The following is a 288,358-nucleotide window of genomic DNA, read 5'->3' as shown; positions in this document are numbered from 1 at the left end:
CATCATCCTTTAAATAGTAACCAGAGGGTTCAGCCTCGAGTTCGCTCAGGGATCCAGCTTCATCCCTTATCTTTGCAAGTTCTGAGTCTTGTTTCTGAGCCTCAATGAGTGACTCCCTCGAGTATTCTGAACATAATAAACCAGGCTGCACCACTCCCCTGAGCATTTGGGGAAAAGTACCCACAAGCGCTCCGGTAGGAACATTATCTCTGTCCTTTTTCTGTTGAGTGGTACTAGCACGGGTAATAGCACATGCTGGATATTCATTTTGTTCAATCTTCACCTCCCCTTCATTCTTGTCAGCATGAATTTGACATGATGCTGTGCAACATCGTTGACCAGCTATGTCATTTCCTAACAATAACTGTACCCCTTGCATGGGTTCCTCATCCACCAAAGCAACTGGAAATGTACCGGAAATAAAAGAAGAGCTTAAAGTCACTGCATATAAGGGCAATTCCTCTCTTCCCTTAATGTAGCGAACCATGACAGTTTCTCCCAAGGCGGACGATTCATCGAAGGGTAAGACTGCTCTGTGCAAGACAGTCTGCTCAGCTCCAGTATCACGCATAATCCTTATCTGTACAGGCTTGGTACCTTGGTCCTGCAGAGACACAGATCCGGCATGAATGAAGGCTTCCTGTCCTTGCCTTATGGCCATGTCTCTCTTCTTCATCATCCCTTGACATGATGTCTGTCTTCTCATAACCTCATTAACATTAAGTGCTTGGTCGTCCCTCTTGTGATTTTGATAAGAGGACTTCTTTCCCCCTGGTCCATGATTTCCTTTGAGCCAGCAGCAGCTAACTTCATGTCCGAGTTTGTGACAATAGGAACACTGTCTTACTTGGGGAGCCGAAGGGTAGGCTCCATTGTTCTTACTTCCAGTGTTTTTAGCACTGCCATGTGTAGGGTTTCCGCCTGCTCCTTTCCCTGATGGAGGATACGATGGTGCCGGCCCCCTGGGGCTCCAATTACCCTAAAATGGCCTGGAAGGCTGGTTTGGCTGAAATGAAGGAGGGCACCATCTTGAGCCAGAAGAGCCCCTGATCTTTTCCTTCAGTGTATACTCATCTGCCATTATAGAAGCCTCATCAGGGTCAGTGATATTTCGATCTTCGATATATTGCCGAGTGGCTGGTGGCAACATTAGCAGAAACTGTTCTAATCCCATGAGCTCCATTATCCTGTCGAAAGTCTTGTCATTTCCAAGAGAGGCCTCCACCCACCTGTCACGGCTAATCTTCATTTGTCTCCAATATTCTGCATAGTTTTCTGATCCTTTCCTCAAGTTCCTGAACTTCTGGCGATAAGCCTCAGGCACAAGTTCGAAAGCTTTCAAGATCCATGCCTTTACCCGGCGATAATCGTGCGCAACAGGGTCGGATACCGCATTGTACGCATCCACTGCTTTCCCGGTTAACTTTATGGGCAACAGGCGAGACCAGGCGTCCTCTGGGATCTGGTAACTTTTCAGTATTCTCTCAAACGACAGGAAGAAGCCTTCAGGATTCTTTTCATCATAGGGTGGAAGGAGTCCCGCCATATCTTTTTCTGAAAATCCTCCCATGGGTTGTGCCCTTGGGGGTCTTGAATCCTGACCGTGTCTCCTCAACTGAGCTCGCAGTGAGTCAATTTCGAGCTCAGCTGCTTTAAATTTAATTCTCGTACTCAACGACTCTTCTGACCTCTGAACTACTTCATGAGATTTAACTTCAGCTGGACTTGAAGTTTGGTAGGCAGTCTGGCTTGATGACATGGCTGATGGTAACATTGGCACTGCTGCTGCTCCTCCCATAACAGAGTGTTCTCGGGTTATGGAGTGATCTTCGTCCCTATCTTCAATTGCTATCTCCAACTCACGCTCTTCCTGACGCCTATTAAATTCTCTCTCTAAGGCCTCTAGAATCTGTTGTCTTTTACCTGCATTTTGGATATTATCTGCACGTGAGCTCACTTCAAGTAGCTCTGCTGAGAAGAGTTGCCTTAACAAAAAGTCATTCGGTTCCTCTAGGAACCTAGAAACTCTATCTGAATTTTCGTCTCCCATGACTGAAACGATAGAACCTTGAACCTTGAATGTACTTACAGCTGCTTGATAAGAGAAAGAGAAAAAAAAAAAAAATCAAGACTTCTGGTCAGCCAATTTCACACTATAAAATCAACAGAATACAACAGATCAGGTTGCATAACAACCGAGATCAAAGATCACCACAATGATTTCGAAACCAAATTTCCGACCAACCGAAGAAACTCCGAAACAAAAACTGTTTCCTGAGCAATTAGCAAAAGTTAAAACAAACTATATTCCAATACAAAAGAAAATGAACAAAAGTTAAGTAAAAAAAAATATCTCCCGGACACAGGCCCCCACTTTAAAGATGTGACGTAATTGTGCAGATTACGATCTTTAAAGAAAGTATCAATCGGACTCTCCACTTGACACAGTGACTTCGTGTCAATCCAGAGCGACTAATTGACACTCAGAATTCTTTTATATGACTGAACCTGTTAATATTATTAACGGTTCAAAAATACCCGAGTTCATTTATTTATTTTGGAGCTGCACCTCGTTGGAATAGTTTTAATTCGTGTAGGAACAATTTGGTTTCTCCTTAGTCTAAATCACGGACAAAAGAAACTCTGTTGCAATAATCGAAATACAATAGTTTAATTAGGCAAAACAAAAAAAAAGAAAATGATTGTAAAACTCTTAAGGAGAAAACATACAATTGACAAGTCAAAGCAAAATGTGTTTTCGAGTTTATGGTTAATAAATCAAGAAATGATTACAGTAAAAAAAACGAAAAGACAAAAACTAAGCTTAATTCTCTCTAGCAATCCAAATACATTCAGATGCAAAAATAATAATAAAAGAAAGAAGGTATCACTTAATTTCTATTTTCCGAAATCACTCAGTATAATAAACTACAGAACATAAATGTCAAATGAATAATTATGGTAAAAGAAAAGTACACGGGTGATCACATAAAACAAAAGAAAATAATGTTGGCAATCTGTCTATGTGCCCCAGACAACAAAAGAAAAACCCTCACTTCGCACTTCAATGTTTATACAAAAAACTGTTGTTACTTGAACATAAGAAAACTTGTAAAAAAAAAAACAAGAAAAACAAAAATGATGTTGGGTGCGAATAGGTTGTCACATTATTACGAGAAAACTATTCCCCACAATTATCCCCCAGCTTCACTCCCTTGGAATTCCCATCAATGCAACTTTAAAATTTGGCACTTTTATAATTCTCTCCCTCGCACAGGTGTCAGTACTTATCTTCATAAAAACTCCGGCACAGCAGGTGTTCTTTGGGACGTCAACGCAGATTGTTCCTTTCTTCGCACTGAGTAGTGTTTTCCCTCGACTCAGGCGGAGTTCGAGCCTCCTGGAGGTTTCAGGGGGGAGAGCCTTTCCTGGGGGACGCAGGCACTGGCTGGCTCCTGGGACTTGGTGTTTCTGGTATGGCCTCCGGACTGGAACTGCCTTCTTCTCTCATTACCGGCCTTAGGCTCAGCAGTGAAATTTTTTTGGGCCATCCCCTTTTTTCTCTTGATTGAGTAATCTTGACTTCCAGGGGCAGTCTTCATGTCTTGAGGTCCAATGACATCTTTTGACCCCTCCTTCTTTTTCCGCGTGTTGGCCAATCCTGACCAGGGGTCTTCTTCTTTGTGGCACTATGCCCCGGTCTATGAGAACCTTTGTTCTCACATCTGGCTTATATCTTGTGGCTGACCTGGGAAAGAGGTGAGAATTAAGCGCCTTGACAAGTTAATAGCCTGTAGGCCCATGTAACGTAGACCAGGCCTGTTCTTAAGTTACATAGAGGGGGGAAACCCTGAGAGCAGAGCCGTTTCCAAAGAAAAACAAACTAAAAGAATTATGACTGTTAAGTTGTCCTTTGGAGGGTAGAACTCCCTCGCACAGGACTTCACAATATATATATATATATATATATATATATATATATATATATATATGTGTAAATAAATAAATAAATATATATATTTACACACACACACAGTCATACCTCTCTTCATGAAAGACTGCTTACAAAATTTTCAAGCTGCAAAACGAGATGCTAATATTTTTATGACTCACTTTACAAAAAAAGTTTCACTTTAAGAAAAGACATTTGCCAAAAAAGCCGAGAATGAAATAGTCACCCATCACAGAGTTGAAGGAAATGGATTCAGACAACAGAAAATGTAGATGTAGTCTTTAATAGAGGTAATAATAATATAACAGTACACATGGAACTTTATATTTAGTTTATGTACAGTATTATTTAACATTTATTATTACATTATGTTGTAATAACTATTTAATTTACAAGTATTAACATTTAGTTTAGGTATATTGAATGGTTCAAATGTATTTGGCTGTACAGTATTTCAAAGTGGTTATACTGTAGCTTTATTATGAGATTTAATGTGGTGTTTTGTAGGGTTTGGAATGAATTAGGCAATTTGCATGTGAAATGTGACTTACAACATGAAAAAATCACTTTACGAAAGCCACTCCAGAACTAATTAATTTCGTGTTGTGAGGCATTACTGTATATTATATTTTGTGTATACCTGTATATTTATTTATATATATATATATATATATATATATATATATATATATATATATATATAAATATATATATATATATATATATATATATATATATATATATATAAAATGTATAAAATATATATATATATATATTATATATATATATATATATGTATATATATATATATATATAACATTTTCCTAGCTCGTCAATTCATTGTTTTCTCTTCCTTCCCCTGCTTCGTTTTGAAATCTCTAAGAATCCATTCTGTTATTCGTTTTGTCCATCTATTTTCTGTCCTCACTCTATGTCCTGTCCACTTTTGTTATTAGAATTCCGTTGGTATGATTAGTCATTAGATATAATTCAACACTGTTAGTATTGGTATTAATTTTTTTTCCCCCCAAGATATTACAGTTTTGAAGTGATTAAAAGTTTTTTTGTCTTTTTCAGTACCAATCATTGTTGCCATTAACAAGATAGATAAGCCAGAAGCAGATGTTGTAAGTACTTTTATTATAGAGTTTCTTATCCTATATTGTTTTAGTTAAATTAAGTGTTATTTTAATGATTCTTACCTGTAATTAATTATTTGAAAGGAAATAATTCTACCATACAGAAAAATATTATTTCGCCTACAAAATTATTTCAATAATTACCTGAGTCTCACATTGTTTACTTCTCAAAGTGAGCAATTCTCAACCTTATGACTAATAAAAGATATTGAAATCAAGATATGCCACGATAAGATCATTTTAATACTAGAATTCATTACTTCTATATACACCTGTATCTTCTTGACCATAAACTGAAAATGGAAATACTGTATCTCTCAACATCCTACATTGTCTTCCTCAAGAAAGCGCCCAGCATGGGAACCTTGTACGATATTGTGAATTTGAAATTATTCCTGTTGTCCAAAATCAGAGTTTATTTCCCTATCTCATAATATTGAAATTGATATAGACCTCTAGATAAATACAAAACCACTTGAGATTAAGGATGGGCATAAGGTAAAATGCTAATAAATATCAAAAGGATAAATTTTATTATAAAAGATTCTGATTAGTTTAATAAATATTAGCTACAAGTGGTCATTGCAGACTAACACACATTCTAGGTGATGGGAAACTTGATCACAAAACCAAAAGAGAATCCTTAACACCTTCGCTATAATGACGTTCTACGTCGAAAACATGCCTACAGACGGTGACGTTCGGATACATGGTTGGTTTGAAAACGTTGGCCCGTGAGAACTGAGAATACTTATCATAAAACCACAAATAAGGGACTTTTCATTTAATAGGTTCTACGGTGTCTTTGGTTTAGTAGGGAAATTTGATGAAATACTAGCGGTCGGTTTTAAAACATTGGCCCGTGAGACTGAGAATAGGTGATTTTTTATTTGATAGGTAGGTTGTCTGTAGTTTGGTAGGGAAATTTGATAAAATTCTAAATGAAGGTTTTTATTTTTATGGAAAATTATTAAGCATTCCATAATTAAGGTTAAAAGGAAACATTGATAATGTTTATAAAATAAGGTGTATCAAGTTATTTTGAGTGTGAATTAATTTTAGAATTAGTTATACTGTATTTTATATTTCTGCATCATATAAAAACCTTCAAAAGAGTGTGGGAATTAACAAGATGTGTACCAGGTGAATGTATTGAAATAAAATTTTGATAAAATTTATATGACACTCCCTCTACCCCACTTTTAGTAATGTCACGATGACTCTGATAATATAATATTGCTGGGTATAACTCTGTATGGTTAATGTTCCTCTCGTGGTACTTTCTATCCACTAGGCATCAGAGTGGGGGAGGAGGGAATGGAGAATACTTGTGCTTCTTTATTAGAGGAAGGGCAGCCTGTGGTTTAAATGATTTATGGCTCCTCATATATGTGCCAATTTTCAGTGGATGGTGACTGCCACTGTTTCATGACGAGAAATGGAATGCATGTCTTTCTATGGATTTCTGCACAATAGCCATATTTTGGCGTTGACAGCTTCCCTCTCCACTTTTTCGTGGAACCATGAAATGGTGGCAGCAACTGTCCACTGAAAATTGGCCTGTGTATGGCGGCTATAAATCATGCTGGATATTGATATAACAAATTCTATTATTAAGATTCCATTACTATCAGAAAAAAAATATAATATACTGTAGACATTTTGAAAAGTGTGATTGGTTTTGTAGATTACTTTTTTATGAAACATTGCTTTCAGGAAAATTGTTTATAAAGAGTAATCAAAATAAAACAGTCTATGAAATTCTGTAAAGGTTGTGTATGCAAGGTAAAAGCTTCAGTTTATTTTTGTATGTTTAGGAACGTTGTCGACAAATGCTGCTTAATTGTGGTCTGCAACTTGAAGATCAAGGAGGAGATGTGCAAGCAGTTCCAGTATCAGCTATAAAAGGACAAAATCTTGGTGTTCTCATCGAAGCTTTAGCTACCGAAGCAGAACTTCTCAATCTACGTGCAGACCCAAAAGGCCTTGTTGAAGCATCAGTCGTTGAAGCCAGAACGGATCCTGGTCGAGGGAAGGTTAGTAGAAGCGAAATGTTAATTTGAACTTAATACTAAAATGTCAACTCACGATAGAGTTCAGGTGATCAAGGTAATTGAAGAACTTTAAAAGTGACTTTGGCACCAGGCTGTACAACAAATATTTATTGATATCTTTCAAATACAGTAGTAATATGGTAGTAGGTTGGCCAGGGCACCAGCCACCCGTTGAGATACTACCGCTAGAGAGTTATGGGGTGCTTTGACTGGCCAGACAGTACTATATTGGATCCTTCTCTTTGGTTACGGTTCATTTTCCCTTTGCCTACACGTACACCGAATAGTGTGGCCTATTCTTTACATATTCGTCTCTGTCCTCATACACCGTACAACATTGAGATTACCAAAAAATTCTTTTTCACCCAAGGGGTTAACTACTGCACTGTAATTGTTCAGTGGCCACTTTCCTCTTGGTAAGAGTAGAAGGGACTCTTAAGCTATGGTAAGCAGCCCTTCTATGAGAAGGGCACTCCAAAATCAAACCATTGTTCTCTAGTCCTTGGGAAGTGCCATAGTCTTTGTACTATGGTCTTCAACTGTCTTGGGGTTGAGTTCTCTTGCTTGAGGGTACACTATGGCACACTATTCTATCTTATTTCTCTTCCTTTTATTTGGTTTAAGTTTTTATAGTTTATATAGGAGATATTTATTCACTGTGCTTATAGCATCCTGCTTTTCAAACAAGGGTTGTAGCCTAGCAAGTAATAATAATACTAATAATAATGATAGAGAATCTATAAAAAGTACCTATCGACGGGAAGAATTGATATACAGTGAATCTTAATATTAAATGAACTAATTCTGCTGTGAGGGTTATTGATTAAATTAACCTTTTGGCAAAATTAGGGAAGCAATCTTAAACTTTTTAGTTTTAGTACCTTACATCCCATGGACTGAGAGAGTAGTAAATAAGGAGGTATTTAGACAAGTGAATCAGGAGAGATCACTTCTAAAAGTGATAAGGAAGAGGCAGATGGAATTTATAGGGTGTGTAATAAGAAGAGAAAAGATTGAACTTTTTTGCCTTATGGGAAAGATAGAGGGGAGAGGAGCAAGAGGCCAGCAAAAGAAAAAGTTTTTGGGCAGCTTACTGGAGGATGTAATTGAGAATGTAACAGCTGGACAATTTATACAGAGAGCTAGAGACAGGATCAGGCGGAGGCAATTGACATCCCGCATCGAAGACATGGCACCTCAATAGATAGATAAGTAGACATCACGTCTTAAGACTAAATAAAATACAAAAATGCATTCTTTTTCCTTAACATAGCAAATCCATTACTGAGTTGCTCAAACATGCTTATCCATTAACTTATTTCACAAAATTTTTTAAGTAAAATAAAAAAACCCATTTTATGGGTTTTTTTCTGTTTTACCATTTTTCACCAAATTTTACCTTTTGAATGAGGCTCAAATGCATTTACTGAAACAGGTTGTATATCAATCAATCTATCCCACTGTCCTTTAGTTAATTCTTTCAAGATTCAAAGCATTGACTACCTGTAATTTTTAAGCGATTTTATTTTCGTCATTTATAGGCAGTGTCAATCAATCGATCAGTCACATATTTCATAATCGCGATTTTATTTTCGTCATTTATAGGCAGTGTCGAAGAATCAATCAGTCATATATTTCATAATCCACTGGAGTTTGACTGAAGGACATTTATACTTGAATAATTTTCTTTTCATAGGAATGCATTTTTAAACTAGCCACCCATTGAGATACTACCACTAGAGAGTTATGGGGGGTCTTTTGACAGGCAAGATTGTACTACATTGGATCTTTCTCTCTGTTTATGGTTAATTTTTCCATTGCCTACACACACACTCAGAATAGTCTGGCCTATTCTTTACACATTCTCCTCTGTCCTCATACACCTGATAATGCTGAGATTATCAAACTATTCTTCTTCACCCATGTGGTTACTGCACTGTAATTGTTCAGTGGCCACTCTCCTCTTGTTAAGGGTAGAAGAAACTCTTTAGCTATGGACAGCAGCTCTTCTAGGAGAAGGACACTCCAAAATCAAACCATTGTTCTCTATTCTTGGGTAGTGCCACAGCCTCTGTACCATGGTCTTCCACTGTCTTGGGTTAGAGTTCTCTTGCTTGAGGGTACACTCAGGCATGCTGTTCTGTCTTGTTTCTCTTCCTCTTGTTTTGTTCAAGTTTACATATTTTATACAGTAGATATTTATTTTAATGTTAGTGTTCTTAAAATATTTTATTTTTCCTTGTTTCCTTTCCTCACGGGGCTATTTTCCCTGTTGGAGCTCCTGCGCTTATAGCATCCTGCTTTTCCAACTAGGGTTGTAGCTTAGCAAGTAATCATAATAATGATAATAATTAAGTTTTTACTTAATTAGGAATATCATGTTTATCTATATTAGAACTAAGGATTTTTCTTATTCTTTATACAAGACTTTCATTTCTAAAGCTGTGCATAAAGGGTTCTAGTTGTTAATTCTACCCCTAAAGAACATTTAGTATGTTCTTACAAACTACAGTACTATATTGTAGGTCTTAAATAATAATGGATGACATCATTATTTATGGCCCCTGTGGCCGCAGGGGCATATGAAAATTGGAATAGCGCCAACGTTATCCCTGCGTGTCGTAAGAGGCGACTAAAAGGGACGGGACGAGGGGGCTGGGAACCCCCTCTCCTGTATCTAGATCCTGTGAGACAGCAACAAAGAGATGGAGCTGGGGGGGAGAGTGACTGCTCCCCGCACTCTAGTTTTGGGGTGTTTGAATGTGCGTGGATGTAGTACGATAGAAAGTAAAAGATGTGAAATTGGAAGTAAGTTTAGGAATAGAAGGATGGATGTATTGGCCTTGTGTGAGACGAAGATAAAAGGAAAGGGTGAAGTGATGTTTGGTGAAATGTCGGGTAGAGTGTCTGGGATTGAAAGGGGAAGAGCGAGAGAGGGTGTGGCTTTATTGCTGAGTGAATGGATGACAGGTAAAGTAGTGGAATGGAAGGAGATATCATCTAGGTTAATGTGGGTAAGGGTTAGGTTGGGTAGAGAATGTTGGGCGTTTGTCAGTGCGTATGGGCCAGGTAGTGAGAAAAGTGAAGAAGAGCAGAATGAGTTCTGGAATGAATTAACTAGGTGTGTAGAAGGACTGGGTAGAAAGAATTATGTAGTTGTCATGGAGAGGTAGAAGGTGTCATTGGGAAGTATGGCGTACCAGGTGAAAATGAGAGTGGTGAGAGCCTGGTGGATATGTGTGTTGAGCAAGAGATGGTGATAAGTAATAGCTTTTTCAAAAAGAAAGATAAAAATAAGTATACATGGGTAAGAATGGCAAATGGAAGAGTAGTAGAAAGGGCATTAATGGATTATGTGTTGATAACTAAAAGAATGTTTGGAAGATTGAAAGACGTGCACGTGTTTAGGGGTATGGCTAACGGTATGTCTGACCATTTTTTGGTGGAAGGAAAATTAGTTGTAGCAAAAGAGTGGGGGAATAGAGTAGGTGAATGTAAAAGGGAGCTAGTGAGGGTTGAAGAGCTAATAAAACCGGGGGTTAAAAAGTAAATATCAGGAAAGGTTGAAAATGACATATGACGAAGTGAAAGTAAGAGAAACTGGCAATTTAGAGGAGGAGTGGAAGTTAGTAAAAGGAAATTTTGTTGGGATTGCAAGTGATGTGTGTGGCAAGAAGGTTGTTGGAGGCAGCATGAGGAAGGGCAGTGAATGGTGCAATGAAGGAGTGAAGGTAAAAGTGGAAGAGAAAAAGAGGGCTTTTGAAGAATGGCTGCAGAGTAATAGTGTAGAGAAGTATGAAAAATATGAAAAATGTGGAAGTAAAGCGCAAGGTACGTGAGGCAAAGAGGGCAGCTGACCTGAGGTGGGGTCAGGGATTGGGTCATTCATATGAAGAGAATAAGAAGTAGTTTTGGAAAGAAGTGAAGAGAGTAAGGAAGGCTCGCTCAAGAATTGAAGAGACAGTGAAAGATGGAAATGGGAGGTTGTTAAAAGGAGAGGAGGCAAGGAAAAGATGGGCGGAATATTTTGAAAGTTTACTGAATGTTGAGGATAATAGGGAGGCAGATATAATTGCTGTTGCAGGTGTTGAGGTGCCAGTGATGGGAGATGAGAATGAGAGAGAGATTACAATAGATGAAGTGAGGAGTGCACTAGATGAAACGAGAGTAGGAAAAGCGTCTGATATGGATGGTGTGAGAGCTGAGATGTTGAAGGAAGGGGGTGTGACTGTACTTGAATGGTTGGTGAGATTGTTTAATGTGTGTTTTATGTTGTCAATGGTACCAGTAGATTGGGTTTGTGCATGTATTGTGCCACTATATAAGGGTAAGGGAGATGTGCATGAGTGTTGTAATTCAAGAGGTATTAGTTTGTTAAGCGTAGTTGGAAAAGTGTATGGTAGAGTAATGATTAGTAGGATCAAGGATAAAACAGAGAATGCAATCTTAGAAATACAGGGTGGTTTTAGAAGAGGTAGGGGTTGTATGAATCAGATTTTTACAGTAAGGCAGATATGCGAGAAATATTTAGCAAAAGGTAAGGAGGTGTATGTTGCGTTTATGGATCTGGAGAAAGCGTATGATAGAGTTGATAGGGAAGCAATGTGGAATGTGATGAGGTTATATGGAGTTGGTGGAAAGTTGTTGCAAGCAGTAAAAAGTTTCTACAAAGGTAGTAAAGCATGTGTTAGGATAGGAAATGAAGTGAGTGATTGGTTTCCGGTGAGAGTGGGGCTGAGACAGGGATGTGTGATGTCACCGTGGTTGTTTAACTTGTATGTTGATGGAGTGGTGAGAGAGGTGAATGCTCGAGTGCTTGGACGAGGATTAAAACTGGTAGACGAGAATGACCATGAATGGGAGGTAAATCAGTTGTTGTTTGCGGATGATACTGTACTGGTTGCAGACACAGAAGAGAAGCTTTGCCGATTAGTGACAGAATTTGGAAGAGTGTGTGAGAGAAGGAAGTTGAGAGTTAATGTGGGGAAGAGTAAGGTTATGAGATGTACGAGAAGGGAAGGTGGTGCAAGGTTGAATGTCATGTTGAATGGAGAGTTACTTGAGGAAGTGGATCAGTTCAAGTACTTGGGGTCTGTTGTTGCAGCAAATGGTGGAGTGGAAGCAGATGTACGTCAGAGAGTGAATGAAGGTTGCAAAGCGTTGGGGGCAGTTAAGGGAGTAGTAAAAAATAGAGGGTTGGGCATGAATGTAAAAAGAGTTCTATATGAGAAAGTGATTGTACCAACTGTGATGTATGGATCGGAGTTGTGGGGAATGAAAGTGACGGAGAGACAGAAATTGAATGTGTTTGAGATGAAGTGTCTAAGGAGTATGGCTGGTGTATCTCGAGTAGATAGGGTTAGGAACGAAGTGGTGAGAGTGAGAACGGGTGTAAGAAATGAGTTAGCAGCTAGAGTGTATATGAATGTGTTGAGGTGGTTTGGCCATGTTGAGAGAATGGAAAATGGCTGTCTGCTAAAGAAGGTGATGAATGCAAGAGTTGATGGGAGAAGTACAAGAGGAAGGCCAAGGTTTGGGTGGATGGATGGAGTGAAGAAAGCTCTGGGTGATAGGAGGATAGATGTGAGAGAGGCAAGAGAGCGTGCTAGAAATAGGAATGAATGGCGAGCGATTGTGATGCAGTTCCGGTAGGCCCTGCTGCTGCCTCCGATGCCTTAGATGACCGCGGAGGTAGCAGCAGTAGGGGATTCAGCATTATGAAGCTTCATCTGTGGTGGATAATGTGGGAGGGTGGGCTGTGGCACCCTAGCAGTACCAGGTGAACTCGGTTGAGTCCCTTGTTAGGCTGGAGGAACGTAGAGAGTAGAGGTCCCCTTTTTTGTTTTGTTTCATTTGTTGATGTCGGCTACCCCCCAAAATTGGGGAAGTGCCTTGGTATATGTATGTATCATTATCTATATGAAAGCCCTTGTGCATCATGTACTATAGTCCATTTCTCTTAGCGATGCATATTTGCACCGACTCGCAGCGGTGCCCTTTTAGTTCAGAAAAGTTTCCTGATCGCTGATTGGTTAGAATTATCTTGTCCAACCAATCAGCGATCCGGAAACTTTTCCGAGCTAAAAGGGCACCGCCGCGAGTCGGTGCAAATATGCATCGCTAAAAGAAATGGACTATAGTACATATTGCAGATTAATTATGAGTGGCAGTAAATATGGTCACATAGCATTTGCAGTAAGACCTTAACACTAGTGGGTTTGACATTTGCAAATTTTATTATTTGCAGGGAGGCCATGGAAATCCATAAAACAATATTTATGGGTATTTATTTGCCATTTTTGTACCTCCAAATACAAAAGAGACCTTGATAGAAGAAATAGAAAGGAATTCTGCTATACAAGAGATTGAAAATTCACTTTATAACATTATCAATTTCATGGAGGAGAAAGATCCCACAGTGGATGACATCGGAGATAAAAGAAATTGGAAATGGCTTTCCAGAAATAGCGACCCTGCATGGCGGGGAAAGCTTTAGTCGAAGAAGAAGACTACAGTATTATCAATTTCATAAAAGTACCAGTCTCAACTGGTATATATAACTAAAAATGGTTTTCTGTATTTAGTATTATATAATTCAATGTTTTTATATCTTTGTAAGTTAAGGTGCATTCATTCTTATATAATTGTAAATGCACCTTAAGTGAAAGGACAAAGATTTATCGAGGTATATAAGACCAAATACTGCACAACATACTCAGTTATATAAATGGGAAAGTGAGTGGACTCTGATACTGTTATGTAAGTGAATTTTCAAGCCATTATATAATAATGGCTCTTTGTTGTTTCCAACAAAGGCTATTCTATATTTGGTATTGTGTAACTGAATGCTTTCCTGTATTTGAAGTTTTATATCTATGAATCATCGTCATCGTCTCCTACACCTATTGATGAAAAGGGCCTCAGTTAGATTTCGCCAGTTGTCTCTATCTTGAGCTTTTAAATCAATGCTTCTCCATTCATCATCTCTTACTTCATGCCTCTATCTTGAGCTTTTAATCAATACTTCTCCATTCATTATCTCCTACTTCATGCTTCATAGTACTCAGTCATGTAGGCCTGGGTCTTCCAACACTTCTAGTGCCTTGTGGAGCCCAGTTAAAAATTTGGTGAACTAATCTCTCTTGGGGAGAAGTATTATTTTTGTCTTCTCAAAGTTTTTCTAGTGGCATAAAGGATGCCAGTAATTATTAGTGGCTTATACACATTTATTGGTGTTTCTGTTACCTAAACCCAACTAATATAAAGGTTTGACTATTTCAAGGTAATAAATATCTATTAAATCAAGAGTGAATGTTCCTGTTATTAGTTTATAGCCAAATTTCTGTTAGTAATCTGTTGATTTCTTACATTTAACAGGTAGCAACTTGCATTATTCAGCGAGGTACTCTAAGAAAAGGTGCTGTGTTAGTTGCAGGCACTGCTTGGGCAAAGGTTCGCAATATGTTCTCTGACTCAGGAAAACCCCTGAAGGAAGCCCCTCCAGCTACTCCAGTTCAGGTAATAAACTTTTTCAACTGTAGTTTAAGGTAATCCTTATCTTAGAAGACCAACTCATTAAACCTGTTGACTTTTCTGATAGTACAACCTAGTACTGTATGTAGCATTTCATTTTTATTGAAGTATGGAATTCATAAACAATTCTTGTGATGTTTAGAAATATACTCGTTTTCGTTTAGAGGTTGTATAAAAATTTGATTAAATACAATAGAGATATGGAAGAAGTTTTTCAAATCATACTTTGGTGTTTGTATCAATTGCAAACATTTTATATTGACCTGTTGTGATATTGCATTTTCTTAGTGATATTTTATTCCCTTTAAATATATTGTCTGTGATTGTATTCCTTTGTAATTTAAATGAAGTAGCAGTACTTTCAGTATATCAGACATTATTGGCCTCGCCATTTTATTGATTTTTCAGCTGTTAGCTATGTAAAGGTATGAAAGTATTTATATCTTGATTTATATTTGCTAATTTAATTAGAATTAATCCCTTAAATTATTTTTCTTTCATGTACCATTTGGTTTATCAAACCCTATTGAGGTACATATTCACATAAACAAGAATCTTAGATCATGTTACAAGTTCCAATATTGGTCACTGAAGCTTTTTTCACCTCCACCAACGAAGTTGAAAGGACGTTGTTTTCGCCCCTGTTTATGTGTTTGTGTGTCTGTGGGTGAACAGCTTCCTGGCCACAATTTCAATTGTAGAGCAATGAAACTTGCAGGGGTTAATTGTTATCTTAAAAGCTGAAAATTATTAAATTTGGAAGGTCAAGGTCAAAGGTCAAGGTCACAGTCAAGCAAAATGTCCAATTCACATAATCAGCCTTAAGTTTGGACATCATTGTCACAGAGACCTCAAACTTGGTCCACATTTTAGTGTATGAAAATCCACGCCAATTTATAAAAGTTAAGGTCAAAGGCCAATGTCAAGGTCGAGAAATAAACTGCTGCGGCGGAGATCTGTGCTCTACTGAGTGCTCCTCTAGTTTCTATTAGTGTTCGAAGTTGGTTAAAAACCACAGTTTAGTCCCTAACAGAGGCTATGTTTTTACCAACTTCATTAATCAAGAGATGAATAGCAAAGCAGACATATACTGTCTGGTTTATTGGTAGTTTTCGTGTGACCAGCAGACCAGGGTTGTAGCAAATGTATCACTATCATTGGCCTTTGGCTCTTTGATGAGCAATTATTCTCTGCATTGTATTAGATTTCCATAGTAATTGCTTACTTTACAAGTCATTGTTCATTTACTAAAAAATCCTCTTTTTCAATATTAAACTTACCCGATAATCATGTAGCTGTCAACTCCGTTGCCCGACAGAATTCTATGGAGGGATACGCCAGCTATCACAATACTAGAAGGGGGTGTACTTACCAGCGCCACCTGTGGCCAGGTACTATAGTACTTCTTGTTGACACCTCCTCAATTTTTCCTCTGTCGTGCTTCCGGCAAGACGTTCTGGGATACGCTTATGATCTTCGAGTATTTTCACGGCTTTTGGTGAAGTATTCTCTCAGATTTCGGCTGTCGCTTTACTGGAAAACTTCTATATTAGCTTAGATAGCTATTATTTAGTCCTGATTTAACGGTTAACGATCTTTTGCTTGATTTTGAAACCCCACTTGGCTAACTCTTTTGATTCAAGATGTCTGACATTTCACAAGCCCCCACCCATAGACGATGTAGGTCTTGTAATAGGCGTATTCCGAAGGCCTCGGTAGATCCTCACACCGCTTGTTCTGACTGTAGGGAAAGGCCCTGTCAGTTAGAAGATCGATGTGAGGAATGCGCCGGACTTTCGGAACTTGATTTTGTCCGTCTTCTTAAGTACTCAACCAAGTTAGAGAGAGAGAGAGTTAGGAGGAGTTCTTCTCACTCTTCACTTTTTTCCTCACCTCATGATCCCCTACCTTTTCCTACCCCTGTAGTGGCTACCCCCAAACCTACTATTTGCCCTCAGCCTGATATGTCTGTTGTTTTGCGTGCCATTCAGGCCTTAGGCGATAAAGTAGAGTCAGTGGTAAGTGATCATAAGTCTCTTATGGCCGAAGTCAAGGAGCTTAAGGTCAAGAGTGCAGTGGGTGGAATTAGTGCCAGTGCTGTGACGAGTGCCAGTGTCAGTGCAGTGCCAAGTGCTAGTGTCAGTGTCAGTGTGGTGCGTGAGGATACTTCTGTGCGTGCCAGTCGTCCTCCCAGTCCGGGACCTCTTGCAAGCTCCCAAGCCCAGGGGAGAAGCAATGTCGAAGGGCAAAAGGGTTCGGCAGGCCTTGATCGGCGCACAGAAGTATCCTCGGTGGTTGCGGGCGTGTCTTCCAGAGACCGTCACTCCCACCTGCAGACGATTGAGCCCGTCTTTTACTCGTCTGCTGAGCATTTGTCAGGGAAGAAACGCTGGACTCAGGTCTCGAGACCACTCAAACGCAGAGTCCAGACCTCAAGAACTCAACCGGGCTGCAGTCATTGGATCAGCTCTGACTCGCCGCAGTCATCAGTTGAATGCACTCCGCCTAAGAGGAGTAAGGTTCTGCCACAACAGATCTCTGCTGTTAAGGCTTTACCTCAGCAGACCTTAGTGTCTGCCGACCCCAAGTTGACTCTACTGCAGTCCATGCAGTCACAACTTGCGGTCTTGATGCGTGAGTGTCAGGCTGAGCAGGTTACACCTCCTCCTGCGATCGCTCCGCCTGACCGCAGTACTGCCTGCCAGGCGTACGATGTTGAGGCTCCTCAGAATACCTTAGCACGTTCTGAGTTTACTGTTTCCAGTGGTGTGCAGCTCCCTCCGCCTTCCTTAAGGCAACCTCAGCAATGGGAACAGGAAGATCATTCCTTACTTCCTCCGCTTCCACTTGCAGTTCCACCAGTGAGGCAACACTCTCTTGAGGTACAACAACCTCTCCCATCCATGAGTCAGTCTCCTCAGCTCTCGCTGCAGCGAGCTCAACCCTCCTCAAGGCAACCACAACACCTTAGCCTTGCGCCTCAGGAGCCTCAACTCGCGAGACAATTACTGTGTTCTGCGCAGCCACTACCTCATCGCTCTCAGCCCACACCTCAGGAACCTCAACTCGTTCCTCAGGAACTTGCTACTGCGCATCCGCCTTCCGCTCAGCAACCGCAACCCTTGAGTTCAGTCACTCATGCTAGGAGTCAGCCTCCTCCACCCATGCGCCTACCTTCTGCTACTTCTTTTGATCAGCCCTTGCAGTCTGAGCCTCAGGTGTTCCCTCAACAGAGTCTTGAAGAGGAAACCACTAATATTGTTGTTCCAGCTCGTGCTGACTCTGCCGTTCAGCATACCTTTCCGATCTCTTCGCTACACTCTGGTGATGAGGCGTCTGATGATGAGGCGGCACACCTGGATCCCTCATCAGACGTGGATGAATCCAAGTCTTCTCCACCTTTTATTGACTTTCGTAAGGTCTTGGCTCTGTTTAGGGAGGTTTACCCAGACCACTTTGTCTCTGCTATTCCCCGCTCTCCGCCATCTGAGTTTTCGCTGGGCATGCAGCCAGCTAAGTCTACCTATACTAAGCTAGTCCTAGCAAGGTCCTCTAAGAGAGCGTTAAGGATCTTAGGGGAGTGGTTGCAGACTAAGCAACACCTTGGAAAGACTTCATTCATGTTTCCTCCGACTAAGCTCACTTCTAAAGCGGGCGTTTGGTATGCCACAGGAGAGGAACCAGGCTTGGGAGTACCTGCCTCTGCCCAGGCTGACTTCTCAAGTCTGGTAGACTCGCCTCGTAGAACAGCAATGAGGCGCTCTAAGGTTTGCTGGACCTTCTCAGACCTTGATCACTTCCTGAAGGGTGTTTTTAGAGCATTTGAGATGTTCAACTTCCTAGACTGGTGCCTGGGGGCCCTCAGCAAGAAGACCTCCCCTGCGGACAAGGATTCTGCCATGCTATTAATGTCCTGCATGGATAAGGCCATTAGAGATGGATCTGGCGAGCTTGCGTCGATGTTTGTGTCAGGGGTTCTTAAGAAAAGGGAACAGCTATGTACCTTCCTTTCCTCCAGCATTACACCTTGTCAAAGGTCTCAACTCCTTTTCGCTCCGCTCTCGAAGTTCCTCTTCCCCGAAGAGCTGGTTAAGGACTTGTCTGCTGCCCTGATACAAAAGGACACACATGATCTTGTAGCCTCATCGGCTCGTAAGACTAAGGTTGCTACCTCAGTCCCCAGGACTTATCGCACCCCAGTGGCTGATACTCCTGCTACGAGGTTCATACCGCCCTTTCGTGGTAGAGCCCCCAGCCGAGGAAGCTCCCGTCCAGACTCTTCCAGGAGCAAGTCTAGGAAAGGTTCCAAGGCTTCTAAAGGAAAAAACTGACTCTCCGCATCTCCAGACAGCAGTAGGAGCCAGACTCAAGAGCTTCTGGCAAGCCTGGGAAAAGAGAGGTGCAGACGCCCAGTCTGTCAGTTGGCTGAGGGAGGGTTACAGGATTCCATTCTGCCACAAACCCCCTCTGACCACATCTCCCATCAACCTCTCTCCCAACTACAAAGAAGAGGACAAGAGGCTAGCGTTGCGCCAGGAGGTGTCGCTACTTGTGCAGAAGAAGGCAGTGGTTATAGTCCGGGACCATCAATCCCCGGGCTTCTACAACCGTCTCTTTCTGGTGGCCAAGAAGACAGGAGGTTGGAGACCGGTGCTGGACGTCAGCGCGCTCAATGCGTATGTCACCAAGCAGACGTTCACGATGGAGACGACGAAGTCGGTCCTAGCAGCGGTCAGGCAGGAGGACTGGATGGTCTCGTTGGACTTGAAAGATGCCTACTTTCACGTTCCTATTCATCCAGACTCCCAACCTTTCCTGAGATTCGTTTTTGGAAAGGTTGTCTACCAATTCCAAGCCCTGTGTTTTGGCCTAAGCACAGCTCCTATGGTGTTCACGCATCTGATGAGGAATATAGCAAAATTCCTCCACTTATCGGACATCAGAGCCTCCCTCTACTTAGACGACTGGCTGTTGAGAGCCTCCACGAGTCGTCGCTGTCTGGAGAGTCTCAACTGGACTTTGGACTTAATCAGAGAACTGGGTCTGTTAGTCAACATAGAAAAGTCTCAGCTCATTCCCTCCCAATCCATTGTGTACCTGGGAATGGAGATTCGGAGTCAGGATTTTCGGGCTTTTCCATCGGCCCCAAGGATAAGCCAAGCCCTAGATTGCATCATGAGCATGCTGAAGAGGAGCAGTTGCTCGGTGAGACAGTGGATGAGTCTCACAGGGACCCTTTCATCACTGGCCTGTTCGTCGAGCTAGGAAGACTCCACCTCCGCCCTCTTCAATTCCATCTTGCAGCTCATTGGGACAAGGGTTTGACTCTCGAAACAGTCTCTATCCCAGTCACCAAAGAGATGAAGACCACTCTCTTGTGGTGGAAGACCAATCTCCTTCTCAGGGAGGGCCTATCGTTGGCTATTCAGACCCCCAATCTTCATCTCTTCTCAGATGCATCGGACTCGGGCTGGGGTGCGACCTTGAACGGACGGGAATGCTCGGGAACGTGGAACGAGGAACAGGGAACGCTCCACATCAACTGCAAGGAGCTACTAGCAGTTCATTTAGCCCTGCTGAACTTCAAGTCCCTCCTGCTGGGCAAGGTGGTGGAGGTGAACTCAGACAACACCACAGCCTTGGCTTACATCTCCAAGCAAGGAGGGACCCATTCGAGGAGCCTATACGAGATCGCAAGGGACCTCCTCATTTGGTCAAGAAGTCAAAACCTCACTTTGGTCACGAGGTTCATTCAGGGCAACATGAACGTCTCAGCAGATCGCCTAAGCAGAAGGAATCAGGTCATTCCCACGGAATGGACCCTCCACAAGAGTGTGTGCAACAGACTTTGGACCTTGTGGGGTCAACCTACCATAGATCTGTTTGCCACCTCCATGACCAAGAGACTTCCGCTGTACTGTTCCCCAGTTCCAGACCCTGCAGCAGTTCATGTGGATGCTTTTCTGCTGAACTGGTCCCATCTCGACCTTTACGCATTCCCACCGTTCAAGATAATAAACAAAGTCCTGCAGAAATTCATCTCGCACGAAGGGACACGGCTGACGCTGGTTGCTCCCCTTTGGCCTGCAAGAGAATGGTTCACAGAGGTACTTCAATGGCTAGTCGACATCCCCAGGACTCTACCTCTAAGAGTGGACCTTCTACGTCAACCTCACGTAGACAGGTTGCACCCAAACCTCCACGCTCTTCGGCTGACTGCCTTCAGACTGTCGAAAGATTCGCTAGAGCTAGAGGCTTTTCGAAGGAGGCAGCCAGTGCGATTGCCAGAGCAAGAAGGGTTTCCACTCGTAGAGTCTACCAATCTAAGTGGGAAGTCTTCCGGAGCTGGTGTAGAGCCAATTCAGTATCCTCTACCAATACCTCTGTGACCCAAATAGCTGACTTCCTATTACATCTTAGGAATGAGAGATCCCTTTCAGCCCCTACGATTAAAGGGTACAGGAGTATGTTGGCTTCAGTTCTCCGCCACAGAGGTTTGGACCTTTCTTCCAACAAGGACCTTCAAGACATCCTTAAGTCTTTTGAGACTTCTAAAGAGCGTCGTCTATCCACTCCAGGCTGGAACCTAGACGTAGTCTTAAGGTTCCTTATGTCACCTAGGTTCGAACCTCTCCAGTCAGCTTCCTTCAAGGACCTTACCCTCAAGACTCTTTTTCTCGTCTGCCTTGCAACAGCTAAGAGAGTCAGTGAGGTTCATGCCTTCAGCAAGAACATTGGTTTCACGACCGAATCTGCAACATGTTCTTTTCAGCTCGGATTCCTAGCAAAGAACGAACTTCCTTCACGTCCTTGGCCTAGATCGTTTGAAATACCTAGCCTCTCCAACATGGTAGGTAACGAACTAGAGAGAGTTCTTTGCCCTGTCAGAGCTCTCAAGTATTATCTTAATAGGTCTAAACCTATTCGAGGACAGTCAGAAGCCTTATGGTGTGCCATCAAGAAACCTTCGAGGCCCATGTCCAAGAACGGGGTTTCGTATTATATAAGGCTTCTGATTAGAGAAGCCCATTCTCACTTAAAGGAGGAAGACCTTGCATTGCTGAAGGTAAGGACCCACGAAGTAAGAGCCGTAGCTACTTCGATGGCCTTTAATAAAAACCGTTCTCTGCAGAGCATAATGGATGCAACCTATTGGAGGAGCAAGTCAGTGTTTGCATCATTTTATCTTAAAGATGTCCAGTCTCTTTACGAGAACTGCTACACCCTGGGACCATTCGTAGCAGCGAGTGCAGTAGTAGGTGAGGGCTCAGCCACTACATTCCCTTAATCCCATAACCTTTTTTAACCTTTCTCTTGAATGCTTTTATTGTTGTTTTTATGGTTGTTACGGTAGGCTAAGAAGCCTTCCGCATCCTTTTGATTTGGCGGGTGGTCAATTCATTCTTGAGAAGCGCCTGGGTTAGAGGTTGTGTAGAGGTCCTTTAGTAGGGGTTGCAGCCCTATATACTTTAGCACCTTTGAGTTGATTCAGCCTCCAAGAGGAACGCTGCGCTCAGTAAGGAAGACGAACTTAAAAAAGAGGCAGAGTAACGGTTCAATTCGACTTCCTTACCAGGTACTTATTATTTCATTGTTATTTGAGATAACTGTTATATGAAATATGGGATACTTAGCTATCCTTTAATCTTGTACACTGGTTTTCACCCACCCCCCTGGGTGTGAATCAGCTACATGATTATCGGGTAAGTTTAATATTGAAAAATGTTATTTTTATTAGTAAAATAAATTTTTGAATATACTTACCCGATAATCATGATTTAATTGACCCTCCCTTCCTCCCCATAGAGAACCAGTGGACCGAGGAAAAATTGAGGAGGTGTCAACAAGAAGTACTATAGTACCTGGCCACAGGTGGCGCTGGTAAGTACACCCCCTTCTAGTATTGTGATAGCTGGCGTATCCCTCCATAGAATTCTGTCGGGCAACGGAGTTGACAGCTACATGATTATCGGGTAAGTATATTCAAAAATTTATTTTACTAATAAAAATAACATTAATCAGGACTTGGAACTGAAAGTGTGTGAATTTCTCTCTCTCTCTCTCTCTCTCTCTCTCTCTCTCTCTCTCTCTCTCTCTCTCTCTCTCTCTCTCTCTCATGTGGTTACTTGTTATAAAACCAAGGTAATTACCTTCACCCTTGGGTCGCGAGTAGAGTACTCGACCTCTGGGGAGAACCATGCATCGACCTTTCGCAACACGGCACAACGCAAAGCTTGCTGTGTTTTGCTCTCCAGTACCAGACCCCGCGGCTGCGTTTGAGGATGCACTGCAACATCCTTGGAATCTACTGGATTGCTACACGTTTCCCCCCTTTTTGCTTGCTTCGCGCAGTCCTGTACCAGGTGCTAGTAGTTCCAGGACTCAGGATGATTCTCATTGCTCCACTATGGCCACACATGGAGTGGTTTCCCGATTTGTTGTCGCTCCTGGTTGAGGTACCGTGAGAGCTACCACACCGGCCCAATCTCCTTCGGCAACCCTTGTCGAACAGGTACCACTAGGCAGTGCAGTAGCTCAGACTTCACGCGTGTAGACTATCCAGCATCTCCTCAGAATGTGAGGCTTTTCGTGACTCACTGTGAGAGAGATGTCAGGGTATCTTAGAAGATCCTCCTCCTCAGTCTACCAGAGGAAGTGGTTGGTCTTCTGTGATTGGTGTAGTGGAAGGGGTATCTCTCCAGTCAGAGCCTCTCTGACTCAGATCGCAAACTTCCTAGTCTTTCTCCGCAGAGATAAGCTCCTTTCAGTTTCTGTCATTAAAGTGTACAAGTCTGCCTTTGCAATGGTGTTCCATCTGAAGGGCATAGATATCTCCAACGGCCTGGGGATTTCTATGCTCATTAAGAGCTTCGAACAGTCGCGTCCGCCGAGAGAACTTAGAGTTCCCCAGTGGGATGTCACCTTAATTCTCGGGTCTCTTGCTCATGTTCTGTGTGAACCCTTGAGCCGTGCCTCAAACAGGCACTTGACCTTTAAGACTGTTTTTTCTGCTAGCCTTAGCATCGGCGAAGAGAGTCGGGAAGTTACACGGCCTCTCCTGTAATGTCACTCACGCAGAGGGTTGGAAGGAGATCTCCTTGAGTTTTGTGCCAGAGTTTGTGGCCAAGACTCAGAACCCAGCGATCCACGATCCCAGGTTCGAGGCCTTCACTATTCCTTCCTTACTGGATGTGGCGGTTCAGGTGAGAGACTTCTCTGTCCCGTCAGGTGTCTCCAGCGCTATCTTAAGCAAACTCAGCATCTCAGACCTGAATGTCGACGACTTCGTTAGCACCGGCAGAACCAAGAGGGAAGTGTCGAGGAACACGATATCCCTCTGGATCTGTAAAACCATCCGCAAGGCGTATGAGACTTCCACAAGAGTCCAAGCACCAGCGAGGGTTAAAGCTCACGAGATCAGGGGCATTGCCCCCACACTCGCTTTCAAGAGAAATCTTGCAGTGGGCCAAGTGCTGAAGGCGGGCGTTGGAAAACGCCAGACCACCTTTACGGCCTTTTACTTGAGGGAGTTTACGCACAAGTCCTTGGACACCTTTATTCTTGGCCCTGTGGTAGCAGCTCAAGCTATTGCCTAACCTTTCCAGTTCCTCTGGGACAGGGAAGTCTTGTCTTGATTTCATGGTATGTTTGGCAGTGTAAAAGCAGTCTGCAGGTGATCCGCCTTTCTCTATGTCTCCTCCCTTGGAGTTCCATACATCCAGACAAGTCTTCCCAGGTAAGATTGCTAGAGTTTGTTTACAAGTATTCTCCTCCCGTCTTCTGCTAGGCAGGAAAGACGGTGGATGTATAAACCCTTTGCCTTTTGGTTTTGGAGTTTCATCCAGTCACTGTGACCCTAGGGTCGAGTGTCTCTTACGTTCATGCTCTCCGGTCACGCGATGCTCTTACACATCGCGCGGCGGCTCGCAGTCTCTCAGACCCCACCATCATCATGTCGGGTCAAGAGACAGGGGAGGGTGGATTTAGTCCTCTGCTCTCATTCGAGACCAGGTCTATATCTGGGCAGTTAGCTGTCCACAAGCAGCAAAGGCAGACCTCCCACCAACCAGTGAGTCTTCCTATATTAAATGATTACAAGGTTTGTATATTGCGTCGGAACAAATGACAATTTGTCCTAAATTGTATTTTTCCTAGCTATACAAACCTGTAATCGTTTTATATAAATGCTCGCCTCTACCTCCCCTCTCATGTTCCACATGGACCCTAAAGCAGTTGGGGGGGGGGGGGGGGCTAAGCTCCGCCTCATACCGCCAGCCAACCAATCAGCACAACTGCCTGGTTTTCTTCTTCTTTGGCTGTTTCAGCTGAGCTGAAGCGAATTCCTATATTAAATGATTACGGGTTTGTATAGCTAGGAAAAATACAATTTAGGACAAATTGTCACACACACACACACACACACACGCACACACACACATATATATATATATATATATATATATATATATATATATATACAGTATATATTATGTATGTGTATATATATATATATATATATATATATGAACTGCATATGTATTCATGTACATAATTAAACTTTACCATAGATAATTGGTTGGAGAGATCTACCAGCAGCAGGTGACCTGATTTTGGAAGTTGAATCTGAGCGCAGAGCAAATGAAGTTATAGAATGGCGAAAACAAGAGCTTGCTGTACAAAAACAAAAAGAGGCAGAGGTAATCATACAAGAACGTCTAAATGAACATTTGGCGGTTTACAGGAAGCAACGAGAAGAACGGCGTATGCTTGGACAAAGGTAAGGGCTTGTTATCACCCTTTTCATTTGTCCCATTATTAACCAAATTTACTGAATACAATTTTCAATTTGGCTCTGAAATATATAGCACTAAATCATATTGATATCAATGTGGTCACTCAGCATCTTTTGTAACCTGTAATTTTCTATGTCCTTTTTTTTTTTTTCCTGCATAAACCCATCACTTCATTGTCAATTTATGTTTGTGAGAGAATTCTGGATGATGTAATATTAAGGCAAAAGAATAAGAACCACTGACTTTGGTACCTGGCACAAGTGTATCTTGTTTTCTGAGGATTCCTTGGTCAACTGTATCATTTATTTTTATGCAGACCTATCCAGGGCTCACAGATTCTTCAAACACGATTTTTATTGATTCATATGCTTTTCCTTTTTATCAATATCCTCTTGGTAGGGTTATGAAGAATTCCATCGCAGAAAATACGTCATTCAGTTAACGAGTGATTTACTCTTCTGTCGTTGAAAACGTACCAAACAATATTAAAAGTTGACTTAACATACAGAACTCATTAATAATGTTTCTCCACATAGTCAAAGCAAGTCAGTTTGAGGTCAAGGGAAGAGAACCATTGCCAAACATATGGGGATTGTATCCCTAAAAGGGAACCATCTAATAATTCCAAATGTTATGATAAACAATGCCAATCATATGTAACCTAGGTAAATATATATAAAATTGTTAGTTAAAGTATTTACGAAACCCACAGTCATCCTTGAATATTGTAAAAATTAAAGGGGCAGAAAGAAACAAAAACTGAACACCTACCAAGGGACTAGTTTCTTCCCTCTGATATTAGGGTCTATAATTTCTTCTTTAAATAACATTACAAACCTTTAGATATGAGTCCATATATGTATTTATGAGCGTGTAGAATGCATTGAGTGAATTTCCTTTATTTCCCATGTGTAAGATTGTTTTGGTCTATAAGCATTTTAGGTTTAGGAGCTTGTTCCTGGAACAGTTTAAACACATTATTTCTGGGCTTGAACCTGTGCCGGCCAGTGAATAAGCTCCTATTAGCACTTATTCTTAGGTAATTTACTGCTAAATATACCAGAGAAAAAATGTAAAGGAGTGCTAGGTTGACTAGCTCGCTCACCTATTGGTGTCGGTATGGAATTGGGCGTATAATCCAGAGGTCCCGCACCATTTAGATTCATCCACGACAAAGACCCCCAATAGAGGAGAGCCGTTCAACCTCACTCGGCACCACCCACTCTGCATCCGCTCAGAACTCAACTCCTTTTTAGCACGCCTGTGTGGTAACCCGCTAGTTTGTGCTCTCGTGTTTTTGCCTTATTTTCCTTATGATTATGGCTTCTACATCGGTTTCCCAGGAGACACCGTCTAAGTTAAGTACCAAGCTATGTTTTGCTGTGTTTTGAGCAATCTAGATCGTTTAATATTTAAGTTATAAGAGTTTATTCTCTTCGATCATCTTGGTCTTGCTCGATTCCGCTTACGGTTGGTACTCCTGTTTCAAGAGCTTTTAGTTTCACTCGCGGTGTTACTAAGTGTATTATTTTTATTATTAGTTTAATTTTTATATGTTTTATAGTGGATATTCATTATTTAGCGTTTAGAGCCCTTGTGGCTCATATTTAGGGCCGATATCAGATTACGTATCGTAGGTGGCTTGCCGGCCTTCGGCCATCAGGTTGTTGTCCTTCGGGATTCATTCATTTTTTCGCATGCCTTGCCCTAATTTTTTATGTGTATATTTATATATTTTTCAACGCTATTACTTTTATAATGAATATTTGTGCTTATTACCCCGTATGATCTGTTTTGGTAGTGTTTGGGGATCGTCAGTTGGTAGCCCTGCTGCTCCGTGTCACGTGATCCTCCCCCAAGCTCCCCCTCTCGCTAGGTTGGTGGCTAGGCTTCTCTCCCCCCTCCCCTAGGGGACCGTTGCCTTCCCTTCCTACAGAGGGGGTAGTTCAGTGTTTATGGACTTTGTCCTCTCTCCGGGTGTCCCGGTGGTTTTGTCTCTGTCTAGACTGGTTGGCCACCGGTCAATAGAGTAGGAATCCCGGTGCACCCTATTTTATAATGTTCACCTATCACACTTTTATTTATGTTATACGAAAACCTCCGGGTTCTGTTGGTGGTTCTTATCTACGGTTCCGCCCCCCTTATTTTATAACAGTTACTATGATTATATATGACAGATCACTACCCCGGAGTTCCTATATGTATTAGTTTATGGATGTAATTTTATATATCCCGGTCCGGGGCTTAACCTCGCTCCGGGAAGTCAGACACCATGTGTGTTAATTCTTTGTTGCATCCTTCTTTATGATCCCGGCTCGTCCGGAATGAATAGTTATACTCTAGTCTTAAGTTAGACTTATGTTTAGGCCCGGGTCCTCTGGACCCGCCCAAGAGTATTATAGTTAAGCTCTAGTCTTAAGTTAGACTTATGTTTAGGCCCGGGTCCTCCGGACCCGCCCCTACTTAAGAGAATTACAGTTTCTCATATACTATTCTTATTATAGATGGTTCATTGCCAGACGACGGCCTGTGCGGCGGTTCTTCACCAGCCTTGTGGCCATACGGTGTGTAGGTCTCACGCCCTCTGCGGAGTGCAGCTGGAAGATATCGTAGTCTGGCATCCTGATAATTGTATGGTCTGTTTTGACCTCATTACCACCCTTGGATCTGATTCGGTGAGTCCCGTTGGCTATGTTGACTTTTCTAATTATTCTTACTTTTATTTGGTATACATACACTATTTAGTAAGATTTCTATGGTCTTTAAAGGACCTCCGGGACTCTTCCTTTCTTTAATTCCCACTATTATTTCAGGCATCCCCGGAGCAGAAGACTGCGGCTCGGGCCACCCTGAAAGTGTGGGTTGGGGGATTTGCCCGAAATGTGAAATCAAAGCAGCCTTACGTCCTCTCTGAAGACTACTGTGCAATGATTTACCCTAATGCTAAGTCTTCAGCCGCTGTGGCTAGAGCTGTTGCGGCACCCATCATTGCCGACATTGATGCCACTATTGCTGGATTCATCGATCAGGATCAAGATCAAGATACGTCTGATGCCCCCGGAGATCTGGAAGACAATGTTGCCTCCTTGAACTTGGATGTGGAACCCATGTTGTTAGATGATCCGGATGCAGGTAGGGTTGTAAGTGAGGCAGGTGTTACCGGCGCTGAGATTCCTATCCTCAGCCCCGCTCTTTCTTCTTCATCTGATCTCTCTTCTTTTCATGGTTTTTCTGGGGACCGCGATTCGTCTCACCGATCACACCCGGTTCCCCCCAAAGATAAATCTAAATCTAGAACTTTGCCAAAAGCTCGTAAGCCCCACAAGGCTTCCCATGGTTCTAAAACGAATGCAAACCCATCATCTAAGGCTTCCGGCTCCTCCTCTAAGTCTCACTACCCGGGAGTACAATCCGCCACTTCTGCTCCTAACCCGGGCCTTTCCGAATCAGCCATGCTTCGCATTGTGTCAGAGATGCAATCTAAGATTGTGTCAGAAATGCAGGCCAAGATGGACACGATGTTTTCTAACATTGGTCAGAGACTTGGGGCATTAGAGCATGGTGCTCCGGAGCAAGTTCAAAGCTCTCTCATCCCGGATGCCTCTAAGCTTCCTCCGTTTACCAAGAATAACCCTTGGCGCATGGCTCTTCATTCCCCGTTCTCAGACGGGATGTTAACGTTGGAAGGTCTTGGTACTCGTCCACTAGAGGACTTTGAATTCTTTCCTCCTGGTCTCGCATTTCCGTTTCATGGTTATGCCAGGCTTACCGAGGAAGCTCTGGTTCGGCTGGATAAGGTCCCTAAAGAGACCGTCATTTTCCCAAAGGAACAAGCCCAATCTGTTTGGGCTAGGTTTCTAAATGACATAGGTTGCACCAATACCATGTTGACGCCTCATAAAAGTTCATTTACAATGTTCCTAATGGACAAGAATACCGTGACTCCATGCGTCACTAAGATTGCAGAGCTTGCCTTTCAATACGCTCTGGAGGAGAAGCCCTTGCCTCCCATCCGAGAGGTAGATCCGATCTCCCTCCTTCTTCCTTCAGATAATGAGTGTTGGGACAATGTCCATACCACCTTTACTTCCGGCAAGCTGACAGCGGACTGTGCGTCAGTAATTTTTAGTGAACGGCTTCCCCGTCTCCCGGAATCCCTTATTAAACAGGAGTATGATTCCCGCCTACGTGTTGGTCGAACCTTGAACTTGGCCACTTCTACGGAGTCGATAGCCTTAACTTATGATACTGAGAGTATCTTCAAGTCTCTCAATAAGGCTACTTTGCAGTCTTTGTACTTTGACTTATATGACTTTGCTCTTGCTAAACGTAGGTGCCGCAAACACGTCCTGGCTGAGGCGACTATTAGGCACGAACCGAATAAACTTATCCGGTCCTCTTGTTGGGGTCCAAATCTTTTCCCTGAGGATCTTGTGGAGGAAGTCTTGACAGAAGCTACAAGAGTTAATCAGAGCCTTAAAGCCCGTTGGGGTTTGACTCCTAAGCGGAAATATGATCCTGCAAGTTACCAAGCCCGTGGTAGGAAGAAGCTCCGCCCGTATACCTCCACTCAGTTCCGGCAACAGCAAAGTAGCTCGTCCGTTTTCCGGCAGCCTCTCCCACCATCTCCTGCTGTTCCTGCACAGCCTTCCACCTCTCAGGCTCCTTCCTCGGACGACTACGTCACCGTTCTGTTACCTAAGAGCCAGCTTCCCGGTGCCTCCACCACCTCCAGCCTTTAACCAATCTTATGAAGCTCAAGGCTCTTCCCAGGGTTATAACAGAGGTAGAGGCTACCACCGTGGTTCATACCAGAACAGAGGTAGGGGTAGATTCTTTCGCAAAGGAAAGAACTTCCGAGGCGGACGTGGAGGCAACTCCTCAAGCCAATACTGAGGTGCAGCGGGTAGGGGGGAGGCTTTATGCCTTCCGCAACAAATGGAGGTTCAGTCCCTGGTCTTTCAGTATCATCTCCAAGGGACTGGGGTGGAGTTGGATTCAAGGACCTCCTCCACCGAACAGATTTCATCAGCATTCCACTCCGGACCTAGTCGAGTTTGTCCAGGACCTGTTACAAAAGAACGCCATACAAGAAACGAAACACCTGAAGTTTCAGGGTCGGCTGTTCAGTGTCCCGAAGAAGGATTCGGACAAGAGAAGAGTGATTCTAGACCTATCCCTTCTCAACTTGTCCATTCAATGCGACAAGTTTCGAATGCTTACCGTCTCGCAGGTGCGGACCTTACTTCCCCGTGGGGCCGTCACCACCTCTATCGATCTTACAGACGCCTATTATCACGTTCCGATAGCGAGACACTTCCGTCCGTATCTAGGCTTCCGCCTAGGAAACAAAAATTACTCCTTCAAGGTGATGCCTTTCGGGCTCAACATCGCCCCAAGGATCTTCACAAAGTTAGCAGAAGTTGCTGTTCAGGAACTCAGAAATCAAGGGATTCAAGTAGTAGCCTATCTGGACGACTGGCTCATTTGGTCAGACACCTCCCAAAATTGCCTAAAAGCCACTCACAAAGTCATCCAATACCTTCAATCTCTAGGCTTTCAGATCAACTTCAAGAAGTCCCGTCTTCTTCCGAAATCAAAGTTCCAATGGCTCGGCCTGCAATGGGATCTTATATCTCACACTCTGTGTCTTCCCAAACCCAAGAGGTTAGAGATTGCAATGAACACCAAACGCTTTCTCAAAGACTAAGTGAGTTCCAGACGGCTCCAAGAGAGGATCCTAGGGTCCCTTCAATTTGCTTCAGTGACGGATCTACTTCTGAAAGCGAAGTTGAAAGATATCAATCGTGTCTGGCGTTCGAGGGCGAATCGGAAGCTCCGGGACAGGAAAGTCCGCCTTCCTCCCATTCTCCGGGAAAGACTTCTACCTTGGACAAAGGCCAGCAATCTGTCAAAGTCAGTTCCCCTTCGATTTCCGCCTCCGAAGTTAATCATTCACACGGACGCATCCCTATCAGGTTGGGGAGGCTATTCTCAGCACAGGAAAGTTCAAGGTCTTTGGTCTCCCTTATTCCGCCAATTTCACATCAATGTGCTGGAGGCCATGGCAGTTCTATTAACCCTGAAACGTCTCTCTCCATCCAAGAGACAACACCTTCGTCTGGTTCTCGACAGCGAAGTGGTGGTCCGCTGCCTCAACAGAGGCGGATCAAAATCAGGGCCTCTGAACCATGTTCTAGTAGCCATATTCTCCCTAGCAGCCTCGAACCGTTGGCATCTTTCAGCTGTCCACCTGGCGGGAGTCCGGAACGTAGTTGCAGACGCCCTGTCCCGGACCTCCCCTCTAGAGTCGGAATGGTCACTCGATCAAAAGTCATTCCGGTGGATTCTCTCTCGGGTTCCGGGTCTCCAAGTAGACCTCTTCGCCACGGAGTCCAACCACAAATTGAGAGTATATGTGGCTCCCAATCTAGACCCTCAGGCCTACGCCACAGACGCCATGTCACAGAATTGGGACAACTGGGAAAGGATTTATCTCTTTCCCCCGGTGAATCTTTTACTGAAAGTCCTAGACAAACTGAGATCCTTCAAGGGACGAGTAGCCTTGGTCGCACCCAACTGGCCCAAGAGCAATTGGTACCCTCTCCTGCGAGAGTTGAGACTACATCCTCACCCGATACCCAATCCGGTTCTGTCTCAGATAGTACAAACACGCGTTGTGTACGCTTTCTCAAACATTCAGAGCGCCCTAACTTTATGGACTTCATGAAGTTTGCGGCCATGCATGGTGCCAATATCGATCCTCAAAACACCCTGTTCCTAGAATCAGATAAACGGGATTCCACCATCCGCCAATATGATTCTGCAGTTAAAAAGTTGGCTAAATTTCTGATAGACTCAGACGTACACTGTATGAACTTGAACCTTACAGTCACTTTCTTTAGAACTTTATTAGAATCAGGTCTGGCAGCCAATACTATCACCACTATTAAATCTGCTTTGAAAAAGATCTTCCTAGTGGGTTTTAACATAGACTTAACCGACTCTTTGTTAGCTTCAATTCCGAAAGCCTGTGCCAGACTGAAACCGGTTACTCGTCCTACCCCGGTTACCTGGTTCCTTAATGATGTGCTCAAATTGGCTTCTGATACCATTAACAGTTCTTGTGATTATATTCCCCTTCTCAGGAAAACACTTTTCCTTGTGTGTTTGGCTTCCGGGGCAAGAATTTCTGAACTGGCAGCTTTGTCAAGAGACCCGGGTCATATTGAGTTCCTTCCTTCGGGAGAGGTCCTTCTTTCACCTAACAAATTCTTTTTAGCTAAGAACGAAGACCCTCAGAACAGATGGTCCTCCTGGAAAATTGTTCCCCTCACGCAAGATCCGTCTCTGTGCCCTGTTACTGCTCTTAAGTCTTATTTATCCCGGACCTCCTCTAACTCCTCGGGGCCTCTATTCGTTAGAGAACAAGGCGGTACCATTACCATTAAAGGGATCAGGCAACAAATTTTGTATTTTATTAAACAAGCTAGCCCTGACTCTTTTCCTCTTGCACATGATATTAGAGCAGTTGCTACTTCGGTGAACTTTTTTCACCACATGAATTTTACGGATCTTTCTAGGTACACAGGGTGGAAGTCACCGTCAGTGTTCAAGAAACACTATCTTAAACATTTGGAAGCCCTTAAATTTCCTACGGTAGCTGCAGGGAGCGTAGTTACCCCCAGGTAACTCACATGTTAATTCCTTGTCATTTTATCTCTCCCCCTTACCTGCCTCATTTATACCCTATTTGTATTCGTTGGTTTCGCACCTGGTTACTATTCCTATATTTGTTAATTTTATGACTCCTGAGTATCTGTATATATCATCACTCACGGCATTATTATACCTTACCTTTTTTGTCAATTGTTCTACCAAGTGGATTTATGTTCTTTTTAAGGTACCTTTATAGTTGTTTTTGGCACTCAACTCTGATTAAAGTAACTTGTGTTTCCCTTGTGTTTACGTTTTTTCCTTTATTTTTCAAGTTTGGTGACATTTCTCTTGTATATATTCACTGGCCGGCACAGGTTCAAGCCCAGAAAAGGGATTTTGACGTAGGAAAAATCTATTTCTGGGCGAGGGACCTGTGCCGCCCAGTGAACCCTCCCAGCTCCTCTCCCTTGGAGTCCCCAAACTTTGGGTGCTAAGGAGTTGGGTTCTGAGCGGATGCAGAGTGGGTGGTGCCGAGTGAGGTTGAACGGCTCTCCTCTATTGGGGGTCTTTGTCGTGGATGAATCTAAATGGTGCGGGACCTCTGGATTATACGCCCAATTCCATACCGACACCAATAGGTGAGCGAGCTAGTCAACCTAGCACTCCTTTACATTTTTTCTCTGGTATATTTAGCAGTAAATTACCTAAGAATAAGTGCTAATAGGAGCTTATTCACTGGGCGGCACAGGTCCCTCGCCCAGAAATAGATTTTTCCTACGTCAAAATCCCTTTATTATTATTATTATTATTATTATTATTATTATTATTATTCATGGCTATAATCCTAGTTGGATTATAGGGCTCCAATAGGGAAAAATTGTCCAGTGAGGAAAGGAAATAAGGAAATAATTAAACCACAGAGAAGAATAAACAATCAAAATAAAATATTTCAAAAACAGTAACAACATTAAATTAGATCCTTCACATATAAGCTATAAAAAGTTAAAAAAACAAGAGGAAGAGAAATAAGATAGCACAGCATGCGCGAGTGTACCCCAAAGCAAGATAATTCTAATCCAAGACACTGGAAGGCCATGGTACAGAGGCTTTGGCACTACTTGAGTACTTTGGTGTTTCTATACTCGCCCGAAGTTCACAATTCCCTTACCTCCCTACTAAGTAGAGAGGTCAAGAGGTTATTGAATCCGATTCAACTTCGTATTCTGGAAAGGCTTACCAAAGTCACTCTCATATCCATATAGCACGATTTAATCAGCAATAGTATTCAAGGGGAATGAGGCTGTTGAAGTGATTGAAAACAGGAAATGATGGATCACAACACTAGTAAACTTCAAGGAGGAAGTAATGTAAACCTTGGGTGAGTAAAGAAACAACAATCTTATTAATGATATACAATTTTTTTTCTACAGTAAAAACAAATGGTAGAAAAAGTGTTTTGGGGTAAGAAAAATAGGTTTGTATTTAATAGGGGTACTTATGAGATATGTTTTGCTCCATAGTTATCAATTACTTTTGTATGTGATTCCCTGCTTCCATCCCCTGTGATTGATAAGCATTTCTGGTCTAACAGACAGTAATAGGAACATAGAATTGGATAGGAGGTTGTATACTTCCATTCTTTATACTGTTGCTTTCATTGTTTAATTAGTTATTCCATGTGTGTTTCGCATATCGACTCAAGTGCTAAGCCTCCAAAACACATATGGTAATATATGTTAAATTTATTATGCTTTGTTTAGTGTATTTTTGAAGGATCACACTAAATTCCCGAAAAGTACTGCCCTTTTTGTTGTAAAATTGTCCTAAAACATATAAATTGTTTCAAAATGTTTCTTGAGTGCTGCTAATGGTTTAACCAGATAACAGATGTAAGTCTGTGAACATGTTTGTTTCCTTTTGCTTTTAAGGTACGGGAAAAGAAGACGACCGAGACAAAAGGAATCCACTGACGAAGATACTGGTCCCAGAGTATCTATTGTACTAAAAGGAGATGTTGATGGTTCAGTTGAAGCTATTCTAGATGTCATCGAAACTTATCACAGTCAAGACTGCCAGTTGTTTGTCCTTAGCTATGGAGTTGGAATGGTTACACCATCAGATGTATCTATGGCTGCAACATTTCAGGGTATGTGGTTAATTCTAAAGTTACAGTATGATTGTATGTGTTCATTTACTTTAACATTAGTGAAGTAGTAAAGCACATTTGCAGGTGATATGTCAAGTACAAGGGTATTAGTGTTTTTTGTGCCTTGTTGCGCAGATAGATGAAGAGAGGTGTTCAACTAGATATTTCTAACAAGTTGCGCCGTAGGTGGGGTTTGTTCTATCTTGAATAATTTCTTTCAAGTGATATGCTAAGTACTAGTGTATTAGTTTCTTTGTGAACGGTTGCGCAGGTTGATGAAGAGAGCTGTTCAACTAGAGGTTTGTAACGAGTTGCGTTGTAGGTGGGATTTTTTCTATCTTGAAGAATTTCTTTTAGGTGGAGATATTTTACAGTGTAAGTATCGTCAAACTTGTCATCATTCTCATTATAGTTTATGACATCATCATTATCATTTTTATAGTAAAGTTATTTTTACTAACTGGATTTCAATCCTAAAGTATATTATTTCCATATTTACCTTCAAATCATAAGCTGCATCATCTCATAGCAATGAAAATAAGAATAAAAGCAGTTTTCTATATGCTCTCCCATTTCTCTTTCAATGAAGCCAGAACAGATCCGATGATACTCCTCACTTAATGACAGAGTTAAGTTCCTACAACCCCATCAGTAAGAGGAATTGTCATTAAATAATCTCCCTTTCTGGTCTACATATTGAGCATATATTTTCCTAGTCAACAGAATCACCAGTACCATAACATACAGTGTTATATCCTAAATTATTTTAAACATCTCATAAGAGACATAATATATGTGCTTTTTCAATATTAAACTTACCCGGTGATCATATAGCTGTCAGCTCTGCTGCCCGACAGAAAAACCTAAGGACGAAATACGCCAGCGATCGCTATACAGGTGGGGGTGTACATCAACAGCGCCATCTGTCGAGCAGGTACTCAAGTACTCCATGTCAACACAGAACCAATTTTCTCTCTGTCGTGCCACCGGCAAGACCTACTAAATACGCTGTTGTTTTCTGGATTGATTTTCACGTTATTTGGTGAAGTATTCATTTCTGGTTATTAGCTATCGCTGTGCAGAAGTTATCTTCAATACTTCCTTGCATTCTTTTATTGGATTTTGGATTATTTGTTGACGACTTGGATAGATTTTGAATTCCCCCCTTTGACTAATTCAAGATGTCTGACCCTTCTCAAGTCCCCAAGTACAGGATGTGTAGCGCTAGGGACTGTTCAGGCGTCTTCCGAAGGCCTCTATCGATCCGCACACCATTTGTTCCAATTGTAGGGGTAAAGCCTGTCAATTGGAAGATCGATGTGAGGAATGCGTTGGGCTTTCGGAATTCGATTTTCAAGAATTCCTGAAATATGCACGTAGGCTAGAGAAGGATAGAATCAGGAGGAGTTCGTCTCGCTCAGTTGATTTTTCCTCTCCCCATGCCCCACAACCTATTCCTTCCCCTGTAGTGGTTGCACCCGACCCCCCTGCTAGCTCTCATCAACCTTCGATGGCAGATATGATGCGTGCCATCCAGGCTCTGGGTGAGAGAGTCGAGTCATTGGCGAATGACCGCAATCAACTCATGGCTGACGTCAGGGAGTTGAAAGGTAAGAGTGCAGTGGGAAGTGAAGTGAGTGTTTGTGCAGTGAAAAGTGTCAGTGTTACGCATGAGGGTGCGTCTGTTCGTGCTTGTCGTCCTCCCAGTCCGGGACCTCTTGCAAGCTCCCAAGCCCAGGGGAGAAGCAATGTCGTACGACCAAAGGGTTCGACAGGCTTTAATCAGCGGACAGACGTTCCCTCCGTGGTTTCGGACGTATCTTGCCTAGATCGTCCCACCCACAAGAAGACGAGTGAGCCCGTTCATTCCTCGTCTGCGGAAGAGGTTTCACGCCAGAAACGATGGACCAAGGTCTCACGGCCTCTTAAACGCAAGGTCCCTTCCGAGCAAGTCCAACGGCCCAGGTGTAGCCACTGGGTCAGTTCGGACTCGCTGCAGTCCTCCGACGACTGCACACCTCCTAAGAGAGGCAAAGTGGTACCGCAACAGGCAGTAACTCCGTCTGTTGCCGCACCAGCTGCTGTAGACCCTAAGTGGTCTTTGCTGCAGTCTATGCAGACTCAGTTAGCTTCCTTTATGCAGGAGTATCGTGCGGAGAAGGTTGACGCTGCACCCGTTAGCCTACAACCAACCACGGTTGTGCGCCCAGCAGACGCTGAGGCTGCCTACTCCCACACTCCAGCTGTGAGAGCTCCTCCACCCATGCGCAGTCGACCCTGCCAAACGCATGTTGACGTTCACCGACGCACGGAACCCTCCGTTGACGTTCGTGTGCTACCACAACAAGAGGAGGGTGGAGTTAAGTTGCCGTGTTTTGACGCGGTGCGTCAGCCTCCGCAACCCACGGTGGTCTCCGCTATCCGACCACGGTCAGGAGTAGACGCTTTGCGCCCCCACTCAGCTATGGTTGTTGCCAGTTCTCAGACGGACCAACAGTTACATGACGTTGGGTCCAGTGCAGCCACGCATGCACCCGTGCTGCCGGACTCAGCCGTCCAGCTTTTACCTACTCCTTTGCCGCTTCCTCCTCAACATTCAGACGATGGACTCTCTGATGATGACGAAGCTGCACATCTTGACGACCAACACTCGGACATCGACGAACCCAAGACCACGCCTCCCTCCTTAGACTTTAGGAAAGTGCTTGCGCTGTTCAAGGATTTATATCCGGATCAGTTTGTGTCTGCAGCACCACGCTCGCCTCCCTCTGAGTTCGCTTTAGGCATGCAGTCAGCAGCACCTGCCTTTACGAAGCTCGTACTCGCTCGCTCGTCCAAGAGAGCTTTAAGGGTACTGGGAGAGTGGTTGCAGTCCAAAAAGCAACTTGGGAAGACAACCTTCATGTTTCCCCCGGCCAAGCTTGCTTCCAGATCTAGCGTCTGGTATGCCACGGGAGAAGTTCTCGGCTTGGGAGTTCCTGCCTCTGCCCAGGGCGACTTCTCAAGTCTGGTAGACTCTCCCCGCAGGCTGGCTATGAGACGCTCCAAGATTTGCTGGACTCCTTCGGATATGGACCATCTTATGAAATGAGTTTTCCGTGCATTCGAAGTCTTTAACTTCTTGGACTGGTGTTTGGGAGCGTTGAGCAGGAAGACCTCCCCTTCTGATAAGGAAACTTCCATGCTCATTATGTCCTGCATGGACAAAGCCATACGGGATGGTTCTAGTGAGCTTGCGGCTTCTTTCGTGTCCGGGGTCCTCAAGAAGCGGGATCACCTTTGCTCCTTCTTGTCAGCTGGAGTCACCCCATGTCAAAAGTCGGAACTTATGTTTGCTCCGCTCTCGAAGTGTCTCTTCCCTGAAGAGTTGATCAAGGAGATTGCCGCCTCCTTGATCCAGAAAGACACTCATGACCTGGTGGCGTCATCCGCACGCAAAGCCACCCCTTTGCCCTCCGTGCCTAGACCCAGGATAGACACTCCAGCGTCAAGGTTCATTCCGCCCTTTCGTGGCAGAGCCTCCAGCAGAGGAGGTGCTCGTGCCGAAAGTCAACGTGGGAGCAAGAAGAAGGGTTCCAAGTCCTCTAGAGGCAGAGTCTGACTGCCACCTTCTTCAGACAGCAGTGGGAGCCAGGCTCAAGAACTACTGGCAGGCCTGGGAGAACAGGGGCGCAGACGCACAGTCTGTGAAGTTACTCAGAGAGGGGTACAGGATTCCATTCTTGCGCAAGCCCCCTCTAGCAACAACTCCCATCGACCTCTCTCCCAGGTACAGAGAGGAGGACAAGAGACTAGCTTTACAGCAAAAGGTGTCTCTCTTACTACAAAAGGGAGCGGTAGTCATAGTCCGGGACCATCAATCCCCGGGCTTCTACAACCGTCTCTTCTTAGTGGCGAAGAAGACAGGAGGGTGGAGACCGGTGCTAGACGTCAGTGCTCTGAATGTCTTTGTCACAAAGCAGACGTTCACCATGGAGACGACAAAGTCGGTTCTAGCATCGGTCAGGAAGGAAGACTGGATGGTCTCGTTAGACCTAAAGGACGCTTACTTTCACGTCCCCATCCACCCAGACTCCCAACCTTTTCTAAGGTTCGTTTTCGGGAAGGTTGTATACCAGTTCCAAGCCCTGTGCTTTGGCCTAAGCACGGCACCTCTAGTTTTTACCAAACTGATGAGGAATATTGCCAAATTCCTGCATTTAGCAGACATCAGAGCCTCCCTCTATTTGGACGACTGGCTTTTAAGAGCTGCGTCAAGTCGTCGCTGTCTGAAGAATCTAAAATGGACTCTGGATCTGACCAAGGAATTGGGTCTCCTGGTCAATATGGAAAAGTCCCAACTCGTCCCATCCCAAACTATAGTATACCTAGGAATGGAGATTCAGAGTCAAGCTTTTCGGGCTTTTCCGTCGGCCCCCAGAATCAGTCAAGCCCAAGAATGCATCCAGAACATGCTGAAGAAGGACCGATGTTCAGTCAGACAGTGGATGAGTCTGATAGGGACGCTTTCATCACTGGACCAGTTCATCGCGTTAGGGAGACTCCACCTCCGACCCCTTCAATTTCACCTAGCTGTTCACTGGAGAAAGGACAAGACGCTAGAAGCGGTCTCGGTTCCTATTTCCGAGAAGATGAAGTCTTCACTGACTTGGTGGAAGAACAACATTCTCCTCAGGGAGGGTCTGCCACTGGCTGTTCAGACCCCCGACCACCTTCTCTTCTCGGACGCATCGGACATGGGCTGGGGTGCGACATTGGACAGTCGGGAATGCTCGGGCACGTGGAATGCGGATCAAAGAACGTTGCACATCAACTGCAAGGAGCTACTGGCAGTTCATCTGGCCTTGAGAAGCTTCAAGTCCCTCCTTCTAGGCAAGGTGGTGGAGGTGAACTCCGACAACACCACAGCCTTGGCGTACATCTCCAAGCAAGGAGGGACTCATTCGATGACGTTGTACGAGATCGCAAGGGACCTCCTCACCTGGTCAAGAGATCGAAACATATCCCTAGTAACGAGGTTCATTCAAGGCAACATGAATGTCATGGCAGACCGCCTCAGCCGGAGGGTCAAATCATCCCAACAGAGTGGACCCTTCACAAGAATGTTTGCAACAGACTATGGGCCTTGTGGGGTCAGCCTACCATAGATCTGTTCGCAACCTCGATGACCAAGAGGCTCCCAATTTATTGCTCACCGATTCCGGACCCAGCAGCAGTTCACATAGATGCCTTTCTTCTGGATTGGTCCCATCTAGACCTTTATGCGTTCCCCCCGTTCAAGATTGTCAACAGAGTACTGCAGAAGTTCGCCTCTCACGAAGGGACAAGGTTGACGTTGGTTGCTCCCCTCTGGCCCGCGAGAGAATGGTTCACCGAGGTACTGCAATGGCTAGTAGACGTTCCCAGAACACTTCCTCTAAGAGTGGACCTTCTGCGTCAGCCGCATGTAAAGAAGGTACACCCAAGCCTCCACGCTCTTCGTCTGACTGCCTTCAGACTATCGAAAGACTCTCGAGAGCTAGAGGCTTTTCGAAGGAGGCAGCCAGAGCGATTGCTAGAGCAAGGAGGACATCCACTCTCAAAGTCTACCAGTCGAAGTGGGAAGTCTTCCGAAGCTGGTGCAAGTCGAAATCAGTATCCTCAACCAGTACCTCTGTAACTCAGATAGCTGACTTCCTTTTATACCTAAGGAAGGAAAGATCCCTTTCAGCTCCCACGATCAAAGGTTACAGAAGCATGTTGGCAGCAGTCTTCCGTCACAGAGGCTTAGATCTTTCCAACAACAAAGATCTACAGGACCTCCTTAAGTCTTTTGAGACCTCGAAGGAGCGTCGGTTGGCCACACCAGGTTGGAACTTAGACGTGGTACTAAGGTTCCTTATGTCAGCAAGGTTCGAACCACTTCAATCAGCCTCTTTTAAAGATCTCACTTTGAAGACTCTTTTCCTCGTCTGCTTAGCAACAGCTAAAAGAGTCAGTGAGATACACGCCTTCAGCAGGAACATTGGATTTACATCTGAAACGGCTACATGTTCCTTACAGCTTGGTTTTTTAGCTAAAAACGAACTTCCTTCTCGTCCTTGGCCCAAATCGTTCGATATTCCAAGCCTTGCTAATTTGGTTGGAAATGAACAAGAGAGAGTACTATGCCCTGTAAGAGCTCTTAAGTACTATTTGAGACGTACTAAACCGTTACGTGGACAGTCAGAAGCTTTATGGTGCGCCATTAAGAAACCTTCTTTACCTATGTCGAAGAATGCAGTTTCTTATTATATCAGACTTTTGATTCGAGAAGCTCATTCCCATCTGAATGAGGAGGACCATGCTTTGCTGAAGGTAAGGACACATGAAGTTAGAGCTGTCGCAACTTCAGTGGCCTTCAAACAAAACAGATCTCTGCAGAGTGTAATGGATGCAACCTATTGGAGAAGCAAGTCAGTGTTCGCATCATTTTACCTTAAAGATGTCCAGTCTCTTTACGAGAACTGCTACACCCTGGGACCATTCGTAGCAGCGAGTGCAGTAGTGGGTGAGGGCTCAACCACTACATTCCCCTAATCCCATAACCTTTTTAATCTTTCTCTTGAAATGTTTTTTATTGTTGTTTTTTGGGTTGTCCGGAAGGCTAAGAAGCCTTTCGCATCCTGGTTGATTTGGCGGGTGGTCAAATTCTTTCTTGAGAAGCGCCTAGATTAGAGGTTTTGATGAGGTCCTTTAGTATGGGTTGCAACCCTTCATACTTCAGCTCCTAGGAGTCGCTCAGCATCCTATGAGGATCGCGAGGCTCAGTAAGGAAGACGTACTTAAAAGGCAGAGTAATTGTTCAAGTCGACTTCCTTACCAGGTACTTATTAATTTTATGTTTGTTATTTTGAATAACTGCTAAAATGAAATACGAAATACTTAGCTCTTAATGTTAACATATATGCTGGTCTCTACCCACCCCCCTGGGTGTGAATCAGCTATATGATCACCGGGTAAGTTTAATATTGAAAAATGTTATTTTCATTAGTAAAATAAATTTTTGAATATACTTACCCGGTGATCATAAATTAAAGGACCCACCCTTCCTCCCCAATAGAGACCCAGTGGGCCGAGGAGAAAATTGGTTCTGTGTTGACATGGAGTACTTGAGTACCTGCTCGACAGATGGCGCTGTTGATGTACACCCCCACCTGTATAGCGATCGCTGGCGTATTTTGTCCTTAGGTTTTTCTGTCGGGCAGCAGAGCTGACAGCTATATGATCACCGGGTAAGTATATTCAAAAATTTATTTTACTAATGAAAATAACATTTTATGTTCCATTGAAAAAGTGGTAACTAAATATGGTATACAAAATACTGTAGTATAATATATAGTAATACTGATATTGTTTACTAAACAGCTCCTATAGTAAACCCATATTTGCTATTAGGCTAGGCCTGAAATAATTTTAACTTATTCAAAATATAATATATATGGGAGTGAGTATATGTTTTTAGGAAAAGTGGAGATTAGAATTATGAAATAGTTAATAGTATATGTATTACATCCACAGTATTTTGTTATAAATCTATTTTCACTAGGAGGCAAGGTCTACAAAAACATGGCCTTTTCTTTCATCAGCTAGCCTATCTTATTAGCAGACAATATATATACACTGAAGATGAAAAAATAAAAATACAGCACTGTACTGTACAAAACAAAATTTATAACATCATATCCTAACTAATTTTTTATTACTTTCAATTTAAGTATTTTCATAAAATCATCTTGCGTCATTTTCTTACGTACTGTTAGGTGATTACACACTACAGTACTTCCAACATAAATATACGAACCAAAGAACAAGATTAAAATATTTTGACAGTACAAAACAGCATAAAATCATATACTAACTTATTTTTATTATTATTTTGGATTTATTTCAACACTTTGTTTTGAAAATGCTTTACTGTCTGCTGATCATACACTAGCACTAATGACAATGTATTAGTGACTCATACCTCGTTTGAATTCGCGCTTCCCTTGTCTCTCTGTCTTACTGTACAGGATGCCACTAAAATTTCTACTATAGTTTTAATAATATAGATACTGATGGTATTACTGATGAACATGATGCATATATAGTATAGTTTTAATTAGCTGTGAATTATATTTTATTTGTGGGTGCTACAATAATTGAGATATGATCAGATACAGTATGTGAAAAACTCAGTCATTTGGCAGGTCTCCTGTCACAGTGGTGACAGTTAGGGGGAAGTTTATGGTTTTATTTAGTAACCAGAATTTCTCTTTTAAAAAGGGTCATAAGAAATCTCAAACTATATATACAGTACAAAAATCTATTTACTGTATCGTGAATAACCGAATCCGCAAAGATATAACCCATGAATATCAAGAGCTGACTGTAGTTTTAATAAACAATATGGATTCTCATATTTCAAATTATATTTTGAGATGGTTTTATCAAAGTAATTTAGACCAGGCTAGTGAATCTTAACCATGGTATACAATACTGTATTACTTAAAATTTATCACTGGTGTCCTAGCTCCAGTAGTGTCAGAGTCAGCAGTATGAACATCATCATCATTATTATTATTATTATTATTATTATTATTATTATCATTATTATTATTATCATTATTATTATTATTATCATTATTATTATTACTTGCCAAGCTACAAACGTAGTTGGAAAAGCAAGATGGTACAAGCCCAAGGGCTCCAACAGGGAAAACTAGCCCAGTGATGAAAGGAAATAAACAAGATGAGAAATAATGAACAATTAGAATAAGATATTTTAAAAACAGTAACAACATCAAAACAGATATTTCTTATATAAACTATAAAAAAAACTTATGTCAGCCTGTTTAGCATAAAAACCTTTGCTGCAAGTTTGAACTTTTGAAGTTTTACCTATTCAACTACCCGATTAGGAAGATCATTCCACATCTTGGTCATAGCTAGAATAAAATTTCTAGAATACTGTGTAGTATTGAACCTCATGATGGAGAAGGCCTGGCTATCAGAAATAACTGCATGCCTAGTATCACGAACAGGATGAAACTGTCTTGGAAGACTCATAGAAATAAACAGAATATTGATGATAACATTTTTTATTTTTATACTTGCCTTATGTTTATATATAGTACATGCCCACCCATCTCCCCACTGCCTCATGTAATGTCAAGAAAATGGGGATAGTTTTAACTATGAAACTGAATCACAAAGGAAAAGAGACTGGTGCATCAATTTCCACATACAGTTAGAATGCTCCTTCAATGTGGTTATTGAAGGGAAGAAAATGAATAAGGTTTAAAGTTTTAACATTTTATGGGTTAAGATTGATTAAACAAGCTTCTGGAGAAGAAAATACATGAACCTCAGGTGAAATTTCATTTTTTGAAGTCTGCTTTTCATAAACGGAAGTATATCAGTATTTACCTGGAATTCAATCGATCTCCCACCCAAAATCCAAATTTTAGGGGATCTGGTAAATAGTTTCATTAATTTCTAGAGCCAGTGCTGTCGATACAGTAACCTCCGCTCTATACCTCTCATCTGGGTTGGCGATTGTCTCGTACCAAGGGGAGATCTAGTAGTATGGTGAATGTGCCTGCTTGTTTTTTTTTTTATTTAAAGGTTAACAAGCTCCTTCTTCAAGTTAGTAGTATGGAATGTGAAATCTGGGTTAGTACTGAAATAATTTTTTTTTATAAAACTCACAATTTGTAAAAAGTTCTAGTTTTAAATATTTAACTTAGCCGGTGAATATATAATAGCTGCAACTCTGCGGCTCGACAGAAAACATACTAAAAAAAACTCGCGAGCGATCACTATGAAGGTTGCGGGTGTGCCCACCAGCGCCAACTGTCGGCCAGATACCACTCTTGTATGTAAACAAAACCTTCAATTCTTCTCTGTCGACGTTGACGACAAGACGTATCAATATTCGCTGTAGAACCTGGAGTTTTCTCAACATATTTGGTGAAGTACTTCATTTTGGTTTGAGCTTTCGCAGTGCAGGTGTTTTATCTTCATCTTAAATCTTGAACTCGTTTTTGGATAGATTTAATTTTTGATGACAAAGAGAGTATGGACTTTCTTTGACTTTTAAATGGCCGACCCTTCCCTTAGACGGAAGTGTGTTTAGGCTTTTAGCAATTATCTTATCACGTTATAAATTAATTATAGATTTTCCTCTATATATTTTATATCTCACCGCCTTTATTAGGCCTCTTCGATTAACTTTCCATTTATAATAAACATAAAAATAAATTTTAATGATTTGTTTATATGCGACCTTTCCTGAGAGTAGGCGGTCCTAACTTGGAAACCGAAGTTAAACAACGTTGAGCCCTTTCAATCGTAAATAGCTTTTAAAGAGCTAATGATTTAAAACTTTTTAAATGAATATTTTTTAATAGATATTTTATGAAAGATTTTCTTTGAATAGTCTTCGTACTGTTTCAAAGATGAACTAACGTTTAGTTTATTTATGCTACGCAGTTTGCGCTCTATCGTTACGATAGAGAGAGAGAGTATCACGGTTTCACTTTGCAAAAAGAGTAAATCGATTCTGACGTTTGGTTCATTCTTCTTTCAAAGCTTAAATGTTTTAAATTCTATTTTAAAGGAACTTTTTAATTGAAAAACCTTTCAGTTTTTTCCTTTGGTCAAATAACATGTTTTTTTGACGAAACGTAAGTGGGCTCTTCTCTTAGGTGCGAAATCAAGAGAGAGAGAGAGAGAGATAGAGACGGAGGGAGAGAGAGGAGAGAAAACGTTCCGTTCAAGCGGGTAACGTTGTTCTCGAGTTACTCTCGTCCCTAGTCTCTGTACGGGGAGAAAGGATAAAACGTTTTTAGTTTTTTTTATTCTCGTCCCCAGGCAATGTACGGTGAGAGATTGAAAACGTAGTTTTGAATGAACTAGTGTTTAGTCTCTTCCCCAGCCACTGAATTTTTTATCTTAAAATTGTTTACTGTTTTTTGCTGGTATTAATGTGCTTGCATTATACGACTGATTTCGCAATTACTACCTTTTGATGAGGGTAGAATTGCGTGCTTCTGGTAGAAATCAGTAAAAGTTTCGATTTCAGTGAAATAAGTGCAAAACAGAAAATCGTAGTGATAAAGTGATATTGCGCTAAGTATTATCAGTGTTGCGACCGAGGGTTCGTCTGTTCGTGCCTGTCGTTCGCCTAGTCCGGGACCTCTTGCAAGCTCCCAAGCCCAGGGGAGAAGTAATGTCGTACGACTTATGGGTTCGAGAGGCCTTGATCAGCGAACAGACGTTCCCTCTATGGTATCGGGTGTATCTTACCAAGATCACCCCTACCATAAGGCGAGAGAGACGATTTTCTCCTCGTCATCCGAAGGCTTTTCGCATAAGAAACCTGAAACAAGGTTTCGAGGCCCTTAAGCGAAAGTCAGTCCTTTCAGGACAGGTCCAGCGTCCTGGTTGTAGCCATTAGGACAGCTCTGACCCTATGCAGTCATCGGAAGACTGCTCGCCGCCTAACAAAATTGTAACACAGACTCCGAGAGTCTTTTTGTTGGCAAGGTTTTGCGGTCACAGACGTTACCCTCGTCTCTTACCGCAACCATTTCCGTTGATCCTAAATGGGTTGTACGGCAAGACATGCAGAATAAGCTTGCCTCCCTTATGGAAGACTATTCTGCCGATAAGTCCGTTGAGCCTAGCCGTTAATCTCATCGAGATCCTGGCTTTCAGCCACCCTAACGTTCCTTTGTGCGTCCTGTTGACGTTGGCGTAGCTAAGTCACGTCAGTCAGGTTGTTTAGAACCACACTCGATGCGGTCTCGTGTGGATTTTCAGCCACATTTGGACGTTAGGCCACTTGCTGATGCTCCTGTTGACGTTCAGGACGTTCGCTAACAATCGGAGTTGACTTGTTTTGACGCTGAGCGTCAACCTCCGCATTCTAGAGTTGTTTTTGACTGCTCAGTCTAGGCGGTCAAAGCAGTTTCGAGTGGACGCTGTGCGTCCTCACGCACCTGTTGTTGTTGACAGTTCACAGACTGTCAAGCAGTTACATGACGTTGCGTCCTGGTCTCTCGCACCTGTTGTTGTTGACAGTTCACAGACTGTCAAGCAGTTACATGACGTTGCGTCCTGGTCCGCTACTAATGCACCAGTGCGTGTGGACTCTGCTTGTAAAGCATTGCCACCACGGTAGGTCTCTCCCTTGCTTGAGACTCACCTATTATCGGACAAGGTTCCTTCAGATGAGGAAGTTGCTGTTCCCCCTCCTACTGATATTCCCTTGAGGACTCTGTCAGACGGAGAGGAGCCTAAAGCTGCTTAGCCCTCTATGGACTTTAAATAAATCATGCTGATTTTTAAGGATCTTTGTCCGGATCTTTTTGTAACTGCTGCTCCTCGTTCGCCTAAACGTCAGAGCTTACACTAGGCCTAGCTACTTCGAAGCCATTGTTTTATAAGCTAGTGCTCTCTCGCTCTCCTAGAGAGCTTTACGTTTGCTAGGCGACTGGTTTATCACCAGGAGGAGTTTGGGGGATACAGCCTTTGCTTTCCCTTCTTTTAAACTGGCTTATAGAGCGAGAGTTTGATATGACACGAGAGAAGTTCTCGGCTTGGGAGTTCCTGCCTCTGCCCAGATAGACTTCTCAAACCTCATAGACTCTCCCTGGCGCCTGGCCATGAGACGCTCCAAGATTTTACAGGTCAACTTCACAGCTGTTTTCGAGCCTTTGAAGTTTTGCTGTACAATTATGTCATGCATAAACAAGGCTTTCAGGGATGGCTCCAATGATCTGACAGCCACGTTCTCTGCAGGAACAAGTCCCTCAGGGATGGCTCCATGATTTGGCAGCCATGTTCACTGCCGGAGTACGTAAGAGGCAAGTGCGCTCAATGTGTTCATTGTCAAGACAAACTTCACGATGAAGTCTACCAGGCTGTCTTGACAGCATTTATGGAAGGCGACTGGATGGTCTCTCTCGACCTTCAGGAGGCATACTTCCACATTCCTATACACCCGGATTCCCAACCGTTTTTGAGGTTTGTTTACAGGAATGTGGGGTACCAGTTTCGAGCTATCGGGGATCCGAGCCTCCCTGTACTTGGACGACTGGCTTCTCAGAGCATCGTCCAGCCTTCGCTGTCTGCAGGATCTGCATTGGACGTTGAGTCTGGCCAGGGAGTTGGGACTTGTGGTCAACCTAAAAGTCCCAACTGATCCCATCCCAGATTATTCTATATTTGGGGATGGAGATTCGCAGTCAAGCCCTGCTCGAAGTCCAACTAATGCTGAAAAGAAAACGTTTATTCAGTCAGGAGTTGGAACAGTCTCGTAGGGACTCTCATCCCTGGAGCAGTTTGTCTCACTAGGGAGACTACCCCTTCTGCCTCTCCAGTTCCATCTAGCCTCTCACTGGAACTAGGACAAGACATTAGAGACGGTATCATTCCCAGTCTCCGAACCAATAAAGGCATGCCTGAAATGGTGGGACAGCAATATCAGTCTGAGAGAGGGACTATCCCTAGCAGTCAAGAACCCAAACCACGTGTTGTCCTCAGACGCGTCGGGTTTGGGTTGGGTCCGACCCTGGACGGTCGGGAATGCGCGGGTCTGTGGACCTCAAGTCAGAAGAGCATGCACATCAACGGCAAGGAGCTATTAGCAGTCCACTTGGCCTTGATGATATTAGGAAGCGTCTTCGAAACTAAGTGGTAGAGGTCAACTCAGACAACACCACAACTTTGGCGTACATCTCCAAGCAAGGAGGCACACACTCCTTCTCGCTGCTAGAGATCGCAAGGGACCTTCTCTTATGGTCTAGAATTCGAGGCATCTCCCTGTTGACGAGTTTCATCCAGGGGGACTTGAACGTCTTGGCAGACTGTCTCAGTCGGAGGGGTCAGGTGATACCCACGGAATGGACCCTCCACAAGGACGTGGGCAAGAGTCTTTGGGCTTCTTGGGGTCAACCAACCATAGACCTCTTTGCCTCCTCGTTGACCAAAAGGTTACCAATCTTTTGCTCTCCAGTCCTAGATACAGAAGCAATCTACATAGACGCGTTTTCTACTGGATTGGTCTTTTATGGACTTATATGCATTCCCACCATTCAAGATAGTCAACAAGGTACTGCAGAAGTTCGCCTCTCACGGAGGGACAAGGTTGACGTTGGTTGCTACCCTCTGGCCCGCGAGAGAGTGGTTCACCGAGGTACTTCAATGGCTGGTAGACTTTCCAAGAAGTCTTCCTGTAAGGGTAGATCTGTTACGTCAGCCCCACGTAAAGAATGTCCATCAAAGCCTCCCCGCTCTTCGTCTGACTTCCTTCACACTATCGAAAGACTCTCAAGAGCTAGAGGTTTTTCGAAGGAGGCAGTCAGTGCGATTGCAAGAGCTAGGAGAGCTTCTACCATTAGAGTATACCAGTCGAAGTGGGAAGTCTTTCGAGACTGGTGCAAGTCAGCATCTGTGTCCTCGTCCAGTACCTCTGTAGCCCAAATCGCAGATTTTCTTTTACATCTGAGAAAGGTTCGCTCCCTTTCAGCTCCCACGATTAAGGGCTACAGGAGCATGTTGGCTTCGGTCTTTTGACATAGAGGCTTAGATCTTTCCAACAATAAAGATCTCCAAGATCTCCTTAAGTCTTTCGAGACCTCTAAGGAACGTCGTTTGGCAACTCCTGGATGGAACTTAGACGTGGTCCTAAGGTTCCTCATGTCAGACAGGTTTGAGCCATTACATTCAGCCTCCCTGAAGGATCTCACCCTCAAGACACTTTTCCTAGTGTGCTTGGCTTCGGCTTAAAGGGTCAGTGAACTTCATGCCTTCAGTAAGAACATCGGCTTTTCTACAGAAAAAAGCCACTTGTTCACTTCAACTTGGTTTCCTGGCCAAAAATGAACTGCCTTCTCGTCCTTGGCCTAAATCTTTTGATATTCCTTGCTTATCAGAGATCGTAGGCAATGAACTGGAAAGAGTATTATGTCCTGTTAGAGCTCTTAAGTTCGATTTAGCTCGTACTAAGTCATTACGAGGGAAATCTGAGGCATTATGGTGCTCAGTTAAGAAACCTTCATTGCCTATGTCAAAGAATTCTTTGTCATATTTTATCAGATTTTTTTAATACGAGAAGCTCATTCTCACTTGAATGAGAAAGACCGATGTTTGCTTAAGGTTAAGACGCACGAAGTTAGAGATATAGCAACCTCCGTGGCCTTCAAGCAAAATAAATCTCTGCAAAGTATTATGGACGCGACTTTTTGGAGAAACAAGTCAGTGTTCGCGTCATTTTACTTAAAAGATGTCCAGACTCTTTACGAGGACTGCTACACACTGGGTCCATTCGTTGCAGCGAGTGCAGTAGTGGGTGAGGGTTCTACCACTACACTTCCCTAATTCCAATACCCTTTTAATCTGTCTCTTGAAATGTTTTTAATATTGTTTTATGGGTTGTTCGGAAGGCTAAGAAGCCTTTCGCATCCTGATTGATTTGGCGGGTGGTCAAAGTCATTTCTTGAGAGCGCCCAGATTAAGGGTTTGATGAGGTCCTGTTGTATGGGTTGCAGCCCTTGATACTTCAGCTCCTGGGAGTCTGTCAGCATCCTAAGAGGATCGCTGGGCTCCGTGAGGAAGACAGACTTACAAGGCAGAGTAATCGTCTAAGTCAACTTCCTCACCAGGTACCTATTTATTTTGGTTTTGTTATATTGATAACTGCCAAAATGAAAAAACTCTTTGCTTATACGCTGTAAACATAATTAACTCTGGTCTCTACCCACCTCCTTGGGTGTGAATCAGCTATTATATATTCACCGGCTAAGTTAAATATTTAAAAATGATATTTTAATTATAAAATAAATTTTTGAATATACTTACCCGGTGAATATATAAATTAAACGACCCTCCCTTCCTCCCCAATAGAGACACAGCGGGACGAGAAGAATTGAAGGTTTTGTTTACATACAAGAGTGGTATCTGGCCGACAGTTGGCGCTGGTGGGCACACCCGCAACCTTCATAGCGATCGCTCGCGAGTTTTTTTTAGTATGTTTTCTGTCGAGCCGCAGAGTTGCAGCTATTATATATTCACCGGGTAAGTATATTCAAAAATTTATTTTATAATTAAAATATCATATTTATATGAAATATGAGATAGTTTTTAAATACTGTATTCTTCTTTCATAAATATGGTACAGAAAACTACTGCTTTGTAAATAGTTTGTAAAGAAGATATCTCTATTCAATGTCATTTCCTATTTTAATTAGTTTTACAGTCAAACCTGTAATACTAGTGATCCACCTGCCATAGTGATCCACTTTTTCTAACTCCGGATCTATTTATAATGTAAACTGCCATGTGTAAGTGCTGCCCCTGCCCAACGCAGCCAAGCGCCAGCAATTTCCAGTCCAAATTTTACAAAGGTACTGTCCTTGAGTGCCTGTTCAAGACAATATCACTGACTCTTTTTTTAAGTCAAATAAATGTTTGTTCCCAGATAATTTGATATATGCTGTGATATACATATATTTTTGTTAGTTTGGTGTGTCTTTGCAATAAAACTTCAAATATTTGTTTGATCTTTGTTTTTCAAATTAAAACAAAGAATTGAAAGTAATAAATTAATATTGACATACCAGGAGTGTCACCTGTTTAAGTGATCCACCTGTCTAAGCAGGCCACTTTATATTAAATTCCCCAGGGTGGTTCATTAGCGCAGGTTTGACTGTATCTCATAATTAGGTACAATACTTTGTCAACATAGTATAAGGAAATATTTGTCACTAGCTCCTTGAATGGGTACTAACAAGGAATGAGGGGAGAAGGATAGGTAGTGGGGGGGGGGGGGGGGGCAGTAGCTGTAGTGAACGACACCTCGTAGTAACGGGGGGATTTTGAGGAGGGAGAAGTCTAATTGGAAAGGGACCTCTGGTAGTGGTATCACTTGCCCCGTTTTTAATACCGACACCCTTTATGGGTAAGCGAGCTGGGTATATTCCTGGCATTCCATGCAACTTTTTTCTCTGGTATATTTAGCAGTATTTATACCTTTGAAATGGTGCTTTAAGGAGCATTTCACCGGGTGACACAGGCTCCTCACCCAGGAATAGATTTTTCCTTTGTCAAAATCACTTTTCTAAGAAAATCACTATAAATAGAAAAAAACTATGTACGATTCTTGGTTTGATTATACCGAATTCTGGATGGATTTTTAATGATTATTGCTGTAGGAATCTGATCATAATGAATGTGCATTGTATTTCAGGAACAATTTATGCTTTTAACGTTGATGTGCCCAAAGAAGTCAGCAAGTTAGCGGCCTCAGAGAAAGTTGCTATTAAAAGTAATAATATAATATATAGATTAATTGAAGATCTTCAAGAAGAAATATCAGATAACCTTCCTCCCAAGGATGTTGAAGAAGTTCTTGGTAAGTCTCACATATTTTTCTAAGTTTCTTTTTGATTAAAGAAATTGCAAACATGTTATTGGATACAGGTATTTTTATTGCATTTGATTTATATGTTCCAAACTATGCAGATATATTTAGTTCTTAAATCTGTCAGAAGAAAAGAAAGGTAAGATTTGTTCTGGGAGACCAGAAAGAGGAAAGGGTGGGTTTTAAAACATGAGATATGAACATACAAACAGAATTTTTATAACAAAATTATTTATTTCTGGGTCGACCTGTGGCGCCCGGTGAAAAGAGTCCTTCTTATATATCTTTTCTGATAAAACCTTCCAATTATACCAGAGAAAGATAAAAGCATGGAATGCTGAGGTTACTACCCTCGCGCGAGCACCTTTTGGGTGTCGTGTATAAAGCAAAGGCGCGTGAAAACCACTATTCACAGGTTGTCTTCCATTTAGTTAATTCCTTCGTCAAAGGGATGGGCCGATACAAAGGCCCTAGCCAACCACCAGCGCCACACCACCACGCCACGACGCGAGCGCCATCTGAACTACATCCTTCTTTTGGAATCTTAAGTGTTGAATTTGTTTGTGGTGCTCTCGGTCTTTTTTATCAATCGTGGATTTATTTTGTCATGTCCGAAGCTCCATCTTCACACATTCCAATGTTAAGTACCATAGTTTGTTTTGACAGTTTTTTATTGTACCGGGCTTTTGTTTTATATCCAGTATAGTCTGTTTTATTATTCCCGTCTGGCCTTTCATGGCGGCCATTGTTTGTTCACTTGTTTGGGAATTCATCTTTGTCTGCCCGTTTAGTACTCTGTCACTTAGGTTCTTGGTTAGGTCCCTGGCCTTATGCCTTTAGAACCGTTATTATTTTTTTTTTTTTTTTGTGTATTTATGCTCATGGTACTTTTTGCTAGCAAGTCCAGCCTACGAACGAGATAGCGATCTAGCTTTGTATTTGTTTAGTACCCGCCCCACCGAGGCGTTCGTCACTCGACTGTGCTATTTATTTTAAGTTTTAGCAGATGCTATTCTTCGATCGTAGTGTTAAATGGATGTACATTTTTATTTTATACGTTTATAATAGTGTTGTGTGATTTTTAGTCCTGTTTTTGTGTCCAAGAGAGCGAGAGCTTGGGGTCCCCGTTTTCTGTTCGCAGTCTCGAGTTACCCCTTTCTCTCGTTTTCTTTCTTAGCTCCGGTGGTTGAGCGGATTTCCCGTTTTCCGTTTTGTGCGTTCAACGGGTTCTCCCTCCCTCACCTCTCCCCCTCTGGGTGGATGATAACTTACGAGTTATTTATTTTTCGTGACTTTTCAATTGTTAGCGTTTTTTTTTTTTTTTTTTTTTTTTTTTTTTTTTTTTTTTTTTTTTTTTTTTTTTTTTTTTTTTTTGTCCTCTCCCCGTTACGGCTCGGGAGTAGTTATGAACGTTTTTCCACTCCGCCTTGAGTTCTACTCCGCCATGAGGGATTCTCAATGACTTTCGTTCTATTGTTATATTTTTAAATTGTTTATGAACGTTTTCCACTCCGCCTTGAGTTCTACTCCGGCTTGAGGGATTCTCAATGACTTTCGTTCTATTGTTATATTTATATATTGTTTACTGCATGGGACGGGCTTCATATTGTTTAGATACGACCCTCCGGTGGCCCTTACTGCGGTCTCAGGCCACGGCCATATCCACAATAGCCATTGTTATTACAATTGTGTTTTTATTCACAATAATTATTCAGGACCTTTCTTCTCCCTCCGGCCTCACCGGGGATCGTAAATATGCTTTGCTATGATCTAAGCCTTAGCCTTTAGCTGCGGCTTGGCTTTTATATCTTTCACAATTGAATTATTAGCCACAATTGAATTATTCAGGGCATCTCATTATCCTCCGGCGTCCCCGGAGGTCGCCCATACACGTCACACTTATTTGCCTTGCCTTTGGCTAAGGCGGCATTATTCAGGACATCTCATTACACTCCGGCTTCACCGGAGTCCGGCTTCACCGGAGTCCGGCTTCACCGGAGGTCGCCCATACACTTAACACTTATATTTGCCTTGCCTTTAGCTAAGGCTGGTGTTTATATTTATTTTAAGGGCATGTCACTGCTTCCCCGACCCTCGGAGGTCGGCAGATTGCTTTAAGTTATTTATCCTTATGTCATTAACAGACATTAGGTAAATTACAAATATACAAACAGTTGGATATTATAGTGCCAACAATGGTATGGGGCGAATAGCGATTTAAACGTTTAGCGATTTAGTCTGTTAGTTTGTACTCGCCTCAGGAAGGCTCGATTTAGACTATATCCTTGTTTCTTGGTTACGTTGTCGTTATTCTTCGTTATTGGTTATTACAATGACTAAAAAATAAAAAGAAAAAGGAAAAAAATAAAAAATAAAATAAAAGCAATCAATTTTTTACTTTTCTTATATTATTGTGTGATGTTAGCTTTTATTATGTAACCTTGAGAGTGAGAGCATAGGGTGCTCGTTTATTAGCTCGAGTAAGAGAGGTGAATTTCCCGTTCTCCGTTTTTATACGATAACGAGTTATTCAGGCCTCCTCTTATTATCAGAGTTGATGATAGTACGTTTAATGTTACAGTGAACCCTCGTTTATCGCGGTAGATAGGTTCCACACGCGGCCGCGATAGGTGAAATTCCGCGAAGTAGTGACATCATATTTACCTATTTATTTAACATGTATATTCGGACTTTTAAAACCTTCCCTTGTACGTAGTACTGTTAACAAACCACCCTTTAATGTACAGAACACTTAATGCATGTACTACAGCACCCTATACTAAAACAGGCACAAATATTAAAGGCGATTTTATATCATGCGTTTCCTAAACACCTAAAAAGCACGATAAAAAATGGCAACCAATGTTTTGTTTACGTTCATCTCTGATCATAATGAAGAAACAAACTCATTTAGTGTACACATATATGTATAGGTTAGTTTTTGCATCGATTATATTGATTATACAGTACTGTAAGTTGATTTTTTTATTACCAATGTTTTAGTTTACGTATTTTTCTTAGGACTTCCAAATGAAATGTTTTTCTTTATGACGCCGCCTGAAACGACGGCGTCATAAAGTACTGTACGCTCAGTAAACAACCACGCTCAGAACAAACAAGGCATTTAACGCGCATGATGATAGTGATAAATAATGATACAGTACAGTATTTACAGTAAAAGCATTTACAAAATATGTTACTGTACCTTACAAATATAATTTACTGTATCTACTGTATATAAAATCATACAGTACTGTACAGCACATACAGTATTGTACGTAGCAAAGCAGGAAAACAATTTACGAGAGAGAGAGAGAGAGAGAGAGAGAGAGAGAGAGAGAGAGAGAGAGAGAGAGAGATTGTTTTACGTACGTACAGTAAATGTAAATTTTAAACATAAAAAATCAATTTACGAGAGAGAGAGAGAGAGAGAGAGAGAGAGAGAGAGAGAGAGAGAGAGAGATTGTTTTACGTACGTAAATGTAAATTTTAAACAAAAAAAATATGATAGGTTACAACATGTAGACTTTTAAAACCTTCCCTTTAACTTAATGCATACAGTACGTACAGTACTAAACTATAAAACAGGCACAAATACAGTTTTAGAATGTAAGAATATTAAAGTAAAAAATAAAGATTGTTACTGTACTCACCACGAAAGAAGTTGAAGAAAAACTTGAATGATGATGGCGATGAATTTGCTGCACAGTAGAAATGATGATGATGAAGCTGATGATATGTTCTACTGTGCAGCCAGGTAGTATTTTACGTCTCTTCAGACGGAGGTGTCTTTTCCTGGGACACCTCTTCAACTTCTTCCTGGGAAACTTCTTCAATTTCTTCCGAAGGCGTACTAGCAGGAGGAACTGGCTCTTTTTTGCGAGGCTGGAAGAACATTGTGATCGGAAGTTGTTGCCGCTGCTTCTTTTTTCGATCCAAGAGCATTTTGTAGGGAGTCATGTCTTCATCGATCTTGTTGCAGAATTGCATCGAGCGAACCATATCCTCGTCCCACTCTTGCAACATTTCTTTCAACTCCTTCGCATGGTTGCAGGCCTTGGCAAGCCGTTCTAATGTTAAGCCCGTTTCTTCGACATTTTCTTGGGTCTCTTCCTGGGTTTCACTCTCTTCTTTGCTTGCCGATTTCGTCAGGTCTTCGAGGTCTGCGTCAGTTAGGGGCTGGGAATGGCAGTCCAACAACTCGTCGACGTCTTCAGTCGTCATGTCGCCAAACCCGTCACCTCCAATTATGGCAGCCAACTGCACAGATTTGCGTATTGCAGAGTGTTGGATTTCCGACGGAGTAAATCCCTTGTCGTTGTAAACAATCTCGGGCCACAACTTCTTCCAGCTCGCATTCACGGTTGCAGGTTTCATCTCTTGAAGTGCCTTCTGAATATTCTGCAGGCACGTGGCTATGGTGTACTGCCGCCAATACGCCTTCAAGTTAAAATCTTCATCCTCATCATCTTGGGCAGCATCCACACACGCAACGAGGTCCGCCAAGGTGTTCTTCGTGTAGAGGGCCTTGAACGCCCTGATAACCCCCTGGTCCATCGGTTGAATTAATGACGTGGTGTTGGGTGGCAGGAACTCAACCTCAATGCCCTCATGCGACAGGTCAGTTGCGTGTCCACCAGCGTTATCCATAAGGAGAAGGATCTTGAATGGCAAGCCCTTCTCTACGAGATATTTGCTGACTTGCGGGATAAAACACTGATGGAACCAGTTGGAGGTCAGCATCTTCGTAATCCATGCTTTTTGATTATGCATCCAGTACACGGGAAGGAGATTCTTATTTTTATTTTTCAAAGCGCGAGGATTTTTCGACTTATAAATAAGCCCCGGCTTTAGCAAAAATCCAGCAGCATTGCCACACATCACGAGGGTAACGCGATCCTTGAATGCTTTAAAGCCAGAGGCTTTGGCTTCCTCTTTAAACAGGAAAGTTCGCGACGGCATTCTCTTCCAAAACAAGCCGGTCTCATCCATATTAAAGACTTGTTCCGGCTTGTATCCACCTTCGGCGATAATATTCTTGAACGTCTGGTTCACGTAAGTTTCAGCAGCGGCAGTGTCAGCGGAAGCAGCCTCCCCATGCAGGGAAACGCTTTTCAGGGCGAAGCGTTTCTGAAACTTTGCGAACCATCCTTTGCTGGCGGAAAAACGTTTCTGAGGCTGGGAATCAGTGGATGTCCCTGGTTGAGGATCATCTGCATCATCATCATCTTCAGCATGGTTGCCGTCGTCGTCTTTAGGTTCCTTTGCAGCAAAATTCTCATATAAGCTCAAAGCCTTTGTTTGGATGGTGTTCGTATCCAAGGCTATGTTCTTCTTCCGGCAGTCGGCAATCCACACAGCTAAAGCACCTTCCATGCGTACGATCGTTTTACATGTATTACGCGTTGTAACGACTCGCTTCGCTGATCTGCTAAAGGTGATTGCAGCCGTCTTTCTAATGTTCGCCTCGTCCTTCTTGATATAGCGAACAGTAGATTCGTTGATGCCAAAATGGCGCCCAGCGGCCGCGTAACTTCTACCATCTTTTAACATATCGAGAAGCGTAACCTTCTCAGCTATCGTCATCATCCTTCGGTGGCGTTTAGGCTCACTACCAGCCTTAAGAGAAGCAGAACGCTTGGGAGCCATTACAGTAGGATTTGACAAAAAGTTCAACTTAAAAAAGTCGCACACAGCACAGATTCACAAACTTAAGAACGTCTACTCAGCGATACGCGGGAACAGAGAGTGGACGATCCGTGCCCGCAAGAACCTAGATGCTGCGGGTTGGAGATGATGGCAAAACACCAATCACAGGCTAGATAACAAAACTTGAGTTCTGACTCATCATCTATCAGCGCTTGAACCAATCACAACCCGTCTTACAGTATATGATGCGTAGGTTACCAACTCATAGAAGATGCCCCGCGCATACCGAACGTACGTAGATTAATAATAATAATAATAAATAATGATAATAATACAGTACAGTACTGTAATAATAATAATAATAATGATAATAATAACAATCATAATTTTATTAACAACAACAACAATAATAATAACAATATTTAATAGCTTTACGTATGCTACAGTGTTTTATTCTTTTGTAGGATGTGTGTGTGTGTGTGTCTCTCTCTCTCTCTCTCGTACGCTTATTCGAAATGTGATTTTTGCAACAAAGAATATTATTGGATGCAGTACTGTACTACGTACGTATACATACAAAAGATTCATGGAAAAGAAGCACATCCATTACATTTGTAGTACTGTACGTACAGTAGTAGTCAACAGCAGCCTTACACCATTCTAATATGGTATGACTGCATCTGATTTGCGTTTCATGTTCGATTTAATTTTACTACGTACTGTATACAGTACTGTATTATCGTATGATCACATTCTCTTTTCGTGTTTTATTTCTTTCTGTGCTGAATTATATATCATATGTAATGCAATGAACAATCAGTAAGAGCAGATATTACTAATTACAGTATTAATGGAATTACAGGTAACAAAATATCGTATTTGGTTGTCTTCAGATTTCGCGGTATTTTCGAATTTTCCGGAAAATCCGCGATATGTACTGTATATATATGTGGGTTATGGAAAAAACCCGCGAAGTGGTGAATCCGCGATTGTCGAACCGCGAAGTAGTGAGGGTTCACTGTATACACGTTTTATTGATGTGGTTACTGTTAATATAGCTAACACTATTAGTAGGAACGTTGGTGTATGAGTCATTAATTGGGGTCGTTTTATACCGACACCCTTAGCTCCGCCTTGAGTTATGCTTAGCTCCGCCTTGAGTTATACTCCGCTATAATGGATACTCATTGGGTGAGAACTAGTCAGATATTTGGAGTGCAACGGTGAAATCCGGCACTCAGACTCCGGCTGAGGCCTTTTGCACACGAACCTTTGTCATGTTTGATCTCAATTACACCTTTACGGCCCCTTTTTTCATCGAATCTCCGGCTTCGCTGGAGATAACACAAACATTCATTGAGGTTAATGTTATCGTACCGGTGACGGTCACGATCTCACGGTGACTGGCCTTTGCTACCGGATCTCCCGTACAAACAGAGATCAAGCAGACGTCCAGAACCGGAGTTAACAATGTGATACCGATGAGGATTTCACAGTTTCATTATTACGGTCCCTTTTTCATCGAATCTCCGGCTTCACTGGAGATAACACAGACATTCAGTATTGGGGAATGTTATCGTACCGCTGAGGATCACGTTTTCACGATGTCGGACCTTTGTCACTGGTTCTCCGGTACAAACAGAGATCAATCAGACGATCAGAATCAGGGTATGAACCCTTTTTCATGAATAATCACAATATCGTCATTACGATCCTTTTCATCGAATCTCCGGCTTAACCGGATATCGTACAGGCGATCAGCATTGAGGTTAATATTAGATTTCCTCTGGTGTTCACGTTGTCACTATGACGGACCTTTGGTTGTACCGGGGATGGTTACCGGAGCTCCGGTACAGACAGAGATCACTCAGACCACGGGTGGCCAATCTTTTGTTTTACCTGTAAAGGAAAGGATTTAACATGAATACAAAAGATATATGAACGTAACTATGCCTATATTTATGCATATATTTAATTCTAACTATGTATAAATATGGATAAATATCCATACAACATCGTGTTCAAATAGAATTAAATTAATTATGCCTATATTTATGCATATTCAATCCTAACTATGTCTAAATAAGGGATTTTGACGTAGGAAAAATCTATTTCTGGGCGAGGGACCTGTGCCGCCCAGTGAATAAGCTCCTATTAGCACTTATTCTTAGGTAATTTACTGCTAAATATACCAGAGAAAAAATGTAAAGGAGTGCTAGGTTAACTAGCTCGCTCACCTATTGGTGTCGGTATAAAATTGGGCGTATAATCCAGAGGTCCCGCACTATTTAGATTCATCCACGACAAAGACCCCAATAGAGGAGAGCCGTTCAACCTCACTCGGCACCAGCAACTCTGCATCCGCTCAGAACCCAACTCCTTAGCACCCAAAGTTTGGGGACTCCAAGGGAGAGGAGCTGGGAGGGTTCACTGGGCGGCACAGGTCCCTCGCCCAGAAATAGATTTTTCCTACGTCAAAATCCCTTTTCTGGGCTTGAACCTGTGCCGGCCAGTGAATATATACAAGAGAAATGTCACCAAACTTGCAAAATAAAGGAAAAACATAAACATAAGGGAAATACAAGTTGCTTTAATCAGAGATGAGTGCCAAAAACAGCTATAAGGGTATCTTAAAAAGAACATAAATCCACTTGGTAGAACAATTGACCAAAAAAGGTAAGGTATAATAATGCCGTGAGTGATGATATATACAGATACAAAGGAGTCAAAAATTTACAAATATAATAATAGTAATCAGGTGCGAAACCAACAAATACAAATAGGGTATAAATGAGGCAGGTAAGGGGGAGAGATAAAATAACAAGGAATTAACAAATGAGTTACCTGGGGGTAACTACGCTCCCTGCAGCTACTGTAGGAAATTTAAGGGCTTCCAAATGTTTAAGGTAGTGTTTCTTGAACACTGAGGGTGACTTCCACCCTGTATACCTGGAAAGATCCGTAAAATTCATGTGGTGAAAAAAGTTCACCGAAGTAGCAACCGCTCTGATATCATGTGCAAGAGGAAAAGAGTCAGGGCTAGCTTGTTTAATAAAATACAAAATTTGTTGCCTGATCCCTTTAATGGTAATGGTACCGCCTTGTTCTCTAACGAATAGAGGCCCCGAGGAGTTAGAGGAGGTCCGGGATAAATAAGACCTAAGAGTAGTAACAGGGCACAGAGACGGATCTTGCGTGAGGGGAACAATTTTCCAGGAGGACCATCTGTTCTGAGGGTCTTCGTTCTTAGCTAAAAAGAATTTGTTAGGTGAAAGAAGGACCTCTCCCGAAGGAAGGAACTCAATATGACCCGGGTCTCTTGACAAAGCTGCCAGTTCAGAAATTCTTGCCCCGGAAGCCAAACTCACCAGGAAAAGTGTTTTCCTGAGAAGGGGAATGTAATCACAAGAACTGTTAATGGTATCAGAAGCCAATTTGAGTACATCATTAAGGAACCAGGTAACCGGGGTAGGACGAGTAACCGGTTTCAGTCTGGCACAGGCTTTCGGAATTGAAGCTAACAAAGAGTCGGTTAAGTCTATGTTAAAACCCACTAGGAATATCTTTTTCAAGGCAGATTTAATAGTGGTGATAGTATTGGCTGCCAGACCTGATTCTAATAAAGTTCTAAAGAAAGTGACTGTAAGGTTCAAGTTCATACAGTGTACGTCTGAGTCTATCAAAAATTTAGCCAACTTTTTAACCGCAGAATCATATTGGCGGATGGTGGAATCCCGTTTATCTGATTCTAGGAACAGGGTGTTTTGAGGATCGATATTGGCACCATGCATGGCCGCAAACTTCATGAAGTCCATAAAGTTAGGGCGCTCTGAATGTTTGAGAAAGCGTACACAACGCGTGTTTGTACTATCTGAGACAGAACCGGATTGGGTATCGGGTGAGGATGTAGTCTCAACTCTCGCAGGAGAGGATACCAATTGCTCTTGGGCCAGTTGGGTGCGACCAAGGCTACTCGTCCCTTGAAGGATCTCAGCTTGTCTAGGACTTTCAGTAAAAGATTCACCGGGGGAAAGAGATAAATCCTTTCCCAGATGTCCCAATTCTGTGACATAGCGTCTGTGGCGTAGGCCTGAGGGTCTAGATTGGGAGCCACATATACTCTCAACTTGTGGTTGGACTCCGTGGCGAAGAGGTCCACTTGGAGACCCGGAACCCGAGAGAGAATCCACCGGAATGACTTTAGATCGAGTGACCATTCCGATTCTAGAGGGGAGGTCCGGGACAAGGCGTCTGCCACTACGTTCCGGACTCCCGCCAGGTGGACAGCTGAAAGATGCCAACGGTTCGAGGCTGCTAGGAAGAATATGGCTACTAGAACATGGTTCAGAGGCCCTGATTTTGATCCGCCTCTGTTGAGGCAGCGGACCACCACTTCGCTGTCGAGAACCAGACGAAGGTGTTGTCTCTTGGGTGGAGCGAGACGTTTCAGGGTTAGAAGAACTGCCATGGCCTCCAGCACATTGATGTGAAATTGGCGGAATAAGGGAGACCAAAGACCTTGAACTTTCCTGAGCTGAGAATAGCCTCCCCAACCTGATAGGGATGCGTCCGTGTGAATGATTAACTTCGGAGGCGGAAATCGAAGGGGAACTGACTTTGACAGATTGTTGGCCCTTGTCCAAGGTAGAAGTCTTTCCCGGAGAATGGGAGGAAGGCGGACTTTCCTGTCCCGGAGCTTCCGGTTCGCCCTCGAACGCCAGACACGATTGATATCTTTCAATTTTGCCTTCAGAAGTAGATCCGTCACTGAAGCAAATTGAAGGGACCCTAGGATCCTCTCTTGGAGTCGTCTGGAACTTACTTTGTCTTTGAGAAAGCGTTTGGTGTTCATTGCAATCTCTAACCTCTTGGGTTTGGGAAGACACAGAGTATGAGATATAAGATCCCATTGCAGGCCGAGCCATTGGAACTTTGATTTCGGAAGAAGACGGGACTTCTTGAAGTTGATCTGGAAGCCTAGAGATTGAAGGTATTGGATGACTCTGTGAGTGGCTTTTAGGCAATTTTGGGAGGTGTCTGACCAAATGAGCCAGTCGTCCAGATAGGCTACTACTTGAATCCCTTGATTTCTGAGTTCCTGAACAGCAACTTCTGCTAACTTTGTGAAGATCCTTGGGGCGATGTTGAGCCCAAAGGGCATCACCTTGAAGGAGTAATTTTTGTCCCCTAGGCGGAAGCCTAGATACGGACGGAAGTGTCTCGCTATCGGGACGTGATAAAAGGCGTCTGTAAGATCGATAGAGGTGGTGACGGCCCCACGGGGAAGTAAGGTCCGCACCTGCGAGACGGTAAGCATTCGAAACTTGTCGCATTGAATGGACAAGTTGAGAAGGGATAGGTCTAGAATCACTCTTCTCTTGTCCGAATCCTTCTTCGGGACACTGAACAGCCGACCCTGAAACTTCAGGTGTTTCGTTTCTTGTATGGCGTTCTTTTGTAACAGGTCCTGGATAAATTCGACTAGGTCCGGAGTGGAATGTTGATGAAATCTGTTCGGAGGTGGAGGTCCTTGAATCCAACTCCACCCCAGTCCCTTGGAGATGATACTGAATGCCCAGGGACTGAACCTCCATTTGTTGCGGAAGGCATAAAGCCTCCCCCCTACCCGCTGCACCTCAGTATTGGTTTGAGAAGTTGCCTCCACGTCCGCCTCGGAAGTTCTTTCCCTTGCGAAAGAATCTACCTCTACCTCTGTTCTGGTTTGAACCACGATGGTAGCCTCTACCTCTGTTATAACTCTGGGAAGAGCCTTGAGCCTCATAAGACTGGTTAAAGGCTGGAGAGGTGGTGGAGGCACCGGGAAGCTGGCTCTTAGGGAGCAGAACGGTGACATAGTCGTCCGATGAAGGAGCCCGAGAGGTGGAAGGCTGTGCAGGAGCAGCAGGAGATGGAGGAAGAGGCTGACGGAAAACAGACGAACTACTCTGCTGTTGCCGGAACTGGGTGGAGGTATACGGGCGGAGCTTCTTCCTACCCCGGGCTTGGTAATTTGCGGGATCATATTTCCGCTTAGGAGTCAAACCCCAACGGGTTTTAAGGCTCTGATTAACCCTAGTAGCCTCTGCCAAGACTTCCTCCACAAGATCCTCAGGGAAAAGATTTGAACCCCAGCAAGAGGACCGGATAAGTTTATTAGGCTCGTGCCTAATAGTCGCCTCAGCCAAGACGTGTTTGCGGCACCTACGTTTGGCAATAGCAAAGTCATATAGATCGAAATATAACGACTGCAAAGTAGCCTTATTGAGAGACTTAAAGATACTCTCAGTATCATAAGTTAAGGCTATCGACTCCGTAGACGTGGCCAAGTTCAAAGTTCGACCAACACGTAGGTGGGAATCATACTCCTGTTTAATAAGGGATTCCGGGAGACGGGGAAGCCGTTCGCTAAACATTACCGACGCACAGTCGGCTGTTAGCTTGCCAGAAGTAAAGGTGGTATGGACATTGTCCCAACACTCATTACCTGAAGGAAGGAGGAGGGAGATCGGGTCTACCTCTCGGATGGGAGGCAAGGGCTTCTCCTCCAGAGCATATTGAAAAGCCAGTTCTGCAACCTTATTGACGCATGGAGTCACGGTATTCTTGTCCATTAAGAACATTGTGAACGAACTTTTATGAGGCGTCAACATGGTATTGGTGCAACAAATATCATTCAGAAACCTAGCCCAAACAGATTGGGCTTGTTCCTTTGGGAAAATGACAGTCTCTTTGGGGACCTTATCCAGCCGAACCAAAGCTTCCTCGGTAAGCCTGGCATAACCATGAAATGGAAATGCAAGACCAGGAGGAAAGAATTCAAAGTCCTCTAGGGGACGAGTGCCAAGACCTTCCAATGTTAACATCCCGTCTGAAAATGGGGAATGAAGAGCCATGCGCCAAGGGTTATTCTTGGTAAACGGCGGAAGCTTAGAGGCATCTGGGATGAGAGAGCTTTGAACTCGCTCCGGAGCACCCTGCTCTAATGCCCCAAGTCTCTGACCAATGTTAGAGAACATCGTGTCCATCTTGGCCTGCATTTCCGACACCAACTTAGCTTGCATCTCCGACACAATGCGAAGCATGGCTGATTCGGGAAGGCCCGGATTAGGAGCAGAAGTGGCGGATTGTACTCCCGGGTCGTGAGACTTAGAGGAGGAGCCGGAAGCCTTAGATGACGGGTTCGTATTAGACTTGGAACTATGGGAACCCTTGTGGGGCTTACGAGCTTTTGGCAAAGTCCTAGATATAGACTTATCTTTGGGGGGAACCGGGTGTGATCGGTGAGACGAATCACGGTCCCCAGAAAGACCATGGAAAGAAGAGAGATCAGATGAAGAAGAAAGAGCGGGTCTGAGGATAGGAATCTCAGCGCCGGTAACACCTGCCTCACTTACCACCCTACCTGCATCCGGATCATCCAACAACATAGGTTCGACGTCCAAGTTCATGGAGGCAACATTGTCTTCCAGATCTCCGGAGGCATCCAACGGATCTTGTTCCTGGTCTATGAATCCCGCAATAGTGGCATCAATGTGGGCAATGATGGGTGCCGCAACATGCCTAGCCACAGCGGCTGAAGACTTGGCATTAGGGTAGATCATTGCACAGTAGTCTTCAGACAGGACGTAAGGCTGTTTGGATTTCACATTCCGGGCAAATCCCCTAACCCACACTTTCAGTGTGGCCCGAGCCGCAGTCTTCTGCTCCGGGGATGCCTGAAATAATAGTGGGAATTACCGAAAGGAAGATTCCAGAAGGTCCTTCAAGACCATAGAGATCTTACTAAATAGTGTATGTATACCAAAAAGAGGTAAAATAATTAGAAAGATAACATAGCCAACGGGACTCACCGAATCAGATCCGAGGGTGGTGATGAGGTCAAAACAGACCATACAATTATCAGGGTGCCAGACCACGATGTCTTCCAGCTGAACTCCGCAGAGGGCGTGAGACCTACAAACAGTATGGCCACAAGGCTGGTGAAGGACAGCCGCACAGGCCGTCGTCTGACAATGCACCATCTATAAAAAGAATAGTATATGAGAAACTGTAATTCTCTTAAGTAGGGGCGGGTCCGGAGGACCCGGGCCTAAACATAAGTCTAACTTAAGACTAGAGCTTAACTGTAATACTCTTAAGTAGGGGCGGGTCCGAAGGACCCGAGCCTAAACATAAGTCTAGCTTAACTGTGATACTCTTAAGTAGGGGTGGGTCCGGAGGACCCAGGCCTAAACATAAGTCTAACTTAAGACTAGAGTATAACTATCCATTCCGGTCGAGCCGGGATCATAAAGAAGGATGCAACAAAGAATTAAGACACATGGTGTCTGATTTCCCGGAGCGAGGTTAAGCCCCGGGCCGGGAAATAAAAGTACATCCATAAACCAATATATATAGGAACTCCGGGATAGTGATCTGTCATATATAATCATATATAATCATAGAAACTGTTATAAATAAAGAGGGGGGCGGAACTGTAGATAAGAACCGCCAACAGAACCCGGAGGGTTTCGTATAACATAATAAAATTGTGATAGGTGAATATAAAATAGGGTGCACCGGGATCCTACTCTGTTGAAAGGTGGCCAACCCGTCTAGACAGAGACGAAACCGCCGGGACACCCGGAGGACAAAGTCCATAAACACTGAACTACCCCCTCTAAAAGGAGGGAAGGCAACGGTCCCCTAGGAGAGGGGGGAGAGAAGCCTAGCCACCAACCTAGCGAGAGGGGGAGCTTGGGGGAGGATCACGTGATACGGAGCAGCAGGGCTACCAACTGACGATCCCCAAACACTACCAAAACAGATCATACGGAGTAATAAGCACAAATATTCATTATAAAAGTAATAGCGTTGAAAAATATGTGAATATACACATAAAAAATTAGGGCAAGGCATGCAACATAATAAATAAATCCCAAAGGACAGCAACCTGATGGCTTAAATAATAAAAATTGCCGCCCAGTAACGAAGGTCGGCAAGCCATCTACGATACGTAACTGATATCGGCCCTAAAAATGAACCACAAGGGTTCTAAACGCTAAATAATGAATATCCACAATAAAACATATAAAATTTAATTAATAATAAAAATAATACTCTTAGTAACACCGCGAGTGAAACTAAAAGCTCTCAAAACAGGAGTACCAACCGTAAGCGGAATCAAGCAAGATCGATATGATCGAAGAGAATAAACTCCTATAATTTAAATATTAAACGATCTAGATTGCTCAAAACACAGCAAAACATAGCTTGGTACTTAACTTAGACGGTGTCTCCTGGGAAACCGATGAAGAAGCCATAATCCAAGAAAAATAAGGCAAAACACGAGAGCACAAAAAAGCGGGTTACCATACAGGCGTGCTAAAAAGGAGTTGAGTTCTGAGCGGATGCAGAGTTGCTGGTGCCGAGTGAGGTTGAACGGCTCTCCTCTATTGGGGTCTTTGTCGTGGATGAATCTAAATAGTGCGGGACCTCTGGATTATACGCCCAATTTTATACCGACACCAATAGGTGAGCGAGCTAGTTAACCTAGCACTCCTTTACATTTTTTCTCTGGTATATTTAGCAGTAAATTACCTAAGAATAAGTGCTAATAGGAGCTTATTCACTGGCCGGCACAGGTTCAAGCCCAGAAATGGCTAATTATCCATACAACATAGTGTTCATATAGAAATAAATTTCCACCCTGTGGCGAATGCGCCAACAGTGTCACATATCATGAATACAAGTGTCGCACTATACCCCAGAAGATAGTACATTAAATGACTTTTCTTTAAAATTGCTTTTTAAGAGTTATACAGCTGATCCCAGCCTGTGAATAGGATCGCTAACCAAAGTTCAAGGAACATCCAGACTTATGTCCCCTTTCTGTTACAGAAGGTTCGCCTGCATGGTTCCCATCAGGATGATGATGAATCTCTCTGGCCTGCAAGAGAGACTCTCCGCCCTTGGGTATCGAGGTTGGACGGGCAGGTAGGTGGGGATGAGTTTTGAGCCTTCAGCTTTGCAATTACCTACGTCACCGACCTAGGACCCTTAAAGGATCCTGATGTTCATGTTACCCTGCATAAACCGTGACTGCTAAAAGCAACACATTCTAGGGAAAACCAAGGGGCTATGACGCAGCTCTAAGGTATAGTGGTGAGTCAGTGCCGTTCAGGAACTCGGATATAGGTGGTACCATAAATCTGGATGGCATAGACGTCCTCCCTCTGGGGGACCTAGATTTTACTCCCAGGTACTAGAATTCCCATTCAACGGATTCGTTCGATTGAAAGAGATTGCCTTGGTTAGGTTAGACAAGGTACCGAAGGTAACGGTATTATTTCCTAAAGGGCAGGCCCGATCTGTCTGGACCAGGATGTTGTCAGCCTGGGGGGTACGATAATTCCAAGCTCTGCCCTTCCAGTTCGACCTACACGTTTGTTGGTCTGATCGGGTCAGTTGTGGGAAGTACGTTCTGTCTGAGACCTCTATCAGACAGGAATCGATAGTCAGTTTCCCACTCGTCATCACAGCCTTCCTCTGGTTCGACGCCTTTGCATCTGACTCCCCATCATCAGGTGGTCTACCTCACTGATTCCCCAGGTACACAGCCCAACCCCGTTGGGATGTTTTGCCTGCATACAGCCCTAGATCCGAACCCTCAGGCTCCTTTCATGGACACCAGAGAGGAAGCTACAGGAGTAGAAGACAGTCCCGCCATCAAGGCGGACCTAGGAAAAAGGGGGCTCGGAGAAGGGAAGGACCTAGATTCACTCCCTCACAACGGTGGTCCCGGTAGGGGGAAGACTTTACCACTTTCGTGACCATTGGACCTTCGGTCTGTGGGATCATAGCATAATCTCTAACGGTTTGAGATGAAAATGGCCTCAAGGTCCTCCTCCTCCGCCAGTGACCTTCTCCCAGAAATCCACTCCCTTCCTGAAAGAGTACACCACAGGGTTACTCAAGAAAAAGCAATCAAACGGGATCGATCACTGAAGTTCCAAGCCGCCTGTTCACATTTCCGAAGAAAGGCTTGTCGGCATTGAGAGTGGACCTGGACTTGTCAAGCTAAACTCTTTCATTCTCTGCGGCAAGTTCCGGATGTTGACTATCTCTCAGGTACGGACCTTACTTCCCCGTGGGACCGTCACCACCTCTGTCGATCTTACCGACCGCTATTAGCTTGCGCCTATAGCTCGAAACTTCTCTTCTTATCTGGGTTTCCACCTAAGCAGGAAAGCCTTTGTGTTCAAGACATGCCCTTCGGCCTCAACATTGATCCCAGGATATTCACGAAACTGGGAGAGGCAGTGTTAGAACAACTCAGGAACCAAGAGATACAGATCATTGCTTATCTGGCCGGTTGGCTCATTTGGGCCCGGCCGGCCATAGAAGGCAACAGAGCTACGAAGGAATTACTTCGATTGCTCGACAACCTGTGATTTCGGGTCAATCTCCATAAGTCTCGCCTGCGACCATCAGGCCACTTAGAAGGGTTAGCCATTCAGTGGGACCTTTCGAAGCACACGTTGTCTCTCCCTTCCAAAAGTAAGAGGAATAGGTTCCAAGATCAAGAATTTTCTCAAGCACAAACACGTGTCCAAAGAGCCTAGAAAGTATCCTCGGCCTTTTCCAATTCACTTCAGTAACAGATCTCCTAATAAAAGCCAAACTCAAGACATCAATCGATTTTGGAGAAAGAGAGCTACAGTACCTATAAGAAGACAAGGTCTCGAAGATCCCCTCTGTCTGGAAAATGAGACTACGCCCATGGTCCGAACCGAAGAACCTCTCCAAAGCGGTTCCTCTACAATTCCCACCTCCACAAGTGACATTCCATTCAGCCGTGTCTCTAAGTGGATGGGGGGATTACTCCGAACATCAGATGTTTCAGGTTCTTGGTCACTCGCCATGAAACAGTCCCATATCAGTGTTCTCGAAGCCATGGCAGTGTTCTTGACCCTGAAGAGAGACTCTCCTCCGAGGTCGACCCACATCAGAGTAGTGTCAGACAGCACAGACGCGGTACACTACGGCAACAGGGGAGGATCCAAGTCAATCAACCTGAATCAGATCCTGGTCACTTTCTTCGCCTGGGCAACAGAAAAGAACTGGTTCCTGTCAGCACCTCACCTAGCGGGAGGCCAGGATGTGAGAGCGGGCTCACTATCCAGGACAAGTCCCCTGGAGTCAGAATTTCATTCCGGTGGATACTCAGGCTCGTTCCAGGCATCCAGGTAGATCTATTCACAACTCAGATCAATCACAAACTTCCTTGTTATGTGACCCCAACCCTGGACCCTCGGGCTTATGCCATGGACGCATTACCCCGGGATTGGAACCATTAGAAGAAGATTTCCCTATCTCCCCCAGTGAATCTTCTAAAAACTTTTACACCGACTACGCTCCTTCCGGGGCGCAGTGGCTTTAGTACCACCTCACTGCCCAAGAACAGTTGGTTTCCTCTCCTCCTCGAGTGGAAACTCCGTCCCATCCGGATCCCGTTCCTCAAACTGACCCGAGTATTCCAAACTCACTGTGTCAGATTACTCAAGGATGGCCAAAACCCTAACTTTGAAGACTACAGGAAGTTGGCAGCTCGTAGAGACGCGAACATTGAACCGGAAAACGATTTCTTCATCGAATCAGACAAAAGGGACTCGACAATTCGCCAATATGATTCGGCCGTTAACCCCCAAAATGGGTGGTCCCCTTGGAAGGTTATTCCTCTTCTCCAAGATACTTCTTTATGTCCGGTCACCACTCTCAGGGCCTTTTTAGCCACGACTGCTACCCGATCGTCTGGCCCCTTGTTTATCAGAGAACAAGGAGGTACCATTTCCATACGTGGTATTAGGCAATAGATCCTATACTTCATTAAACAAGCCAATCCGGGATCATTTCCCCATGCTCATGATATCCGGTCCGTAGCTACCTCCATCAATTATTTCCAGAAGATGGACTTTGATGACCTTATAAAGTTCACGGGTTGGGAATCTCCTATGGTCTTCAAACGCCACTATCTAATGAACTTACAGGCTCTTAAATACCCAACAGTTGCAGCTGGGAGCCTTATCTCTCCCCAGTGATCTTTTGTTCTTCCTTTCATCCATCTCTTTTCTTCTCCCTCCTACCCGCCACTCGCACCACGACGCCGCTTCCTTGGTGGTTCGTTAGCCCTAAGTTTATTACATATTAGGTTATTATGATTGTAACTATTATTGATTACCGTTGTTATAGGGTTGGGATATTCTTAGCCATGTCAGTTTTGTTGCATGTTTCCTCTGATACTCGGAGGCTTCCCTGTTATCATGTTTGTTTAACCTTACTCCCACTATGCCCTGTGGCTAGTTTATGTGTTATGCCTACTTACCTTAATTATTTATGTTTTTCTTTACATGGTGTTGTTTCTCTCCCCTCATTAAATTAGTTGTTATTGTTGGGCTTGGAAGGCATTCTCTGGTACATTTTCACAGGGCGCCACAGGTCGACTCAGAAAAGGGATTTTGACGAAGGAAAAATCTATTTCTGGGGAGAGACCTGTGGCGCCCGGTGAAACCCTTCCCCTTTATTTTACACGATCCCACCCTTTCCTTTCCAAGCCGTCATGGCCATTACAGAAGGATGTTGTTCAGATGGCGCTCGCGTCGTGGCGTGGTGGTGTGGCGCTGGTGGTTGGCTAGGGCCTTTGTATCGGCCCATCCCTTTGATGAAGGAATTAACTAAATGGAAGACAACCTGTGAATAGTGGTTTTCACGCGCCTTTGCTTTATACACGACACCCAAAAGGTGCTCGCGCGAGGGTAGTAACCTCAGCATTCCATGCTTTTATCTTTCTCTGGTATAATTGGAAGGTTTTATCAGAAAAGATATATAAGAAGGACTCTTTTCACCGGGCGCCACAGGTCTCTCCCCAGAAATAGATTTTTCCTTCGTCAAAATCCCTTTTTTATATTCACATGGTATTTATATTGCTCCCTCACTAAGGTAGTTACATGTTGACATCTAGAGTTCACTGAAAAATTCCCATTTTCTATCAATGTAATTTCCCTACCCTTCTTGTGTAGTATTTGGATGGCAGTGTATGGCAACTCTACCGCGAGGGTAAATCATGAATATTGGTCGTTATTATAATTCTCTTGTAATATCAATCTCAGAAATTTTATACTGCAGAAGTTGCCAGAAGGAACTTCCATCAGGACGACATGGCTCGAGCCCAAAAATAGATTTTTCCCACGTCAAAATCCCTTTTTTGGTTTCAGGAGAAGCCAATGTACTTGCAGAATTTATAGTAACAGAAGGAAAGAAGAAATGCCCTGTCGCTGGATGTCGATGCACTAAAGGCATTTTAAAGAAAGATGAAAAGTACCGTGTTATACGAAGAGGGGAAGTTATTCATGAAGGTAAGAAAGAGTCTCTCTCTCTCTCTCTCTCTCTCTCTCTCTCTCTCTCTCTCTCTCTCTCTCTCTCTCTCTCTCTCTCTCTCTCACTATTAAGTTGTTATCCCTTTAACACCAGTTTATGTTGTAAATCATTCAATCATCTATAAGTGGAGTATGTCTCACCCTCATTTACTTGTGACTCATAACAAAAAAGGAAGATTCAGTGGTAAGCACCAGGGATGCATGGATACACATTACTTGGCAATTACTTTTGCTGTTAAAGCTTACAAAATATAACTCTCCTTCTAAACCTTCATATCTTTTGTTATTCTCTTCTCCCATCCATAAAAACCATAAGCCTAGCTGCTTTCCACTGACCCTATCCTCTTCCAGTTGGATGATAATTATTACTTTGAAAGCGGTGATAAGTACAGTATATTTTACGTTTTGTAATCTGTAATTTGATCTTTGAATGTTGGTATTAGGTGTTCTGCGTAAATAAGTGTTTGTGAAAGTTTGCATAAAAAAAAAAATATACAACTCGCCTATCATTTCCAGACTTTGTATAAAAGTATGTAAGTTTTTCTTTCATTATTCTTCATTGAAGACATTTTACATCAAGTAAAGTACATACTGTTTATCCCTCAAAGAGGCAATTTAGAGATTTCTTTTAGTTGTGCAATGATCTGGCTTGATGAGTGAAAGTGTGTTATTGTGGTTTACTTCTCCCATTGAAATTTTAATGTTCTCAATTATTGAGATTATATTGATTCGACCCATTGAAGGAGTCCTTTTTTCAGACAATTTTAACCGCTGAATTGAGAATTGCTGGTTTTGGAGCTTTTTACTCATTCTTCGTGTTTTCAATGTAAAAAATGTAAAAGGTTACTGCTCATTTCATCTTTGATGACACACACAGAATAGTCTAGCCTATTCTTTACACATTCTCCTCTTTCCTCATACACTTGACAACACTGAAATTACCAAACAATAACCTTAAAAGGTTAACAACTGCACTGTAATTGTTCAGTGGCTACTTTCCACTTGGGAAGGGTAGAAGAGACTCTTTAGGTATGGTAAGCAGCTCTTCTAGGAGAAGGACACTCCAAAATCAAACCATTGTTTTTAGAACTTACCTGGCAGTTATATATACATAGCTAATAATCTCTATTTCGGCAGAATTTTTCTAAACGTGGCAACTGCCTTGTGGTGGTTGGGTGGTTACACCCCCCCGTTAAAGGGTGGTAGGAGGAATCATTCCCGTTTTCTGTTCTTCAGTTCATCTCTGCCGGCCGGATCGACAACACGTTGGTCCGTCATTAAGAGTTTTTCTTCGCTTTCCCTGTATCGGTGTACCAGTCTGCTATTTGGTGAAGTACTCTGATTTGGGGTTTTGGCAATCGTGTTTTTGTTATTTCTTTGCTTTCTTGCTGTTTTCATTATGAGTGAAAAAAGTCATTACCGTGTCTGTGCGAATGAGGAATGTAAGGTGAGACTACCGAAAATGGCGGTAGACCCTCACACCGTGTGTTTGAATTGTAGGGGTTTTGTTTGTGCCCTTAATAATAGGTGCGGGGAATGTAAAGTTTTGGATGAAAAGGATTGGTTGATTATGAAGCGCTATGTGCGTAAACTAGAGCTCGATAGAGTTAGGAGAGCTTCTAGGTCTAAGTCTAAGTCTGTTAGTGGTAAGGAAGACGAACTTAGTGTAGATTTATCTTTTGAACCTATAATTGATTCCTCTTTGGAAGTTGATCCTTCCTTTGAGTTAGTAACTCCTGCACCTCCTACAGGATCCGTATCTGCGGATGACCCTCGGTACGCTAGTTTGGCTGCCGAGTTGAAGGCCATTAAAGAACAACTGGAGGCCTTTAAAGGTAAGGATAGTGAAAGTGCTTGTGTTAGTGCAGTGGAGGTGGCGACTGACCGAACCTGTCATTACCCTAGGCCTAGACCTCTACCAAGCTCCCAGGACCAAGGGAGAAGGTACGTCGACAACCGAAAGGTGGTGAGAGGTACGTACCCTCGGTCAGCCGTCGCCTCAAACAACCCTGTTGCCGATTCCCAGGCTGTTCTTGACCGTCACGGAAAAGACGTGTCGGATGTGTTATTTTCTTCTCCGAATTCGCCCAGACGTAAATGGAAGTTTGAAGCGTCTAGACCTACTAAGAGGAGATGGAACCGCGACGAACTGTCTCGTTCTTTCTCTCCCGGTTCTAGTAGTTATGAACCTTGTCCGTCGGAGGATGATTTCGACTCCGTGCCTGTGAAAAGGGCGAAGCCTAAGCCTACTGCCGAAGATCCTCCCACTTCTACGAGTGTTATTCGTCAACCCTCCCCTTCAGGGCCGCAAGACCCAGCTGATGTTGCTAAATCCTTTATGTCTGTCATGCAGGAACAACTTTTTACGTTAGTGCAAGCATTTAGCTACCCTCATGCCCAGTCTGATAGACGTAAAGACGACTCGTTACCTATTAAGAAGTCTGCTTCTAAGAGAGAACGGAGTTCTTCTCTAAAGAAAACTTCTCCCTCTCTGCGCCAGGATGAGGAATGTGTGCTTTCACAAGGCGATACTTCTTCTCGATACCAGGACGATACGGTTTCTCGTTCTCGATACCGGGATGATACTATCTCGAACGATACTGGTTCTCGTTCTTGATGCCAGGATGATACCGCCTCTCGTTTTCGATGCCAGGACGATACCGCCTCCCGTTCACGATACCAGCACGATACCTCCTCTTGTTCACTTCACCACGACGATACCGCCTCTCGTTCACTACGCCAGGACGATACCGCCTCTCGTTCACGACGATACCGCCCCTAGTTCTCGACACCTGGACGATACCGCCTCTCGTTCACAACGCCATGACGATACCGCCTCTCATTCTCGACGCCAAGACGATACCACCTCTCGCTCTCGGCACCAGAACGATTCTGCTTCTCATTCTCGGCGCCAGGGCGATACCAGCCTGCCTCTTCAGGACGATACTGCCTCTCGTTCCAAGGATTCTTCTAGCGCTGGGCTCCAGGATGCAACCCATCTTTTGCAGGACGATTCCTTTGATTTGCCATTGTCGGATTCTAAGGAACCTTCTTCTCGTTCGAAGGATGTTGCAGATGTGGATCAGGACCTCGAGGAGGTTTCTGATGACGATGATAAACCTGCCGACGCTGCTGCAGATTACAAAGTTCTCTCTCGCTCCCTTCTTGAACTTTTTGGAGAGGAATTCCAACCTGCTGCCCCTCAATCTCCTCAATCCCAATTTAACAGAAAGAAGGCCAAGAAACAGTCGGCCTTCATCAAGATGAAACTGTCGATTTCCGCAAAGAAGGCTCTTGCGAAGATTGATGACTGGATGAAGGAGCAGAGACAAGCAGTTAAGACTTCCTTCTCGTTTCCACCAGCTCGTCTTGTTTCAAAAGCTGGTATGTGGTATGAAACTGGGGAACCTTTGGGTCTGGGAGTGCCTCCCTCCTCCAAGGGTGACTTCTCTGGCTTAGTGGACTAATAGAAGGCATGCTCTCAACTCAGCCAAGGTCATATGGTCGATGTCGGAGCTGGATCATCTCGTCAAAGGTATTTTTAGAGCCTTTGAGATTTTTAGTTTTCTAGACTGGTCGCTGGGGACTCTGGCAAGGAAAACTGACCGGATGGAAGGAACTCGGGACCTTACCAGTATTATGTCCTGTATGGACAAGGCCCTCAGAGATGGGGCGAATGAGTTGGCTGCGCTGTTCTCAGCTGGGATCCTAAAGAAGAGAGCCCTGCTTTGCTCTTTTACTTCAAGGTCTGTTACCATTGCGCAGAAGTCTAAGCTTCTTTACGCCCCCCTGTCTCAACATCTTTTTCCCGAGTCCCTGGTTAGAGACATTACGCTTTCACTAGCCCAAAAAGCCACCCAAGACCTTTTATCTCGTTCTGCTCGTAAGCCCTTGGCAGCCACTCCTTCTTCTTCGAAACGAGAGGAAAAGAAATTCCGGCAGGACTACTTCTTCAAGACCAGATTTTAGAGGAAGAAGGCAAGAATCAGGACCAAGATCTACCAGGGGTTCGTTCAGACCTCGCTCCAGAAAATGAAGTTCGTCTCCTCCAGACAGTAGGCGCAAGACTGTCAGGTTTTTGGCAGTCTTGGAAGAGGATAGGGGCGGACACCTGGTCCCTCTCAGTCATCAAGGAAGGATACAAGATCCCCTTTCTGAAGAAACCTCCTCTCGCAGATGCTCCGCTGGCCTTAGTAGCCCGGTACACAGATCCGGGGAAACAGAAGGCCCTAATAGACCTAGTCGACCAAATGCTAGACAAGGGAGCGATAGAACCGGTTCGGGATCTATCCTCCCCAGGCTTTTACAATCGCCTGTTTCTAGTCCCCAAGAACTCGGGCGGATGGAGACCCGTCCTGGATGTCAGCTCTCTCAACGTCTTTGTGGAGAAGACAAAGTTCTCCATGGAGACGACTCAGTCGGTGCTGGCATCTGTACGTCCAGGGGACTGGATGGTGTCCCTCGACTTGCAGGACGCGTACTTCCATGTCCCCATCCATCCGACTTCAAGGAAGTACCTGAGATTTGTAATGCAGGGCAAGTGCTTCCAATTCAGAGCTCTTTGCTTCGGTCTCAGCACGGCTCCTCAAGTCTTCACCAGGATAATGGCGAATGTGTCAGGCTGGCTGCATCAGGAGGGGATAAGGATATCCTTCTATCTGGACGATTGGCTGATTCGTTCACGATCGAGGGAGAAATGTCTGGAGGATTTACGGAAGACTTTTATGATGGCTCAAGATCTAGGCCTGGTCATCAACAGGGAGAAGTCTCAGATCAAGCCGAATCAGACTATTCTCTATTTGGGGATAGTTCTGAATTCAGTTCTTTTTCGGGCTTCTCCCTCACAGGAAAGACAGACCAAGTGTCTCGAAAAAGTCAGAACTTTCCTGGACAAGAAGAGGTGCTCAGCGAAGGAGTGGATGAGTTTGCTGGGGACTCTATCCTCCCTCGAACAGTTTGTCTCTCTGGGGAGACTCCATCTAAGGCCTCTACAGCACTTTCTTTCGAAAACGTGGAACAGAAAGACGCAGGAAGACTCCTTTTCCTTCCCCATTCCAACAGAAGTCAAGAATCTTCTGAAGTGGTGGCTGGATCCAGCCTTGTTAGGGGAAGGGATCTCCTTACACAAGAAGAACCCAGACCTAGTGTTGTTTTCAGACGCATCAGAGTCAGGTTGGGGGGCAACACTAGGAAGCAAGGAGGTCTCAGGCTATTGGTAAGGAAATCAGCTGGAATGGCACATCAACAACAAGGAGCTGATGGCCATTTTTCTGGGGCTAAAGGCCTTCAAAGACTTGGTGTCTGGGAAGATTGTGGAGGTCAACTCAGACAACACCACAGCTCTTGCTTACATCAGGAAGCAAGGGGGGACTAACTCTCTGTCTCTGTTCGAGACAGCAAGGGAGCTCCTTCTTTGGGCGAAGGAGAACAAGATAGGTCTGCTGACGAGGTTTGTTCAGGGACAGAGAAATGTGAGGGCGGACATGCTCAGCAGGAAAGGGCAGGTCCTTCCCACAGAATGGACCCTCAACCAACAGGTCTGTCAGAGTCTCTGGAGGCTGTGGGGGAGACCCCTCATCGATCTTTTCACCTCCAACTTATCCAAGAGGATCCCCAACTATTGCTCCCTGGTTCCGGACAAGGAGGCAATAGCAGTAGACGCCTTTTTGATGGATTGGACGGGGATGGACACTTATGCTTTTCCCCCATTCAAGATCATCAATCTGGTAGTCAGGAAATTAGCCCTCCTCGATTCGGGACGGATGATCCTGATAGCTCCTTTCTGGCCGATGAGGGAATGGTTCACGGAGGTGGTGGACTTGTTGATGGACTTTCCAAGAAGCCTCCCTGCAAGTCCAAATCTGCTCAGACAACCCCACTTCGAGAGGTATCGTCAAAACCCCCTCGCTCTCAATCTGACTACCTTCAGACTATCAAGAAGGTCGTCAGATCGAGAGGCTTTTCAACGCAAGCTGCGAAAGCTATCGCCAGAGCGAGGAGGGTCTCTTCGCAGAGGGTCTACCAGTCCAAGTGGGAGACTTTTAGAGCTTGGTGTAGGAAGCACAAGATTTCCTCATCCACTACCTCTGTGAGCCAGATTTCGGATTTCTTGTTGTACCTCAGGCAGGACGCTAAGCTGGCTGTGTCCACTATCAAGGGGTACAAAAGTATGCTCGCTTCAGTCTGTCGGCATAGAGGCTTGGACTTGTCTCGCGATAAGGACTTACATGACCTCTTGAAGTCTTTTGAGACGACCAAGCAGACCCAGTTAAAGCCCCCTTCTTGGAACCTTGATGTGGTTCTTAAATTTCTGTGCACCAAGAGATTTGAGCCCATCTCACAGGCTCCCCTTAGGGAGGTTACGAAGAAAACCCTCTTCCTTTTGGCCTTAGCAACAGCTAAAAGAGTCAGTGAAGTCCATGCAATTGAAAAGCAGGTAGGCTTCAATCTGAATGGGGCAGTTTGTGCCTTAAGATTAGACTTCCTCGCTAAGAACGAGAACCCTTCAAAGCCCTGGCCAAGGACCTTTGAGGTTCCTAACTTGACTAACCTAGTGGGTCAAGAGCAAGAGAGGCTCCTCTGTCCAGTACGAGCCCTCAAGGCCTACTTGTCTCGCACAAAAAATGTGAGAGGCTCTTCTAGCTCCTTGTGGTGTTCTGTGAAAGATCCTCAGAAGCCCCTTTCCAAGAACGCTTTGTCTTTTTTCCTGAGGGAAGTTATAAGAGAAGCGCATCTCTTGTGTGAGGAGGAACACTTCGGACTTTTAAAAGTGCAGGCTCACGAAGTGAGAGCCATTGCGACCTCGCTTGCTTACCGCAAGAACATGTCGGTCAGACAAATTATGGATGCGACATTCTGGAGGAGCAACTCTGTGTTCGCCTCTCATTACCTCAGAGAGGTGAGAGTGGATTATGAGAAATGCTATACCTTGGGCCCATACGTAGCTACGGCTTCTGTATTAGGCAAAGGAGTTACTACCTCCCCTCAACCTTAGTTTTGTATACTTGTGCGTAGGTTGGTGTTTTTATTGGTTGTCTGAGGACTTCGACTTGTGTACAGTCACCTCAGTCTAGTTAGATAATTTTTATCTACTTTGCAAAGGTTAGGTGGTTGGTTTTGGTAAGGTTGCAGTTTTTATATTGGGCAATAGGTAGTCCTAAAGTCTAGTCAGATTGTTGGTCTCACCCCGTTGACAGACTCGATTGAGTGTTTTCAGCACTGCAGGTCACATCCTGGCTGACACTCCTAAGGGAAAGCGACTCAAGAGGCAGGAACCTTTGAAGTCAGCTACCTTAGCAGGTAAGGAATCAAGGTGTTTTTTTTATCCTACAACTTTTTTGGTTGTTTCCCCAACGATGTTTACTGTCTATCACCCTCCTCCAAGTGTGTTAATCAGCTATGTATATATAACTGCCAGGTAAGTTCTATTCATAAAAATGGAGTTTTTATGATAAAACAAAGTTTTATGAATACTAACCTGGCAGTTATATATACATTCAAAGGCCCACCCACCTCCCCTCAGGAGACAGGTCGGGCATAGATGAACTGAAGAACAGAAAACGGGAATGATTCCTCCTACCACCCTTTAACGGGTGTAACCACCCAACCACCACAAGGCGGTTGCCACGTTTAGAAAAATTCTGCCGAAATAGAGATTATTAGCTATGTATATATAACTGCCAGGTAAGTATTCATAAAACTTTGTTTTATCATAAAAACTCCATTTCTCTAGTCTTCAGTAGTGCCTTAGCCTCTGTACCATGGTCTTCCACTGTCTTGGGGTTGAGATCTCTTGCTTGAGGGTACACTTGGGCACACTATTCTATCTTGTTTCTCTTCCTCTTGTTATTTTGAATTTTTATAGTTTATAGATGAAAGATTTATTTTAATGTTATTATATTTCTTAAACTTCTCTTGTAGATTATTTCCGTGTTTCCTTTCATCACTTGGCTATTTTTCACAGTCGGAGCCCTTTTGCTTAGAGAATTTTGCTTTTCCAACTAGGGTTGTAGCTTAGCAAGTAATAATACATACATATATACATATACCAAGGCACTTCCCCCAATTTTGTGGGGTAGCCGACATCAACAAAGAAACAAAAACAAAAAGGGGACCTCTACTCTCTACTTTCCTCCCAGCCTAACAAGGGACTCAACCGAGTTCATCTGGTACTGCTAGGGTGTCACAGCCCACCCTCCCACATTATCCACCACAGATGAAGCTTCATAATGCTGACTCCCCTACTGCTGCTACCTCCGCGGTCATCTAAGGCATCGGAGGCAGCAGCAGGGCCTACCGGAACTGCGTCACAATCGCTCGCCATTCATTCCTATTTCTAGCACGCTCTCTTGCCTCGCTCACATCTATCCTCCTATCACCCAGAGCTTCCTTCACTCCATCCATCCACCCAAACCTTGGCCTTCCTCTTGTACTTCTCCCATCAACTCTTGCATTCATCACCTTCTTTAGCAGACAGCCATTTTCCATTCTCTCAACATGGCCAAACCACCTCAACACATTCATATCCACTCTAGCTGCTAACTCATTTCTTACACCCGTTCTCACCCTCACCACTTCGTTCCTAACCCTATCTACTCGAGATACACCAGCCATACTCCTTAAACACTTCATCTCAAACACATTCAATTTCTGTCTCTCCATCACTTTCATTCCCCACAACTCCGATCCATACATCACAGTTGGTACAATCACTTTCTCATATAGAACTCTCTTTACATTCATTCCCAACCCTCTATTTTTTACTACTCCCTTAACTGCCCCCAACACTTTGCAACCTTCATTCACTCTCTGACGTACATCTGCTTCCACTCCACCATTTGCTGCAACAACAGACCCCAAGTACTTAAACTGATCCACCTCCTCAAGTAACTCTCCATTCAACATGACATTCAACCTTGCACCACCTTCCCTTCTCGTACATCTCATAACCTTACTCTTACCCACATTAACTCTCAACTTCTTTCTCTCACACACTCTTCCAAATTCTGTCACTAATCGTCCAAGCTTCTCTTCTGTGTCTGCAACCAGTACAGTATCATCTGCAAACAAAAACTGATTTACCTCCCATTCATGGTCATTCTCGTCTACCAGTTTTAATCCTCATCCAAGCACTCGAGCATTCACCTTTCTCACCACTCCATCAACATACAAGTTAAACATCCACGGCGACATCACTCATCCCTGTCTCAGCCCCACTCTCACCAGAAACCAATCGCTTACTTCATTTCCTATCCTAACACATGCTTTACTACCTTTGTAGAAACTTTTTACTGCTTGCAACAACCTTCCACCAACTCCATATAACCTCATCACATTACACATTGCTTCCTTATCAACTCTATCATACGCTTTCTCCAGATCCATAAACGCAACATACACCACCTTACCTTTTGCTAAATATTTCTCGCATATCTGCCTAACTGTAAAAATCTGATTCATACAACCCCTACCTCTTCTAAAACCACCCTGTACTTCTAAGATTGCATTCTCTGTTTTATCATTAATCCTATTTATGAGTACTCTACCATACACTTTTCCCACCGCACTCAACAAACTAATACCCCTTGAATTACAACACTCATGCACATCTCCCTTACTGTTATATAGTGGTACAATACACACACAAACCCAATCTACTGGTACCATTGACAACACAAAACACATATTAAACAATCTCACCAACCATTTAAGTACAGTCACACCCCCTTCTTTCAACATCTCAGCTCTCACACCATCCATACCAGATGCTTTTCCTACTCTCGTTTCATCTAGTGCTCTCCTCACTTCCTCTCTTGTAATCTCTCTCTCATTCTCATCTCCCATCACTGGCACCTCAACACCTGCAACAGCAATTATATCTGCCTCCTTATTATTATCCTCAACATTCAGTAAACTTTCAAAATATTCCACCCACCTTTTCCTTGCCTCCTCTCCTTTTAACAACCTTCCATTTCCATCTTTCACTGTCTCTTCAATTCTTGAGCCAGCCTTCCTTACTCTTTCACTTCTTTCCAAAACTTCTTCTTATTCTCTTCATATGAATGACCCAATCCCTGACCCCACCTCAGGTCAGCTGCCCTCTTTGCCTCTTACCTTGCGCTTTACTTCCACATTTTTCTCTCTATATCTTTCATACTTCTCTACACTCTTACTCTGCAGCCATTCTTCAAAAGCCCTCTTTTTCTCTTCCACTTTTACCTTCACTCCTTCATTCCACCATTCCCTGCCCTTCCTCATGCTGCCTCCAACAAACTTCTTGCCACACACATCACTTGCAATCCCAACAAAATTTTCTTTTACTAACTTTCACTCCTCCTCTAAATTACCCATTTCTCTTACTTTCACTTAGTCATATGCCATTTTCAACCTTTCTTGATATTCACTTTTTACCCCCACCCATTTTATTAGCTCTTCAACCCTCACTAGCTCCCTTTTACATCCACCTACTCTATTCCCCCACTCTTTTGCTACAACTAATTTTCCTTCCACCAAAAAATGATCAGACATACCGTTAGCCATAACCCTAAACACGTGCACGTCTTTCAATCTTCTAAACGCTCTTTTAGTTATCAACACATAAATCCATTAACGCCCTTTCTACCACTCTTCCATTTGCAACTCTTACCCATGTATATTTGTTTTTATCTTTGTTTTTGAAAAAGTTAGAACTTATCACCATCTCTTGCTCAACACACATATCTACCAGTCTCTCACCACTCTCATTTTCACCTGGTACGCCACACTTCCCAATGACACCTTCTACCTCTCCAGCACCCACTCTAGCATTTAAGTCACCCATGACAATTACATAATTCCTTCTACCCAGTCCTTCTACATACCTAGTTAATTCATTCCAGAACTCATTACGCTCTTCTTCACTTTTCTCACAACCTGGCCCATGCGCACTGACAAAAGCCCAATATTCCCTACCCAACCTAACCCTTACCCACATTAACCTAGATGATATCTCCTTCCATTCCACTACTTTACCTGTCATCCATTCACTCAGCAATAAAGCCACACCTTCTCTTGCTCTTCCCCTTTCAATCCCAGACACTCTACCAGACATTTCACCAAACATTACTTCACCTTTCCCTTTTATCTTTAATTCACACAAAGCCAATATATCCATCCTTCTATTCCTAAACATACTTCCAATCTCACATCTTTTACTCTCTATCGTACTACATCCACGCACATTCTAACACCCCAAAACTAGTGTGGGGAGCAGTCACTCTCCCCCCAGCTCCACTTCTTTGATGTCTCACAGGATTATTATAATAATAATAATAATAATAATAATAATAATAATAATAATAATAATAATAACGACAACTTGTAGTGACCCTTGTCCTTTAGTGATCGCTCAGTTGAAGGTGAAACATTCTTGTAACGAAGTCTTTCATCACGACTTCGACAACGACAACCTCAAAGACGACGGCGACGACGATATCCTACAGTATTGTTTTAAGTGACGCCATAATAAGTATTGTTCTATTGCTTAGAATGTTTTTACCATCATGCTCTTTTGGGCTTGTAAGGGTTTCTTACTGTGGCTGGGATGAGCCATACATCCATATAAACTCTTTATCATTCAATTTGTTTTTAGTTATTTTTTGTCTATGCTTCAAAATACTGTATTAACTTTGCTATATTTCTGTTTCATTTGTTGGATTTGGAAAAGAGGAAAATTAAAATTCTATTATAAAATTTATTGCCACACAACTTATGGTAATAGTAGAAGTGTGGATATTTAAGATATGTCTTGATCATAATTTCATACATGGATGCTCCTTTTACCCAATTTTTTGTTTGTTTCAGGTGAGCTCGAGTCTATGCGCCATCTAAAGTCTGAGGTCAAATCTGTTGCCAAAGAAAAGGAATGTGGATTGATGTTTGAAGACCAGGAGGTTCGGTTTGAAATAGGAGACACAATAGTATGCTACACGGTGAATCAAGTAAAACAAGTAACAGATTGGGATCCCGGATTTTAATTGCATTACATTTGTAAATGTGTACAGTACATTGTTTATATGGAATTATTGTAGAATTACATAAGAGAAAAAAATTGACTTTTATATTTTCCACCTAAAGATTTTACATATTCATTTCACTAAGTATTTTTCCCTAGTGATAATTACAAAATACTGTATAAGTTAATTTCTGACGAATAATTCTATTCCTAAATGCAAAGTACATGAAAACTAATGCCAGGAATTTTGTACAATGGTTGTTTTAGTCACTGACAAAATTGTTAGTGACACTACAATAATATTTTGACATACAAGCACTCCAACATACGAGCATTCCGAGATACGGGCCAGCCTCCGAGCAAATTTTGCCTCGAGATACGAGCAAAATCTTGAGATATGAGCACGCTCACAGATGCTAACACTAAGTGGCCGAGTATTTGTGAGTGCTCTAAGCCAGCATCAATCCTTCATTTCATGTGATCATCAACTTCAGTACACATCTCCCAAGTTGTCTCTGCATTATTTACATGATTTTAACGGTATATTTGTGAACATTTTTCATGATAAGTGATAGATCCTGAGAAAGCGATTGGTAATGTTGACAATGAGGAGAAAAACTCATGATGACGACAAACGTGAAGCATGAAATCATCGAGAAACATGAGCGTGGTGTCCACGTGAGTGAGTTGGCAGGCTTTTAAGAGCTGAGTACATCGACGATATGTACAATCCTTAAGTTAATTTTTAATTTAAGTGTTACGCTCTGTAAGAAACAGTATGAATATGATACCGTTCATGTCTCTCCTTCCCTTCCTCCCTCCCTGCTCCTCTGCACACACCGCCGTTAGCCGCTATCGTAAATCTTGAAGGTAAGAACTCCTTAATAAAACCATATTTTATTGCATATCACAGTAATCATTTACATAAGTTTGTGAGTGTATGTAAAGTTTATTCATACTGTACAGTATAGCAGTTGAAAACATGTTTTTTTTCATTGTTATTATCATTGATCTGGTTATTTTTAGTTATTTTGGAAAAATGGAATGGAGAGACGAGCAAATTGACATACGAGCTCGGTCTTGGAAGGAATTATACTCGTATACTGAAGTGTTACTGTGCATTCCACTATATCAGGTAATGCTTAAAAAGATTTTTGAAATATAAAAAGCCTTAAACTTTAGTCATTCCTTTACACGCAAGGTGAATAGCATTTGATAGAGTAGCAGTAGTGATTGGTTATTGGGAGAAATGCTTCAGATACTCAGTAGAAGGTCTTCAACTTACGAACTTAACAGGTTCCAAGAAGCTGTCTCTAAGTCAAATTTTGTTAACTTTGGCCTAACCTGAGTCCCATACCTATGATTTCCAGTTACAAAAGTCAACAAATAGTCAGGTTTCATATGAAATAGATATCAGGTTATTACAAATGACATTTTGCTTACTGTATTAAATGATATAATATTGTTTTATTACTGTATTTCTTTATCTTATCTTTGTTATTTTCAGTTGGATTTGTTTCCATCACCAAATGTTTGTAAGTCGAATCTTTGTAAGTTGGAGATCTTCTTTATATCTGTACAGTTGGCTTGATTATTCTGGTACTCTTCATGGGAGGCTAAGGGAGTGTACATTGTTGCAGGTAAGCTGGAGCATTTAACGTTCATTTAAAAATGAACGTTAAATGCTCCCTCTCTTTCTATTCATTATTAGTTATAATTGATAGATTAATTGATTTGAGGTTTGCTGGCATCCTGACATCTAAGGTCATTGACGCCGATTATTAGCTATAAGAGCATATCCAGGCTTTATCATCATTTTGAATACTACATTTCAAATCATGGAGTGCACAGAAAGGCCATAATCAGAATAAGAGCGAAGGATTTACTATGGCAAGTGCTCACAGCAAAGTGACACCATGCAGTTGGAGGGTAAATCATGTAAGTAAAAGATGTCATCATTTAAAAAATCTCTGGATTTCAGCATTTCAGATAAAGGATTCTCAACCTATATTATATTTAATCTTGGTGTACAAGCCACATTGAACAATGTTCACAGTCCTGACTTAAATTACGTAGAGAGATGTACTGTATTATGATGAAACTCTGTACCTTTTGCAAGTTAAGGAAATTAAATAACCAAGTTAACCAGAAAATTCTTCCTAATCAGGTAGTTGAATCGGTGGAGCTTCAGAAGTTCAAACTTAAGCAAATGATTTCATGTTGAACAGTCTGACATAAGTCTCTTTTTTATAGTTTATATATAAAAGAAAAGATGTGTTTTAATGTTAGTTTTCTTAGAATATTTTATTTGAATTGTTCATTACTTCTCTTGCAGTTTATTTCCTTTTCCTTATTTCTTTCCCTCACTGAAGTAGTTTTCCCTTTTGGAGCCCTTGGGCTTATAGCCTGCTTTTTCAACTCAGGTTATAGCTTAGCTAATAGTAATGATACCTGTAATACTAGAACTCGGTTATTTATTTACTTTGTTCTTATCACCAGTGCAGTATATGTTGCATATATATCTTGTTACTCTGAGCTTTATGAACATCAGTTTATTTAATCTATTCATCTCATTTTGTCATTTAATCTTTCACCATTAACCAAATTCTGCACATTTTGTATTGCCTTCCCTGGTTGTAAGTGCTTGAACTGTCTTGTTTACAGTGCGTCATGTTTACGTTCCCTTTGAACTTATGTTGAAATTTTACCTGATATTACTGTAGATCCATTACATGCCACATGGTCAGTCCAAGGAGGCAAATGCTAATCATAATCCTACTACCCCTCTGCAGCCACATTTTGAGATGTACATTCCGTTGGAGCTTACCCCGTGACTTGAAGGGCAGATAGAAGTTTTCTTTGCGATGATGCTGGGAAATTCCCGCAATCCCTTGCCCCTGTTGATTTTCCTCATAAAGCCCCTAGAGGTCTGTACCATTTCAGAGCCCTTATTTGAGGAATCATGGACAGGCTTAGTGAATATAAAACAGTTTGGAGACTATTATAATCATTCCACTATCATAGCAAACTATTCTACACTTATTGCATATGCTAAGCAAATTAAAATGGCCTATGGTAACATTATATCCCATGAGACAGACGTTGACCCTATTCAAAATCATGGCCTAATGCAAATGCTAATCTGCATAAATTCTCCCATAGATAATGGACCCGATCTTAGATGTTTCCTAATGAAATGAAGTAATGCTGAAGAGGAGTACGGAATATAACTAACTTTCCCCTGACAGAGGACCTGCCAGAATATTATGCCTTAATTGGTAAATCAAAAAACCATTTACTGCCGATATAATATTACCACTGTAACCTTGCATGAAATAAAGGTGAATCCAAAATTTCTACTAAGCCTTCTAGTGCTTATCACCTTGATAATTTACGCCCTGACGGCAAACACACCCAGTAATTCTTAAAATAGTGTTGATAAACCTCTCCCTAAAATGAATGGTTGTACCCCTAAAACTAAAACTAGACCTGTTAAAAAGCCCCAGTCACGATGAGTGGTGCAATGACTCATAAACAAACCCATGAGTCCCTAAGACCTCCTCCTATCAGTAATGGCACCACTTGTGGCAAATGCATTTTCTGTGGGCATACTGATCCCTCACAAAGTGAATTTCCCCATTATCCTGACCTGACCAGTTGAATGATGAGACTAAGGAAATTGCAGAGCTGTAATAAATGTTCTCCTCGCAGCGTACTACCCATGAGTGTTCAACTAATATTACATGTCAGAGTTGCTAACAACCTCATAAATTGCAAGTATGTTCAAATGTCCTATCTGTAACCCATGAGCTTAATCATTTTGTTTCAGTTCTCCTACTGTTCAATCCTCTTTTTCTAATGCTGCATTGTGTGTCCGGTCAGCTCCATGCCCCTTCATCGTTGCTGCCTTCAGCAGCGCCAATCACTGTCCCATAGCTGATTCCTTCCCCCGTGATAATGCCCCTGATATTAACCTTAATTAGATAGCCCGTTACATGATATTTTAATTATAAAATAAATTTTTGAATATACTTACCCGGTGAATATATAATAGCTGCAACTCTGTTGCTCGACAGACAAAAAACAGTAAAAACTCGCCAGCGATCGCTATACAGGTTGCGGGTGTGCCCACCAGCGCCAACTGTCGGCCAGATACCACACTCGATGTAAACAAAGACTCAATTTCTTCTCATCCCACTGCGTCTCTATTGGGGAGGAAGGGAGGGTCGTTTAATTTATATATTCACCGGGTAAGTATATTAAAAAATCTATTTTATAATTAAAATATCATTTTTAAATATTTAACTTAGCCGGTGAATATATAATAGCTGATTCACACCCAAGGAGGTGGGTAGAGACCAGTTAAATATGTTTACATCGTATAAGCTAAGAGTTTTTATTTCATTTTGGAAGTTATCAATATAACAAAAACAAAATAAATAGGTACCTGGTAAGGAAGTCGACTTAGACGATTACTCTGCCTTGTAAGTACGTCTTCCTTACGGAGCCTCGCGATCCTCTTAGGATGCTGACAGACCCCTAGGAGCTGAAGTATCAAGGGCTGCAACCCATACAACAGGACCTCATCAAACCCCTAATCTGGGCGCTCTCAAGAAATGACTTTGATCACCCGCCAAATCAACCAGGATGCGAAAGGCTTCTTAGCCTTCCGGACAACCCATAAAAACAACATTAAAAACATTTCAAGAGACAGATTAAAAGGATATGGAATTAGGGAATTGTAGTGGTTGAGCCCTCACCCACTACTGCACTCGCTGCTACGAATGGTCCCAGTGTGTAGCAGTTCTCGTAAAGAGACTGGACATCTTTCAAGTAAAATGACGCGAACACCGACTTGCTTCTCCAATAGGTTGCGTCCATTATACTTTGCAGAGATCTATTTTGCTTAAAGGCCACGGAAGTTGCTACAGCTCTAACTTCGTGCGTCTTAACCTTAAGCAAAGATCGGTCTTCCTCACTCAGATGTGAATGAGCTTCTCGTATTAACAATCTGATAAAGTATGACAAAGCATTCTTTGACATAGGCAAGGATGGTTTCTTAACTGAACACCATAAAGCTTCAGATTGGCCTCGTAAAGGTTTAGTACGATCTAAATAGAACTTAAGAGCTCTAACAGGGCATAAGACTCTTTCTAGTTCATTGCCTACGATCTTCGATAAGCTGGGAATATCGAAAGATTTAGGCCAAGGCCGAGAAGGTAGCTCATTTTTGGCTAGAAAACCAAGTTGCAGCGAACAAGTAGCTTTTTCCGACGAAAATTCGATGTTCTTGCTGAAGGCATGAATCTCACTGACTCTTTTAGCCGAGGCTAAGCATACCAGGAAAAGAGTCTTAAGAGTGAGATCTTTCAGGGAGGCTGACTGTAAAGGCTCAAACCTGTCTGACATGAGGAATCTTAGTACCACGTCTAAATTCCACCCAGGAGTAGCCAAACGACGCTCCTTAGTGGTCTCAAAAGACTTAAAGAGGTCTTGCAGATCTTTATTGTTGGAAAGATCTAAGCCTCTATGCCGGGAGACCGATGCCAACATGCTTCTGTAGCCCTTGATAGTGGGAGCTGAAAGTGATCGTCCTTTTCTCAGGTATAAGAGAAAATCAGCTATTTGGGCTACAGAGGTACTGGTCGAGGATACAGAAACTGACTTGCACCAGTCTCGGAAGACTTCCCACTTCGATTGGTAGACTCTAATGGTAGACGCTCTCCTTGCTCTAGCAATCGCACTGGCTGCCTCCTTCGAAAAGCCTCTAGCTCTCGAGAGTCTTTCGATAGTCTGAAGGCAGTCAGACGAAGAGCGTGGAGGCTTTGGTGTACCTTCTTTACGTGTGGCTGACGTAGAAGGTCTACTCTTAGAGGAAGACTTCTGGGAACGTCTACTAACCATCGAAGTACCTCGGTGAACCATTCTCTCGCGGGCCAGAGGGGAGCAACTAACGTCAACCTTGTCCCTTCGTGAGAGGCGAACTTCTGTAGTACCTTGTTGACAATCTTGAATGGTGGGAATGCGTAGAGATCCAGATGTGACCAGTCTAGGAGGAAGGCATCTATATGTATTGCTGCTGGGTCCGGGACTGGAGAGCAATAGATTGGAAGCCTCTTGGTCAGCGAGGTTGCAAAGAGATCTATGGTGGGTTGACCCCAAGTGGCCCAAAGTCTCTTGCACACATCCTTGTGGAGGGTCCATTCGGTTGGAATTACTTGCCCTTTCCGACTGAGACAATCTGCTAGGACGTTCAAGTCGCCCTGGATGAACCTCGTTACTAGGGAGATGCCTCGACCTTTTGACCAGATGAGCAGATCCCTTGCGATCTCGTACGACGTCAGTGAGTGGGTACCTCCTTGTTTGGAGATGTACGCCAAGGCCGTGGTGTTGTCCGAGTTTACTTCCACCACTTTGCCTCGAAGGAGATACTCGAAGCTTTTCAAGGCCAGATGAACTGCCAACAGCTCCTTGCAGTTGATATGCATGCTCCTCTGACTCGAGTTCCACAGACCTGAGCATTCCCGACCGTCCAGCGTCGCGCCCCAGCCCAAGTCCGATGCGTCCGAGAAGAGAACGTGGTTGGGTATCTGAACAGCCAGGGGAAGACCCTCTCTTAGGTTGATATTGTCCTTCCACCAAGTCAGACAAGACTTTATCTTTCTGGAAATCGGGATCGAGACCGCCTTTAGCGTCTTGTCCTTTTTCCAGTGAAAAGCCAGATGGAATTGAAGAGGACGGAGGTGTAGTCTTCCTAGTGATACAAATTGCTCCAGGGATGACAGCGTCCCTACCAGACTCATCCACAGCCTGACTGAGCAGCGTTCTTTCTTCAGCATCTTCTGGATGGAGAGCAGGGCTTGATCTATTCTGGGGGCCGACGGAAAAGCCCGAAAAGCTTGACTGTGAATCTCCATCCCTAAATACAGAATAGTTTGGGATGGGACCAGCTGCGACTTTTCCAAATTGACTAGGAGTCCCAATTCCTTGGTCAGATCTAGAGTCCACTTGAGATCCTTCAGACAGCGACGACTGGAAGAGGCTCTGAGAAGCCAGTCGTCCAAATAAAGGGAGGCTCGGATGTCCGATAAGTGGAGGAATTTGGCCACATTCCTCATCAGCCTCTTAAATACGAGAGGAGCTGTGCTTAGGCCAAAGCACAGGGCCCGAAACTGGTAAACCACATCTTCGAAGACGAATCTCAGAAAAGGTTGGGAGTCTGAGTGAATGGGGATGTGGAAGTAGGCGTCCCTTAGGTCTAGCGAGACCATCCAGTCTTCCTTTCTGACCGCTGCTAAGACTGACTTTGTGGTCTCCATGGAAAACTTCGTCTTTGTGACAAAGACATTCAGAGCACTGACGTCTAGCACCGGTCTCCAACCTCCTGTCTTCTTTGATACTAGGAAGAGACGGTTGTAAAACCCCGGTGATTGAAGGTCCGAGACTTTGACCACCGCTCCCTTCTCTAGCAAAAGAGACACTTCCAGTTTCAGGGCTTGTCTCTTTTCTTCCTCTCTGTACCTGGGAGAGAGATCGATGGGGGACGTCGCTAGAGGGGGTTTGCGTACAAAAGGGATTTTGTACCCCTCTCTGAGTAACCTCACAGATTGTTGATCTGCGCCTCTCTTCTCCCAGGCTTGCCAGAAGTTCTTGAGTCTGGCTCCTACTGCTGTCTGAAGTTGCGGGCAGTCAGACTCTGCCCTTAGAGGACTTGGATCCTTTCCTCTTCCCTCGCTTCCCTTCGGCACGAGCACCTCCCCTGCTGGAGGCTCTGCCACGAAAGGGCGGAATAAAGCGAGACGCTGGAGTGTCTATCCTCGGTCTAGCAGACAATGTAGGCAAAGGGGGAGCTTTGCGAGCCGAGGACGCAACTAGATCGTGGGTGTCCTTCTGAACTAAAGATAAGGCAATTTCCTTAACCAAGATTTCAGGAAACAGGCACTTGGAAAGGGGAGCAAAGAGTAGCTCAGATCTTTGGCATGGCGTCACTCCAGCAGACAGGAAAGAACATAGAGACTCTCGCTTCTTCAGGACTCCGGACGTGAATGAGGCAGCAAGCTCGTTGGACCCATCACGGACGGCCTTGTCCATGCAGGACATAATGAGCAAGGAAACATCCTTATCTGCAGAAGAGATTTTCCTGCTCAGGGCTCCTAAGCACCAGTCTAGGAAGTTAAAGACTTTGAAAGCCCTAAATATACCTTTAAGAAGGTGGTTCAGGTCCGATGGTGACCAACAAATCTTCGAGCGTCTCATGGCAAGGCGGCGGGGAGAGTCTACAAGACTTGAGAAGTCGCCCTGGGCAGAGGCAGGAACTCCCAAGCCGAGAACTTCTCCCGTGGCATACCAGACGCTCGATCTAGACGAGAGTTTAGATGGGGGAAAGGCAAATGCTGTCTTTCCTAAACTCTTCTTGGTCTCCAACCAATCTCCCAACAGCCGCAAAGCTCTCTTGGATGAGCGAGAGAGAACGAGTTTAGTAAAGGCAGGTACTGTAGGAGGCACGCCTAATACAAACTCCGACGGCGGCGAACGAGGAGCCACAGAAACAAAGTGGTCAGGGAACAACTCCTTAAATACAGCCATGACTTTTCTAAAGTCCAAGGATGGTTGAGTTGCCTTAGGCTCATCAAGTTCTGAAGGTTGATCCTCTTGTGGTTCAGCAACGTCCTCATCTGATAGTTCCTCATCCGATAACTGATGAGGAAACGGCAAAGGAGTGGGCAACGTTTGACTCGCAGAGTCCGGTCGCACTGGTGCATACGTGACGGAGCCGGACGCAGCGTCATGGAACTGTTGCACAGTCTGGGAACTGTCAACAACCATGGGTGCGCGAGGACGCACAGCGTCTACCCGAGACTGTTTACAGTAGACCGTCTGGGTTGTGCAGTCAAAACCATACCGGGTTGCGGAGGTTGACGCACCGCGTCAAAACAAGTCACCTCTGATGGTTAATGAACGTCCTGAACGTCAACAACCACCTCCGTGCGTCGCCTAACGTCAACGTGCGGCTGGCAACCCACACTGGGTCGCATCGGTGGATGTACAACCCCAACTGGTAGACGCGAGAAAGCTACCTCAGCGTCAACAGGACGCACAACAGACCGCTTGGATGGTTGTTGGCCAGAAGGTTCAGCAGCAACCTTCTCCGCATTGAAGTCCTCCATCAAGGACGCAAGCTTGGACTGCATGTCCTGCAGCAACGCCCATTTAGGGTCTACGGCAGCAGGTGCGGCAACAGACGGGGTGAGCGACTGAGGCGGCACAGCTTTGCCTCTCTTAGGCGGCGAGCAGTCATCAGATGACGGCAACGAGTCCGAACTGACCCAGTGGCTACAACCGGGACGTTGGACTTGTCCTGAAGGGACCGACTTACGCTTCAAAGGTCGGGAGACCTTGGTCCAGGGTTTCTTACGAGAAACACCTTCGGACGACGAGGTAAAAATGGGCTCTCTCGTCTTACGTTGGTAGGGGCGATCTTGGGGAGATACGCCTGATACCATAGAGGGAACGTCTGTTCGCTGATCAAGGCCTCTCGAACCCATGAGTCGTACGACATTGCTTCTCCCCTGGGCTTGGGAGCTTGCAAGAGGTCCCGGACTAGGAGGACGACAGGCACGAACAGACGAACCCTCAAGCGCAACACTGTTCACAACACTTTGAGAAACACTAGGCACTTTAACACTTTTCGCCGTGGCACTTTGGCACTTTAGTTCCCTTACGTCCGCCATGAGTTGATTGCGGTCACTTGCAAGGGCCTCAACTCTCTCCCCCAAGGCATGGATAGCACACATCATGTCTGCCATCGATGGTTCCTGAGTGCTAGGAGGGGGGTTAGGAACAACCACTACAGGGGAAGGATTAGGTTCAGGGGCATGTGGAGAGGAAAAATCTACCGACCTAGAAGAACTTCTCCTTACCCTATCTCTCTCTAGTCTGCGTGTATACTTCTCAAATTCGATAAAATCGAATTCCGAAAGGCCCACGCATTCCTCACACCGATCTTCCAATTGACAGGTTTTACCCCGACAATTGGAACAAACAGTGTGAGGGTCGAGAGAAGCCTTTGGAAGACGCCTATGACAGTCCCTAGCATTACATTTTCTGAACTTGGGAACTTGTGAAAGGTCAGCCATTTTGAATTGGTCAAGGGAAAATTCAAAAAAACGATCTAAGTCATCAACAATTAATCCAATCCAAAAAAAGAGTTCAAGGATTTATTTGAAGAAAAACACCTGTACTGCGAAAGCTCAAACCAAATTAAAGTACTTCACCAAATATGATGTGAAAAAACTCCAGGTTCAACAGCGAGTAAAGTACGTCTTGTCGACACGTCGACAGAGAAGAAATTGAGTCTTTGTTTACATCGAGTGTGGTATCTGGCCGACAGTTGGCGCTGGTGGGCACACCCGCAACCTGTATAGCGATCGCTGGCGAGTTTTTACTGTTTTTTGTCTGTCGAGCAACAGAGTTGCAGCTATTATATATTCACCGGCTAAGTTAAATATTTAAAAAGTACTGTTACAGTAATGGTTCTTGGATCCAGGCTGATCAAATTGCCCCTATTACGTTGTCCACTTTTACAGGTGACTTAGTTAATGGTAAATACCCCCCTGTATCACAAATTTCTTAATCAATATTTATTTTCCCAAACCATACAAACCCGAGATCTTTAATAGTAGTATGATTTCAGCGAAGCTGGAATGTCCGTTAAGCTTTTCAATGAGGTAAATGCAGCTGGGTGCCGGGTGCCAGGGATGCCCCACCCTCCCAGCAGATAGCACTACCTTAACTTAGACCTTTGGCCTGGGACTGGTGTGGTGGTTAAGGCTGGTAGTGCAACTTGAATGTCTTAGGTTTATACAGCTAGGGAAAATATAAGTAGATTAAAAAAAATTCATTTGTTCCTCCATGTAATACAAACCTACAACCTTTAATCGAAGACTTATCCTGAATGGGTGTGTAAGTCCTATACTGTACTGTACTGCTTAACCAATCTGGCCGTTTTTACTGACCTGGGGAATGTCAATGTATTTTGATCTTATATGGGAGCAAAAGTCAGGACTCTTGTTCAACTGCCTAACTTACTGAGCGTAGAGATATCGAAGTTGTTAGGCTAAGTTATAGTGGACGGTCTAATGAGGATTTAAATCCTATTAGATTGTGTCCAAACATAGCTGCCTTACATGATATATGGGTATATATACATTCTCTCCTTCCTTCCCCTTGTAAAGAAGGATGGGGGAAATACTTCAATACAAACCAATATAAGAAAAGGTGCTCTATTGAGTAGTTTACCTGCAATGCTCGTCCGCTGCAGCTCCATGACAGCATGAATCCTAGGACACCAAGGAAGGGAAGAAGAAAGGAAGAAAGGCCCAACATTTTTACCTTTCATTTGTGGAATTATGCCATAATTGCTATATAAGATGGGGTGCTTCTTGTCCCCTGAGTGAGGTAGGCTCATTACACAACCTGTTGAGTAGCTACCATAGGTCCCCAGGAGATTATGTCCAGTAACTTGTGGTTTTTCAATATTAATCTTACCCGATGATCATGTAGCTGTCAACTCCGTTGCCCGACAGAAATCTAAGGTCGGGATACGCCAGCGATCGCTATACAGGTGGGGGTGTACACAACAGCGCCATCTGTGAGTAGGTACTCAAGTACTTCTTGTCAACAAGAACTCAATTTTTCCTCTGTCGTGCCGCCGGCAAGACCTACTTGGATACGCTGTTGATTCTGGAGTTGTTGTTCACGATTTGGTGATGTATTCACTCTAGAGTTTAGCCTTCGCTATTCAGGAAGCTTTATCATTAGCTTAGCAAGCTTTTGGAATTAATTTGAATTAATTGTTAACGAACTTTGCTAGATTTTGGAATTCCCCCTTGACTACTTCTACAATTCAAGATGTCTGACCAGTCTCAAGTCCCTAAGTACAGGCAGTGTAGCGTTAGGGCTTGTTCTAGGCGTCTTCCGAAGGCCTCCATAGATCCTCACACCGTTTGTTCCAATTGTAGGGGTAAATCCTGTCAATTGGAAGATCGATGTGAGGAATGCGCTGGGCTTTCGGAATTCGATTTTAACGAATTCCTTAAAAATGCACGTAGGTTAGAGAAGGAGAGAATCAGGAGGAGTTCTTCTCGCTCTGTGGATTTTTCCTCTCCCCATGCCCCTCAACCTTTTCCTTCCCCTGTAGTGGTGACTCCCGACCCTGCTACTAGTGCTCAGCCATCCATGGCTGATATGATGCGTGCCATTCAGGCTCTCGGTGACAGAGTGGAGTCATTGGCTAATGACCGTAATCAGCTTTTGGCAGATGTCAAAGAGCTGAAAGCGAAAAGTGCAGTGGGAAGTGTTATCAGTGCTAGTGATGTGAAAAGTGTCAGTGTCAGTGTTGCGCATGAGGGTACATCTGTGCGTGCCAGTCGTCCTCCCAGTCCGGGACCTCTTGCAAGCTCCCAAGCCCAGGGGAGAACCAATGTCGAAGGACCAAAGGGTTCGGCAGGCCTTGATCAGCGTACGGATGTATCCTCAGTGGTTGCGGACGTATCTGTCAGAGATCGTCCCATCCACAAACAGACGAATGAGCCCTACCATTCCTCGTCTGTGGAAGAAGTTTCCAGGAGGAAACGATGGACCAAGGTTTCATGACCGCTCAAGCGTAAGGTCCCTTCCGAGCGAGTCCAACGGCCCAGGTGTAGCCACTGGGTCAGTTCGGACTCGCCGCAGTCTTCCGATGACTGCACACCTCCCAAGAGAGGTAGAGTGGTTCCACAACAGGCTACTGCTCCGTCTGTTGCTGCTCCAACCACGGTAGACCCTAAGTGGTCCATGCTGCAGACTATGCAGTCTCAGCTTGCTGCGTTCATGCAAGAGTATCATACTGAGAAGGTTGACACTGCATCTGTTAACCTACAACCCGCCGAGGTTGTGCGCTCAGCAGATACTGCGGCTGCCTGCTCCCACACTCCACCTGTGAGAGCTCCACCACCGATGCGCAGTCCACCCTGCCAGACGCATGTTCTTGCTGCACCATCCGTTGACATGCGTGAGCTACCGCATCAGCAGTGGGAAGGTGCTGTAGAGCTGCCGGGTTCTGACACTATGCGGCATGCTCCGCAACCCATGCGGCATGCTCCGCATCCAATACAGCATGCTCCGCAACCCACGGCAACCCCTCCCACGCACCAGCACTCTGCTTTTGTTGTTGCCAGCTCGCAGACTGACCAGCAGTGGCATGATGTTGGATCCGCAGCAGCTACGCATGCACCCGTACTGCCGGATTCAGCCGTTCAGCTTTCTGCTCTGCCTTTGCCACTTCCTACTCAGCTTTCGGATGATGGAGTATCAGATGACGAAGCTGCACATTTGGATGAACCGCACTCCGACTTTGAAGGGCCCAAGTCTACGCCTCCCTCCTTAGACTTTCGTAAAGTCCTTGCCTTGTTCAGGGACTTGTATCCAGAGCAGTTTGTGTCTGCAACCCCTCGCTCTCCTCCCTCCGAGTTTGCTCTGGGCATGCAGTCTGCTGCGCCTGCCTTCACCAAGCTTGTTCTCGCACGCTCATCTAAGAGAGCTTTGAGGGTTATGGGAGAGTGGTTGCATTCCAAGAAGCAACTGGGAAAGACTGCTTTCATCTTTCCGCCTACCAAGCTTGCTTCCAAGTCGAGCGTCTGGTATGCCACAGGAGAGGAACCCGGCTTGGGAGTTCCTGCCTCTGCCCAGGGCGACTTCTCAAGTCTGGTTGACTCTCCCCGCAGGTTGGCTATGAGACGATCGAAGATCTGCTGGTCCTTTTCTGACATGGATCATCTGTTGAAGGGAGTCTTTCGTGCCTTCGAGATCTTCAACTTCCTCGATTGGTGTTTGGGAGCTTTAAGCAGAAAGACTTCCCCTTCGGATAAGGACTCTGCCATGCTGATCATGTCTAGCATGGACAAAGCCATTCGGGATGGGTCTGGTGAGCTTGCGGCTTCGTACGTGTCGGGAGTGCTTAAGAAGAGAGAACATCTTTGCTCCTTCTTATCGGCTGGTATCACCCCTTGCCAGAAGTCAGAGTTGTTGTTTGCTCCTCTCTCCAAGTGTCTGTTTCCGGAGGAGCTGATCAAGGGGATGGCTGCCTCGCTTATCCAGAAGAATACCCATGATCTGATGGCTTCTTCCGCACGTAAGGCTAAAACCTTACCTTCCGTGCCTAGACCCTTCCGCCCTGCAGCAGTAGACACACCTGCAACTAGGTTCATCCCGCCCTTTCGTGGCAGAACCTCCAGCAGAGGAGGTACCCGTGCCGACAGTCACCGTGGCAAATCCAAGAAGGGTTCCAAGTCCGCAAAAGGCAAGTTCTGACTGCCTTCCTCTCCAGACAGCAGTAGGAGCCAGACTCAAGACCTTCTGGCAAGCTTGGGAGAGCAGAGGTGCAGACGCTCAGTCTGTGAAGTGGCTAAGGGAGGGATACAGAATTCCGTTCTGCCGCAGTCCCCCTCTAGCTACATCTCCCATCAACCTCTCTCCCAACTACAAGTAGAAGGACAAGAGGCTAGCGTTGCAACAAGAGGTGTCGCTCTTGCTACAAAAGGGAGCGGTAGTCATAGTCCGGGATCATCAATCCCCGGGCTTCTACAACCGTCTCTTCCTGGTAGCGAAGAAGACAGGAGGTTGGAGACCGGTGCTGGACGTCAGTGCTCTCAATGCTTTTGTCACCAAGCAGACGTTCACGATGGAGACGACGAAGTCGGTCCTAGCAGCGGTCAGGAAGGAGGACTGGATGGTCTCGTTAGACCTGAAAGACGCGTACTTTCACGTCCCCATCCATCCAGACTCCCAACCTTTCCTAAGGTTCGTCTTTGGAAAGGTTGTGTACCAGTTCCAAGCCCTGTGCTTTGGCCTAAGCACGGCACCTCTTGTGTTTACCAGACTGATGAGGAATATTGCCAAATTCCTTCACTTGGCAGACATCAGAGCCTCCCTCTATTTGGACGACTGGCTTTTAAGAGCTCCAACAAGTCGTCGCTGTCTGGAGAATCTCAGATGGACTATGGATCTGACCAAGGAATTGGGCCTCCTGGTCAATATAGAGAAGTCCCAGCTCGTCCCATCCCAGACCATTGTCTATCTAGGTATGGAGATTCAGAGTCGAGCTTTTCGGGCTTTTCCGTCGGCCCCAAGGATCAATCAAGCCCTAGAATGCATCCAGAGCATGCTGAGAAGGAACCGATGTTCGGTCAGGCAGTGGATGAGTCTAACAGGGACACTTTCATCGCTGGCCCAGTTCATCGAGTTAGGGAGACTCCACCTCCGCCCCCTTCAGTATCATCTAGCTGCTCACTGGAGAAAGGACATGACGCTAGAGGCGGTCTCAGTGCCTGTTTCCGAAGAGATGAGGTCTATGCTAACGTGGTGGAAGAACAGCATTCTTCACAAGGAAGGTCTGCCATTAGCTGTTCAGACCCCCGACCACCGTCTCTTCTCGGACGCATCGGACACGGGCTGGGGTGCGACACTGGACGGACAGGAATGCTCGGGCACGTGGAATCAGGAGCAAAGGGCACTTCACATCAATTGCAAGGAGTTGTTGGCAGTTCATCTGGCCTTGATAAACTTCAAGTCCCTCCAGCTAAACAAGGTGGTGGAGGTGAACTCCGACAACACCACAGCCTTGGCTTACATCTCCAAGCAAGGAGGGACTCATTCGAGGAAGTTGTTCGAGATCGCAAGGGACCTCCTCATTTGGTCAAAAGATCGAAAGCTTTCGCTGGTAACGAGGTTCATTCAGGGCGATATGAATGTCATGGCAGATCGCCTCAGCCGGAAGGGTCAGGTCATCCCCACAGAGTGGACCCTTCACAAGAATGTTTGCAGCAGACTATGGGCCCTGTGGGGTCAGCCCACCATAGATCTATTCGCTACCTCGATGACCAAGAGGCTCCCGATGTATTGTTCTCCGATTCCAGACCCAGCAGCAGTTCACGTGGATGCCTTTCTGCTGGATTGGTCCCATCTCGACCTGTATGCGTTCCCGCCGTTCAAGATTGTCAACAGGGTACTTCAGAAGTTCGCCTCTCACGAAGGGACACGGTTGACGTTGGTTGCTCCCCTCTGGCCCGCGAGAGAATGGTTCACCGAGGTACTGCAATGGCTAGTGGACGTTCCCAGGACTCTTCCTCTAAGAGTGGACCTTCTGCGTCAACCTCACGTAAAGAAGGTACACCCAAACCTCCACGCTCTTCGTCTGACTGCCTTCAGACTATCGAAAGACTCTCAAGAGCTAGAGGCTTTTCGAAGGAGGCAGCCAGAGCAAGGAGGACATCCACTCTCAGAGTCTATCAGTCTAAATGGGAAGTCTTCCGAAGCTGGTGCAAGGCGAATGCAGTTTCCTCAACCAGTACCACTGTAACCCAGATTGCTGACTTCCTGTTACATCTAAGGAACGTAAGATCCCTATCAGCTCCTACGATCAAGGGTTACAGGAGTATGTTGGCAGCGGTCTTCCGCCACAGAGGCTTGGATCTTTCCACCAACAAAGATCTACAGGACCTCCTTAGGTCTTTTGAGACCTCAAAGGAACGTCGGTTGTCCACACCAGGCTGGAACCTAGACGTGGTTTTAAGGTTCCTAATGTCATCAAGATTTGAACCGCTCCAATCAGCCTCTTTTAAGGACCTCACATTAAAAACTCTTTTCCTCGTTTGCTTAGCAACAGCTAAAAGAGTCAGTGAGATCCACGCCTTCAGCAGGAACATAGGTTTTACATTTGAAACGGCTACATGTTCCTTGCAGCTCGGTTTTTTGGCTAAAAACGAGCTTCCTTCCCGTCCTTGGCCTAAGTCGTTCGAGATCCCAAGCCTGTCCAACTTGGTGGGGAACGAACTAGAGAGAGTACTTTGCCCAGTAAGAGCTCTTAAGTACTATTTAAGACGGTCAAAGCCATTACGAGGACAATCAGAAGCTTTATGGTGTTCTATCAAGAAGCCTTCTCTACCGATGTCTAAGAACGCAGTTTCTTACTACATCAGGCTTCTGATTAGAGAGGCACATTCTCATCTGAAGGAAGAAGACCTTGCTTTGCTGAAGGTAAGGACACATGAAGTTAGAGCTGTCGCTACTTCAGTGGCCTTCAAACAGAACCGTTCTCTGCAGAGTGTTATGGATGCAACCTATTGGAGAAGCAAGTCAGTGTTCGCATCATTCTATCTCAAAGATGTCCAGTCTCTTTACGAGAACTGCTACACCCTGGGACCATTCGTAGCAGCGAGTGCAGTAGTAGGTGAGGGCTCAGCCACTACATTCCCATAATCCCATAACCTTTTTAATCTTTCTCTTGAATACTTTTTATTGTTGTTTTTTGGGTTGTACGGAAGGCTAAGAAGCCTTCCGCATCCTGGTTGATTTGGCGGGTGGTCAAATTCTTTCTTGAGAAGCGCCTAGGTTAGAGGTTGTGATGAGGTCCTTTAGTATGGGTTGCAGCCCTTTATACTTCAGCACCTAGGAGTCGTTCAGCATCCTAAGAGGACCGCTAGGCTCAGTAAGGAAGACGTACTTTAAAAAGGCAGAGTAATAGTTCAAGTCGACTTCCTTACCAGGTACTTATTTATTTTATGTTTGTTATTTTGAATAACTGCTAAAATGAAATACGGGATACTTAGCTTCTTTTGTTAACATGTATGCTGGTCTCCACCCACCACCCTGGGTGTGAATCAGCTACATGATCATCGGGTAAGATTAATATTGAAAAATGTTATTTTCATTAGTAAAATAAATTTTTGAATATACTTACCCGATGATCATGAATTTAAGAACCCTCCCTTCCTCCCCATAGAGAACCAGTGGACCGAGGAGAAAATTGAGTTCTTGTTGACAAGAAGTACTTGAGTACCTACTCACAGATGGCGCTGTTGTGTACACCCCCACCTGTATAGCGATCGCTGGCGTATCCCGACCTTAGATTTCTGTCGGGCAACGGAGTTGACAGCTACATGATCATCGGGTAAGTATATTCAAAAATTTATTTTACTAATGAAAATAACATATTTCAAGACTCCTGCCTTCAGCACTTACACTAAGCGAGGGCAGAGGTGATACCTCTGCCTTTGAGGATTCGTGCTATTGAAAGACCGTTCACAGTTCCCTCAAGTGAAGGGTATCCGCGCTTGATAGTTTTACGAAGACAGAAGGTGATTGCATTCTGGAAAATTGGCTTTTTAAATATTTAACTTAGCCGGTGAATATATAATAGCTGCTGCTCCAGCTATTATATATTCACCGGGTAAGTATATTCAAAAATTTATTTTATAATTAAAATATATTCACCGGGTAAGTATATTCAAAAATTTATTTTATAATTAAATATCATTTTTAAATATTTAACTTAGCCGGTGAATATATAATAGCTGCAACTCTGTTGCTCGACAGACACATACAGTAAAAACTCGCCAGCGATCGCTATACAGGTTGCGGGTGTGCCCACCAGCGCCAACTGTTGGCCAGATACCACTCTCGATGTAAACAAAGACTCAATTTCTTCTCTGTCGACAAGACGTACTTTTACTCGCTGTAGAACCTGGAGTTTTTCCCATCATATTTGGTGAAGTACTTTAATTTGGTTTGAGCTTTCGCAGTGCAGGTGTTTTATCTTCATCTTAAATCTTGAACTCGTTTTTGGATAGATTTAATTTTTTGATGACAAAGAGAGTATGGACTTTCTTTGACTTTTAAATGGCCGACCCTTCCCTTAGACGGAAGTGTGTTTAGGCTTTTAGCAATTTTCTTATCACGTTATAAATTAATTATAGATTTTCCTCTATAGATTTTATATCTCACCGCCTTTATTAGGCCTCTTCGATTAACTTTCCGTTTATAATAAACATAAAAAAAATTTTAATGATTTGTTTATATGCGACCTTCCTGAGAGTAGGCGGTCCTAACTTGGAAACCAAAGTTAAACAACGTTAAGCCCTTTCAATCGTAAATAGCTTTTAAAGAGCTAATGATTTAAAACTTTTTAAATGAATATTTTATAATAGATATTTTATGAAAGATTTTCTTTGAATAGTCTTCGTACTGTTTCAAAAATGAACTAACGTTTAGTTTATTTATGCTACGCAGTTTGCGCTCTATCGTTACGATAGAGTGAGAGAGTATCACGGTTTCACTTTGCAGAAAGAGTAAATCGATTCTGACGTTTTGTTCATTCTTCTTTCAAAGCTTAAATGTTTTAAATTATATTTTAAAGGAACTTTTTAATTGAAAAACCTTTCAGTTTTTTTTTCCTTTGGTCAAATAACATGTTTTTTTGACGAAACGTAAGTGGGCTCTTCTCTTAGGTGCGTAATCAAGAGAGAGAGAGAGAGAGATAGAGACGGAGGGAGCGAGAGGGGAGAAAACGTTCCGTTCAAGCGGGTAACGTTGTTCTCGAGTTACTCTCGTCCCTAGTCTCTGTACGGGGAGAAAGGATAAAACGTTTTTAGTTTTTTATTCTCGTCCCCAGGCAATGTACGGTGAGAGATTGAAAACGTAGTTTTGAATGAACTAGTGTTTAGTCTCTTCCCCAGCCACTGATTTTTTTATCTTAAAATATGTTTACTGTTTTTTGCTGGTATTAATGTGCTTGCATTATACGACTGATTTCGCTATTACTACCTTTTGATGAGGTTAGAATTGCGTGCTTCAGGTAGAAATCAGTAAAAGTTTCGATTTCAGTGAAATAAGTGCTAAACAGAAAATCGTAGTGATAAAGTGATATTGCGCAAAGTGTTATCAGTGTTGCGACCGAGGGTTCGTCTGTTCGTGCCTGTCGTTCGCCTAGTCCGGGACCTCTTGCAAGCTCCCAAGCCCAGGGGAGAAGAAATGTCGTACGACTTATGGGTTCGAGAGGCCTTGATCAGCGAACAGACGTTCCCTCTATGGTATCGGGTGTATATTACCAAGATCACCCCTACCATAAGGCGAGAGAGACGATTTTCTCCTCGTCATCCGAAGGCTTTTCGCATAAGAAACCTGAAACAAGGTTTCGAGGCCCTTAAGCGAAAGTCAGTCCTTTCAGGACAGGTCCAGCATCCTGGTTGTAGCCATTAGGACAGCTCTGACCCTATGCAGTCATCGGAAGACTGCTCGCCGCCTAACAAAAGCGTAACACAGACTCCGAGAGTTTTTTTGTTGGCAAGGTTTTGCGGTCACAGACGTTACCCTCGTCTCTTACCGCAACCTTTTCCGTTGATCCTAAATGGGTTGTACGGCAAGACATGCAGAATAAGCTTGCCTCCCTTATGGAAGACTATTCTGCCGATTAGTCCGTTGAGCCTAGCCGTTTATCTCATCGAGATCCTGGCTTTCAGCCAACCTAACGTTCCTTTGTGCATCCTGTTGACGTTGGCGTAGCTAAGTCACGTCAGTCAGATTGTTTAGAACCACACTCGATGCGGTCTCGTGTGGATTTTCAGCCACATTTGGACGTTAGGCCACTTGCTGATGCTCCTGTTGACGTTCAGGACGTTCGCTAACAATCGGAGTTGACTTGTTTTGACGCTGTGCGTCAACCTCCGCATTCTAGAGTTGTTTTGACTGCTCAGTCTAGGCGGTCAAAGCAGTCTCGAGTGGACGCTGTGCGTCCTCACGCACCTGTTGTTGTTGACAGTTCACAGACTGTCAAGCAGTTACATGACGTTGCGTCCTGGTCTCTCGCACCTGTTGTTGTTGACAGTTCACAGACTGTCAAGCAGTTACATGACGTTGCGTCCTGGTCCGCTACTAATGCACCAATGCGTGTGGACTCTGCTTGTAAAGCATTGCCACCACGGTAGGTCTCTCCCTTGCTTGAGACTCAGCTATTATCGGACAAGGTTCCTTTAGATGAGGAAGTTGCTGTTCCCCCTCCTACTGATATTCCCTTGAGGACTCTGTCAGACGGAGAGGAGCCTAAAGCTGCTTAGCCCTCTATGGATTTTAAATAAATCATGCTGATTTTTAAGGATCTTTGTCCGGATCTTTTTGTAACTGCTGCTCCTCGTTCGCCTAAATGTCAGAGCTTACACTAGGCCTAGCTACTTCGAAGCCGTTGTTTTATAAGCTAGTGCTCTCTCGCTCTCCTAGAGAGCTTTACGTTTGCTAGGCGACTGGTTTATCACCAGGAGGAGTTTGGGGGATACAGCCTTTGCTTTCCCTTCTTTTAAACTGGCTTATAGAGCGAGAGTCTGATATGACACGAGAGAAGTTCTCGGCTTGGGAGTTCCTGCCTCTGCCCAGATAGACTTCTCTAATCTCGTAGACTCTCCCTGGCGCCTGGCCAGGAGACGCTCCAAGATTTTACAGGTCAACTTCACAGCTGTTTTCGAGCCTTTGAAGTTTTGCTGTACAATTATGTCATGCATAAACAAGGCTTTCAGGGATGGCTCCAATGATCTGACAGCCACGTTCTCTGCAGGGACAAGTCCCTCAGGGATGGCTCCATGATTTGGCAGCCATGTTCACTGCAGGAGTACGTAAGAGGCAAGTGCGCTCAATGTGTTCATTGTCAAGACAAACTTCACGATGAAGTCTACCAGGCTGTCTTGACAGCATTTATGGAAGGCGACTGGATGGTCTCTCTCGACCTTCAGGAGGCATACTTCCACATTCCTATACACCCAGATTCCCAACCGTTTCTGAGGTTTGTTTACAGGAATGTGGGGTACCAGTTTCGAGCTATCGGAGATCAGAGCCTCCCTGTACTTGGACGACTGGCTTCTCAGAGCCTCTTCCAGTCATCGCTGTCTGAAGGATCTCAATTGGACTCTAGATCTGGCCAAGGAATTGGGACTCCTAGTCAATTTGGAAAAGTCACAGCTGGTCCCATCCCAAACTATTCTGTATTTAGGGATGGAGATTCACAGTCAAGTTTTTCGGGCTTTTCCGTCGGCCCCCAGAATAGATCAAGCCCTGCTCTCCATCCAGAAGATGCTGAAGAAAGAACGCTGCTCAGTCAGGCCGTGGATGAGTCTGGTAGGGACGCTGTCATCCCTGGAGCAATTTGTCTCGCTAGGAAGGCTACACCTCCGTCCTCTTCAATTCCATCTGGCTTTTCACTGGAAAAAGGACAAGACGCTAGAGGCAGTCTCGATCCCGATTTCCGAAAAGATAAAGTCTTGTCTGACTTGGTGGAAGGACAATATCAGCCTACGAGAGGGTCTTCCCCTGGCAGTTCAGATACCCAACCACGTTCTCTTTTTGGACGCATCGGACTTGGGCTGGGGCGCGACGCTGGACGGTCGGGAATGCTCAGGTCTGTGGAACTCGAGTCAGAGGAGCATGCATATCAACAGCAAGGAGCTTTTGGCGGTTCATCTGGCCTTGATAAGCTTCGAGAATCTCCTTCGAGGCAAGGTGGTGGAGGTAAACTCGGACAACACCACGGCCTTGGCGTACATTTCCAAACAGGGAGGTACCCACTCACTGACTTTGTACGAGATCGCAAGGGACCTGCTCATCTGGTCAAAAGATCGAGGCATCTCCCTAGTAACGAGGTTCATCCAGGGCGACTTGAACGTCCTAGCAGATTGTCTCAGTCGGAAAGGTCAAGTAATTCCAACCGAATGGACCCTCCACAAGGATGTGTGCAAGAGACTTTGGGCGACTTGGGGTCAACCCACCATAGATCTCTTTGCAACCTCGCTGACCAAGAGGCTTCCAATCTATTGCTCTCCAGTCCCGGACCCAGCAGCAATACATATAGATGCCTTCCTCCTAGATTGGTCACATCTAGATCTTTACGCATTCCCACCATTCAAGATTGTCAACAAGGTACTGCAGAAATTCGCCTCTCACGAAGGGACAAGGTTGACGTTAGTTGCTCCCCTCTGGCCCGCGAGAGAATGGTTCACCGAGGTACTTCGATGGCTAGTAGACGTTCCCAGAAGTCTTCCTCTAAGAGTAGACCTTCTACGTCAACCACACGTAAAGAAGGTACACCAAAGCCTCCACGCTCTTCGTCTGACTGCCTTCAGACTATCGAAAGACTCTCGAGAGCTAGAGGCTTTTCGAAGGAGGCAGCCAGTGCGATTGCTAGAGCAAGGAGAGCGTCTACCATTAGAGTCTACCAATCGAAGTGGGAAGTCTTCCGAGACTGGTGCAAGTCAGTTTCCGTATCCTCGACCAGTACCTCTGTAGCCCAAATAGCTGATTTTCTCTTATACCTGAGAAAAGTACGATCCCTTTCAGCTCCTACTATCAAGGGCTACAGAAGCATGTTGGCCTCGGTCTTCCGGCATAGAGGCTTAGATCTTTCCAACAATAAAGATCTGCAAGACCTCCTTAAGTCTTTCGAGACCTCTAAGGAGCGTCGTTTGGCTACTCCTGGGTGGAATTTAGACGTGGTCCTAAGATTCCTCATGTCAGACAGGTTTGAGCCTTTACAGTCAGCCTCCCTGAAAGATCTCACTCTTAAGACTCTTTTCCTGGTATGCTTAGCCTCGGCTAAAAGAGTCAGTGAGCTTCATGCCTTCAGCAAGAACATCGGGTTTTCGTCAGAAAAAGCTACTTGTTCTCTGCAACTTGGTTTCCTAGCCAAAAATGAGCTACCTTCTCGTCCTTGGCCTAAATCTTTCGATATTCCTAGCTTATCGGAGATCGTAGGCAATGAACTAGAAAGAGTCTTATGCCCTGTTAGAGCTCTTAAGTTCTACTTAGCTCGTACTAAACCTTTACGAGGCCAATCTGAAGCGTTATGGTGTTCGGTTAAGAAACCATCCTTGCCTATGTCAAAGAATGCTTTGTCATATTTTATCAGATTGTTAATACGAGAAGCTCATTCACACTTGAGTGAGGAAGACCGATCTTTGCTTAAGGTTAAGACGCACGAGGTTAGAGCTGTAGCAACTTCCGTGGCCTTTAAGCAAAATAGATCTCTGCAAAGTATCATGGACGCAACCTATTGGAGAAGCAAGTCAGTGTTCGCGTCATTTTACTTGAAAGATGTCCAGTCTCTTTACGAGAACTGCTACACACTGGGACCATTCGTAGCAGCGAGTGCAGTAGTGGGTGAGGGCTCAACCACTACAATTCCCTAATTCCATATCCTTTTAATCTGTCTCTTGAAATGTTTTAATGTTTTTATGGGTTGTCCGGAAGGCTAAGAAGCCTTTCGCATCCTGTTGATTTGGCGGGTGGTCAAAGTCATTTCTTGAGAGCGCCCAGATTAGGGGTTTGATGAGGTCCTGTTGTATGGGTTGCAGCCCTTGATACTTCAGCTCCTGGGGGTCTGTCAGCATCCTAAGAGGATCGCTGGGCTCCGTAAGGAAGACGTACTTACAAGGCAGAGTAATCGTCTAAGTCGACTTCCTTACCAGGTACCTATTTATTTTGGTTTTGTTATATTGATAACTGCCAAAATGAAATAAAAAAACTCTTAGCTTATACGATGTAAACATATTTAACTCTGGTCTCTACCCACCTCCTTGGGTGTGAATCAGCTATTATATATTCACCGGCTAAGTTAAATATTTAAAAATGATATTTTAATTATAAAATAAATTTTTGAATATACTTACCTGGTGAATATATAAATTAAACGACCCTCCCTTCCTCCCCAATAGAGACGCAGTGGGATGAGAAGAAATTGAGTCTTTGTTTACATCGAGAGTGGTATCTGGCCGACAGTTGGCGCTGGTGGGCACACCCGCAACCTGTATAGCGATCGCTGGCGAGTTTTTACTGTATGTGTCTGTCGAGCAACAGAGTTGCAGCTATTATATATTCACCGGGTAAGTATATTCAAAAATTTATTTTATGATTAAAATATCATTTTTCACCCTAACAGTGCTAAGGATCAACTTTTTGTGGTCTAGTGTGAAGTGCTGCGTTCTCTCGAGATAGCATCTTAGCACCCTCACAAGACAGAAATAGTCATCCTGATTGCTATTTGCATCTTGGAGAAGGATTGGAACATTGGATCATGAATGCTGGGTTTTGTGTCTTAGCCGAGAACTCTGAAATAAAGGTCATTGAAACCTTCTTCCATCCCTCAGAATGACTAATGGTATATGAAATGGCATCACATTCACTTATCCTTTTTACCAAGGCTAGAACGTGCTTGAACACAATGTTAAGTGTCAGACCCTTTCTGATGCTCTTTTTAACTTCTCAAATGGGGAGTGTTTAAGAGAGCTAAGAACCCTAGTGATGTCTCAGGAGGGGGTCTGAGTTCTTTTGGAGACCAAGTCTGCTCAAAGCTCCTCATCAGCATGAACAGTTTCACAAGGAGGATAGGTCCAAGCATTGTAGTCTGAAGACTTGGGTTAAGGCTGAACAATAACCTCTTGCCACACAGACTGAGAGTAGCTTTTTTAGGCGAGGTAGACAAAAAAATCAGCAATTAGTAGTTGCAGGGACGCTCTGACCAGAGAAGTACCCCGTTTATGTCATCAGTTGCAGAAGGTGGTCAACTTTTCCTAGTAAGCAGCTGCTGAGGATTGACGTAGATATCTACACAACTGTGCAGCGCCTTGTGAAAAGCCTTTTGTTCAGAGATGTTGGAGGTGTGGATCAATCTTGGAAAATATGTGTCCTTTATGTTGACAGAGAGCATGAAGTCATCCTTCTTGATGGCAATATGGACCATTTTTGCCATCTCTATTTTGCACGGAGTTTGTAAAACAAAATTGTTTTGGGGGAGAAAGATTGGTGACGGGTGTACATCTGCCTGTCAATTTCTCCCCTAGAAAAAGACTACTGTAGAAGCCAAGAGATCCATCTGTGACAATTTCCTTTGCATTTTTCTCCATCATTGCTTTCACTTCGTTTGTGAGTATAATGGCTTTTGGCTATTCTGGAGGATGAATTAGGAAATGTCATTGGAGAATGAGTGAAGTGAGGACAAGACTTTTACCACACAACTGTCTTCACCATATTGCTGCCACATTGCCTAGTGGCTTGATAGGTATCAACCCACTTGCAGCAGTTGGAGGAGTAGTTTGCCGATCTCGGTGACTTCTGCCTCCTCTCTTACCTGTGCCTCATTTCCTGGCACGGCCATTTTGGGGACAAAAAGGTGCATTATGGTCCCTCAGAGATCAAGGAGATGCTGTGTCCTGATTTACAAAGGGCAAGATGGGGAGCAAGATAATGAGAGTTAGATTGCTCAGAGTACTTCATTCAAGGAAGGGCTCCAACATGAACTTCCTCTTTGTGGAGGTGATGTGGCTGCATTAAAGTCTTTATCCCCAGAAGGCAAAGGTTTCGATGTTCTCTCGCTTCGTTGGGTTCAGAAATAAAGGCAATTTTTGAAGAAAATGTGTCGTCCCATAGGAAAAACAGTATCTTTTTATTAAAAAGTGTTGCCTGACAGGAAGTATAATAATACTGCTTGCTGTGTTGACCTCACGTAAAAGCTTAATGACTGTTTTCCAGCTTTGCTGAAGTTATAATCCTATTAAAGATCAAAGGTTCGTACTGTATTACATACAGGAGTAAATATCACATACAGTATGTACAAAGAGAAGGAGAGAATCTGCAGTTGTTGTTAATGCATAAGAAAGAATGAATGTTAGCGCAGTATGTGTGAGAGAGAGGGAAAGTGCAAGGTGCTTATGGTACTTGAAAGTATGTCAGCTGAAAAAAAAACATGGTTTCTTAAGGTAGTCCAATTATAAATAATGCTCAGCTCATCGTTACACAAAACAATCTATTGCAGCAACATAATAGAATTAGCCTATTCTGATAACAAGCAAATGAGACAAGTGGGATTTCCTTAACAAACATATAGCAGCCTAAGTTTATTGTTATAAATATTAAGATTGTCAGTTGTGATAGTTCAGTTTATGGCTATGTAATTTTATCTTGCACTTTGGCACTTCATACCAAGAAAGTATAGAATAATAGCACTTGGCTTTATTTTTTACCTGGTAGTTTTAATGTTGGACTGTAAACTGGGTATTGGAGGTTCCTTGGCATTTCTTAGAGCTTCGCTCTTGCACAGGCACCCTAAACCCATTTCTTCTTATCTTGCTCTTACATATTGACTCTAAATAGAATAGTTGATTTCTATTTACATTAAAATAGTTGCATATAGTGATGCCACTATATTATTACTTTCAAGAATAAACTTATTTATTTGTTTCAAAAATTTCTTACATAGTCCATATCCATAAATTCAAACAGCTGCTGTACCATTTAGATGATGCGTGAATTGTCTAATTTAGATTTCAATTGACAGTTCCAAAGAGCCAGTCAACTGACAGCTTGTCCAGCTTAGGCCTCAGAAAAATCATCGTACACTCAGACGTGTAGATTTATTTTAATGCTGCTGTCCTCTCGTATCACAATTTCTTGAGTTAACAGTTGCACACAATTTTTTTTTTAATGGATTGTTTTTTCTCCATTTCAAGTAGAGTATTTATTCGGATTCCTCTCTCTCTACTTACGGTTCATTTTCCCTTTGCATACACATAAACCGAAGAGTCTGGCCTATTCTTTCCATATTCTCCTCTATTCTCATACTCGAGATTACCAAACAATTCTTCACTCTAGGGGTTAACTACTGCACTGCAGTTTTTCAGTGGCTACTTTTCTCTTGGTAAGGGTAGAAGAGACTCTTTAGCTATGGTAAGCAGCTCTTCTAGGAGAAGGACACTTCAAAATCAAACCATTGTTCTCTAGTCTTGGACTGTGCCATAGCCTCTGTACCATGGTATTTCACCGCCTTGAGGTAGAGTTCTCTTGCTTGAGGGTACAGTCAGGCACACTATTCTATCTTATTTTTCTTCCTCTTTTTTTTAAAAGTTTTTATTGTTCATATACAAAAGATGTATTTTAATATGATTACTGTTCTTAAAATATTTTATTTTAATTGAATCAATTTTCTTTTGTTTATTTTATTTCCTTTCCTCACTGAGCTATTTTCCTTGTTGCAGCTCTCGAGCTTATAGCATCCCGCTTTTCCAACTAGGGTTAGAGCTTATCAAGGAATAATAATAATGATAATAATAGTACTAATAATAACCATAGGTTTGTGAATAATTGCCAAAAGATGAGTTTATTAAGCTGAATACAATCTTGCAATTACAGTTTCTTCTAGATTCCACAACTTAAAGTATCACAGGATGATTTAGTGCTGAATAGGTCATTAGCCTTGTTGAGAAAGCTCTGCTTTAATTTTTTTTTTTTTTTTTTAGTGTTCAGGAATAAAATCAATGATCAAATTGAAGAGTAGAATCAGCACACCGGAAATTTTATTTCAGGAATTTATTGTTTAAGTCTGTGGTGAACAGAAAAGTTTTCTACATAAAGCTTTAAATGCTACTCATGAATGGCAGGGGCAAGAGACAGTGACACTGCCCTATCAAGCAGGACAATGCCCTAAAGATTGACCATATATACATATAATCATCACACAAGCCCCTCTCCACCCAAGCTACGACTAAGGACGTCCAGGCAATGGCTGCTGATAACTCAGCAGATAGATCTACAGGCTCTCCCAAACTCCTCATCCTTAGCTCACAAGAAGGGTTAGGTTGCATCGACCAAAGGAACTACCAAGTTTGATTTAGACTCGAACTCCAGTCTGGCGATTACCAGGCAAGGACGTTATCAACAGGGCCCTATAACCCATGGTCATTATTTTGATACAACCCAAATATATTACTTTATGCCATTCTTATTATCAAATCATAAATTTGAGGAAGACCAAATGATGGAATTGAAACTAAATATCATAAAAAGCATATGGTGCCATTGAACAAGCAAGCTGGTTTCTGTAGGTTCCTGGTTCCTGCAGGTTACCAGCTTCAACCTAATCTGGCGGAACTTTTTTTATTTTCTTAACATTGTAGTCCCCTTGAATTCGTTGAGCTTATAATGAGCACCATCGTATATTCTGCTAGAGAGTTATGGGGTCTTTGACTGGCCAGACAGTACTTCATTGGATCCTTCTCTCTGGTTACGGTTCATTTACCCTTTGCCTACACATGCACCGAATAGTTTGGCCTATTCTTTACATGTTCTCTGTCCTCATACACCTGACAACACTGAGATTACCAAACAATTCTCCTCTTAAGGGGTTAACTACTGCACTGTAATTGTTCAGTGGCCACATTCCTCTTGGTAAGGTAGGAAAGACTCTTTAGCTATGGTAAGCAGCTCTTCTAGGAGAAGAACACTCCAAAATCAAACCATTGTTTTTTAGTCATGGGTAATGCCATAGTCTCTGTACCATGGCCTTCCACTGTCATGGGTTAGAGTTCTCTTGCTTGAGGGTACATTCAGGCACACTATTCCATCTAATTTCTCCTCCTGTTTTGTTAAAGTTTTTTTTATAGTTTATTTGGGAAATAGTTATTTTAATTTTATTGTTCTTAAAATTTTCTATTTTTTCCTTGTTTCCTTTCCTCACTGAGCTATTTCCCTGTTGAAGCCCCTGGGCTTATCGCAATCTACTCTTCCAACTAGGGTTGTAGCTTAGCAAATAATTATAACAATAATAATAATCTTAATGATAATAATAATAATAATAATAATAATAATAATAATGATGATGATGATGATGATGATGATGATGATGATGATGATGATGATGATGATGATAATAATAATAATAATATGTAAGTCCTTGATACTTGCAGTCCTTTACAATTACACAAGTGTTCTGTCTCTTCCTCCTCTGACTCACATAACACGAATTAATATCTTGATTGGGCTTTTGAAAGTGTGTGTTAAGCATAGTCTTCATGTTACAATAAGTTACTCTATATATCTCATTCTGCCTTTACATTCAGTATAACGCGTATTAGTCATCTCCAGTTTTATGGCAACCTTCTTTTCTATTTCTTTGAATATCTTATCCCTTATTTACTTTTAAAGTTTTCCTGTTGAATGCCTTTTTTCCACTTATTCCACATTTATTTCGTATTTGTTTCATATTTCTACTATCTTTCCCTTCTCTGCAGTCTTCATTATATTTTCTTATTTTTTTCCCTTAACAAGCTCTTTGAATAATCTCTTTTCTTTTGTAGTTACTATGTTGTAAAATATCATAATCTTTTTATATTATATTCGGTTTCCAACCTGCAATATACTTGTTTTAAACATATTTCCCCAATATAGGGCTGTTTAAGGATTGTTCTAACATTCCCTTCATTATAATATACTGGAGAACTTCAAAAGTTCAAACTTGCAGTGAATTATTTTTTTATGTTGAACAGTCTGACATGTTTCTTTTACTAGATTATATATGAAAGGGCTGTTTTAATGTTGTTACTGTTCTTAAAATCTTTTATTTTAACTTCATTTCTTCTTATATACGGTAGTTTATTACCTTATTTCCTTTCCTCACTGGGCTATATTTCCCTGATAGAAATTGGGCATATAGCATCCTGGTTTTCCAACTAGGTTTGCAGTTTAGCTAGTAATAATAATAATAATAATAATAATAATAATTATAATATAATAATGATAATATATTTTTTTCCGTGAGTGAGGGAGAGCTGTTTCATATCCTAACCTCTATGATAACTACTACTATTCGTACCGCGGCGTTAGTTCAACTTCAACCTGCCAAATTGCCAATTGACAGAGTTATTGAAGATGAGGTTAGAGTTAAGCCTTAGAAATTCTATTCCGGGAATCCAGTAAGGTGCTAGCACTTTATATGTGCAGATTAATTCACAGTTATCTGCCTTCCATATATATTCTTATGCTGTATTGCATTTTTGTTACAAACGAAAGTAAGAATGTACTTGAATTTTGGAAGCATAAACAGTGATGGGTAAAATTATAGTATAGTACAGTATGCAGCAAGACTGGTGATACTTTTTTATTTATGCATCGGACTAGCGTTATTCTCAAGTTGCCACTTAGTTTTAAAACTTCTAAGGTAAAATTGGTGTTATGGTACTGTATTACAGGGCAATGTAACCTAGAAGAAAACTAGAAACTTAACAGAGGGGTAAGAATGTATATTGATGGGACAGCATTAAATTGTAAAAATGAAAGATTCTTGGCATGGGACGACACAGGCTCTATCTGTCGAGAAAGTTTGGAAATTAAGCAGGCGCTACCCGTGTCATGGTGAGGATCGAAACAGGACTTAGAAATTTTTCAGAGAGGTGGGCGAAACAACATTTTTTATTTTGACCAACTGCCTCGATTTAATCGTGAAACCTAATGAACTAGTAATGATTAATGGTATTATTGTAGTGTATTACAGGGCAATGTAACCTAGTAAAAAAACAACTTTTAAAACTTTGTAAGCATTTGTATGAAGGAGACAATGTTGGTCCATTGCTATGTAAAATTTTATCATTGAAAAATACTATATCGTTTAAAAAAAATCGTGCTAGATAAATATTTCTGAACAAAAATTAAATGCGTTAGCGTAGCACAAATCCCTCTTTCGCGACGACTCCATGAGTCTTCGTGAAACTCTCCATCTAGAATTCTAGATAGAGGGAGAATGGGGAAGAGGGCATGGAGACGGAAAAAAATAAGGTAAGCCATATAGTCTAATGGTAACAATTTATGCATTTAGGATAAGAATTCAGTTATTATTTAATTTTGCACATGTCCTTTTGTTTAAAAAGCAAAAGTTAGAGTCGTGGTTTCGAAACTTGCAATAAATTATTAAATCCATAGCTTAGGTTATAGTCAACGCATTATAGTTCTAGTCTCTCGATGGGTTTTTTTAGTGAGAGGAAATAATGATAATTAGATGAGCAATTAAGCGAGGTGGTGAGCATATTCACCCACAGCTCTAATGATCAGATTCTACAATAACAACGTATCTCAAATAATAATAATAATAATGATAATATGGCTCTGGAGTCTTGACTTTATAACATACTAGGACATGGCTATATGTCAAATACTTAGTCGCACCGCAGGACAGGAACCAGCCAGTTGGTTGAGGACTTCCACTCACTTAATGGTGGATCTCCACTGTAAAGAGCAAAAGGATTTGTATATAGTGCTGGACCAAATGGCAAATGTGGAAAAGATTTGTATTTTTCCTAACTAAGCAAACCTTAAGCTCTTTACATATAATTGTTCTTCCATCACCTATACCCCGAGAAGTCCTGACTGCAATTCAAAAGTGACGTCGTGTTACTAGTGCGAGTGTGAGTTGGGTGGCCGTTTTACCTCCTGCTGTCTCCCTGCTAAACAGAGGGGGGGGGGGGGTAGTAGTAGTAGTAGTAGTAGTTACACCTTGCTAGAAAGTCTTTTGGCTAGTTTCAGCTGTTGCTGAAATAATCTCCACTGTAGAGAGGTTAAGGTTTGTGTAGTTAGGAAAAATACAAAGTATCTCCAAATTTATCCTATTACATTAAAAATTGGAAATTTTACGGCAGATTTTATGATGATCTCAGCATCTTGTTAACCTATACATTTTTGTTAGATCAATACTATTACATGTAGGCTACTGAAAAATTTAGGTGTCAGTTTTTAAAATTTTATGCTAATGAAGTTCTTAATTTTACAGAAGGTCCTTTTCAAGATGAGTTCAGTACAACTTTTAAGTAGTTTTGGCATGTGTTCACGAGTGCTTAGAAAGCTGTTGGAAACAGATTTTATATATACAATAGATGTTCAAGATTTAACCCCAGCAGAACTTAGCTCAGGTATAGTATCTGATAAATTCTATCTGTTTGGTACAAGACAACATGGAAATTAACCAAGGTTAGCTTTATAAGTACTGTACAGTAACTTCTTGATATGCAAGAGTTTAAATTGAAGGATTTTGAAATGGCATACTATATTTTTAAGAATATAACATCTGATTTGCACTCTATGTTCAGTGCAATTTGAAGCCAAGGACTGCTGATGACCAATCAGCAAGTTTGTTTACAGTACTGTATACTGATTGCTTAAATAGTTGTGATTTTGGGCAATGTTGGTTATGAGCAGCTGACAATGAGTGGTTAGACTAAGCTGCTTATTTATTTATTCCTACCTTAAATCAAGCCATCGTCCTTTAATAGGTGTATAATTTTAGCTCAGCTGGAATGGCTGTTAAACTTGAGTTGGTTGTAGTTACTGCCAGATATAGGGTAATCCACACCTACCCGACAGCCAACTATGCGCTCAATTTGTCAACGAGCTGCACAGACGTACTTCTTTCTGTCTCATCAGATTGTTAACTTTTGCTTTTCTTTTGTGGTTTGTGTGTTTGTGGGGGAGACTCTACATGTGGGTGTGCCATGGTAAGCCTGTCAGTAAATCCTTGTCATCTTTGTGTGTTTTGTTGGGGCATGACTGTTCGTGGTCATTTCCTTGCGACGAGTGTAAGTCGTGGCTTCCTCTGCGGTGGATGGAGTTAAGAAAGAAGAATACCTGTAATTGAGATTCTTAGCTTTGGATGTGGCAACTCCTAAGCTGGTGCTGAAGAAACATTTTAGCTCATTACTCCCTCCTTCTTCTACCTTACTAGTTGTGTTAACTTTGGATTCTTTTAGGGCTGGGATAGTTGAGCTGATTCCAGCATGTTGTTGAGGCTTGCTTCAAGGAAAGCAGAAATATTTTCTACCCCTAGTGAAGGTAATACTCCTCTGCCTTTTCCTCGAACTTCACCTCCAGTTGTGCCTTCTGGTGACTGTAATGTACGCATATCTTTTTATTTAACTTGATTCTTCTTTATAAGGTAACGTTCATTTAAGACACCAATACACGTCAAGTTAAATGAAGTTTATTAATATGTCAGCCTTGGTTGATTTTTCTGTGACTTCTAAGTGAAATTGATTAAAGATTCATAGTCACTACCTTCACCTCTTTATAGACATTCACCTCGATATGTTTTTTCTTGAATTCAAGAGTTCTTTTTACGTTTATAGGCAGTAGGTTGGCCAGGGCACCAGCCACCCGTTGAGACACTACCACTAGAGAGTTATTGGGTCCTTTGACTGGTCAGACAGAACTACATTGGGTCTTTCTCTCCGGTTACAGCTCATTTTCCTTTTGTCTACACATACACTGAATAGTCTGGCCTATTCTTTCCACATTCTCCTCTGTCCTCATACACCTGACCACACTGAGATAACCAAACAATTCTTCACTTAAGTAGCTATCTACTGCACTGTAATTGTTTAGTGGTTAATTTCCTCTTGGTAAGCGTAGAAGAGACTCTTTAGCTATGGTAAGCAGCTCTTCAAACCATTGTTCTCGAGTCTTGGGTTTTGCATATAGCCTTTGTACCATGGCCTTCCTCTGTCTTGGATTAGAGTTCTCTAGCTTGAGAGTACACTCAGGCACGCTGTTTTATCTTATTTATCTTCCTCTTGTTTTTTGAAGTTTTTATAGTTTATATATGAAAGATTTAATTTAATGTAGTTACTGTTCTTAAAAAATATTTCATTTTGATTGTATTATTCTCTTGTAATGTATTCATTTCCTTGTTTTCTTTCCATACTGGGCTATTTTTCCCTATTGGAGCCTTTGGGCTTATAGCATCTTGCTTTTCCAACTAGGGTTGTAGCTTAGCTTCTAATAATAATGATAATATTTATCAAACTGCAGAGCATGTGTCTTGCTCCTTCTTGGTAACAGCAATTGCCAAATAATTTTTGTTCTTTTTTCTTGTAGTTATTGATGTATGTGAGACAAGTGACAATTAGTAGTGTTAGTTCTTGTAGTCAAAACATTTGCCTGCATCTTCTATCCCCGTCGTCAAATACAAGTACTCAGGTACAACCCAGGTCTTATTGGTCGTTCATCCATAAGATGGAGACGGTCAGGGAATGGCGGTGTTTTTCGCTTCACTTCTCGACAGATCAAGCTTTGATTGTGTCCAGGGACGAAAATTGTACCTTTCAGTTTGGCTTCCAAGGGACTTCCAGTCACCAAGCAGTGAGTCTCCCTAATTAAATGACAAGGGTTTGTTTGAGGCATAGGAAGAAATTCTCAGTAACCCCTTTCAGTCCTGTACCAAAAGATCAAAAGTAAAGAATTTCCGACTGGAAAGGGGGTGGGGCTTCCGGTCTAGTACCCTCACCAGTTGGATAGCTGCTCTTTATTCAACTTTAACGACCAATTCCAGCTCATACAGAAGCAATTTCCTTAATTAAATGACTCATGTTTGTATGGGTGGGAAAAATGCAAATTAATTACTTTAAAAATTTGTCATATTTCCTAGCTATACATACCTGGTTCCTTTAGATTATACTTCCTTCCTCAACTAACCCTCTCAATCTTGAGCCGAAAGGTCATAAGTAAAGAGACTTTGATGAGTAAGAGGTGGAGCTCATCGCCTTTGCTCCCACCTATTGCTTAACTGCTTGTTAAAATGATTTAACAACCGTCCAGCTTCTGCTGAGAACATAATTCAATACTTGAAGAACTCAGGCCTGTATAGCAAGGAAAACTACAAATTAATTTCAAATTTGTGTTACTGTATTTGTATTTGTTTTTAGTGTTGAGCAAAATAGGGATGAGTGATCATGTTTTTCCAATGAATTTTCAATTTCAAGGAATTTATTTTTGCTGATGCAGAGGCTCATCTACATCTGTTTAAATTAGGAAGGAATTAAATTATCTTAATTATTTTTAGCTTTGAAAATTTGATACAATACAGTACAGTATTCAAAATAATAATTCCCTCTATTTTCTATTTTCAGCATCAGGATTAGATAGTGATGAATGCGCTGAAGTAATCAGATTAGTTTCAAATCCTCTATGGGTACAGTCACGCTCAGTATTGCAGTTATTGGATGTAAGTAACAAGTTTATTATCCTTATAATATAATTATTTTGTGAAAGGGATGAGCTAGCGTCGGAGGTTGGAAACAAATGGCATACATTGTCAACTGAAAAATGATGAAAAATTTGTTGGAATTGCAGATTCTTTATAGATTAAATATACATCATGAACTAGATGCCACAGGCACTGTATGGAGAAACATATTATTATGTACAAGAAATATGAAGCACAATTTTGCTGCTCATTTCTTGGTCATCATTTGTCTATCCAATAAACAACAGTACTTCACCATTTTGGAGAAAAATAACAAAAATAGGAGGGAAATTCACTCCCAGTTTATCACCTATGTTAAAAGTAAATGGACAGTGCATCAGGTGATACTAATACTTTAGCCAAATGTTTGCTATCATATCAATCAAGTCCCCTTCCAATCCAAGGTACCAATATCAACAGAGGGAAGAACAAAAACTATTAACTTCACAATAAATAAGACAGATTCGTATAATGAACCTTGTACTGTGAGGGAACTTGATTTTGCTCTTTTAACTTGTGCTGCTAGTGCCCACGCCCTGATGAGATTCCATATGTAGCGTAAATTCATGTATCTATAAACAAGAATTAAGTTAATTTTAAGCCTTATTAACAGAGTATGATGAGGTAGCAGTTACACAACTGTGTGAGAGCTAGCTGTTATTTGTCCCATACTAACAAACCTTGCGCTATTTATATTGGATATTACTTTGGCGGAGCTGGAAGGCAGCCATTAGATTTAAAGTGCTAAGTGGCAACCCTACCTAACCACTAATAGTGGGTAGGTAAGGGATGGTTGGGGGCTACCCAGCCACCTATATCTACTCACACTTCAATGAACCACGTCACTTTTTACTTTTGGCTGGTAGAGAGCGGACGTCTCTTCTCTCTCCTTTCAAGGCATAGCCATTTACCACTGTTGCTTTACGCTCATTCTTTTCTTTACAGATATGACTTGTGTTTTTACGTGATGCTCCATTCCAGAGTAATGTGGCGGTTTCAGATGTTGATCTTTGTTCTGCGAGTTATCGGAAGGATTCCTAGGCACTAACGATTCCTCGAAGGGGTTTTTTCTTTCTCCTTGGAGGGGAGGAATTTTTAAACCTTTTTATTTTTCCCTGAGTCCTTCATGACGACATCGGGTTGCGAAGTGGGTGGTCGTAGCTGCGGCTGGCGTCTTAGCTGTCGATAAGGTCTACCTCCTGTTCGCCCTTCCTTCGTCCTCTGCTGATGAAGTCTTCTCACCTTCTGCCGATCACGTCGTCTCCCAACAGTCCACAATTTTTTCTCTCTCCGTACGGGCAATGTTTCAGCCCACGTATGTAACTCCAGCTGTTGAGTATTGCAAAATCAAGGATGATCATCAACCCATGGCTTGCTCGATAATCGCTGGATCGACAGACTTTCCTTTTGTTTAATGATCGCAGGGGCGAGACTCATCACCTCGTCTTCCTGGTCGGCCAGGATGTCGTTCGCGACAATCCAATCATGAGTTCAGAATTTATTCTGTTCAATGATCGCAGAGGCGAGACTCATCACCTCGTCTTCCTGGTCGGTCAGATTGTTGTTCGCGACAATCGGATGTTAGACACCCATTAGGGCATCTTTTGTGACAATCAGTGATCGCCACAGAGATCTCTACGATCACAGGATTGTAGGTTAGCGCGATCTCAACGTTCTTCTTATTGAAGACGAACTCCTGTTCAGTGTCTCCTTTGGGGGATTACTCCGGCAGGATTCCTGTTAGGGTGTAAGATATTCCCATTCCAAGGGAGAGTTTTACACAAACTTTGCGCACGTTTGCGTTCACGCTCAAGATCGTAAGTTATACACTCACAGCCACGAGCTCATGACGATCGTAGTCTCCGCTCACGATCATGAGCTACACGCTCAGGATTGCGAGTGAGAAGCTCGTGACCGCGATTACGACACTAGTCTTTCCTCAAACCTTGACGACGCTCACAAACATGAGCTAAACACTCGTGATTGCGAGCGAGACGCTCCCGATCATGAGTTACAAACGTGGTCACGAGCGTCTCTAGATCACGAACGAGACGCTTGCAAGCGTGCTCGCGCTCACAAGCTTGAGTTAGACAGTCACGAGCGAGACTCTCGTGACTCCGAGGATTCCTTTGCTTCCACCTCTCTTCCCTGGAGCTTCTCTTCCTACCAACCCTAAGAGGAGTTCGGAGGATTCGCTCCTGTGGGTCCTTCTTGTAGGGAGAAACCCTTCTCCCCTCGCAAAAGACCTCGGGAAGAGAGTGTGCAAGAACTTTAAGGTAGCCCCTTGCAGTTCAAGACTCCACGGGACAGACCTAAGGGGAAGAGGAAAAGGATCCGTCCTTTGCCTCCCAAGGAAGACAGGGTAACTTGCTATAGGGATTCCTTTCGTCCCTCCCAAATTTAGATAGTGCCTAAGGAGGTATGACCTCTGACTGGGCGTGACATGATCCCTCCTGAGGCGGATTACCTTCTTGCCCGCAGACCAGCAGAGCCCTCTAGGCCCTCGCTGACGGAGGAATGCCTGCCTCGGGGCAGGGAGCCTTAGGATTTTTTTACCATCCCTAAATCCTCGCCTAGGGCTGCCTCCTAGGCAGTCCGAAGCAAGCACTTTCTCAGCAGTTTCCCTGTCTCCAGTCTATCCCGATGACAACTATGACCCACTCCGGGCTGCTATGGGTGAGAGTTCGGATGTGGACGGGCAAAGCGATCCTGAGGATGACGCTTTGCCAGCTGCCGCTAGCCCTAAGCTAACGTAGGATGAGTGGAAGGAATCAGAACATGCCTTCTGGCAGGTCTTAGCCTGCATTCGATCCATCAATGGGCTACCAGATCCATCGGTAGCCCCTCTAGACGGAAAGGAAACTGTCCTTGACCAGTTTTAGGTACTTGGAAACCCCTGAGGGCCAGTGCAGCTCTGGCCTGGTCAAAAGGGTTGATGAGTGCTAAAGAGAAGGCAGTGTCCCAGGCAACTGGGTCCACTTCCTCTATCCGCTCCAACTCATCCTTCAAGCTCCTCCCTCCTATGTCCTCTCCAACTCATCCTCCAAGCTCCTCCCTCCTCTGTCCTCTCCAACTCATCCTCCAAGCTCCTCCCTCCTCTGTATGTGTTTCAGAGGAGGTACTACGAGATCCTTGGGGAGGCTCTCCCTACCCTGCCTCACGATCACTCCGTAGAGGCATTCTCGAGGGCTTCGCCATACGAAAAACTTGCGGGACTTCCAGTCTTGTTCTCGGCCTCCGAGATCCTCAACCAGGAGAAGGTGGTAAAGTACGCCATGCAGGCGACTCTGTGGCTCGACTTTTGGTTGGGGTCTTTAGGACAGTTGATTCGATCCAAGGATCTGTCTCGGGAGTCCTCCAGGAAGTCTATGGAGACTTTCCTACTGTCTGGTACTGGGGCCATCGAGTTTCTCTCCCATCAGGTGGTGAACCATTAGGCCAACACCATATTGAAGAGGAGGGATGCTGTCATAGGAAGATTCCATAGACAACTCCCTCAAGCCGAGGTGGCGAGACAGAGGAATGCACCTTTCGAAGGTAATTCCCTGTTCAACCCCGAGGATGTCGAGTGGGTGGCAGAGAGGTGGAGGAAGTCCAGCCAGGACTCCCTTATCCAAAAGATCTTAACAGCCAGACCTTACCCCTCTCAGCCACAGCGGAAACCACCTCCAAAACCTCAAACAAAAAGGGCTAGAAACCCGAAACAACAGCGTCAAAAGGGGTCTAAGCAAGCCCTTCGTGGTAAAAAGTCCTTTCGTAGAGGAAAGGGAAAGAAGGGATTCGGCCGAGGCCAATCCCATTAGGACAGGCAGTCCTTCCATTTGTCCACGTGTAGGGGGGATACCTGCACAGCCGCTGGCAAAAGTGTCTTCACCACGGGGTTGAGCCCTGGACGGTCGAGGGGATTCTTTTAGGGTTTCACGTCCCGTTCATTCTCTCTCCCTCCACTGACTTGATTGCTAGTTCTCTCAAACTCCTATGCAAAGGGATCCGTATAGGAGTGTGCCCTCAGGGCAGCAGTCCAGACCATGTTGGAGAAGGGCGCTCTCCATGAGGTCCTCGACGGGTCCCCAAGCTTTTACAGTCAACTCTTTCTTGTGAGAAAGGCGTTTGGAGGCTGGAGACCAGTCATCGACCTCTTGTCTCTGAACAAGTTTGTCAAACAGACCCTGTTGAGAATGGAGACTGCCGACACTGTCAAACAAGCGATATGACCCCAGAACTTCATGTGCACTCTAGATCTGAAGGACGCATACTTCCAGATCCCAATTCATCCATCTTCCAGGAAGTATGTATGATTCATGCTGAACCAGAAGCATTACCAGTTCAGGGTGCTGTGTTTCGGTCTTTCCACAGCACCCCAGAGCTTCACAAGAGTGTTCGCCTTAGTGTCATCTTGGGCTCACAGAGTCGGCATCCGTCTCCTAAGATACTTGGATGACTGGCTGATTGTGGCAAACTCGGAGGCGGTCCTTCACCACCGAGACGAGCATCTAAGGTTTTGCCAAGATCTGGGGATCGTGGTAAACTTTGAGAAGTCTCATCTGCTTCCCTCTCAAGAACTGGTATACCCAGGCAAGCGCATAGACACCCTAAGGCAGAAAGCCTCTCCATCAGATGAAAGAATTCAGAGGCTGAGGAAGATAGCACAGGTCTTCCTCAGACGGGAAGAGCTCCCAGTGCCGAGTTGGCTTCGCCTTCTTGGTCACTTCTCTTTTCTGACCCCACTGGTCCCCAACAGTCGTCTCAGGATGAGATCTCTCCAGTGGCGTTTGAAATCCCAGTGGAATCAGTCCAGCAATTCCAGGGATCATCTAGTCTGCATAGAGCTAGAAGAACGGTCGGATCTCAGATGGTGGCTGGCGGTTCCGAACCTCTGCAAAGGGGTCGATTTTCTTGCCTCTCCCCCTTAGTTGATGCTCTTTTCGGATGCATCAAAAGAAGGATAGGGGCCCACGTTCTGCACCATTACATCACCGGCCAGTGGTTCGCATCAGAACGGTACCAGCACTTAAATCTCTTAAGAGATAAGGGAAGCCTTCCTGGCCCTCAAATAGTTCCACCAGATCCTGGTGGGGCACTCTGTGATGATGATGAGCGACAACACCACAGTAGTAGTTTATCTGGACAAACAGGGCGGTTCCTTTTCGCAGAAGCTGTGCCATCTTGCAGTAGAGATACTCAGATGGGCAGAAGACAACTCGGTGACCCTATCAGCTCGCTTCATCCAGGCAAGCGGAATGTGCTAGCAGACAAGCTGAGCAGAACAACTCAGATAGTTGGTACTGAGTGATCTTTGAATCCTCTGATAGCCAACAAAGTCCTGACTTTGTGGGGTTCCCCGACTGTGGATCTATTCGCAATGGCCCTGAATTTCAGGCTCCCGTTATACTGCTCCCCAGTCCTGGATCCCCAAGCTCTTTAGCAAGATGCTTTTCAACAACGGTAGATAAACCTGGACGCTTACGCATTTCCCCCGTTCTGCTGGATGAGAAAAGTCCTCAGCTAGGTACAAGCAAGCAGCAACTTGTAAATGACTCTTATAGCTACGCTATAGCATGCAGAATGGTTCCCAGACCTTCTGCAACTCCTCACAGAGATCCCGAGGTAGCTCCCTCCACGGCAAGATCTGCTCAAACAACCACATACCAACATCTTCCACAAGACCATAGCTTCGCTTCGGCTTCACGCCTGGAGACTGTCCAGCATGGCTGGACACACCTCAGGAAATCCACATAGGCTGTCTACCAGGCAAAGTGGTCAGTTTTCTGTGGTTGTTGTCGTGGAAGGGGTAGCTCTCCCCTCGATGCCACTGTTCCAACTATAGCAGAGTTCCTTGTATACCTTCGGGAAAAAATGCTTCTCTCGGTCTCGGCAGTCAAAGGCTACCGCTCAGCCTTGAGTCTCGCCTTTAGACTGAAAGGAGACTATATTTCCTCCTCGGAACTTTCTTTGCTCATACTTAGTTACGAGCTTACTTGTCCTCTGTCAGATCTTAGACCTCCTCCTTGGAATGTGGTTCGGGTCCTTCGGTCTCTAAAGGGCCCCCCTTACGAACCATTATGCCAGGCTTCCGATCGCCACCTTACATGGAAGATGGTGTTCTTGCTCGGGTTTACTTCAGCCAAGAGAGTCAGAGAACTACACGGTCTATCTCCTGATGTCTCCCACTCCAGGAGATGGGGAGGGGTAATCCTCAGCTATGTCCCTTAGTTTGTTGCTAAGACTCAAAATCCGGGTGTGCTGGACTCCAGGTTCGACCCACTCCGGATAGAAAATCTTCATTCTGTAACCGAAGATCCAGAGCAACTGTTATTATGTCCAGTAAGGAGTCTGAGGTGTTACTTGAAAAGAACAGCGGCAGCTCTCCCCTGTGTGCAAGCGCTTTTCATTAGCATGGGGAAGGTCAAGAGTAGGGTCACGAGAAATACGATTTCCTCTTGGATCTGGAAAGTGATTGAGAATGCTCTCATTCCAGACCCTCTTCCATCCAATTGACCCAGAGCTCATGACGTAAGGGGCATTGCAACGTCCCTGGTGTTCAAGAAGAACTTCTCTGTGGTGCAGGTACTGTGAGCGGGCTTGTGGAAGCGTCAGACAACCTTCACCGCCCACTACCTGCAAGATGTAACCCAAAGGAACATGGAAACCTTTTCCATTGGTCCTGTGGTGGCTGCACAGCAAGTGGTCTAAATGCCTCAATCTCCTTGATGGGAAGGTAGCAGAGGGTTTAGGGCTGAGGTTACTCGGGTTAGTCTGTGGTGAATGATAAAGAATATCTGGCTCCTTTCTTCCTTTCACCTTCTCCTACCCGGGGAAAAGCAGCATCACAAGACCACAGCATAGCTGACCTCACCTCTCTGCAGGTAAGACTCTTTCCCTTGTGCATCCTGAGTATTTTACATAATACTTTGTTACGTCCCCTATACCTCTTGAGGAAGGGTAAAGGGTAAGTCTTAGAACTCTAGGCTTGTACTTGAGTTCGTATGTAAAGACAAGCCAATATTTTCTCTCACACAAGCTTATGCAGGCTGCTATCTGTGTTTGTAACGACATTTTTTTTTTTTTTTTCACAAGGATAGGGTTCCTGCTAATTCGATCATAGATCAAAATAGAGAGAACCCCAGGTCATAGCCAAGGCCAGTTGGTAGGACTTTCTCCCTCCTAAGAGTAAGTCACCCCTATAAATGCGAAGAGTTTGTATTTGCGCCAGAACAAATAACAAATTTGGAGATAATTTGTATTTTTCCTAGCATACATACCTGGAGCTATTTATACAAATTGGCCCGCCACCCTGTCCCCCAGGAAGTCCTGCCAGAAAGCAAAAGTGGTTACTAAGCCGACTGGTGTGAGTGAGCGGGGTAGCTCGTGTACCCCACCCCCAACCCGCTAACTAGCGCATGGGGTTAGTCCCTCACTAAATTTGTCTTGGCTAGTTTTCAGCTTTGCCAAAAAGTAATAACCCTTATAAATAGCTCCGGGTTTGTATGCTATGAAAAATACAAATTATCTCCAAATTTGTTATTTTTCTTTAGATCCACAAGTTCTCTTGCATTTCTCTGCTGCATCACCTGTTAACTGGATTCTAAAAGTGTCAATTGGAACTTGACTTCCTCCCTTGTAAGTGTCAATTAGGTTTGTCAGGGAAATTTAAATTGTTACAAACAATTCTGCCTTTTTTTCCATACAAACCCAGTACAGTACAGCACTGTGTCTATGATTAAAGGACTCCTCCCAACTCATCTGATAACATGCATCTGTTTTAGATTATGCAAAAAGGGAAGCAGCTTACCACATGAAACTGGGGGAAGAAGTACCCTTAGATATATGTACTGAGCTGTTACTGATATTTTTCTTCCAAGGGCTGATTCGTGTGGCATTTGTGCTGAAACACAAGTTGATCTCTGTTATGAGTACTGTACAGTGCTAGATTTTTATGGAGGAAAAATTACATTTAAGACAATTTATGATTTGTTAAACATAATTATATATTTCCAGGATGAAGACAAGTATATTGTCACATTTTGTAAAGGGTTAGATGATGTTCTTGGAGGAGGACTTCCAGTTGGTGCTATTACAGAAGTTATTGGTCCACCTGGTATTGGGAAAACTCAATTGTGGTAGGTCTTGTATGGTTTTATATTCTTCATCCTACTCTCACATAAACCTTCATTATAATTACCTGATACAGATCTTAAGGACAAAATTTTAGTGGGGGAAAAGGCTGAGAATATTGTGAAAAATGCTGATCAACCCTTGTTTAGACTTCATAACCATAGGACTCATCATTTGGAACAGTAAACTGTTTCAAATAGATTTAAATTAGAAGCATTTACAAATGTTGAATAACTGAGATAATTATCTATATTACTGTGAATGAGAGAGTAATTTAATTGGTACTCAATAGGTAATATGTTAATGATGAATCTGATTACATAAATGCCCACCGAGTTTATTATTATTGTTCTTATCATTATTATCATTACAAGCTAAGCTACAACCCTAGTAGGAAAAGCAGGATGCTATAAGCCCAAGGGCTCCAGCAGGGAAAATAGCTTAGTGAGGAAAGGAAATAAGTAAATAAACTACAAGAGAAGTAATGAACAATATAAGATATTTTAAAAACAGTAACAACATTAAAACAGATCTTTCATATGTAGACTATAAAAACTTTAAAAAAAGCAAGAGGAAGAAAAATAATGAAGACCTGTTGATGATTCAACAATTTGATAAGAGTATTGAGTAGGGGACTTGTGCATTTCAGTGAAAATCTGGGTTATGATAATACAGTGGTTATGTACCCCAGTAGGTGCTACCATATCACAAATGCCAGTTGTTCTGTAACTGGAATACAAACCAAGTTATTTAATAGGGGTATTACTTTCGGCGTAGCTGAAATGACGAGCCATTAATTTTTAACGAGGGTTAACTACCCTCACCACTAGTTAGCGGGGGTAGGAAGGGTAGCTTGCTACCGCTCCCCCTCCCACACACCTGTGATTGAGTTCACTTTGCTTTCGGCTCGGATGGTGAACGGACGTTGCCGCTCTTCATCCTCACCGACAATTGGTAGCCATTAATGCTTTTTGCTTTTTCTTTCTGTGTGTGTGAAGTTGGCTTCTGCGACCATGCGCACCTGCCCTGGACTTCCCGACCGCCCCTGTGGAACATTCATGTCGATGGTCAAGACCGATTCTCATGCCCTTTGTCCTTGCAGAGGCCAACGGTGTGATAGTGTCAACAAGTGTAGGGAGTGGTCTTCCTCCCAGTGGGAGATGTTTTCGCGACGGCGGAAGAAGTCCAAGCGGGATGTTTCTCCTTCGAAGGTTGCTTTGAAGGAAGAAAAACCCAAGGCCCCTTCTTCTGTCGCCCAAACCTCCTCCGAAGCTCCTATTTGGTCGAGAGAGACCGTCGAGTAGTAGCGTAGACTGAATTATTTCCGTCCAACCTCGGGTCTCGAGAGATGACGTTGCTTCCCCTAGCGAAGCAGCTCCACCTCTCCCCAAGGGGAGGCCGTGTCACTAACTTCCCTTTTCCAGATTTGGTCTTCCTTGGGGCTCATGGGTTCGCCCTCCAAGGAGGTTTTGCTTGATTACAACCGCCTGGGTGCTTCTGTCAAGCAATCGTCGTTACCATCAGAGGTAGATCCCCTGACACTTGTCGACGTTGTTGTGTCAGAGGTGTCTCATGCGGCGTCACCCATCTCCTCTGCCACTCCAGACTCTACGGTAGCTGACGGCTTAGTTTCTGCCGTTCCTGACCATCCTCCGAGGGGGAAACTAAGTTCATCATCAGTCTCTCCTGCTAGTGTTTCTCTCCTTCGGGGGAGTTCACTTACAGAGACTCCTCATCGGAGGACTGCTGACGGTCAGCTTGCTGATCCAACGGCCCCCTGAGGGTGCATCTGTCAGAAGACTCGCCTTCCTCTTCGCCTGAGAGGCCTTCCTTCACCTGCGTTGAGGAGGTGCCTCTTTGGTTCAACGTCGTCTTTGCAGTCCCCCGCAGAGGAGCCTCTAGACCGATCATCCATCACTGCACCTGCAACCAATCTTGTGACTTCGGTCCTGGACCTCTCTGCAGATATTTCACGATCACCTTCGGTGGATGGTCGTCCTTTTAAAGGACACGTTGACCATCCACCCGACAGACCTGCCGACCTTCCATCACCGTTCCCGCATGGGCCTAACAAGGCTCCTCCTGAGCGCGCTATTGCGCGCCAACGTACCGCGCACCACGCGCCCACGCAACCTGACCAACACTCATTAGCAGCTCGTCAGGCCCCAACACTGCGGCGCACCACCCATCTTGCTCGCTCTTACGCAGAACAACAACCTCACGCGCTTATGCGCCAACTTGACCAGAGTTCTACCACGCGCCATGCGCGCCCACATGCGCCAACGATCTCCTGCACTGACACGCCCTGCGCTCACTCGACCTGCGCCTACGTGCCCACGATCTCCTACGCGCCAGCGCCCATCTGCGCGCCAGCACTCACCTGCTCGCCAACGTTCATCTACGTGCCAGTTACCGGTGTGCCAACATTCTCCTGCGCAACAGTGCTCTCCCGCGCACCAACATGTGCCCCCCACATCACGCTCTCCTGAGCGGCATGTGGCGCGCCAGCCAACGCGACAGACAAAACCTGCGTGCCATCACTCTGGAGAGCCAATATTCTCCCGTGCGCGAGCCTGCGCGCCACAAGGAACAACGTCCAGCAAGGTTGCCATCGCCTCATTCCCCTCCCCTGCAAGCACATACCACTGTGCATTGTGGGAGAAGGGAAACATGCTGAGGGGTTCAGGATCCCAAAGCTACCTCCTAAGGCGAACCCACCCATTCCAGTAACTCCGCCCAGAAATCCTTCAGTCCCTTTCCCTTCAGTGGGTATGTCAGCCAACAGCCCTGGTTCAGTGCCCTGATCAGAGCCGTAACCCAGGCTTTCAAGCCTGTCCTCTCTGATCTAGGACATGAAACCATGGCTTCCTCTACCCCTTTGAAGAGGAAAAGAGGTGTTCTGGACGCGGTCACTTCCCGAGGGCGACACTGACTCCACTCAGACCATCAAGGCAAGTTCCTCCTATTTCTCGGACTAACTCTCCATCCCTTTCGGACGAAGCTCGCACCAATGGAGGAGACCTCTCTTCACGCCGAGAGTTTCTCACAGTCCGGGAATAGAAGGGACATGCCACCCTCATCAATGTTGGAGTCTTACATCCTTCGCTGGAAGGAATCTAAAGACTCCAACACATTGTCAAAGTCCTCCACTAGGGCTAGGATAGAGCCAGCCAGCCACTCAGGGAATGTCCGCGACTCTCCCCAAGAAGAGCCTTTGGGGATAGAAAGAGACTTCGCTGCAAGTCCTACAACAGGAGGAGACCAGCAGGAGTCAGAACACGCATTTTGGCAGGTTCTGACTCTAATGAGGGTTCTCAACGGGTTTTCCGACCCGGAGATCCCCCCTCGAGAGGGCAAAGACATGGTCCTAGACTGCGTCTTTGGTACTCAAAAACCCTCCAAGACCAGTGCAGCCTTGCCTCTCAAGGAGTAAATAGTACGAGGGACGAGATCGGCCAGCAGCTCTCCGAGATGTCCTCCTCCAACCGTTGCAGTACCACAAAAAAGCTTCTCCCACCTCCTTGCATACAGCAGAGGAGGTACTTGAGATCCTGGAGGAGCCTTGTTCAGCTCTTCCACTTCACCAATCGCTGGAAGAGCTAACTAGGGGAGTCCCTCTTGAGAGAGACTCCAACCGGCAGTCTCGTTCTTGGCAGCCGAGATCCTCAACCAGGAGAAGGTTGCGAAGTGTGCTATGCAAGCTACTTCGTGGCTTGATATCTGGTTGGGGACCTAAGGTATCCTGATACGATCTGAGGATTTCTCCAAGGAACGTACCAGGAAAGCTATGGAAACCTTCCTTCTCTCTGGTACTCGCACGATCGAGTTTCTTGCCCACAAAGTCTCGAACTTGTGGGCAAATACCATCCTGAAACGTCGGGATGCAGTAGCTGAGAAATTCCACCAGAAGGTCCCTATCGCCGAGATCAATAGGCTCAGACATTCCTCCATAGAGGGCTCTGTTCTGTTCGAGCCTAAGGATGTGGAATATGCTGCTGAGAGGTGGAGGAAGTCCCATCAAGACTCCCTCTTCCATAGGGCTTTAACATCTAAGCCCTATAAACCTCCAGCACCACAGCAGTCCCATCCAACCAAGACCACTACGACGACAACTGCAGCGAAGATAATGGTGTCGAAGCCCTTTCCAGCCAAAAGGTAGGGGAGGTAAAAATCGTAAAGGGAGTAGCCGAGGCCGCAAACGCTAGGATACGCAGTCCCCCTGCATGTCCACCAGTGGGGGGATGCCTACAAAGTTGCGCAAGCAGGTGGAAACAACTCGGGGCCGATTCCTGAACAATCTCCGTGATCAGTTTAGGGTATCATGTCCCGTTAATAACATCTCTACCTCCCCTGACGACAAATCCAGTGTCATTGAACTCCCTTGCCATGGGATCGGCAAGGGGGCAAGCCCTTTGGGCAGAAGTCCAAACAATGTTGAAGAAGGGCGCTCTCCAAGAGGTCTTCGACGAATCCCCAGGCTTCTTCAGTCGACTCTTTCTTGTAAAGAAGGCGTCTGGAGGCTGGAGACCAGTCATTGACCTCTCAGCTCTGAACAAGTTTGTCAAACAAACTCCGTTCAGCATGGAGACGGAAGACACGGTCAAACTAGCAGTAAGACCGCAAGACTTCATGTGCACACTGGACCTAAAGGACGCGTACTTCCAGATCCCAGTCCATCCGTCTTCAAGGAAGTACTTAAGATTCAGCCTGGGCAACAGAATATACCAGTTCAAGATGCTGTGCTTCGGTCTTTCCACAGCACCACAAGTCTTCACTGGAGTGTTCACCCTAGTATCATCTTGGGCACACAGGATTGGCATCCGTCTCTACCGTTATCTGGACGATTGGCTAATCCTAGCAGACTCGGTGTCAACCCTCTTCAACACCGAGACAAACTTCTGAGACTTTGCCAGGATCTGGGGATCCTGGTAAATTTCGAGAAGTCCTCTTTGCTTCCCGCTCAAAGACTGGTATACTTGGGCATGATTATAAACACTACTCTCCACAAAGCCTTCCCATCAGACGACAGGATAGCAAGGCTGAGAAAGGTCGCAAGACTTTTTCTCAGACGAGAAGAACTTCCAGCCCAATCGTGGCTACGTCTCCTCGGTCACGTTTAATCGCTGGCCCGTCTAGTTCCCAATGGTCGCCTTAGGATGTGATCCCTCCAGTGGCGACTCAAGTCCCGGTGGAATCAAGCATACGACTCCCCGGACATCCACATCCCCATGGGACCTGCGGAACTGACAGACCTCCAGTGGTGAGTGACAGACGAAAATCTACGAAAGGGAGTGGATCTTATTGTCCTCCCCCCGAATTTGATGCTGTTTTCAGACACTTTAAAAAAAGGGTGGGGGACCCTCGTGCTGCACCAGATGACCTCAGGCCTCTGGTCAGAGTCAGGAAAGTACCTCCATATAAATCTCCTAGAGATGAAGGCCATCTTTCTGGCCCTTCAACAGTTCCAACAGTACCTGGCAAGTCACTCTGTGGTGGTGATGAGCGACAACACCACAGCAGTGGGCTACATTAACAAACAAGGAGGTACTTTTTCGCAGCAACTATCCCATCTAGCAGTAGAGATACTGAGATGGGCCGAAATCACCTCGATACCACTATCGGCACGCTTCATTCCAGGTAAAAGGAATGTGCTTGCCGACAACCTGAGCAGAGCATCTCAGATAGTGAGTATCGAATGGTCTTTGGATCATCTAGTAGCCAACAAAGTCCAGACTTTGTGGGGTTCTCCGACTGTGGACCTCTCTTCGTAACGGCCCTGAATTTCAGGCTCCCGCTGTACTGTTCCCCAGTCCCAGACCCCAAGGCAACATCGACGTTTACACCTTTCCCCCATTCTGTCTGATGAGGAGGGTACTCAACAAGACCAGAACATCGGTCAATCTTTCAATGACCCTCATAGCTCCACTATGGCATCACGCAGAATGGTTCTCGGACTTTCTGCAACTCCTAACGGAGCCACCAAGAGAACTCCCTCCACGACACAATCTACTCAAACAACCACACGCCAACATCTTCCACAAAGCCGTAGTTTCGCTATGACTTCATGCCTGGAGACTTTCCAGCATCTCCTCTTTGAGAGAGGATTTTCGCAACACGTTGCGATTAGGATATCTGGACATATGCGGAAATCATCAGCAGCAGTCTACCAGGTAAAGTGGAAAGTCTTCTGTGGTTAGTGTCGTGGAAGGGGTATCTCTCTACTCGATGCCACCATTCCAGCAATAGCGGAGTTCCTCGTGTATTTGTGTGAAGAAATACGCCTATCAATCTCGGCAGTGAAAGGCTATCGCTCAGCCGTAAGCCTCGCCTTCAGACTGAAATTAATGGACATTTCTTGATCGCTAGAACTTTCTCTACTCATACGGAGTTATGAACTTACCTGCCCCTAGTTGGAAGTGAGACCTCCTCCATGGAACGTGGTTCGAGTTCTCGGGTCTCTTAAGAGACCTCCCTATGAATCATTACGCCAGGCAACAGATCACTACCTGACTTGGAAGACCGGTGTTCCTGCTAGCTTTGGCCTCGGCCAAGCGAGTCAGTGAACTTCATGGTCTCTCATATGACATTGCCCATTCAAGGGGATGCGGAGAGGTAATGTTCAGCTTCGTCCCTGAGTTTATTGCTAAGACTCAGAACCGGGGGGTAGTGGATCCTCGATTTCTAGTCTCTGTACTGTAACAGATGACCCAGACCATCTCTTACTATGCCCAGTAAGGAGTTTGAGGCTGCACCTCAAGAGAACAGCCGCAGTCCGTCCTCGTGTGCCAGCACTATTCGTCAGCACAGGAAGGATTAATAGGAGGGTCACCAAGAACACTATCTTAGCATGGATTCGCAGGGTCATTGACCTTGCATTGAATCCAGACCCTCCTCCGTCACGTCGCCCCAGAGCACATGATGTCAGGGACATAACTACGTCCCTGGCCTTCAAAATAAATTATTCAGTGACGCAGGTCCTTCAAGCTGGGGTGTGGAAACGTCAGAACACATTCTCATCCCACTACCTGCAAGACGTGACCCACAGGAGACTCGATACGTTTTCTATCGGTCCTGTGGTGGCTGCACAACAGCTGGTTTAAAACCTCAAGCTCCTTATTGGACAAATAGCAGAAGGTTGAGGTCATTGTTACCTGGTTTTAGTCTGCATGAATGAAAAGGTTTGACTGGCCCTTATTCTTTTCTTCATCATCCTTTCTCTTGGGGAAAGCCGCATCCTGGGTTCTCTGCATAGCTGACCTCAAACCACTGCAGGTAAACCATGCTCCCTGGTGTTCCTAGTATTAAGATTAATTCTGTTACATCCCCATACCCTGACGAGGTGGTATTGGGAAAGTCCTAGTGCACAGTTTTCCATCTAAAGAACTTCGGAACAACTTTCTAGGACGAGTCACACTTCTACATACCTTCACACACAGCTTGCGTAGGCCACAGACCTTGCGTAGCAAGGTTTTAGCGAGGTGCAGGGCTCCTTATTTCTTTGCCCTCGGGCAAAGTCAAAAAGCCAGACTGGCTGGGACGTCCACCCCTCCTAATGGGTGAGTCACCCCTATTAAATAGCGTGGTTTGTATTCCAGTTACGGAACAAATGACAAATTCGTAGATAATTTGTATTTTTCTTAACTATACAAACCTTAGCTATTTAACCAAACTTGCCCGCCAGCCCTCTCCCCCTTGAAGTCCTACCTCCAAGCAAAGTGAGCTCAATTACAGGTGTGTGAGGGGGAGCGGTAGCAAGCTACCCTCCCTACCCCCGCTAACTAGCGGTGTGGGTAGTTAACCCTCGTTAAAAATTAATGGCTCCTCATTTCAGCTAAGCCAAAAGTAATACCCCTATTAAATAGATAAGGTTTTCATAGTTAGGAAAAATACAAACTATCTACGAATTTGTCATTTTAGAGCACCTTTATGACAATTGGACCTCTGTGGATCTTCTCATTTTTTCCTTTCTTGTATTTGCTAATTCTTCGTTGATGACCATCATCAACATTATCTTAAACTACAGTATTTTAACCAGCTCTTCCATTTATGGGGTTAGAAGTGAATTGAGTTTTTCATTCTGATTAATCCTTTACTAGCCGGAAAGGGTAGTACTATCAGTGCGTCATCCTTTCGACTACTCCGTGCACTTACATTTTAGAATTCTATTATATGTCTATTCCCTCTTCCTTTCTTTCATCTTGTTGTCCACCCTCTTTAACATATGCTCCTATTGCACAGAGAGCTAAATGGCCTCCCAGGCTTCAGTACTGGGCTTTCTGTCCTAAATTCTGTACTCTGCCTTCCTTTATTCCTTTTAGGACCCTTTTTTTGATTCCTTGGGCTTTCTAAAGGTCTTTGTCCTGCCATTTTCATATTTAATGTTTATCATCCTTTCTCATGACATTGAGAAAATAATAAAGGAATAAGGCAACTTCACTATTTTCTGGGGTTCACCATCTCAACTGTTTGCAGTATGATTTCCCACTGTACTCCAACGATGAATCTCTTCTATTTTCTTTGCCATTGCCCATGTTTTTATTGCATAGAGTACAACAGGTAGTAGGTTGGCCATGGTACCAGCCACCCGTCGAGATACTACCACTAGGGAGTTATTGGGTCCTTTGATAGGCCAGAAAGTACATTGGATCCCTCTCTCTCGTTACAACTCATTTTTCCTTTGCCTACACATACACCAAATAGGCTGGCCTATTCTTTCCACTTTCTCTTCTGTCCTCATACACCTGGCAACACAGATTAACAAATAATTCTTCTTTGTTCAAGGGGTTAACTACTGCAATGTAATTGTGCAGTGGCTACTTTCCTCTTGGTAAGGGTAGAAGAGACTTTAGCTAGGGTAAGCAGCTCCTCCAGAAGGGCACTCCAAAATCAAACCATTGTTCCCACGATTTGGGTAGTGCCATAGCCTTTAAATTATGCTCTTTCACTGTCTGAGTTTAGAGTTGTCTTGCTTGAGGGTACATTCAGGCACACTATTCTATCTTATTTCTCTTCCTCCTGTTTTTTAAAGTTTTTATACTTTATATATGGAAGACCTATTTTAATGCTGTTACTGTTCTTAAAATATTTTATTTTAATTGTTCATTACTTCTCTTGTAGTTTGCTTATTTCCTTGTTTCCTTTCCTCACTGGGCCATTTTTCCCATTGGAGCCCTTGGGCTATTTTTGGTAAAGTAGGTTAAAACTGTGCAGTTTATCTTGAAATTCTAACTAAGCAAATGTTAGGAGTAGTATTCTATTGAAAGGAGTATGAATAAAAAGAGAAAAAGTTTCTAAGCATAAGACTCAAGGTGAAAAAAATGGTAAAAGCAAGAGCATATGGGGGCCACTTGACAATGCAAGAAGCACCATTTTAGTAACCATCAGTGCAGCATAGAAAACAACACTAACACTTGGAAAACAATAAAAAGTTGCAGATATCATTTACAACGAAATCATACTATTCCTCGGTAAACAACAAGAGGTATCCAACAGTTTATAATCACCCTATAGCCTTTGACTGCTGATTTATACATTTACGTGTTAGCAAACAAGAAGTTTCTAATATATCATTATTGTGTGGAAATTGTATGCGAGTCAGATTGAAAAACACCTAACTTATTGAACTACTGTATGTACAACCCAGCAAAGAACAGAAAAGTTAATAATCGGGGTAAAAAATAAAGCATATGCCATCCGAGGAAAACAACTCCAAAAATTGTAGAATTAAATATTTGAAACTATCAACTACCCAACAAATTAAAGATAATTGTTAGTGCTTTGTATAATATTTTTAGTTTTAAATGCAATACCATTGTTTGCTAACTGCTAATCAACCAAACATTCTTTTGTGGCATGCTCAGATGTTTTATGAACTGTTTCTTGTAAAGGATAAAATCTTGCTTTCTCATGGAATATTATTTACAGCCTACAGGTTTGTATTGCTGCTCAGCTACCAACCAGCATTGGAGGTTTGAATGGTGAGGTTGTTTACATAGATACTGAGGGAAGCTTTTCATCTGGAAGGTTGAAAGGTAACTATTGATTATGCCAGTTCAATTCATAAAAGCATTTGAAATTAATTGTTATATCTATTCGGTAAAATCTATCTCCAAGTTAGGACTGTGCTGATTAGAGATGAACATGTTTTCAATATTAGATATTCTTCTTCCCAGCTGGTTCCCATTTTTATATGGGGTCGCCGTTGCGGATGAGCCGTTTCCATCTTTTTCTATTCTGCGCTTCTGCCTCATCAATCCCCTTCTCCTGTAAGTCTCCTCTCACACAGTCCCTCCATCTCTTTCTTGGTCTCCCTCTTCTTCTTCTTCCTTGAACTTCCATCTCCAAAGTATGTCTCCCAACGTGGTCCTCATCTCTCCTCATCAGGTGTCCATACCATCTCAGCCTCCCTTCCTGCACTTTCTTTGATATTTCCACCACCTTTGTCGATCCCCTTATGTAGTCATTTTTTATCCGATCCTCTCTTGTCACCCCAGACATCCACCTAAGCATTCTCATTTCTGCCACATCCATCTTCTTCTCCTCTGTCTTCCTCATGCTTGCCGTTTCCGTTTCATACAGCATTGCTGTTCTTACCATTGTCTTATGAAATTTTCCTTTTAACCTCAGTGGTATTCTTTTGTCACAAAGAACTCCTGAGGCTGCTCTCAAGTTGTTCCAGCCTGCCTGTACCCGATGTTTAACTTCATCTTCCATACCTCCTCCAGCGTTAACAAAGGATCCCAAATACTTAAACTTATCAACTCTCTTTATTTGAATTTAAAAAGAAGCATTGAATAAGGCAAAATTAGTTTAAAAACATTTGTTGATTCATGTATGAATTTACTGGTTTTATAATTTTATTTAGTTTCACCAGGACCCATTACTGTTAATTAGCCATTTTTGTGGTCACCACATAGCCTCGAACACTTCAATCACTTTTAAAAATGGTTAGAATTGTGACATGCTTATAATACAGAGCATGCAGAGGTAGATTCCGGAGTTATGGGTAGCTAACAGTCTCATTATTCATGTTTCTGTCTAAACCATAACTATATTTTAAAAATTTTGTTGAATATACATACAGTATATCAAGGGACTTCCTCCAATTTGGGGGGGGTGGTAGCCAACATCAAACAAATGAAAAAAATGGGGACATTTCCTCTATATGGTCCTCCCAGCCTGATGAGGGACTCAACCGAGTTCGGCTGGTACTGCTAGGGTGCCACAGCCCACCCTCCCCCGTTATCCACCACAGATGAAGCTTCATAACGCTGAATCCTCTACTGCTGCTACCTCCGCGGTCATCCAAGGTAACTGGAGGAAGCAGCAGGGTCTACCAGAACTGCGTTACAATCGCTCACCATTCATTCCTATTTCTAACATGCTCTTACATCTATCCTCCTATCACCCAGAGCTTTTTTCACTCCATCCATCCGCCCAAACCTTGGCCTTCCTCTCGTACTTCTCCCATCAACTCTTGCATTCATCACCTTCTTTAGCTGACAGCCATTTTCCATTCTCTCAACATGGCCAAACAAGCTCAACACATTCATATCCACTCTAACTGCTAACTCATTTCTTACACTCGTTCTCACCTTCACTACTTCGTTCCTAACCCTATCTACTCGAGATACACCAGCCTTTCTCCTCAGACACTTCATCTCAAACACATTTAGCTGTTGAATATAAGGGGATATAAAAGAAGTAAAAGATGTATATGATTAACAGCTGGAATCTACAGTACTCAATTAAAAAAATCTAGTTTATTTGTAAGATAAAAAGTTCCTTTTTTTTTTCATCAGAATTTGAAATGCTGCATCGAGCCTCAAGGGAAACTTTAACTTGATTACCTAGAAGATTCACCTGAGAAAATCATGTAAATGAAGAATGCAAATTTCGATTTTTAAATATTTAACTTAGCCGGTGAATATATAATAGCTGCTACTCAGCGGCTCGACAGAAAACACACTCAAAAAACTCGCGAGCGATCGCTATGAAGGTTGCGGGTGTGACCACCAGCGCCAACTATCGGCCAGATACCACTCTTGCATGTAAACAAACCCTTCAATTCTTCTCTGTCGACCTTGACGACAAGACGTATCATTACTCGCTGTAGAACCTGGAGTTTTCTCAACATATTTGGTGAAGTACTTCATTTTGGTTTGAGCTTTCGCAGTGCAGGTGTTTTATCTTCAACTTAAATCTTGAACTCGTTTTTGGATAGATTTAATTTTTGATGACTTTGGATTGTTTTTTGGACTTTCTTTGACTTTTAAATGGCCGACCCTTCCCTTAGTACGGAAGTGTGTTTTAGGCTTTTAGCAATTATCTTATCACGTTATAAATTAATTATAGATTTTCCTCTATATATTTTATATCTCAACCGCCTTTATTAGGCCTCTTCGATTAGCTTTCCATTTATAATAAACATCAAGATAAATTTTAATGATTTGTTTATATGCGACCTTTCCTGAGAGTAGGCGGTCCTAACTTGGAAACCGAAGTTAAACAACGTTGAGCCCTTTCAATCGTAAATAACTTTTACAGAGCTAATGATTTAAAACTTATTAAATGAATATTTTTTAGTAGATATTTTATGAAAGATTTTCTTTGAATAGTCTTCGTACTGTTTCAAAGATGAACTAACGTTTAGTTTATTTATGCTACGCAGTTTGCGCTCTATCGTTACGATAGAGAGAGAGAGTATCACGGTTTCACTTTGCAGAAAGAGTAAATCGATTCTGACGTTTTGTTCATTCTTCTTTCAAAGCTTAAATGTTTTAAATTCTATTTTAAAGGAACTTTTTAATTGAAAAACCTTTCAGTTTTTTCCTTTGGTCAAATAACCTGTTTATTGACGAAACGTAAGTGGGCTCTTCTCTTCGGTGCGAAATCAAGAGAGAGAGAGAGAGAGAGAGATATAGAGACGGAGAGAGAGAGAGGAGAGAGAACGTTCCGATCTTTATTCTCGTCCCAAGCGAGTAACGTTCTCGAGTTACTCTCGTCCCTAGTCTCTGTACGGGGAGAAAGGATAAAACGTTTTTAGTTTTTATTCTCGTCCCAAGGCACTGTACGGTGAGAGATTGAAAACGTAGTTTTGAATGAACTAGTGTTTAGTCTCTTTCCCAGCCACTGATCTTTTTATCTTAAAATATGTTTACTGTTTTTTGAATGTGCTTACATTATACGACTGATTTCGCAATTATAACCTTTTGATGAGGGTAGAATTGCGTGCTTCAGGTAGAAATCAGTTTTATTCATACCTAATGTGAATTGTTAAAAAATTCGATTTCAGTGAAATAAGTGCAAAACAGAAAATCGTAGTGATAAAGTGATATTGCGCAAAGTGTTATCAGTGTTGCGACCGAGGGTTCGTCTGTTCGTGCCTGTCGTTCGCCTAGTCCGGGACCTCTTGCAAGCTCCCAAGCCCAGGGGAGAAGTAATGTCGTACGACTTATGGGTTCGAGAGGCCTTGATCAGCGAACAGACGTTCCCTCTATGGTATCAGGCGTATCTCACCAAGATCACCCCTACCATAAGGCGAGAGAGACGATTTTCTCCTCGTCATCCGAAAGCTTTTTGCATAAGAAACCGTGGAACAAGGTTTCGAGGCCCTTTAAGCGAAAGTCAGTCCTTTCAGGACAGGTCCAGCGTCCTGGTTTTAACTATTAGGACAGCTCTGACCTGATGCAGTCATCGGAAGACTGCTCGCCGCCTAAATAAAAGCGTAACACAGGCTCCGAGAGTCTTTTTGTAGGCAAGGTTTTGCAGTCACAGACGTTACCCTCGTCTCTTACCGCAACCATTCCCGTTGATCCTAAATGGGTTGTACGGCAAGACATGCAGAATAAGCTTGCCTCTCTTATGGAAGACTATTCTGCCGATAAGGTTCACGTTGATCCTAGCCGTTTATCTCATCGAGATCCTGGCCTTCAGCCGCCCAAACGAACCTTTGTGCGTCCTGTTGACGTTGGCGTAGCTAAGTCACGTCAGTCACGATATGTAGAGCCTCACTCGATGCGGTCACGTGTTGATTTTCAGCCGCATTTGGATGTTAGGCCACTTCCTAATGCTCCTGTTGACGTTCAGGACGTTCGCCAACCAGCGGAGTTGACTTGTTTTGACGCTGAGCGTCAACTACCGCAGTCTAGAGTTGTTTTGACTGCTCAGACTAGGCAGTCAAAACAGTCTCGATTGGACGCCGAGCGTCCTCCCGCACCTGTTGTTGTTGACAGTTCACAGACTGTTTAGCAGTTACATGACGTTGCGTCCTGGTCCGCTACTAATGCACCAGTGCGTGTGGACTCTGCTTGTAAAGCATTGCCACCACGGTAGGTCTCTCCCTTGCTTGAGACTCGGCTATTGTCGGACAAGGTTCCTTCAGATGAGGAAGTTGCTGTTCCCCCTCCTACTGATATTCCCTTGAGGACTCTGTCAGACGGAGAGGAGCCTAAAGCTGCTTAGCCCTCTATGGACTTTAAATAAATCATGCTGATTTTTAAGGATCTTTGTCCGGATCTTTTTGTAACTGCTGCTCCTCGTTCGCCTAAACGTCAGAGTTTACACTAGGCCTAGCTACTTCGAAGCCATTGTTTTATAAGCTAGTGCTCTCTCGCTCTTCTAAGAGAGCTTTACGTTTGCTAGGCGACTGGTTTATCACCAGGAGGAGTTTGGGGGAGACAGCCTTTGCTTTCCCTACTTTTAAGCTGGCTTATAGAGCGAGAGTCTGATATGACACGAGAGAAGTTCTCGGCTTGGGAGTTCCTGCCTCTGCCCAGATAGACTTCTCAAACCTCATAGACTCTCCCTGGCGCCTGGCCATGAGACGCTCCAAGATTTTATGGTCGACTTCAGAGCTATTTTCGAGCGTTTGAAGTTTTGCTGTACAATTATGTCATGCATAAACAAGGCTTTCAGGGATGGCTCCAATGATCTGACAGCCACGTTCTCTGCAGGAACAAGTCCCTCAGGGATGGCTCCAATGATCTGGCAGCCATGTTCACTGCAGGAGTACGTAAGAGGCAAGTGCGCTCAATGTGTTCATTGTCAAGACAAACTTCACGATGAAGTCTACCAGGCTGTCTTGACAGCATTTATGGAAGGCGACTGGATGGTCTCTCTCGACCTTCAGGAGGCATACTTCCACATTCCTATACACCCGGATTCCCAACCGTTTCTGAGGTTTGTTTACAGGAATGTGGGGTACCAGTTTCGAGCCCTGTGCTTTGGCCTCAGTCCTGCTCCTCTCGTGTTTACGAGGCTCATGAGGAATGTGGCAAAATCCCTCCTTCTATCGGGGATCCGAGCCTCCCTGTCCTTGGACGACTGGCTTCTCAGAGCATCGTCCAGTCTTCGCTGTCTGCAGGATCTACATTGGACGTTGAGTCTGGCCAGGGAGTTGGGACTTTTGGTCAACCTAAAAGTCCCAACTGATCCCATCCCAGATTATTCTATATTTGGGGATGGAGATTCGCAGTCCAGTTTTTTTCGGGCTTTTCCGTCTGCCACCGAATAGAACAAGCCCTGCTCGAAGTCCAACTAATGCTGAAAAGAAAACGTTTGTTCAGTCAGGAGTTGGAACAGTCTCGTAGGGACTCTCTCATCCCTGGAGCAGTTTGTCTCACTAGGGAGACTACACCTTCTGCCTCTCCGGTTCCATCTAGCCTCTCACTGGAACTAGGACAAGACGTTAGAGACGGTATCTTTCCCAGTCTCCGAACCAGTAAAGGCATGCCTGAAATGGTGGGACAGCTATATCAGTCTGAGAGAGGGACTATCCCTAGCAGTCAAGAACCCAAACCACGTGTTGTTCTCAGACGCGTCGGATTTGGGTTGGGGTGCGACCCTCGACGGTCGGGAATGCTCGGGTCTGTGGACCTCAAGTCAGAAGAGCATGCACATCAACGGCAAGGAGCTATTAGCAGTCCACTTGGCCTTGATGATATTCGAAAGCTTCTTCGAAACTAAGTGGTAGAGGTCAACTCAGACAACACCACAACTTTGGCGTACATCTCCAAGCAAGGAGGCACACACTCCTTCACGCTGCTCGAGATCGCAAGGGACCTTCTCTTATGGTCAAGAAATCGAGGCATCTCCCTGTTGACGAGATTCATCCAGGGGGACTTGAACGTCTTGGCAGACTGTCTCAGTCGGAGGGGTCAGGTGATACCCACGGAATGGACCCTCCACAAGGACGTGGGCAAGAGTCTTTGGGCTACTTGGGGTCAACCCACCATAGACCTCTTTGCCTCCTCGTTGACCAAAAGGTTACCAATCTATTGCTCTCCAGTCCTAGATACAGAAGCAATCCACATAGACGCGTTTCTACTGGATTGGTCTCTTCTGGACTTATATGCATTCCCACCATTCAAGATAGTCAACAAGGTACTGCAGAAGTTCGCCTCTCACGAAGGGACAAGGTTGACGTTGGTTGCTACCCTCTGGCCCGCGAGAGAGTGGTTCACCGAGGTACTTCAATGGCTGGTAGACTTTCCAAGAAGTCTTCCTCTAAGGGTAGATCTGTTACGTCAGCCCCACGTAAAGAATGTCCATCAAAGCCTCCCCGCTCTTCGTCTGACTTCCTTCAGACTATCGAAAGACTCTCAAGAGCTCGAGGCTTTTCGAAGGAGGCAGCCAGTGCGATTGCAAGAGCGAGGAGAGCTTCTACCATTAGAGTATACCAGTCGAAGTGGGAAGTCTTTTGAGACTGGTGCAAGTCAGCATCTGTGTCCTCGTCCAGTACCTCTGTAGCCCAAATCGCAGATTTTCTTTTACATCTGAGAAAGGTTCGCTCCCTTTCAGCTCCCACGATTAAGGGCTACAGGAGCATGTTGGCTTCGGTCTTTCGACATAGAGGCTTAGATCTTTCCAACAATAAAGATCTCCAAGATCTCCTTAAGTCTTTCGAGACCTCTAAGGAACGTCGTTTGGCAACTCCTGGATGGAACTTAGACGTGGTCATAAGGTTCCTCATGTCAGACAGGTTTGAGCCATTACATTCAGCCTCCCTGAAGGATCTCACCCTCAAGACACTTTTCCTAGTGTGCTTGGCTTCGGCTAAAAGGGTCAGTGAACTTCATGCCTTCAGTAAGAACATCGGTTTTTTCTACAGAAAAAGCCACTTGTTCACTTCAACTTGGTTTCCTGGGCAAAAAATGAACTGCCTTCTCGTCCTTGGCCTAAATCTTTTGATATTCCTTGCTTATCAGAGATCGTAGGCAACGAACTGGAAAGAGTATTATGTCCTGTTAGAGCTCTTAAGTTCTATTTAGCTCGTACTAAGTCATTACGAGGTAAATCTGAGGTATTATGGTGCTCAGTTAAGAAACCATCATTGCCTATGTCAAAGAATGCTTTGTCATATTTTATCAGATTTTTTAATACGAGAAGCTCATTCTCACTTGAATGAGAAAGACCGATGTTTGCTTAAGGTTAAGACGCACGAGGTTAGAGCTATAGCAACCTCCGTGGCCTTCAAGCAAAATAAATCTCTGCAAAGTATTATGGACGCGACTTTTTGGAGAAGCAAGTCAGTGTTCGCGTCATTTTACTTAAAAGATGTCCAGACTCTTTACGAGGACTGCTACACACTGGGTCCATTCGTTGCAGCGAGTGCAGTAGTGGGTGAGGGTTCTACCACTACATTACCCTAATTCCAATATCCTTTTTAATCTGTCTCTTGAAATGTTTTTTGGGCTGTACGGAAGGCTAAGAAGCCTTTCGCATCCTTGTTGATTTGGCGGGTGGTCAAAGTCATTTCTTGAGAGCGCCCAGATTAGGGGTTTGATGAGGTCCTGTTAGTATGGGTTGCAACCCTTTATACTTCAGCTCCTGGGAGTCTTTCAGCATCCTAAGAGGATCGCTGGGCTTCGTGAGGAAGACAGACTTACAAGGCAGAGTAATCGTCTAAGTCAACTTCCTTACCAGGTACCTATATATTTTGGTTTTGTTATATTGATAACTGTCAAAAACTCTTAGCTTATACGCTGTAAACTTAATTAACTCTGGTCTCTACCCACCTCCTTGGGTGTGAATCAGCTATTATATATTCACCGGCTAAGTTAAATATTTAAAAATGATATTTTAATTATAAAATAAATTTTTGAATATACTTACCCGGTGAATATATAAATTAAAGGCCCTCCCTTCCTCCCCAATAGAGACACAGCGGGACGAGAAGAATTGAAGGGTTTGTTTACATGCAAGAGTGGTATCTGGCCGATAGTTGGCGCTGGTGGTCACACCCGCAACCTTCATAGCGGTCGCTCGCGAGTTTTTTGAGTGTGTTTTCTGTCGAGCCGCTGAGTAGCAGCTATTATATATTCACCGGGTAAGTATATTCAAAAATTTATTTTATAATTAAAATATCATTTTCAGCCCCATTTGGACGTTAGGCCACTTCCTAATGCTCCTGTTGACGTTCAGGACGTTCGCCAACCAGCGGAGTTGACTTGTTTTGACACTGAGCGTCAACTACCGCAGTCTAGAGTTGTTTTGACTGCTCAGACTAGGCAGTCAAAACAGTCTCGAGTGGACGCCGAGCGTCCTCCCGCACCTGTTGTTGTTGACAGTTCACAGACTGTTAAGCAGTTACATGACGTTGCGTCCTGGTCCGCTACTAATGCTTGTAAAGCATTGCCACCACGGTAGGTCTCTCCCTTGCTTGAGACTCGGCTATTGTCGGACAAGGTTCCTTCAGATGAGGAAGTTGCTGTTCCCCCTCCTACTGATATTCCCTTGAGGACTCTGTCAGACGGAGAGGAGCCTAAAGCTGCTTAGCCCTCTATGGACTTTAAATAAATCATGCTGATTTTTAAGGATCTTTGTCCGGATCTTTTTGTAACTGCTGCTCCTCGTTCGCCTAAACGTCAGAGTTTACACTAGGCCTAGCTACTTCGAAGCCGTTGTTTTATAAGCTAGTGCTCTCTCGCTCTTCTAAGAGAGCTTTACGTTTGCTAGGCGACTGGTTTATCACCAGGAGGAGTTTGGGGGAAACAGCCTTTGCTTTCCCTACTTTTAAGCTGGCTTATAGAGCGAGAGTCTGATATGACACGAGAGAAGTTCTCGGCTTGGGAGTTCCTGCCTCTGCCCAGATAGACTTCTCAAACCTCATAGACTCTCCCTGGCGCCTGGCCATGAGACGCTCCAAGATTTTATGGTCGACTTCAGAGCTATTTTCGAGCGTTTGAAGTTTTGCTGTACAATTATGTCATGCATAAACAAGGCTTTCAGGGATGGCTCCAATGATCTGACAGCCACGTTCTCTGCAGGAACAAGTCCCTCAGGGATGGCTCCAATGATCTGGCAGCCATGTTCACTGCAGGAGTACGTAAGAGGCAAGTGCGCTCAATGTGTTCATTGTCAAGACAAACTTCACGATGAAGTCTACCAGGCTGTCTTGACAGCATTTATGGAAGGCGACTGGATGGTCTCTCTCGACCTTCAGGAGGCATACTTCCACATTCCTATACACCCGGATTCCCAACCGTTTCTGAGGTTTGTTTACAGGAATGTGGGGTACCAGTTTCGAGCCCTGTGCTTTGGCCTCAGTCCTGCTCCTCTCGTGTTTACGAGGCTCATGAGGAATGTGGCAAAATCCCTCCTTCTATCGGGGATCCGAGCCTCCCTGTCCTTGGACGACTGGCTTCTCAGAGCATCGTCCAGTCTTCGCTGTCTGCAGGATCTACATTGGACGTTGAGTCTGGCCAGGGAGTTGGGAGTTTTGGTCAACCTAAAAGTCCCAACTGATCCCATCCCAGATTATTCTATATTTGGGGATGGAGATTCGCAGTCCAGTTTTTTTCGGGCTTTTCCGTCTGCCACCGAATAGAACAAGCCCTGCTCGAAGTCCAACTAATGCTGAAAAGAAAACGTTTGTTCAGTCAGGAGTTGGAACAGTCTCGTAGGGACTCTCTCATCCCTGGAGCAGTTTGTCTCACTAGGGAGACTACACCTTCTGCCTCTCCGGTTCCATCTAGCCTCTCACTGGAACTAGGACAAGACGTTAGAGACTGTATCTTTCCCAGTCTCCGAACCAGTAAAGGCATGCCTGAAATGGTGGGACAGCTATATCAGTCTGAGAGAGGGACTATCCCTAGCAGTCAAGAACCCAAACCACGTGTTGTTCTCAGACGCGTCGGATTTGGGTTGGGGTGCGACCCTCGACGGTCGGGAATGCTCGGGTCTGTGGACCTCAAGTCAGAAGAGCATGCACATCAACGGCAAGGAGCTATTAGCAGTCCACTTGGCCTTGATGATATTCGAAAGCTTCTTCGAAACTAAGTGGTAGAGGTCAACTCAGACAACACCACAACTTTGGCGTACATCTCCAAGCAAGGAGGCACACACTCCTTCACGCTGCTCGAGATCGCAAGGGACCTTCTCTTATGGTCAAGAAATCGAGGCATCTCCCTGTTGACGAGATTCATCCAGGGGGACTTGAACGTCTTGGCAGACTGTCTCAGTCGGAGGGGTCAGGTGATACCCACGGAATGGACCCTCCACAAGGACGTGGGCAAGAGTCTTTGGGCTACTTGGGGTCAACCCACCATAGACCTCTTTGCCTCCTCGTTGACCAAAAGGTTACCAATCTATTGCTCTCCAGTCCTAGATACAGAAGCAATCCACATAGACGCGTTTCTACTGAATTGGTCTCTTCTGGACTTATATGCATTCCCACCATTCAAGATAGTCAACAAGGTACTGCAGAAGTTCGCCTCTCACGAAGGGACAAGGTTGACGTTGGTTGCTACCCTCTGGCCCGCGAGAGAGTGGTTCACCGAGGTACTTCAATGGCTGGTAGACTTTCCAAGAAGTCTTCCTCTAAGGGTAGATCTGTTACGTCAGCCCCACGTAAAGAATGTCCATCAAAGCCTCCCCGCTCTTCGTCTGACTTCCTTCAGACTATCGAAAGACTCTCAAGAGCTCGAGGCTTTTCGAAGGAGGCAGCCAGTGCGATTGCAAGAGCGAGGAGAGCTTCTACCATTAGAGTATACCAGTCGAAGTGGGAAGTCTTTTGAGACTGGTGCAAGTCAGCATCTGTGTCCTCGTCCAGTACCTCTGTAGCCCAAATCGCAGATTTTCTTTTACATCTGAGAAAGGTTCGCTCCCTTTCAGCTCCCACGATTAAGGGCTACAGGAGCATGTTGGCTTCGGTCTTTCGACATAGAGGCTTAGATCTTTCCAACAATAAAGATCTCCAAGATCTCCTTAAGTCTTTCGAGACCTCTAAGGAACGTCGTTTGGCAACTCCTGGATGGAACTTAGACGTGGTCATAAGGTTCCTCATGTCAGACAGGTTTGAGCCATTACATTCAGCCTCCCTGAAGGATCTCACCCTCAAGACACTTTTCCTAGTGTGCTTGGCTTCGGCTAAAAGGGTCAGTGAACTTCATGCCTTCAGTAAGAACATCGGTTTTTTCTACAGAAAAAGCCACTTGTTCACTTCAACTTGGTTTCCTGGGCAAAAAATGAACTGCCTTCTCGTCCTTGGCCTAAATCTTTTGATATTCCTTGCTTATCAGAGATCGTAGGCAACGAACTGGAAAGAGTATTATGTCCTGTTAGAGCTCTTAAGTTCTATTTAGCTCGTACTAAGTCATTACGAGGTAAATCTGAGGTATTATGGTGCTCAGTTAAGAAACCATCATTGCCTATGTCAAAGAATGCTTTGTCATATTTTATCAGATTTTTTAATACGAGAAGCTCATTCTCACTTGAATGAGAAAGACCGATGTTTGCTTAAGGTTAAGACGCACGAGGTTAGAGCTATAGCAACCTCCGTGGCCTTCAAGCAAAATAAATCTCTGCAAAGTATTATGGACGCGACTTTTTGGAGAAGCAAGTCAGTGTTCGCGTCATTTTACTTAAAAGATGTCCAGACTCTTTACGAGGACTGCTACACACTGGGTCCATTCGTTGCAGCGAGTACAGTAGTGGGTGAGGGTTCTACCACTACATTACCCTAATTCCAATATCCTTTTTAATCTGTCTCTTGAAATGTTTTTTGGGCTGTACGGAAGGCTAAGAAGCCTTTCGCATCCTTGTTGATTTGGCGGGTGGTCAAAGTCATTTCTTGAGAGCGCCCAGATTAGGGGTTTGATGAGGTCCTGTTAGTATGGGTTGCAACCCTTTATACTTCAGCTCCTGGGAGTCTTTCAGCATCCTAAGAGGATCGCTGGGCTTCGTGAGGAAGACAGACTTACAAGGCAGAGTAATCGTCTAAGTCAACTTCCTTACCAGGTACCTATATATTTTGGTTTTGTTATATTGATAACTGTCAAAAACTCTTAGCTTATACGCTGTAAACTTAATTAACTCTGGTCTCTACCCACCTCCTTGGGTGTGAATCAGCTATTATATATTCACCGGCTAAGTTAAATATTTAAAAATGATATTTTAATTATAAAATAAATTTTTGAATATACTTACCCGGTGAATATATAAATTAAAGGCCCTCCCTTCCTCCCCAATAGAGACGCAGCGGGACGAGAAGAATTGAAGGGTTTGTTTACATGCAAGAGTGGTATCTGGCCGATAGTTGGCGCTGGTGGTCACACCCGCAACCTTCATAGCGATCGCTCGCGAGTTTTTTGAGTGTGTTTTCTGTCGAGCCGCTGAGTAGCAGCTATTATATATTCACCGGGTAAGTATATTCAAAAATTTATTTTATAATTAAAATATCATTTTGTTCAACTTTAAAATTATCTCAATATGAGATCCCCACTTTCTAGTATGGGGAAAAAATGAAGATGTATTTCATGCTTATAAATGACAGGACTTGATACATTAATAGATGTCAAATAATGGGAATACAGTACGCCATGTCCCAGTTGTCTGTGGTTAATAATGGTTTACTTGTTTTACGGGTTTGATGTATAATCACTCTAACTTATTATCTATGATTTATGAAATATATTTCATTATACGATTTTAATTTTACATTTATTTTCAGAAATTGCTCTACATGCCATTCAACACTTGAAAGCTGTGAATGCACTTACCAGTGATGAGATTGACTTCACAGCTGATTCTGTTCTGAGTCATGTCCATTATTTCAGGTGATGTATTGGGGGAGGTGTATTCTAGCCAGGTTTGTGTATATGAAATTTATCTGTTAACTTTTCAAACAAACACTCCTTTTATACTGTGACTTAATGTGGAGCTTTTAAAAAAAGATTGGGCCACTTAAAGTGAGTCTGTCTTTTAATTTCTTATGATTTGTTTACACTTCACAATGTATTTAAGCTTTAATTCATTGTTTCATTAACATTATCAGAATTAAAATGGTTAGTATATACAGTACATGATAAATTCTGTGCTTACTTTTTTAGGAGACTTATTAAAGAGACATTCTTAAATACCTTCAATTTTCTTACTTATTTTTCTATATATGTGGATTTATGTATGTTTTATTTGTCAATTTATTTAGCCTTTTCCCTCTAAATGAGAGAATACCTTGATTTAGTCATTGGTTTTCAACAAGGCATATCATTTCCCTGCTGAAGCCTTGTGGGCAAGAGGGCTCTCGAACTGGGTAATAATTTTTTTCTTTTCTTCATTTTGACTAAATTTCTCTCATCCTATTTCTATTATTTATTATTGCTTCATCCTCCTTCATATTTATCAACAGTCTCCAATCTTACTGTCAAAACTTTACTACCCTTTTCACTGTTTAGATTTTTTAGTAGGGACACCATATCTGGGATGGAATTTTTTTTCAAAACTAATTGTGGGAGCTGTGTTGGTCCTGCTAACTACCCAATAATGTTTGGACCATTGGAGTGTTAGTACTCCTTTACTAGCACGCGGAACTATTCTCGCACTGAAATTTGGGGTTCGGATTCCAGGGGTGGGCTGGTTTTGTGGAGATAGGACTCTCAGTATTCTATCCGGTTTGCCTGCCACTATGATTAAAGTGGGGAGGATTGTATTATTGAAGTGCTCTCAGTCCCATCAAGTGGGTAGGGCATACACTTGAGCCTCTATAATCATAGTACTGTAGTACCATCACTTCTTGGGTAGGGTAGGGAGTGGACATTTGAGAGTCAGCTTTTGCAGGTGTCATTAATAGAGAAATTACTTCCATGAAAGGTTAGTGGGGTCTTTAGGATTTCAGTCTTGATATTTTTTTCCCCTTAAACTTATTTTTTCCATATTTTTTTTCCCTCCCCTTAAGAAAAATAATAAGTAAACCTGTTCCCTGTACCCTTGGATTAAATGGCGAACTCCAGATACCGTTGACGACCTTTGCCTGTTTAAATATGGAAAATTCTGTTAATAACCTGGAAATTAAAAAGAAATGCTCTTAAATTGTAGGCTACAAAAAGGGATGGAAATGTGAGGAAATTGAGTCATTCATATATGTGATTTAGTAATAACTTGTCATTGTAAAAAATTATGGATGGTTTTAAGCCTAATGGTAAGATTACTGAAATAAACTTGAATTTTAGGGAAGATTGAAAATGGGAAGACTGGATCTGCTTCAATAATCATGAGGAGGGTTTTAAAGTGATCTGTGAAGTTTCAAAAATAAAAATTGGTATTGTATAGAAATCCTCTGCAACTTTTATCACGCCATCTATATGTTGATATTTCCATTTTTATTCTTTAAAGCAAATATCTGTTGGCGCCCTGTTCCAAGTCTTCTTTTCATCAATTTGAGACTTCTTCCTTCCTTTAGTGCGTCCTCAACCTTTGTCTGGCTTTATTTACGAATGGCCTGGGGTTTTAGTGTGCTTATTGTTTTGGATAGTTCTTTAAAAGGCTCATAAAAGAAACTAAGGAAATTGACTAATTATATTTCAGCCAATACACATTGGCCCTCTTCATAGGGTAAAATGAGATAAGAAATGGACAGACCGTTTATATATGAAAGCAAAATGTTGGTTTCCAGTTAATCTAATAAGGTTGTATCTGTTGCTTGGAAGGATTAACCAAATTTAATTGGTTTAATTGAGAATGTTCTTCCAACTACACCTATAGGAATAATTTTTTAATTTCAGATGGAAAAAACTTTTAAATTATTTATACAATGACATGCGTGTCAAGGGCTTCCCCAAGAAGCAGACCAATCATCCGACAAGGATAACACTTATTTGAAAAATTAAGTTTCATGTGTAAAGATAGAGGTTTGAATTTATGAAACAATACAAATATCTATTTTTCAATATTTAACTTAGCCGGTGATTATAATAGCTGCAGCTCTGCTGCTCGACAGAAAACTCTACGGAAAAAATCCGCCAGCGATCGCTATGCAGGTAGGGGGTGTACTTCAACAGCGCCATCTGTCGTCCAAGTACCCAGTACTCATTGTAAACAAAGAACTCAATTTTCTCTCTGTCGTGCTACCGGCAAGACCTACTAATTCGCTGTTGCTAACTGGATTTGTTTTCACAACTATTTGGTGAAGTACACTATTCTAGTTTTGAGCTTTCGCTGTGCAGGCTTTCTCTTCAATAAATCCTTGCATTCTTTTTTTGATATCGGATTATTTGTTGATGACTTTGGATAGTTTTTGAATTCCCCTTTGACCAATTCAAAATGGCTGACCCTTCTCAAGTCCCAAAATTCAGGAAGTGTAATGCTAGGGACTGTTCAAGGCGTCTTCCGAAGGCCTCTATCGATCCTCACACCATTTGTTCCAATTGTCGGGATAAAACCTGTCAATTGGAAGATCGATGTGAGGAATGCGTTGGGCTTTCGGAATTCGATTTTATCGAATTCCAAAAATATACACGTAGGCTAGAGAGAGATAGAGTCAGGAGAAGTTCATCTCGTTCTGTTGATTTTTCCTCTCCTCATGCCCCACAACCTATTCCTTCCCCTGTAGTGGTTGCTCCTTATCCCCCTTCTGGCACTCAGGAACCTTCGATGGCTGATATGATGCGTGCCATCCAAGCTCTGGGTGAGAGAGTTGAGTCCCTGGCTAGTGACCGTAACCAGCTCATGGCGGACGTCAAGGAGCTGAAGTGTAAAAGTGCAGTGGGAAGTGATAAAGTGAGTGATAGTGTTGTGGATAGTGTTGCGCTTGAGGGTTCGTCTGTTCGTGCCTGTCGTCCTCCTAGTCCGGGACCTCTTGCAAGCTCCCAAGTCCAGGGGAGAAGCAATGTCGTACGACCAATGGGTTCGAGAGGCTTTAATCAGCGAACAGACGTTCCCTCCGTGGTTTCGGGCGTATCTACCCAAGATCGCCCCACCCACACAAAGACGAGAGAGCCCATTTATTCCTCGTCTGCGGAAGAGGTTTCTCGCAAGAAACCATGGACCAAGGTCTCACGACCACTTAAGCGCAAGTCGGTCCCTTCCGCGCAAGTCCAACGGCCCAGTTGTAGCCACTGGGTCAGTTCGGACTCGCTGCAGTCTTCCGATGACTGCTCACCTCCTAAGAGAGGCAAAGCGGTACCGCCTCAGGCAGTTACACCGTCTGTCGCCGCACCTGCTCCTGCAGACCCTAAGTGGTCTTTGCTGCAGACCATGCAGTCCCAATTAACGTCTCTGATGCAGGACTTTCGTGCGGAGAAGGTTGCTGCTGCACCAGCCTCTTGCCTACAACCAACCACACACTCGGTTGTGCGTCCTGTGGACGCTGAGGCGACCTTCTTGCGCACTCCAGCTGAGAGAGTCCCGCCACCCATGTGTTCCAGTGTGCCCTGCCAGCCGCATGTTGACGTTCAGCGACGCACGGAGCCTTCCGTTGACGTTCGCGAGGTACAACAACCGTCAGAGTTGTTTTGTTTTGACGCGGTGCGTCAACCTCCGCAACCCAGTGTGGTTGCCACTGCTCACCCTCATCAGATTAGACAGTCTGGAGTAGACGCTGTGCGTCCCCGCGCTGCTATGGTTGTTGCCAGCTCACAGACTGGGCAACAGTTCCATGACGTTGCGTCCGGTTCAGTCACGCGTGCACCCGTGCGACCGGACTCAGCTAACCAGCCGTTACCTACTCCATTGCCGCTTCCTCCTCAATACTCGGATGATGGACTTTCTGAGGATGATGATGCGGCACACGTTGATGAACCACATTCGGACCTTGACGAGCCTAAGTCCACGCAACCCTCTTTGGACTTTAGAAAAGTTCTTGCTCTGTTCAAAGAGATGTTTCCGGACCAGTTTGTGTCTGTGGCTCCGCGCTCTCCTCCGTCAGAGTTTGTATTAGGTACGCCGTCATCCTCGCCTGCCTTTACTAGACTCGTCCTCGCACGCTCATCCAAGAGAGCTTTACGAGTGATAGGAGAATGGATGCAGTCCAAAAAGAGTCTAGGGAAGACAGCCTTTACGTTTCCCCCTGCTAGACTCTCTTCCAGATCGAGCGTCTGGTATGCCACGGGAGAAGTTCTCGGCTTGGGAGTTCCTGCCTCTGCCCAGGGCGACTTCTCAAGTCTTGTAGACTCTCCCCGCAGGCTAGCCATGAGACGCTCTAAGATATATTGGTCATCTTCGGACCTAGACCACCTGTTGAAAGGGATATTTAGAGCCTTCGAGGTCTTCAACTTTTTAGACTGGTGTCTGGGAGCTTTGAGCAGGAAGATCTCCCCGACAGAGAAGGAAACTTCCTTGCTCATCATGTCCTGCATGGACAAGGCCATACGTGACGGGTCTAATGAGCTTGCTGCATCGTTCGTATCCGGAGTCCTCAAGAAGCGTGAGAACCTTTGCTCTTTCCTGTCAGCTGGAGTGACACCTTGTCAAAGATCCGAACTTCTGTTTGCTCCTCTTTCTAAGTGCCTTTTTCCAGAGGACTTGATTAAGGAGATTGCTGCTTCTTTGATACAGAAGGACACTCATGACCTGGTTGCGTCCTCTGCCCGCAAAGCCACCCCTTTGCCTACCTTGTCAGCTAGACCAAGGATGGACACTCCAGCGTCCCGTTTTATTCCGCCCTTTCGTGGCAGAGCCTCCAGCAGAGGAGGTGCTCGTGCCGAAGGGAGACGTGGGAAGAAGAAAGTAACCAAGTCCTTTAAAGGCAGAGTCTGACTGCCAACTTCTTCAGACAGCAGTGGGAGCCAGACTCAAGAACTTCTGGCAGACCTGGGAGAAGAGAGGCGCAGATGCACAATCTGTGAAGTTGCTCAGAGAGGGGTACAAGATCCCGTTTGTACGAAAACCCCCTCTAGCAACGTCTCCCATCGATCTCTCTCCCAGGTACAGAGAGGAAGACAAGAGACGAGCATTGAAACAGGAGGTGTCTCTCTTACTAGAAAAGGGAGCGGTAGTCAAAGTCCTGGACCATCAAACCCCGGGCTTCTACAACCGTCTCTTCTTAGTGGCAAAGAAGACAGGAGGGTGGAGGCCGGTGCTAGACGTCAGTGCGCTGAATGTCTTTGTCACAAAGCAGACGTTCTCCATGGAGACCACAAAGTCCGTTCTAGCAGCGGTCAGAAGGGAAGACTGGATGGTCTCTTTAGACCTAAGGGACGCATACTTCCACGTCCCCATCCACCCAGACTCCCAACCTTTTCTGAGATTTGTTTACGAAAAGGTTGTCTACCAGTTTCAAGCCCTGTGCTTTGGCCTAAGCACAGCTCCTCTTGTGTTTACGAGGCTGATGAGGAATGTAGCCAAATTCCTTCATTTAGCGGACACCCGAGCCTCCCTCTATTTGGACGACTGGCTTCTAAGAGCTTCTTCCAGTCGTCGCTGTCTGAAGGATCTAAAGTGGACTCTAGATCTGACCAAGGAATTGGGTCTCCTTGTCAATATGGAAAAGTCTCAAGTGGTCCCATCCCAAACTATTGTGTATTTAGGGATGGAGATTCACAGTCTAGCTTTTCGGGCTTTTCCGTCGGCCCCCAGAACAAGTCAAGCCCTGTTATGCATCCAGAACATGCTGAAGAAGGAACGATGTTCAGTCAGGCAGTGGATGAGTCTGATAGGGACACTTTCATCCCTGGAACAGTTCGTATCATTAGGAAGACTACACCTCCGTCCTCTTCAATATCACCTAGCTGTTTACTGGAAAATGGACAAGACGCTAGAAGCGGTCTCGATCCCCATTTCCGAGAAGATGAAGTCTTCCCTGACTTGGTGGAAGGACAGTATCAGCCTCAGAGAGGGTCAGCCCCTGGCTGTTCAGACTCCCAACCACGTTCTTTTCTGGGACGCATCGGACACAGGCTGGGGCGCGACATTGGACGGTCGGGAATGCTCGGGAACTTGGAACTCGAGTCAAAGGACAATGCATATCAACTGCAAGGAGCTACTGGCAGTTCATCTGGCCTTGAAAAGCTTCAAGTCTCTCCTTCAAGGCAAAGTGGTGGAGGTGAACTCGGACAACACCACGGCTTTGGCGTGCATCTCCAAGCAAGGAGGGACCCACTCTATGACGTTGTACGAGATCGCAAGGGACCTCCTCACTTGGTCAAAAGGTCTAAACATTTCACTAGTAACGAGGTTCATCCAAGGCAACTTGAATGTCATGGCAGATTGCCTCAGTCGGAAGGGACAAATCATTCCAACAGAATGGACCCTACACAAGGATGTGTGCAAGAGACTTTGGGCCACATGGGGCCAGCCAACCATAGATCTCTTCGCAACCTCGATGACCAAGAGGCTCCCAATATATTGCTCACCAATCCCGGACCCAGCACCAGTTCATATAGATGCCTTTCTCCTGGATTGGTCACATCTAGACCTATATGCATTCCCCCCGTTCAAGATTGTCAACAAGGTACTGCAGAAGTTCTCCTCTCACGAAGGGACAAGGTTGACGTTAGTTGCTCCCCTCTGGCCCGCGAGAGAATGGTTCACCGAGGTACTTCGATGGCTAGTGGACGTTCCCAGAACTCTTCCTCTAAGGGTGGACCTTCTACGTCAGCCACACGTAAAGAAGGTACACCAAGGCCTCCACGCTCTTCGTCTGACTGCCTTCAGACTATCGAAAGACTCTCGAGAGCTAGAGGCTTTTCGAAGGAGGCAGCCAGGGCGATTGCTAGAGCAAGGAGGACATCCACCCTTAGAGTCTACCAATCGAAGTGGGAAGTCTTCCGAAACTGGTGCAAGTCAGTATCGGTATCCTCGACCAGTACCTCTGTAACTCAAATAGCTGACTTCCTTTTATACCTGAGGAAAGAACGATCTCTTTCAGCTCCCACTATCAAGGGTTACAGAAGCATGTTGGCATCAGTCTTCCGTCACAGAGGCTTAGATCTTTCCAACAACAAAGATCTACAGGACCTCCTTAAGTCTTTTGAGACCACGAAGGAGCGTCGTTTGGCTACACCTGGTTGGAATTTAGACGTGGTACTAAGATTCCTCATGTCAGAAAGGTTCGAGCCGCTACAATCAGCCTCTTTTAAAGATCTCACTTTAAAGACTCTTTTCCTGGTTTGCTTAGCCACAGCTAAAAGAGTCAGTGAGATTCACGCCTTCAGCAGGAACATCGGATTTTCATCTGAAACGGCTACATGTTCTCTACAACTTGGTTTTCTAGCCAAAAACGAGCTACCTTCTCGTCCTTGGCCGAAATCGTTCGATATTCCAAGCCTATCAAATATGGTTGGAAATGAACTAGAAAGAGTCTTATGCCCTGTGAGAGCTCTTAAGTTCTATTTAAGACGAACTAAACCTTTACGAGGACAGTCAGAAGCTTTATGGTGTTCAGTTAAGAAACCATCTTTGCCTATGTCAAAGAATGCTTTATCCTATTTTATCAGACTGTTAATATGAGAAGCTCATTCACATCTGAGTGAGGAAGACCAAGCTTTGCTGAAGGTAAGGACACATGAAGTTAGAGCTGTCGCAACTTCAGTGGCCTTTAAACAAAATAGATCTCTGCGAAGTATAATGGACGCAACCTATTGGAGAAGCAAGTCAGTGTTCGCGTCTTTTTATCTTAAGGATGTCCAGTCTCTTTACGAGAACTGCTACACTCTGGGACCATTCGTAGCAGCGAGTGCAGTAGTGGGTGAGGGCTCAACCACTACAATCCCCTAATTCCATAACCTTTTTAATCTTTCTCTTGAAATGTTTTTTATTGTTGTTTTTGGGTTGTCCGGAAGGCTAAGAAGCCTTTCGCATCCTGGTTGATTTGGCGGGTGGTCAAATTCTTTTCTTGAGAAGCGCCTAGATTAGAGGTTTTGATGAGGTCCTGTGGTATGGGTTGCAACCCTTCATACTTCAGATCCTAGGGGTCGCTCAGCATCCTAAGAGGATCGCGAGGCTCCGTAAGGAAGACGTACTTAAAAACGCAGAGTAATTGTTCAAGTCGACTTCCTTACCAGGTACTTATTTATTTTATTTTTGTTATTTTGATAACTTCTAAAATTAAATAAAAAATCCTTAGCTCATAATAATGTAAACATATATTGCTGGTCTCTACCCACCCCCCTGGGTGTGAATCAGCTATTATAATCACCGGCTAAGTTAAATATTGAAAAATGTTATTTTGATAATAAAATAAATTTTTGAATATACTTACCCGGTGATTATAAATTAAAGGACCCTCCCTTCCTCCCCAATAGAGACGCAGTGGACCGAGGAGAAAATTGAGTTCTTTGTTTACAGTGAGTACTGGGTACTTGGACGACAGATGGCGCTGTTGAAGTACACCCCCTACCTGCATAGCGATCGCTGGCGGATTTTTTCCGTAGAGTTTTCTGTCGAGCAGCAGAGCTGCAGCTATTATAATCACCGGGTAAGTATATTCAAAAATTTATTTTATTATCAAAATAACATATTACTGTGATTATTGTATATTTGAATATTGCCAGTCTATTTATGTTTACTCCCATGATACCTCTTACAGATGTCACTCCTTGTTTGAAGTTGTAGCAACCACTAAGTATATTTCAGTTCTTCAGGAAGAGAATAAAAAAATCAAGCTTATTATTGTTGATTCCATGGCACTACCCATTCAACAGGATTCTCTTGACTATAGAATGCATCGGCAGCTCCAATATCATATAGCTCAAGAACTCGCAGGCCATGCAATCACCTTTGATTTGGCAGTAAGTATCAACTATGCTAAATAGAAATAAGTTGTTCTCTGATACTGTAAATTTTAGGTTTCGAGGTTAGACTTTGTTTTTTTATTGCTTATGTAAATTATGATAACAATAATATTTTTATGCAAGGAGTTAAAATCTTCAATTACAAAATAAGTATTGGCAGTTTACCTGTAATTGAAGGTTTTAACTCTTTTAGAATTGTGCTTTTAAGGTTACTTTTCTTTATAATGTTTGCAATAGTTTGTGAGCAATGCAAGCTCCTGAACATCAGTATTGTTAGTGAGTTACAGTCCAAGAGTTCTACTTTAATCATCTTTTGGTGTTAGTAGTATGTATTTCTCCTCTTTCGGAAAGCTTTCTGCTCAGTTGTAGGTTTAAAGATTTGAATATCGCTTATGAATGGCAGAGGCAAGGGACAAAACAATGTCCTAGAGACTGGCCATTTACACATATGATCAAAACTTGCTAAAAAACCCGTCTGCTTTATCATTGCAAGGCCGTCCATTTGTTCCTTTGTGACCCACCCATTCCCTGGGTTTTACTGGGTCGTTGCTGTTGCGACAAGGAAAACATGGTGTTTTTACCTGTCATGGATAGGTTCCCATCTACCCCTACCCATAAGATGTACTTTTGGGGTCTTTAAAACCTCTTTGCACAATGCCAAGACTGTCTTTCCAATGAATGATAAATCTTTGACAGTTATATCTCATTGTTATCAGCAGTCAGGAACAACAGAGAACTTTTAATTTTTCGTGAATGAATTTAGTTATTCTTGTTTGCTAACTATTACAAATTATCTAATAATCACTCTCCTATGGGCACTGAAGTACCAGTCTTTCCTTCAAAAAATTTTGGGAGTCACACAATGCTTTGAATCATCTTGTACTGTAGCTAACAAAGTCTTAACTTTGTGGGGTTCCCGACTGTGGGCCTGTTTGCAACGACCCTGACCTACCGGCTCCCGCTCCCCAGCCCCAGAACACCAGGCTCTCAAGCAAGATGTATTCAAAGAACAGTGGGACAGCCTAGAGGTGTACGCTTTTCCCCCGTTCGGTCTGGTGAGAAAGTCCTCAACCAAGTCAGGATAAGCAAGAACTTGTCAATGACTCAAATAGCTTTGCTATGGCATCACACAGAATAGTTCCCGGAACTTCTGCAGCTCCCGACGGAGCTTCCAAGGGAACTTCCTCCACGACACGATCTTCTAAACAGTCGTATGCCAACACTTTCCAAAGCCGTAGCTTCGCTTAGACTTCACGCCTTGAAACTGTCCTACACCTCCCCTCTCAGAAAGGCCTTTTGCATCGAGTTGTGGAGATATCTAGACCCATCAGATGATTTTCAGCATCAGTCTTCCAAGCGAAGTGTTCGGTCCTTTGTGACTGATGTCGTGGAAAGGAGATCTTTCCCCTTGATGCCTTTACTCATACAAAGTTTGAGATAACTTGTCTAACGTCGGATCTCAACCTCCTCTTGGGAATGCGGTTCGGGTCCTTCGGTCCCTGAAGGTCCCTCCCTACGAACCTTTATGCCAGGCAACAGATTGATTCTACTTGCTTTGGCTTCAGCCAAGAGAATTAGTGAGTTGTATGATCCATCCTGTGATGTCTCCTACTCTAGGAGATAGGGAGAAGTAATTCTCAGCAGCATCCATGAGTTGATTGCCAAGACTCAAAATCCGAGTGTGCTGTACTCTAGGTGCAGCCCATTCTAGATAGAAAGTCTTCGTTCGGTAACCAAAGATCCAATTCAACTGAGGTTTTGCCCAGTGAGGAGTCTGTGGTGTTACCTTAAGAAAACAATAGCAGCTCGCCTGTGTGTGTCAGCACTGTTGACCAGCACAGGGAAGGTCAAGAAAAGGATCACAAGGATTTCCTTTCCCTTCTGGATTGGAAGGCTATTGAGTTTGCTCTCAATCCAAACCTTCCTCCATCCTTGGACCAAGAACTCATGACATCAGTGGCGTTGCTACGCCCCTGGGATTCAAAAACTAATCTGTGGCGCAGGTACTGCAAGCTGGCGTGTGGAAGCGTCAGTTGACCTTCACTGCCCACTACCTGCAAAGATGTAACCCACAGGAAAATGGAGACCTTTTCCATTGGTCCTGTGGTTGTCACACAACAAATGGTCTAAACATCTCAAGCTCCTTGATGGACAAGTAGCAGAGGGTTGAGGGCTGAGGTTATCCGGGTGTATTGGGTAAGTCTTAAGAACTCTAGGTTTTGTACTTGAGTTCCTATGTTAAAGACAAGCCACACTGTTAGTATCACTCACACACAAGCTTCTGCAGGCCACTATCAATGCATTACCTCATATCAGTACTTGATTTTAAGGAGGGTAGGGTTCCTTCTATTATTGATCACAGATCGAAATAGAGAAACCCGTGTCATGACCAAGGTCAGTTGGTGAGGACTTCCTCCCTTCTAAGAGTAAGTCACTCCTGTGAATAGCGGAGGGTTTGTATTTGCGCCGGAACAAATAACAAATTTGGAAGTAATTTGTATTTTTCCTAGCATACACCCCTAAAGCTATGTATGCAAATTGGCCTGCCACCCTGACCCCGAGTAGTCCTGCCATAAAGCAAAGTGGTTACTCAGCCGAGAGATGTGAGTGAGCGGGGTAGCCAGTCTACCCCCATCCGCTACACTAAAAATTATCATGGCTCGTCTTTCAGCTTCGCCGAAAGTAATACCCCTATAAATAGCTTCAGGTTTGTGTGCTAGGAAAAATACAAATTACTTCTAAATGTGTTACTTTTCTTTAAGGTTATTTTTTTTTTTAATCTCTTACAGATACTTTTAGTTAGCCATTTGATGGAAGACAAAGGAAATGATTCTTTGGAACACCCAGTAGTAGGAGTACACGAGTCCAAGAATTTTATGTCAAAGGAATCGACTTCACATGAATTAGAGAGCTATGTCACTGAAAAGTCGGTTGGAAAATCTTATGAAACCTGGAGTCCTTATATAGACGTCAAAATTGTATTTGACTGGGAGGCTGGAGTGCGTGTAGCCAGACTGGTTAAGTCTCCTCACGGAAGTAATATCCTAACCAAGTTTCAGGTAAATATTTTTTTTCCTTGTCACAGTTTTTATAATGAAAAGATTTTCTTATTTCAGGAAATTATCTAGTTATTTACAAACTTTATGACTTGAAACAAAGTATATTCAGCCCTTGGTCTTTGTAGATTCCACTTTTGTGAACCGTATAATCCATTATAAAAAAAAGTCGTGTATTCGTGGTTTCACAATAAGTACGCAGCCCAACAATTTCAAACTGTCTGTGCTCTTGTCCACCCCATCTGCTTTGCACTTTTTCTCCGCACAGTGCAACTCTTATCTCATGCTGACTTGGCCTCACTCTAGCATCGTCTCTCCTTGTGTATGCATCTCCCACTTTAGTCCTCTTTGTGAAGTCACCTTATAATCTTAAAAACCTGTAAATATCCAGTTTGTTTACTATACATATAATGATTTTAGTAAAGTGTGATACTTACATTATACTACCTCACACACCAGGGTTAATGGCTCAAAAGTTGCCTCACGCTTCTCATTTATTGCTCAGAACTTCGTACGTAAACGGTTAGTGTGGTAGTATTGATAATATTTCTTTCAATTTTTATTGTGTGTATATTCAGTGTGTATTAGTGTTATTATTTTATTAATTACTGTACACTACTGTATAAAAAATACTATACTTAACAGTAGTAGGCTACTTGTACAGTGAGTTGGAACAGTGCGAGTTGATCTGCAAAAAACAGCTAACACTTAATTATGTTTCCTTAGCTAATTAAGCTGCACTGTAGTTATTGTGATGTACATATATTGCAGTCATATACACTAATATATCAACAAATAGGAAGAACAGTGTTTTGTTGATACAGTACATATAAGTGTGGGGATGACTCGTGTTATGTGTACCGTAGTCTTCCCCTGTAATGTACTAACAATGGTTATACTGTACTGTGATAGAAATCAAATAAAAACAAGAGAGTACAGTATAATGGGTTATCTAGTGTTTTAGTCGACTGCACGTAAGTATTGGCAGCGAGTTGGTAGGTTATGAGTGGACCCACCTTAGGGCTGCAAGCATTTATGGATTCTCACTTTTTATGCCTGTTTCTGTTACCTAACCCCTGCAAATAAGGAGGGCTGACTGTACTCTAATATCCATCGCATTCGTTTGGCTAATCCCACAAAGGGTTTCTCTGTTGAAATATGAATTATTATATAAATTTACTCATTCTCTTTCAGGATGAATTTTCTACGATTTTAAAAGTTGCCCTATTCTTTGATATGTTGATTCAATCCTAATATTTATATTTCTGATTGTTGCATATTGGTAGATGTGTTTTTTATTTGATGTAGAAATTATGTTTGTTCCGTAACTGGAATACAAACCATGCTATTTATTAGGGGTTATACTTTCGGCGGAGCTGAAATGACAAGCCATTAAAATTTAGCGAGGGTTAACTACCCACACCGCTAGTTAGCGGGGGGGTAGCTTGCTACCACTCCCGTTCACACATCTGTGATTTACCTCACTTTACTTTTGGCTCGGATGGAGAGCGGTTGTTTCCGCTCCCCCTCCTCTCCTATTCTGGACTGCTATAAATTTTTGTCTTTTAACTTACTTTTTCTTATACATGTATATATATAAAAACATTCTTAATGTTTATGTATATATATATATATGTATAGAAATGTGATAAGTTTCCTTTTCAGTGTTTTTGCTGTGCGTGTGATACACATACGACAACGACACTTGCGTACATTAGCACCGGAACAAGGCCAGCACAGTTCCACGTCGTGGGGAACGACCTCTCCCTCTCTGGTCCATCGGTCTCCCTGTCGGCATATAACCGTTAACTCAGCCGCCGCAGGGGAATCATCATCACCTGGACCCTTTTCATTCAACTATTGTCTTCGCCTTTTCCCTTTTCCTACGGGAAACATGGATTGCTGAGCGAAGGGAATGTGGCCTCTCAGAGATTGAATACGGTCTTTCTCTTGTCAAGGTCGTTCACCTTTCAACAACAGTGTACTATTGGGAAGAGCTCCTTTCCCGTTCGTGGGTTAGGTTGCGCTTCCGATTGTTTGTCTCAATTATTTTTAGTGAAATTATAATTGTATTTTCAACTTTTCAGCTTTTCTCCGTGAGGAATATTTCCCTTCGGAGGATCAGTGGTTCTCACTATTAGTGAATATTCTTAGCTGATTTAAATAATTGTAATTCTGTTTTTATTACAGTTACTCCGCTCCACCCTTCTCCCGTGGATGTCGACTGGGGAAGGAAGGGCGCAATACTTATTTTTATGTTGTTCCCTCGGGGTTCCTCTTTGGAGTTCCTCCTTAGGGAATTTTTCTGTTAAATAATTAATTTTTATTTTTTCCCAGTTAACTATGCAGTCTTCTTCGTTCGTCTAAGAGTACCGATGAAGCAGAGCTGTTCTGTTCATGCCGAGAGAATCTGCTGTCCCTCAGAGGACGTCGTCATGGGCGTCATCCCTTCTCTTAGAAGTATTCCCGTGACATGACCAGCACTTCAGACCATCTTAGAACGCTAAACAGGAAGTTCGCCTCCAGGGGTTGGACAACTTCCCTTCCGAGGAAAAGTTTCCTCCCCAGGTGTGAGGTTGTTTCTCCCTTCCGAGAGAGAACTTCCCACATCTTAATAAATTCATCGTCTCCGACTGCTGTTGCTGCCTTCGCCCAGACTTCTCTCCCCTCTTGCTGAGTCTCTCTGCCTTCAGGGGCGGAGCACAGTCTTGGCAAGTCTATTCTACGAAGTGTTTACCTCTCTCGTTCGCGAGGGAGGCCACTCATAGAGACTCCTCTTCGGAGGATCGCTACTGTTGAAGGTCAGCTTGCTGATCCACCGGCCCTCACGGGCATCATCAAGTCTCTTCTACGAAGTGCTCACCTCTCTGGTTCGCGAGAGAGGCCACTCATAGAGACACCTCTTCGGAGGATCATTCTGGTCATCAGTTCCTGATCATCCTACTAGCAGACCTACCAGCAAAACCTTGCGCTGCAACTTAGTCCGTGGACTTCGGTCCTGGACTCTTCTATGGACCTTTCACGGTTGCCATCAGCGGATGTTCGCCCTTCCAAAGGGAACATCCCAGTTCCTGATCGTCCTACCAGATGACCTGCCGATCTACCATCGCAACCTTATGCTGCTGGTAGTCCTTTGGACTTCGGTCCTGGACTCTTCCGCAGACCTTTTACGGTCCCCATCGGTGGATGTTCGCCCTTCTAAAGGGCACATCCCAGTTCCTGATCGTCCTGCCAGCTAACCTACCAATCTAACAACGCAACCTTGCACCGCTGTTAGTCCTTGAATTTCGGTCCTGGACTCTTCCGTGGACCTTTTATGGTCTCCATCATGGATGTTTGCCCTTCCAAAGGGCTCATCCCAATCGTCCTACCAGCTGACCTGCCGACCTACTAGCGCTACCTTACACTACAGTTAGTCCTTGGACTACGGTCCTGGACTCTTCTGAGGATCACCAGCTCCCTCCTGCAAGCATTATCATGCTCACCATTGCTTCCGTGCGCGCGCGCTTACGGTCTTTCGCGCGCGTGCGCCAACGGTTTTCCGCGCGCGAGCGAGCCCCAATGGTTTTCCGCGCGCGCCCCGCGCGCAAACGGTCTTGCGCATGCCAAGCAGTCTTGCACGCGCACCAGCAAACTTCCACGCGCGCCAATGCACCCACCCTTACGCAACCAGTCACGCTTCGGCGCATTCTAGGGAGACTGCACAAAACTACACAGTGCCTTACTGCGCGCCAGCGCTCTCATATCCAGCACCCTTCTGCTCACTAGCGCTCTCCAATGCGTCAACTCTTCAGAAAGAACCAGCACTTGCCTGTTAGCGCTCTTCTGCGCATTCACCGGAAACTGCGCTTCAGAAGAAACTGAGCACCAGCCTCATCCTGTGTGCCATCGCACCAGTATTCTCCTGCACACTGGTGCAATAGGCAGAAAAAAGGGATAAAACTTTTTGGACAGGTCACCATTGCCCCATTCCTCTCCTCGCAAATGCATAACATGGCCTCCGGGAAAAGAGGAAAGAGGCTTCACAGAAGGATTCAAGATCCTGAAGATTCTATCTTCCTTGGGGAATCAAAACGGGGAATCCTTGGTCCCTGTCTCTTCTGAAGTTTCTTTTTCCCTTGACAGACCACCGTCAGCAAACAAGAAAGCATCAACAGACTGATCTCTAGATCACTGTTTGCTAATGGCTCGTTCACGGTTTGCTGATCGCTAGCTCGCCGATCACCAGATCGCCAATTGCTAGCTCAGCTTGATCATTGACTTCTAGTCCCTCCAATGACTAATGATCTCCGATTGCTAGCGTTCCAATTACCGATTGCTAGTCAATAACCAATCATCAGCTTGCTGATCAGGCAGCTCATCTTTCTTCTATCATTGAACTCAGCTCGCTGATCTCTGACCAGCCCATTGTCAGCTTGCTGATTTCTGACCAACCAGGAGGGACCATAGTCAGCTTGCTGATCTCTAGCTCACCGATCACCGGTCCGCGATCGATTGCTGATCATCAATGGTTTACCATCACCTACTGACTATCATTAAACCATTTTGCTGTCTCTCAGGGCTCTCAAAGCAGATTACCAACTCATTGGCTGACTGACCAGACTTTCATCTGCCTGTCAGTTACCATTCTCGGCTCAGACCGCCGATTCAGCGATCATCAGCAATTCGCCAGCAGTTCGTGACACGGACTTATTGGTCAACCTCTGCCCTTAGTTCCCTAGATCAGACGGTATACAACATACTTTTTGCTACTGGCCGTTCGTCATCACACTAAAGTGATCGGCAAACGATCGACAACCTTCATCAAAGGCTTGTCGACAGGGGACTACTTGCGAGCACTCTCCAACTGCACAGTAACCACGACACCCAACCGTTAACCATTGATTAACATTCGCCAGATTGTTTCTATTCTAAGGAATAGCATCAATCCCATCAGGGCACATGCTAGGGCTAAGCATTGCCTTCCTTCTGTTAGTTAAAGGAATTCTCTCTCAGGGAAGAATTCTTACACAGGGTATCGCATCTGATCCTTTACGCCATGAGTCAAGACCCCAGCGTCAACAATCTCCCATGCAAAAGGATCCGCAAGGAGCTGTCCCTTTGGGTCGATGTCCACACCATTTTGGGGTTCAAATAAGGGCTAAGACCTCAGGTCTTCATTTGCACACTGGACCTAAAGGACACATACTTCCAGGCCCAAACCATCCATCTAGGAAGGTTGGAATATTCAGTCTAGACAAACAAGAAACACCAGTTCAGGGCACTGTGCTTCGGTCTTTCCACTACACCCATCCTGGTCTCACAGGATTGGCTTCTGTCTCCTCTGTTTCGGGACGACTGACTGACCTTGGCAGACTCGGTGGCAACCTTGCATTAGCACCGGAACTTCTGAAGTCTTTTTACCAAGATCCAGTGATCAAGGTAAACCTGCGGAAGTCTTCTCTACTTCCCTCCCAGAAGACTGGTGTATCTGGGACTGATTCTAGACACCAATCCCTGCAAACTTTCTCAGTCGAGAATCTACAGAGCGATATAACCTTCTCATCCTTCCACACCCCTCGGACTTGATGCTGTGTGTAGAACACATCAAAAGAAGAGAGGAGGGATCATAATGCTGCACTACATGACCTCAACCTCTGGACAGAGTCCGAAAGTACCTTCACTTAAATCTCTTAAGAGATGAAGGCCAATTTTCCGGACCTTCAGCAGCATCATCGGTTCCTAACAGACCACTCAGTGATGTGATGGGCAACAGTACCACACACCACATAGAGGCTCACATCGGCAAGCAAGAAGGAACTTGCTCTTAGCTTCTTCCCATCTAACAGTATAAACACTAATATGGGCAAAATTCCATTTGGTGCCACTATCAGCCCGCTTCATTCCAGACTAGAGGAATATGCTCGCTGACAATCTGTGCACAGCATCTCAGATAAGGTATACTGAATGGTCTTTGGATCGCCTCTTAGCCAACAAAGTCCCGACTTTACGGGGTCCTCCAACTAGGGATCTGTTCGCAACACTCCTGAACCTCAGGCTGCTGTTGCTCTCCAGCCCTAGACCCCAAGGCTCTCTGGCAAAAAACAGGCCAACAACGGTGGGTACAACAATGATGTTTACATCTCGTCCCTGTTTTGTCTGGAGAAGGGCACTCAAGAAGGCTAGAACATTGGTCAGCCTCTCAAGGACTCTCCTAGCTCTGCTATAGCATTACGCAAAACGGTTTCCAAACCTTTTGCAGCTCATGATAGTCCAAGAGAACCCTCTCCACATCACAGACAACCCACTTCGACACCTACCACAAGCTATAGCTTTGCTATGATTGTACACCTGGAGACTACCCAGTACCTCTTTTGTGAAAAGGTTGTCTAGATATCTGAGGAATTCCTCAGCATCAGTCTACCAGGCAGTATAACATCTTGTGTGGTTGGTGTCATATAAAAGTGTCTCTCTCCACTCAATACCTCTATTCTAGCAATAGCGGAATCCTCGAGTATATACTAGAGGAAAAGACCCCCTATTCAGTTTTGACAGGTAAAGATGATCACTCAACCTTGATCCTTCACCTTCAAACTGAAGGACTTACAACTTGCCTTTCTCCAGTCGGAATTGAGACCTTCCTCTCGGAAAATGGTTCAAATTCTCCGATCTCTAATTCCACTTCATCAGGTAACAAATTTTCACCTGATTTAAGAAGACAATGTTCCTACACACTCTGACAGCAACCATACGAGTCAAGGAACTTCATGGTCTCTCTTTCCACATCGCCCATTAATGAGAAGGGCTAAAGGGAATGTTCAGTTTCGTCCCTGAGTATGTCGCCAGACACAGTCTCCAGAGGTGACGGATCCTACACGTCTCCACTCGGTAACGAACGATCCAGATCATCCGTTACTATACCCAGGGTAAGGTATAAAACTCTACCTCAAGAAAACGGCAACAGCCCACCTTGGTCCCTTCTCTTGTCATCAGCACTGGGAGAGACTAGAGGAGGATCACCAAAACATCATCTCAACATAACTACTCACGATGTCAGTGGCATAGCTATGCCCCTGGTCCTTCTTAGCAGATTACTCTGTGATGCAGGTTTTACAAGAAAGGATGTGAATGCTCCAGGTGACTTTCACAAATTTTCTCCTGCAAGACGTGACCCACAGGAACTCGATACGATCTCTATCGGTCCGGTGGTGGCTGCACAACAGTTGGTTGTATACCTCAAGCTCCTTATTGAACAAGTAGCAGAAGGTTGAGGGCACTGTTGCCTGGTTTTAGTCTGCGTGAATGAAAAGATTTGACTGGCTCTTATTCTTTTCTTCATCCTACCCTCTCGTGGGGAAAGCAGCATCCTGGTTTCTCTGCATAAGCTGACCTCAAACCACTGCAAGTAAACCATACTCCCTTGTGTAACTAGTATTAAGCTAATACTGTTGCGTCCCCATACCCTGGCGAGGTGGTATTGGGAAAGTCTTGGTTACATCAGGTTTTTCCTACAACAGACTCGGAATAACTTTACCTAGACAGTCACACTTCTGCATGTCTCAATACCCAGCTTGCGTAGGCCGCGGACCTTGCATAGCAAGGTTTTAGCGAGGGCAGGGACTCCTTATTTTTGAGTACTAACATACTCAGACAAGGAGTCCCTGGGTAAAGCCAAAAGCCAGATTGGCAGGGACGTCCACCCTTCCTTATGGGGGAGTCACCCTTAATAAATAGCGTAGTTTGTATTCCAGTTACGGAAATGACAAATTCATAGATAATTTATATTTTTCCTAACTATGAAACTAGCAGTGTGGGTAGTTAACCCTCGCTAAATTTTAATGGCTCGTCATTTCAGCTCTGCCGAAAGTATAACCCCTAATAAATAGCTAAGGTTTGTATAGTGAGGAAAAATACAAATTATCTACGAATTTGTCATATCAATGATATTATTTTTCATTAGATGTAGAAATTATGTATTAATGATGTTATGGAGATAAAATGTCTGGATAACGTACTGTTATCCAGAGTGATCATGTGATGTAATTTACCAACTTAACTGATACATCAACAAAAAATTTTTAGAGCATCTGAAATATGAAACATTGTTGGATATAACGATTCTGCTATCTAACAAAGTCTTCTCCCTTGTAATCTAGATGTCGCTTAGAGTGACTAGAATTGTGGTAATGTCAGGGTCAAGCTGCAGAAGGAATAAAGTAATTTAAGAAATTTGAGGCTCACGTGAGGAACTCTGTAATGACCAGAACCCTTACTGAAGGAACCCTATGTAATCATAATCACCCACCAGATCTGACTAATGAAGTTAGGTTGGTGCAAACAACCTGGCAGGCAAGTCAAACTTACTGCCCACGAGAGAAGGGTCGCTGGCCTTTGATAATAACAAAGGAAGTTGAATAAGTTAAAAACTAAAGCTGGAATTACACTAAGCTTTTTTATGCCTTAAGCAAGCCGTTGCTGCCCAAAATGGAAAGCATGAGAGCTTGTTGCTCGAGATACTGGCTTCCCGACGGGATGGGAAGTAGCGAGCACAAACCGTGAGCATGATGTTGGATGTAAACAAACAAGATGGCAGCTGCAAATATGACGTGCTCTTGCTTGGCAATCTTGGGTCAAACAAGCCTCAAGAGATAATAATAAAAATCTTTGTTCACCCTTTGGTTGTTGTAGAATTCTTCAATTCACGTAATATACCGATAATACATATTACTGCAAAAGTTAGAAAATTTCTTGGTTCCATGATATCAGGTGATCGGTTTCATTTAACTTTTTTCCTATTTGCTCCTTGAACCGCGAGATCGTAGTGTGACACTACGAAATTTTCGCTTGCTATCATTGGCTGGAGGTTGGTGAAAACCTCAAGCAAGAAATGACTACAGGTAGTGTAATTCCACCATAAGGAGATTGATCACTAACTTGGCTGGCAAGCGAGCATGGTGTGTAATATCTTCCATCACCTCTTCTATTGGTATTGAAAATAAAACCTTGTACTCCTTACTTTTTATGATCAAGGAATGTCCATTATCTAAAATGAACTGCCTGGACTAACCTACTTTAGTTAACTGGCAACCAAAGGTAATCGGTAAAGATATTGAACATTATCTGAAGTTAAAATTTTTAAATCTTTTCATATAAATTTCAAACCACGTAGGAAAAAAACTGTAATTCAGGAATAGATTGATAATCTGTCTAGTAGGGTAATGGGCATATTCAATAAATGGTCGACATCAGGCGTTGTCTGAGAAACGAGCTGGAGCTCAAAACTGAGTTCTTCTTGAAGGGGGGTACCCCTTGCCCGTAGAAAGGTTGCCCTCATCTCTGAGAGGTTTAAGAGATGGTACCGTTCATACTTTGACCAAAGCCCAAAAGCCGACTGTTACAGCAACCCCCCTCCCTGCTTTGGTGCATCTGGAGGGAAAATTCAATTTGGGGAAGGGCTAAGGAAGTCGACTCATCAGCGTAGATTCCATTTGTCAACCGTCTTTTCGGGCCTGTCTCCTGCCCGGGTCTCATAGAGACCTGCGAAATACTGTAAGGGGAGATTCTACTCATGTTCCTATTCGTGCCCCACAGGAAGCTGGATCTGAATGAATCCCATGCAGGCTTGATGAATCAGTGAGATGGTGACTTAAGAGACGTAACTACTGAAAGTGCGTTTTGTAGAGGGAAAACTTTTGTCATCCTCCTCATATGTTATCATCGATCTGCAGAAAAAATTCTACATGACAACGATGAATGTATCCAAGGGTACCTGTCTGATATGGAAGCCGGGTATCTTTAGAGGTTTACTTCAATCCTCCAATCTCGGTAAACTCGGGGAGAAGTCTCGGTGGTAACGAAGGTCAGCCGTCGAATCTGTTAGGATCAGTCCATCGTACTGATGTCTTCGGAGAACGAAGCTGATCCTGTCAAACTAGGTTGCCAATAGGGCAGATCTTCTCATGAGAACTCCTAGATGGTCGAAGACACTTCCTTGATAACAGCATTCCAGAATCTATGAGTAAGAGTCCTAGTGGTCGAATGTACCCAGGAAGCCCTGTGGACTAACTGCTTGTTTGAACGTATGCATTCTCCTTATTGAACAGAGTTTGAAGAAACTAACCTGTTCCAGGAGAAGAGAAAAGAACTTGAGAAAAGGTTTGGAGACCTCAATGAAAACATATTGTTTTGTCCGCAGATGTAACGGTTGAAACGGGAGTCTGAGTGGATGTTCAGAGCAGGTAGGAAAGAATCTGCAGTTCAGCTACTCCTCATTTCCTTTTCAGCGGAGAGAAGTAAAATGTCGGGGACTCCTGAAGATGACTTTTTCAGCAGAATCCTTGGTGTACTGGTCAACTGTAGAGGTGACACACCTCCCACAATTTTCTAGCTGAGGGTTTCTGAGAAATAAGGGTTTTCCTACTTGGATCATTCCACAGCCGGACGGAAGAAAAAGCGGATGTCTGCGGCTATGAAGGTTCCACCTTACGGGGAAATGGAAAAGGGTGGCTGCTTGTTTGGGTTCCTTTAAGGTAGGTCCTTCCTGAAGGGGAGATCGTCGGGAGTCGTCTTTCTGGCGAGATGTTTTTGGTGAACAGTGATTGCGGTTAGATCTCTGGGAAACAGACTTACGCTCGCGGGTGAATGAAGATCAGAATCTGATGGTCAGCGCTCTCGGGCCGGAGAACGAGAGGAAGAACCTCGACGAGGCGCTGGCCAACGGCAGGTTGGCGAGTGGCGATACCCCGACGAGCGACGAGAAGGAGAGCATCTGGACAACTTGTCTCCAATCTAAAGAAGATCGACTACGGTCTGGTGACCAGCGGCTTGTTGGCAAACTCCTAGGAACTGGCAAGCGGAGAGTCATAGGAGAACTAGGCAAAGCCTGGAGAGCGACGAGCAGCTGTTGAATGACAAGTTGCTGGTGATCGTCGCACTGCTGGAAAACGATGAGCAGTCAAAAAATGACGGGTAACTACCGAACACTTAGTAGTTGGAAAACGGCGACCCGTTCGCAACCGGCAAGAAGCCAGATAATGATGAACAACAGGCGGTTGACGAGTCACAAGTGCGTGATGGGAAGCTGGAAGATTGCGAAGTTGGCGGACTACGAACTGCGGAAGCTTGACAAGCAGTTTGCAAATCTAGAGATTCTATGGCAGCTGGCGAAACACGAACAGATGTCAGGTGGCGAGAGGTCGGAGAGTGACAGTGGACAAGCGAACACCACAAGGCTGGCGAACAGCGAACGGTTGGGGAATGGCGAGAAGCCAGAGAATGATGAACAGCTGGTCATTGGCGAGCGGGCAAGAGACGAGGAGCTTGGGGACTGCGAACAATTGGCGACTTGCGAGTCACGAGAACTTGGCAAGCAGGTCGATGAGAGTCGGTGGGCAATAGCGAGCAATGAACAGCAGTTGGATGGCAAGAGGTCAGAGAGGAGCGTTGAACAGGCGAACGCCGCAAGGCTGGCGAATGGCGAGTCCAAGGAAAATCCGGTGAGACAGGCGAGGGTCAGTAGCCAGCGGGTGAACAGTGAGGCTGACAAGACTCATCAAGCTGACGATCTCTTGGCAAAGGCGAGAGTTGAGAAGTGGGCAAACGGCAAAGTCCTTGACGATCCTCCGAAGGGGATCATACAGCAGATGTCGCCGACGAGCCAAAGAGACTTCTCTTTGGCATAAGCGAAGGAAAGTGTCTGGTGGCAAGGAGGACCACGAACTCGGCGAGCTTGCTGATAACGATGACGATCCTCCGCAGGGGTAGACTGCTCAGCAGGAAGATCTCTGGATGGGAGTCTCTATGGGGGTTCTCACTCACAAGCGAGAGAGGTGACCACCACAGGAGAGACTTGCCTCGTACTTTGCTCCGGCCCAGATGGAAGAGTCGGCTCAGCATGGGGGAGAGCGTATTATTTGGTGAAGAAACTGCAACTGCCGATGAGATGTAGCTGTTAGCAACTCCCCTGCAGGTGGGAAGGTTGCTGGAGAGAGAGATAATGAAGGGAAGTTCTCCCTCGGAAAGGAGAAGAAGAAAGGCAGTGTAAGAACCAATCAGCCCTCCAACAGTTATTATTTCATCTTAATTAATGAACAAAGTTATTATTTCAACTTTAATGAACAAAGTTATTATTTCAACTTAATTAATGAAGAAAAACCATTCAGAAGTGCAACCTAACCCACTAACGGGAAAGGTGTTCCCCCTGCAGAGGATCTGCCGGCTGCCCAGGTAGAGAGAGCGGCATTGTCAGTGAGAAAGAGCAAGACTGAAGTCAAGCTCTGTGAAGGCCGCAAGCAGATTTCATCCAAGAACACGTGGGTGGGGCACGACGTTAACACCTGAACGGAGAAGTAGTATCCAAACAATGATGACTCCCTTGCGGCGACGGCCGACTCACTCTGAAGACCCCCAGCCTACGGGTGGCCCATCGTTCAAGGAGGAAAGATCATAGAAGGTTCCTTGCTCTTGAGAATCTGCCACACTATGCCGTCACACAAACAACATTCACTGTAAAGAAAAGCTTAAAATATATATAAAAACATTAAGAATGTTTCCTTATTTATAAAATGAAACAAGATTCAGAAAATATAAGTCAAATGTCCTGTAAGTTGGAGCAGGAAGAGAGATGTCTCTCTACCCAAGCCAAAAGTAAAGTAAGGTTCACCGCCCAGATGTGTGAGTGAGAGGGGTAGTTACTAGCCCCTCACTTCCCATCTAACTAGCAGGTGGGTGGTTAACCCTTGCTGAAAGTCAAATTTATACCCTGTAAATAGTGTGGGTTTGTATTTAGTGACCGAACAAACACAATGTTTTTCTCTTAGGGGTAGGGTGGGATAAATGGTTAGATCTTGGTATGGGAGTTCGATATTTGATGTGTGGAGGTAACCAATGCTTCACGTTTACCATCTGCTGAAGGATCCGGGAAATTGATGGTAGAGCATTTTTTGAAACCCGCTTGGCATGAGCTTTTCAGCAAATTTTTGCCTTTACTTTTATTTTTTTTTTTGCTGTTATTTACATTGTTATTATGCGATGACTTTTCGCCTGGGGAAAATACACACAACCGCATAAACATTTTTCTGCACCTCGGTACGGCCAAACTATAAGAGATAAGAACTTCTGGTTTTTTGCATTACATCGAGGAATAATTGAACTTTTACATGGTGTAAGTAAATTTTGCAATGGTTAAAAGTATTTTAAAAAGAAGAAAATGTGAAAATCATTCAAAAACCCTAAGATAATTTTTAAATTATAAAAGATATAATTATTTTATAGTGCTTTATTTTATATGGGAATTTTGTAGAAATCACATGTTGGGAATGAAGAATGAGATAACATTTCCTAACCGCCGTCAGTTTGCTATAAGAAAATTTAGTATGACAGTTTCTGACACTTACAAAAAGGATGAATGCTCCCTAGGTACTGAAAGTTTGCTTGGCCAGTCCTATGCATGCACTGCTGCTATCCATTTTCTGTAAACATTTTCAATTAGACCCAGCACCTGCCCTCACTTGGACACAAATCTAATTTTCCTTGGAAGACGCCACAATTTTTATTGAATATTTCTGTGAAATAAATATAAGATTCATCAGTGCACTTTGTTACATAAACTGGCAGATCCTGAAAGGGTTAATAGATATTACATGCACAAGTCATTACGGATGCTAAATTTAATTTTATTTACTCTACATCCGTTGCATTTATAAAAGAAATACTCTTGAATTGAGACAAAGAATAAAGGTTTTCTTAAGATACAGCCTGTTTGGAAAAAAAGGCAATTTTATCTAAAGCTATTATTTTTTTACTGGAGGTGTTATACTACCACCAACTCCTCTAATTTCTCAGGCGAGTTGTGGAATTCATCCCTTGTAGAATGAGCTCTTGCCACCTGTTTATCATGTTACTAGAGCAGGTATTTGGTACTTATTTTGCCAATCCATTATTGGCCACTTGCGATTTAAAGATAGGTGATTGGTGTAGGTGGAATTTTACATTAAGATTTTTATTTTTTAACCTTTGAAAAGGGTAATTTTGCTTTTTAATACATCTGCTCTCCTTTACTTTTCCATGTTTACAATACTTATTAAGATTATGTAATAAAGTTATACTTATGGATGGAAAATGATAATCATATTTATTTTTAGGTGACAGCTGGAGGAATACGTGACCTGATTGAAGATGAAACGTCTGTCACTGATGCTAAAATTCAAAGTACATCTTCCATAAATAGTGAGGAACAAATATCTAAGAAGAGAAAGCTAGAGAATCTTACATTTGAGTAACTGGACAGCAATTGCTTTAATATATATTATAACTATTAATAAAATACATTGATTTCATAATAAACCTATAACAGTTACTGATCCCATTCATCCATTCCCAAGGCATTCAAACAGAAGAATGAAATAAAGAAGGACCATTTTATGAACTCCCAAGAGTTAGCAACATACACTTAGCAATAATCAATTTAGGGGGTATATCTGCTGCTGCCACCCTTGCACTTAGCCACTGTATTAGTCCCCGGGGAGTATGCCATGGGGGTCAGGAGAGTGTTGATCAACACTGACCTCCTTTTCAGGCTTTCTTGATGAGCTGGGAACCAAGTGTTCACTGCTTCCCTTTGAAGACTAAAAGGATCTTCATTGCAGTTGACAACAAGTTTGATCGTTTGATCTAAGGAAAGCTGGGGCTTCCTTAGGTCTTTCAGGTAGGCCCTTCATGACTGTTTTAAGAGCGATGGTAGCTAAGGCTGCACCTCATCCGGTACCCACTGTGCAGGTATGTGATCATGTGGTGACAGGTATGATTGATCGACCAGTGGCAGGACTTTCAGTGGTTAGTTGTCCCCGCTCCAGCCGGCAAGGGGGCAAGATTGGAGGCAATGGCCCCTGAGCCTAGTAAGAAAGGTAAGGGCAAAGGTAAAGATCAGTAAGAAAGGTAAGGGCAAAGGTAAAGATCAGTAAGAAAGGTAAGGACAAAGGTAAAAGTTAAGTGTGTTCCCCTGTCCCTGGTGTGACCCCGATCCCAGACCCTGTGCCAGTGCTACGCGCTTCTTCCAGTGTTCATTGCCGTTCACCATGTGCCAGAGGTTCTGGGATCTGTTCCTCCTTCCTGTGTGTCAGTGATTGTGCCTTCCACCCATCTCGTTAATGGGTCGCGGGCCTTGTGAGTGTGCCTTCCCCTTCCCCTGTGACAGTGCACCCCAGTGTTTCAGCTCCTGTGGGAGCAACCCATGAGGTCGTTGCCCATTCTGCTAGCAGAGCGAGAGCCACGTAGAGGAAGAAGCTTGCATGTTTTTTTTGTCCTCAGCTTCCTCTGACTCTGATTCCAACTCTTCTCAGCTGAAAAAGAGGAAGACGTCAAAAAAGTCTAGGAAGGCTCGCCATACTTGCAGGGACAGGGCTCTCTGGGACCCCACCTCTTTTGGGAAGGGTGAATGGTACCCATGTGGTTCTGTGGTGGACCAAGCCACAGCCCCTGGGGCAGGGGCTTGGTCCTAGTATCAAAGAGGGGGCCAAACTTGTAGCCAGGGTCTGTCGGATGGCCTCAGCCAGGACAGAAGTGGACGGTTCTGTACATAGTCTATTCCAAGATTAATGAAGAAGCTCTAACAATTGCCTTCTCCCTTCCTTCCTGGACATGGGACGTCAGTCCTAGAGCGCTTTGGTAGGCAATGAATATGGGGTGGCAGACCTTGGGCCCTGTGCTTCAAGGGCATGGGGCCGTGGTCGACTCTCTGGCCCAGACTCTTTGTGAAGAAAACTCATCATCAATTTACAATCATGTTTATTGACAATGTCGGTGGCAGTATCTGCAAAGCATAACGGTAATTAGGAACTGACACTATAAAATAAATGAGATAAGTGATAGATTAATGGGACCTAATAATAGACAATGGTATACATAGGCCTTGAACAAATATACATAAAGATTAATTATAATTTGGGTGTTATCCTGGCAATTATTAAAGAGATTATATAAAACAAGGGCAGTAATGGTCCTGAAATGTGTACTGCACATGGATAACCGTACCCATATGATATACACCCTCACTCATACATATTAAATATGGAAGGCTGGATATACAGTATATTGATGGATTTAAGATGATCCCTGATACCTTAATACCAGTTGTACATAGTTTACTAAACCTACCTTTGGAGTGAGCAGTAGGTGAGAGATGAGCAGGAAAGAAGCTTGCCTTGGGCTTCATGTATACAATGCTTTCCCCGTTCAGTCTTACCAACTCCTTACCTCTGCAGTGCTACCATAGCATAACTCTTCATCTCGTAGAATCACAGTTACGAGCTTAACTATTCCATTACCCTGTCATCAAACACCTGCAATCTTGGTTTCCTGGTTATGCAACGAGGGTGTGAGACAGATGCTGGGGAGTGTAATGTAGGAACTGCAACACGTCTGGATGATAAATGACTAGTTCGTGGTTGCACCATCGCAGGGGTGTTGATTGTGCCTCTTGTGAAAAAAGCTAGCGAGTACAATGGGTTTTCATAAGATAATTTGGGCAGGAGAGATATCTCAGTTAGGGTATGGTGTGTTTCTCAGATGTAGTAGGGCTTGTAGAAAGTGGTCATTATTCAGTTTTCCAGTTGGTCCGATGTTGGATCTCAGAAGTCTATGTACTTTTTACCGTAACTTCCGCCCTGCCATTTGATAATGGGTGGTATGGTGATGACACACGGTGTTTGACTCCCACCTGGTGTGAGGATATCTTGAAAGGCGTTGGTTGAAAACTCTGGACCACCGTCACTAGAGAGCTCTTCCGGGGCACCAAACATTGCAAAGAAGGAGCGGAGGAATCCAATGAGACCTGTAGTACCTGTGCGTGAGGAACCTGGTGGGCATACAAACACCTTCGACCAACCTGACAGGTGGTCCCCTATCACCAGGTATTTCTGACCCACAAATTCAAAGTAATCAGCAAAAATGGACTCAAATGGAATTGATGGGGGCCTTGTTAATGTTGCTGGGAGAGGGGACAGTGAAGGCGCATTAAGGTTGCAGTCTGCGGACCCTGCATGTATGGCATGAATATCTGCAGTCATACCAAGCTAAAACACAATGAGCCAAACACATAGTTCCCTCTGGGAGACTCCTTGGTGGGCTGAATGGAGGCTGTTTAAAACTTTATGGCGAAGTGAGGGTGGAACGACAACTCTATCTTGGTAGAGGATGGCTCCATCTGATATGTACCATGCATCCTGGTATTGCCAGGAAGGGACAGCATGTGACAGCTCTTTGTCAGTGTCAGTGTCTAGGAAGCCATCCTTCTTTGTCTGAACAAGAGCCTGCATGTGGTGATCCTTCAATTTCTCCAACAATGTGTGACCATGGGAGTGACATGACTTCAGCATCTTCCCCTTGTATGGCGGTGGTAAGTGCATGTTCCATTTGGCCGCCAGTGCTCAAGGCATCTATGTGGGCTGATGGTGAGGGAAGGTGGGATGTTGCGTCTGCAGCCAAATTTGATTACCCAGGCATATGCATGATCCTTAAGTGCCATGGCAGTGTTTGTTAGTTCAGGCTAAAAAGTTGTGTTTGTGATCTCATCAAGGGTGTCGTCACTAAAAATCTTCACCAGCGATTTGTGGTCTGTCACCACTATCAAATTATTTCAACCATGGGTAAAGTACTGTGTTTGTTCCAGACTCCAGACAACTGCGAGCGCTTCTCCTTCAATTGCTGCGTATCTTGATTCCGCTCTAGAAAGGAAACAGGAGCCTGCAAGGATAAAGCGCCATCTGCTGTGCAACAATCCAGAGTCTCTGAGGGGCAGATGCAATTTTATTGCATCGATGATGGTACCTTTCAAGGCTTGGAATGCCTCTTCAAATATGGGGATCGAGAAGAACTTATATTTTGGGCTGAGGAATGGTTTGAACGGTCATGAAGTCTCTCAGTTGGTCATACTGTAGTTAGTGACTTGATTTGCTAGACCAAACCAGCTTCGAATATTGGTTTGGATTAGGAAACTCTGATGTTGTCAAGGAACTTGGATACGTCAATTATGCGGAAACCAGCAAAATCAGGTTCACGCACCGCACACAGAAATGTGTCTGGGGTCAGTACAATTCAGGCGTCTCCAACAGTCTTCAAGAAGTCTATGGTGTGCCACCAGTGGTCCTCTAGGTTCTGATAGTAAATGATAGTGTCATCAACACATATTTTTTTTACGCTGAACAGGATTGCATGAAATCATCTGTTATAGCCATCGTCGGTAGTTGCCGTCGCTGGAGAAGAGAAATCCTTGTGTGGCTCTACTGTAGTGCCATCTGCCAACTGGAATAATAGACATAGTCAGATGCTGGTCAGATTCCCGCAGATGAGCAGTGGTATCCATTCCAAGTATCTGTAACTTTTCCACACATTTTCTGGTATGCGTCGTGCTACACGGAAGGGTGACTGCTGCAAATGTTTCTCGCTTATAGAATTTTTTCAATGGGGAAAGGTCCACTGTCCTGCGTGGGGTACCATCATGTTTTCATGCGACTACCATCCTGTGGCACCATGTTGCAGACTCACCATAGGTCATTGTGCATTTTCTCTTGCCAATGTACAGGAATAGGTGCGGCAGTGTGGTAGGTTCAAGGAACGGCTCCCTCTTCTAGTGTGTTTCCACTGGATGACCATCCATAACTGGTATGGGGCTGGGGAGGCATGTGTTGAATGTTGATGATGTAGCCCGTTAATCAGCCAATCCCTCATCTTTACGTTTTTCTTAACAGTACAGGGGAATGGGAGTGCAGCTGGTTGCTTTCTCATTTCCCTTAGTTCCCTTCTGCATCCTTTGTTCACTGTCCTGATTGTGCTGACTGACATTCATAGTTTAGTGTTGCTGGGTTGTTGATATTTAGCACCACCAATGGTCGGGAAGTTATGAGGTAGGATTTTGAGGGTAAGGAGGGATTCATGTGATAGGTAGAACTGGTGGATATCACTACTAACGTATATCATTGCACGGCATGATTTGACGTTATCCCGATTGTCATGTCCTTTGAGGATACCAAAAAGGCATCGTCGATTTTGATTTGGGACTTGTTGGCTGCTTGCAATTTTAGTGATACTGATAAAGATTGTCTCAGGGAAAACCCATGCGATAAGAACTGATGGAGGGACCATATGTAAGACTGAGCTCTACTATCCGATACTGTGTCCACGTCAACGAATGCAGGTGAGTGGAGTGCTCCAAGGTGATGGGGGGGGGGGTGTAGTCTATACTAAATCTCAGTTTCACAGTCGGGTATCTGGCACCACCATAGGAGATACCAGCACTGAAGGAACTGGGGATGAGGTAGTTTTAGCTACCAGCTCCCTCAACAATATCATAGAGGGTCTATCTGAATGACAGGTCCAAAACTTCCTTAGGTCAAACTCTTTGTCAGCAGTCTGAACGAAGACAGGCCATGAGCTTCCAGTTTCTGAAGGGGTGCAGCAAACAAAGGGGGAACCCGACACACCACCAAATCATGAAAAGCCAGCCAATGCAGATCCGAGGGCTCCTTGCTCCTGACGCAAACTCCCCCAAAGATTGAACCAGGGTCAGTGGAAGCCGATGCAACCACTGAGGAGACGGATGCAGCAAAAGACTTCTTTGGTGTTTTCTTTGTCATTGTTAAGACAGACACCAGTAAAGGCTTGGCTCTCTTCACTACCCTTAGAGCATACACCTGTCACTACACAGCAGGCCATAGACTGCACTTGGTACACGAGGGTAATTGCAAACAATGATGCACACTACAAGATGCAGAGAGAGAGAGAGTGTAGATCTACAGTCAGTTTACTCATAAACCAATTGCAATGTCAATCCTTTACCCAGCAAGTACATATCTTTTGCTTTATATCCATTAACACTAACAACCAATATTCACTTCTTGAAAGAAAAAGAAAATTAGAAAGTTCAATCAGGGAGTAAGCAATACATGCGTACTCACTTGCGACCGAAAGGTAAGTGAGGCTTGTCTGGCTGGTGGGGGACGGGGCTTCTCACCCAGTCCCTCCACCTGTCATTAGACCCCTTGTTAAACAATTCTAAAAGACCTTCCTATTAAAGGATAAAGGTTTGTTTATTGCAAAGGAACAATTCATAATGAAGTGTTAAAAGAAATAAAAGCATGTAAAATAACATGAAGTTGCGGCTACAACTCTAGTTGGAAAAGCAGCATGCTATAAGCCCTATGTCTCCAATAGGGAAAATAGCCTAGTGAGGAAAGGAAATTAATAAAATGATATTTTAATTATAAAATAAATTTTTGAATATACTTACCCGGTGAATATATAATAGCTGCTGCTCCAGCGGCTCGACAGAAAACACACAAAAACTCGCGAGCGATCGCTATGAAGGTTGCGGGTGTGCCCACCAGCGCCAACTATCGGCCAGATACCGCATATACATGTAAACAGACCCAATTTTTCTCATCCCGCTGGGTCTCTATCGGGGAGGAAGGGGGGGCCTTTAATTTATATATTCACCGGGTAAGTATATTCAAAAATTTATTTTATAATTAAAATATCATTTTTAAATATTTAACTTAGCCGGTGAATATATAATAGCTGATTCACACCCATGGTGGTGGGTAGAGACCAGAGTTAATTAATTTTACAGCGTATATGCTTAGAGTTTTTGACAGTTATATCATAACAAAACCCAAATATATAAAGGTACCTGGTAAGGAAGTTGACTTAGACGATTACTCTGCCTTATTAGTCTGTCTTCCTCACGAAGCCCAGCGATCCTCTTAGGATGCTGAAAGATTCCCAGGAGCTGAAGTATTAAGGGCTGCAACCCATACAACAGGACCTCATCAAACCCCTAATCTGGGCGCTCTCAAGAAATGACTTTGACCACCCGCCAAATCAACCAGGATGCGAAAGGCTTCTTAGCCTTCCGTACAACCCAAAAAACAATATTAAAAACATTTCAAGAGACAGATTAAAAAGGATATTGGAATTAGGGTAATGTAGTGGTAGAACCCTCACCCACTACTGCACTTGCTGCAACGAATGGACCCAGTGTGTAGCAGTCCTCGTAAAGAGTCTGGACATCTTTCAAGTAAAATGACGCGAACACTGACTTGCTTCTCCAAAAAGTCGCGTCCATAATACTTTGCAGAGATTTATTTTGCTTGAAGGCCACGGAGGTTGCTATAGCTCTAACTTCGTGCGTCTTAACCTTAAGCAAACATCGGTCTTTCTCATTCAAGTGAGAATGAGCTTCTCGTATTAAAAATCTGATAAAATATGACAAAGCATTCTTTGACATAGGCAATGATGGTTTCTTAACTGAGCACCATAATGCCTCAGATTTACCTCTAACAGGACATAATACTCTTTCCAGTTCGTTGCCTACGATCTCTGATAAGCAAGGAATATCAAAAGATTTAGGCCAAGGACGAGAAGGCAGTTCATTTTTGGCCAGGAAACCAAGTTGAAGTGAACAAGTGGCTTTTTCTGTAGAAAAGCCGATGTTCTTACTGAAGGCATGAAGTTCACTGACCCTTTTAGCCGAAGCCAAGCACACTAGGAAAAGTGTCTTGAGGGTGAGATCCTTCAGGGAGGCTGAATGTAATGGCTCAAACCTGTCTGACATGAGGAACCTTAGGACCACGTCTAAGTTCCATCCAGGAGTTGCCAAACGACGTTCCTTAGAGGTCTCGAAAGACTTAAGGAGATCTTGGAGATCTTTATTGTTGGAAAGATCTAAGCCTCTATGTCGAAAGACCGAAGCCAACATGCACCTGTAGCCCTTAATCGTGGGAGCTGAAAGGGAGCGAACCTTTCTCAGATGTAAAAGAAAATCTGCGATTTGGGCTACAGAGGTACTGGACGAGGACACAGATGCTGACTTGCACCAGTCTCGAAAGACTTCCCACTTCGACTGGTATACTCTAATGGTAGAAGCTCTCCTCGCTCTTGCAATCGCACTGGCTGCCTCCTTCGAAAAGCCTCGAGCTCTTGAGAGTCTTTCGATAGTCTGAAGGAAGTCAGACGAAGAGCGGGGAGGCTTTGATGGACATTCTTTACGTGGGGCTGACGTAACAGATCTACCCTTAGAGGAAGACTTCTTGGAAAGTCTACCAGCCATTGAAGTACCTCGGTGAACCACTCTCTCGCGGGCCAGAGGGTAGCAACCAACGTCAACCTTGTCCCTTCGTGAGAGGCGAACTTCTGCAGTACCTTGTTGACTATCTTGAATGGTGGGAATGCATATAAGTCCAGAAGAGACCAATCCAGTAGAAACGCGTCTATGTGGATTGCTTCTGTATCTAGGACTGGAGAGCAATAGATTGGTAACCTTTTGGTCAACGAGGAGGCAAAGAGGTCTATGGTGGGTTGACCCCAAGTAGCCCAAAGACTCTTGCCCACGTCCTTGTGGAGGGTCCATTCCGTGGGTATCACCTGACCCCTCCGACTGAGACAGTCTGCTAAGAAGTTCAAGTCCCCCTGGATGAATCTCGTCAACAGGGAGATGCCTCGATTTCTTGACCATAAGAGAAGGTCCCTTGCGATCTCGAGCAGCGTGAAGGAGTGTGTGCCTCCTTGCTTGGAGATGTACGCCAAAGCTGTGGTGTTGTCTGAGTTGACCTCTACCACTTAGTTTCGAAGAAGCTTTCGAATATCATCAAGGCCAAGTGGACTGCTAATAGCTCCTTGTCGTTGATGTGCATGCTCTTCTGACTTGAGGTCCACAGACCCGAGCATTCCCGACCGTCCAGGGTCGCACCCCAACCCAAATCCGACGCGTCTGAGAACAACACGTGGTTTGGGTTCTTGACTGCTAGGGATAGTCCCTCTCTCAGACTGATATTGCTGTCCCACCATTTCAGGCATGCCTTTACTGGTTCGGAGACTGGGAATGATACCGTCTCTAACGTCTTGTCCTAGTTCCAGTGAGAGGCTAGATGGAACCGGAGAGGCAGAAGGTGTAGTCTCCCTAGTGAGACAAACTGCTCCAGGGATGAGAGAGTCCCTACGAGACTGTTCCAACTCCTGACTGAACAAACGTTTTCTTTTCAGCATTAGTTGGACTTCGAGCAGGGCTTGTTCTATTCGGTGGCAGACGGAAAAGCCCGAAAAAACTGGACTGCGAATCTCCATCCCCAAATATAGAATAATCTGGGATGGGATCAGTTGGGACTTTTAGGTTGACCAAAAGTCCCAACACCCTGGCCAGACTCAACGTCCAATGTAGATCCTGCAGACAGCGAAGACTGGACGATGCTCTGAGAAGCCAGTCGTCCAAGTACAGGGAGGCTCGGATCCCCGATAGATGGAGGGATTTTGCCACATTCCTCATGAGCCTCGTAAACACGAGAGGAGCAGGACTGAGGCCAAAGCACAGGGCTCGAAACTGGTACCCCACATTCCTGTAAACAAACCTCAGAAACGGTTGGGAATCCGGGTGTATAGGAATGTGGAAGTATGCCTCCTGAAGGTCAAGAGAGACCATCCAGTCGCCTTCCATTAATGCTGTCAAGACAGCCTGGTAGACTTCATCGTGAAGTTTGTCTTGACAATGAACACATTGAGCGCACTTGTCTCTTACGTACTCCTGCAGTGAACATGGCTGCCAGATCATTGGAGCCATCCCTGAGGGACTTGTTCCTGCAGAGAACGTGGCTGTCAGATCATTGGAGCCATCCCTGAAAGCCTTGTTTATGCATGACATAATTGTACAGCAAAACTTCAAATGCTCGAAAAAACTCCTAACAGGAGATGGTCTAGCTCTGAAGTCGACCATAAAATCTTGGAGCGTCTCATGGCCAGGCGCCAGGGAGAGTCTATGAGGTTTGAGAAGTCTATCTGGGCAGAGGCAGGAACTCCCAAGCCGAGAACTTCTCCCGTGTCATATCAGACTCTCGCTCTATAAGCCAGCTTAAAAGTAGGGAAAGCAAAGGCTGTCTCCCCCAAACTCCTCCTGGTGATTAACCAGTCGCCTAGCAAACGTAAAGCACTAGCTTATAAAACAACGGCTTCGAAGTAGCTAGGCCTAGTGTAAACTCTGACGTTTAGGCGAACGAGGAGCAGCAGTTACAAAAAGATCCGGACAAAGATCCTTAAAAATCAGCATGATTTATTTAAAGTCCATAGAGGGCTGAGCAGCTTTAGGCTCCTCTCCGTCTGACAGAGTCCTCAAGGGAATATCAGTAGGAGGGGGAACAGCAACTTCCTCATCTGAAGGAACCTTGTCCGACAATAGCCGAGTCTCAAGCAAGGGAGAGACCTGCCGTGGTGGCAATGCTTGACAAACAAAGTCCACACGCAAAGGAGCAACAGTAGCAGTCAAGGACGCTATGTCATGTAACTGCTTAAAGGACTGACCAGCAACAACCAACAGGTGCGGGAGGACGCTCGACGTCAACTCGAGACTGCCTTGACTGCCTAGACTGAGCAGTCAAAATAACTCTTGACTGCGGTGCTTGATGCTCAACGTCAAAACAAGTCAACTTCGCTGGTTGGTGAACGTCCTGAACGTCAACAAGAGCATGCGGCAGCGGCTGAACGTCCACAAGCGGCTGAAAGTCAACACTGGACTGCATCGAGTGAGGCTCTAAAAAACGTGACTGACGTGACTTTGTAACGTCAACGTCAACAGGACGAGCAAAGGTTCGTTTGGGCGGCTGACGGCCAGGATCTCGATCAGCTAAGCGGCGAGGATCATCGTGAACCTGCTCAGCAGAATAGTCCTCCATAAAAGAGGCAAGCTTATTCTGCATGTCTTGCCGTACAACCCATTTAGGATCAACGGGAATGGTTGCGGTAAGAGACGAGGGTAACGTCTGTGACTGCAAAACCTTGCCTACAAAAAGACTCTCGGAGCCTGTGTTACGCTTTTGTTTAGGCGGCGAGCAGTCTTCCGATGACTGCATAGGGTCAGAGCTGTCCTAATAGTTAAAACCAGGACGCTGGACCTGTCCTGAAAGGACTGACTTTCGCTTAAAGGGCCTCGAAACCTTGTTCCACGGTTTCTTATGCGAAAAGCCTTCGGATGACGAGGAGAAAATCGTCTCGCTCGTCTTATGGTAGGGGCGGTGTTGATGAGACACGCCTGAAACCATAGAGGGAACGTCTGTTCGCTGATCAAGTCCTCTCGAACCCATAAGTCGTACGACATTACTTCTCCCCTGGGCTTGGGAGCTTGCAAGAGGTCTCGGACTAGGCGAACGACAGGCACGAACAGACGAACCCTCGGTCGCAACACTGATAACACTTTGCGCAATTATCACTTTATCACTACGATTTTCTGTTTTGCACTTATTTCACTGAAATCGAATTTTTTAACAATTCACATTAGGTATGAATAAAACTGATTTCTACCTGAAGCACGCAATTCTACCCTCATCAAAAGGTTATAATTGCGAAATCAGTCGTATAATGTAAGCACATTAATACAAGCAAAAAACAGTAAACATATTTTAAGATAAAAAGATCAGTGGCTGGGAAGGAGACTAAACACTAGTTCATTCAAAACTACGTTTTCAATCTCTCACCGTACAGTGCCTTGGGACGAGAATAAAAACTAAAAACGTTTTATCCTTTCTCCCCGTACAGAGACTAGGGACGAGAGTAAAAAACTGACTCGAGAACAACGTTACTCGCTTGGGACGAGAATAAAGACCGGAACGTTCTCTCTCCTCTCTCTCCATCTCTATCTCTCTCTCTCTCTCTCTCTTGATTTCGCACCGAAGAGAAGAGCCCACTTACCTTTCGTCAATAAACAGGTTATTTGACCAAAGGAAAAAACTGAAAGGTTTTTCAATTAAAAAGTTCCTTTAAAATAGTATTTAAAACATTTAAGCTTTGAAAGAAGAATGAACAAAACGTCAGAATCGATTTACTCTTTCTGCAAAGTGAAACCGTGATACTCTCTCTCTCTATCGTAACGATAGAGCGCAAACTGCGTAGCATAAATAAACTAAACGTTAGTTCATCTTTGAAACAGTACGAAGACTATTCAAAGAAAATCTTTCATAAAATATCTACTAAAAATTATTCATTTAATAAGTTTTAAATCATTTGCTCTGTAAAAGTTATTTACGATTGAAAGGGCTCAACGTTGTTTAACTTCGGTTTCCAAGTTAGGACCGCCTACTCTCAGGAAAGGTCGCATATAAACAAATCATTAAAATTTATCTTGATGTTTATTATAAATGGAAAGCTAATCGAAGAGGCCTAATAAAGGCGGTTGAGATATAAAATATATAGAGGAAAATCTATAATTAATTTATAACGTGATAAGATAATTGCTAAAAGCCTAAAACACACTTCCTTACTAAGGGAAGGGTCGGCCATTTAAAAGTCAAAGAAAGTCCAAAAAACAATCCAAAGTCATCAAAAATTAAATCTATCCAAAAACGAGTTCAAGATTTAAGTTGAAGATAAAACACCTGCACTGCGAAAGCTCAAACCAAAAGGAAGTACTTCACCAAATATGTTGAGAAAACTCCAGGTTATACAGCGAGTATTGATACGTCTTGTCGTTAAGGCCGACAGAGAAAAAATTGGGTCTGTTTACATGTATATGCGGTATCTGGCCGATAGTTGGCGCTGGTGGGCACACCCGCAACCTTCATAGCGATCGCTCGCGAGTTTTTGTGTGTGTTTTCTGTCGAGCCGCTGGAGCAGCAGCTATTATATATTCACCGGCTAAGTTAAATATTTAAAACTTCAAGTAATGAACAATAAAAATAAAATACTTCATATATAAACTATAAAATCTTCAAAAAGAAATAGAATAAGATACAATAGTGTACCCGAGAGTAACCTCAAGCAAGAGAACTCTACCCTAAGACAGTAGAAGACCATGGTACAGAAGCTATGGCACTACCCAAGACTAGAGATCAATGGTTTGATTTTGGTATTATATCTTCCCTGACTATTACAGAAATTTTACTTTTCATAATCTGTAGGGTAATCAAAACTATGTTAGTACTGTGAAATTCTATTGAGTTGAGGTGCATCAAACATTACAATTATGTGAAAACATCAAGCCCACGAGTGTCAAATGCTTCAAAATTATGTAGAAACCTGAAAATTGTTACACAAATCTGCATACCAATATCAAACTAGTACTAACTTGGCTTTAGATGACAACACTTTGTAAATTTAAAAAACTTTTATGCCTGTGTTTCAGTGCCAAAATACAATAACCTACATTACTTAAGGGTGCCTAGTTTTCTTTTGCCAACATTTGACTCTCTATGTGGCTCTGTAGAGCAACTTTTTAACAATTTATAGTTCTACTTTTGCATTAAGTGATAATGTGCTTCTCTGGAACCTTAAAATCTACGGAATAAAGTCCACCAGTCACCTAATTACAAACCTTTTTACTTAAAATATCTAACAAGCAAAATGAACAGTACTGAACAATAGCCCTACATATCAAATTGATTTTATATACTGCTTCTGACTTCAATATACAATAAAAAAATAAAAAAAAACCCAACATTTGTAAAATGTAAACATATTTTCCAGTAACAAAATTAAAATATAATAATGTAGGTCAAACTAGTAATGTTCAAAGGCTTTAACCATGAAGGTAAAATATGGCAGAATCATTATTTTTATATTAAGTCCTTTATTCCAAATAGTTTAGAAATTGTGGATTCATATAAGTTTTGTGCCTCACCCCTTTATCTAAAGCAATGATGATTTTCTTACTTTTGTGCTCAGTCCCTTGAATTTCAGTGTTGGATGTCTCGATAACAGGTTCTCCCAGTCTGAGATTTGGAAAGTGGCAACTGTCTCGAGGTAAGATCAGCTTGAACCCAATTATATGAGCATGTATTTTTGATACCTAGATGCTGAATGAAACCTAAAGCAGAAATGTTGTTAGTATCCATTTTACTAATACGAAAAACCTTGTGCATTATTGCTTTTATTTGATTAAGTGCATTTAATAGTCGTGGCATGTGACTAACAATATCAAAAACTACCCGTGAGATTTTGTGATGAAGATATACCAATTATTCTCCACTTTGTGTAAATATGTTATTTTTATTAATAAAATAAATTTTTGAATATACTTACCCGGTGATCATATAAGCTGCAACTCTGTTGCTCGACAGAAAAACCTACGGTCAAAATACGCCAGCGATCGCTATGCAGGTGGGGGTGTACATCAACAGCGCCATCTGTCGAGCAGGTACTTAGTACTCCAAGTAAACAAAGAACCAATTTTCTCCTCGGTCCACTGGGTCTCTATTGGGGAGGAAGGGAGGGTCCTTTAATATATGATCACAGGGTAAGTATATTCAAAAATTTATTTTATTAATAAAAATAACATTTTTCAATATTAAACTTAGTGGGTGATCATATAAGCTGATTCACACCCAGGGGGGTGGGTAGAGACCAGCATTACATGTTTACATTATTATGAGCTAAGTATTTTGTATTTCATTTTAGCAGTTATTCAAAATAACAAACATAAAATAAATAAGTACCTGGTAAGGAAGTCGACTTGAACAATTACTCTGCCTTTTTAAGTACGTCTTCCTTACGGAGCCTCGCGATCCTCTTAGGATGCTGAGCGACCCCTAGGATCTGAAGTATCAAGGGTTGCAACCCATACAACAGGACCTCATCAAAACCTCTAATCTAGGCGCTTCTCAAGAAATGACTTTGACCACCCGCCAAATCAAGTAGGATGCGAAAGGCTTCTTAGCCTTCCGGACAACCCAAAAACAATAATAAAACATTTCAAGAGAAAGATTAAAAAGGTTATGGAATTAGGGAATTGTAGTGGTTGAGCCCTCACCCACTACTGCACTCGTTGCTACGAATGGTCCCAGAGTGTAGCAGTTCTCGTAAAGAGACTGGACATTCTTAAGATAAAAAGACGCGAACACTGATTTGCTTTTCCAATAGATTGCGTCGATTATACTTTGCAGAGATCTATTTTGTTTAAAGGCCACGGAAGTTGCGACAGCTCTAACTTCGTGTGTCCTTACCTTCAGCAAAGCTTGGTCTTCCTCATTCAGATGGGAATGAGCTTCTCGTATTAACAGTCTGATAAAATAGGATAGAGCATTCTTTGACATAGGCAAAGATGGATTCTTAACTGAACACCATAAAGCTTCAGACGGGCCTCGTAAAGGTTTTTAAATAGAACTTAAGAGCTCTTACAGGACATAAGACTCTTTCTAGTTCATTTCCAACCATACGATAAGTTTGGAATATCGAACGATATTGGCCAAGGCCGAGAAGGCAGCTCGTGTTTGGCTAGAAAACCAAGTTGTAGAACATGTAGCCGTTTCGGATGAGAATCCGATGTTCTTGCTGAAGGCATGAATCTCACTGACTCTTTTAGCTGTGGCTAAGCATACCAGGAAAAGAGTCTTTAAGGTGAGATCTTTCAGGGAGGCTGATTGTAGCGGTTCGAACCTGTCTGACATAAGGAATCTTAGTACCACGTCTAAATTCCAACCAGGTGTAACCAAACGACGCTCCTTCGTGGTCTCAAAAGACTTAAGGAGGTCCTGTAGATCTTTATTGTTGGAAAGATCTAAGCCTCTGTGACGGAAGACTGATGCCAACATGCTTCTGTAACCCTTGATAGTGGGAGCTGAAAGAGATCGTTCTTTCCTCAGATATAAGAGGAAGTCAGCTATTTGAGTTACAGAGGTACTGGTCGAGGATACGGATACTGACTTGCACCAGTTTCGGAAGATTTCCCACTTCGATTGGTAGACTCTAAGGGTGGATGTTCTCCTTGCTCTAGCAATCGCTCTGGCTGCCTCCTTCGAAAAGCCTCTAGCTCTCGAGAGTCTTTCGATAGTCTGAAGGCAGTCAGACGAAGAGCGTGGAGGCCTTGGTGTACCTTCTTTACGCGTGGCTGACGTAGAAGGTCCACCCTTAGGGGAAGTGTTCTGGGAACGTCTACTAGCCATCGAAGTACCTCGGTGAACCATTCTCTCGCGGGCCAGAGGGAAGCAACTAGCGTCAACCTTGTCCCTTCGTGAGAGGCGAACTTCTGCAGTACCTTGTTGACAATCTTGAACGGAGGGAATGCATATAGATCTAGATGTGACCAATCTAGTAGAAAGGCATCTATATGAACTGCTGCTGGGTCCGGGATTGGTGAGCAAAATATTGGGAGCCTCTTGGTCATCGAGGTTGCGAAGAGATCTATGGTTGGCTGGCCCCAGGTGGCCCAAAGTCTCTTGCATACATCCTTGTGGAGGGTCCATTCTGTTGGAATTATTTGTCCCTTCCGACTGAGACAATCTGCCATGACATTCAAGTTGCCTTGGATGAACCTCGTTACTAGTGATATGTCTAGACCTTTTGACCAGGTGAGGAGGTCCCTTGCGATCTCGTACAATGTCAGAGAGTAGGTCCCTCCTTGCTTGGAGATGTACGCCAAAGCCGTGGTGTTGTCCGAGTTCACCTCCACCACTTTGCCTTGAAGGAGAGACCTGAAGCTTTTCCAGGTCAGACGTATTGCCAGTAGCTCCTTGCAGTTGAAATGCATTGTCCTTTGACTCGAGTTCCATAATCCCGAGCATTCCCTACCGTCTAATGTCGCACCCCAGCCTACGTCCGATGCGTCCGAGAAGAGAACGTGGTTGGGAGTCTGAACAGTCAGGGGAAGACCCTCTCTAAGGTTGATATAGTCCTTTCACCAAGTCAGACAAGACTTTATCTTTCCGGAAACCGGGATCGAGACCGCTTCTAGCGTCTTGTCCTTTTTCCAGTGAAAAGCTAGATGGTATAGAAGAGGACGGAGGTGTAGTCTTCCTAGTGACACAAATTGATCCACGGATGACAGTGTCCCTACCAGACTCATCCACAGCCTGACTGGGCAGCGTTCCTTCTTCAGCATCTTCTGAATGGATAGCAGGGCTGGGGGCTGATCGTCTTGTTCAGCAACGTCCTCATCAGAGGGTTCCTCATCCGAAACTGATGAGGAAACGGCAACGGAGTGGGCAACGTCTGACTCGCTGAATCCGGTCGCACTGGTGGATGCGTGACGGAGCCGGACGCAATATCATGGGACTGCTGCACAGTCTGTGAACTGTCAACAACCATGGGTGCGCGAGGAAGTACAGCGTCAACCCGAAACTGTCTAGACTGTCTGGGTTGTGCAGTCAACACCCTACCGGGTTGCTGAGGTTGACGCACTGCGTCACAACAAGTCACCTCTGCTGGTTGTTGAACGTCCTGAACGTCAACAACCACCTCCGAGCGTCGCTTAACGTCAACGTGCGACTGGCAACCCACACTGGGTCGCATCGGTGGAGGAACCACCTCAACTGGCAGACGCGAGTAGGTTACCTCAGCGTCAACAGGGCGCACAACCGACCGGTTGGAAGGTTGTTGGCCAGAAGGAGGAACCACCTCAACTGGCAGACGCGAGTAGGTTACCTCAGCGTCAACAGGGCGCACAACCAACCGGTTGGAAGGTTGTTGGCCAGAAGGTTCTTCTCCGCATTTAAGTCCTCTATCAAGGATGCAAGCTTGGACTGCATGTCTTGCAGCAAAGCCCATTTAGGGTCTACGGGAGCAGGTGTGGCAACAGACGGGGTTAGCGACTGAGGCGGAACCATTTACCATCCCTGAAAGCCTTGTTATGTGTGACATAATAGTACAGCAAAACTTCAAAGGCTCGACAAAAGTTGAGAAGTTGACCTGTAAACAACTTGGAGCGTCTCCTGGCTAGGCGCCAGGGCGAGTCTACCAGAATTGAGAAGTCTATCTGGGCAGAGGCATGAACTCCCAAGCCGAGAACTTCTCTCGTGTCCTATCAGACTCTCGCTCTATAAGCCAGTTTAAAAGAAGGGAAATCAAAGGCTGTATCCCTAAAACTCCTCCTGGTGCAAAAACCAGTCGCCTAGCCAACGTAACGCTCTCTAGGAGAGCGAGAGAGCACTAGCTTAAAAACAACGGCTTCGAAGTAGCTAGGCCTAGTGTAAGTTCTGACGTTTAGGCGAACGAGGAGCAGCAGTTACAAGATCCGGACGAAGATCCTTAAAAAATCATCATGATTTAATTAAAGTCCATAGGAGGCTAAGCAGCTTAAGGCTCCTCTCCAAATGACAGAGTCCTCAAGGGAATATCAGTAGGAGGGAGAACAGCACTTTCTCATCTACAGGAACCTTGTCCGATAAAAGCTAGGTTATCTCAGTGAGTCTCTCACTGGTGCATTAGTAGCAGACCAGAAGGCAACGTCATGTAACTGCTTGACAGTCTGTGAACTGTCAACAACTGAACTGTCAACCACAACAGGTGCGTGAGGACATACAGTGTTCACTCGAGACTGCTTTGACTGTCTATACTGAGCAGTCAAAACAACTCTAGAATGCGGAGGTTGACGCACCGCGTCAAAACAAAACAACTTAGACTGTTGTTGTACCTCGCGAACGTCAACGGAAGGTTCCGTGCGTTACTGAACGTCAACATGCGGCTGGCAGGGTACACTGGAACGCATGGGTGGCGGGACTCTCTCAGCTGGAGTGCGGCAGAAGGTCGCCTCAGCGTCCACAGGACGCACAACCGTGTTGGTTGTAGGCTAGAGGTTGGTGCAGTGTCAACCTTCTCCGCACGAAAGTCCCGCATCAATGACGTTAACTGAGACTGCATGGTCTGCAGCAAAGACCACTTAGGGTCTACAGGAGCAGGTGCGGCAACAGACGGTGTGACTGCCTGATGCGGTACCGCTTTGCCTCTCTTAGGAGGTGAGCAGTCGTCGGAAGACTGCAGCGAGTCCGAACTGACCCAGTGGCTACAACTGGGCCGTTGGACTTGCGCGGAAGGGACCGACTTGCGCTTAATAAGCTGCGAGACCTTGGTCCATGGTTTCTTACGAGAAACCTCTTCCGCAGACGAGAAATAAATGGGCTCTCTCGTCTTTGTGTGGGTGGGGCGATCTTGGGTAGATACGCCCGAAACCACGGAGGGAAACGTCTGTTCGTTGATCAAGGCCTGACGAACCCATAAGTTGTTCGACATTACTTCTCCCCTGGGCTTGGGAGCTTGCAAGAGGTCCCGGACTAGGTGAACGACAGGCACGAACAGACGAACCCTCGGACGCAACACTGTAACACTTTGCGCATATCACTTTATCACTTCGATTTTCTGTTTTGCACTTATTTCACTGAAATCGAAACTTTTACTGATTTCTACCTGAAACACGCACTTCTACCCTCATTAAAAGGTAGTAATTGCGAAATCAGTCGTATAATGCAGCTCATTAATACTAGCAAAAAACAGAAAACATATATAAAGATAAAAAAATCAGTGGCTGGGAAAGAGACTAAACACTAGTTCAAATAAACTACGTTTACAATCTCTCACCGCACATAGCCTGGGGACAAGAATAAAACCCTAGAAACGTTTTACCTTCTTCCCCGTACAGCGACTAGGGACGAGAGTAACACGAGAAAAACGTTACCCGCTTGAACGGAACGTTTTCTCTCCTCTCTCTCCCTCCGTCTCTATCTCTCTCTCTCTTTCTCTATTGATTTCGCACCTAAGAGAAGAGCCCAATTATATATCGTCAAAAAAAACATGTCATTTGACTAAAGGAAAAAAACTGAAAGGTTTTCCAAATAAAAAGTTCCTTTAAATTAGAATTTAAAACATTTAAGCTAAGAAAGAATGAACAAAACGTCAGAATCGATTTACTCTTACTGCAAAGTGAAACCGTGATACACTCTCTCTCTATCGTAACGATAGAGCGCATGTTGAACGTCCTGAACGTCAACAACTGCGTAGCATAAAAAACTAAACGTTAGTTCATCTTTGAAAACAGTACGAAGACTATTAAAGAAATTCTTTCATAAAACATTAAATTTAAAAAGTTTTAAATTCTTTAAAGGCTAAATACGATATAACGGGCTCAACGTTGATTAACTTTGGTTTCAAGTTAGGACCGCCTACTATCAGGAAAGGTCGCATATAAACAAAACATAAAAATTATCTTTATATGTTTATAATAAATGGAAAGTTAATCGAAGAGGCCTAATAAAGGCGGAGAGATATAAAATATATAGATCTATAACGTGTTAAGCAAAATTACTAAAAACCTAAACACACTTCCGTCTAAGGGAAGGGTCGGCCATTTAAAAGTGAAAGAGAGTCCATACTCTCTTTGTCACCCTAATTAAATCTATCCAAAACGAGTTCAAGTTTTGAGATGAAGATAAAACACCTGCATAGCGAAAGCTCAAAACTAGAATAGTGTACTTCACCAAATAGTTGTGAAAACAAATCCAGTTAGTAACAGCGTATTAGTAGGTCTTGCCGGTAGCCCGACAGAGAGAAAATTGATTCTTTGTTTACTTGGAGTACTAAGTACCTGCTCGACAGATGGCGCTGTTGATGTACACCCCCACCTGCATAGCGATCGCTGGCGTATTTTGACCGTAGGTTTTTCTGTCGAGCAACAGAGTTGCAGCTTATATGATCACCGGCTAAGTTTAATATTGAAAAAATTACAGTCCATACTACTAAAAAGAAATTATTACAAATGACATTTGTCTCTAACAAAGTTTTCTGGCATATGAAAATTTGGTCTTTGTTTTTTAACACTGCCAAAATTACTTAATTATGTAAACAGAATAAAACCTTATTCTGAAATAAAACAATAACATAAGTTGAAGTAATGTACAGTATCACTTGAGGCACATTCACATAATATTGATTAATTTGTATCCTTGAATATTTGGATGAAAAGTCTTTACACTAATAACTCACTGATTAATCTTTTGTAATAAAGATCCAAATTCTGTACAATGAAAACATGGTTCTGACTTGAAACAAACTTGATCAAAACCTTAAGTTAGGCTCAAGTGTTATGGAATCTGACTATCTTGACCACAGATGGCTTCAACTTTTCTTTGGCCGTGGTCTCGGAAGTCGTAATGATAGTATGAAATGGTGAAGTCCTTACTTTTATATATTGTAACTTAGTCTACAGATTTAAGCCAAGAAGTGATGAATTAAAATAACCTTTATGCTTAATAAATTTTGGCTATATGATAACAGTAATAAATTGAATTTCTATCTGGATGCTTTTTTGTAAATTCTGATTTTACACGTGGAGTCACTTTATAAGTCTTAATAAATTTAACTATTAATACTTGTCTATTTATTACACACAAGGATGTTACATAAAGCATATTAGCTTTAAACATTTTTTTTACTGGATCAGTTTTATTTATAGATAATGAAAGATGCAGTTAAACTATCATGAGATTAAAAAAAAAATTTTAAGTAAATCTTGTAGTCTACCTAGTGAAGAAAAATTTTATTGATTACCAATTACTTCAATAAACTGCACTGTAGTTGGAATTAAATTTTGGTAACAAAGTTCAAATGAAGTAATTATTATGTATTAATGGAAGTGATTCAAATTTTAAAAACCCAGATTCAATGTCTGGAGTGGATATTTTTTCCATAATGATGAAGTAAAACTATAGACTTAAAACTATTTTATATATCAAAATATCTTATGATAAATAAAAGAAACTACTGTACTGTATTAGGTATCAAAATAATTAGATTCCTACAAAGAACACATTTCTCCAGGTAAATCCAACTGTTCACTGTGCTTGTGAGACAAAATCTCATGCATTTATTATTCTAATTTTGAAGAAGTACAAGCCTGGAGTGAAATAGCCTCGGAAATAATATACAATAGCTTCATTTTCAAATATAAATGCTAAGATAAGTAGAGTAATTTAATATTACTACTACAATCATGCAAGGAAGTAAAGTTCACGTCCCTACCAATTTAAGGAAGCGTACAGCGCATATCAATACAAAAAGTCAATAACAACAGGAGAGCAGTCCGCTATCCGTCATAGAAATATAAAAGCTCCAATCCATTTAACTGCGAACACTAACATTACAGAAGGTGCAATATCACATCTCCAGTGTAATTTCAAACTACAGGATTTGAAACCATCTTACTCTAAAGAACACTTTCAATGATAAACAAGAACTCCATTACACCACAATTAAACTTTCTAATAATACCATTAAGCAATAGAAATATCACTTTTCCCAAACTTTGAATAAAAATAGTTTCTTTACATAATTCCCGTAACTTTTAAACGAATGACAGAGGTCAAACTAACTTTTCTATATTTTTAGTGGGCGGTGCTCAGGAGGGAATACAATCCTGCTGGGGAGAGGCGGGTAACAATTTCTGTTGAATAATATAAAACTTATTTACATTTTAGGATCTGTAAGGTCTGTGCCACAAAACAATTATAATACAACAGATACAGATTACTCAGTTATAAGACAATTTGTTTTAATTTTATAAAGAATGTTAGTTTTCACTGCTTCAAAGTACTGTATAACTGGGTAATTATTTCCAACCATTGGCAGATTACTACTACATACCCCATAATTCATGAGAAAAATATATATATATATATATATATATATATATATATATATATATATATATATATGTCTTACTTATAACTGTAATGAAACGTTTAACATGTTTTTTTAAAAAAGGCCCATAAAAGAAACAGGAAATATAAATAAATCACTATATTTCGACCAATAAACATTGGCCCTCTTCAGGATGTAAAGTAAAAACGAGGAATACAGTGGACAGTGACAGTTTATATAGGAAAGCAAAAGTGTGTTTCCAATTGTTCTAAAGTTGTTATAAGTGCTGGAAGGATTAGCCAAATTATGTTCGAACATAAAAGATCTGTCAGGTATGGCTATGAAAGCTCGGGGATTTTCGTTCACTTTAGAGATTTAGGGCACCAGATTAACGGGAGAGAGTCGTCTTTGCTTTTTAAGAGTATCTGTCCGTACAGAAGGAAGATCCTGAAATCAACCATCATAAATCAATCAAACACAATAAACTTATCCGGGGGCCAATGAACAGCTGACACAGCGGACTATACTCTTCTCAACCCATCATTAAGATGATAATCCACGGAGACCGACCACCAGATATGCATCAGAGCTTCCTCAGAGCGGCTCAACAATACGAAGACGCACCTGGATGTGATTAAATTTGGCTAATCTTCCAGCACTTATAACAACTTTAGAACAATTGGAAACACCCTTTTCCTTTCCTACATAAACCCTCACTGTCCACTATATTCCTGATTTTTACTTAACATCCTGAAGAGGGCCAATGTTTATTGGTTGAAATATAGTGATTTATTCATATTTCCTGTTTCTTTTATGGGCCTTTTGGAAAAAACGCACACTATATATATATATATATATATATATATATATATATATATATATATATATATATATATATATATATATATATATATATATATATATATATATATACATATATATATTATTGGAAAATATAAAACAGAATGAAACACCAAGATGATTACATATCAAAGAGGAATATTTTTTACCGTTGTTCCTTGAAACATAGACTATCCTTCGTACCACAAAACTACGCATGATTAAGTACGTGAAAGTGCTTGGTGCTACATTCTGTTTTTTATCTTCCCAAGATATTCATTTATACTAAAATCAAGAGTACCTTTGGGATTGTTAAGTGTATATATACATACATATATATACATACATAATATATAAGACAATACATAAATAAGTATTTTATTATACCTGAGCATTGATTTGATTAGATAATAAATGAGTGAGCAAGTTTTTATAATCTACAAGCTTAATAAGACATTTCTAAACTACATACCTACCACTCAAAAGGAACAATGAAAAAATGCAGTAAACAAACTTTTACCTGAGATTTGCTTTGATTAATCACTTAAGAACAATAGCTATCTTAGTTACATATCCACATTAATAGTTTCCTTAGACACTGTAGCATTCATTATATTTATACATGAACGCAAAATGGAACAGGCAAGTCACAATAAAATCAATACTTTCATAGCTTTACCTGAGATAAGTTTTGATTTAGATATTATGCGATCTACAAATAGAAACCAATTTCTCATTATAATTACTCAAGTCAGAATAACCTAAGGATATTTTATGCGCCTAAAACCACACTTAAAAAAATGTTTGATAAAATAATTTTGAAACAGTTAAATTACAACTGTTATGCTGTTAAAAAATATACATTTAGGAAGCTTTGATATACTTTGAAAAGACTCATCACTTTAAAACTACTATTCCTTATAACCATATTAAAATATAAAAAATCTATATCGATGCAGTACTATCGAAGGTTAGTTTATCTTTAAGCAGGCCATACCAAATAAACCATTGAATAGCCAACATTCTGCATAATTTCACACTTCCTCAAAGACGGTGCTCAATTAGAACCCAAATTTATAGACAATGTGAACCAAACACCCCAAGTGATCTTCTTCACACCAAGGGAGCTAAATCTATCTCAAGATATCCTTCAAGGATTTCACTTCCTGATGGTTCCTCTTAAATGAATAGCTAGTTTATAAGTTCCTCTATTCCATATCAGATTAAAAAAAAAACATCTGACAGGTCTGTTTGATTTACAACCTAACTGAACTCGAAGGGAAATTGTATTTCTTGTTTGTTCATGGGAATGAAGCTTACATATTAAAATTTGAGGATATATCACTGAAAAGTTTACATGTAGCTATAAAGTTGTTCTGCATACTAGTTTGTTTTTTCATTACTGCAATCTGCAGGGAGAGAAATAGCACAAAGATGAATGGGTGCAAAGGAGCATGCCCGTTTTGTAAACTTCAGTCCAAGACTAGCCCAACGTACCCATGAATACAGTCATCTGTGCCACGAAAAAATGAACCCGCAAAAATCAATGGCTGACTGTATATGTGTATGTATGTACGTATGCATGTGAGAGAGAGAGAGAGAGAGAGAGAGAGAGTGTGAGTGTGTGTGTATTTAAATATCTTCATCTGGCAATTTGAATATCCACTGCTGAACTACAGTATTGATACCATTATAGAAAATATTTGCTGAAAATTCCCTTAACCATGCCACTAACACGGAAGCACCAGGCAAAATTTTCAAACTGAGTGTCATTACAGCTACACTCAGTAGATTATGTTTGCTGTTAAGTTGTGCTTCAAATAAAGAAAATGTTGGCCCAAAGCATAAAGGCTTCTCTCATTCATTCCTAAAAACAAAAGAAACTGTTTCAAACTTTTCTGAAAACTTTCAACTTTGTTTATTTGTATATGAAATAATTTCCAATAACTTTTGTTATTTGTTAAAAAGAAAATTTGCTCTTTTTTAGTAAAAAACTCTTCAAAGATCTCATAACATGGGAACAAGAAATATGTTCCGCTTTTCTTAAAAAAAATTTAATTTTTACAATACAGTATTATAATTATTATCATTATTATTATTATTATTATTATTATCATTATTATTATTATTATTATTATTATTATTATTATTATTATCATCATCATTACAAGCTGAGCTACAACCCTGGTTGGAAAAGCAAGGTGCTAGAAGCCCAAAGCTCCAACAGAGAAAAATAGCCCAGTGAGGAAAGGAAACAAGAAAATAAATAAAATATAAGAGAGGTAATTTACAATAAAAATAAAATATCTTAAGAACAGTAACAACATTAAATTAGCATTTTTATATATAAACTATAAAAACTTCTAAAGACATGAGGAAGAGAAATAAGTCAATACTGTGCCCGAGTGTACCCTCAAGCAAGTGAATTCTTACTCAAGACCGTGGAAGACCATCGTACAGAGACTATGGCACTACCTAAGACTAGAGAACAATGGTTTGATTTTGGAGTGTCCTTCGAATTACTGTAGTATAACAGTAGTCAGAACCTTGCGGTCAGGAAAAAGAAGGCTGATACTGATGCAGTCATTTAACCCTTTTTCCCCCAGTCTATTTGGAACTTTCCAATCCTTAACCCCCAGGGGTTATTTTTTTTCAAGTACATTTTGCAGTATATTTTTTTTCAAGTACATTTTGCAGTATATTTTTTTTTAAATTGCTGTAACAGCCTTAATTTTCATCATAGAGAGGTCAGGTTGGTCTCATTCTCTTGAAAAATGCCTGAAGTTTCTCAAAAAAAATTATAAAAAATATGAAAAAAAAAAAAACGTAAATAGCCGTTTTTTTGGAGAGGACGTACCGGTACGTCCATGGGGGTAAAGGGATGAGTTTTGTGAAACGTACCAGTACGTCCTTTGGGGGTAAAAGGGTTAATGGTTGTGAAGGAAAATTTCATTTCAGTTAGACGAGTGTTCAATTTCCATAAGCAGATTTTTATAAGATACTTGTAACAGCTACAAGTCTCTTGAGTGGCTGTATGGGAGACTGCTATCAGCTTCTTCAGAGTGCCATTTTCTATCTCTTCTCCCAAATTCCATTTACTTACATTATTTTTCCAAGATAAAACTATTCATCTGGTAAAAGGTTAATACTTAGAACTTTATTTTACCTACATATAGTCATGTACAATATAATATGAAAATTTCCCAAAAGACAAAATTAAAATTTTTTGCCAAAGAAAAATAACTGTAGTTCTTTACAATGAAAACTTTTTTTTTATACTAATATATTAGAAACAAGCAAATTTGAAAAAAATATAGTATAATAGCATACACACAAGCAATTATATATTAATGCCTCTAGATACAAAATTAACTGGTTACGGAATGTCTTCCATATGAGTCACGTTTTACATGTAAATCGCCTAATTCGTTCCAAGCCCTACAAAAACACCACATTAGATTCTATAATAAAGCTATAACCACAGTGAAATACATTTGAATCATTCAATATACCTATCCTAACAGTTAATACCTGTAAATGAAATTACAGTATTATAACATAATGCAATTATTAACGGAAAATAATACAAAACATACAGTACAATACTGTAAATATATGAAATATACAGTACCGTATGTACTGTACAACTGTATTCCTATCGTTACCCTTAGTATAGACAGGTACATTTTCTATCATGCATAAACAACTCGTTTTCTTCAACTCGCGCATATTTTTAACAGTAACTATTTCATTGTAATACAATTAATATTCATTGTTGATATGTCAATAAATAACCTACATTTTTTACACTCATATCTTTTAAGTTATTTTATTGTAATACAAGCAAGATTCATTGATGTTAACTTGTACGTGCCTTACTTTGTAGAATGAATAAACTTTAGTTGTTCAGTAATTAGTTTTTTTAACTATTATTTACTGAAATGAATGAAAAATATATTGCTAATGTTTTGATATGCGTAGTAGCATTGTGCGTAATTACATACAATACAGTACAGTACTGTTCATTGCTTTTTAATTTAAAAAAGGGATTTTGACGTAGGAAAAATCTATTTCTGGGCGAAGGACCTGTGCCGCCCAGTGAATAAGCTCCATTTAGCACTTATTCTTAGGTAATTTACTGCTAAATATACCAGAGAAAAAATGTAAAGGAGTGCTAGGTTAACTAGCTCGCTCACCTATTGGTGTCGGTATAAAATTGGGCGTATATTCCAGAGGTCCCGCACTATTTAGATTAATCCACGACAGAAAACCCCAATAGAGGAGAGCCGTTCAACCTCACTCGGTACTACTAACAATGCATCCGCTCAGAACCCAACTCCTTAGCACCCAAAGTTTGGGGACTCCAAGGGAGAGGAGCTGGGAGGGTTCACTGGGCGGCACAGGTCCTTCGCCCAGAAATAGATTTTTCCTACGTCAAAATCCCTTTTCTGGGCTCGAACCTGTGCCGCCCAGTGAATCTATACAAGAGAAAAATGTCACCAAACTTGCAAAATAAAGGAAAAACATAAGCGTAAGGGAAATACAGGATGCTTTTAATCAGAGATGAGTACCAAAAAACAATTATAAGGGTATCTTAAATATGAACATAAATCCAATAAGGTAGGTATAATAATGCCGTGAGTGATAATATATACAGATACTCAGGAGCATAAAATTTACAAATATAATAACAGTATTCAGGTGCGAGACCAACGAATACAATAGGGTATAAATGAGGCAGGTAAGAGGGAGAGATAAAGAGTCAAGGCATTAACCTGTGAGTTACTTGGGAGTAACTACGCTCCCTGCGGCTACTGTAGAAAATTTTAGGGCTTCCAAATGTTTAAGGTAGTGTTTCTTGAACACTGACGGTGATTTCCACCCTGTATACCTGGAAAGGTCTGTAAAATTCATGTGGTGAAAGAAGTTCACCGAGGTAGCAACTGCCCTGATATCATGTGCAAGAGGAAAAGAGTCAGGGTTAGCTTGTTTAATAAAATACAAAATTTGTTGCCTGATCCCTTTAATAGTAATGGTACCGCCTTGTTCTCTAACGAATAGAGGCCCCGAGGAGTTAGAGGAGGTCCGGGATAAATAAGACCTAAGAGTAGTGACAGGGCACAGAGACGGATCTTGCGTGAGGGGAACAATTTTCCAGGAGGTCCATCTGTCTTGAGGGTCTTCATTCTTAGCCAAAAAGAATTTGTTAGGAGAAAGAAGGACCTCTCCTGAAGGCAGAAAGTCAATATGACCCGGGTCTCTCGACAAGGCTGCCAATTCAGAAATTCTTGCCCCGGAAGCCAAGCTCACCAGGAAAAGTGTTTTCCTGAGAAGGGGCATGTAATCACAAGAACTGTTAATGGTATCAGAAGCCAATTTGAGTACGTCATTAAGGAACCAGGTCACCGGGGTAGGACGAGTAACCGGTTTCAGTCTGGCACAAGCTTTCGGAATTGAAGCTAACAAAGAGTCGGTTAAGTCTATGTTAAAACCCACTAGGAAGATCTTTTTCAGAGCCGATTTAATAGTGGTGATAGTATTGGCTGCCAGACCTGATTCTAATAAAGATCTAAAGAAAGTGACTGTAAGGTTCAAGTTCATACAGTTCACGTCTGAGTCTATTAAAAATTTTGCCAACTTTTTAACTGCAGAGTCATACTGGCGGATGGTGGAATCCCGTTTATCCGATTCTAGGAACAAGGTGTTTTGAGGATCAATATTGGCACCATGCATAGCCGCAAACTTCATAAAGTCCATAAAGTTAGGGCGCTCTGAATGTTTGAGAAAGCGTACACAACGCGTGTTTGTACTATCTGAGACAGAACCGGATTGGGTATCGGGTGAGGGTATAGTCTCAACTCCCGCAGGAGAGGATACCAGTTGCTCTTGGGCCAGTTGGGTGCGACCAAAGCTACTTGTCCCTTGAAGGATCTCAGTTTGTCTAGAACTTTCAGCAAAAGATTCACCGGGGGAAAGAGATAAATCTTTTCCCAGTTGTCCCAATTCTGTGACATGGCGTCTGTGGCGTAAGCCTGAGGGTCTAGATTGGGAGCCACATATACTCTCAATTTGTGGTTGGATTCCGTGGCGAAGAGGTCCACTTGGAGACCGGGAACCTGAGAGAGAATCCACCGAAATGACTTTAGATCGAGTGACCATTCCGATTCTAGAGGGGAGGTCCGGGACAGGGCGTCTGCCACTACATTCCGGACTCCCGCCAGGTGGACAGCTGAAAGATGCCAACGGTTCGAGGCTGCTAGGGAGAATATGGCTACTAGAACATGGTTCAGAGGCCCTGACTTTGACCCGCCTCTGTTGAGGCAGCGGACCACCACTTCGCTGTCGAGGACCAGATGAAGGTGTTGTTTCTTGGGAAGAGCGAGACGTTTCAGGGTTAGAAGAACTGCCATGGCCTCTAGCACATTGATGTGAAAATGGCGGAACAAGGGAGTCCAAAGACCTTGAACTTTCTTGAGCTGAGAATAGCCACCCCAACCTGATAAGGATGCGTCTGTGTGAATGATTAATTCCGGAGGCGGAAATCGAAGGGGAACTGACTTTGACAAACTGTTTGCTCTTGTCCAAGGAAGGAGTCTTTCCCGTAGAATGGGAGGAAGGCGGACTTTCCTGTCCCGGAGCTTCCGGTTCGCCCTCGAACGCCAGACACGATTGATATCTTTCAATTTTGCCTTCAGAAGAAGATCCGTCACTGAGGCAAACTGAAGGGAACCCAGAATCCTCTCTTGGAGTCGTCTGGAACTTACTTTGTCTTTGAGAAAGCGTTTGGTGTTCCTTGCAATCTCTAACCTCTTGGGTCTGGGAAGACACAGAGTATGAGATATAAGATCCCATTGCAGGCCGAGCCATTGGAACTTCGATTTTGGAAGAAGACGGGACTTCTTGAAGTTGATCTGGAAGCCTAGAGATTGAAGATAATGGATGACTTTGTGAGTGGCTTTTAGGCAATTTTGGGAGGTGTCTGACCAAGAGCCAGTCGTCCAGATAGGCTACTACTTGAATCCCTTGATTCCTGATTTCCTGAACAGCGACTTCTGCTAGCTTTGTGAAGATCCTTGGGGCGATGTTGAGCCCGAAAGGCATCACCTTGAAGGAGTAACTTTTGTCCCCTAAGCGAAAGCCTAGGTACGGACGGAAGTGTCTCGCTATCGGGACGTGATAGTAGGCGTCTGTAAGATCGATAGAGGTGGTGACGGCCCCACGGGGAAGTAAGGTCCGCACCTGCGAGACGGTAAGCATTCGAAACTTGTCGCATTGAATGGACAAGTTGAGAAGGGATAGATCTAGAATCACTCTTCTCTTGTCTGAATCCTTCTTCGGGACACTGAACAGCCGACCTTGAAACTTCAGATGTTTCGTTTCTTGTATGGCGTTCTTTTGTAAAAGATCCTGGACAAATTCGACCAGGTCCGGAGTGGAATGTTGACGAAATTTGTTCGGAGGAGGAGGTCCTTGAATCCAACTCCACCCCAGTCCCTTGGAGATGATACTGAACGCCCAGGGACTGAACCTCCATTTGTTGCGGAAGGCATAGAGCCTCCCCCCTACCTGCTGCACCTCAGTATTGGTTTGAGGAGTTGCCTCCACGTCCGCCTCGGAAGTTCTTTCCTCTGCGAAAGGCTCTTCCCCTGCCTTTGTTCTGGTTAGAGCCACGGTGGTAGCCTCTACCTCTACCATAACTCTGGGAAGAGCTATGAGCCTCGTAAGACTGGTTAAAGGCAGGGGAAGTGGCGGAGGCACCAGAAAGCTGGCTCTTAGGTAGCAGAACGGTGACATAGTCATCCGAAGGAGCCTGAGAGGTGGAAGGCTGTGCAGGGACGACAGAAGATGGAGGAAGAGGCAGCCGGAAGTTGGATGAAGCACTCTGCTGTTGCCTGAACTGGGTGGAGGTATATGGTCTAAGCTTCTTCCTACCCCGGGCTTGATAATTTGCGGGGTCATACTTGCGTTTAGGGGTCAAACCCCAACGGGCTTTAAGGCTCTGATTAACCCTAGTGGCCTCCGCCAAGACTTCCTCTACGAGATCCTCGGGGAAGAGATTTGAACCCCAACAGGAGGACCGGATGAGTTTATTAGGTTCATGCCTAATCGTCGCCTCAGCTAGGACATGCTTGCGACATCTGCGTTTAGCAGTAGCGAAGTCATACAAGTCATAATATAAAGACTGTAACGTAGCCTTGTTGAGAGATTTAAAAATACTCTCCGTATCGTAAGTCAAGGCTATCGACTCCGTGGATGTGGCCAGGTTTAGAGTACGGCCCACACGTAGGCGGGAATCATATTCCTGTTTAATGAGGGATTCCGGGAGACGGGGAAGCTTCTCACTAAACAAGACTGAGGCACAGTCTGCTGCAAGCTTGCCGGAGGTAAAGGTGGTATGGACGTTGTCCCAACACTCAATACCTGAGGGAAGAAGGAGGGAGATTGGATCCACCTCTCGGATGGGAGGCAAGGGCTTCTCCTCCAGAGCATATTGAAAGGCAAGCTCTGCCACCTTATTGACGCATGGAGTCAAGGTGTTCTTGTCCATTAAGAACATCGTAAAGGAGCTTTTATGAGGCGTCAGCATGGTGTTAGTGCAGCCGATGTCGTTCAAAAATCTGGCCCAAATAGATTGGGCTTGCTCCTTCGGGAAGATGACCGTCTCTTTGGGGACCTTGTCTAATCGAACTAAAGCTTCCTCGGTAAGCCTGGCATAACCATGAAATGGAAATGCCAGACCAGGAGGAAAGAATTCAAAGTCCTCTAGAGGACGAGTGCCAAGGCCCTCCAGAGTCAACATTCCATCTGAGAACGGGGAATGAAGAGCCATCCGCCAGGGGTTGTTCTTGGCAAACGGCGGGAGCTTAGAGGCATCCGGGATGAGAGAGCTTTGGACTCTCTCCGGAGCTCCTTGCTCTAAACCCCCAATTCTCTGACCGAAGTTAGAGAACATCGTGTCCATCCTCGACTGCATCTCCGAAACCAACTTTGCCTGCATCTCCGACACGATGCGAAGCATGGCTGATTCGGAAAGGCCCGGGCTAGCAGCAGGAGGGGCGGAAGGAACTCCCGGGTCGTGAGACTTAGAGGAGGAACCAGAGGTCTTTGAAGACGGGTTCGTACCATGTTTAGAGCCATGAGAAGTCTTGTGAGGCTTGCGAGCTTTGGGTAAGGTCCTTGAAGTAGACTTATCCTTAGGGGGAACCGGGTAAGATCGTTGAGACGAATCACGGTCCCCAGAAAATCCAAGAAAAGAAGAGCGATCAGAAGAAGAAGAAAGAGCGGGGCTGAGGATAGGAATCTCAGCGCCGGACACACCTGCCTCACTTACCACCCTACCTGTATCCGGCTCGTCCAGTAACATTGGTTCGACGTCCAGGTTCATGGAGGCAACATTGTCCTCCAGACCTCCGGGGGCCTCCGATGGATCTTGCTCTGGGTCGATGAGACCCGTTATAGTGGCATCAATGTGGGCAATGATGGGAGCTGCCACATGCCTAGCCACAGCAGCTGAAGACTTGGCGTTGGGGTAAACCATGGTGCAGTAGTCCTCAGATAGGACGTACGGCCGCTTAGACTTCACATTCCGGGCAAACCCACCAACCCACACCTTCAGTGTGGCCCGAGCCGCAGACTTTTGCTCCGGGGATGCCTGAAATAAGTGGGAATTATAAAAGGGAGACTCCCAATGGTCCTTCAAGACCATAGATATCTTACTAATAGTAAAATAAAAATAAGAAGGCAATATAGCCAACGGGACTCACCGAGTCAGATCCAAGGGTAGTGATGAGGTCGAAGCAAATCACACAGTTATCCGGGTGCCATACCACAACGTCTTCCAGTTGAACCCCACAAGGGGCGTGAGATCGGCAGACGGAGTGGCCACAAGGCTGGTGCAGAACAGCTGCACAGGCCGGCGTCAGACAATGCACCATCTATAAAAAAGAATAGTATATGAGAAACTGTAATTCTCTTAAGTAGGGGCGGGTCCGGAGGACCCGGGCCTAACATAGGTCTAATCACAAGAATAGAACTTAACTGTAATATTCTTAGGTAGGGGCGGGTCCGGAGGACCCGGGCCTAACATAGGTCTAACGCAAGGTTAGAGCTTAACTGTAATATTCTTACATAGGGGCGGGACCGGAGGACCCGGGCCTAAACATAAATCTAACTTGAAACTAAAGTATAGTAATCCATTCCGGTCAAGCCGGGAGCATAAAAAAGGATGCATTAACAAGGAATTAAGACACATGGTGTCTGATTTCCCGGGGCGGGGTAGACCCCGGGCCGGGAAATAAAAGTATCCAATACCAATTCATTTAGGGAATCCGGGGTAGTGATCTGTCATATATAATCATCATAGGAAATGTTATAAAATAATAGGGGGGCGGAACTGTAGCTAAGAACCGCCAATCGAACCCGGAGGGTTTCGTATAACATAAGCCAGAATGAAAAGTGAATATAAAATAGGGTGCACCGGGATCCAACTCTGTTGACCGGTGGCCAACCAGACTAGACAGAGACGAACCCGCCGGGCCACCCGGAGGACAAAGTCCATAAACACTGAACTACCCCCTCTAAAAGGAGGGAAGGCAACGGTCCCTTAGTGGAGGGGGGAGAAGCCTAGCCGCCCACCTAGCTAGAGGGGGAGCGTGGGGGAGGATCACGTGATACGAGGCAGCAGGGCTACCAACTGACGATCCCCAACCAGACAGATCAAACGGAGTAATGGCACAAATATTCATTATAATAATAATAATAGCATTAAATTATATGAATAAACACATAGAAAATTTTTGGGCAAGGCATGCAACATAATAATTAAATCACAAAAGACACACCTGATGGCTAAACTTAACATTGCCGCCTAGCAGGAAGGTCGGCAGCCATAACGATACGTAAATGATATCGGCCCAAAAATTGAACCACGAGGATTCTAAACGCTAAATAATGAATATTCACAATAACAAATAATATTTGATAATAAAAATATACACATAGTAACACCGCAAGTGAAAATTAAAAGCTCTCAAAAACAGGAGTACCAACTGTAGTGAAATCAAGCAAGATCGGTATGAACGAAGAGAATAAACTCCTATAATATAAATATTAAACGATCTAGGTTGCTCAAAACACAGTAAAACCCAGCTTGGTACTTAACTTAGACGGTGTCTCCTGGGAAACCGACGAAGAAGCCATAAATTCAATGGAAAATAACCAAAATCGAGAGCACAACAAAAATGCGGGTTACTTCACTCGTCGTGCTAAAAGGAGTTGGGTTCTGAGCGGATGCATTGTTAGTAGTACCGAGTGAGGTTGAACGGCTCTCCTCTATTGGGGTTTTCTGTCGTGGATTAATCTAAATAGTGCGGGACCTCTGGAATATACGCCCAATTTTATACCGACACCAATAGGTGAGCGAGCTAGTTAACCTAGCACTCCTTTACATTTTTTCTCTGGTATATTTAGCAGTAAATTACCTAAGAATAAGTGCTAAATGGAGCTTATTCACTGGGCGGCACAGGTTCGAGCCCAGAAATGTACTTGTTGATACAGAATTAATTGTAAATAAATAATCAAGACATTAAAAGGAAAAAATATGTCACAATCTGTTATCTATTTAATGAAATGAAAGAAAAATATATCGGCAATGTGTTTGATACACGTAGTAGCATTGTGCATTGGTACCTACAATACAGTTCTGTTCATTGTGATTTCTTATTTAAAAATGTACTTATGTACAGAAGCCATACGATACTGTATTCCTACCATTATTATAAAGTGGTTGATCATGAATGCCTACTTAAGCAAGTTGGAGGGATATTAGGACCCAAACTAACAGCTCAGTCTTCCAATTCGGAACCTGGGGTTTGAAGAGTAGAAACAGGCTGTGGAATTTAGTGAATGCTACTCAAGAAGAAAATTAAATAATCTTGAGAGTACCCAATGTAGAGGCCATGACTCAATCAGCACTGTGCACCATGAGAACTCTTACTGAATGGTGCACTACAACCATTGAAGTTAGCCTAGGTTATTTTGATTAGATTTCCCCTGAACTAAATGTAAACAAAGCAAAATAGTGAAGGTGTATACTAAACAAAAAAGTACTTTATGTTTTGACCTATCAAAGCAGTTGGCTATCAGCTGATATAATTCTATACATGCAAACAAAATACAGCCCTGCAGCCAGTACTTTCACAAAGCTGGGTATAATTCGTAACCACATTGCGATTTCTTTTTTCAAATATGAACCACTATCACCAAAAGTCATAGCAATTCTAGAAGACATCACCAATTAAAAGTTAGAAAACCCTAAAACCTAATTTGCAGATGCGAAATATTGACAATCGATCACTTTACAAACAATGAAAGAACAGAGAGGCAAGGCAAAAGAAACTATGATGTATCATCGACTAGACGGTCAAGAGGCTTGATGGTTCCTCAATAACGTTTACAACGCTTCCAGAAGGCTAAAATCACTACCAGATCTTTGCTCAGACAGCATCTATGATGTTTAAAACGCTTCCAGAAGGCTAAAATCACTACCAGATCTTTGCTCAGACAGCATCTATGATGTTTAAAACGCTTCCAGAAGGCTAAAATCACTACCAGATCTTTGCTCAGACAGCATCTATGATGTTTAAAACGCTTCCAGAAGGCTAAAATCACTACCAGATCTTTGCTCAGACAGCATCTATGATGTTTAAAACGCTTCCAGAAGGCTAAAATCACTACCAGATCTTTGCTCAGACAGCATCTATGATGTTTAAAACGCTTCCAGAAGGCTAAAATCACTACCAGATCTTTGCTCAGACAGCATCTATGATGTTTAAAACGCTTCCAGAAGGCTAAAATCACTACCAGATCTTTGCTCAGACAGCATCTATGATGTTTAAAACGCTTCCAGAAGGCTAAAATCACTACCAGATCTTTGCTCAGACAGCATCTATGATGTTTAAAACGCTTCCAGAAGGCTAAAATCACTACCAGATCTTTGCTCAGACAGCATCTATGATGTTTAAAACGCTTCCAGAAGGCTAAAATCACTACCAGATCTTTGCTCAGACAGCATCTATGATGTTTAAAACGCTTCCAGAAGGCTAAAATCACTACCAGATCTTTGCTCAGACAGCATCTATGATGTTTAAAACGCTTCCAGAAGGCTAAAATCACTACCAGATCTTTGCTCAGACAGCATCTATGATGTTTAAAACGCTTCCAGAAGGCTAAAATCACTACCAGATCTTTGCTCAGACAGCATCTATGATGTTTAAAACGCTTCCAGAAGGCTAAAATCACTACCAGATCTTTGCTCAGACAGCATCTATGATGTTTAAAACGCTTTCAGAAGGCTAAAATCACTACCAGATCATTGCTCAGACAGCATCTATGATGTTTAAAACGCTTTCAGAAGGCTAAAATCACTACCAGATCTATGCTCAGACAGCATCTATGATGTTTAAAACGCTTTCAGAAGGCTAAAATCACTACCAGATCTATGCTCAGACAGCATCTATGATGTTTAAAACGCTTTCAGAAGGCTAAAATCACTACCAGATCTTTGCTCAGACAGCATTTATAACTTTTAAAATGGTTTCAGAAGGCTAAAATTACTGCCAGATCTTTGACCACACAGCATATATAACGTTTACAGCACTTCCATAGAGCTAAATCACTGCCCAAGCTTTGCTCAGACAGCCTCTATAACATTTATGCTTCCAAAGGGCTAAAATCACTGTCAGGTCTTTGCTCAAACAGCAAGGAGAAAATGGAAAACTTTTCTTTTGGTTTTAGGTGTCGACACTTATACACCTTCGAGGAAGAGAAGCAATGTGAACATCAGGGAGTTTCAGAAAAATGATAAAATGTGGTTACCTATGTTGCCTTTTCTATGCATAAAGCAGCTGGTAACCTAATAAAAAAGAAAAGTAATAAAAAAGTTCCGAGTTTCCACTATGTAACAAATATGGAAACGGATTAAGGATGATTATACCTTCTTGCAGCAAAACTTGGGCTAGTGGGCCAATATAAATCAAATTCAACCAATTCATTTTCATGTAAGGGTGTAACTATGATAGCACAGCATAAAAGTCCCCCTACTAGTAAGCAAATCAAAATAGTTTACATCTTATACCTTAGCTCCCTTCCTCATACTTATTCCTTTTCAAAGGAATAAAATATACAATATTCTTTTGTACACGATGAGACTGGCGTTTTTAATTTAATTAATTTTTTATAGGTACAAAATTACCTAAGTCTTCTTCCATTTAGAATTACATTGGATGTTCGTTTAATGTCTAAATTGTTTTACATTTGGTGGCTTGGACATATATCTCAACACTTTACTTGAATGCATACCTTTGCATACATATAATAATTCTACCTCACTGAAAAATATTCACATTGACAAGGTGGTGAAACGCCCGTCTAACAGTGATGAAAAAAATGAATTTCCTTCAAAATAGAGACGAGGTTAGCAAGAAAAAATTCTTGCGAGACTAAAGGAAAGGAAAACCTTATTACCAATCACCAAGACAATTTTCCTTGGAATGGGGAAGGAAGTGTCTAGGGTGTCTTAAGACCAAAAATGCAAGCTAGTTATATATACCATACTATACTTTCATGGATTTCTTGTGAAACAAACAACTATTTTATATGAAAGTAAGAAAAAATACAATGGCTGACCACTTAACTATTTATTTCCACAGAGCTAAAATAAGCTCAATATCCAGTGCATTCAGGATTGCAAAAACGTGGGCTCATTCAGATTGATAAAATTCATCATGGAATGTGTATCCTACGTGTAGCACACAAGCTCTACATAAATTCCCTAAAGCCTGGGGTCAAAATTCCTAAAAGTAAGTATGCATCCACTGCTGTATGCTAAGATCCTTCATCTTGCATTAGATAAGATCAAGGTAATGTGAATGTCTTATACAAAGCAAAATTCCTCACTCCATATGTGTTTCCTTGCTTAATTTTAGCCTTTATCATAAAAATTTGCGGCTTCTTGGAAACCTAAAATAAAATATGTACAATATATTATGCAGTATGTCCTCTTAATGCTTTGTCATAACTAAGTAAAATTATGAAAAAGGAAAATATATTTAGGGAAATCTATTATTTGTAATAAATATGGCACATAACACCAGTGACAAAAGTCAGCAAAATTGTGGATAAATTATTTACTGTACTTTAATGCCCATTACATATTCGACATAATAGTATGCTACTAATCTAAACTAATTGGCACACTTCACTGATACCTAATCGAACAATACTTCATTACTCTGAAACCACCACATGTATTTCAGAGCTAGCTAAAGCCTCACCTAGATAAATCTATAGCACTTCATACTTGATAATATTCTAATAATACATTCAAATAACAAGTATTCTATATCAAAAAATAGATTTTGTGTAGACAAAACAAAAAAACAACAATTTAATAAACATCTTATCTATAACTTGATTTCTTTAGAGATAAAAGGTAGAAGTGGCAAATACCAACATCATTTAAGATTAGCATAATAACATATGTTCTCCAGGTACAAACAAATATTACGCCAAGGATGATAAAAGGGTATTGAAATGTGACAAACTTGTACACAAAAACCCAGCTTTGTCCACACAGGAGGTTTTGCCCATTAATAGAGTACTTTCACTTCAAAAGGTTACAATTACACTGGAGATGTGACACAAAATCATAATTTTTTTAAATGCAAGAGATTTACAATTTTACAAGGACAGGTTTCTAATTGCTTTGTCAACAGCCTATCTATATTCTCTCAAATCAAAATACTTACTTACTCAACAAAAAATCTCTTGCTCAGAGTAATCTGACATTGGCCTCTGGATTCTACATAAACCCAATTTTTCAGTAAGATAAATAATTACCGCTTCGCAAAGTAATTTTGAGTAGTCTCCTTTTTGGTATGAAGAATTTTAGACTGTGAACTATTATTTGAGCATTACAAAAACAGAAGATGGAGAGGAATAACGTGAAAAAAGACCATACACAATTAAAAGTTGTAACCACCATAATGTTAAAGCAACTTTCCTCTTTACAGGACCTAGAAGTCTAGTAAAGAAACCATACATGTAATAAAGTAGAAGTGTTATGTTATTAAATCCTTTTTCTATTTTCCTATTTCTTTTGATAAAAACCTTAAAGTTCTGAGTTTCAACCAAAATAAGAACCAAACTGAAGTGATATCACTTAGCACTCCTATTGAAATAAAAGACTGTGGGATTGTACTCTGTATAATCTAAGGTAAGTACTGACATGTATGCCAAGAATTACAGCCTTGTTTTAGAGTTTCTCTTATAATTCCACGAAGCCCTTGGTAAAGAGCAGAGCGATTGTATCTAGGCTTGTGTGAGTGTGAGGTCTTAAGAAGAACCAAGTCGGTGAAATAAACCAAGAGACTGGATTATAGAACTGAATATACCCAATAAACTACTCTACCCTAGAAGGTCTGTTAAGGCATTTTTATGATACCTGTATTATTATTATTACTAGCCAAGCTAAAACCCTAGTTGGAAAAGCAGAATGCTACAACCCCAAGGGCTCCAACAGGGAAAGTAGCCCAGTGAGAAAAGGAAATAAGTGAATATAAAATGATATTTTAATTATAAAATAAATTTTTGAATATACTTACCCGGTGAATATATAGCTGCAACTCTGTTGCTCGACAGACAAACTCTACGGAAAAAACTCGCCAGCGATCGCTACACAGGTTGCGGGTGTGCCCAACAGCGCCATCTGTCGACCAGATACCCAGCTCTTATGTAAACAAAGACTCAATTTTCTCCTCGTCCCACTGCGTCTCTATTGGGGAGGAAGGGAGGGTCATTTAATTTATATATTCACCGGGTAAGTATATTCAAAAATTTATTTTATAATTAAAATATCATTTTTAAATATTTAACTTAGCCGGTGAATATATAGCTGATTCACACCCAGGATGGTGGGTAGAGACCAGTAATATATGTTTACATTTTATGAGCTAAGAGTTTTTTATTTCATTTTAGAAGTTATCAAAATAACAAAAACAAAATAAATAGGTACCTGGTAAGGAAGTCGACTTGAACAATTACTCTGCCTTTTAAGTACGTCTTCCTTACGGAGCCTCGCGATCCTCTTAGGATGCTGATCGACCCCTAGGAGCTGAAGTATCAAGGGTTGCAACCCATACAACAGGACCTCATCAAACCCCTAATCTAGGCGCTCTCAAGAAATGACTTTAACCACCCGCCAAATCAACCAGGATGCGAAAGGCTTCTTAGCCTTCCGGACAACCCATAAAAACAACATTAAAAACATTTCAAGAGAAAGATTAAAAGGGTATGGAATTAGGGAATTGTAGTGGTTGAGCCCTCACCCACTACTGCACTCGCTGCTACGAATGGTCCCAGTGTGTAGCAGTCCTCGTAAAGAGACTGGACATCCTTTAGATAAAAAGACGCGAACACTGACTTGCTTCTCCAATAGGTTGCGTCCATTATACTTCGCAGAGATCTATTTTGCTTAAAGGCCACGGAAGTTGCAACAGCTCTAACTTCGTGCGTCTTTACCTTAAGCAAAGCTTGGTCTTCCTCACTCAGATGTGAATGAGCTTCTCGTATTAACAGTCTGATAAAGTAGGATAAAGCATTCTTTGACATAGGCAAAGATGGTTTCTTAACTGAACACCATAAAGCTTCAGATTGGCCTCGTAAAGGTTTAGTGCGCTTTAAATAGAACTTAAGAGCTCTCACAGGGCATAAGACTCTTTCTAGTTCATTGCCTACAATCTCCGATAAGCTGGGAATATCGAACGATTTAGGCCAAGGTCGAGAAGGCAGCTCATTTTTGGCTAGAAAACCAAGTTGTAGCGAACATGTGGCTTTTTCTGACGAAAATCTGATGTTCTTGCTGAAGGCATGAATCTCACTGACTCTTTTAGCTGAGGCTAAGCATACCAGGAAAAGTGTCTTTAAAGTGAGATCTTTCAGGGAGGCTGATTGTAGCGGCTCAAACCTGTCTGACATGAGGAATCTTAGCACCACGTCTAAATTCCAACCAGGTGTAACCAAACGACGCTCCTTAGTGGTCTCAAAAGACTTAAGGAGGTCTTGAAGATCTTTATTGTTGGAAAGATCTAAGCCTCTATGCCGGAAGACCGATGCCAACATGCTTCTGTAGCCCTTGATAGTGGGAGCTGAAAGGGATCGTCCTCAGGTATAAGAGAAAGTCAGCTATTTGAGCTACAGAGGTACTGGTCGAGGATACAGAGACTGACTTGCACCAGTCTCGGAAGACTTCCCACTTCGATTGGTAGACTCTAATGGTGGATGCTCTCCTTGCTCTAGCAATCGCACTGGCTGCCTCCTTCGAAAAGCCTCTAGCTCTCGAGAGTCTTTCGATAGTCTGAAGGCAGTCAGACGAAGAGCGAGGAGGCTTTGGTGTACCTTCTTTACGTGCGGCTGACGTAGAAGGTCCACCCTTAGAGGAAGACTTCTGGGAACGTCTACTAGCCATCGAAGTACCTTGGTGAACCATTCTCTCGCGGGCCAGAGGGGAGCAACTAGCGTCAACCTTGTCCCTTCGTGAGAGGCGAACTTCTGCAGTACCTTGTTGACAATCTTGAACGGTGGGAATGCGTAGAGATCTAGATGTGACCAATCTAGGAGAAAGGCATCTATATGTATTGCTGCTGGGTCCGGGACTGGGGAGCAGTAGATTGGAAGCCTCTTGGTCAGCGAGGTTGCAAAGAGATCTATGGTTGGTTGGCCCCAAGTGGCCCAAAGTCTCTTGCATACATCCTTGTGGAGGGTCCATTCTGTTGGAATTACTTGCCCTTTCCGACTGAGACAATCTGCTATGACATTCAAGTTGCCTTGGATGAACCTCGTTACTAGTGAGATGTCTTGACCTTTTGACCAGATGAGCAGGTCCCTTGCGATCTCGTACAACGTCAGTGAGTGGGTCCCTCCTTGCTTGGAGATGTACGCCAAGGCAGTGGTGTTGTCTGAGTTCACTTCCACCACTTTGCCTAGAAGGAGAGACTTGAAGCTTTTCAAGGCCAGATGTACTGCCAACAGCTCCTTGCAGTTGATATGCATGTTCCTCTGACTCGAGTTCCACAGTCCTGAGCATTCCCGACCGTCTAATGTCGCGCCCCAGCCCATGTCCGATGCGTCCGAGAAGAGAACGTGGTTGGGAGTCTGAACAGCCAGGGGAAGACCCTCTCTTAAGTTGATATTGTCCTTCCACCAAGTCAGACAAGACTTCATCTTTTCGGAAATCGGGATCGAGACCGCTTCTAGCGTCTTGTCCTTTTTCCAGTGAAAAGCTAGATGGTATTGAAGCAGACGGAGGTGTAGTCTTCCTAATGACACAAATTGTTCCAGGGATGATAGCGTCCCTACCAGACTCATCCACAGCCTGACTGAGCAGCGTTCCTTCTTCAGCATGTTCTGGATGAATAACAGGGCTTGACTTATTCTGGGGGCCGACGGAAAAGCCCGAAAAGCTAGACTGTGAATCTCCATCCCTAAATACACAATAGTTTGGGATGGGACCAGTTGCGACTTTTCCAAATTGACTAGGAGTCCCAATTCCTTGGTCAGATCTAGAGTCCACTTGAGATCCTTCAGACAGCGACGACTGGAAGAGGCTCTGAGAAGCCAGTCGTCCAAATAAAGGGAGGCTCGGATGTCCGATAAATGGAGGAATTTGGCTACATTCCTCATCAGCCTCGTAAACACGAGAGGAGCTGTGCTTAGGCCAAAGCACAGGGCCCGAAACTGGTAGACCACCTTTTCGAAAACGAATCTCAGAAAAGGTTGGGAGTCTGGGTGGATGGGGACGTGGAAGTAGGCGTCCCTTAGGTCTAGGGAGACCATCCAGTCTTCCCTTCTGACCGCTGCTAAGACTGACTTTGTGGTCTCCATGGAGAACTTCGTCTTTGTGACAAAGACATTCAGAGCACTGACGTCTAGCACCGGCCTCCACCCTCCTGTCTTCTTTGAAACCAAGAAGAGGCGGTTGTAGAATCCCGGTGATTGAAGGTCCGAGACTTTGACCACCGCTCCCTTCTCTAGCAAAAGAGACACTTCCAGTTTCAGGGCTCGTCTCTTTTCTTCCTCTCTGTACCTGGGAGAGAGATCGATGGGAGACGTTGCTAGAGGGGGTTTTCGTACAAAAGGGATCTTGTACCCCTCTCTGAGCAACTTCACAGATTGTGCATCTGCGCCTCTCTTCTCCCAGGCTTGCCAGAAGTTCTTGAGTCTGGCTCCCACTGCTGTCTGAAGTTGCGGGCAGTCAGACTCTGCCCTTAGAGGACTTGGATCCTTTCCTCTTCCCTCGCTTCCCTTCGGCACGAGCACCTCCTCTGCTGGAGGCTCTGCCACGAAAGGGCGGAATAAAGCGAGACGCTGGAGTGTCCATCCTTGGTCTAGCTGACATGGTAGGCAAAGGGGGAGCTTTGCGAGCTGAGGACGCAACAAGATCGTGAGTGTCCTTCTGCACTAACGAAGCGGCTATTTCCTTTATCAGGACTTCTGGAAATAGGCACTTGGAAAGAGGAGCAAAGAGAAGCTCAGATCTCTGGCACGGTGTAACTCCAGCAGAAAGGAATGAGCAGAGAGATTCTCGCTTTTTCAGGACTCCGGACACAAATGAGGCAGCAAGCTCATTGGACCCATCACGGACGGCCTTGTCCATGCAGGACATAATGAGCAAAGAAGTCTCTTTATCTGTCGAAGAGATCTTCCTGCTTAGGGCTCCTAGGCACCAGTCTAAGAAGTTAAAGACTTCAAAAGCCCTAAAGATTCCTTTCATAAGGTGGTCCAGGTCCGATGATGACCAACAAATCTTTGAGCGTCTCATGGCAAGGCGGCGGGGAGAGTCTACAAGACTTGAAAAGTCGCCCTGGGCAGAGGCAGGAACTCCCAAGCCGAGAACTTCTCCCGTGGCATACCAGACGCTCGATCTAGAAGTGAGTCTAGCAGGGGGAAAAGCAAATGCTGTCTTCCCTAACCTCTTCTTGGACTCTAACCAGTCTCCTATCACCCGCAAAGCTCTCTTGGACGAGCGTGCGAGGACGAGTCTAGTAAAGGCAGGTGCGGTAGAAGGCATGCCTAAAACAAACTCTGAAGGCGGAGAACGAGGAGCCACAGAAACAAACTGGTCAGGAAACAGCTCTTTGAAAATAGCCAAAACTTTTCTAAAGTCCAAAGAGGGTTGAGAAGACTTAGGCTCGTCCAATTCTGATTGTTGTTCATCTTGATGTGCAGCAACATCATCATCAGAAAGTTCCTCATCCGAAAACTGATGAGGAAACGGCAACGGAGTGGGAAACGGCTGGTTCGCTGAGTCCGGTCGCACTGGTGCATGCGTGACTGAGCCGGACGCAACGTCATGGACCTGCTGCACAGTCTGTGAGCTGTCAACAACCATGGTAGCGCGAGGACGCACAGCGTCTACCCGAGACTGTCTAGACTGACTGGGTTGCGCAGTGGAAACCACACTGGGTTGCGGAGGTTGACGCACCGCGTCAAAACAAGGCAACTCTGATGGTTGTTGAACGTCCAGAACGTCAAAACCAACCTCCGTGCGTCGCTTAACGTCAACATGCGGCTGGCAGCCCACACTGGAACGCATCGGTGGAGGAACTCCCTCAACTGGTGTACGTGAGAAGGTTACCTCAGCGTCCACAGGACGCACAACCGATCGCTTGGAGGGTTGTAGGCTAGGTACTGCACTCGCTGCTGGTACGGCAGCAACCTTCTCCGCATGAAAGTCCTGCATCAGAGACGTAAGCTTGGACTGCATGTCTTGCAGTAAAGCCCATTTAGGGTCTAAGGGAGCAGGTGCGGCGACAGACGTTGTTAGTGTCTGAAGCGGTACCGCTTTGCCTCTCTTAGGCGGTGAGAAGTCATCGGATGACGGCAACGAGTCCGAACTGACCCAGTGGCTACAACCGTCCCGGTTGTAGCCACTGGGTCCTGAAGGGACCGATTTACGTTTTAACGGTCGTGAGACCTTGGTCCAAAGTTTCTTGCGAGAAACACCTTCAGACGACGAGGTATAAATGGGCTCTCTCGTCTTAGTTAGGTAGGGGCGATCTTGGGGAGATACGCCCGATACCATGGAGGGAACGTCTGTTCGCTGATTAAAGCCTCTCGAACCCATGCGTCGTACGACATTGCTTCTCCCCTGGACTTGGGAGCTTGCAAGAGGTCCCGGACTAGGAGGACGACAGGCACGAACAGACGAACCCTCAAGCGCAACACTGTTCACAACACTATCACTTGGCACTTTAGCACTTCCCACTGCACTTTGGCACTTAAGCTCCTTAACATCCGCCATGAGCTGATTGCGGTCACTTGCAAGGGACTCAACTCTCTCACCCAGAGCCTGGATGGCACGCATCATGTCAGCCATCGATGGTTCCTGAGTGCTAGGAGGGGGGTTAGGAACAACCACTACAGGGGAAGGAATAGGTTGTGGGGCATGAGGAGAGGATACATCAATAGACCGAGAAGAACTTCTCCTAACTCTATCTCTCTCTAGCCTGCGTGTGTACTTTTCAAATTCGATAAAATCGAATTCCGAAAGGCCCACGCACTCCTCACACCGATCTTCCAATTGACAGGTTTTACCCCGACAATTGGAACAAACAGTGTGAGGGTCGATAGAAGCCTTCGGAAGACGCCTAGAACAGTCCCTAGCATTGCATTTCCTAAATTTGGGAACTTGTGAAGGGTCAGCCATTTTGAATTGGTCAAGGGAAAATTCCAAAAACGATCTAAGTCATCAACAATGAATCCGTTACAAAAAAGAATTCAAGGATTTGTTTGAAGAAAAACCCTGCACAGCGAAAGCTCAAAACCAGAATATAGTACTTCACCAATAAGATGTGAAAAAACTCCAGTTTAGCAACAGCGAGTAAGGTACGTCTTGTCGACACCTCGACAGAGAGAAAATTGAGTCTTTGTTTACATAAGAGCTGGGTATCTGGTCGACAGATGGCGCTGTTGGGCACACCCGCAACCTGTGTAGCGATCGCTGGCGAGTTTTTTCCGTAGAGTTTGTCTGTCGAGCAACAGAGTTGCAGCTATATATTCACCGGCTAAGTTAAATATTTAAAAATAAACTATATAGAAGTGAAGAATAAAAAATATAAAATATTTTTTAAGATCAGTGAAAACGTTAAAATAGATCAGCCGTATACAAACTATAAAATGAGAGTTTACAAAAAGTTTGACCTTTTGAAGTTTCACTGGTTCAACTGCCAGATTAGGAAGATCAATCAACAATCTGGGTACGAATGGAATAAAACTTTTAGAATAATGTGTAGTATGGTACCTTGGAATGAAAAAGCAAGACTGGTATAATTAACTGTATACCTAGTACTATTATGTAGAGGATGGTACAGTCTGGGAAGATCTAAATGTAATGGATGATATGAATTATGAAAAATCTTATGCAACATGCACTAAGAACTACAGTACAGCAACTGAAAGACAATGCCAGAGATTAATACAGAGATCAGGAATAAAGAATTCAATAGAGAGCAAGTTTCTATATATCAAATTAAGATGAGAGTCAGCAGGTTAAGACCAGAAAAGAGAATACTCAAATAAAGGTCGAATAAAAGAATTAAAACTATTCCTAAGGATAGACCGATCACTGAAAATTTGAAAAGTTTCTCAATAAGCCAAGATTTTTTGTGCAATTGAAGAAGAAACAGACTGAATGTGTTTCTCAAAAGTAAATTTGCAATGAAAAAAAATACACCTAGAATTTTAAATGAGTTGTATATACTTAAGGAGACATTGTCAATGTGGTCAGGAAGTTTGTATGATTAGCCTTAATGCTGCCTTTGACCATGTTAATCATGAGACCCTTGTTTTCAAACTTAAACAGTTGGGAGTAGGTGGGTCTTTTTTTAATATCATTATTGAATTTTTTTTAGTAACAGATTACAGCATTGTTGTTGATGAGCACCATACTGAGTAAAGAAATGTGATATTTGGTGTTTCTCTGGATAGTGTTCTTGGGCCATTACTTTCCAAACTGCTGTCCTGAAGAGATCTGCCAAAGTGAAAGTCTTCAGATAGTTTCTGAGCAACGAGAACCTCCCCTGACCAATTTCTCCCCACGTATGCATGGGAGGGATGGTATGCACTTGGAAAGACAATTATAGTATGTTATTGGCTCGCATTTAGGTACAGTATTAAGGTATTTAGGCATTCAAGAAGGATTCCTTCCCCAAAAATACATTTTGGTAAACAGTACTGGTGTTAATGCCAGGTCTCATACTCGTACCGAGAATGTTCCCATTCTGGGAAGGCATCATAGTATGTATGTTTTCACCTCATTCACAAGTAATGCTGATACATGCAGGGACTGTGCCCATCCCCAATTTGATAAATTGATACACGGTATAGGTGCTCACGTGCAACCACTATCTGTGCTCAGTTTTTCAGAGAATGAATACAATATACTCATTATTGATAAGAATAAAGGGACCTTTCCTGGACGTTCTTCTCTCTCTCTCTCCTGGATAGCGAGAAGCAGTGCATACTGAGACTGTTCCCTCATTGGGATATTGTTTTGGAACAAGCTGCTACCGCTACCCATGCGCCGTTCTGCTCAAGGATGAGTTTGTACTGGTAACTATTTCTTCTGGAAGAATAATCAGAATTTCCTGCTCGTGCTCTTAGTGACCACACTCACAGGCAGCGAGGATGAAGGGTACCGCCTTTCCTCCACATTCTAGCAGAGATGGTGGACTTTCTCCTCTGTTCATTGATTCACCAATTGCAATGCTGACAACAGAAATCCAATGGCAGGCTCAAGAATAGGGCACATAGTTCTCGGGCCTGGAATCTGCTTCCAGGATCAGCCTAACCTGCTGCCTTTTGAACCATTGATTAGCTGCATATACTTTGCCTTGATCCTGAATTTGGCATTCCTGAAACGTAGAAGAATTAATCGGACTTGGTCTTCTTAGAAAGAGGGCAAGGACCTTTCTGGTACTGTAGCCAGTTACAAGTAGAAGAGCACAATCAATGTGTTTCACAGGGTTCTCAACATTTTGGCACCATGGACCAACCTCCTTCCCCTTTTGACTCTATTCAGGATGAAAACAGCAAGTATTCAACACAGTAGTACAGTCTCCCATTAGGGAGAAGACGTCTCAGTGATCCTGAAGGATACTTGCATCTAGATACCAGTCCTTTGGTCCATAAGGAAGTACTGTACCTCCTCTTTGCCCTCAGGACTTTAGTTCTCAGTTCAAAACTGGAATTTTGAAGATTACCACTCCTGAGCTCCCCTCTTCTGGGGCCTACTTAAAGGAAATTTGCCCCTTAGGTCTTCTAGACGATCAACTTGCCTGTCTTACTCCAGGTAGCAATGCGCCAGATCCAAGATAATTGGCTTTTCTTTGACTACAATCTGAGAATTATGTTCAATTGGTAAACACAGTCTCATGGACAATCAGATGATAGCGAACCAGAGAATACTATTAACTCGTGGAACAATCGGGGGAAGTAATGCAGCTGTCCTACATAATCAGAAACTTCTGACTTGTTGGTGGCAACATCTTATGAGTCTTCTCTCACTTTTGAAGAACTTGTGCTATTCTGGCTACTAAATTAACAATCGCTCCACGGTTGTTAGAAGTGTCTCACAAGGATGGCGAGGTTGCAGCGACCAAAGGAACTAACAAGTTTGAGCTGGACTCAAATCTCAGTTTACCGTTCACCAGTTTATCGTGTGTTTAACAATATTTCTTTTTCTTGGTGTCATTTTTAAATCAACAAATAATTAAGTTAGGAATTTATGAGAATTTAAGAAGGGTAAAGTTTCAATTAACGAAATTCTCAAACATAACTTTAACTATAGGATAATGACATTTGCCTGAACAGTATGTACTAGAAATGCAAATATTCAGGATGTGGAATGGCTACCAACAAACAGGAACATAAAAACTTATAACAAACCACTAAAACATGAAAAAGAAAAGTCATTAATAATTTAATAATCACATCCCACAGCATTAAGAAATAATCATAGTGTAAAGAAAAGTTATTATTAAGAGCAGCAATATATATAACTGATACCCCCGGTACAAACATTCAAATTAAAACATCTTACCTAAAGATAATAGGAGACAATTATCATAAAAAGGGAAAATAAAATCATTACAATTTGATATGAAAATAACTCAAAAATAGCACTCTGAAGAATTGACAAACTTTTCCTCCCAGTACAGTATACAGAAAATGGAAACAAAAGTGGTTAGCATGAACAATAACTTACTTCAAAGGACCAAATTAAATATCCAATTAGTAGTTAGCAGTGACAAATAAACAATAAAATCTTCACCATAACAATAACAAACGATATGCAAAGAACAGTAGTCACTGACCAAAATGAACCTAACATTGCAAAAGACTAAATCTTGGCAAGATGAAATATTGAACAAAATGAAATATTAATAACTTACAAATTGATAAACCTGTAATTGGATACCATCCAATTGCAGAATATCCTCTTTTATTAGACAATTAAGCATAAAAAAGGCTAAATATTAAGAAATAAAAATCGTATTACAGTCGTTCCCGCTTTTCGCAGACTCACTTTTCGCGAATTTATTTTTTGCCAAATTTTTCTAGCAAGCTCAGGTCCTGAACTTCACAAAAAAAAAAAACCACATTTTAAAAATATGTTATTTTTATTAATAAAATAAATTTTTGAATATACTTACCCGGTGATCATATAAGCTGCAACTCTGTTGCTCGACAGAAAAACCTACGGTCAAAATACGCCAGCGATCGCTATGCAGGTGGGGGTGTACATCAACAGCGCCATCTGTCGAGCAGGTACTTAGTACTCCAAGTAAACAAAGAACCAATTTTCTCCTCGGTCCACTGGGTCTCTATTGGGGAGGAAGGGAGGGTCCTTTAATATATGATCACCGGGTAAGTATATTCAAAAATTTATTTTATTAATAAAAATAACATTTTTCAATATTAAACTTAGCCGGTGATCATATAAGCTGATTCACACCCAGGGGGGTGGGTAGAGACCAGCATTACATGTTTACATTATTATGAGCTAAGTATTTTGTATTTCATTTTAGCAGTTATTCAAAATAACAAACATAAAATAAATAAGTACCTGGTAAGGAAGTCGACTTGAACAATTACTCTGCCTTTTTAAGTACGTCTTCCTTACGGAGCCTCGCGATCCTCTTAGGATGCTGAGCGACCCCTAGGAGCTGAAGTATCAAGGGTTGCAACCCATACAACAGGACCTCATCAAAACCTCTAATCTAGGCGCTTCTCAAGAAATGACTTTGACCACCCGCCAAATCAAGTAGGATGCGAAAGGCTTCTTAGCCTTCCGGACAACCCAAAAACAATAATAAAACATTTCAAGAGAAAGATTAAAAAGGTTATGGAATTAGGGAATTGTAGTGGTTGAGCCCTCACCCACTACTACACTCGTTGCTACGAATGGTCCCAGAGTGTAGCAGTTCTTGTAAAGAGACTGGACATTCTTAAGATAAAAAGACGCGAACACTGATTTGCTTTTCCAATAGGTTGCGTCGATTATACTTTGCAGAGATCTATTTTGTTTAAAGGCCACGGAAGTTGCGACAGCTCTAACTTCGTGTGTCCTTACCTTCAGCAAAGCTTGGTCTTCCTCATTCAGATGGGAATGAGCTTCTCGTATTAACAGTCTGATAAAATAGGATAAAGCATTCTTTGACATAGGCAAAGATGGATTCTTAACTGAACACCATAAAGCTTCAGACGGGCCTCGTAAAGGTTTTTAAATAGAACTTAAGAGCTCTTACAGGACATAAGACTCTTTCTAGTTCATTTCCAACCATACGATAAGTTTGGAATATCGAACGATATTGGCCAAGGCCGAGAAGGCAGCTCGTGTTTGGCTAGAAAACCAAGTTGTAGAACATGTAGCCGTTTCGGATGAGAATCCGATGTTCTTGCTGAAGGCATGAATCTCACTGACTCTTTTAGCTGTGGCTAAGCAGACGAGGAAAAGAGTCTTTAAGGTGAGATCTTTCAGGGAGGCTGATTGTAGCGGTTCGAACCTGTCTGACATAAGGAATCTTAGTACCACGTCTAAATTCCAACCAGGTGTAACCAAACGACGCTCCTTCGTGGTCTCAAAAGACTTAAGGAGGTCCTGTAGATCTTTATTGTTGGAAAGATCTAAGCCTCTGTGACGGAAGACTGATGCCAACATGCTTCTGTAACCCTTGATAGTGGGAGCTGAAAGAGATCGTTCTTTCCTCAGATATAAGAGGAAGTCAGCTATTTGAGTTACAGAGGTACTGGTCGAGGATACGGATACTGACTTGCACCAGTTTCGGAAGATTTCCCACTTCGATTGGTAGACTCTAAGGGTGGATGTTCTCCTTGCTCTAGCAATCGCTCTGGCTGCCTCCTTCGAAAAGCCTCTAGCTCTCGAGAGTCTTTCGATAGTCTGAAGGCAGTCAGACGAAGAGCGTGGAGGCCTTGGTGTACCTTCTTTACGCGTGGCTGACGTAGAAGGTCCACCCTTAGGGGAAGTGTTCTGGGAACGTCTACTAGCCATCGAAGTACCTCGGTGAACCATTCTATCGCGGGCCAGAGGGAAGCAACTAGCGTCAACCTTGTCCCTTCGTGAGAGGCGAACTTCTGCAGTACCTTGTTGACAATCTTGAACGGAGGGAATGCATATAGATCTAGATGTGACCAATCTAGTAGAAAGGCATCTATATGAACTGCTGCTGGGTCCGGGATTGGTGAGCAAAAAATTGGGAGCCTCTTGGTCATCGAGGTTGCGAAGAGATCTATGGTTGGCTGGCCCCAGGTGGCCCAAAGTCTCTTGCATACATCCTTGTGGAGGGTCCATTCTGTTGGAATTATTTGTCCCTTCGACTGAGACAATCTGCCATGACATTCAAGTTGCCTTGGATGAACCTCGTTACTAGTGATATGTCTAGACCTTTTGACCAGGTGAGGAGGTCCCTTGCGATCTCGTACAATGTCAGAGAGTAGGTCCCTCCTTGCTTGGAGATGTACGCCAAAGCCGTGGTGTTGTCCGAGTTCACTTCCACCACTTTGCCTTGAAGGAGAGACCTGAAGCTTTTCCAGGTCAGACGTACTGCCAGTAGCTCCTTGCAGTTGAAATGCATTGTCCTTTGACTCGAGTTCCATAATCCCGAGCATTCCCGACCGTCTAATGTCGCACCCCAGCCTACGTCCGATGCGTCCGAGAAGAGAACGTGGTTGGGAGTCTGAACAGTCAGGGGAAGACCCTCTCTAAGGTTGATATAGTCCTTTCACCAAGTCAGACAAGACTTTATCTTTCCGGAAACCGGGATCGAGACCGCTTCTAGCGTCTTGTCCTTTTTCCAGTGAAAAGCTAGATGGTATAGAAGAGGACGGAGGTGTAGTCTTCCTAGTGACACAAATTGATCCACGGATGACAGTGTCCCTACCAGACTCATCCACAGCCTGACTGGGCAGCGTTCCTTCTTCAGCATCTTCTGGATGGATAGCAGGGCTGGGGGCTGATCGTCTTGTTCAGCAACGTCCTCATCAGAGGGTTCCTCATCCGAAACTGATGAGGAAACGGCAACGGAGTGGGCAACGTCTGACTCGCTGAATCCGGTCGCACTGGTGGATGCGTGACGGAGCCGGACGCAATATCATGGAACTGCTGCACAGTCTGTGAACTGTCAACAACCATGGGTGCGCGAGGAAGTACAGCGTCAACCCGAAACTGTCTAGACTGTCTGGGTTGTGCAGTCAACACCCTACCGGGTTGCTGAGGTTGACGCACTGCGTCACAACAAGTCACCTCTGCTGGTTGTTGAACGTCCTGAACGTCAACAACCACCTCCGAGCGTCGCTTAACGTCAACGTGCGACTGGCAACCCACACTGGGTCGCATCGGTGGAGGAACCACCTCAACTGGCAGACGCGAGTAGGTTACCTCAGCGTCAACAGGGCGCACAACCGACCGGATGGAAGGTTGTTGGCCAGAAGGAGGAACCACCTCAACTGGCAGACGCGAGTAGGTTACCTCAGCGTCAACAGGGCGCACAACCAACCGGTTGGAAGGTTGTTGGCCAGAAGGTTCTTCTCCGCATTTAAGTCCTCTATCAAGGACGCAAGCTTGGACTGCATGTCTTGCAGCAAAGCCCATTTAGGGTCTACGGGAGCAGGTGTGGCAACAGACGGGGTTAGCGACTGAGGCGGAACCATTTACCATCCCTGAAAGCCTTGTTGTGTGTGACATAATAGTACAGCAAAACTTCAAAGGCTCGACAAAAGTTGAGAAGTTGACCTGTAAACAACTTGGAGCGTCTCCTGGCTAGGCGCCAGGGTGAGTCTACCAGAATTGAGAAGTCTATCTGGGCAGAGGCATGAACTCCCTAGCCGAGAACTTCTCTCGTGTCCTATCAGACTCTCGCTCTATAAGCCAGTTTAAAAGAAGGGAAATCAAAGGCTGTATCCCTAAAACTCCTCCTGGTGCAAAAACCAGTCGCCTAGCCAAAGTAACGCTCTCTAGGAGAGCGAGAGAGCACTAGCTTAAAAACAACGGCTTCGAAGTAGCTAGGCCTAGTGTAAGTTCTGACGTTTAGGCGAACGAGGAGCAGCAGTTACAAGATCCGGACGAAGATCCTTAAAAAATCATCATGATTTAATTAAAGTCCATAGGAGGCTAAGCAGCTTAAGGCTCCTCTCCAAATGACAGAGTCCTCAAGGGAATATCAGTAGGAGGGAGAACAGCACTTTCTCATCTACAGGAACCTTGTCCGATAAAAGCTAGGTTATCTCAGTGAGTCTCTCACTGGTACATTAGTAGCAGACCAGAAGGCAACGTCATGTAACTGCTTGACAGTCTGTGAACTGTCAACAACTGAACTGTCAACCACAACAGGTGCGTGAGGACATACAGTGTTCACTCGAGACTGCTTTGACTGTCTATACTGAGCAGTCAAAACAACTCTAGAATGCGGAGGTTGACGCACCGCGTCAAAACAAAACAACTTAGACTGTTGTTGTACCTCGCGAACGTCAACGGAAGGTTCCGTGCGTTACTGAACGTCAACATGCGGCTGGCAGGGTACACTGGAACGCATGGGTGGCGGGACTCTCTCAGCTGGAGTGCGGCAGAAGGTCGCCTCAGCGTCCACAGGACGCACAACCGTGTTGGTTGTAGGCTAGAGGTTGGTGCAGTGTCAACCTTCTCCGCACGAAAGTCCCGCATCAATGACGTTAACTGAGACTGCATGGTCTGCAGCAAAGACCACTTAGGGTCTACAGGAGCAGGTGCGGCAACAGACGGTGTGACTGTCTGATGCGGTACCGCTTTGCCTCTCTTAGGAGGTGAGCAGTCGTCGGAAGACTGCAGCGAGTCCGAACTGACCCAGTGGCTACAACTGGGCCGTTGGACTTGCGCGGAAGGGACCGACTTGCGCTTAATAAGCTGCGAGACCTTGGTCCATGGTTTCTTACGAGAAACCTCTTCCGCAGACGAGAAATAAATGGGCTCTCTCGTCTTTGTGTGGGTGGGGCGATCTTGGGTAGATACGCCCGAAACCACGGAGGGAAACGTCTGTTCGTTGATCAAGGCCTGACGAACCCATAAGTCGTTCGACATTACTTCTCCCCTGGGCTTGGGAGCTTGCAAGAGGTCCCGGACTAGGTGAACGACAGGCACGAACAGACGAACCCTCGGACGCAACACTGTAACACTTTGCGCATATCACTTTATCACTTCGATTTTCTGTTTTGCACTTATTTCACTGAAATCGAAACTTTTACTGATTTCTACCTGAAACACGCAATTCTACCCTCATTAAAAGGTAGTAATTGCGAAATCAGTCGTATAATGCAGCTCATTAATACTAGCAAAAAACAGAAAACATATATAAAGATAAAAAAAAAATCAGTGGCTGGGAAAGAGACTAAACACTAGTTCAAATAAACTACGTTTACAATCTCTCACCGCACATAGCCTGGGGACAAGAATAAAACCCTAGAAACGTTTTACCTTCTTCCCCGTACAGCGACTAGGGACGAGAGTAACACGAGAAAAACGTTACCTGCTTGAACGGAACGTTTTCTCTCCTCTCTCTCCCTCCGTCTCTATCTCTCTCTCTCTTTCTCTATTGATTTCGCACCTAAGAAAAGAGCCCAATTATATATCGTCAAAAAAACATGTTATTTGACTAAAGGAAAAAAACTGAAAGGTTTTCCAAATAAAAAGTTCCTTTAAATTAGAATTTAAAACATTTAAGCTAAGAAAGAATGAACAAAACGTCAGAATCAATTTACTCTTACTGCAAAGTGAAACCGTGATACACTCTCTCTCTATCGTAACGATAGAGCGCATGTTGAACGTCCTGAACGTCAACAACTGCGTAGCATAAAAAACTAAACGTTAGTTCATCTTTGAAAACAGTACGAAGACTATCAAAGAAATTCTTTCATAAAACATTAAATTTAAAATGTTTTAAATTCTTTAAAGGCTAAATACGATATAACGGGCTCAACGTTGATTAACTTTGGTTCCAAGTTAGGACCGCCTACTATCAGGAAAGGTCGCATATAAACAAAACATAAAAATTATCTTTATATGTTTATAATAAATGGAAAGTTAATCGAAGAGGCCTAATAAAGGCGGAGAGATATAAAATATATAGATCTATAACGTGTTAAGCAAAATTACTAAAAACCTAAACACACTTCCGTCTAAGGGAAGGGTCGGCCATTTAAAAGTGAAAGAGAGTCCATACTCTCTTTGTCACCCTAATTAAATCTATCCAAAACGAGTTCAAGTTTTGAGATGAAGATAAAACACCTGCATAGCGAAAGCTCAAAACTAGAATAGTGTACTTCACCAAATAGTTGTGAAAACAAATCCAGTTAGTAACAGCGTATTAGTAGGTCTTGCCGGTAGCCCGACAGAGAGAAAATTGATTCTTTGTTTACTTGGAGTACTAAGTACCTGCTCGACAGATGGCGCTGTTGATGTACACCCCCACCTGCATAGCGATCGCTGGCGTATTTTGACCGTAGGTTTTTCTGTCGAGCAACAGAGTTGCAGCTTATATGATCACCGGCTAAGTTTAATATTGAAAAATATTATATTCATAATTAATTCTGACAAAATAATAACTTTCTACCACAACAAATTAGAAATTGCTCACGGAGCACTACATCACCCAAAAGAATGATACTAGGCCGGGCAGCATCTCCCCTGGTCGCGTTGCACTTTGCGTTTTGTGAGGCGTACGTTTACAAGTATTACTTTGTGCTCGTGTGTTTTGTGATACTTTTGTTGAAAGATTTTATTTATTACATTCAATCAAACTCTATGATAGTGCCTACAATTGGCTGTGCTGTGAATATCATCTCTGTGTTCACTCAATTTTCATTGGAGTGAGTATCTTAGGTAATACCCCTTACAAAATTACTTATAATGATTCAGGAATAAGATTAAGTACGTATGTAACAAAATTTTTTTTAGAATAAAAGTTTCAGAGAAATGTTCCATATCCTGCAACCTTAAATTATATAGTTTAAGAGGAATTCTCCATGTCCTAAAATTTTCTATGTAGTGCTGTGCAAATATGATAGTGAATGTGTATAGCACAATGGATTTCAGTCCCATACCTGGGAGCTAGGATAGGCTAGGCTAACCTAGCCTATGTGTATTGTATTCAGCTGTGAAGTTATGCTTATTGCATAATTTGTGTATAACTAAGTATTCATGCAAGTGTAGGAAAGTGTTATAAGCGTGGTAAAGATTTGTAATAGTGTGGGAAGTGTTTATAAAGGCTTAAAATGCCCATAAATAGCCACAATTGCTAGAATCATGATCTCGCTGAAGAAAACAGCTGGTGAATGAGTAGAGATATTTACAGTATGGTACTGCAAGCCCACAAACAATGCTGCTATTGGTTGAAAATAACAAAAGATCCTGTAAAAACATGCACCGTGAGAGTACCTTCCGTCTGTCGGACAAAAGACTGAGGAGTTGGGAAGCACTGAGGCAATATAGGTGTATATGCTGTATATAATTAATGGGTCTCTGAAGAACGAAATGATTGTCGACTTTGAAAATAACTTTTTATACATACAGTGGTAACTTGTTGCAGTTATTTACTCCCTCTAATGAAAACTGACTAAACTTCATGATTTAACAAACCTGAAGTTATTCAATAAGAAGCTAAACTCCAGAAAAATAGAACTTAATTCCAGTTACTGAGGTGCTGTATTGAGGTCTAATGGCCCTGAACTCAAGGAGCTTCCATAAACAAACTGAGTCCATACTTTGCACGTTGATACTCTGGTATTTATGTCGTACTGGATTCCTTTGTATAGCCTTACAAAGGAAATTCCAAGGAGACCACAAAAATAGAACATTACCCATGATAAGATCATAAACCCTGCTGCCACCTACCCGCTTCACTGGACCACTATACTGCCACTGTCTTGTCAAATCCCAAGATGTAAATGGAGGGAAGGTGTCCCCAGAGCAGCATCAACAAGTGTGATTTAAACTAATTAATGTTAAGACATCTTTAAACCTGATGTCTTACCTAAATTAAGGTGAAGAGAAGGGATGAGAGCTAATAAACAAATATGTATGAAAATAGATGATTTCAGTTGAAAAATCATGTTTATTTTCACGAACCCTACTTTTAGAATAATAGTCTCAATCACACCCTTTCAAGGCAGAAGGAAGGCAATAAATAGTTAATATAATTGTTCTCTGTGATACCAATCACGAAAGAAAATTATGCCATGTAAATTCTTACCTTTTAACTCAACTCTACCCAGTAATCTTACCCAATGCTATAATATATTTGATAGTGTCTCTTGCTCCATACTCTTAGCCATGTTATTCTCAATTATTGTAAAGCATAAAATTTATAAATTATATCCCTCTTTACATCAAGCACATACTGTATGTCGGTTCCAACTTTAAGTCGATCTCCTTAATTATTAAATACAAAAATAAAATCACGTAACGCTGGTTTATGTGACCTTACAGCGGTCTCTATCAGGTACAATAATGATAGAATACTACATAATACCTTGACATACGAATACCCCAACATATGAGCAAGCCGCCAAGCAAATTTTTGCATTAAGATACGAGCAAAAACTTGAGACAAGAGCATGCTTACAGATGCTGACACTAGGTCCAGCACTTGGGAGCTCTCGAAGTCTGCATCACTCATTCATTTCACGCGATCTCCAACTGCCGTGTGTATCTCCAGCATCACCCGTGTTGTTTTACGTTATTTATGTGATTTTAATGTACAGTACATTTGTAGACAATTTCTGTATCCTAATAAGTGATGGGTCAAAAGAAAGCGAGTGGTAACATTAGCGGTGAGAAGAAAAAGCGCATGATAATGATAGAGGTGAAGCGTGAAATAAAAAAACATGAATGTGGTGTTGTACTAGCGACTTAAAAGTTTTGATAATTAGACCTGAACATATTTTGAACGTATTTCACATTCTCTATTTATAATATTTCTAAAATGCTCTCTTTAAAAACAATTGTAAATTCCTACATTAATATATAAGAAAGTTATTGGAAATTACAGTATTTCTTCAACAAACAAACAAATTTTTGTGCCAGCTCAGTCAAGGATGAAAGGGTTCAGTAAAGAGCGAAACTATTCTTACTAGAAAAAGACAAGGGGAAAGAAAGCTATATAAAATTTCATGCAGTAAATTCATCTATGCAAAGTATGCATTAAATAAAATTAATCCATAGAATAAAGTGAAAAACAATAAATTAAAGGAAATAAGGATAATACGTAATAAGAAAAAGAATAAGGATAATATGGAATAAGGATCGGACCTAAAAGCTATAAAGATTAACAGAATGAACAGTAGAAATGCATGAATAACAGAAAGGAAAAGGATATAGAAAAGAAGGAAGAATGGGAGAAACCTTTTAGCCTTTGGCTTTAAACAAAATTAATACCAATAGAATAGTTGGAATTAAAAGGAAATAATGAATAAGAAAGGGAATAAAAATAATAGGAAAAGAGAATAATACAGAATAAGGGTTTAAAGAATGAATGTGTGAATAACAGAAATAGAAAAAGGGGAAGGAGAGAAACCTTTTAGCTTTGGGCCAACATTTTCTTTACTTGAAACGCAATTTAACAGCAGACTACTCTACTGAATGTAGATGTAATGGCAACTTGTTTAGAAATTTTACCTGATGCTTCCGTGTTAGTATGGTTAAGTGAATTTTCAGCGAATATTTTTTTCATGATGGTATCAATACTGTAATTCAGCAGTGGATAAGGAGGTTTTACTGATGTGACATTTTAGGTGGGTGTAAGAAATCTAAAGATTATTAACGGTAAATACTGTATACAGGAGAATGTGCTTGGGTTTCGTATATACATAAAAAAATGTCCTGCAAAGCACCATTTCATAATATGAGGTTTGAAAATATCTACATTCTGACTTTTGGGGGGAGTAGGAGGTGATCTAAAGACAATACCCTGCACATATCAATCACTGCCTGATGCCGTATCTATGCAGAGTTGAGTATTCAATATCAATCATAAAAATGGTCCAGTCTGAGGACCAAAATCCACATCTAAAGTATAAAGAAAGTAAAATACAGTGCTCACAATAGATTACCCCAAATTTACCAAGTCTTTATCAAAGAAAGTTGTACATTTTTAACTATAAGTAACTACTAAAAAGTCATAATCTAACAAATCACCATTTCCCCTAATTGCACACACCTTGTGACCCAATCTTCTGGCTTCAAACACTACTAAAGGTTAAAGGTCACTCATGAGTGGCAGAGGCAAGAGACTGACCATATATACATATGATCAGTGCCCAAGCCCACTCTCCATTAAGCTAGGACCAGGGAGGAGCAGGCAATGGCTGCAGATAACTCAGCGCTTAGTCCTATAGGCTCCCCTTAACCTCACATCACTAGTTCATAAGGATGGTGAGAAAACCCAAGAGAACACCCGTAGCAGTGTAGAAAAAAAGAAGAAAAAAATAAGGAAGAAATGCTTCAAGAGCAGCAGCAATTCTTCTTCCAATAAGAACTAAAACAGATAAACTTACTAAGAATCTAAATGGAATAAAAATTTCAGCTCCAGTCACTGGAGTCAGATTCATTATTTAAAGTTGTGTAACAATCTCACAGCTACTATCTCATTTAAATTTGGAAAATAATCTTCAAACTCATAAAAGTCGAGATACATTCTGTTTTTTTTTTATTTTATTTTTTTAACAAAAATGGTGATGCTTGGTGGCGTTTTTTTAATAAAATATCCTTGGTGTCAGACTTACACAGCAAAGAGAAACTTGAAAATCAAAACTCCTCTCACGACAAATTTTTAACTCTGTTTACCTGTTCCAAGAAATAAAGACAGAAGAACATACGGCACTACCTATGAGCTCAGTGTAAATTTCTCTATAAAACACATTTAAAATAGTGCATTCAATAAAAATATAGAAGTTGAGTGTAAATTCAGAACTACACAATGCAAAATTCAAGATTTGTGTATGGCTTCCTATTTTGCAGAAATAAGTTGAAAGGCTTACATAACTGCCAATTGCAGCTGAACATGGCATAATGAACTTTATTTCATCAATTATGCCTTGGAAGCACCTAATAAAAAATTAGACTATGAGCATGCAAAGAGAACTATATAGTCGTTCTAAAAATTTGTGTATTAAAAGAGTACATCAGATTTACATAGGAAACATAGGTCATACAATGTATTTGTTATATATCCATCCACACCTCTTTTGATTTGAATAGTAGTATTTTGAGATACTTCAAGTTTCACCTTAAATTGTACAAATCAGTCTTCATAAAAAACTCACTAAAAGAATTATCCACTGTCCATATTCTATTTCCAATATTGCAAACACTTAACACTTCAGCCAATGGAGCAGATAGGTATAAGTTCACATCAATAAGTAACCTTTTCAGTGAAGGATTATATCTCTGGGTACCTTAGTGTACTCACACTCAAATATAGAGGTAAATTTTAAGATATTAACATTAAAATACCTGTCCCTTATTAATCCTGAGTAAAGAATAAGAATTTTGAATTTAAGTGATAAAATATTATGACATCGCACTAAATTATTCGCTATATACATCCAATGGGGGAGAGGTCACAATAACAACAATACTGATTCATAAAGTTTGAACATGACAAACATTCTTTTGAAACATGAATCAGGAGCCACTTCACAAACCTAAAGTTACACTAAACTTTATATAACTTCGGTAACAATCAGTGAAATTGACGAAGACTTTTGATTTGAAGTAAAAGTCTTTAAAATTGAAGTAAATTATGTTGTAAAATGTTCAAAAGTCTTTAAAATTGAAGTAAATTATGTTGTAAAATGTTAAAAAGTTTTTAAAATTGAAGTAAATTATGCTGTAAAGTGTTCAAATATCTTTAAAATCTAAGTAAATTATCTTGTAAAGTGTCCAAAAGTCTTATAAATTTAAAGACTATTAGACACTACAACATAATTTACTTCAATTTAAAAGTAAATTGTTGTAAAGTGTTCAAAAGTCTTCATAAAATTGATATAAATTATGTTGTAAACTGTCCAAGTCTTTAAAATTTAAGTAAATTATGTTGTAAACTGTCCAAAAGTTTTTAAAATTTAAGTAGATTCTGTTGTAAAGTGGCAAAAAGTCTTTAAAATTGAATTAAACTATGTAGTAAAGTCTTGAAAATTGAAGTAAAATATGTTGTAAAGTGTCCAAAAGTCTTTAAAATTGAAGTAAAATATGTTGTAAAGTGTCCAAAAGTCTTTAAAAATTGAAGTCAATTATGTTGTAGTGTCCAAAAGTCTTTAAAATTGAAGTCAATTATGTTGTGTCCAAAAGTCTTTAAAATTAAATTCAATTATGTTGTAAAGTGTCCAAAAGTCTTTAAAATTGAAGTTATGTTGTAAAGTGTCCTAAAGTCTTTAAAATTGAAGTTATGTTGTAAAGTGTCCAAAAGTCTTTAAAATTGAAGTTATGTTGTAAAGTGTCCAAAAGTCTTTAAAATTGAAGTTATGTTGTAAAGTGTCCAAAAGTCTTTAAAATTGAAGTTATGTTGTAAAGTGTCCAAAAGTCTTTAAAATTGAAGTTAATTATGTTGTAAAGTATCTAAAAACCTTTAAAATTGAAGTAAATTATGTTGTAGTGTCCAAAACTCTTTAAAATTATATCCTTGACACAAAAAGACTGGGTACCAGCTACAGATTGAGTATCTTCAGCATAATTTAAAGATGGTTTTCTAAACCACTGAGAAATCATATTTGCACGAGAAAAGTTGTTTTTAAGAAATGATTATTTGCTACCAACATCACAGTTCAAATACTGTCAGCAGATATTACCCCAAAAAGTGTCTTTCAAATATAGATAAAGCTGAACAGAAAGAAAATTCTGCATAATACTGTAAATTCCTTGATCAAAGTTTTACAAGTTTTCACTCGGAAACAAAATCAAGTAATTTTCTCATAAAACAAGAATTAAATCAATAAAAGAAACACACAGCAAATCTATCAATACTAATGGTGGAAATAACATCATCAACTTGACTGAATAATGTTTAAAAGCTACAATAATAATGGAAATAACAAAGAAATTAATAATATATTGCTACTTTTTTTACAGTTCCCTTGGAAAAGAAATACTGTGTAATGCTTCGATCACTATTAAGAGTTTATAATCGATCTCATTTACCCTCTGAGAGACACAGCCTATATTGTGGTTTGAGTAGCAAACTACAGAGTCCCTTAATGGTTTTTTGCAATGACTTTTTGCTTCAAGGCTGTGTAATTTGATTTTAAGTTTTTCTGCTTTCCGTTTGATATCTTCCCACATAACTTGCCTCCCTATTGGACTGTAATGTAAAAGCAGTGTAAAATAATCAAGAAGGCATATCACCTTGCTTCACCCTTTGGTAACAAGAAACATGACTTAATGGTCTGGTTAACCAAATTTAATTTTGATAATAATAATTATCATTATAATAATCACCATTGTCCATCATCAGCATTATTATCACGATCACAATAATAATAAAAGTTAGTCTGGTTAAAGGACTAATAAAATTAATCATCACCATTATCATCATCACAATAATAATAATAATAATAATAATAATAATAATAATAAAAGTATTGTTTTGGCTGAATAACTAAGACTATCTTTAGACTAGTTAAACATGAATACAGTATATCTCTGTGAGAAGTAGAAAATTAAAAGAATCTATGAAAAGTTTCACTGAAGTTTTGAAATTACATATTGCTCAGAAGAAAAACCTGTTGATGAAGAATGAATCTACTTTTCCATGTTCACAACCACTTTTCCCGACAGTAAATAAATAAATAAATGAATTAACATAGAAACTTCTTCATGATAAGATACCTGATAAAACTTCCTATGCTCCTTTGTTTTCAGTGATTTTTAATTCACTTCATTTTGATTAATGTGTTCTTGAGTCTAGAAACAGCAATTAGGATTCTCCGACATTTCTATAGATATATCACACAAGGCACCAAACTCATTTGCATTTTCTTGGTGCTTTACCAATATGAGATTTAATGTTGGTCAGACAGCTAAGCTTATTTACGCCTCAAAAATACAGTACTCCTAAACCATCATTCAAATTTACATTTCATAGCTAAAAAAAATACAGACAGCAATTTATAACCCAACATTGAAAAGTATAAAATTACATACAAGATTAGGGGGGTATAAAAGCTTTCTCAAAAGGTTATGGTCAAAGAGTGTACTCTTTATCAATTGTATCAAAATGACCTTTGAATTCCTCCTCTACATATTCAAAACTGATTATCTTAAATTCCTTCTTCATCTCCCGTGAGATATCCAAACTACACACTTCCTTCAAAACATCGAAGTCATCCAGTTCATGCTCCTTCCATTCTATATCAAAATGATCGATATCCAGCTCATTCTTAACCATGATCAACTCGTTGACCTCATGATCCTCTTTCACTACAACAAACTGACCTATTACATAATCTCTCTTCCCCCAAATTGAACCATCATCCTTAGTCAGACTGAAATAATCTGAAGATGATTCATCTTCAGTCGAGTTTTCTGTTGGAGTATTTTTTATCAAACTTTCTTCAGAGGGAAGGACTTTATCATAAACCTCACGGATATGGGTCTTGATCTCCTTGTGAATTAATGAATGTTTGAATAACCCTGACTTCTCAATGAACTCCTTTCCACACACACTGCAAGAATAAGGTTTTTCACCACTGTGGATTAAGGAGTGTCGTGATAAGGTTGACTTTCGAGTAAATTCTTTACCACACGTGCTGCAAGAATGTGGTCTAACACCTTCGTGGATTAAAGAATGTCGTAATAGATCAGACTTCAGCGTAAAACCCTTGCCACATGTATTGCAGGAGTGAGGTCTAATGTCTCTATGAATTAACGAATGTTGTGCAAGAGTAGACTTAAGAGTAAACTCTTTGCCACATATACTGCAGGAGAAGGGTTTTACTATCTCATGAACAGAAGAATGCTTTCTTAAATGGGACTTTAAGGTAAATGCCTTTCCACACACATTACAAGTGTGGGGCTTTTTACCTTCATGTATCAAGGCATGTTGTGTAAGACTTAATTTTCTGGTAAAGCTATTACCACAAATGCTGCACGAGTAGGGTTTTACATCTTTGTGAACAAGGGAATGCCGTGCAAGACTCTGTTTCAGAGTAAATTTCTTCCCACATGTAACGCACGTATGGGGTTTTTCTCCCGTGTGGATTAAGGAATGTTGCCTCAAGTGAGTGTGTTGCGTAAATTCCTTACCGCATATTGTACACGAATGAGGTTTTTCCCCTGTATGTATAAAGGAATGTTGCGTAAGAGCTGACTTGAGAGTAAATTCCTTACCACATATGTTACAAGAATGAGGCTTAATCCCTTTATGAATTAAGGAATGACGAGAGAGATCTGATTTTTGAATGAAGTCTTTGCCACAAATGTTACATGAAAAAGGCTTCTCTCCTGTGTGGATCAGAGTATGCTGCCTCAGATGGGTGTGTTGCGTAAACTCTTTGCCGCATGTTCTGCAGGAGTAGGGTTTTACATCCTTATGGAAAAAGGAATGTTTTGTTAAATGCGACTTCTGAGTAAACCCTTTGCCGCAAATATCACACGAGTGGGGTTTTTCACTTTTATGGGTTATAGAATGTCGAGTAAGGCTGGACTTCTGAGCAAAATCCTTGCCACATACATTACAAGAATATGATTTCATTTCATTATGGCTACCAAACACTGCTGCCATATCTGATTTAAAACAGATGAATCACATATGCTGAAAATAATGTAATCATGGTAAAACAATTTCATTAATGATCTATGATTGTACTAAACAACTAATATAAAATAGGCCACTGTAGGCTTACTTTAAAGCATGCACCATAGGTTTTAGTTATTACTAGCAAATAAGAATTCCGGTACTCCAGAATTCTATTGTCAAAATTGGTTGTTAATTTAAGATGTAACTTACGAACAATTTCAAAGTTCACCTTGCAGTAAAATGTACACTAAACTTTTCTTCATCCTCTCCCAATTTTCATTTTCTTGGAAACAATGCCATATGAATTTCAAGATTTGTCAAGACATCTCATCCTGCAAAGAAAGAAGATTAGATTTATAGTTTTAGTTCAAGCCACAACAAAGCTATCAATACTCATCACTGTACAGGAATCTAACTTGTTACACCTTACCAAGATCTCTAAAACTGGCATCTTTAAATTCACCTACCATCAGAGCTGTAAGCAAGCAGCTTTGTGCAACTACAATTAAACTTTGATACTGCAATATAAAATCATTTCAATATTTTACTCCAAAAATACTTTATTAGCATAATATCAACTAAGTCCCATAGAAAATGCAAGTAGGGACCTGAACAAAATTTTGAAGGACAATTTTTCTCACAGACCATAAACAGAATTTTAATAATAATTTCTTTTTCTATACTCACCTGATGTTCATATTGTTTCTCCCTGTTGGCTATCCAGTGATCTTTCAGGCACCACTAATGGGATTTCTGGTAGAATCGCAAGTGAGGAAAGAGCTCCAGCAATGAAATATGTCCGAGAGGACGTTGCCATTGCTGAGTTGGAACAGCTGTCTTGGACAAAAAGGGTCGCACAACCTCCCTGAGCTTGTTGATGCGACTGTCTAAGGGAAAGTCTACAGTTGCTGCTAAATCTATCAGCGTGCCTAAGTACTTCAGCCTCAGCTTGGGTATGAGATTCGACTTCTCCCAGTATACCACAATCCCCAGATCGTAGCAAAATAAGAGAAGACGATCGCATTCATAAAGCAACTACCTCTCCCAAGAGGCCAAGATTAATCAATTGCCGAGATACATCAAGAGACATATCACTCGTCAGTGGGGCCAAGCGGCTACCAAGGTGAACACCCAAGTGAAAACCTGTGGAACCGTACACAGTCGGACACAGTCTTAAATTGTACCGTAGAAGGAGAACCAGGAGTACTTTCGAGAAGTCTGATGAACAGGCACTTTGAAGTTCATGTTCTTCAGATCTATCAAAGACATGAAGTCTCCTTCTCTCATGGAAGAAAACACAGACCTTACTGTTCCCATCCTAAACTTTGTTTGATACAAAAATTGTTCAGATAAGAGAGGTCGATGACTGGTCTCCAAGCCCCCATCACTTCCTCCACAAAGAAAAGGCAACTGTAGAAGCTCAGAGATCTGTCTCATACAACTTCGAGCCCGTTATTCTCAACATTACTTCCACCTCTGCCTGCAAGGCCAGGGCTTTTACTGATGCTTGGAGATCCGACGGAAACTCAATCGAAACAGGAGATGGGGGGGAACGGTGGTTCAGAAAATGAAGCAAATAACTGTCCCTTAGGATACTCACTACCCAAGACTCGCCCCATGTCTCTACCACATTGTCCAATGGCGAGCCAAAACAATCCCCTACTATTGATAGTGGAGGGGAAACGTACGTCTAAGCGTTTCCTTCTACCTCTCCTCTTACCGCCACCCTTCCTGAAAGTTGTGGGCCGTGGTGGTCAAAAAGGCTGCGGACACACAGGCTCTTTTCAAGAAGTGGCTGTGGGTACAGCAGAATGACATTTCGGAACAGGTACTGGACCATTCCTTGATCCCAAACCAGGACCCTTGAAGGTAACAGCACGGTGGATCAGGGAGTTCTGTGAAGTAGTGCTCCAAGATTCCACCGCTGCCTGCACACAACTGTCTGGAAGCAAAGACGTGGCATTCCAGCCCGACGAGTTCCTTGACGACAACTCCACCTCCAGGCTAACCTGTTTTGAGATGCAAAAGTTAGACCACAAGTTTGATGTCTGGTGAGCTAGGAAGGTGAATACCTTCCCCCCAGACAACACAAGGCTTCTGTACTTCTCTGAAGCCTCCCATATTGATAACCTCATCGCTTCGCGAAGCACGTCACTGCATTTGACCCCTGATCAAGCCAGGATAGAGCATGGAGAGATGCCAATGCTGAACCCTCCATGGCCGCCGACTCAGAGGCCGAGAGGGACGTGCCTTCTGCCTTGAGTCTCTCCAACAGGAGCACAAACAGACGGGTCAACCTGTAGAGGTGTAGAATCCTTGCCTAGAGAGCAGGGGAGGCAAGATTTTGTTCAAGCTGCCCAAATGAAGTGAATTCTCAGATCTATATATCTGATAATCCACAAGGTCCAGGAGTAAGACTACAAGACCCAACCATGCAACTCCGAGGGCCTAAACTTTTGAGGGGCACCGAAATGAAGATCAATTACTGAAGTCCTTCCCGAAGGTGGAGCCATAGCCACCTCCCCCAGGCCCTTATACTCATAGATGAGAGCAAGGAACTTTACAAATGAACTCTAACTCTGGGTAGTCAACCTTTGTGGGCATCCTGCACGAGCAACCTTGTCCACCGCCACTGCCGAGGGTAAGTACACGCTCAGGAGAATCTGCTCCTTACCCAATGTAATTATACTATAATTACAAGTATTGGTTTATATGTAGGAAATACAAATTACTTTTATATTTTTTTCTATCTAGTGCTTCATCTGCCCATTTAATATTATAAATATGTTATTTTCATTAGTAAAATAAATTTTTGAATATACTTACCCGATGATCATGTAGCTGTCAACTCCGTTGCCCGACAGAAATCTACGGTCGGGATACGCCAGCGATCGCTATCCAGGTGGGGGTGTACTCAACAGCGCCATCTGTGGTCAGGTACTCAAGTACTTCTTGTCAACAAGAACTCAATTTTCTCCTCGGTCCACTGGTTCTCTATGGGGAGGAAGGGCGGGTTTTTTAATTCATGATCATCGGGTAAGTATATTCGAAAATTTATTTTACTAATGAAAATAACATTTTTCAATATTAATCTTACCCGATGATCATGTAGCTGATTCACACCCAGGGTGGTGGGTGGAGACCAGCATACATGTTAACAAAGAAGCTAAGTATCCCGTATTCCATTTTATTAGTTATTCAAAATAACAAACATAAAATAAATAAGTACCTGGTAAGGAAGTCGACTTGAACCATTACTCTGCCTTTATTAAGTACGTCTTCCTTACTGAGCGTAGCGGTCCTCTTAGGATGCTGAACGACTCTTAGGTGCTGAAGTATAAAGGGCTGCAACCCATACTAAAGGACCTCATCACAACCTCTAACCTAGGCGCTTCTCAAGAAAGAATTGACCACCCGCCAAATCAACCAGGATGCGGAAGGCTTCTTAGCCGACCGTACAACCCAAAAACAACAATAAAAAGTATTCAAGAGAAAGGTTAAAAAGGTTATGGGATTATGGGAATGTAGTGGCTGAGCCCTCACCTACTACTGCACTCGCTGCTACGAATGGTCCCAGGGTGTAGCAGTTCTCGTAAAGAGACTGGACATCTTTGAGATAGAATGATGCGAACACTGACTTGCTTCTCCAATAGGTTGCATCCATAACACTCTGCAGAGAACGGTTCTGTTTGAAGGCCACTGAAGTAGCCACAGCTCTCACTTCATGTGTCCTTACCTTCAGCAAAGCAAGGTCTTCTTCCTTCAGATGAGAATGTGCTTCTCTAATCAGAAGCCTGATGTAGTAAGAAACTGCGTTCTTAGACATTGGTAGAGAAGGCTTCTTGATAGCACACCATAAGGCTTCTGATTGTCCTCGTAAAGGTTTTGACCTTCTAAGATAGTACCTAAGAGCTCTAACTGGGCAAAGTACTCTCTCCAGTTCGTTCCCCACCAAGTTGGACAGGCTTGGGATCTCGAACGACTTAGGCCAAGGACGTGAAGGAAGTTCGTTTTAAGCCAAAAAACCGAGCTGCAAGGAACATGTAGCCGTTTCAGATGTGAAACCTATGTTCCTGCTGAAGGCGTGGATCTCACTTACTCTTTTAGCTGTTGCTAAGCATACGAGGAAAAGAGTTTTTAATGTGAGGTCCTTAAAAGAGGCTGATTGGAGCGGTTCAAATCTTGATGACATAAGGAACCTTAGGACCACGTCTAGATTCCAGCCTGGAGTGGACAACCGACGTTCCTTTGAGGTCTCAAAAGACCTAAGGAGGTCCTGTAGATCTTTGTTGGTGGAAAGATCCAAGCCTCTGTGGCGGAAAACCGCTGCCAACATACTTCTGTAACCCTTGATCGTAGGAGCTGATAGGGATCTTACGTTCCTTAGATGTAACAGGAAGTCAGCAATCTGGGTTACAGTGGTACTGGTTGAGGAAACTGCATTGGCCTTGCACCAGCTTCGGAAGACTTCCCATTTAGACTGATAGACTCTGAGAGTGGATGTCCTCCTTGCTCTGGCAATCGCTCTGGCTGCCTCCTTCGAAAAGCCTCTAGCTCTTGAGAGTCTTTCGATAGTCTGAAGGCAGTCAGACGAAGAGCGTGGAGGTTTGGGTGTACCTTCTTTACGTGAGGTTGACGCAGAAGGTCCACTCTTAGAGGAAGAGTCCTGGGAACGTCGACCAGCCATTGCAGTACCTCTGTGAACCATTCTCTCGCGGGCCAGAGGGGAGCAACCAACGTCAGCCGTGTCCCTTTGTGAGAGGCGAACTTCTGAAGTACCCTGTTGACAATCTTGAACGGCGGGAATGCATACAGGTCGAGATGGGACCAATCCAGCAGAAAGGCATCCATGTGAACTGCTGCTGGGTCTGGAATCGGAGAACAATACAACGGGAGCCTCTTGGTCATCGAGGTAGCGAACAGATCTATGGTTGGCTGACCCCACAGGGCCCAAAGTCTGCTGCAAACATTCTTGTGAAGGGTCCACTCTGTGGGGATGACCTGACCCTTCCGGCTGAGGCGATCTGCCATGACATTCATATCGCCCTGAATGAACCTCGTTACCAGCGTGAGCTTTCGATCTTTTGACCAAATGAGGAGGTCCCTTGCGATCTCGAACAACTTCCTCGAATGAGTCCCTCCCTGCTTGGAGATGTAAGCCAAGGCTGTGGTGTTGTCGGAGTTCACCTCCACCACCTTGTTTAGCTGGAGGGACTTGAAGTTTATCAAGGCCAGATGAACCGCCAACAACTCCTTGCAATTGATGTGAAGTGTCCTTTGCTCCTGATTCCATGTTCCCGAGCATTCCTGTCCGTCCAATGTCGCACCCCAGCCCGTGTCTGATGCGTCCGAGAAGAGACGGTGGTCGGGGGTCTGAACAGCCAAAGGTAGACCTTCCTTGAGAAGAATGCTGTTCTTCCACCACGTTAGAGTAGACCTCATCTCTTCGGAAACAGGAACTGAGACCGTCTCTAGCGTCATGTCCTTTATCCAGAGAGCAGCTAGATGATACTGAAGGGGGCGGAGGTGGAGTCTCCCTAACTCGATGAACAGGGCCAGCGATGAAAGTGTCCCTGTTAGACTCATCCACTGCCTGACTGAGCATCGGTTCCTTCTCAGCATTGAGAGCACTGACATCCAGCACCGGTCTCCAACCTCCTGTCTTCTTGGCTACCAGGAAGAGACGGTTGTAAAAGCCCGGGGATTGATGATCCCGGACTATGACCACCGCTTCCTTTTGTAGCAAGAGCGACACCTCTTGTTGCAACGCTAGCCTCTTGTCCTTCTCCTTGTAGTTGGGAGAGAGGTTGATGGGAGATGTAGCTAGAGGGGGATTGCGGCAGAACGGAATTCTGTATCCCTCCCTTAGCCACTTCACAGACTGAGCGTCTGCACCTCTGCTCTCCCAAGCTTGCCAGAAGGTCTTGAGTCTGGCTCCTACTGCTGTCTGGAGAGGAAGGCAGTCAAAACTTGCCTTTTGCGGACTTGGAACCCTTCTTGGACTTGCCACGGTGATTGTCTGCACGGGTACCTCCTCTGCTGGAGGTTCTGCCACGAAAGGGCGGGATGAACCTAGAAGCAGGTGTATCAACTGCTGCAGGGCGGAAGGGTCTAGGCACGGAAGGTAAGGTTTTAGCCTTACGTGCAGAAGAAGCCATCAGATCATGAGTATCCTTCTGGATAAGTGAGGCAGCCATCCCCTTAATCAACTCCTCCGGAAACAGACACTTGGAGAGAGGAGCAAACAACAACTCTGACTTCTGGCAAGGAGTGATACCAGCAGATAAGAAGGAGCAAAGATGTTCTCTCTTCTTGAGGACTCCTGATACATATGAAGCCGCAAGTTCACCAGACCCATCCCGAATTGCCTTGTCCATGCTAGACATGATCAGCATGGCCGAGTCCTTATCTGAAGGGGAAGTCTTCCTGCTTAAGGCTCCCAAACACCAATCGAGGAAGTTGAATATCTCGAAGGCACGAAAGACTCCCTTCAACAGATGATCTAGATCGGAAAAGGACCAGCAGATCTTCGAACGTCTCATAGCCAACCTGCGGGGAGAGTCAACCAGACTTGAGAAGTCGGCCTGGGCAGAGGCAGGAACCCCCAAGCCAGGTTCCTCTCCCGTGGCATACCAGACGCTCGACTTAGAAGCAAGCTTGGGAGGAGGAAACAAAAGAGGTCCTTCCCAGTTGCTTCTTGGAATGCAACCAGTCCCCCATAACCCTCAAAGCTCTCCTAGATGATCTGGCGAGAACAAGCTTGGTGAAGGCAGGCGCAGCAGACTGCATGCCCAGAGCAAACTCGGAGGGAGGAGAACGAGGGGTTGCAGACACAAAATGCTCAGGATACAAGTCCCTGAACAAGGCAAGGACTTTGCGAAAGTCTAAGGAGGGTGGCGAAGACTTGTGTCCTTCAACATCAGAGTGAGGTTCATCCAGATGAGCAGCTTCATCATCCGATACATCATCATCCGAAAGTTGAGTTGTGAGTGGCAAAGGCAGAGCAGCAAGCTGAACGGCTGAATCCTGCAGAACGGGTGCATGCGTACCTGCGGGTCCAACATCATGCCTCTGCTGGACAGTCTGCGAGCTGGCAACAACAAAAGCAGAGGGCTGGTGTGTGGGAGGGGCTGCGGTGGGCTGAGGAGCATGCAGTATGGTATGCAGAGCATGCTGTAAGGTATGCGGCTCATGCTGCATGGTATGCGGAGCATGCTGTAAGGTCTGCAGAGCATGCTGCATGGGCTGAGGAGAATGCCGCATAGTGCTGGAACCCGGCAACTCCTGATGCGGCAGCTCACGCATGTTAGCAGAAGGTGCAGCAAGAACATGCGTCTGGCAGGGAGGACTGCGCATCGGTGGAGGAGCTCTCACAGGTGGGGTGTGGGAGCAGGCAGCCGCAGTATCTGCTGAACGCACAACCTCTGCGGGTTGTAGGTTAACAGGAGAGGTGTTAACCTTCTCGGCATGATACTCCTGCATGAATGCCGCAAGCTGAGACTGCATAGTCTGCAGCATGGACCACTTAGGGTCTACTGTGGTAGGAGCAACAACAGACGGAGCAGTAGCCTGTTGAGGGACCACTCTACCTCTCTTGGGAGGTGTGCAGTCATCAGATGACTGTGGCGAGTCCGAACTGACCCAGTGGCTACACCTGGGCCGTTGGACTAGCTCGGAAGGGACCTTACGTTTGAGCGGTCGTGAGACCTTGGTCCACCGTTTCCTCCTGGAAACCTCTTCCACAGACGAGGAATGTAAGGGCTCATTCGTCTGTATGTGGATGGGACGATCCTTAACAGATACGTCCGCAACCACTGAGGATACATCCGTGCGCCGATCAAGGCCTGCCGAACCCTTTGGTCCTTCGACATTGCTTCTCCCCTGGGCTTGGGAGCTTGCAAGAGGTCCCGGACTGGGAGGACGACTGGCACGCACAGATGTACCCTCATGCGCAACACTGACACTGACACTATGCACATCACTAGCACTAACACTTCCCACTGCACTCTTCGCTTTCAGCTCTCTGACATCTGCCAAGAGCTGATTGCGGTCACTAACCAACGACTCCACCTTCTCACCAAGAGCCTGAATGGCACGCAACATATCAGCCATTGCAGGCTGAGCACTCGTAGCAGGTTCGGGAGTCACCACCACAGGGGAAGGAAAAGGTTGAGGGGCATGGGGAGAGGAAAAATCCACAGAGCGAGAAGAACTCCTCCTATCTCTCTCCTTCTCTAACCTACGTGCATATCTAAGGAATTCGTTAAAATCGAATTCCGAAAGCCCAGCACATTCCCCACATCGATCTTCCAATTGACAGGATTTACCCCTACAATTGGAACATACGGTGTGAGGATCTATAGAGGCCTTCGGAAGACGCCTAGTACAAGTCCTAACACTACACTGCCTGTATTTAGGAACTTGGGAATGGTCAGACATCTTGAATTTAGAAGTAGTCAAGGGGGAATTCCAAAATTAAGCAAAGTTCGTTAACCAATAAATCAAATTAATTCCAAAAGCTTGCTAAGCTAAGGATAAAGCTTCCTGAACAGCGAAGGCTAAACTTTAGAGCAAATACATCACCAAATCGTGAACAAAAGACTCCAAAATCAACAGTGTATCCAAGTAGGTCTTGCCGGCGGCACGACAGAGGAAAAATTGAGTTCTTGTTGACAAGAAGTACTTGAGTACCTGACCACAGATGGCGCTGTTGAGTACACCCCCACCTGGATAGCGATCGCTGGCGTATCCCGACCGTAGATTTCTGTCGGGCAACGGAGTTGACAGCTACATGATCATCGGGTAAGATTAATATTGAAAATGTCTTTTTATTAAGACTGGCCACACTCCCTAGCCACAGGAGGGAATGGTAAACAAATATACTATGAGGGGTAGTCCATGCATTGTAGATGCTCTTGTGAATCATGACAACACCAGCAGTCACCTGTAAAGCATAATTTAGTAGTGAGGAAGACATTATATTTCGTTTAGTTGTAATAACTTGCCTGTCTTGATGCATGATAGGGGCCATTTGAGTGATAAGGTGTTTATCCACAACACAATGCATGACTCTAAGTGGTAAGAATGGATTGAAGTGTGTAAATATACCACAAAGAATAACACTGCGTGAAGGCTCCAATGAGGGTTTTGAGTTGTCAAGCAGAATTTCTTGGCAGAAGTATTGTTCGATGTGTTAGGTGTGTCATTTCAAATTTAGTTTTCTGGTCTGTGGGCTGCAGTATGCCCTACAAAGGTACTAGATCACAAACAATACAGACCATTTTATGATGTGCACACTGCTATTCATATCATCAGCCATGGGATGAAAGCAAATTTTGTATTAATGAACTTCCTGTTAATGCGATTGTGAGGGAGACCGTAGAACTGAGCTGGTGTACATGAATCTTATGTGTGACTGAATGGTGGTATGGAATATATATGCCATCTTATTTAGGAATGGTTTGAGTAAATTGAATAATATATTGATATGCCAATCTGTATTTATACATTGTATAGTTAGATATTCACATTATATTACTGTACTCTGGTAGCTTCTGGGGTTGTCAACAGTAATCAGAGAGATGGGAGATGGCTCACAGGTGTATTGCCTCACTAGGGGAAGACAACACAGTCACCTTCTCCAAACCATTCCCGGAGGGTTGAGGGCAGTCTCTCTTCCTTCGATGGGTTCCCCCAGAGGATGGAACCTCGGATGAAACCGCAGGGAACAGCCAGCTTCATTCCCGAAGAAGAAAAAAAAGTACTAAAGAGTTTTTTTTGGCATCAGCTTGGGCATACTCTCTAATGCCAGAGAATCCCTCTTAAACTTATTTGCAAATTTCACCCACTGCACAAGAGGCCACTCCCCAAAAACTTACAAAGCACATGAGGGTCCACTATCAGTTTATTCATATCATCATCTCCTCCTACACTTATTGACGCAAAGGGCCTTGGTTATATTTCGCCTCTCATCTCTATCTTGAGCTTTTAATTCAATACTTCTCCATTCATTATCTCCAACTTTGCACTTCCTAGCCTTCAGAAATGTAGGCTTGGGTCTTCCAACTCTTCTAGTGCCTTGTGGAGCCCAGCAGAACGTTCGGTGAACTAATCTCTCTTGGGGAGTGCGAAGAGCATGCCAAACCATCTCCATCTACCCCTCATCATGATCTCAACCACATATGGCACTCGAGTAATCTCTCTTATAGTTTCATTTCTAATCCTGTCCTGCCATTCAACTCCCAATATCCTTCTGTGGGCTTTGTTCTCAAATCTACTAAATCTATTGGAGATTGTTTTATTGTCATACCATGACTAACTTTCATAGAGTGTCACCGATCTCACTAAACTGATATATAGTCTGATTTTTATATGTAATTTCAGGCGATTTGATTTCCAAATTTTGCTTAACCTAGCCATTGTCCGATTTGCTTTTTCAATCTTTCACTAAACTCAAATTCTAAAGACCCTGTATTGGAGATCATAGTTCCTAAATACTTAAATGATTCTACCTCATTAATCCTTTCTCCTTCCAATGATATTTCATCTTCCATTGCATACTCCATTCTCATCATCTCTGTCTTTCTTCTATTTATCTTCAGCCCAACCTCGTGTGATATTTCATGCATTCTGGTAAGAAAGCATTGGAAATCTTGTGGTGTTCTACGAACAAGGACAGCATCATCAGCATACTCTAGGTCTACTAAATTCCTATCACCAATCCAGTCCAATCCTGGGTTTATTCACATACCAACCACAATTGTGGCTTTCTTTGCCAGGGCGGAGCAGCATATCTGGTTTAGTGAGACATTACAACCGTTTACACACTGATTAATTCAAAAACCAAGTCAAGGAACACAGCTGTATTTGTGTGTACTCAGTCACTGCTAAAATCAAAGTGAAGGCTGAGCTGCCTGTTCCGTGGACAGGGCTTACCCTCCACCGGGCAAGCAGCAATGCTTACCTTGTATATACAGTAGTTTAATGGGACTTCAGCTTTGCCGATATCACACTCATATTGAAGGTTAATGGTTTGTATTAAATACAGGAACAAATATTTCTTTTATCTTTGGAGCTCATACACAGTATTGTGTGCCAAAACTATCAGTCCTCTGAGTGAAGAAAATGCCAAGAATTTTCAAGTCTTGCCTACTTTCAAAAATGACAAATTCGGAGATAATTTGTATTTTTCCTAAACATACAAACCTTAGCTATTTACATTGGGTTTACTTTCGGCGTAGCTGAAATTGACGAGCCAATAGATTTTAACGAGGGTTAACTACCCCCGCGCTAGTTAGCGGGGGTAGGGGAAGGGGTAGCTTGCTCCCCCCCCACACACACACACACACACACACCGGTGATTTGCTTCACTTCACTTAGAGGTAGGACTTGACTTGGGGGACAGGGCTGGCGGGCAAATATGTGTAAATAGCTAAGGTTTGTATGGTTAGGAAAATACAAATTATCTCCGAATTTGTCATTTGTTCCGTAACCGAAATACAAACCACGCTATTTACATTGGGTGACTTACCCCTTAGGAAGGGTGGAAAGTCCAAGGCCTTACTGGCTTTACCCGGGGACTCCGACTCCGAGTGAGTATCACTCGAGAGAGGAAGTCCCTGCACCTCACAAGTTCCTTGCTCCGCAAAGAACGAGTGGCCTACGTAAGATGTGTGTGGAGGAAAGAGCGTGACTCGTCCTAGGAAGTTGACCTTGAGTCCTTTAGATAGGAATCTAGGCTAGGACGTTCCCAATACCACCTCGTCAGGGTATGGGGGATGCGACAGTATTAAACTTAATACTAGGAACACAAGGGAGCATGGTTTACCTGCAGAGGTTGAGGTCAGCTATGCGGAGACCAGGATGCTGCTTTCCCCAAGAGAGGGGAGGATGAAGAGAGAAGTAAGGGCCAGACATACTCATTCATTCACGCAGACTAAAACCGGGTAACAACGCCCTCAACCTACTGCTACTTGTCCATCAAGGAGCCTGAGGTTAGACCAGCTGTTGTGCAGCCACCACGGGGCCGATAGAAAAAGTATCGAGGCTCCTGTGGGTCACGTCCTGCAGGTAGTGGGCTGTGAAGGTCGTTTGACGCTTCCAGACCCCAGCTTGAAGCACCTGCGTCACAGAGAAGTTTCTCTTGAAGGCCAGGGACGTAGCGATGCCCCTGACGTCGTGTGCCCTAGGGCGACGTGACGGAGGAGGGTCCAGATTCAAGGCGTGGTGGATGACCCTTCGAATCCAAGCCGAGATGGTATTCTTGGTGACCCTCCTCTTCCTCCTGCCTGTGCTAACAAACCGTGCTTGCACGCGAGGACGAACTGCAGCTGTTCTCTTCAAGTAACACCTCAGACTCCTCACTGGGCATAATAGCAGATGGTCTGGGTCGCTTGTTACAGAACGGAGACTCGTGACCCTGAAAGAGTCGAACCGTGGGTCCGGCACTCCAGGGTTCTGAGTCTTGGCAACAAACTCAGGGACGAACCTGAACGTTACCTCCCCCCATCCCCTTGAATGGGCGATGTCGTATGAGAGACCATGAAGTTCACTAACTCGTTTGGCAGAGGCCAACGCGAGCAGGAAAGCCGTCTTCCAAGTCAGGTGGCGATCAGAGGCCTGGCGTAATGGTTCGAAGGGAGGTCTCTTAAGAGCCCTGACAACCCGAACCACGTTCCAAGGAGGTGGTCTCACTTCCGACTGAGGGCAGGTAAGCTCATAGCTACGTACGAGTAGAGAGAGTCCCAGCGAGGAAGAAATGTCCACTCCTTTCAGCCTAAAAGCCAGGCTTAAGGCTGAGCGATACCCTTTCACCGCTGAGACCGAAAGGTGCATTTCCTCCCGCAAATAAACAAGAAACTCCGCTATTGCTGGAATAGTGGCATTGAGTGGAGAGATGCCCCTCCCACGACACCAACCACAGAAGACTCTCCACTTCGCCTGGTAAACTCCCGCAGAGGACTTTCGCAGGTGCCGAGACATTCTCTCCGCAACTTGTTGCGAAAAGCCTCTCTCCGTGAGGAGTCGCTGGATAGTCTCCAGGCGTGAAGCCGAAGCGAGGCTACGGCCTTGTGGAAGATGTTGCAATGTGGCTGTCTGAGTAGCTCGTGTCGTGGGGGAAGCTCTCTCGGGAGCTCCGTCAGGAGCTGCAGAAGGTCCGGGAACCATTCCGCGTGATGCCATAGCGGAGCTATCAGAGTCATCGACAGGTTGACCAATAGTCTGGTCCTGTTGAGCACCCTTCTCATCAGACAGAACGGTGGGGAGGCGTACACGTCGATGTTGTCCCACCGTTCTTGGAAAGCATCTTGCCAGAGAGCCTTGGGGTCCGGGACTGGGGAGCAGTACAAGGGGAGCTTGGAATTCAAAGCTCTCGCGAACAGATCCACCGTCGGGGAACCCCATAAAGTCAAGACTTTGTTGGCTATCTGAGGATCCAAAGACCACTCGGTATTCACTATCTGCGAGGCCCTGCTCAGACTGTCGGCAAGCACATTCCTCTTGCCAGGAATGAAGCGAGCTGATAGTGTTATCGAGTGAACTTTGGTCCACCTCAGAATCTCTACTGCAAGATGGGATAGCTGATGTGAAAAGGTACCTCCCTGCTTGTTGATATAAGCCACTACCGTGGTGTTGTCGCTCATCATCACCACGGAGTGACCCGCCAGGGTCCGTTGGAACTGTTGAAGAGCCAGGAATACGGCCTTCATTTCTAGAAGGTTAGACACAGAATCAACATTATCAAAATCCTCCCCCGGAGGAGGAGGGGGAGCCGCCCCGCTATGGGAGGCGACGCCCTCTCCCGCATCCCGAGTTCGGGAAACAGAACAAGGGTCTGCGCTACCACTCGGAGGCCTCTCAACAGGGGCCAGACGAGTGGGAGCTTCGGAGGAGGTTTGGGCGGCGGAAGAAGAGTCCCTAGAGCCTTCCTCCTTCAGGGCAACCCCAGAAAGAGAACGGTCTCTCTTGGACTTCTTCTTACACCGGCGGGCAAACCTCTCCCACTGGGAGACAGACCACTCCCTACACTCACTGCACGTATTTTCCCTAACACACCGTCGGCCTCGACACTGCAGGCAAAGGGTGTGAGGATTGGTATCCACCGCCGACATGAAGGTACCGCAAGGGCGGCCGGCGATCCCAGGGCACTTGCGCATGATGAATACCAAAGGGCGAGGCCAACTTCCAAACACACAGCTGAGGAAAAGCAAAGATAAAAGATTAAGGCTGTCAACAACGAGGACGATAGACAGACACGTCTGCACATCGTCCGAGCCAAAAGTGAAGTGAAGCAAATAACCGGTGTGTGTGTGTGTGGGGGGGGGGGGGGTTGCAAGCTACCCCTTCCCTTACCCCCGCTAACTAGCGCGGGGGTAGTTAACCCTTGTTAAAATCTATTGGCTCGTCAATTTCAGCTACGCCGAAAGTAAATCCAATGTAAATAGCGTGGTTTGTATTTCGGTTACGGAACAAATAGATTTACTACCATACAGGGGCAGTACATATACTAAGACACTAACTATTTTATGTTCAATTACCACTTTTTCAAGGAAATATATAAGTACATACGATATGTTTTAAATAAGATAAGATTCTTTTTAAGGCCTAGCCTACTAGCGATCCTTTTGACATTACGTGACTAGGAAATTGTATACTCCAGATGTCGACAATAAGGGAAGATTGCTTAACAAAGATTTGGCTAACCAATGAGGTTGTAGCCACCTAACCCTGTCGTTAAGGACAAATACCTCTATACACCAAATGAAGGGAATCACCATCTGCACCTTCTCATTCTGGATAAGGTAAGGGTGATAAGCAAAGCCTAGTGCACAGGTAGTTTACCGAAGGGATTGAAGTGCCATGACGTTGCAGGTCAGGATATGAAACGGGATGGGGTAGGTAGGTGTGGTTATTCTACTTGTTCTGTTTTCCCCCAAACGAAAACCCCCATTTCCCACCGTGGGCCCCACCTTTCTGGTCTCTAACGGGGCCCTGCATCTCTGAAACTACTAATTTCCAACTGAAATGTAGGTTAGATTTGCTGGAAACTCATTACTACGTAAAGAAATGTCACTTTCGTGGTTGGAATCCAATCCTGGTCTAACCTATACATTTACTAATTCCGTCATACTTGTTTTACATAATGCCAGAAAACTTCATATCATTCATTCATTGTTTTACATGACGGATGGGTTAACACACAAAGGAGTGGACTACTCCAACAATAAAGGTCAAATATGCATAAAACAAGAAGAACTGTTGAAAAATGGGAGTACAGTACTGTATATGTATGATAGCAGCCACCTGTTAAGAGTGAAATGAGTTATGAATAAAACACAGGGTAAGCTAAGAATACGGCAGTGTAACAGGGGTCACAGGCCCCCGTAAGGTAAGTAGGTAAGGAAGCGTCTTGTAGGTTAGGTTAGGTTGGGAAATTTGGGTTAGGTTGTGTTCTTGGGTAGAGGTTTTGCAGAACAACGGACAGAGCTTATGTAGTACAGTGGCCATGTCTTACAATCACTCAAATGAGGGAGGAACTGGCTGCTGATATACAAAGGCTCTGAAAAATGTATGGTTTATATATTGGGCGAGAAAATAAAGAACTGTATTATACTACTTGTATTCCTAACAAAATACACACACACATCTAAAATATATATATATATATATATATATATATATACATATATATATATATATATATATATACATATATATATATATATATATATATATATATATATATAAATGGGAAATCAATTCCTCAAGTAGCCTATTGGAAATGTTCCAACCTAGCAATCGACTGAACAGGAGTTCGAGCCTGCACACCTATTGACCGACTGTCCTGGTCTTAACTTGGGGAGGGGGGAGGGGACGGCACTGGGCGCTGATCCAATATATGTATAGTCAGTCTCTAGAAGTCTAGAGCATATTCCTATCACTTGACATTTATGAGCGACATATAAATTTGTATATGAACATTTGACGACAAAAGTTACAACCTTACTAAGCTGACCATAACCCAGTACTCGATTACCTTACGGTCATTATATACATTACCTTTGAAGTAAAATGATTGAAATCAAACAATGCTCACCTGGTAATGTGAAATTAGTAATTCCCGAGCATTATATATGGGTTTCTATGGGGGGTCTATCGTCGAATCGATATTTCTCAGGCTCAGTTTGTTTACGGTGGTTTCTTTTCCATGAGGTTTTCAAGTCAACATTTCTGTATTAGGCGTTTTTAAGTAATGTTTCTAGGCGTCAAGACGCGGTTCGTTTTTGTGGTGTTTCTTTCGTATTGTCATCTACGGCGTAATGTAGGCCTATATCGAACTTTAAAGTATATCTATAACTCAAATCTACCTCAAAAGTAGTGTGATAATATGTGTTAAACGCATATCGTACTTTAAAGTACATATAAAATTCAAATACGCCCCAAAAGTACGAAGATATTACGTCTGTTATACTTATATCGTACTTTAAATTATATCTAAAACTATAAAGCTACCTCAAAATTACAGTAAACTGCAAAGCACTGTCCTGATTTTAACGATATTCATCAAAATACCATTTGCAATATCGGAATACGGATTATTGGGTCCTTTGACTGGCCTGACAGTACTATATTGAATCCCTCTCTCTGATTACGGCTCATTATTCCTTTACCTGCACATACACCAATAGTCTGGTCTATTCTTTCCACATTCTCCTCAGTCCTCATACACCTGACAACACTGAGATTACCAAACAATTTTTCTTCGCTCGAGGGATTAACTACTGCACTGTAATTGTACAGTAGCTACTTACATCTTGGTAAGGTTAGAAGAGACTCTTTAGTTATGGTAAACAGCTCTTCTAGGAGGACACTCTAAAATCAAACCACTGTTCTCTAGTCTTGGGTATTGCCATAGCCTCTGTAACATGGTCTTCCACTGTCTTGGAGTAGAGTTCTCTTACTTGAGGGTGCATCCGGGTACACTATTCTATATGTGTTATCTTCCTCTTGTTTGAAGTTACAATTTATATATGAAGGATCTATTTCAATATTGTTACTGATCTTGAAATATTTCATTTTAATTGTTCATTACTCCTTTGGTTGTTCATTTCATTATTTCCTTGTTTTCTTTCCTTACTGTGGACTATTTTTCCCCGTTGGAGCCCCTGGGTTTATAGCATCTTGCTTTTCCAACTAGGGTTGTAGCTTAGCTCGTAATAATAATAATAATAATAATAATAATAATAATAATAATAATAATAATAATAATAATAATAATAATGGCAATAATAATAATAATAATAATAATAATAATAATAATAATAATAATAATAATAATAATAATAATGATGATGATGATGATAATGAAAAAATAATAATAATAATAATAATATTGCACACACGCTGATTCAAACCTTCCCCCCCCCCCATTCCTAGGTGGGTTGGTAATATGTGGGAGAGTGTGGTTTCCGAGTTTACCTTTCAAGGTACCCCCTCTAACCAGGGTTTGATTACCTCTTCTCCCCCTGAGCGTGAGAGATAAGATATATATATATATATATATATATATAGAGAGAGAGAGAGAGAGAGAGAGAGAGAGAGAGAGAGAGAGAGAGAGAGAGAGAGAGAGAGAGAGAGAGAGAGAGAGATATGTATTCTGTACTTTCAATTTTATAGAATAATTGGATCAACCTTTCTAAAAGCGTCATAACTTTAGGGAATGCGAAACGAATTAATAGCGTGAGACTAACATATCAGTAAATGCAAATCTTTCCATGGTGGAGATCTCCACTAATTTAGTGGTGTCTGAGAAGGGTTATAGAATGGCAAGAGACGTTGGAAGCTTGTGGCCTGAAGGTAAATATGGATAAGACTGAAGCCGTGGTCAGTTGTATGGAAGGTATGGAAAGTAGGGGCTCAGGTATAAAACAGGTAGAACCATTTAGATACTCGGGTTCCCACTGATTTAGCGGTGTCAGCATGTTAGGGAAGGCTGACTACTTTCCTTGCTTTATGACTACGGCAGTCTAACTGAGGCCGTTGGTTGAGTAATAGCTACCAGTCTGAGAATTTACTGTCTATAGAAAGCCAACGAATGTCTCTGCATAGGTGCTTCTTCTTCTTCTTCCCCACCATTATCCCTACATTTAGGGTCAGTTTCCTGATGCCCCCTCTCCGATGCCTTCTATTAATGGCATCCTCTTCCACCAACCTCTTCTCTCCATATCATCCTTCACCTTATCTCGCCATCTAATTCTCTGTCTCTCTCTTAATCTTCTCCCCCAACAGGTTCCTCCCAAGCCCATCTCACTCCCTCCCCACCATCCATCTTTAACATGTGTCCATACCATCTCAGTTATGACACTCTTATCATCTCTGTAATCTTCACTACAGCTGCCATTCTTCTTCATTCATTATTTTCAAATATTTCAGAGAGTGATACTCCCATAATCCACCTTAACATTCTCATCTCTGTTCTCTCAAGCTTTGCTTCCTCTTTTCGTCTTAAAGCCCAAGTTTCTGATCCCTGCATTAACATTGGTCATATCACTGTGCTATAGATCTTGACTTTTACCTTGATTGGCATTTTCCTATCTGCATATGTGCATTCCTGCTCAAATCAAAGTAATAATGTTGAGAAATCTGTATTTACTTCTAATGTATGTTTTTGAGACCATTACAAGTATACAACAATACATATATTGATGATGAAATAAATGAGATTAGGACTATTTCCAAGAAATTGAAGTACCCTAAAATTGTACTAGATAATGCCCCAAGAACAGAAAAAAATGCTTTCTTGAGTAAAAATATATAACACAAAACTTACTTGTATTGTTATGTTCATTTTTACAAATATTCCTCTATTGTTAAAAAATTTCAACGTTAAATGATGCATCTTAAGAGAAATAACACAATGGGAAGATTTCGAATAAAGAATTCTCCTGACAGTGCCAAGGGGGGAGCTTATCATATCCCATGTAATTCATGTGAAAAATTCTATATTGGTCAAACTAATAAACCCCTTGAAAAGAGAATTGAATAACATAAGCAAGTGCAAGATATGCTTTAGATAACAATTTAATTGTTAAGAAAATATGGAAAATGTGTTAAATACTGATGGAAAATTCGCAATGTGTGTAGGGGTTGTTGTGGTCTGATTGGTAACGTCTCTGCCTGGTGTCAGACAGACGGGGGTTCTAGTCCCGCTCAGACTCGTTAGTCCCTTTAGTGTCTGCAACTTTACCATCCTTGTGAGCTAAGGATGGGGGGTTCGGGGGAGCCTGATCATATGTGTATATGGTGTCTCTAAGACATTGTCCTGCTTGATAGGGCAATGTCACTGTCCCCTGCCTCTGCTATTCATGAGGCCGCTCATGAATGGCTGAGTCAAGGGCTAGTGATATTGACCTAGCATGGAGAACAATGTCCTAGAGACTGACCATGTATACATATGATCAACGCCCAAGCTTGGGCCAGGGAGAGACAGGTAATGGCTGCGGATGACTCAGCAGGTAGACCTATAGGCTCCCCCAAAACCACCATCCTTAGCTCACAAGGATAGTAAGGTTTCTATCGACCAAAGGAACTAAGGAGTTTGAGCGGGACTCGAACCCCAGTCTGGCGATCACCACCAGGGACGTTACCAAATAGGTCAGCAAAAGAAGCAAAGCTTTCTTAAGACATTGTTAGTAAAAAGTTCCCTTTTAATAGTATAAAGTTCAATTTAAACAGACTAATTTGAATATGAGGATTGCATGCGAAATCTAATTGATCTGAGACGATATATTTCCAAGGAACATGAAGACACAATATAACGAAGTTTCTTGCTGCTCAGTATAATAAAAATTGTTTTAAATTTGAAGTATCGAAACAAATTGGTTCAAGGGTGAATGATCACCTAATATTTTTCTTTTTCCAATTATGTTATTTTTTTACCATTCAAATATTTAAACAATAACACATCCTGTCGTAATTTTAGCGTATTTCTTTTCTTAGTTTCCACGAGAAGATTGTCAAATTTCAGATGCTCTTATATACTGTATTATTAATAATAATATTAGACCTACTAGTTAAGTTTTGGGCATGCTCTTCGCACTCCCCGAGAGAGATTAGTTCACCAAACGTTTAACTGGACTCCGCAAGGCACTAGAAGAGTTAGGAGACCCAGGCCCACATGTTTGAGGACTATGAAGCGCGAAATGGGAGATGATGAATGGAAAAGCATGGAAATAAAGGCTCAAGATAGAGACGACTGGCGAAATCTAACCGAGGCCCTCTGAGTCAACAGACGTAGGAGGAGATGATGATGATGAAGTTAAAACTCTAGTTGGTAAAACAGGATGGTACAAGCACCAAGGGCTCCAAAAGAGAAAAATAGCCCAGTGAGGAAAGGAAATTAGTTACCTATATGCGAAGTAATGAACAAATAATTATAAAATGTCTATAGATCGGTAACAACGTTAATATAGATCAGTAGCAGCATGTACCCATATCTTTTTTCTCTCTCTCCCAAAAGAGAGAGAGAGAGAGAGAGAGAGAGAGAGAGAGAGAGAGAGAGAGACCAGACGATTGTAATAATCGTATTTTGAAGTCATGGAGCTTAGATTTTAACGCTTAAATGCTACTACGTTCAGTTGTTTTTTCACTTGGTTTTCGGAGCTCATTTTTTTCTTGCATTTAATAATCGGCGCTCAATTGTCTTGCTCTAAATTGTCAGTGCACACATGTCTTGCGCTAAATTATCAGTGCACACATGTCTTGCTCTAAATTGTCAGTGCACACATGTCTTGCGCTAAATTATCAGTGCACACATGTCTTGCGCTAAATTATCAGTACTCACATGTCTTGCGCTAAATTATCAGTCCTCACATGTCTTACGCAAAATTGTCAGTGCACACATGTCTTGCGCTCAAAATTCGGCTCACGACAGAATCAATTGATCGAAGGACAATTACGCAAAAACAGAACTAACTGGGCTATTCTATTAATGCTGGGACACGCAGATCTCTGCTTCAGGAGTATGAAAAAAAGGTAAGGCGCCGAGTAGCCTAATCTGGATTACTTCTAGCCCTATTATTATTATTATTATTATTATAATTATTATTATTATTATTATCATTATTATTATTAGCTAAGCTACTACCCTAGTTGGAAAAGCAAGATGCTATAAACACAAGGGCTCCAACAGGGGAAAATAGCTCAGTGAGGAAAGGAAATAAGGAAATAAATAAACGATATGAGAAATAATTAACAATTAATGAAATATTTTAAAATCAGTAACATCAAAATAGATATTTCACATTTTAACTATAAAAAGACTTATACATGATAGTTTTTAGCGGCAAAATTGTTTAGATTTCCTTAGGGTATAATGACAAATTATATATATATATATATATATAGAGAGAGAGAGAGAGAGAGAGAGAGAGAGAGAGAGAGAGAGAGAGAGATGTAAAACATTTTTCCAGAAAATTACGTAGAAATGTAAAGTTTGTATTTATAAGTTAAGGAATTTTGTACAATAAACTTTCATAATGAAAATGTAAACCATATTAACTTATTGTATATTGTATAAATTTTATTAATTGATTTTATCTACAGTACATGGATTTTGATTTATGTTTTATAACACACTAAGTTCTCATCTGTATTTTGGCAATAGAATAATTACGAAAAAATGGAAGTTAATAAAATTTAATTGTATTTTCATAATAAAAGATAAAAAATAAGAAGGTGCATTTTATGTAACAAGGCATATTTTATAGAGGATTGATATCTATAATTGGGCTTATGATTGGCTAACAACGCATTTGCTGCGAACATGAATATGTTTCGGTTAAATTCTAGTTTTTTTTATTATTTTTTTTTTTTTTGCTGAGTTCCAACTCGTTGCTTTTAAATTATTGGTATATGCTCTAATAAATTCAGAAGGAAAATAGTGTTATTGGAATTATGAATTTTTGATGCACTGATTAAAAAACTACCAAGAAAGTATGTTTTTGTAATCACACACTTTTCCAAATTTGAATGGAATCCGAGTATTTCTACGTCTCGCCAATGTTCCATTTATGTGATTGATTCTATCCAATTGGAAAAGGGTGAATATGTAGAATTATGTGTGGCTCGTAAAAATTATACTCAGTTCCAATTAAGTAAGCTATTTTTTGGAAATTTTTTAGCCCAAATGACGTCATGAAAGATTCCAGAGTGCAAGGATTAAAGAGTTCTACACATTGTTTCTTTTCATGGCCAATAGATGGCCTTAATTAACAGTAGAGTACCTAATTGCTAATTATCCCCATCATCCACTCATTATGATTCTTATTACTTCATTTCTGTTTCTATTTGGGCACACAATTACGATAAAACAGACGCAGGTGAACTTGATGTTCCTTATTGTCTGGCCACAACTTAATTATTAGGAAATTATAAATTTTACAATAAATTTACCAGAAATATTTCCTCAGCAAACAATCGTTTGTCCAATTACATTTGGGGGTCCTGGGGTGGGGGTCGCCAGATATGCCACATGTACTGAAATCGGTGAGACAATCAAGTAATTACACAGTCATTTGATCTTATTTCCAATTATCTTTTTATGAAACCAGGAGATGATTAACACATTTCATAGAATGACATGTCTCGTTAGTAAAAACTACATATAATAACAATATTGTTATATCCGAAAGGCATAATAACCCAGACGCTCCTTAGTAGATCGTAACAAGTTTTACTTTACCGCCAATAGATGGCCTCAGAGGCACCTTGTCCCAAGTAAAATAGTCAATTAATTGAGGACCACGTGTGTCCAAAAAGTGTGGTAGGAAGGTAGAGGCTAGATAATCAGTAGTTGGTAAATTGTCCAACGATCGTTTCCTTATTAGGAATGGATATTTTTAGCAGAAAATTATGTGATTTTTTCATATGCTTTCGGAAGCAACCTGAGTTTACTTATAAAAGTGTTAAATATTTCCTTTCTTCATCAGAAAACATCGATAATGAGCCATTTCCCTGTATAGGTGACCAAGGTAACAATCATCGGCATAGTTAAGGTTGGTGGGACGAGTTTGGGACAGCGCTGCCAAATGGAATTTCCATGAATGGAGAATATAATTATTCATTACAGATTCAAATAATTAAAGGAGTAATAGTTATATGCCAAAAGTTGCATGACTATGGTGTAATTTGATGTCCTTATTATCAGCTTAACCAACATAGATAAATCAAATAATGAAAAAGAAAATTGTCACATTTCTGTCTTCGCCAACGCTGGACTGCGTTACACCATCCAACTGCGAATTTGTGTTTGTTAATAAGGGCGTTTCAGAGTGTAAATCAGTTGTAGAATAAACCTTATCATCATTTCCTTAGTAAATGTATGCATGGCTGTAAAGCTGTTTATTGTACTGAGACTATAGTCCCGCTTTTTTTCAAAGTTATCAAAATGTCCCGCTTTTATTTTACTTTGTTGAGTTTTGTCCCGTTTTGTTTGTGCTATAATAAAACCGTCCCCATTAATGGAATAGAAATTATTTTTTTTTCTATTTTGCCCTTCAAGTGAAAATTATGAATATTAAAGGTACAGTAAGTAGAAAAAGGTTTTGGATTGATTTTTGGATTCTCTTTTATATATATATATATATATATATATATATATATATATATATATATATATATATATATATATATGTGTGTGTATGTATATATAAATATACATATATATGCACACACAGATACATATATATATATATATATATATATATATATATATATATATATATATATATCACATGAATGTTTTCCTTTACAAGTAACGGCAACGGTCTTCCCAAGTCAATGATAGGCTGATCGCGAATATAGAAAAAACTGATTCTGAGAGAGAGAGAGAGAGAGAGAGAGAGAGAGAGAGAGAGAGAGAGAGAGAGAGAGAGAGAGAGAGGCCACTTAAAACAGGGATGCTGATGATCTCTGCAAATGAATCAGAAAAGACGGAGTATAACAATAACAAGAAGAGCCAATGTTCATTTATACAGGTGAAGTGTGGATGTTGCATTAAGCTAATAAAGATATGACAATTATTTGTCTACATTTATTTTCTATTAGTATGAATATTGATCGTGATGTTTTCAAGGAATTTGGTGGTGGGAACAACGTTGATGATAGTTTGGAGCGACGGAAATGTAAACATCCAGGCTTATAATGTCTTCGGGATTTATTAGGATATAAATAAAGTTTTGCTCTATGCAAAAGTTTGTTTCAAAGGAAAGGTTTCTTCTGTAACGATATCAAAGTCAGTTTAAATCATTGCCAATGAATCAGATGAAATGTCTACTTTTTTTTTTTTTTTTTTTTTTGATGGAAAGGTTAACAATCATGATAGGTTGTTGGATGTCGAGAAAGGTTAATGGAGATTTTTTTTCAAAGTATTGAAAATGTTTTTGTTAAAAATGTGAAAAACATGATAAAGTTTATAATTGGGATGACAAAAATTGAAGATAAAAACACTTGGAGGATGAGCATAACTCCAGCTACGTTTCAGGAAAAGATAAAAAGGCCTGGGCCTTGCAACTCTTCTTGTATCTTGATAAGCCCAATTGAAAGTTTGGTGAACTGATCTCTCTTGGGAAGTGCGAAGATCATGCCCAAACTATCTTCATCTACCCCTCATCATGATTTCATCAACATACAACCCTCGAGTAATATCTCTTATAGTTTCATTTCTAATCCTGTCCTGCCATTCAACTCCCAATATCCTTCTGAGGGCTTTGCTCTCAAATTTTCTAAATCTATTGGATATTGTTTTATTGTCATACCATGACTCATGTCCATACAGTAACATCGATCTTACTAAACTGATATATTGTCTGATTTTTATATGTAATTTCAAGCGATTCGATATCCAAATTTTGATTAACCTAGCAATTGTCTGATTTTCTTTTTTCAATCTTTCACTAAACTCTAATTCTAAAGACCCTGTATTGGAGATCATAGTTCCTAAGTATTTCAACGATCCTACCTCATTAATCCTTTCTCCTTCCAATGAAATTTCATCTTCCCTTGCATACTCCGTTCTCATCATCTCTGCCTTTCTTCTATTTATCTAGAGCCCAACTTCTTGTAATATTTCAAGCATTCTGGCAAGCTTTTAATATATATATATATATATATATATATATATATATATATATATATATATATTATATATATATTATATATATATATATATATATATATATATATATATATATATATATATATATATATATATCTATATATATACGCACACACATAATATATATATATATATATATATATATATATATATATATACATATATATTTATATATACATATATATGTATATATACATATATATGTATATATAAATATATATGTATATAGCCTATATATATATATATATATATATATATATATATATATATATATATATCTGTGAAAATTTTGATGAGTTTTGATTCCCAATGAAAAGGTTTGCTAAAAAGTCATCTTTACCTAATTATTATTATTACAAGCTAAGCTACAACCCTAGTTGGAGAAGTAAGATGCTATAAGCCCAAAGGCTCAAACAGGGAAAAATAGTCCAGTGAGCAAAGGAAAAATGTAAATAAATAAGCTACAAGACATGTAATAAACAATCAAAATGAAATATTTTAAGAACAGTAACAATATTAAATTAGGTCTTTCATATATAAATTATAAAAACTCAAACAAAAACCAGAGGAAGAGAAATAAGATAGAACAGTGTTCCCCAGTGTACCCTCAAGCAAGAGAATTCTACCCCCAGGCAGTGGAAGACCTTAGTGCAGAGGCTATGGCACTACCCAAGACTAGAGAACAATGGTTTGATTTTGGAGTATCCTTCTCCTAGAGGACCTGTTTACCATAGCTAAAGAGTCTTCTACCCTTACCAAGAGTAAAGCCGCCATCTAAAACAATAAATGATAATATACTTTCATCCCTATTACCCAAATGAAAGACATATGTTCTCAAAATGAGAACTTTGGCAATATGTGTACGAAACGGGAACATATGAGAAAGGATTAAAAACTTCTGATAGGCAGGAATGGAGAATGTTAGAGCCATCACAAAAACAATTCTTTAAAATTGTGCTTCTACAACGCCATTGCCACATGTCAGCTAGTATTGGGTTAACCGAAGGACGAAGAAAACCTAATCGTTCGGGACACTCGTGTATTGTTTTTTATTTCAACTGTAAATTAGCTTTCAAGTCTAAAGCACGAAAGCAATTATTCGCTACGATTTACCTCTGATCCAAGGCAGGGCAATAAAAATGAAAAAAAAAAAAAAAAAAATAACGAATTCGATTACGATTCATTGGTTGTAAAGCACAAGTTGATAAGTTGTGTAGTTTAATTAATCTCTCGTGGTGAAGCCATTGGCACAGGGCTAGAGGAGCACAGTAAAGAAATATTAGAGGAGACACAGACGCCACCAGAGCCAGTTAAGCGTCTTCACCTCAGATTCCCCCAGGTAAGGTCACTTGTCATCGTCATTTTTCGTGTTGAATTAATTAGCCTAGTGATCATTCATCATCTTTATCCTTTTATGATTATGATAATTCATTTAAAACGCTTCCAGATGACTAAAATTACTGCCAGATCTTTGTTCAGACAGCATCAATAATGTTTAAAACGCTTCCAGAAAAATGAAGAGGCAAGAGACAGTGATATTGTTCTAGCTAGTAGAACAATGTCCTAGAGGCTGACCATGAATTACGTTTATGATTAATAAAACAAGAATAGAGCTTTATCAGCATCGCCATTATATCTTCCTTTGGGTCAAAGATTATTGTGGTGACGAACTTATGATAAATGTGGGCTCTCTGAGGTAGGCTGTTGTGTTGAATTTATTAGCCTAGTAATTATGCATCCTCTTTATGATTTAATGATTATGATTAATAATTACGTTTATGATTAATAAAATAAGAATAGAGCTTTATTAGTATCGTCATTACGTTTTCTTTTGGGATAAAGATGATCATGGTGACGAAATTATGACAAATGTGGGCTCTCCGAGATGGGCTGTTTCCAAACTGAATATTGAAAACTGCTAAGAGCTGAAGAGACTGTTAAAAGATTTAAAAGGTTTTGTGTTGTTTCAAGTAATCTAAAATCAGAAAAATCACAATATGCAATCTAAAGAGAAATACTTTTTGTAGATCTTATACAGTGTTAAAAATTTGCCGTGAAAAATGGTAAAAATCCTGGAATAAATGTTACCAGGCATTTACCGTTTTAAAAACGGACATATAAATGTAAAGTAGTGATGTTACGGTCATCAACACGTGAAAGATAATAACAAAGTAGGGCAAAAATTACGGTCGCCTGTATTTTACTGAAATACGGCTGAGAACAGTATAATTTTACGAAGAATTTCCGATTTAAATTACGATTTTTTAAATGTGTAAAGCAGAATATACATTTACTTTACATTGAAATAATTTTTGCATTAGATTGATTCTCTTCTTTAAAAAACTTAAGGAGGGATTAATCATGATGCAACATTTTAACCTCATCAGCTTAGTGTGACAATTGGCAAATGTGATTTTACTTACAATAGAAATATTTAGAAAATTATTAGGTAAATTTTTACGTCCGCATCGATAACTGGTACTCATCGGGAGGCATTTAGTTTCTCACCAAGTTTTCGAACTCCTACCTGCTTTTGTTTGTAAAACTAAATGTTTACTGCACTTCAGAAGGCTAAAATTACTGCCAGATCATTAATCTGACAGCCTCTACACAGATTTTGGATGCGTTGTAAACGTTATAGAGGCTGAGCAAAGATCTGGATGCGTGTAAACGTTATAGAGACTGAGCAAAGATCTGGATGTAATTTTACCCTTGTGGATGAGTTGTAAACGTTATAGATGCTTTCTGAGCTAAGATCTGGCAGTACTTTTGACCTTTTGGGTGCGTTGCAAACGTTATAGAGGCTGAGCAAAGATCTGGATGTAATTTTACAGTTTTGGATGCGTTGTAAAAGTTATAAAAGGCTTTCTGAGCAAAGATCTGGCAGTACTTTTACCCTTTTGGATGCGTTGTAAATGTTAGAGAGGCTGAACAAAGATCTGGCTGAAATTATACCTTTCTGGATGCGTTGTAAACGTTATAGAGGCTGAGCAAATATCTGGATGCGTGTAAACGTTATAGAGGCTGAGCAAAGATATGGTTGAAATTTTACCTTTCTGGATGCGTTGTAAACGTTATAGAGGCTGAGCAAAGATCTGGATGCGTGTAAACGTTATAAAGGCTGAGCAAAGATCTGGCTGAAATTTTACAGTTTTGGATGCGTTGTAAAAGTTATAAAAGGCTTTCTGAGCAAAGATCTGGCAGTACTTTAACCCTTTTGGATGCGTTGTAAACGTTAGAGAGGCTGAGCAAATATCTGGCTGAAATTTTACCTTTCTGGATGCGTTGTAAACGTTATAGAAGTTGAGCAAAGATCTGGTAACAATTTTACCCTTCTCGATGCGTTGCAAACGTTATAGAGGCTGAGCAAAGATCTGGATGCGTGTAAACGTTATAAAGGCTGAGCAAAGATCTGGCTGAAATTTTACCTTTCTGGATGCGTTGTAAACGTTATAGAAGTTGAGCCAAGATCTGCCAAGAATTTTACCCTTCTCGATGCGTTACAAACGTTATAGAGGCTGAGCAAAGATCTGGATGCGTGCAAACGTTATAGAGGCTGAGCAAAGATCTGGCTGAAATTTTACCTTTCTGGATGCGTTGTAAACGTTATAGAAGTTGAGCCAAGATCTGCCAAGAATTTTACCCTTCTCGATGCGTTACAAACGTTATAGAGGCTGAGCAAAGATCTGGATGCGTGCAAACGTTATAGAGGCTGAGCAAAGATCTGGCTGAAATTTTACCTTTCTGGATGCGTTGTAAACGTTATAGAAGTTTAGCAAAGATCTGGCAAGAATTTTACCCTTCTCGATGCGTTACAAACGTTATAGAGGCTGAGCAAAGATCTGGATGCGTGTAAACGTTATAGAGGCTGAGCAAAGATCTGGCTGAAATTTTACCTTTCTGGATGCGTTGTAAACGTTATAGAAGTTGAGCCAAGATCTGGCAAGAATTTTACCCTTCTCCATGCGTTACAAATGTTATAAAGGCTGAGCAAAGATCTGGATGCGTGCAAACGTTATAGAGGCTGAGCAAAGATCTGGATGCATATAAACATTATAGAGGCTGAGCAATGATCTGGCAGTAATTTTACCCATCTGGATGCGTTGCAAACGTTATAGAAGCTGAGCAAAGATCTGGATGTAACTTTAACCTTCTGAATGCGTTGTAAACGTTAGAGGCTGAGTAAAGATCTGGCAGAAATTTTACCCTTCTGGATGCGTTGTAAACATTATAGAGGCTGAGCAAAGATCTGGTAGAAATTTTACCCTTCTGGATGCGTTGTAAACTTTATAGAGGCTGAGCAAAGATCTGGATGTCATTTTACACTTCTAGATGCATTGTAAACGTTATAGAGACCAAGCAAAGATCTGGCAGAAATTTTACCTTTCTGGATGCGTTGTAAACTTTATAGAGGCTGAGCAAAGATCTGGATGCGTGTAAACGTTATAGAGGCTGAGCAAAGATATGGCAGGAATTTTGCCCTCTGGATGCGTTGAAAACTTTATAAAAGCTGAGCAAAGATCTGGATGTAATTTTACCCTTTTGGATATGTTGTAAACGTTATATAGGATAAGCAAAGATCTGGCAGTACTTTTACCCTTCTGGTTGGTTGTAAACGTTATAGAGGCTGAGCAAAGATCTGGATGTAATTTTACCCTTCTGGGTGCATTGTAAACGTTAGAGAGGCTTTATGTGCAAGGATCTGGCAGTGATATTTGCCTTCTGGAAGAGTTGCAAAGGTTATAGAGGCTTTCTGAGCAAAGATCTGGCAGTACTTTTACCTTTCTGGAAGAGTAACAAACGTTATAGAGACTTTCTGGGCAAATATAAGGCCGTGATTTTAGCGTTCTGGAAGCGTCGTAAACCTTATAGAGGCTTTCTGGGCAGAGATCTGGCCGTGACTTTAGCCTTGTGGAAGCGTCGTAAACCTTATTGAGGCTTTCTGGGCAGAGATCTGGCCGTGACTTTAGCCTTGTGGAAGCGTCGTAAACCTTATTGAGGCTTTCTGGGCAGAGATCTGGCCGTGACTTTAGCCTTGTGGAAGCGTCGTAAACGTTATAGAGGCTTTCTGGGCAGAGATCTGGCCGTGACTTTAGCGTTCTGGAAGCGTCGTAAACGTTATAGAGGCTTTCTGGGCAGAGTTCTGGCCGTGACTTTAGCGTTCTGGAAGCGTCGTAAACGTTATAGAGGCTTTCTGGGCAAAGTTCTGGCCGTGACTTTAGCCTTCTGGAAGCGTCGTAAACGTTATAGAGGCTTTCTGGGCAGAGATCTGGCCTTGACTTTAGCCTTGTGGAAGCGTCGTAAACGTTATAGAGGCTTTCTGGGCAGAGATCTGGCCGTGACTTTAGCGTTCTGGAAGCGTCGTAAACGTTATAGAGGCTTTCTGGGCAGAGATCTGGCCGTGACTTTAGCCTTGTGGAAGCGTCGTAAACGTTATAGAGGCTTTCTGGGCAGAGATCTGGCCGTGACTTTAGCCTTGTGGAAGCGTCGTAAACGTTATAGAGGCTTTCTGGGCAGAGATCTGGCCGTGACTTTAGCCTTGTGGAAGCGTCGTAAACGTTATAGAGGCTTTCTGGGCAGAGATCTGGGCGTGACTTTAGCCTTGTGGAAGCGTCGTAAACGTTATAGAGGCTTTCTGGGCAGAGTTCTGGCCGTGACTTTAGCCTTGTGGAAGCGTCGTAAACGTTATAGAGGCTTTCTGGGCAGAGATCTGGCCGTGACTTTAGCCTTGTGGAAGCGTCGTAAACGTTATAGAGGCTTTCTGGGCAGAGATCTGGCCGTGACTTTAGCCTTGTGGAAGCGTCGTAAACGTTATAGAGGCTTTCTGGGCAGAGATCTGGCCGTGACTTTAGCCTTGTGGAAGCGTCGTAAACGTTATAGAGGCTATCGGGGCAGAGATCTGGCCGTGACTTTAGCCTTGTGGAAGCGTCGTAAACGTTATAGAGGCTATCGGGGCAGAGATCTGGCCGTGACTTTAGCCTTGTGGAAGCGTCGTAAACGTTATAGAGGCTATCGGGGCAGAGATCTGGCCGTGACTTTAGCCTTGTGGAAGCGTCGTAAACGTTATAGAGGCTTTCTGGGCAGAGTTCTGGCCGTGACTTTAGCCTTGTGGAAGCGTCGTAAACGTTATAGAGGCTTTCTGGGCAGAGTTCTGGCCGTGACTTTAGCGTTCTGGAAGCGTCGTAAACGTTATAGAGGCTTTCTGGGCAGAGATCTGGCCGTGACTTTAGCCTTGTGGAAGCGTCGTAAACGTTATAGAGGCTTTCTGGGCAGAGATCTGGCCGTGACTTTAGCCTTGTGGAAGCGTCGTCAACGTTATAGAGGCTTTCTGGGCTGAGATCTGGCCGTGACTTTAGCCTTGTGGAAGCGTCGTAAACGTTATAGAGGCTGTCGGGGCAGAGATCTGGCCGTGACTTTAGCCTTGTGGAAGCGTCGTAAACGTTATAGAGGCTTTCTGGGCAGAGATCTGGCCGTGACTTTAGCCTTGTGGAAGCGTCGTAACGTTATAGAGGCTTTCTGGGCAGAGATCTGGCCGTGACTTTAGCCTTGTGGAAGCGTCGTAAACATTATAGAGGCTTTCTGGGCAGAGATCTGGCCGTGACTTTAGCCTTGTGGAAGCGTCGTAAACATTATAGAGGCTTTCTGGGCAGAGATCTGGCCGTGACTTTAGCCTTGTGGAAGCGTCGTAAACGTTATAGAGGCTATCGGGGCAAAGATCTGGCCGTGACTTTAGCCTTGTGGAAGCGTCGTAAACGTTATAGAGGCTATCGGGGCAAAGATCTGGCCGTGACTTTAGCCTTATGGAAGCGTCGTAAACGTTATATAGCCTTTCTGGGCAGAGATCTGGCCGTGACTTTAGCCTTGTGGAAGCGTCGTAAACGTTATAGAGGCTATCGGGGCAAAGATCTGGCCGTGACTTTAGCCTTGCGGAAGCGTCGTAAACGTTATAGAGGCTATCGGGGCACAGATCTGGCCGTGACTTTAGCCTTGTGGAAGCGTCGTAAACGTTATAGAGCCTTTCTGGGCAGAGATCTGGCCGTGACTTTAGCCTTGTGGAAGCGTCGTAAATGTTATAGAGGCTTTCGGGGCAAAGATCTGGCCGTGACTTTAGCCTTGTGGAAGCGTCGTAAACGTTATAGAGCCTTTCTGGGCAGAGATCTGGCCGTGACTATAGCCTTGTGGAAGCGTCGTAAACGTTATAGAGCCTTTCTGGGCAAAGTTCTGGCCGTGACTTTAGCCTTGTGGAAGCGTCGTAAACGTTATAGATGCTTTCTGGGCAAAGTTCTGGCCGTGACTTTAGCCTTGTGGAAGCGTCGTAAACGTTATAGAGGCTTTCTGGGCAAATGTGGAAGCGTCGTAAACGTTATAGAGGCTTTCTGGGCAAAGTCTTTAGCCTTGTGGAAGTGTCGTAAAGGTTATAGATGCTTTCTGGGCAAAGTTCTGGCCGTGACTTTAGCCTTGTGGAAGCGTAGTAAACGTTATAGAGGCTTTCTGGGCAAATGTGGAAGCGTCGTAAACGTTATAGAGGCTTTCTGGGCAAAGTTCTGGCCGTGACTTTAGCCTTGTGGAAGCGTCGTGAACGTTATAGAGGCTTTCTAGGCAAAGATCTGGCCGTGACTTTAGCCTTTTGGAAGCGTCGTGAACGTTATAGAGGCTTTCTGGGCAAAGATCTGGCCGTGACTTTAGCCTTGTGGAAGCGTCGTGAACGTTATAGAGGCTTTCTGGGCAAAGATCTGGCCGTGACTTTAGCCTTGTGGAAGCGTCGTGAACGTTATACGGGCTTTCTGGGCAAAGATCTGGCCGTGACTTTAGCCTTGTGGAAGCGTTGTAAACGTTATAGGGGCTTTCTGGGCAGAGATCTGGTCGCGATTTTAGCCTTGTGGAAGCGTTGTAAACGTTATAGAGGCTTTCTGGGCAGAGATCTGGCCGCGATTTTAGCCTTGTGGAAGCGTCGTAAACGTTATAGAGCCTTTCTAGGCAGAGATCTGGCCGTGATTTTAGCCTTGTGGAAGCGTCGTAAACGTTATAGAGGCTTTCTGGGCAGAGATCTGGCCGTGACTTTAGCCTTGTGGAAGCGTCATAAACGTTATAGATGCTTTCTGGGCAAAGTTCTGGCCGTGACTTTAGCCTTGTGGAAGCGTCGTAAACGTTATAGAGCCTTTCTGGGCAGAGATCTGGCCGTGACTATAGCCTTGTGGAAGCGTCGTAAACGTTATAGAGGCTTTCTGGGCAAAGATCTGGCCGTGACTTTAGCCTTGTGGAAGCGTTGTAAACGTTATAGAGGCTTTCTGGGCAAAGATCTGGCCGCGATTTTAGCCTTGTGGAAGCATTGTAAACGTTATAGAGGCTTTCTGGGCAGAGATCTGGCCGCGATTTTAGCCTTGTGGAAGCGTTGTAAACGTTATAGAGGCTTTCTGGGCAAAGTTCTGGCCGTGACTTTAGCCTTCTGGAAGCGTCATAAACGTTATAGAGGCTTTCTGGGCAAAGATCTGGCCGTGAGTTTAGCCTTGTGGAAGCGTCGTAAACGTTATAGAGGCTTTCTGGGCAAAGATCTGGCCGCGATTTTAGCCTTGTGGAAGCGTCGTAAACGTTATAGAGGCTTTCTGGGCAAAGTTCTGGCCGTGACTTTAGCCTTGTGGAAGCGTCGTAAACGTTATAGAGGCTTTCTGGGCAAAGATCTGGCCGTGACTTTAGCCTTCTGGAAGCGTCGTAAACGTTATAGAGGCTTTCTGGGCAAAGATCTGGCCGCGATTTTAGCCTTGTGGAAGCGTTGTAAACGTTATAGAGGCTTTCTGGGCAAAGATCTGGCCGTGAGTTTAGCCTTCTAGAAGCGTCGTAAATGTTATAGAGGCTTTCTGGGCAAAGATCTGGCAGTGACTTTAGCCTTCTGGAAGCGTCGTAAACGTTATAGAGGCTTTCTGGGCAAAGATCTGGCCGTGATTTTAGCCTTGTGGAAGCGTTGTAAACATTATAGAGGCTTTCTGGGCAAAGATCTGGCCGTGAGTTTAGCCTTGTGGAAGCGTCGTAAACGTTATAGAGGCTTTCTGGGCAAAGATCTGGCCGCGATTTTAGCCTTGTGGAAGCGTTGTAAACGTTATAGAGGCTTTCTGGGCAAAGTTCTGGCCGTGACTTTAGCCTTCTGGAAGTGTTGTAAACGTTATAGAGGCTTTCTGGGCAAAGATCTGGCCGTGACTTTAGCCTTGTGGAAGCGTCGTAAACGTTATAGAGGCTTTCTGGGCAAAGATCTGGCCGCGATTTTAGCCTTGTGGAAGCGTTGTAAACGTTATAGAGGCTTTCTGGGCAAAGATCTGGCCGTGAGTTTAGCCTTCTGGAAGCGTCGTAAACGTTATAGAGGCTTTCTGGGCAAAGATCTGGCAGTGACTTTAGCCTTCTGGAAGCGTCGTAAACGTTATAGAGGCTTTCTGGGCAAAGATCTGGCCGTGATTTTAGCCTTGTGGAAGCGTTGTAAACATTATAGAGGCTTTCTGGGCAAAGATCTGGCCGTGAGTTTAGCCTTGTGGAAGCGTTGTAAACGTTATAGAGGCTTTCTGGGCAAAGATCTGGCCGCGATTTTAGCCTTCTGGAAGCGTCGTAAACGTTATAGAGGCTTTCTGGGCAAAGATCTGACCGTGACTTTAGCCTTCTGGAAGCGTCGTAAACGTTATAGAGGCTTTCTGGGCAAAGATCTGGCCGTGATTTTAGCCTTGTAGAAGCGTTGTAAACATTATAGAGGCTTTCTGGGCAAAGATCTGGCCGTGAGTTTAGCCTTGTGGAAGCGTCGTAAACGTTATAGAGGCTTTCTGGGCAAAGATCTGGCCGCGATTTTAGCCTTGTGGAAGCGTTGTAAACATTATAGAGGCTTTCTGGGCAAAGATCTGGCCGTGAGTTTAGCCTTGTGGAAGCGTCGTAAACGTTATAGAGGCTTTCTGGGCAAAGATCTGGCCGTGACTTTAGCCTTGTGGAAGCGTCATAAACGTTATAGAGGCTTTCTGGGCAAAGATCTGGCCGTGATTTTAGCCTTCTGGAAGCGTCGTAAACATTATAGAGGCTTTCTGGGCAAAGATCTGGCCGTGATTTCAGCCTTCTGGAAGCGTCGTAAACATTATAAAGGCTTTCTGGGCAAAGATCTGGCCGTGATTTTAGCCTTGTGGAAGCGTCATAAACGTTATAGAGGCTTTCTGGGCAAAGATCTGGCCGTGATTTTAGCCTTCTGGAAGCGTCGTAAACATTATAGAGGCTTTCTGGGCAAAGATCTGGCCGTGATTTTAGCCTTCTGGAAGCGTCGTAAACGTTATAGAGGCTTTCTGGGCAAAGATCTGGCCGTGATTTTAGCCTTGTGGAAGCGTCATAAACGTTATAGAGGCTTTCTGGGCAAAGATCTGGCCGTGATTTTAGCCTTTTGGAAGCGTCGTAAACATTATAGAGGCTTTCTGGTGGCAATGATTTTAACCTTGTGGAAGCGTTGTAAACGTTATAGAGGCTTTCTGGGCAAAGATCTGGCCGTGACTTTAGCCTTGTGGAAGCGTCATAAACGTTATAGAGGCTTTCTGGGCAAAGATCTGGTCGTGATTTTAGCCTTCTGGAAGCGTCGTAAACATTATAGAGGCTTTCTGGGCAAAGATCTGGCCGTGATTTCAGCCTTCTGGAAGCGTCGTAAACATTATAGAGGCTTTCTGGGCAAAGATCTGGCCGTGATTTTAGCCTTGTGGAAGCGTCATAAACGTTATATAGGCTTTCTGGGCAAAGATCTGGCCGTGATTTTAGCCTTCTGGAAGCGTCGTAAACATTATAGAGGCTTTCTGGGCAAAGATCTGGCCGTGATTTTAGCCTTCTGGAAGCGTCGTAAACGTTATAGAGGCTTTCTGGGCAAAGATCTGGCCGTGATTTTAGCCTTGTGGAAGCGTCATAAACGTTATAGAGGCTTTCTGGGCAAAGATCTGGCCGTGATTTTAGCCTTTTGGAAGCGTCGTAAACATTATAGAGGCTTTCTGGTGGCAATGATTTTAGCCTTGTGGAAGCGTTGTAAACGTTATAGAGGCTTTCTGGGCAAAGATCTGGCAGCGACTTTAGCCTTGTGGAAGCGTTGTAATCGTTATAGAGGCTTTCTGGGCAAAGATGTGGCCGCGACTTTAGCCTTGTGGAAGCGTCGTAAACGTTATAGAGGCTTTCTGGGCAAAGATCTGGCCGTGAGTTTAGCCATGTGGAAGCGTCGTAAACGTTATAGAGGCTTTCTTGGCAAAGATCTGGCCGTGACTTTAACCTTCTGGAAGCGTCGTAAACGTTATAAAGGCTTTCTGGGCAAAGATCTGGCCGTGATTTTAGCCTTGTGGAAGCGTTGTGAACATTATAGAGGCTTTCTGGGCAAAGATCTGGCCGTGACTTTAGCCTTGTGGAAGCGTCGTAAACGTTATAGAGGCTTTCTGGGCAAAGATCTGGCCGCGATTTTAGCCTTGTGGAAGCGTTGTAAACGTTATAGAGGCTTTCTGGGCAAAGTTCTGGCCGTGACCTTAGCCTTCTGGAAGCGTCGTAAACGTTATAGAGGCTTTCTGGGCAAAGATCTGGCCGTGAGTTTAGCCATGTGGAAGCGTCGTAAACGTTATAGAGGCTTTCTTGGCAAAGATCTGGCCGTGATTTTAGCCTTGTGGAAGCGTCGTAAACGTTATAGAGGCTTTCTGGGCAAAGATCTGGCCGTGATTTTAGCCTTCTGGAAGCATCGTAAACGTTATAGAGGCTTTCTGGGCAAAGATCTGGCCGTGATTTTAGCCTTCTGGAAGCGTCGTAAACATTATAGAGGCTTTCTGGTGGCAATGATTTTAACCTTGTGGAAGCGTCGTAAACGTTATAAGAGGCTTTCTCGGCAGAGATCTGGCCGTGACTTTAGCCTTGTGGAAGCGTTGTAAACGTTATAGAGGCTTTCTGGGCAAAGATCTGGCCGCGACTTTAGCCTTGTGGAAGCGTTGTAAACGTTATAGAGGCTTTCTGGGCAAAGATCTGGCCGCGAGTTTAGCCTTGTGGAAGCGTCGTAAACGTTATAGAGGCTTTCTGGGCAAAGATCTGGCCGCGAGTTTAGCCTTGTGGAAGCGTCGTAAACGTTATAGAGGCTTTCTGGGCAAAGATCTGGCCGCGAGTTTAGCCTTGTGGAAGCATCGTAAACGTTATAGAGGCTTTCTGGGCAAAGATCTGGCCGCGATTTTAGCCTTGTGGAAGCTTCGTAAACGTTATAGAGGCTTTCTGGGCAAAGATCTGGCCACGATTTTAGCCTTGTGGAAGCGTCGTTAACGTTATAGAGGCTTTCTGGGCAAAGATCTGGCCGCAATTTTAGCCTTGTGGAAGCGTCGTAAACGTTATAGAGGCTTTCTGGGCAAAGATCTGGCCGCGATTTTAGCCTTGTGGAAGCGTCGTAAACGTTATAGAGGCTTTCTGGGCAAAGATCTGGCCGCGATTTTAGCGTTCTGGAAGCGTCGTAAACGTTATAGAGGCTTTCTGGGCAAAGATCTGGCCGCGATTTTAGCCTTGTGGAAGCGTCGTAAACGTTATAGAGGCTTTCTGGGCAAAGATCTGGCCGCGACTTTAGCCTTGTGGAAGCGTCGTAAACGTTATAGAGGCTTTCTGGGCAAAGATCTGGCCGCGACTTTAGCCTTCTGGAAGCGTCGTAAACGTTAGAGAGGCTTTCTGGGCAAAGATCTGGCCGTGACTTTAGCCTTGTGGAAGCGTCGTAAACGTTATAGAGGCTTTCTGGTGGCAGTGATTTTAGCCTTGTGGAAGCGTTGTAAACGTTATAGAGGCTTTCTGGGCAAAGATCTCGCAGTAATTTTAGCCTTCTGGAAGCGTCGTAAACGTTATAGAGGCTTTCTGGGCAAAGATCTGGCCGTGATTTTAGCCTTCTGGAAGCGTCGTAAACGTTATAGAGGCTTTCTGGGCAAAGATCTGGCCGTGACTTTAGCCTTGTGGAAGCGTCGTAAACGTTATAGAGGCTTTCTGGGCAAAGATCTGGCCGTGACTTTAGCCTTGTGGAAGCGTCGTAAACGTTATAGAGGCTTTCTGGTCAAAGATCTGGCCGTGACTTTAGCCTTGTGGAAGCGTCGTAAACGTTATAGAGGCTTTCTGGGCAAAGATCTGGCCGTGAATATAGCCTTGTGGAAGCGTCGTAAACGTTATAGAGGCTTTCTGGGCAAAGATCTGGCCGTGATTTTAGCCTTCTGGATCTGGCCGTGATTTTAGCCTTCTGGAAGCGTCGTAAACGTTCTGGAGGCTTTCTGGGCAAAGATCTGGCCGTGATTTTAGCCTTGTGGAAGCGTCGTAAACGTTATGGAGGCTTTCTGGGCAAAGATCTGGCCGTGATTTTAGCCTTGTGGAAGCGTCGTAAACGTTATGGAGGCTTTCTGGGCAAAGATCTGGCCGTGATTTTAGCCTTGTGGAAGCGTCGTAAACGTTATGGAGGCTTTCTGGGCAAAGATCTGGCCGTGACTTTAGCCCTGTGGAAGCGTCGTAAACGTTATGGAGGCTTTCTGGGCAAAGATCTGGCCGTGACTTTAGCCCTGTGGAAGCGTCGTAAACGTTATGGAGGCTTTCTGGGCAAAGATCTGGCCGTGACTTTAGCCCTGTGGAAGCGTCGTAAACGTTATGGAGGCTTTCTGGGCAAAGATCTGGCCGTGACTTTAGCCCTGTGGAAGCGTCGTAAACGTTATAGACGCTTTCTGGGCAAAGATCTGGCCGTGACTTTAGCCCTGTGGAAGCGTCGTAAACGTTATAGAGGCTTTCTGGGCAAAGATCTGGCCGTGACTTTAGCCTTCTGGAAGCGTCGTAAACGTTATAGAGGCTTTCTGGGCAAAGATCTGGCCGTGACTTTAGCCTTGTGGAAGCGTCGTAAACGTTATAGAGGCTTTCTGGGCAAAGATCTGGCCGTGACTTTAGCCTTGTGGAAGCGTCGTAAACGTTATAGAGGCTTTCTGGGCAAAGATCTGGCCGTGACTTTAGCCTTGTGGAAGCGTCGTAAACGTTATAGAGGCTTTCTGGGCAAAGATCTGGCCGTGACTTTAGCCTTGTGGAAGCGTCGTAAACGTTATAGAGGCTTTCTGGTGGCAGTGATTTTAGCCTTCTGGAAGCGTTGTAAACGTTATAGAGGCTTTCTGGGCAAAGATCTGGCAGTGATTTTAGCGTTATGGAATGGTTGTAAACGTTATAGGGGCTTTCTGAGCAAAGATTTGGCAGTGATATTTGCGTTCTGGAAGAGCTGCAAACATTATAGAGGCTTCCTGGGCAAAGATCTGGCAGTAATTTTAACCTTCTGGAAGCGTTGTAAACGTTATGGATGGTGTCTGAGAAAAGATCTGGTACTAATTCTAGCCTTCTGAAAGCGTTCCAACATTATAGAGGTTGTCTAAGCAAAATTCGTGCAATAATGTTAGCACCCTGAAAGCGTTTTAAACGTTATATAGGCTGTCTAAGCAAAGATCTGGCAGTGATTTTAACCTTTGAAAGCGTTGCAAACGTTATAGAGGCTGTCTGATCAAAGATATGGCAGTAATTTCTCAATTGATCACTTGATACATTTATCGGTAATTTAAAAAATATATATTTCTTTTTGTTACAAGTTCTGTATGATTTTTGTCTTTCCTGGGAACATAATAATAATTTGTTTGAAGGTATGAAGGAAGGCTCATTCTCTTCTATTTTCTTGCCTTCTGATATGAAATTATATGAAGCTATAACTTGAGCTATGATTCGAATTTAAAAAGTTCAGTTTTCCTACAACTAAATGATATAAATGACCGATTTTGTTGCTACTATTTCAATATCTTTTATAATATTAATCATTTTGATAATTTTAATTTGATTTTTAAAAGTTCAGCCATAGGAAGAGTGGTAGGCATATCTCTTGGCCCTCTAGTTGAGGTCCCGAGTGATAGATACCCTAGGACCATTCTCCTTCATTTGAGCCCTTGGTACAGTCCAAGGGAGACCTTGGCAACTCTCAGGTAGCCACAGGAAGAGTGGTAGCCAGATCTCCTGGGCCTGTAGTTGAGGTCCCGAGTGGGACAACCCCCTGGCCAATTTACCTACGTTGGGGCCCTTGGACTTGTAGCAATTGACTTCTACATAAAAGTAGCAGTTTGTTTAGTTACGATAATAATGATAGCATTTACATACTTGATAGTCATACGAAGAATTCTGTTCAGAGAAACATTTGATTGTAACAATGAGAGTTGCTATTATATTGATGTTATTTAGCTTTCATAAAACAGCACTTACTTATCTAACTGCTATAAAATCTATTATCCATAAAATATATAAATAAAAGATTCTTATGATGTTGTCCAACATATGAAGCGTTGTGATAGAAAAATATAATTGGAGCCGTTTCATTTACTGTCAATTCTAGACCATTTATAAAACTATTATCAGCAGTGAATATCTGATTGATGCATGCGAATGTGTAAAAGTAATCATGAAAGTAATTATGAACAAAAATACTTTAATTTCTTACTTTGTTTACAGGAGATCTATAGAGTACACTCATGCGCACACACACTATATATATATATATATATATATATATATATATATATATATATATATATATATATATATATATATATACACACAAATAGGTACATATTTTCACACACATATATATGTATATACATATATACACACACACACATATATATATATATATACATATATATATATATATATATATATATATATATATATATATATATATATAGATAGATATATAGTATATGTTCACTAGCGTAATCTAACCAAGACTATAGAAGTCAATAGGGGTAGGAGATCATGATGATATGTTAATACATTCACACATGCATATATATATATATATATATATATATATATATACACACACATATATATATATATATATATATATATATATATATATATATATATATATGAAGAGAGAAGTAGGAGATGATGAACGGAGAAGTAGGAGATGATGAACGGAAAAGTATTGATTTCAAAGCTTAAGATAGAGACGACTGGCGAAATCTAACCGAGGCCCTTTGCGTCAATAGGCGTAGGAGGAAATGATGATGATGATGATGATATATATATATATACATATATATATATATATATATATATATATATATATATATATATATATATATATATATATATATATACACACGCATAAACAGACACAATCGCGCATATATGCTTCAGTTTAAAAGGAAAATTTAATGAGAACGACCTTATTCAAAGGTTTTTAGCTTAGCAGAAGAAAATTACCTATCTGATTGAATTACAGAGGCAGGGACAGTGACATTGCCTTAGGAGGCAAAACATTGCCCTAGAGACTGGCCATATATACATATGATCAGTGCCCAAGCTGGGACCAGGGAGGGCCAGGCAATGGCTGCTAATGATTCAGCACGTAGATCTACAGTTCCAAGACCTATAGGCTCCCCAAACACCCCCCCCCCACTTCCATCCTTAGCTCACAAGAATGGTGAGGTTGCAGCGGCCAAAAGGACTAACTAGTTTAAGCGGGACTCGAACCCCAGTCTGGTGATCAACAGTCAGGACGTTCCCATAGAGGTGGCCTTTATGAGAACGTCCATATACTGTATATATGTATGTATATATGTGTATATGTATATATATATATATATATATATATATATATATATATATATATATATATATATATATATTAGTGTGTGTGCGCATGAATGTACTCTATAGATATAAAATGTAGCTCTAATTAATTATGAAACTATCTACATAACTCAATGAATAAGCTATTCTAATTCAGTCTTATACAAACCATACCATTCTCTAAGTCGCTATAATTTCGCAATGGGATTTATTTTTTAAAGAAAATACAAAATGAATAAACAGTTCAAACCATTGCATGAACTCAAGATGTAAATTAGTAGCTCTCCTGTGGGCAATAGCTAAACCATTTTAAGTGGGAAATGAAAGAATTTTCCTCCGAAATTACTTTCTTGATTACTTTCGCACATTTGCGTGTATCAATTGTAATTCACGTTAGATATTTATTGCACATAATTGCCTGATAAATGGTTTAGAATTGATGATAAATGAAAACGGCTTCAATTATCCTTTGATTAAAACGCTGTTTGATATCATGTCATGTCAAAAGGTGTCTGGTTTCAGTTCCAGTTTCTTCACAATAGATGCTCACCAGAACGTCAGCCTGGGAAGCCCGACCCCCAACTGTGGTGCACAACCACTGCAGTGGCCTTCCCAGTAAACCGCTTAAACTCAGGGTTTCGGGATGGGATCGATCTGCTGCCCTACGAATGCTAGGCGAGCACGTTACCACTGTATTAGCTAGGACAATATCATACGAAATTTCTATTAATATAAATAGTATCAAAGGGGCTTGATGTATATTTCTCTCACCTATTGATATCTTTAACTGACTACTGAATAAAACCTATGTAACATCAGTAACATTAAATAACGTAAAGTTCCCTTCACTCTTAAAAATTTCCTGTAAAAATACAGTAAAAATCCTGGAATATTCTACAAGTTTCATTCCAACTGTGATTGAATTCTTGAATGAATTTCCCCATCGATTTTTTCAGTCAGTGCAGTCGCCAGGCTGGGGTTTGAGTCCTGGTCAAACTCGTTAGCTCCTTTGGTCGCTGCGACCTCACCATCCTTGTGAGCTCACCATCCTTGTGAGCTAAGGATGGGTGTGGCAAACAAGCCTACCTCCTGAGTCATCAGAAGTCATTGCCTGGTCCTCCTTGGACCTAGCTTGGGTGGAGAGGGGCTTTATATAGTATTGTTTTAGTTCTTTATTAATTATTTTTCCATTTCCTATTCTTTACCCGCATTGGTCTTCCTTCCCAGTTGGGGCCCTTGGATTTGTAACTTTGACTTTTCCAGGTAAAGTAGCAGCTCGTTTGGGTATGGTAACAATTATTATGATTATATACTTGATAAACATGCAAAGAATTTTTGTGTACACTGTTAAAAATAATCATAATTTTAATCAGAAATTGTCCGTAAAAGTATACGGTTCTCAGCCGTATTTCAGCAATACAGGTGCTTGTAATTTAATATTTGCCCCCCCCCCACATGAAAAAAAAAAATAAACCGGTAAATACCTTGCAACATTTAATCCAGGATATTTACCGGTTTATTTTTTTTTTTTGGGGGGGGGGGCAAATTTTCAAGTGTACACTTCACAGTTATGCAGCGAATTCACTGAGAAATACCTTCGTTGCAACATATCAAATCTTTTTAATGTTATATAGTTTAGGTTCAGCGACAATTGATAACTCTTATAGAAACTATGATCATTCTAAATAAAACTATTCCAATAATTCATTTGAAAATGAAGCAGTAATGAAAACAGTTGGGTCTTTTATGAGCTTCAATACAACACTTTGCAATATCACATGTCATGGAATTTGGATATAAAAGAATAATTGCAGTTGGTTTGATATATTGATTCATGCATTCAATATTTGAGTCTCTAGCTTGAATTACGTCTGGTGTACTCAAATATGCAAAAGCAATTGAGAAACCAATCAGGTCAGGCAAATTCCTACGCTGTTCAACGTCGGGTACATTTCTCTGTTTATTTGTTTCCTTTTTTCAAGTTTTCAGATTCTAGATCCAATTTAATGTTTTTACTGTATCTTGGAATATATTTTGGTTGTTCATTACTTCTTTTGTAGTTTACTTATTTCCTTGTTCTCCTTCCGCAGTAGGCTATTTTTCCCTGTTGGAGCTCTAGGGTTTTTGGCATCTTATTTTCCAACTAGATTTGTCGCATAGCTTGTGATAATAATAATAATAATAATAATAATAATAATAATAATAATAATAATAATAATAATAATATGATAATTATAGTAATAATAAAAAAAAAAAATAATAATAATAATAATAATAATAATAAAATAGTCGCTTAAATTCTTTACTTCATTACTAGGTACAACCTGCATTTAAAAAGAAAAAAAGAAAAAAACGGAGTCTTTTGTAAAAAAATAAAACTTCCGGTAAAATATCTTACTATTTTAGTTATATATCTGCAAATATCGTGCAATCAAAATTTCTTTAGTTTCAAAAAAAAAAAAAATTCAAAGAAAAAAACAAAAAATCAAAAAATTAAAATATAAAAATGAATAAAGATATGATAAAAATACAAAATAGAAATATAAAATAAAAGTAAGATAAAAATGAAAAATAAAATAGAAATATGAAATAAATATGAAAAATAAAAATATAAAATATAAAAAAAAATATATACAATGGGGCACTGAATTTAGCGTTTCTTTGTCCTCTACAATATGCCAGAATCATGTTCACCTATTTGTTATATTTCTCAAAAGAATAATTTATCTGTGTGCTTAATGTATGACACCAATTTTAATCTTGAAAACTAGAACACTGAAAATGCCTTTGATATCATTTTAATTTAATCTAAATTAATTTAATTTAATTTCAATTTAATTTTAACTTTGTTCTAGAAGGAAAAGCTAAAATTCGTCTTCTGAAAGTAGGAGACAAAAATTAAATAAAATAAATTGAGAGAATAAAAGGCAGCCATTTTTAGTCCACTGGAGGACAAAGGCCTCAGACATATCTTTATCCATGCCTGGCAATTGCGGATTAATGATGGTGGGAGACTTTAGTCTTATCACTCACAGCAAACCAACCTAGTATGGTTGGCTCTGACTTGTACAACTTTGCTGTTCATGGTGATATATAAAACTTTTCACAATTCAGAAAGTGATATATATATATACTTTATATATATATATATATATATATATATATATATATATATATATAATATATATATATATAATATATATATATAATATATATATATATATATATATATATATATATATATATATATATATATATATATATCTTTATATATATATATATATATATATATATATATATATATATATATATATATATATATATATTTGTAAAAACAAATCAGACAATGGCAAGGTTAAGTAAAATCTGGAAATCAAATTGTGTGAAATTACTGTACTATATATCAGTTTAGTAAGATCTGTGTTACT

The 288,358-nt window shown here is 42.8% G+C and overlaps 3 protein-coding genes across 11 annotated transcripts in view; 2 read left to right on the top strand and 1 right to left on the bottom strand.

Moving 5' to 3' along the window:
- mIF2 (mitochondrial translation initiation factor 2) overlaps nt 1-84,856 on the top strand; it is a 168,436-nt gene extending 83,580 nt beyond the window's left edge. The window contains exons 7-14 of the mRNA XM_068360953.1: nt 5,030-5,079; nt 6,909-7,127; nt 14,523-14,663; nt 25,247-25,455; nt 35,059-35,276; nt 52,531-52,695; nt 72,606-72,746; nt 84,609-84,856. Of these exons, the coding sequence (XP_068217054.1) occupies nt 5,030-5,079; nt 6,909-7,127; nt 14,523-14,663; nt 25,247-25,455; nt 35,059-35,276; nt 52,531-52,695; nt 72,606-72,746; nt 84,609-84,781 (1,316 nt within the window). The 3' untranslated portion in view covers nt 84,782-84,856. The remainder of the gene's footprint in view (nt 1-5,029; nt 5,080-6,908; nt 7,128-14,522; nt 14,664-25,246; nt 25,456-35,058; nt 35,277-52,530; nt 52,696-72,605; nt 72,747-84,608) is intronic.
- Nucleotides 84,857-115,245: 30,389 nt separating this feature from the next.
- On the top strand, nt 115,246-177,891 carry LOC137629537 (DNA repair protein RAD51 homolog 3-like). The gene is made up of 9 exons (XM_068360952.1): nt 115,246-115,349; nt 117,197-117,335; nt 120,324-120,418; nt 128,438-128,559; nt 138,479-138,585; nt 151,506-151,611; nt 160,296-160,497; nt 163,290-163,559; nt 177,677-177,891. Exons 2-9 carry the CDS (start codon nt 117,212-117,214, stop codon nt 177,812-177,814), a joined length of 1,164 nt encoding a protein of 387 aa, XP_068217053.1. The 5' UTR covers nt 115,246-115,349; nt 117,197-117,211; the 3' UTR covers nt 177,815-177,891.
- LOC137629536 (zinc finger protein 883-like) lies at nt 163,597-259,361 on the bottom strand. Of its 9 annotated transcripts, XR_011041529.1 has the most exons (6): nt 259,227-259,361; nt 243,341-243,462; nt 199,631-199,701; nt 191,211-191,364; nt 176,930-177,097; nt 163,597-163,933 (listed from the first exon to the last, which is right to left on the bottom strand). XR_011041529.1 is itself a non-coding variant. In XM_068360950.1 (2 exons), the coding sequence occupies exon 2, from the start codon at nt 243,113-243,115 to the stop codon at nt 241,577-241,579; it is 1,539 nt and encodes a 512-aa protein (XP_068217051.1). In that variant the 5' UTR covers nt 243,116-243,462; nt 259,227-259,361; the 3' UTR covers nt 240,720-241,576. The 9 variants fall into 9 exon arrangements, 1 of the variants encoding a protein (XP_068217051.1); XR_011041525.1 differs by lacking the exon at nt 163,597-163,933 and having other exon boundaries at nt 176,796-177,097; XR_011041526.1 differs by lacking the exon at nt 163,597-163,933 and having other exon boundaries at nt 176,796-177,097; nt 243,360-243,462.
- Nucleotides 259,362-288,358: the final 28,997 nt, after the last annotated feature.

Source organism: Palaemon carinicauda, chromosome 37 (assembly GCF_036898095.1).
Source record: "Palaemon carinicauda isolate YSFRI2023 chromosome 37, ASM3689809v2, whole genome shotgun sequence".
Classification (NCBI taxonomy): Eukaryota; Metazoa; Arthropoda; class Malacostraca; order Decapoda; family Palaemonidae; genus Palaemon; species Palaemon carinicauda.
The sequence above is the reverse complement of the archived record's forward strand: the minus strand, read 5'-3'. Positions and strand labels throughout refer to the sequence as shown.

Coding starts and splice junctions, on each gene's coding strand:
- LOC137629537 (XM_068360952.1), top strand. CDS start 117,212: ATGAGTTCAGTACAACTTTTAAGTAGTTTTGGCATGTGTTCACGAGTG. Junction 151,612..160,295: donor AGTCATGTCCATTATTTCAG/GTGATGTATTGG, acceptor TACCTCTTACAG/ATGTCACTCCTTGTTTGAAG. Junction 160,498..163,289: donor CAATCACCTTTGATTTGGCA/GTAAGTATCAAC, acceptor AATCTCTTACAG/ATACTTTTAGTTAGCCATTT.
- LOC137629536 (XM_068360950.1), bottom strand. CDS start 243,115: ATGGCAGCAGTGTTTGGTAGCCATAATGAAATGAAATCATATTCTTGT.